General features: G+C 50.1%; 1 protein-coding gene and 2 long non-coding RNA genes across 5 annotated transcripts; 1 reads left to right on the forward strand and 2 right to left on the reverse strand.

Annotated features, from left to right (window-relative positions):
- Positions 1-14,836: 14,836 nt before the first annotated feature.
- Grik3 (glutamate ionotropic receptor kainate type subunit 3) lies at positions 14,837-233,401 on the reverse strand. Of its 3 annotated transcripts, XM_040756664.1 has the most exons (17): positions 179,398-179,606; positions 179,015-179,122; positions 101,181-101,357; positions 91,662-91,919; positions 84,750-84,931; positions 82,031-82,084; positions 73,366-73,539; positions 72,600-72,743; positions 67,907-68,014; positions 64,580-64,693; positions 56,186-56,389; positions 42,114-42,337; positions 37,190-37,308; positions 34,747-34,964; positions 24,068-24,290; positions 23,400-23,650; positions 14,837-20,934 (listed from the first exon to the last, which is right to left on the reverse strand). In XM_040756664.1, exons 3-17 carry the CDS (start codon positions 101,314-101,316, stop codon positions 20,740-20,742), a joined length of 2,604 nt encoding a protein of 867 aa, XP_040612598.1. In that variant the 5' UTR covers positions 101,317-101,357; positions 179,015-179,122; positions 179,398-179,606; the 3' UTR covers positions 14,837-20,739. The 3 variants fall into 3 exon arrangements, with proteins under 3 accessions (XP_040612598.1, XP_005084428.3, XP_040612599.1); XM_005084371.4 differs by lacking the exons at positions 179,015-179,122; positions 179,398-179,606 and adding an exon at positions 233,153-233,401; XM_040756665.1 differs by lacking the exons at positions 14,837-20,934; positions 23,400-23,650; positions 24,068-24,290; positions 179,015-179,122; positions 179,398-179,606 and adding exons at positions 25,717-28,435; positions 233,153-233,401.
- Positions 173,892-176,053, forward strand: LOC121143936. The gene is made up of 3 exons (XR_005881251.1): positions 173,892-174,153; positions 174,314-174,404; positions 174,695-176,053. It is a non-coding gene; the product is annotated as an uncharacterized LOC121143936 (long non-coding RNA).
- On the reverse strand, positions 211,106-219,111 carry LOC121143935. Its single transcript, XR_005881250.1, has 2 exons — positions 211,970-219,111; positions 211,106-211,855 (listed from the first exon to the last, which is right to left on the reverse strand). It is a non-coding gene; the product is annotated as an uncharacterized LOC121143935 (long non-coding RNA).
- Positions 233,402-288,358: the final 54,957 nt, after the last annotated feature.

A 288,358-nucleotide genomic window follows, 5' to 3' on the forward strand; every position in this document is an offset into this window, starting at 1 on the left:
ATGGGTCCACATTCAGATACTACATAAAGTGCTATTGAACCATCTCCCCCCACCCCCACCTCTCCCCTTTTCTCTTCCTTTGTCTCTCCACCCCCACCACCCCTACTCCTGCTTTGTGCTGATAGAGTAATCTAAACCCTTGCACATGCTAGGCAAGCATGCCACCATTGAGCTCTGTCAGTCCTGGACCCCTCCTTCCTGTTTTAGAGCAGAGCACAATAACCCTCTCTCTCTGACTGCCACAGTGCAGGTGTGGCATTTGCCTGCCCACAGGTCATCTAATGGAGTGCCTCCCAGCCACTTCCTATGATGGATTTCATTATTCCCATTTTCCAGACAAAAGCACTGAGGTTCAGTCAGGCTAAACCATGTGCTTAGGACAGCACAGTTTAGTTTAACAGGCAGTGATGGGAGTCAAACCCAGATTTGTGTGATTCTAGACGGCCACAGAGTAGCTTCTCAGAGAAGTGCGGGAGGCAGAAAGGAAGCCCATTCTAGAGCCTGCAGCTGCCTTGGATGGAGGGGGAACCTGGAGGGCCTCCTGAGGGGTGGATCCGGGAACCAGGCTTTACACAGAGCAGAGGCATTTGCACCGCGCAGGGGAGGGGTCAGAGGCCCAGAATAGCCCAGTATCTAGGGGTGTGCTAGGATGCTTAGGAGTGCCACAGACCCCCAGCTGCTTGGAGTGTGACCTTGACCCGTGGCCATTGAGAGAGAACAGGGGAGAAGGTGCTAGGCTGTCCTTGGTCCCTCAGCCAGCGGGACAGAGCATGTCTTACAGGGCAGCCCACTAACCATAGGGAGCCTCCCTGAGGATGCCCTTCACCCCTCCCCTCCCCCACTGCACCATCTGCCCAGAACCTTGTTCTGCAGGGTAAATGCAGATTTCCAACTCACGGGAGCTCGGTGAAGGCAGGATGATTTTCCTTTCCTTCCTGCTAATTTGCTGCTTCTGCTTAAGCTTGTAAAAAGTTTCTGAGCAAAACCACTGTGGCCCGAGTTCCTGCTGGAGCCCGCTGAGCAGCTGTAATTAAGCTTTGATTAGCCGGCTATAAACTCCCTTTTGGAAGCCAGCTTTGCCCTTGGAGGCCTTCTGTGGAGTGTCCTGGCCCTCAGGCCCCCAGGACTCTGGGGACTTTCCTAGCCTCCACCACCCATAGGCGTCCTCAGGAATGGGGTCCGCGTCATTATCGTCATTATGCTCAGTCTCTAGAGATGGGCCATTTGGGAAGAGACTCAGCCCTCCCATTCCCAGGAACAAGATAGGTTGCAGGGCAGACTGGGAGTGGGAGGGAGCCCCTGGCCTTTGTTTTATGACTGCAAACAATAGGTCTTGGCCAAATGTATTTTTCTACCACCACAAGCTTGTTGCAAAGTCGGTTTTATGGGTGCACTAACCTGCCTTTTAAATTATCGCCAAGTGTAATAAAACGGCAGAAAATCGTCAATTTTCCTGAGAATGTGAGTAAAGTGAAAGTTAGTTACACGTCCGCCTGGGAGCTGTGGTCCAGCTGTGCCTGTGATCGGAATTAGGGCCCGCAGGCTTGGGGGGGGCTGCAAGCTTTGGGGGGCCTATAGGCTTTGGGGGAACAGCTGTTTTGGGTGGAACTGCAGTCTTGGCTCCCTCCTGGGGGAGGTGAGACCCAGTAGCACCCCTGCAGGGAGATGGAGAACTGAGGACTCACCTAGAGACCACCGGGGGTGGGGTGGGGGTGGGGGAGTAAGGAGGACACTCCCACCAGCCTCACAGCCTCCAGTGTGAGGAGGATGGTCTAAGGTGAGCTGGGCTCTGCACTGGGAACAGGTGGCAGCTTGCTGTAAATGTTTAGTAACTGGCTCTCCAAGCAAAGGCTGATGTGTCGTGCCTGCCAGGTTCCAGGCAGTAAGCACTTGCGATTTCAAGTGATGTCACTGAGCACAGAGTGGGGAAGAGAGGAAAACTGCGCAGGTGCTGTGTATTTCTGGTCTCCAGACTCCACAGAAGCACGCAGCCCCGAGGGCACGGGCGATAGTACAGCAACACAAAGGCTTCGTGGTAGATTTGAGCTTTTCCCTTACCTTTGCTTCTGATACAATTTATTTAACTGTAAGTTAATATGATTGGGTTTCTAATCATGGCTGTATTCAACAGCTGGCTTGACAATCCTTGGAAGATGAATGATGGACTCCCATGGGGTAGTGTGTGCCTGCTCCTGCAGCCCGCAGAGGGGGTCTGGGAGCCACCTGCAAGACCTGCTCAGTCTGACTCGCTGTTGGGTCCTTCTTCCCAGCTCAGAGCTCAACACTCAGTAAATTTGTCTGGAATTTATGAATAACAGGTGGCAGGAAATGTCCCTTGCAATTTATTTTTCTGATGGCAGGACTGGTTCAAAGCCAAGAATCTCTGCCTGCCTGCTGCCTGAAGCTGCAGATACCAGACCATGTCATTCCCACCTAAGAAGAGGAAGGGGGGCTGGGGAACCGATGGTGTTAGGGGTAGGGGTAGAGAAGGGAGGGGTGGGGGGATGGGGAGAGACAGAAATAGATACAGAATGCCCAGCACCTTGACTGTAGCCTTGTGAGGCTAACTTGGGACTTTTGGCTTCCAGTACTGTAAGATACAATGGGAGTGGGTGTGTATGTGTGTACATGCCTTAAGAAAGGAACACCCACCCATCATTAAAATGTGTATTGTTTTGTGTAGCCTAGTTATCCAGACTTGTAATCCCTCCCAGCCCTTGGGAGGCTGAGGTAGGAGAATTGCAAATTCAAGGCCTGCCTGGGCTACTTAGTGAGACAGGGCTAATAGCTTTTCAAAAGTAAAATGGGGCTGGGAATATTTATGACTCAGTGGTAGGGCACTTGCCTAACATGCACAAGGTCCTAGGTTCAATCTCTGGTACCAGACCAAAAGGGAAGGAAACTGTTTTAGAGTCAGTATTTCTGTGTTAATTCACCACAGTAACAAGCTACCACACCTCCTGAGACAGACCCCACACCTCATCCCGTGCCAGACTAGCTCTGACCTACAGTAGTGGACCTTGTGGTGGGGAGACACCTAAGCTCTCTTGTTATCCTTCACCCCTTGAGTCTTGACTTGGTACCTCTAGAACTCAGCTCCATTTACCTCTTGAGGTTCACTTAAATCCCAACCCGCCACGGTCACCTGGGCATCCTGATGTTCTCTTCCTACTCATTCTCCTTCCTCTGTCCCCAGGGCCTTTTGCAGACATTCTGAAGCCGGTGTGACAGGATGATGGGCTCTGATTTCCCAAGGTTTTATAGGATCCCAAAGCCGCATTCCCTCTCACACCTTATACTAGAGCATCGGGCCCTGGGAAAAGCCTGCCGTTATCATCCCCAGGAGCAGAGAACAGGCTCTTTGACCATGTTCCCTAATGACTCTACCAAGTGGTCAGTTACTACTGAGCTGAACTGACCTGAACAATTCACCAATAATCAAAGCCACCGTCTGCTGAGCACCCAGTGTCTGAACTGCAGCAGTAATTTTTCATCTAATTCACACAGCTATCCCCCGAGGAAAAATCCCCCTTTCTCCCCCTCTTCTCTCCTCCCATCTCTTTTGTTCTCTCTGTACTTCATCCCCACGTTTAGACAGACCTGATTACTGAAATTGTGCGTGTGGACCACCACGCCCAGTTTATGTCTCTTGTATCACAGGAGAGAAAATGGGGTCAGAGAAACCATGGGAATTGACATGGAACAAGGCAGAAATACGATTTGAACCAAACTGTGGCTCAGTACCTCTTTCCCCTTCGTTTCCCTTGCATTTCTTCTTTTTGAAACAAGATCTCAGTATATAGCTCAAACTGGCTTCAAAATTCTCAATCTTCCTGCCTCAGTCTCCCCAGTGCTGGGATCCCAGATGTGAGCATCACGCACAGCAGCTCCCACCTTCTTGACAGCATTCTTTATGCTTTTGCTTCCTTCAAGCCTTACTTTACCCAGCTGTGGGAGGGTAGTAATGACAGCAGTACCGTCACCCATTCACTGGTCAGGGCTGCAGGATTTCTCTGGGGCTCTGGAAATGCCAGGGTGTACAAACACTGTTCCTGAAGCTTCTGATGCCAGCTGCCTTGGATTCTACTGGAATTTGCCACCTCCAGGGTGCAACAACATCTGGAACATTCTCCTGGTGCCCTTCATGAGATGCCGTTTGTCCGGGAGCACAGAGAACTGGACACCAGCAGGGACAGACACTGCCCACCAATTCTGCCCCAGTATTACTCAAAAATGCCTTGTAAGTGGCATGGGAATCCATGTCCCTCTGTATCTGCATGGTGGCAGGATGCTTGGTGTTACCACTGGTGGCTGCCCTCTGATCAGAGGTGCCTTGTGGGCTCCAGGATGTGAAAATGGTCAGGGTGGTGATCTCAAGATGAAGACCAATATGAAACTCCCAGTGAATGGAAGGGGGGGGTACCCTGTGATCTGCTCTCCTTGTGGCCTGGGTAAGAGGTTCTGCCTTCATTATCTCTGCAGGCCTCCCAGGAAATAAAGCACCACGCTCCCCCGACACGGTTCCATGCTATTTTGCTTTCACAATCGTTTCCTTTTAAATGTGTTTAGTTTTAAGCTCCTCAAATCCTGTTTAAGTACATGGGGATAAGCCTTCCATGAGTAAAGCAATAAATAGAAGAGTTGTGTGCGTCCTCTTCCTCAGTCTTTCCCTCCTCTCCCCTTGAAACTCCAACTCACAGCAGCTGGGGCAAGGCCCTCAGTCAGGGGTCAGAGTTCACCACAGGACTCAGCCTCTGGCATCAGGCCTATCCATTGCTCACCAAGTCCAGCCTTGAGTCATGGCTGGAATTTAGGGTCACCTGTGAGCCTTTGTACCCGTTCTCAGAGCCCCATTCTATTCTCTAGAGCCCGAGATGGAGCAGGGTAGCTGTTGTGCTGGGGGTGGGGGGCTTTCAGGAAGAAGAGGTTGGGGAATCCCCAAGAGGCTGGTCCAGAAGCCAGGCAGGAGAAACTTCAGACTGACTCTCCCCATCTGGTGTTAGAACAAATGGTTCTCAACCTGTGGGTCATGACCCTAGTATGGTGGTTCTCAACCTGTGGGTATTGACCCAGTATGGTGGTTCTCAACCTGTGGGTCATGACCCCAGAATGGTGGTTCTCAACCTGTGGGTCATGACCCTAGTATGGTGGTTCTCAACCTGTGGGTCATAACCCCAGTATGGTGGTTCTCAACCTGTGGGTCATGACCCTAGTATGGTGGTTTTCAACCTGTGGGTCATGACCCTAGTATGGTGGTTCTCAGCCTGTGGGTCATGACCCCAGAATGGTGGTTCTCAACCTGTGGGTCATGACCCCAGAATGGTGGTTCTCAACCTGTGGGTCATGACCCTAGTATGGTGGTTTTCAACCTGTGGGTCATGACCCTAGTATGGTGGTTCTCAGCCTGTGGGTCATGACCCCAGAATGGTGGTTCTCAACCTGTGGGTCATGACCCCAGAATGGTGGTTCTCAACCTGTGGGTCATGACCCCAGAATGGTGGTTCTCATCCTTTGGATCATGACCCTAGTATGGTGGTTCTCAACCTGTGGGTCATGACCCTAGTATGGTGGTTCTCAACCTGTGGGTCATAACCCCAGTATGGTGGTTCTCAACCTGTGGGTCATAACCCTAGTATGGTGGTTTTCAACCTGTGGGTCATGACCCTAGTATGGTGGTTCTCAGCCTGTGGGTCATGACCCTAGTATGGTGGTTCTCAGCCTGTGGGTCATGACCCTAGTATGGTGGTTCTCAACCTGTGGGTCATAACCCTAGTATGGTGGTTTTCAACCTGTGGGTCATAACCCTAGTATGGTGGTTCTCATCCTTTGGGTTGAGACCTGTTGGGACTGTCAAATGACCCTTTCACAGGGGTGGCCTAAAACCATCAGAAATCACGGATGCCTACATTATGATTCACAACAGTAGCAAAACTACAGTTATGAAGTAACAACGAAATAATTTATGTTTGGGGGTCACCACACATGAGGAACTGTATTAAAAGGTCACAGCATTAGGAAGGTTGAGAATCACTGGTCTAGAATGAAGAGCCCACAGCATCTCATCTCAGGAAGCAGAAGCCTTTCTTAGGCTACCTCATAAGCAACTGACTGAGCCAGATGCAGATGGGGAAAGGGAAATAAAATACTATGGGGAGTGTGCTGCTGAAGGGATCAGGTGTGTGTGTGTGTGTGTGTGTGTGTGTGTGTGTGTGTGTGTGTGTGTGTGTGTGTGTTGGGGGCGCGGTAGCCTAGCTTACGTGGTGGGTCTGCACCTCTGGAATGGTATTCTTCCGCCTCTTCCTCAGGCTAATGAACTTGGAGTCTTCCTGCACATCACCAGCTCACAAGACTTCATTAAAGGATCTCAGAGAGATTGTGCTATTGGTCAGATGCTGAAGGCCTGCATGCTGGGTTGTCACCAAATTGATGTCAGTCCCTTCAGTCACAGGACAGGAGCCAAAGGCGAGGCTTCAGGTATAGCTCCCTTTCTGAATGCAGCATCACTCAGAGGCCAGCATAGGTTGGGGACAGTAGTGGCTTGTATTTTCTCTGCTGTACTTTGGGAGAACATAGGGCAGAAGCCAAGGGAGGAATGTAGAAATCCGAGTGTGGTTGAGAGCTAGCTGTGGATCTCAGAGCGGTGCATGAAAGGGCCTATGCCAGTCAGCATGCAGAAGAGTCCACTGAGGCTCGTCTGTGGCCAGGCTCGTCTGTGGCCACACTCTTGTCTGTCCTGGAGGTGTGGGAGACTTTCCTGGTGCCACCTGCCGGTATAGACAGCTCTCCTCTCTGAGCCCCAGGTGGAAGGGCTGTCTCTGCTAGGCAGAGGCAGAAAGAAGCATGGCTCTTCAGCACAGTTAGGTGACGATGAAGAGGCTCTCCATTGAGATAACAGAGACACAAGATTGCCCTAACTCTCCAAACCTGCCATGGCTGCTCTTCACAATAGAGAACACAGGGATAAATTCATGCGAGAAATAAAGATGTCTATGTTAAACCTCTAGAGGGACTGGTGGTCTCAGCATAGCCTACCCTATCCCAATTAATGCAATTCCTGTTTATTAATCACCTACCATGTGCCAGGTTCAACCAACTCTCCCCACCCATGGGTTTACCCAATTACAGACTGAAAAATTAGAAAACAATGGTGTCTGGACCTAACATGTAGATAGTTTCCCAGGCAATACAATGTCATGATTATTTGCATAATGTATTAGATATTATAAGTCATGTCAAGATGATTTAATGCCAATTCCATGCAGATGCTATGCTACTTCGCATGAGGGACTTGTGCATTTTCAGGATGTACTGGAAAAGTCCTGGAGGCAATGGCCATGGGCCTCAGGAATGACTATATCATGTTTCAACACTCACCACACAAGTCCTTGAAGCAACTTTCCGGCAGGGTCTATTGTCACAGATGAGGAAACTGAGGCCCCAGGATGAAGCACCTGCCACAAGTTGTCACACAGTGAGTCAGCAGTGGAGCTGGAACTGAAGCCCAGGTCAGCTGGGCCCCAGGACAGTCAATTCTTACTGCACCAGTTCCAGCCTGTTGGGTTTTCTGCCCCCATTAGGCTTCAGGTATCCGTGATCACGTGAAAGTCGTCCAGAGAGTATTCCAAACCTGAGTCGAGTCTGTGAACTGTGTTTAGTTCAAGGAGGAAGAGAGAATCGAGGGCTTCGGGTACATGATGAGTCTCCACTCTGTGGAGTAGCCACCCGGTGGAGGACCCAGCGGGACATAGGTGTGAAGCTGGGTCTGTGTGGTGCAGACACGTGCGGGCACAAACGTGTGCATGTGTGTGAAAGAGCAGTGCAGAGAGGGCCAGTGGGGAGACAGGAGATGAGGAGCGGGAGGGGGAACCAGGCAGAGAGAGCAAATACTTCCCCCAGCCCCGGGGAAGAGGGATGTTGAGTATGGTTGGCCTTCCTCATCCACTCCAAAGCCTCCCCCAGCTCAGCAGGACTCCACCCACCTTGGTACTTGCTGCACCCTCAGGCCTGCTGCTGGCCCAGAACACAGCAGCACTTCTGGGTTTAGTTTAGATTTTTACTAATCCAAGGGCTGAGTCCCTAGTCGGGTAAAATAGGCAGACAGATGCATGTTCAGTTCCAGATTTAACCAGTTCCCCCATGGTGACCTTGAGCAAGTCTTGGCTGTACGTCTTCATTTGATGAATGAAACAGTCACATTTCCCTGGAAAGCCACTTGGAGGACTCCTGGTGAGTTCTCCCAGCCTTTCCACTCTGAAAGCTCCTTTCCACTGGTGATGGGGGCATCCTTAGGTCCTCTCTGTCTGAGGAAACCCTCCTGGGACCCATTGCTGAATCCAGAGAGTGAAGTCCTGCCTGAGGGGGACACAGGGGCCATCTGTGGGTGGCCCTGCCTTCATCTGGAAAAGAAAGAGCCACTTGAGCATGAAGCTCTGCCAGCCTCTCCCGGCACCAAGTCCCCGGAGGGAGTCACAGGCCCAGTAATGTATGGCTCCGTTTTTAGATGTTGCCGAATTCCATTTGCTGGAGATCTGTGTTTTATTGCCGTATCAGTGTTTCTAAATTGCACTATATTTTCTTAGCTTGATGGGAATTTACAGCACCCGGAATGGAGCAAAATTGGGCTCTCCCCGAGGCTCGGAAATCACTGGGGTCGATTGCTATGGCTGCTGTCTCCCCCTCTGAGTGTTTCTGCTAATTATTCATATTAAGAAGGAATCTGAGTCTGAGAAGGGAGGCTGGGAGGTCCACTGGGGGAGACATCCATCAGGACTAGGAGTCGGTGGCTGCGTCCTGCCGGGATCTGGGCCACCCAGGAGGAGGTGGGACGCTCAGTGTGTGGGGTGTTCACAGAGATGGCTTCCAGGCTGGAGAGCTGGGAAAGGCCCAGCCAGCAGCCAGCCGTGGGCCTGACACATCCCAGGGAATATTAGGCATTAGGATGCCAGCCTTAGTAACTGGAGCAGGAAGGCTTCTCGCCAGAGGACCCCTTGGGTGGTCTTCAAGCAGTTCACTGTCTTCCTGAAGAGAGGCCAGGGACACCAACTCCATTTTACAGACGAGGAAGCTGAAGACTTTGGAGATGAAGTCACATGGTAGATCTGGGATTGGGAGTGAGGCTGTCTGACTCTACAGTGGTGCTTGCTTCATCTGCATATGTGGCTGTCTCTCCTTTTGGTTACCACACGGGGACAGGGAAGAACTGCGCTCATTTAAAGAGCTTCATTCCGCATGCGCCAGACATTGCGGTGTCAGTTCCCCGCACCATCGTTTCTTTGGAAGTGGGAGCCGGCCCGTTTTATGGGCCACGCTCAGGATGATCCTCAGTTTTGCATAGTCATAGGGGTATCTGATTCCGAATGTCACTCTGAGCCACCGTGCTCTCTTGCTTCTGGCGACGAGGGCTCTTCCAGTGTTTGCTGAGGTAGAACGAGCTGCCTGGCTCTGGGTGGCAGTCCTGGTGCATTCTGGGAGTCAGATGGAGATGTCTGGGGCTGACATCCAGCAGACTGCGGGTTTGCGCAGTGATGGCTGGGTGCTTGGGCCGCACCTGTGTTTGTAAGTCACCATTTTCCTGGCTCCCTCCTCTCAGGATAGCATGAAGTGGGGCATTGGACAGTAAGAGCAGTGAGTCCGGAGGACCAGCTGAGGCCCATCCCTCTGGCAAGTCCGGGCAGTTTATCTCACTTGGCAGTGATGCTCTGTCTAGAAGCACGTCTGACGTTCTGTGCAATAAAGTTAATGGACTTCTCCGTCTCGGAGCAGCAGCTGAATTCTCTTGGAGCAGATGCTGAGGGTTATGGATGTTCTAATTAGGAGGCTGCCTTTGGCATCGAGGAAGGGAGGGGAGGCCTGGGATGCGGTCTGCACACCCTGCAAAGACCCCCTGCTGAACCGCTCTCTCAGAGCTTGCCAGACCCAACCAGTTTCAGGGGAGAAAGGAGTCCTTTCCTGTCTCGTTCACCTTGCACTTCCTTTCCAGCCTCAATGTCCTTCTTGGTGAGTCGGAACTGACCGGCAGGACCAGCAGGGTGGCCACAGCCACCCAAGTTGAAGCAATCAGCAAATGGGGTTTAGTGTCAGTGATCAAATAAAACTTGCAACCAAGTTAATCTGACACATTTATTGATGTGCATAATTGTTATTGGGTTGCACTGCAATTAGGCATAAATGGTAGGTCGTTCCTGTGAGTGACTGTAATTAGTAATTCACATTTTGGGGCCCAATCAAGTTTGGATTTCCCCCCTCCTCTGTATGGTATCTCAACAGCCTTGCTGTGGACTGCTTTCCAATTCATCCCTTTGTTTATTTAGCTTTTCATTTGCCACATCTATAAAATAGAAGCCTTGGAATGGAGGCGTTGGTTCGAATCCCACTTCTGACACAGATAATGCAGAAATATTAAACTACACAAAAGGGGATATCCTAACATACTTATTGAAAGAGAAATCACTTACTTGAACACCAAGAAATCTGAGAACCAAATGTCACAGCTTCTCTCCAGGTCAAAACCCAAAGGGAGAGAGTCCCCTCCCCCTAGCTCTATTTGCCACCGTACATTCTATGTACCCGTGAACACACCCACACAGGAGTGGTCAGCGCTTACGGATAGTAAAATCATTCCCAACAATCTCCTTCTGCTGCTTACTGGATTGTTGTGGGGAATCCCTCTCTCACACTTTGTACATTACAGTATGGGGATAGGTTCCCAAAGCTCAGAGTGATATGGTGAGCATCGTGTGAGCTGTGGCATGCAGGGGCCTCAACTAGTGACTGCATCGTTAATATAATTTATTATTATCATTTGTGACAAGTCCTCCTGCTAAAGTGTCAGACACCAACAGCTCTAGGCTCCACCCTGACAGGAGGAGATTCTGAGTGTCCTCTGGACCTTCAGGGCTAGAAGTCTAGGTCATGGGGTGGACCCAGAGCTGGCGACATTGAGCCCTGAGACTGCTGGAACCTCCTTCTTACCCTCAGCTGGTGGATCAGGAAACTTCTATTTTTTCCTGTCTCTCAGTTCACCGTTATCCAGCTTCTGGGAAATGTGGTGAGGGTCTGAGCTACTAGCAGAGGAATGTGTCCACCCAGGGTACAGTACTTAGAAGGCTCTCAGGAAGTACTTGCTTCTGTTCTAGGACTCGAGCTATTGGAGTTTAGAGATTGAGTTATACAGAAGGAGGGTGCTGTGGCTTAATGTGTTCTAAGAGGTTCATGTGCTGGAAGTCTGGGTTTTGGTGGCTATGTTATGGAATGCAGCCTTTAAGAGATAGCTGGGGGTGTACCCCCAGCAAGTTCCTATGGGTAGATAGTTATAAGAGCTCTGGGCCTTGGTGCCCAATATGACACCTTGCTGTCCCCACCCCCATTTTTGCCAATGCCATTGGCCATGATGTCCTGTAGCTGAATGGCCCTCACCAAAGCCAGGTGAGGCACCCATGCAGCCCCCATGCCACTGAACCTCCAAACTCTGATCAATAAGCCTCTTTTCTTTGTAAAGTTGGCCTGTCTCAGCTATGTTATTTGGTCTATAAACGTCGAATACACAGAGGGAGCTGGGCTTCGCAGTGAAGTGGAAGTAAGGACTTGAGGCATGGGGACTGAAAACTTTCCCTGCTTGTGGAAGCTGCTGGGCTCCCTGGGGAGAATGCGTGCTTGTCAACATGTTTATACTGAGAAGATGGCCCAGGAGACAGCCTAGAGCCAGCCGGTGGTGGGGAATGTCAGGAAGCCCAGATCTGTAGGAGTTGGGGAAGGGCTAGGCTAGGGACCTGTGCTTGAGCTGTGAGCAGCAGAGAGGCTAAAAGGGGTTAAGGTGCTGCTGGCTGCTTGATTTGGAGAGGCAGAGAGTCCTGAGTTAGTCTCCGAACCTAGGCCCCAGACTCAGGCAAGTTATTGCTCTCTCTGAGCCTCAGTTTCTGCATCAATAAAATAGCCCCCAGCAGACACTGTCAGCATACATCCACGCTTACAGCTCCTGCAGGAGTGCCCTGCCTGAGGCGTTGTCCTCGTTCAGGGTGTTCCCTTGCCACCTAATGGTATGCTACAAGCATTTGTCAGTGACCGGCTCTGGGGGCCAGCCGAAGATGGCAAGGACTTGATGGCTGCACAGCCCAGCTCTTTTGCCTTGTAGCTGAGAACTCTTATGTCACTGGTCTATGCTGGCTGCCCAAGGTTTTGTCCCAGAGACAGGCTCACACTGTCCCTTTCTCATAGCATCTTGTTTCCCTTATATCATGTTGGGGATGGTCACTCAGTCTGCTAGGCTCCAGATACCAGTGATCTGAGATAGAGGCCTGAATCCGGTGAGACTGACAGTTAGCTGGACCTTTGTAGGTTAAGGGCCTTGACATGCCAGGGACTGTCCAGGGCCTTGCTTGGGTTCAGAGGAAGGCTTGTTTCTGGTTGGGGCTGCTGCTCTGGAAGCCATCTCTGTGGGGTCCCCACATCCTAGATCCTGTGTGGAGTTGAGGGAGGCAATAAATCCCCTTGGTGGAGCTGGTCCCAGCATGGGCCACCCAGCAGAAAGGACTCATCAGCGGCTTCATTTGCATAAGATAATGAACCCGCAGTAAAAATAGGAAGAGAAAAAAAATGGCCTGGCAAGTTTGTTTCCATAATGACAGATGCTTCTTAAATACTTAGCTTGTGTTTTCTGAGGAAGGACCATAAGGCCTAGGGGGTGTGGCAGATCCATTCCAGCTGCAGTCCCAGCACCCCGGCCTCTCCTTGACTTGCTCCTGGTCATTCACAAGGACAGAAGCAAAGAATGGGAGCCTGGCTGAGAGTGAGCAAGGCCCCTTGAGAGCAGTCCTCTCATCTCACTTTGAATTGGCTTTTGGGTCTTTGCTTTCCTGCCAGTGTGAGCATCCCAAGGCAGCAAAGTGGGCACATTCCCATCACTCAGGAGACCCATCCCAGCCTGTGAGCTGTGCCATCTCACCTGGAAAATCAAGGCGGGGTGGGAGGACTTGAAACTCATAACCCTCTCCGGAGTCCATGTCGTCTTCCTGGCTGCCTTGGGAGATGACATCTGTCAGGCTGAGTCTGTGACAAGCAGTTTACACTGTCACACACCTCCTATGGCCTCCCTGAGTGGACAGTCCTTTCAATCGTGTGTTTCACAGGCAAGAGAACCGAAGCTGAGGGAACTCAGTTGTTTGTTCAAGGTTACACAGGCAGTAGGTGTGGGACCGGAACTTCTGCATTAAATGCTAAAGTCTTAAATGAAGGAATGGATGAATGAGCAGTCACTGCTCTCCCTCATCCCTCCTATGACCTCACTGCTCTCCCTCATCCCTACCATGGCCTCACTGCTCTTTCTCACCTTTCCCATGACCTCACAGCTCTCCTTCACCCCTACCATGGCCTCACTGCACTCCCTCACCCCTACCATGGCCTCACTGCTCTCCCTCATCCCTACCATGGCCTCTCTGCTCTTTCTCACCTCTCCCATGACCTCACAGCTCTCCTTCACCCCTACCATGGCCTCACTGCACTCCCTCACCCCTACCATGGCCTCCTTTCTTCTCAATTGCTGGACCCGAAGTCCTTCCCGAGGTCTGGGGCACTCACCCCCAGGACTTCTCCTGATGGACAGATATCCTTCAATCTAGGATCTTTCTGTACCTACTTGCCTGGCTGTAGCTCCAGGTTAAACAAAATCTCTTTGACACTGTAGTCCACAATGGGTGCCTCTCCTTCCACTGAGATTGCTAGGGTTTTGCCTGACCCTTGCCTGGTGATGGGACAAGAAGGTAAAATTTTCAGGATACTGCCAGTCCACATAGTCTCTGGAATTCTCTAGACCTTTCAGTCTCCCTAAAATTATGAGCCTATGTCTCATGACTATACTTAGTGACCTCTCTCTTTCCTCAGGTCACAGCGGATTGGACCATAAGTGGCCACCTGAACCAAACTGCTTCAATCATAGCCACTCTCCTGGGAATTACAATTACACAGGCTTGAGAGCTTCTGCCCATTGGGAGAGTGTAGGGCAGGTCTGCCCCAGTGAGAAACCCTCAACACATACTGTCTGATCACGCCATAGAGCAATGAGGAGGGTTCTGAGAGAATTCAGCCTCTAAGTGAATCTGTCTATGTGAGTTTGAGAGGCAGAGGGGCGCTGACACACCCTTCTCACTCCCGGCTGGAATGTTTTGTCATGAGAGCTTGAGAGCGTTAGCAGCATCGTCCACTACCCACTTTGCAGCTTTCTGGACAATGAGATGCAATTATAACCGTGGTTGTGATAGTAGCAGCTTTTCAGTTGAGACTTCTAGAAGCCCGGTTTGCAACTCTTATGTCTCTCCCTCCCAGCTCTTGTGCCGGGCTTACAGGATGGCTCTGTATTGTCTTGGGAACCATTCCCAGCCCCCACCTCACCCCCAACCCCTGCTGGCCTTGCTTTCTCATCTGACGTCCAGTTCTACAATCACTTGCCCTGGGACATCAAATTCGCATCTGCAGAGAGTAACCCACAGGGCCAGCTGAGAATAACTCAGGGGAGATCTGGTGACACATTCATCTGACCCCATCCACTATAACCAAAGGGACAGGGTCACCCACGGACACAGCAGCTCCTTCAGGACCTGTGACGATGGTGAGTTATAGAGGTGTGTGCCCGAGAGCGGGGAAGACTGAGATTAGCCAGGGGACACTGTGCCCTTGATGTCTGAAGTGGAACCAGGAGCTTGGGCTGGAAGTAGCTACCTGCTCAGCACAGGGCCTGTTTTCCTGGAAACTGTCATTTCGGGGAGGAGGATGGCCACCATGAACTGCCTGTGACCTCTGGTTCTGAAGGGAGATGAAGAACAGAAAACATACCCCAAGAGGAACCCATTTTCTAAAAACATTTATTTAAAATTTAAAACCATATTACTTCATACAGCAAACTGTGCACTTTTGATATATCACAGTGTCTTAAAAAGGAAAATAATCAGATTTGTTTGGAAATTTATTTACATCAGCTTAGAATGATTGGCAAGTAACACAGTTACTATGAAACCCAAATTGTTACAAAATGTTTACAAAAAACTATATTCATAGAAATTCTGCATGTCCACAAAGGGCACCCCCTGAATGGCCCAGAGACCAGTGTGTGGGAACCTTGTTGAGTGGGAGGGGGGCATCCAGGCACTCTGGTCTGGGTAGTGGGACAGGCCAGGGCTCTTAGAGTCCCATGGTGCTGTCTGGGGGCTCAGCCCACGAGTTGGGGGCTGGCGTCCCCACCACGGAGGCCCAGCCAGGAGGTCAGCCCAGGCAGGGATGGGCTGGGGTTTCAGAGCACAGTGGCGTGAGGGCTCCTGGAGTCTCTGGTCTCTATGGAGCCAGGACAGGGCCCTCCTCAGCGGCTGGATTCAGATGCACTTGGCGTGGCTGCAGGAGCAGGCCTGACCTTTAAGTGCAGCTGGCCTGAGGGCTGGGGTTGAAGCAGAGGGCAGGCCGTAGACCACACAGAAGCAAACCCAGGGCTCCTCTCCCCAGCACACTCTAGCGATGCTTGGACCCAGGAAGGGACTGAAGGCCTCAAATTACTGGCAACAGACAGACCCAGGTGAGGCAGGGCCAGAGGTCTGTGGCCTGCCTGTCGGGGGCTCTCTGCCAGTTGCCCTGTTTTGTTAGAAGGAACAGACAGAAGAACTGGCAGACCGTAAGGGCTGTGCGAAGCTAGGTGCCCCCTTCTTGAGCCTCTCGTCTCCCATCTCTCTGGTTCCTAATAGCCCCCTCACACCTCATACTGTGTCAGAAAGAACAAGCAGGCTCTTGGCTAGCCTCTGACTGAACCTATAGCTCTTCCTTCTACCTCAGACCTCAGAGTTCTGGTCTAGAAAAGTAAAACAGGCAACTACGGGGTGATTTGAGGGCCGCTATTCTAGAAGACAGGAGAATAAGAGCTAGATTCATAGCTAGGTTATCAGGGTGCTGAACAGGCATGTTAGCAGTGCCCTCGGGCCTTTCTCTTCAAAAGAGGCTCACTGTAGCCATGACATATGTGAGGCCTATGCCACCCAGGGTCCTCTGACTTTCAGGATGTTACAGATGCAGCCTGGCACCTTCCAGGCTATTCTGCAGACAGGCATAAGAGCAGGCCTGGGGAACTGACTCCACTTGCCTTACTCTTTTCCCTAGCACTAGATACTGGGTCTAGATTGTGATGTTGGCTCAGGGATCAAGGGCCAAAAAGGCTTTGTTCCCTGGACATGCCACTGCCCTGCCTTGGAGACCCCAGGTGGAGACTCTCACCCTCGGCTGCACCTTTCCCAGTTCGCCTGCCCTCTTTGCTACGGTCCACAGCAGTGACGCTGGCAAGGCCTGGCTTGTTCCAGAGGGCTGAGTAAGTAACCCTGACTTTTCTGCTGCAGCCCCCATCTCTCACTGGGTCCCCACCCATACTGGCTGGGTTCTGTACACTGTGTGCAGACGTGCAGGGAAGGGTTGTATACACAGGGGTTGTGGGTCATATGTACACTGTGCATATATATATATAAGCATATATATACTTTACATTCATATATATATTGTACAGAACATTAGCCTTCTACCTAAAACAATTCTGTGACTTCACATATACCTCAGCTCTACAATTTCAACTCCGGAACATGGAGACAGAGGGCAAGGCCCTTTCCACTGTAGCAAGTGGCTAGGCCTATTCCAGATGTGCTCCCTGCCCCAACAACCTGGGATGTCCAGATATATCTTACTCAGAGACCTGCCCACAGGGCTGTGCCCAATTCTTGAATCTGTCCACTGGGCTGGGTGGGTTCCAGATGTTAACTCCATACAGTTGTTTGTCCATGACATGAGGGCCCTTCCAAATGGGCATCCACGCAGGGCAATTCCAGAGGTGGACCATGGGAGTTGTGTTCAGATGCTGGTGCCTACAGTAAGGAATGTCTCTGGAGCGTGTGTGTGGCATGACCTCATGGGGCATGAAGCAGCAGCAGCTGCACCCCACCTTCAGCCCTCCCTGGACCAGAAAGAAAGGTAAAGGAGGGGCAGATGGTTCTTGGGGACTGTGGGCCCAGTCTGACTTCTGCTCTCCCGTGGATATGTTTAATCTGCTCACCCCTCCCCCATTGCACGCTGCAAGTGCAGGTCCCAGGAAGTGCTCTTTCAGCCGAGATGCAGGGCAGGCTGAGGAAGGAGGGGCAACCTCCTACCTCAGGGATTTTAAGTGTAGCTCACTGGTCAACACCTCATTTTCCCCTCTTGTAAGACACCTGCAGACGGGAGCCATTTGAGCACCCAGAGTGCTCAGGTTGCATCATCTGTCCATAGCAGAGAGACTGGATGCAGGCCATGGCAGCTGCAGAAGGAGGCTCACTGTATACCAGCCCCCAGGGTCTGGCCAGGATAGGTGCTGCCCCTCGGCTGGGCTAGTGTGTGCAGATGGAGCTCAGGCCCAGACATAGTGGCATGAGGGGCTCTTCCATTCAGGCCTGGTTTATAGGATCAGACAGAGACAGCCAGCCGCCACCTGCTTAGGTACACCCCATATGCTCCATCCAAACCAGCCTTGGTGTTCCCCGTTGTTCCTCAGTGCCCCTGTGTACTGCAGCCCCAGCTCTGTGCACCCCCGAGGGGGGTAGGACAGGTTTGCACTTGAATGATCTGCCTCCTTCTTGACTTCCTTCCCTACCCTGGGAGAGACACAACTCAGCTGGGCAGGGTGGTACCAGGGTGCTTGGTACTGGGCTGGTCTCTAGGACAAACATAGGACTTCAGCCAGAGGGCAGGCGCTAGCTACACCTCCGGATGTAAGGCTCGAGTGGAAAGGGAGATCCTTAGCATGCCACCCTTCCCCCACATGAGTCTCTAAGCCACCCCATCGTTCCTCGTTACCTTTATGAACATCCTTCCCACCAACCATGTCCCGTTCCTTCTCCCATCACAGTCTACGTATGTGCATAGCCTCAGAAGAACATGACACGTCTGCCGTGTCATGCACAAAAGCACATGTGTGATATGAACATGGATGTGGTGTGTGCTATAAAACTGCATTGGACAACATAAGACAGTGGTGAATGAATGCAGTGGATGAGAACAGACTGGAGGAGAATGGTTTCATTTTAGAATCCTGTCAGCAGGGCTGGTTTAAAAAAAAAGAAAGGAAAATAAGGGAATGTTTTTCCTCCCAACAGGATACTATGAACAGCATAGGAGGAGTCACCATTGTGAGCCCCAAAAGTCCCTGCACACTTTCCCATGGAGCCTCAGGAAAGCTGTAGCAAATGATCCCTCCTACAACAGGCATGCAAACAAACCCTGGTGTCCTTACTGATTGCTCTGCTGCCTCAGCTCATGATCTGAACTGGAATAGGTACACGTCTACACATGCATGGGTGTATGGGTGTGAGTGTACTCTCTCTCTCTCTCTCTCTCTCTCTCTCTGTCTCTCTCTCTCTCTCTCTGTCTCTCTCTCTCTCTGCCTCTCTCTCTCTCCATTTTCACACAACGCCTCTGGCACAGCACACATCCACCCATGGGGCACAGCAGTCTGGTCTGCCCTCCCCTGCTATCTTCAGGGCACACAAGCCTGCACACGTGTGTGTGCACATGTACACACACACTCATACAAGGATCTCTGATAACATGGCTTCTCCCTTTACATATATTTGGCTATGCTGCAGGTTGTATCCTGCTCCCCATCCTCTGTCATTCAGTACACAGATGTGCATACACACAAAAAAATCACACACACTGCATCCATCCCTATACTCATCAGAACCCCATCTCACCATGGCTTCTCCTGTTTATACATAGATGAGGCCCTGTTGCTGGTCCTGATTGGGCTCCTTCCTCCCCATTTCCCCATTTCATTCATGTACACACACACACACACACACACACACACACACACACACACACACACACACACCATACACAAGCAGGTCCCAAAGGAGGCCCCTATTATTGCCCGCTCTGGACTATGATATATACCCATGTCTGTCCTTGATCGCCAGCCCCCAATACTCACACATACAAAGTCAAACACACAGACATGTGCACGCTCCTCCCTCCTGCCAGCATGGCTTTTCCTAACATTCCATGTACTGGGCTTGGCTGCAAGTCTCCCCTCTCCAGCGCAGACAGGCAGCCAGAGCTCCCGAGAACCAGCATGATGGATTAATCACATATGCCAGTTGGAGGGTGGTGGCTGCTTGGCTGGGTTCCTTCACCTCTGCTGAGAGGTCTCTTGAGATCTAGATGTAGCTCATCTAGGAAAGTGAGGGAGTGGGTGTTCCCCAGTTCTCAAGCCATGTTACCCATCCTGATCACTCATCGGAGACCAACTTGCACCCTTAGCTGTGGGGGCCCTGATGGCCCTGTCATGCTCTCTGTAAGGACACTTTTTGCCTAACCCCTCACATCTGGATCTTTTCTAAGACTTTCATAGTTTCAAACCTCCAGAGTGGGAACCACAGGACATCTTGCTCATCCCTTTGGCTGTCCACTCCCTGGCTTCTCCTCTGCTTCTCCTCTTCTCCCTGGGATCTCCTAAGACCATAGCTGCTCCAGATAAGACACCAAGGGCCAGGATGACCTTGTATCTTTGTGTTGGGTCTTTGGTTAATTTTCCAGGAGACAGCTTCTCCCTCCCCAGCCTAGGGGCCTCTGGAGGTCTCATATCCCACCCCTGAAAGCTTTCTTTCTCTAGGGGTCTCTTTAGACTGGGCATGCCCAGAAAGTTCCTTAGGTCTCACCTGGCTTCTCCCACCTACCCCAAAGTCTGTCTGTGCAAGAGGACACCAACCCCTTTTGACTTGACTTGCATTTCAGTTGAGGCTGCCCTTCTCTTTTCAGGGTGACGGGGGGGGGCAAATTCCAATGGGCGGGGGCAGGGACTCGCCAATGAGTAGATGGTGGAAAACCCAGGGCCCTGAATGCTGGCTTGTCTACCAGTAAAGTCTTAGGTCAAGGGTTTGTGGGATTTCCATAGTATCCATATTTCTTCTGCTGGCCTTCCGATGTCTATCGAGTCTAAGGACACTCTTTATGAGAGAGTGTGTCTTCTCTGTTTCAGAAGTGGAGAAGAATTTGCCATGGTTGTTACCTCATTCATGTTCCTGGGGACTTCCTAAACACTCGTGCCTTGGGACACCAACCTTAAGCATCTGCGACTGCAGCCTCCGTCTGTGTATTCTCCTTCTCCCGTAACAAACTCCTCCTTTCCACATTACTTTCCTTGTTGCCAAGGGGCTGCTGTGGGTGAAGCCAAGTTGAGAAGCCCGGTACCAGGTGAATAACCCTTAAGGGCTGATGTCTTGCTTCTCTCCGTGTATGAATGGCTGGCTGGCTGCCTTCTGGCTCCCACCGCAGCCTCATTAGAACATCCTTAAAGTGTTCCAAGGTGGAGTCTCCATCTCATGGCTGCGTGCTAGAAGGCCCTGTGCTTCAGGGAAAGGAAGAGGATGTAAGAGCCATCTTCTGAGGCCTCCACAGAGCCATGGCAGAAATACCTGGCTATGGAGAAGACAGGGGTGGTGAGTGGAGCCTGAGAGGCATGTGCTTCCGCTGGCCTTCCCAGCTTTAGAAAGCCATAGAAAAGACAAGAGGAGATGAAGCCCAAGAAGCTGGCCTAGGGCCCACTGGCTTCCTGGTAGGTATGAGCTGATGGCCCATAGTTGGATGCAGGCAGCAGCTCTGTTCCCAAGACCAGCATGAGATGAGGATGTGTTTTCCGGTCTCCTTTGCTTTCCTCTGCATGGACCAGGCCTGAAGTCCCCGCTGTACCCACGTCTAGGGGAAGACAGGGGCTAGCGAGGTGCTGCAGCTCATGCTATCCTTGCCTGGAAGCCTGCGATCATTAAATGTGTGCATGTTGATGACTGCATCAGTCTTGACCATCATAGGAGGCTGCGGCTTGTGCTTGAGACGGCGCTGGCAGGTGAGGGAGAAGCGGATCTCGTCGGCTACTGTGCTGCAGAAGGAGCGCTGTGGAGGGACAAGGAGCGGAGTGAGAAAGATCCTCTCCAATTCCCGAACCTGCACCGAGGCCACCAAGAGCCCCAGAAAGATGCCTGGAATGTTCTCAGGAGACAGAGGGGGAGGGACAGGTGGTATGACCTCTCTGTTTCAAAGAGGAGACCAAGCACCCCAAATGCCATGCACACAGAGCTTAAGGAGCTTTTATGAACCTGATGGGGGAACCCCTAGACTCTAAGGTTTTGTTCCCATGAATCTCACAGTAGGCCTGGCCTGGAGTTAGGGCTGCAGAAGCCCTGGAGACAACCGTGGGGTCTTGTAACTACTGCGTCTTGCTCAGGAGTCCAGTCTGTGTCTAAGGTGGGTACCCAGTGCCTTCTGAGCATGGTCCCTGCAGCTAGCCAGAGGTACAGCAGGAGTGTGGCATCCCCACAGGTACCTAGTAGTAGTGACTTCTGAAGCCAGCTACTGGACATAGCCCTGAACTTAGATGGGGTACAGTGGGGCAGGCTGATGGCCCAACTCAGACAGCAAGGGTTTGGAGCATCAGCACCAGGAGGGTGCATGTGGGTTGTGGTACAGAGGAGGTCTCCCATGCATCAGCACCAGGAGGGTGCATGTGGGTTGTGGTACAGAGGAGGTCTCCCATGCATCAGCACCAGGAGGGTGCATGCAGGCTGTGGTACTGGGGGCCCCCACCTTTCCTGTCTGTGTAGAACATTGTTTTCTTCAGCCTGCCTTTCTGCATCCTGCAAGTGTGTCCCCACACAAGGCTGCATGCTGGGTGCTAGCACAGAGTGGTGCTAACGCAGTGAGGACTTGACCAGGGAGCTGTGGTCTAGCGATGGGATGGAAATGGACAACAAGCAAGGTCATATGTGAATCCTCCAGCCAGTTATGCCTGTTACAAAGAGGCCAGAGCTGTGATGTGGAAGAGAGAAGTGGGGGATGGGGACTAGGGAAGGCTAGTTATGGGGGTGACAAGAGTTAAAATCCACGTGGCCAGACGAAGCTGAGAATACGGTATACTTCAGGAAGCACCCTCCAGGGAGGTGGGACAGCATGTACAAAGGTCCTGAGGCAGAAACATGCGGAGCTTGTCATGGACTCAAGAGGAGTCACGTGTGAGGGAACGTAAAGGATGGGCATGAGGAAAAGCAAGTCTAAAAGGCGGGCCAGTTTTCAGTTCCTTTTTGTTTTTTCTAGACAAGTTTAGAATTCAGTTCATTCTTAACAGGGGTTCCTAAAATAATCCTGGCAACTGGTGTGTGTGTGTGTGTGTGTGTGTGTGTGTGTGTGTGTGTGTGTGTGTATAACGTTTAACTGTTCCCTGTTAGACATTTAGGTATCTTCCCAGTGTTTTATGTTATGGCTCACCCTTAGACAAACATCCTTGTGAGCCAAACAACCCATATTCTTGACCAATGACCAGTCAGCTGCAAGCTGATTTCCAGTAGAGCGGTCTTCTGGGATGGTACCTTTTCGGGCTTCTCTAAGGCTGTGGCTAACTCACTCTCTCTCCCTTCTCTCGATTGATTTTGGCTTGCTGGTTGTTAAACAACTCCAGTTCATTCTGATGGATCTATCAGACACCAATTGTAATGGGCCCTCCACATGTGACCCAGCCGCAGGCTCCTGTCAGCCACCCTGGGCCCCGGATGCTTTTGAACTTCCGCGGAGAGGCGGTTGGTTCCCCAGCCCAGAGGCTTGTGGCTCAGGTGCATGCTTCGCTCACCCCATGGGCCTTCTGCAGACTCTAGAGCTGGGCTCCACCATGGGCCAATTAAACAGAGTCTCTGGGAGTGAGGCCAGGGTATTAGCACTTAAAACTCTCTCTCCATGCTTCTAATTTGCCACGGGACCCAGGGCTCCTGCCCTGACCACGCTTGAATTAATCAGGCAGGGGAAGACTGGCTTCACTGTTTGCACACTTGGGCCATCTCTCAGAACTTTTCTCTTATAAACTTTTCATTATGGAAATTTCCCAATATATGCGAAAATAGAGAGCACAATATAATGAACCCCTGTGCCTCTGTCACCCAGCTTCAACAATTACCCTGGGGGTTTAGGAAGCTGACATGGTTTGAATTAAGTTTGAAACAGGGCACTGGCTGCTATGGAGCTTGTAGATGTCAGTGGAGAGATGCGGTGGGCAGGAAGCACTGGAGGCTGGAAAGTCAACCTGGAGGCTGGGCTAGCGTGGAGAGAGAGGGTGGGAGCTGGGAGGCCAGGTAGACGGACGCATGGAGGCTGGGCATCCTTTGGGCTGTATTGACTGCACACTGGCTGGGGATGGAGTGGAGCAGGGGTTGATGGGAAAGCATGCTTGGTCAGGACAGAGGAGGAGCTGGCTGGAGTCTGATGGCGGTCAGGGAGGTGAGATGAGACAGCGCATGCGCATAGGAGGGTGAAACCAGCTTAGTCTTGCCCTTGCCTTCCTTCCCTGTCCAACGCAGCCTCCTCCAGGGCCTCACCTGCTCCCGCTCCGCTGTCTTGCGGAGTTTGTATATAAACTCGCCCACTGCCACCAGCACGGACAGGACTAGGCCGGCAGCCAGGACGATGAAGATGCCGCCGATCTTCTGGATGCCGAGTGCGCTGGCCTCCTTGTTCTCCTCCTCCGGGCACCCACTGCCTCGCCACCACTTCTCCTTCATAATGTGCAGTTTGTCCTCCTCCTGCAGCTGCAGGATGGCGATGGTGATTTTGTCCCGGTAGGGGGAGCCTGTGGAGGGGGCAGGGGGTTTGTCAGCGAGGGCTGCTTACCGGAGCCAGCCACCATGCCTCTGCCTCTGCCAGCTTAAGACAAGGGCTCTTTTCATTAAAGCCCACCTCCAAGTCCAGGTAGGGTACCTTGGTGGGGAGGACTTGCTCACTGGACGTGGGTCCTGTGGCCCCGGAAGGCCCCAAGTATGTGGGCATGTTAACAGGAACTGGGCAAGGGGGTGGGTGCTGTCCCAGCTCTCACTGCTCAAGGCTAGGGCTAACCAAGCCAGGGGTGTGACTCCATCCCTCTGCTCCTGGCTGACAGAGCACCACCTTCCCAGGTTCAGTAGAATGATCCTCAGGACTGTGCGAGAGGAGGGTGGAGGAGCCCGAGAACCTCTGTTTGCCCCACACTGTTCTCCCTGGGCCCCCTCACCCATGGGTGTGCCGATGCCATAGCCCTTGGAGTCAATGAGGCCACCGATCTGGGTGAGGTTGCAGTTCCTTTGTGTGATGTACTCTATGGTGGTGGACTCCATGAGCAGAGCGTAGTCGGCTGTGAGCGTCCGCTGGATGCCCTCCTCATTGTTTTTCACCAGCGCCGAGGGCTTGCTGCTCATGAAGGCCCACATCTTCTCGAAGGTAGAGATCTTGGATTTCTGGGTAGCAAGGGGCGGGAATGTTTAAACCAAAGTTACGGAGCCCCTCTCCAAACGCCCCACTCCCTCGGGTCACTCAGCATGGCTCTAGTTATCCAACTCTGTATACTCTGCAGGGTAGGGGAGCACCACCCATTGCATGGACGTATAAACTGAGGCCCTGGCTGCACAGCTGGAGGGCACCAAAGCTGACATTCAGACCCTGGCCCACTTCCTGGTAGCCCTGCATTTTTGCCAGAGCACAAAAAGTCATTGGGATTAATTAATTAATTTTTGAGACAGGTTTGAGGTTAGCCGATATAATGGGGCTCTCAGAGCCACCTCTCCCCCTGCAACTAAGGCGGAGCTGATCTCTGTTGGGACCAGGCATTAAGTCCCCAGGATGGTTCACAGACACCTGGCTTGCCCAGACAGCAGGGGACACTCGTGCCCAGTCTTCTCTCTCCTCCTTAGCTACACATAGAGTTTGAGGCCAGTCTGTCTCGAAAATCAATTAATTCAAAAGACTGTTTGTGCTCTGGCAAAAATGCAGGGTTACCAGGAAGTGGGTCGGGGTGACTTTAACTTTCTGATCCTCCTGCCTCTGCCTTCCAAGAGCTGGGATTACAGGTGTGTGCCACCACATCTGGCACTGAGGATTGAATAGAGCTTCATGTATATGAGGCAGGTACTCTGCTGACCTAGCTGCAGTCCCAACTCTTATACTGACTTCTTTAAAACGAGTTTTCTCCAGCATCTGTTAGGCAATTAACAGGTTTTGTTCTAAGAGCCTTATCTGTATTCACTCATGGATCCCTCACTGAAATCACAAGAAGTAGGTGTTGTTAGTCCCATTTTGCAGATGGGGAAGCTGAGACACTGTTAAATAATTCACCCAAGGCTATCCAGAGCCTAAATGGCAGAGCCAGGCTTCAAATCCAGACCCTCTAGAGACAATCCATGTGCCTACCCACACAGCTGCACTGTATCCCAGGAACCACTAGGGGGCACACACGAAGACAAAGCACAGTGAGCTTTGACTTCATGCAAAGCTGACCCCCTTTTCATACTCTCTCGGGGGAGGACTTAAGCATGGTTCTGGCCTGTTCTTCTCTGGACTGAGAGAGGCTCAGTGGGAATTGCAGGCGGAGAGAAAGGTGAGGCTCCTGGGAGTACCGGCCTACAGGACCCCGTGACTGCTCCATGTCTGAGACAGAGGCTCCGAGCAGGATGGGCAGGCTGGTGGGTGAGCTGCTGCGTCTGCACAGGGAGATCAGGGGGGTCCTTGGGGCAAGGAGAGAGGGCTGGGCATGAGTGTCCCCTGCTGTCTGGGTGAGCTAGGTGTCCGTGAACCGTCCTGGGAACTTAATGCAAGCCAGTTGCCTGGTCCCAACAGAGATCAGCCCTGCCTTGGTCCCAGGGGGAGAGGTGGCTCTGAGAGCCCCATTGTAACGGCTGTTTCCAAGTCTGGCTGTGGCTTTCTGTGATGTCAGCCTGTCTGACTGGCACCTAGCCCAGCTCTGGTGCACGTGACAACACGGGTGCACTCCCACAGGCTGGCACAGGCTTGGGGGGGAAGGGTAGGGAACCAGGCCATGGCTGCAGGAAGCCGGCAGGGAGCCCGAGAGGAATGCATACTTCTTCCTCTGGGTGCTTCTGGGATCTGGCAAGGGATGGGCCCTCTGAAGCTGGCTGCCCAAGTCCATAGCACGCCCCAGGGGAGGAGGCCACAGCATCAGAGCAGCAGGCAGGAGGCTTTGGACTCCATCTTAGATGGAATCAACTGAGTGCTACAGGGCATGAAACCCTTCACGGAGCAGCCACTCCCCTGCCTGCAAACTCACTTGCCTCAAAGCCAATGCACAAAGAGTCTCCCGGCTTCACCCAACTGCTCTTGCCTGCAGTCGCCTCTGCTCTCAGCTGCCCCACTCTGCAGCCTGCTGTCTTCCTGTCGGCTTTCTACCTCAGCTCATCCCAAATGCTCCCCCGCTAACACCTCTCAAAGATGAATCTCATTGCCGGCTTTTCTGATGCTCCAGATGTTTCTCATTTTCCGGATAATTTCTGATATGCAGATGCGCCTCTGGCAGCCTCTCTTGGCCCCTCTTCCTGCTCCGCACGCCTCTTCCCCGGGCACTGCATAGCTTCTAAAGACCCCCATTTCTGGGCAGTCATACCCTTGATCTGTCTCCTCCTCCTAAGTGTGGACTGGACCTCTTGGCTTGCTTTCGGGTCGTTCTCTGGAAGGGCTGGAATGCCACTTCTGAGTGACATGACTTTGTCTTCATCTCCCTGCACATCCCTCGGCTCCTCTCCCTGGTGGTGGTGGTGTGGTCCTAGCACACTATGAGTGGCCTTAAGAAGAGATTCCCATGGCAAGGACAGAGGACAGCATCTGGCCAACCCTTAGCCAAATGGTACTTCCCTTATTCAGCGCAGCAATCCCAGAGCACGTGTACATGCCATGAGCGTAGAAGGCACTCCGCAGAGCGACTGCAGCCCTGGTTGACAGCTGGCTCACAGCCCACTGAGGAACCTCAAGCCAGAAGACTCTCAAAGTCCCACTGGATTCCTGTCCACAAGCCACCAAACAACAGATGTTGCCTTAAGACAAGGAGTTTGGGGTAATGGGTTAAGCAGTGGATAACTAATACACTCTCACACACGTGCTCCCGAGAGCGGTACTGTTCCCGATCGAGCTGCTTATACAGATAATCAGAAACTCCAGTTCTTCCTGTGAAGAAATCATCCAAGTCCAACCACTTCGCTTTGCCAGACGCACCGCTCCCCAGACTCGCTGGCACTCTGGTTGTTCTGACCTAACTGCTGTTCTCCCTTCAAAGACTCCAGCTCCTCAGCTGCTGCGTTACACCCCTGCCTCCTGCCTCCCAAGTCCTGTTTTCTAGAGATGAGAGTCAGGTCTTTTACCTCCTAACGTACCTACCTGTGAGTTCACCCACTGTCAATCCATGCATGCATTCATCCAACAATCCATCCCAGCACCCACCCATGCTTGCATGCACCCCTCAGTCCACCCACCAGAGCCCCCTAACCCACTCACACAAGTATCCACCCCTCTTTCCTTTTCTTATCGACCATCTGCTCCTTTTCCCTACTCCACACTCTACCCTCTTCATCCAGCCTGTAACTGTTTATTTATATGTTCTTTTTACATATGTCCATCCATCCTTCCTCTTCCCCATTTGGCCATTAGCCAGCCGGCCACTCTTCCCCTCTCACCTATCCTGTCCACTTACTCTCCCATGACCCTTTCTGCCAGCCTGTCCTCCTCCCTGACTCTCAGGATGTATCAGAACACCTTTCTGTCTCAACCCCGCCTTCACCCTCCACCCTCCATTCCTCCTATCCACAGGTCTCTGCCTGATGCCAACAGAGGTGCTTTCCCTAGATCATCCTCTAAGGCAGAGAATTCAGTTGTGCCTGGAGCATGTGCTGAGGGGGAGAGGCCCCGAGGGAGACACTAGAGATCACCGGTAGGCAAAGGGACAAGGAAGGGTACCAGTGAGTGCAGGCAAGTTAAGACGGGAGATGACACAAAGCAGAAGCCAGCTGAGACATGCCTTTCAAGAATTCCACCTTCTGGTTCCAGGGCTCCAAACTCACAGCATCTTTTGACTTGTGGCATAAGTCTGCAACCTGCTTCCCTTGGATGTCCCCGCCGTTCTTGACCCAGACCCCAACTGGGCTCCACTGTCAAATACACCAGCTCACAGTCTCTCCCCATGATGCTTTATCTTGGAACAGTTCAGACATTCTGGAGCGCAGCCCTGAACCCCTGGCATGTCTACCGTAGAAGGAAGCAAGCCCTCCTCACCAGAGGCCCGTTTCTCCACTACTGGCCTGAGCTGTAGTCACCTCTCTGGGGAGTGGGGTCCCACATACCGATGGCTCCGGAGTCATCTGCTGTCCTGGCTGTGGTGGGAACCTTAATAAGGGTGATTGCAGAGCCAGTCACCTAAATCAATTAATGGAATCGTTTGGAGCAGCCAACACAAGGCGATCTGCCAGAGTGAAGACGCTTTTTATATCAGGAAAAATTGGCAAGAAAGGGAGTTCCAGGCTCACGACTCTCCATCTCAGCCTCCTCAAAGAAGTGGATTGATTTTCCCCAACCGAAGACACTTCATCTTGGGAATTTAGCATTTCTGTACAAGAGAATGTATATGGGGCTATATATGCATATATAAACACCTATCTATCAGCTTTGAGTGCAGCTAAATCTCAGGGAGTGTGTGCAGAGGCAGTTGAGTGGGGCTCCATGGCAGACTTTGGGTATTTTCCACTCTGGAGAAGAGAGCTTTCCCCATATTAATCAGCTTGCCTATCCCGGGGCCGGGGAGGGGGTGGTCTTTGGCCCCATCGGAACCGCGTCCCAGAGCAGTTAATCGTGCCTCCTGGTTTATTGCTGTGAGCACCGGGAAGCCTCGCTGAGTGCCCAGCCTCTGCATCACAGTCCCTAGAGAGCCTGAAGCTTCTCTCTCAGAGGGACTCTAAAGAGGAGGCTGCAGGTGGAGATGGCAGGTCACAGAGGGCTCCTCTCCTCTACCCGGACCCTAGTGTCACAGCAGCCTGTGCTCAGATGAATCACACCTCTGAGCCTCACCTTCCATGTCTGCTAAATGGGGCCTTTGAGGACGCCTATTGCACCTGGCTATCATCAAAGCCAGCAGAGGAAAGGCATGGGGTCACTGATGAGCACAAGAGCCAGACCCTAAGGCTCTCCATGTGGCCGGCACCATTACCATTCCTCAGGGAGCCTCAATTCTCTTTAAAGACTAGTTTTCCCACTAGAAAGAGGAAGTGATCCTCATAGCACAAAACAGTTATGGAAAATAAATGACCCAAAACTTAGGGGGAAGGGATGCAGGAGTGGGCTCAGTTGGGAAAGTGCCTGCCTTGCAAACATGAGAACCTGAGTTTGATGTGCAGAGTCCATGCTTAAAAGAAAAATCAGGCATGGTGGCACCTGAGTTATAATCTCAGCACCAGGGAATCAGAAATAGGTGGATCCTGGGGCTCACTGGTCCCAGCCTAGCCTATTTGGCAAGTTCCAGGCCAGCAAGAGACCCTGTCTCCAAATGAGACAGACGCAGCCTGAGGAAGAACCTGCCTGAGGTGTGTCTGCACACACATGCACATAAACATTTGTGCATACACACTCAGGTCTACACGCGCGCGCGCGCACACACACACACACACACACATACACACACACATACACACACATGAAACTCAAGTGCTGACGGGGTCAGTCCTGGCCTGGGAAATGGCTTGAGGCTTGGTAGGACTGGAAGCCAGAGCCAGCCATTGCCTCTGTGCTCCAGGAGCTGCTCTGCAGGAGCGCTGGCTTGGAGCCGCCAGATCGAGCCGCCACATTTCCAAGAGACTGGAGTTGTGAATATTTCAAATGCAAAAGTCTTCAGATTTTAAAATGTCTACAACCAGCTTTAAAAACATTTCTGCATCAAAGCAAGCAATGGATGGCCCCGGAATCATGTCTATGGGGCAGATAGGCCTGTGTCACCAGCTTGCATTAGTAAATAGTAAGGGTTGTCTCCTGTAGAACAGAAACCCTTCTAAGTTGCACTAGGAATCCCCCTAGTTAATCATTCAGCAACTCTGCAAAGTTGAGGGCAGAATCACACCCAGTTCACAGAAGGGAAAACTGAGGCCCAGGGAGTTCTTCGGAAACTTAGGAGTTTTCAGCGACTTCCCTGTCATCCTGAACCATGGGCTATACCTGCTGCTTTCTTTCTTTTAGCTCATTCTAGAATCCTTCTTTTTGTTTTGGAGACAGGGTCTCACAATGTAAACCTCGCTGTCCTGGAACTCACTATGCAGACCAGGCTAACTCTGAACTCTTAGAGGCCTGCCAGCCTCTGCCTCCCAGGTATAGAATCCTTTTCTTTTAAGAACCGACTCCCAGTTTCTTCTATGTTCTCTATGCAAAAGCACATGGTCATGATAAGGGGCACCGAAATCTACCACAAAGCCCACTAGGCCCAGTCTGGAGGATCCAGAGAAAGGAGAGTCTCCAGGTGTCACGTGCCTCAGGAGGGGACTTTGGGGCAAGCTATGCCCTGCCCTGATGAACACTGAAGGCTAGGAGCTCACTGAATCCTTTATCGAAGAGTCATAGATAGGAATCAGTGTTTACTTGCCTAGGTGAGCAAGCTGGGGTTTGGAGCAGTGAGGTGACTTGCACAAAGTCACTCATTAGAGACCCCATTCAAGACACATCCCAGCGGGTCTAATTTTAAAGCGTGTTTGATTGCACCAGGCTGGACCAGACTGACTGCTGCCTGGTCCTCCTGCCCTGCTTCTGCTGCAGGCTAGGTGGGAAGCTATGAAGGAGGGCAGCAGGAGGGGCTGGGGATGCTGGGAGCTGAGGTCTGCGTAGCCTCCTGAACCCTCCATCTGGGGAAGCATCACTGTTCAGCTGGCGCATAGGGATGCAGGAAGCCCCTCCAAGCCCCTTCCAGGTAGGATGCTGCAGTTGAGGCTGTGTGTAATAGGGAGCGTTCAGCCATGCCCAGGGCTGGAGAGCCTGGCTCTTGAGGTTCCAGATTCCTGGGCTTTCCCCTAGCAGCCCCACTGTGCTGAGCTCCCAGCTCCACCACTCAAAGAGGCCACAATCCCTGCAGAATCTCTTTCAGCATCTTCTCCCTTCAAAGCCGCCCGGCTCCCCTGCAAGGAGCTCACCTCCCCCACAGCCTCCTTTACATTTTTGCCTACATATTTTTACAGCCAAATAGTGCTTTCAAAGGCCTCCTTTTTCATCTCCTAATTAATTTTTATCTTTCAAGACGGAGGGAGGATAACACAGGAGACGGTGTTTGTGATGTCTGCTGCTCCCTGACAATTCCTCCAGCAAGCCTCCTTCGGAGCCAAGGGGCAGACTCTAGCCACGTAGCTTCCTGCAAGCAGCTGCTGAGCTCAAGGGGCCCAGGGCCGAAGAACTGGGTGTCCTGCTTCCTTCTGTTCTCCCATGTCCTACTCTCATTTATTTACTTATTTATTTTGGGGGTGTGTTACATGCTCGAGTGTGTGCATGCATGTATGCTTGTGAAAGCTAGAGGCCAATATCTGGTATATTTCTCAGTTGTTCTTTATTTATGGAGACAAGTTTACTGATTTACTTAGACAGCCTGACCACTGAGGTAAGGGGGGGGGGCTTCTCTATCTACCCCACACCCAATACTTGGCTACAGCTAGGTTCCAACATGGGAATATGAACTCAAGTCTTTATGATTGCATGGCAAGCTCTTTACTGACTGAGACATCTCCCTAGCCCCATGTGCACCACCTAACCAGGAATATGCTAACTACAGAAACAAAGATAGCTCGTTTTAAAATTGGGATACTTGGTGTGCGTGTATGCGTGCATGTGTGTGCGCGCGCGCACGCACGTGTGTGCATGCACGTGTGCATGTATGGGGTGCTGCCTGCTTGGTCCCTGTGCTCACCGAGGCCTCCTGCACTGGCTTTTCTTGGCTTTGCCACCTTTCAATTCCACCTCTTCCATAGCACCAGACACTCAATTTTATAAGTTCTCTGAACCACTACAATGTGTCAAGACGGTGCTGGGCATGACCCAAACCACCATGGCTTTGTTCCTCCCCAAGGGACACTGATGAGGACTGTGGTGGGATTCTGAGAGAAACAGATTGAAAGGACAAAGAATATAGGCTTTGCAGTCAGGTGTGGTCCAAATCCTGGCTCCGTAGTTTTCTAGCTGTGTGTCATTAGGCAAGTCAGTTAGCCTCTCTGAGCTTTGCTTCCATTGTGTGTAATATGGAGGGGTAATACTCATCTGTCTTGTAGGGTTGTTAGGAGGAGAATGACAGAAAAGCAGGTAAAGTGTGGGTATACACCTGGGACATCGTGGTTGGTTGCAGAGAAGGATTAATTGATGTCAAGAGAGCACATAAATGGGGCTGGTCCTGCCTGGTGACATTCAGATTCTGTTTCTCGCTAATGGGCCCTGGAGCCTCACAGTCCTGGCTGGGGAGCAGGTTCTGTGTCCCTCTGTGCCCTCCTCGCTGTGCTGTCTGCAGGGGAGGAGAGAGAGGGTGCAGTGGCTGCTTGATGCTGAGGACTGAGGCTCGGTAGGGAGCTGGGCCTCGGCTCTGAGAAGGCAATCTGAGCATCTCTGCTTGGAGGGAGGCGGGGCCTCCAATCAGCCGAGATGAGCCTGCACTGGGCTTATTTATGCCACTTCGCTTTGATCGGGAGCCCTGCTTAGAGACAGGCTCATGCCTAATTCATGAGAAACTCTAGTAGTCAAAGGGCTGGGCTGTGGCCTGAGGACAGGGAGTGTGAGCACGCAGGTTTCTGCGCAAGCACACACATACAGACAGGCACAAGTGTACATGGGTCATCATCTCATACACACATACACAGGCGTGCCCCCCCCAGCACACCACATGGGGACATTTAAGTATACGACATTTGGTGTACGTATGCACACAGATACTCTGGCATGCAATTGTGTGTACTCAAAGATTCACATATGCGTTCCTAGATGGTGATCATGCATTTGTTCATTAGCACACATACAGACACAGATGCAAACATTCACATCCAAGCACAGATCTACCTGTGCACATACACTCATGCATGTCATATGTGCATGAGCAAAATGCTCATTTACATGTGTCATCTACCCTGTACATAATCATACACATATGCACATACTGTCAGCCCTGCTCACACTCATGGGGTTTCAGCAAGTCCCTAATGTGCCTTTGACAACATTTTATTTCCCCTTGATCACAATGTACACTGTGCCCTTCCCAGCAGATGGTGTGACCAGCTTCCTGTGGCAGTACCCATGGGCAAAGGTAAGTTCTTTCCCTCCTCCCCTTTCACTAAGTAGCTGCCCCCAGCCTCAGGAGAGACACAGGGAGCTGGCAGAAAGTTCTGGGGATAGAGTACCCATGGGATGGAGGCATTTTATGCTCTATCTTCTTCCTTTATTTCCTCATGCCCCATTGGGGCTCATTCCATTTCTTGAAGTCTCCAAAGAGGCAAAGGCTCAGGGATGAAGAACCAGAGCCAAGAGTTAAGGGAAATACACAGGCTTCCAGACTGGCAGAGAGCAGCTGATTACTAAGTCAATGGATGCACCCACACAGTTCCTGAAGTCTGATGCTTCCTTCCATGGGGTAATGAGAGGACCACTCTCAAAGCATCCTCAGCTGCAGCTCCAGCAGCATCTGGGAACTCGTTAGAATTCTCTCTCCGTGTCTCTGTATCTCTGTCTCTGTCTCTCTCTCCAGGGATTCATGTGGTACAGGATGGCCTCCCCACACCCTATGTAGCTGAGGATGACCTCAGGCTGCTGACCCTTCTGTTTCTACCTCCAGAGAGCCTAGATTACAGGTGTGCACTGCTAGACCACTTTTGCTGCGCTGGAATTGAACTCAGAGCTTTGTGAACAATAGGCAAGCACTCTACCAAATAAGCTATAGCCTCGGCCCAGAAGACTCCTTTTGAGTCACTCACTGTGTGTGTGTGTGTGTGTGTGTGTGTGTGCATGTGTGTGTATACATCGGTACTCAGTCCTTCTGATGACACAGGATCCCTAGCATGCAGACACAATGGTTTAGCCCCTAAGTTTGGAGAGAAGCAGAGGAGGATGGGATCCAGTTCCTCCAGATGTGAATCCTCAGACAAGCCACTGATCTATCTGGGGCTCAGTTTCTTCATGAGGACTGGGAATAATTGCAGAGTTGATCTCACAGGGTTTGAGAAGGTTAATAGAGGAGCAGAGTCTGCCCCACTGTGAGTGCTCAAGGTCGCAACTATTGTAACTTACCTACTGCTTCTCGGGCTCAGGCAGAATCCCCCTGACCTCAACTAGGATGACAGATGGGGAAAATGTTGAAACTGAACCAATGCTTTCAAAGCTTGAGGAGCAACAGTCATGGGGCTCCTGTGAAAGCAGTCACATGGGTAGGTGACTGGAACTTTCTCTGAAGACACTGGCATTCTAAGAGGCAGGGGGATGTGCCTTCTGTTCTTGGAAATGGGCAGCTCATCCACCCCAAATCAGCCTCTTGGAAATGGATGGATTAAGACCCCAAGCGAAGAATAGGGTTCCAATGATCCCAAGACTCTCTGGACCTGGGCCATCTCTCTTCTGCCTCATCTAGTCCTTTTCTGTTTCTCTTCCTCCAATGATTCACATGGCTTGCCCCAGAAACTTTCAGAACTTGAGACCAATCTACATGGCTTACCACCATAACTTCCTAGAGTCAACTGGTTTCACCAGGGAGGAGTTGAGAACGTGGCTTCAGGCCCCTGGATTCCACGTAGTGAGTGAGTGAGTGAGTGAGTGAGTGAGGGAGGGAGGGAGGGAGGGAGGGAGGGAGGGGCAGAGCTCCCCTTTTCTACTCAGTAAAGAGTCCAGGGAGGTAAGCTCCAGGTGATGCAAAGAAGAAGAGAATCTCACCTTGAAGAAGGTCATGGTGGCCCCATCCTTGACAGCACCATATTCAATTTTGGTCTGCTTGGCCAGGTCGTCAGCAGAGTCGATGGGTGACTCCATGCGCTCCACAGTTAGAAAGGCAGCCAGGTTCGCCGTGTAGGAGGAGATGATGATGAGTGTGAAGAACCACCAGATGCCGCCGATGATACGGGTGGACAGAGCTTTAGGCATCAGTTCAGAGCCTGGGAGAAGGGAGGAGATGCCTTACAATGTGTAGACCATGACATTGCCTGGATACTCACATAGGCACTGAGACCATTTCTCCAGACTAGCAGATCAGCCCCATGAACTCTCAGTATCACTGGAAACTTGACTGAAAGACAAATTCTTTGATTCATCTCAAGAGTCAATAACTGGAGGTTGGGGGGGGGAGGGATGGGCAGTGTGAGCACTCAGCCCTTTAGTGAGTCTGATTCAGGCTGGTATTTAAAATTTACATTCTACACACACACACACACACACACACACACACACACACACTCGCATGCACACACACGCACACCATTTCATAGGTTCCTCAGACCCTCTGATGCCTATCGGTGGACCACAGTATAGGGGTCAGAATCTATGGGTTCTGAAAGAAAACCCTGTTCCTGGTTCTCTGAGTGATATGAGGCCAGACGATTCTCTCCTTCTGACTCTGCAAAGGATGAAGAATTGTCCTTCCTCTGCCCCAGCCTCACAGAACTGCTGCGATACTGCAATGGTATAATTTGAAGAGAGATGCATCAGAAATATGAGCAGTATACAAATATGAAATTGCTGTAAGGCACTTGGCAGGAGAAGAAAAATCAACATTTTGGAAGCTCTTTGCTGAATTATATCAGTCTTTCTTCCCGACCTTGTGTGCGGAGCACCATTCAGACGAACCCTTCTAACTGAAGTAATTAACTAGGCGGCTTTCAAGAGATTTAAATAGTGAGTGACTCCTGAACTTTCTGGAATATTTGGACCTGCAATCTGAAAGCGCCTGCTTTGATATGGATGATTTTTTTCTTTTCTCAAAGAAGCCACTCAAGGGAGAGTTTTTCAAATACCTACCTAGTCCCCCCACCCCTCCCTAATCAAAACCATGTGGGGAATGCAGTGGGGGCCTGGGTTTGAGTAGCAGCAGGCAGAGGCAGAGAAGTTATTACTGCAGTGAAGGGGCTTCCAGGTCTTTCTCAACTGTCACTGAACAAAGATGATGGGCAAAGAAGGAAGGTGAGGCTTCGGGAAGCTTGTTAATAGTGGGGACAGATGGTGGCACTTGCCATGAAAGCTGCTTGTCACTCCCCAGCTGCTGGAGCCCACCGATCAGGGGTGGGGCAGGTCTACTTCATCTTCTACAATACTCACAGCTCCACAGTGCTCACGGCCCAGTGGACGGCTGTGTGATGGACACTAAGGAGAATGCCCCCTCCCTCCCTCCCCCCTCCTTCCCTCTCCCTCCCTCCCTCCCTCCCCCTCCCTTCCCTCCCTTCCCTCTCCCTCCCTCCCTCCCTCCCTCCCTCCCTTCCCTCATTCATCTGGCATCTTCATCATGCCTTCTGAAGAGCAGGATTTATGCTGGGTCCTAAGGCTTCACATGGGAGTGTGAAGGACAACAAGGTCCTTGCAGTTAGAGTAGACACTGCATTTCTCATCAGGTCATCAGGCTTGGCAGCAAGCACCTTTACCCACTGAGTCATCTTGCTGCACCCTCCCCGCTTTTGAGACAGGGCCTTGCTTGTCTTGAACTCACAGTAATCTCCCAGTCACAGTCACCCAAATGCTGGAATCACAGATGCGAGCTACCACGCTTGGCTGTTGTCTAGACACTTAAGCATCTCCAGACATTCCAAAGAGCTGCACCCTTGCTCACAGTCAGTTCTCTTGGGGTCCTCTCTTCAGGACGGAAGACCATCTTCTTCCATGAACACTGTCTCCGATGTGCTCAGGCAGAAGCTCCAACCTCAGTCAACCTCACGTAGCCCTGACCCAACTATTTGGAGTTCTTAGTCTCCTCAGCCATGCACCCTCACAGCACCAGTCTGCAGCTCCTCCTGCCTCCCCTCTGCCTCTATGGTCCCATCCCCCTGCTTGCTTGGATCAGCTTTGTTTGGCCATGGAGAAGTCACCAGGGTCAATCCAGGAGGCAGCATGTTCTGCTCCATCCCAACAGCAGTAGCAGGTACTAGGAATGCCTCTCACATGCCACAGCTTGGGGTGGATGACCTGCTTCAGATCTGGAGCTGGCTCTGGGCCAGAGCAGTGGAGCAGGGTGTGAATCAGGTGTGAAGGCACATGCCAGGGCATCTTCAGCGTCTCCAACTTTCTGACAGCTTGGGGTCTGAGGCTGTCTCCCGAGGGCAGCTGACCAAAGGACACACTGGGGAGAAAAGCTACCTTCCTCGGATGAGAAGGCCCGGAGAGGACAGGCACGCACCTTGTTGCATCAGGGAGCCCATTCCAAACCAGAAGCTGTTGAGCAGCGTGAAGTTATTCTCCACCACCTCGGAGCCAGGGTTGCAGGGGTGGGCGTCATACCACTCGTAAGGGCTGAATCTGCAGGGTAGAGGGAAGCAGTGAGACCAGGCTCCAGGAGGCTGCCAGCTAGTAGGTAACAAGTACCAGCGTGGACTGACAACCACTCGAGTCCCTTTCCTTATTGTCTGGCTGGAGTGATAGGCAAGCGCCAGTTGGGACCAGGCTTCTTCCTGTCCTTTACTGCCAGTGCCCTTTCCTGGTTATAAAGTAATTCCAAAGCACCTTTTCAAATGAAAAGCGTGCATGCCCTTCTACCTCGGGAAACTGCAAGTCATTATCCATGTAAGAAAAACACTCATACAGGCGAATAAAGGGAAGTCCTCAAGGATGTTTATCAAAGTGTTGTTTGCAATAGCAAAAAACCTGAAAATAACCTAAATGTCCTTCAGTAGAGGGATGATTAAATACGCCATGCCACAGCCACACAGAAATATCACGCAGCTGTTAAAGAGAGCAGCATGCTTCTAGATGTCCCTAGACAGGGAAAGAGCGTCAACACAGACTATTGGATGCAAAATGATCAAGAATCAAAACAGTGCAATCACATTTCTATAGATTTCTTAAGACAGCCATACAGCTCTGTAGGTAAATGTGCATGTGAATGTATGCTAAGAGGTCTAGAAGTTTCCATCTGTGAGAAGATCAGTGCATGCCTCTGAGGAGAGGGGTAAGCAGGACAAAAGGAATTTCAGCCAAACCTGTTGCCTCACTTGTATTACATGGCTCTTTTTGAAAATGAGAAAATGCATTTAAATTTCTTGTATAATAAAAAAGTGAAAAAAGATATTATAAAATATTCAAATAGCATACAAGAATATGATGAGAAAGCACAAATGTCCCAGGATCCCACTCCAAGGGGAGAACAATGTGTGATTGCATTTCAGGTTTTTGTGTTTGATCATATGAACATATGTATGACAGGAAAATCTTGCTTAAAGCCCCCATTCCACCCCACCCCCTTCTAGGGGAGAGGGTTCCCAACCAGGGAAGGAAGCCTGGTTGCCTGGCTGAAGTTTCCCAACCAGGGAAGGAAGCCTGGTTGCCTGGCTGAAGTCTACCTGCAAATGAGTTAGTTTGAAGGTGCAGAGAGATGGGGGAGACTGAGAAGTTCCTGGATCGGAGCGGTTGTATGTGTGTGTATTGGGGACGGGATGAGGTAGGATGCAGGAAGCAAAGACAGACAGACTTTGTCTTTTTTTTTTAAACAAAAACATGTTTTCTTTAACTTTTTCATGGGAAGCCCTTTACGGTAACTTGTGTCATGCCTTTCCCAGCTCTCTTCTCAAAGTGGGAGTGTTACCTATCACCTAGTGCTCCCTGGGCTCAGATGAGGACAGTTCTGCTCTCAGGAAGCAGGATGCTCCTTTAGATGGAAATGCTAGCATTGCCAAAGGGATGGGCAACAAGGGAATAGAGGCTCTAGAATCCCCAAGGAAGAGGCTGAGGTTCAGGAGGGAGGGCTGATAGACATTTTGGGGGAGGGAATGTAAGAGAAAACCTTTGGAGAGTTGGGTGCCCAGAATGCTGTTGGCAGGCAGACAAACCTGACTTGTCTGGAGGGCTGGGCCTGGTGGGTGCTTGTGTTGTAGGTAGAATGAGAGTCCCTGCTTCAGGTCCAGAGTCCACCAGATCTAGGTGTACACAATGCCTTCCCACTAAGTCCACACAGATTGGAACCTGGTCCAGGTCCACCTTGGCTCCATTTTAGAAAAGCAATGGACTTCAGCAGGCAGAGGCCATAGGCCACTGGAGACTCAGAGCAGAGGGGAGAAGGGACTACCTAAGGCGGCACAGCCCTGGGAGGCTCACCTTGGGGGTTAAAAGAGAAACTATGAAAGAGCTAAAATCTCACAAAATCTATGGAACCTCAGCCTTCAGCTTCTACACTGAGACAAGCTTGTGGCACAGGGAGACTAGGACTGACCTAACAGGGAAGCAAAGGCTGTGACAGTTTGTACTGGGGACCAAGAGACCAAGATCCTCGGGGACCTCTCCTGGTTGGAGGGCTGAGAGCAGAAGAAAGATGAGTTCTGCGCAGTGCTCAGGGTTCAGTTATTTATTTATTTAATGATTTAAAGACCTGCATGGCATTTATTTGCTTATGGCATGTGTTTGGGCGTGTGTGCTACGGCACAAGTGTGGGGCCAGAGGATAACTTGCAGGAGTCAGATCTCTCCTTCTACTGTGTGACACTCTGGGATATAATTCAGATCTTCAGGTTTTGAGTCAAGAGCACCTTTACAGCTGAGCCAGCTCATCAGCCCTAGGTCCTGCTCTTAATGTAACACACAAACACAGACAGATAGACATACACACACAGAAATGTACACACAGACAAAGACACATAGACACAGACACACACACAGACAGACACACAGATACAGACACAGACACACAGACACACAGATACAGACACAGACACATAGACAGACAGACACACAGACACAGACACATAGAGACACTTTTTAACATAAAAATGCCATATCACCCCAGGATCCTGTCATAGAAATTTCTCTGTAGAAAGCTGTAATCCCTTTCTAGGTTGGCCCCTCAGAACCAGCCTGTGCCCTCCAACCACTCACATGTGTCATAACATACCTGTGTGGTGGTCACTGAAGCTGACCCAGTTCATGCTGTTGGGGGAAAGAAAAGGACCTGGGTGCATCTCTGTGGCCACCAACACAGAGGGTAGCTGGGCCCTCTGGGCTCTGCTGTAAAGGCATTTTGGGTTCCAAAGCATCACTATTGGTGAAACTTTAACAGAACAAGTTCCCAGAGAAAACGGCGTATTCTGATAAACATAGATGATTCCAGAAGGGGCCTTTTGATAATTAGATGTTCTTAACGACTGAGGTTTCCCCACCCAAAGAGATCCACAGCACTGGGCACCCGTTTTACAGTGTAGGAGGGGACTGGACCCTTGCGGTGCAGAAGACAAGAAGGAATGGATGAGGGCTGGCCAAGGGTGTCATGTGCAGGCCATTGTCCCTGCCTCTCTGCAGCCCCAAGCCTGCAGGTGCCCAGTGGCACCCCCTCCAGCCATCTGTGTGCACCCTAGTTTGCAGCTCCCTAACGCCCAATCCTGTGTTCAGTTTAAAAAAGGAAAGCTTTGTGACTTTGGGTGTTGATGTAACCTCTCTGAGCCTTTGTTTCTGCTTCTGTGATGTGGGGATATTTCTCCCCACCTTACAGGACTATCGTGAAGAGCAGACACAATGGCTGTGAGCTGTGCTGTTCGAGGGTTCCATGGGGTGACCAGTGCACTTAAATACCCTTTGTCAGCTCTGTGGCCCAGAATTTCATCCTTCTCCTTCCTCTACAGCTTCCTCATGGCATACTGGTCACAGTAGAAAACCCCACTTTTCCTAAGCATCTAAGACTAGCCTTGGTGTGCATGGGGGGGTGTTCCTCCTATCTTCCCATCCAGGAGGGAGAGGCTGAACATAAACCCAGCTGCCTGCAGCAGATGGATGGCCCGTATCTGAGGGGGGGGAAGAGACACACATCAAAAGACAGAACTAATGCTGGAAATGCTCCTGTCTCAGAGGGATGGGTGACTGAGGGGCCACTGGAGCTTCGAGAAAATTACGTTGAGAGCGCAAGAGAGCAGCTCAGCTTTCAAAGGCTTGTTAGACCATTAGTGACGAGAGGCGTGATGAAGGTCTCTCTGTGATGGCTCGCTGCCGGCTGGGCTGAGCAGGCAGGGCAGCTGCAGCATCAGGACCGGGCTCTGCAGCAAAGGCTTGGGAGGCTGGGTGATTTCGCCTCTCACATTTTTCCTTTGGTCTCTCTCTGTGTGGGAGGGGGCAGAGAGTGAAGGGCGCAGAGGGGAGCGGGGGCTTTCAAAGGAAGCTCTAGAGGAAAAAGGCGAAACACCAGGTCCTTGGATCTCAAATTGCCTCTCCAGAGAAGTTTCTCTTTGCACCATGTTAGGCTTTAGAGAAAAAAGGATCCAGAGCAGGGGCAAGGATGGGGCCTGGAGGGAGGGGCAGAGAGCCCAGCTGGGAGGGGCCAGGGAGCTTGAGGTGGGGGCCAAGCAGTGGCCAGAGAGGTATGAATCACAGACAAAAGCCTCAGTGAAATTAAGTTCACATCCTAGACGTGTCACTTATTGTTTGCATGGCCTCAGTGGGTCTTGGGTGTCTTTAAGGGAGGCTGTCAGGGAAAACGAAAAGGTGGCAAGGTGCAGAACAGAGTGCCTGGCAAACACTGGGTATTTGATAAACATGGCCTAATCTGCTTCCCTAGTGACACACTTCCAATAACCTCTAGCAAGGGTGTACTTCATGTGTTTCCAATGAACAACACAAGGGTGGGCTCAGTGCAAGCGTGGATTCTCAGCAGGAAGTGTACATGTGAATGACACAGTGCCTAAGCATGGATCCCAGGCATGCATGTTTGTGTGCCATGTTTCTGCATGTGGCATGTGCATAGTTGGTGGTGACCAGCTCTCCTGCTGTGTGGACGGCTTAGATACAATTTGTTTTAAGCCACTCATTAGGCTACGTGATGCACTTGGGTCTGGTCTGCCATCCCAGGTGTGCAGTTCTGAACAACGGTCAGGCTTCTCCCAGCCTGTTCTGGGCTCCAGCATGCAACGACCATCTCTGAGTCACAGACACAGACCAGAGGGAAGATTGGATGATTCAAGCCCAGGGAGCCATGGAGCATTCCCTGAAGGGACAATGGATCTGAGCCAGAGGGAGGACGAGAATGTTGGGTGCCTCAGTAACCCAAACCTTGGGCCTCTGGCCAAGGGGAGCTTGCCTAGTTTCCTATGCTTTCCAGCTTGGCCCAGAGCTTCCGCCAAGGCACAGCCTTACCTGGCGATGACGAAGAGGACACAGCTGACACCCAGGTAGGCGAGGAGCACGTACATCCAGATGTCCGGGGAAAGGGGGTTGAGGAAGGAGAAGACACTGGGGTTGGTGCCATTGGGTTTGCGATATAAGATGCTCACTCCAAGGGTCATAAAAGGCTTAGAGAAGTCGATGGCCTTCTCTCGGACATGGGTGATGGTTAAGGGGGCCACGGCCAGATCTGCTTTCTGTAACAAGACCACAGGCAGACAGACAATGAGCAAAACCTAGGTCTAGAGGTGATGGAGAACCCCCTCATGGACCACAGACTGAGGTGAGGTTAGTTGCTTCAGTCCAAGGTTACTTAACCACGCCTGTGTATGTCCAGTGTGTGTGTGTGTGTGTGTGTGTGTGTGTGTGTGTGTGTGTGTAAGTGTGGAGGCCAGAGGACAGACAAACTTAGTGTCATTTCTCAGTTGCAATTGACTTTGTTCTCTGATTGTGAACCTTAGACTTTAACAGCTGAGCCATCTCCCCAGTCCTGACCTTTTTTTCTAAGGCAAACTCTCTCACTGGCCTGTAACTCACCCAGTAGGCTAGGCTGCCTGGCAAGCAAACTCCAGGGATCTGCCTGTTTCTGCCTCCCCAGCGCTGGGATTATAAGTGTGTGCCACCACACCTGACTTTGTCCCCAAATGGGTTCTGGGAACAGAACACAGATCCTTGATTGAAACTTCCCTCCAGCCCATTTATTCACAGTTCAGTTTCAACACTGACTGACCCTCCTGGCTGGGACATGCCCAGGGTCTGGGAGAGACAAGATGTACAAACATTAATACAGGGTAACTTAAGCTTTCTTCCCTAAGAGCTGATGGCTTGAAGAAGAGGGCCATGACCAAAGCATAGAGAGAGTGGGTACCTATGAGGTCCCTTCTCAAGATGGTACTGTGTCAAATGAACTCAGATTCCCCCTATCAATCACTTCTTGACCAGTTTAGCCCACTCAGGATGGTCATTAGATCCTAAAACCAGCTCCAAACCCAGTTAGACAAAGGTAATACCCTCCTTGGGAATTGAGGAGATGGCTCAGTTAGTCAAATGTTTGCTGTGCAAAAATGAGGACCTGAGTTTGGACCCCCAACACTCATGTAAACAGGCCACAGAGCTTACTGGCCAGCTAGTCTAGCTAGTAGGTCAGCTCCAGGTTCAAAGAGAGATCCTGCCTTATAAATAAAGTGCAATATTATTGAAGAAGACAACTGATACTGATACACATCTGTGCACGTGCACACTTATACACATCCACTACATAGAACACACACAAAACAAACAAAACTCCTTAGAGGGTGTGGGTGGACAAGAAGCTGAATGAGAAAGTCCAAGCCTCACTAGCAGGGGTTAACACAGAGGCAGGAAAAGGAAGGCTAGAGATATGATATATTAATACAGGTCATTGCATCACAAATTTAATGAAGGGTGTTCTTAAATTTAGTCTGAGGGTTTCCTGATTAAAAATTTAAAAAGGCCTCCTCCTGCATCTTATCTGCAGTTTTCTTAATACAAGGCCCCATTAAACACTGCCCTGTTCCTGTGTCCATTTCTTCGCCTCCACACCCGGCCCACAGGGCCTTCTCTTTGTCTAATTCTTCCTATTTGTATTATTTCACACATGCTGTCTCTTTCAGATCCCTTCCTGGCAGTCTTGAATTCTCGATTCTCTTGAAGTCCACTCTTTCCCAAGGGAAGGTCTGCATTGCTCAGCGTGCATGGGGGCATGTCAGCAAGCATGCATCTGCTTATATACTCAATGGGCTCCTGCACGCTAGGGCTGCGGCTGATCCACTGTTCTTTCCTCGTCTCAAAGCCCTTCTTAGACTCTGAAATATTTAGTAGTGCTTCCCTGGAAAAGGCTGCCTCTTAGGCTCCTGTGGGTATTTGTGTCTCAATTATGAATCAAGTTATTACTTCCCTTCCATTCGCAGGCACAACTAAAAGGAAGCGGGATCCTAAAGGCCAGCACTGAAGACACTTTGCCAGGAAGGAGCATCCTTCTGAAAGACCCTGCCAAGGCAATGCCTCTAGGCAGCCACTTGCTGGATTGACCCATCTACCCCCAACCCATCCATTTATCCCTCTATCCATTCTTCCATCCACACACTACTCACTTATCCATTTATCTATCCATCTATATTCATTTATCCATATATCTACCAACCCAGATACCCATCAGTTGTCCACCTGTCCATCCATCCACCAGCCCACTGTATTTCCACCTACTCACTATTTTATGAGAGCCACCAGAAACTAGAGAGACAGAGTTGTCACTAACAGTCACAGTTTCTGCTCTCATGGTTCTTAAGGTGTAGTAGGGGACATGGGTATCAATCAAAGTGCTTATCATATCAGCACTAACTCAGACTACACTTATCTCAGAATAGGAACAAGTATGTCAATAGAAATCACATCAGGAGATAAGGCTAATATGTGTGAAATCCCAGTCTAGAGCCCTCTGTGAGTACCGCAGGCTTGGGGGAATTAGGAGATATTCTGATATTGGTATCCCCCGTGTTGCTCTTTCTAATGCCATCTCTTTTCCCAAACATAGATACTCAGGGGCCCAAGGCTTTGGTAAATTCCCAAATCCAGGAAAATGCCAGCAAGGTGGCCCATGGAGCACAAGGCACCTGCCACCGAGATTGATGATGACCTGTGTTGGATCCCTGGAACCTATATGGCAGAAGGAGAGAACCAAGTCCTACAAGTTATCCTCTAACCTCCAAACATGAGACATGACATGCAGACATGAGCATATACTCATGCATGCGGCAAACAAACAAACAAATGTGAAACAAATCAACCCCAGGGAGTACAGGGAGGTGAAACTATGGAAAAGCTCATTACACTGGAGCATCCTTTTATAAATTTTTGAGTGTACGAGTTAGAACTTGCCTAGCTTTTTAGGAACAGAAAGAGGAACAGGAGAGCTGCCTTAGCTTCTGGACCCTTCTCAGTTCAGGGTATGAACAAGTGGATGCGGGGGGGATGTTCAGGGACCTTAAAGACTGTCTAAGACACAGTTGATCAAGACATACTATGTTCAGACACTGGCCTAGCTGGTACAGTGAGTCCCTGCTTCAGGTATAGACATGATTCCTGGGTAGCACATGAGTCAACGTGAGCACCTTGAAGGTCTCCTTCAGTCCTGAAGGTCTAGAATCTTCTAAAATGATGGGGTGAGAAGGACCTAGTAGTGTTTGAGTCTAGATTCCTGCCTCCCCTAGTCCAGTCCTGTCAAAGGATGCTGCTTTGGGAGGCCGTGTTTTACTCCAAAGGTAGGATGCCTTGGTCTTTGGCTGATCTCTAGAATGGCCTCTGGGTTTGCAGTGGTTTCTTAGATAGGACCTCCAATTCAGTGGTGGAGGATCGTTCTTGGACTTTTGACAGCAAACCACACGAGATCAAGGTGTTTGTACACAATGCTTATTCTGCAAGAATGTCCCAGGGCTGGGGAGGAAGCCAGTCACAGGCCCCGGAGCAGTCTTTTGTAGGGTCTTCGGCATCTCTCTTCCTTTCTTTCTGCTTTCTGGATCTAATGGGATCGGGCAGCAGAGGCATCCATGGTACTCTTTGCCTATGGCAGCAAGGTAATTGGCCAATGTGAACTTCTCTGGGAGTTCAGATGAGTGCTCTCCCTTGGGCTTCAAGAAAGCTGGCATTCTCCACTTCATTTTTGGCTTAGGCAGAAAATACTATATTTCACTGTTGGTAACGATTTCCCTGAAAAAGGCATTATTTTGTCCAACTTCCCTTGAAAGATTGGAACAGATGTCAAGCCTTCGCGGTTTCGGTTCATTACTCAGAATGAAAGGCCCAGTCTTGGCGGCTCTTCCCACTCATGCATACTTCTTCCAGCGTGATTCATGAAATCACAGGCTGTCAGAGCTGGACGAGACACCTTCAGGAACATCTGCTCCAACCCCACATTTTATTACAGAGGGAAACTGAGGCTTGGAGAAGTTTGTTCTTTCTTCTCATGTTACAAAAATCATGATCTTGAACAAAACGAAACCAAACTTTGCCCTTTCCCCCATACCTTCACTGTCTGATAGGTGAGACTGTTCTTCTCCTGTCTTACTGAGTACCTTTCTGTACATCTTCTACATGTCTAGGCCACACAGGATGCCTTCTAAAGACATTGTTTTATCCCTAGAAGTAACCTTCCACTCACTAAGTTTTGTCAGGATGCACTCAATCCAGCCCTGCTACACCTCCACTCCACGAATGAAATCATTTGATCTTGTCTACTTGGTTTCAGCCCCAGATCCTACACAGATGACAAGAAATACTTACCCAACTCCAGCTTGGTATTCAAATCTCTTGACTTTAGCCTGGACACTGAACGTGTTCCTATAATAAAACCTGGGCCACTTCCCACCAGGCTAAGGATCGGCAAGATCTCATGATCTTAGTTCTGTCAACTTGTCACCAATCAGTCTTGCCTTAAGGACAAAAAGTCTTTGGAGACTAAGGTCTAGTTCCCCAGGGCCCCTGCTCACTCCTTGGGTTTGGTGTTCTGTTGGCACTCCCTGTTGGATTTTCCAGTATGGTCACCACTGGATTCCATTATTTCTATGCTCTCCCAGTGTGCCTGCCTGCCCAGATAGTCAACTGATATATTAAAATAGCCATCATTACAGGATGCTGCCTACAGGCCAAGAGTCGTCAAGTGCTTCGTGAATTCCTCCCTAGAGCCCCAGGAGGCAGCAGACATCACCACATTTTAGAAGAAGGATTTGGTGGCTATAGTAGGCAGGATGCTTGTTCAAACTGGTGGATGGCTGAGCCAGTTCTAGCGCTCGATTCACTGTGAATTTAAAACCCAACATTTTACCACACTGTCGTACAAGCCAAGTATAGGGGGGTGATGTGGCGGTGGCACATAGCCTTAATTATATTCCAACTCTGTGACTGTGAACTAATCTGGAATAAAGTCTTGCAGATAATATTCTTGCAAAACAAAGTCATCAAATTAAGATGGCATCATAATGGATTAGATGGCCCCCTCCCAACAATTGGTGCCCTTATAAGAGTAGACAGATATACACAGAGAAGAGTGTGACAATGACTTCAGAGAGGGGGAACAACCCAGACACAAGCCAAGGAGCACTAAGGGCTTCTGGCCACATCAGAACCTGGGAGGACAGAGCCCATTCACCTTCAGAGCCTCTGGAGGGGATCAACACTTCTGACACCTGATTTCTCATTTCTCTCCCACAGAGGATAAATTCCTGTGTGTTTTAAGGCACCTGGTAGGCTATCATTTGTTATATCAGCCCAAGAAAACTAATACACCTGTCACTTAGAGACTTTGTGGAGGACAGAGCTCCTTTAGCATCTGCTCTCAGCTCTGCTGTCTGTGTTCGCTGGGCCCTGTCCTGAGCCCCATGCTGCATTCTCAGACACCCAAATTTCACCTTGGCCTCTGACCACATCTGCCACTGTGGCCTCTGACCACATCTGTCATTGGGGCTTCACTGGGATTCCTTTTGTAGCACTTGATGGGGGTTTGGAGTCCTAAAGTCTTCCAGTCCCTGATAACCATGAAGGGACTTGAGTTGTCTGGAAGCTCTGTCTCTGCTCCCTACCTCCCATGTCTCTGGTATTGGGTGTTATGGCTTAGATATGAAGTACCCCCCCAAAAGCTTCATATGTTGAAGACTTACACCATTTGGTGGATCTAGTTACAGAGGTCCCCCATGTCTAGATAATGAGTGCCTTGAACTATGAACGGATCGATCCACTGGCAGATTCACACTTTAATAGTGTTACTAGAAGGAAAGTTCTGGAGGGAAGTGGGTCACTGGGGGTGTGCCTGTGAAGGGTGTCTTGTCTCTGCTTTCTTATTTAGCAGGAACTAGGAGGTGAACATCCACCTCTACTCCATGCTTTCATTGCCAAGATGTCCTGCCTCACCACAGACAAACAGCAATGGGGCAAGTTGCTGAAATGTCTGAAACCACGAGCCAATACTAATCCCCCACAAAAGTGTTTCTCTCAAACACTTGTCATGCAAGCATGAGGACCTGAGTTAGAAGCCTTAAAATTCACAGGAAGCCAGGCATGGCAGCACATGTCTACAATCCCTGTGCTCCTCCCGTGAGATTAGAAGGAGAGGCAGGAGAATCCTGGGAAGTTCATAGTCAGCCTAGTGTATTCAGCAGTGAACAAGAGACTGACTGTCTCAAACAAAGTGGAAGGTGGGACCAGCAGCCAAGGTTGTCTTCTGACCTCCACATGCACGCTGTTAGCTTGAGAGTACCAGTGCTCATGCGTGCACGCGCGCACACACACACACACACACACACACACTTTTAAAGAAGTGTGTTTCTTTGTTTATCACAGTGATGAAAAACTTGATTCACACAGGGCATCCTCAGAATTCAGCTTCTGCTCTTTCTCCTAAGTGCTGTTTTTCTAACCAGATGCCTTCTTTCTCTCCAGGCTGAGGAAACAAGGGTCCTCTGGAAGGGCACAGGTAGCAACCTGACAAAACATCTTCTGAGCCCCCACATGTCCAAACAGACCCGGACAGCTGCCAGATCAGCCATGATCTACCTGTCCACCTCCAGAACCGACAGCAGCCTTGATGACTGGCGGAGCACAATGATGTGTGTACCTTTCCCAGACCTGAGGATGGTACCCTGACTGCTTCCCTGCAGACTCCACCCTGTGCCAGTGTCTAGCAGGAAGAATGGCGGGTCCAGCCTGCCTCACAGCCACTAGAGCCTGGGATAGATGACCCATCTTCTGTCACTTTGACACTTCTCTCCAAACTCCACAAGCCCTGGTAGTGCTATCAACCCAGTCAGGGTGGGAACTGGCCTAGCAGAGCCCCAAGGGATGGAGCTGTGACCCTTCTCTCTTTGAAGTGAGTTGGGCTCCCTCATACATCCAACAGCTCTTCTCCCGGCACTGCTGCTGGCTGCTCTGATCACAGCAGGAGTTTTCTTTGTAAGCTATTGTTTAATCTCTGGCTTCCCTGTCAGTACATAGCTCCAGGAGGGCAAGGGTTAAGCTTGGTCCCCACCCTGATGTGCCTCTGGGATTAGTGCAAGGCCCAACATAAACTGGAATCTCCAGGAAATTTTGTTGGAAAAGTGAACAGTAGAACACCCATCAAAACTGAGTTTGATCCCCAGGCACCATAGAAGAAAACTGACTCCTACAAGTTGTCCTCTGACCGCTACATATTTGCTGTGGTACTCTCTCTTTCCTTCTCTCTCTCTTCTCTCTCTCCCCCCTTTTTCCTCTTGCGCCCTTCTTCCTCTCTCATTGTAAATAATAATAATTCAAGATCTACTGCCAAAGGTCCTACTTTGCCCTTCCTCCAGCTTAATGGATCCATCCTGGCCTCAGTTTCCCCATTCAGCATGCATACTTCTCCTGAAGTCAAATTGAGTCTGACCGTTTGACCTGTATCTTACCAGAGTAGGAACTGCTGCCTATGTGCTGGCCCTGATGAGCTAACCCGCACTTTGTTCCCCTCCCCTGACCACTGGATGGATCCCAGCACTGATAGTCTCCACCTGCCCTCAGGCTCACCTTGGGGTGGTCGGGGAAGTCTTCAGTTCCTCAGAACTTCCTGTCATTGCCTGGATCGGGGGTGGGGGGTGGGGGTGGGGAGGGGGTGGGTGGGCATGCTGTCCAGTGTTGTCTGTTTCCCTGCTCCCACTTGTCCCTGTCCTACCCCTGGGTGAGTGTCCATCATGACTTGCTTTGATGTGTGTGGGTTCGCGGTTGGGAACAGGCTTGGGTACAGCCCTCCCTGGCTTTGCAAAACGGGCTTGGGACTTAGGCACATGGACCAGTAGCAAGGTCTGGTTCTGGGGAGAGAAGGGGCAGCATACAATACAAGCAGTAGGGGTGTATCTCTGTCAGCTGCTACTCCTGCCACACCTGGAGGCTGAGACCAATGCTCACAGCCCTGTGGTCATGACTTCTGCAGAGTATAGCTTCCCAAGCCCTGTGTTCCTTCACCATATTCATGACTACAGTAAGTGCACCAGGGACCAGAAATGACCTCATGCCCTCTCAGGCTAATCTAACTGTTTCTGGTCAAGAGGACAGCAATGATCCCTTCTGCCTTGCTTGTCTCTCAGACTTTCCTCTAGGGTGGAGATTCTCAACCTGCAAGGCTGCAACCCCAATGGCAAACCTCTACCACCAAAAAATATTTACACTATGATTCTTAACAGTAGCAAAAGTATAGTTAGGAAGTAGCAACAAAAATAATTTTATTGTTAGAGGGTCACCACAGTTTGAGAAACTGTATTAAGGGTCACAGCATCAGGAAGGTTGAGAACCAATGTTCTAGGACTTTCTGGGATGGATCACAGCAACTCCCTACTCTCTCAGTCCCCAGGACTATCTGGAAGCCAGACAAACTCTTCTGACTAGCTGCCTTCGAATTTGAGACTCAGCCCAACCTCCTGCTTAGAGATGAACACTTCTGTGACTGGAGATGCACATCCAGCTACCTTTGTATAGTCTACTACCCGTTTCCTATGCTGGAATGCAAGATCCTAAGCTCAGGGTGGCAGCAGAGTCAGGGAGTGGGGTAGGGAAGCTTGCCTGTATTTACTCCTGTATCCACAGCATCTAGTGTGAAGCCTCAGGTGATAGATTTACTGAATTGCTAGACCACTGTGAACACTGGAAGTCTTCAAAAATGCCACCCAGCAAGTCCCTCCTGAGATGCAACACGATTCTCTCTCTCAGAAGTGCACTGAGTTGTGGACGGAATCTGCTGTGACACCTGAGCCAGCTGCCAGTGCTGCCAGTGAGCATTGCGGCCACCAGTAACTCCAGAACTGGCATTCAGAACAGTTCACATAAATCTGATTAGATGGGGGACAGGTTCTGCAAAATCCCCAAATGTCAACTGTCAAGTCCTCCACTGTGGTGCGTGCACAAATCACCTGCGCTGAGAATGTCTGGGACAGCTGTGTGATTCCCAAGTCCCTGGGGAGGGCACTGTACCTGGCTCAGAGGATGGCTGGCTGGACAGATTTTCCCGTGGTATGGTACACACCCTGCACTACCTTCCTAAAAGAATCCCTTTTCTCACTGCCTTGTGTGTGCCCAGGTTGGAGCTCCCCAAGGCCTTCTGAGCTGCCTGCACTGAGGATTTCCACCCTGTTTTCCCCCATCTCCCCACCCTGGCAAGCCCACCACCCTGGTCCTCCCCATATATTTACTCTGATGACCTCTTGAACTTCTACAACACTCTTTAGGTCTATCTCTGGGCAATCTGCTGCCCCGACAACAGTCCAGGTGTTTAGCCATCTGTTTTCCCTGCCCTAACTGTGCTGTCCCGGAAGCATTCTGACCTGCCCCAGGAGAGCTCCCAGCATGCCTTGTATTTAAGTGCATCTGTCTAGCCTGAGTGAGGTAGGTTGGGCAGAGCTTCTCCTGGATACAAGAGTAGGGCCTGGGGCCAACCCTTGTGCATGCAGACCAGGAGGAGGAACTGGCTTATGGTAGGAAAACAATGGACCCATTAGGTGATGAGGTCACAGCTTTGACACCAAACTTTCCACATGAACATTTTGGATGTGAAGCTGAGTCATGACCCACAGTCATGTAGCTGGGCAGGAGGAGCAATCCATGCCCATTTATGAATCTTTCATTTACCAATGCCTGCTTTGCATCTAGGTGCTGGACAATGGCCAAGCTAAGTGCATCAGAAACTTCTGTCTAGGAGAAGAGTCCAGCAGAGGACACTGTCCCTCCTGGATGTGCCACTTTCCCTGGCTCTACTCTGTGATAGCGGGTAGGGGGGACATTTGAGCACGGCTATTTCTTCACAAAGGAAGGATGACATATCAAGGTAACCTGTGATCATTCTTTGTCCCCTATCTTGGTGTCAGCCTATCTGCAAACCAGGGGAAACTCTATGCCATACATCTCAGGTCTGAGCCTGGTCTCAGTGACCTCCCTACCCACACTTTCCTGGTTCTCCTGCTTGCCAGACTAGGCACCCTGAGCAGTTTCCCCCTTTATCCCGATCTGGCTCCCTCCTCATAGCCTGTGGCCAGCTACCTGCTGAGAATAGGGTTCTAACATGCCTCAAGTGACTTCTCTAGGGGCCCTGACACTCGGGGAAAGCACCAGTATCTCCCAAGAGGCCCATGCTAGAATCCACTGTCTGGTCCATCGTCACCATCCTTCCCTGACCCCTCCACTGACCCAGCTTGCAGGCTTCATGTCTCCTCCATGGGCTTTCTGTTTCCTTCTTTCCCACTGCACCTCCCCTCTCTCCCAGGCCTCAGCCACATGCCTGGGCCGGCTCCAGTTTGACTCAAGAGAGGAGAACCTTTCCTTTAGAGTCAGGATGCTGTTACTCACCCCTGCCCCCAGATCCATATCCTCTACTGGTGTTCTGTAGCTCTCGATATTAAAATTAAATAACTTGGCTGGGTGTATGTCCCAGTGACAGGATACTTGCCTAGCATGTGTAAGGTCCCAGAATCCATCCCCAGAATGGGAAAATGAAATAACTCAATTCTCAAGGCTGATAACCTTGTCTCTCTTTCCATCTGTGGCCTTCCTTTGGCTTCAGGCTCTCTCCTCTGGGGACTTTTCCTTCACACTTCCCATCTAGGCTCCTGGGGACCAGTAGCAGGACATGGGCACTCTAGATGGCAGGTGGGGTTCCTGGTGTAAAAAATACCAGTGTTCCAAGCAGAGCAGAACTTCAGTGTGTGCCTCAGTTTCCTAAGAGTCGGACGGACATGAGTCAGCCTCCAAGGCTGTCTGTTTAGAGTCAGGTAGGGAAGGCTGAGGTCCTGGTCAGTCCTCAGTTACAGCTTGTCGAGAAGGATGACTGTGGCTGATGGATGATTTCTCCCACTGCCACCATGTTTGAGCACAGACACATTAGAGAAGTGGGGGAGGGGCTGCACTTGGAAGAGTTGGCCCCGAGCAGGCTGCCTCTCACGTATGAACCCTCTCTGAGCATGAACCAAGACTAAGGCTCTGTTATCATTTGAAGCTGGGGGAATGGGAGCCACGCAGGTTGGACGACTCTTCTTGTGTGAGCTGAAACTCCCAGCCTGGAATCTGAATCTATTGCCATCGGATTCTAGAGTTGTCAGGACTCACAGGAGGACTGAAGACGGGGAGGTGAGCAGAGACACGGGGGGGTGGGGTGGTGAGAGGGAGCAGGCAGCGGTGATGGAGAGAGATCAGGAGAGACATGCAATTGAATAGCATTTGCTGCTGTGTGATTAACAGTATCTCAGGGAAGGTGAGTGTGTCTGCAGGAAGGGTTTGCATCCTCCTGGTGCCCACCTCCCATAATGCTAGCTCCTTGAACAGCCATGTAGCATGGACCAGAGGGTAGCAGGGTGTCAGGGAAGGACATTTTAAGTTCTGTCGGTTGGAGGGTCTGCCCAGAACCTCCAAATGAACCTCGGGGGGCAGATACTTCCAGAGGTGGGAATCCATCATCTTTATGCCTCCATTCAGAGCCCTAATAAGGAAGTAATAATATTGCCAAGTCTTTACCATGCTCCCTATGAACTAGTGAGAAGACTAATTATCTGATGACACTAATAAATGGTTATGATGTTATTAAAAACGGCACCAAGCTAGGATTAACAGGCTCATCAATTGTAGGGAATCAGGTTTAACAAGGTCCCCTGCATGTCCCATCCAGGCTCCTGGCCTTGCTGGGTATGGGGTCTCCAAAGCACTGGCCAGCAGTATGGAGACTGTGGCGGAGGTTCCTGCGGTTCCCCAGCAGAGGGACACTGAGGGTCTGCTTGCTGCTGACCTTTCTCATCATGTCCCTTTAAAAAGTTGGCTCTTCAAAGTTTGGGGGCCACAGAGACACAGCGGTGGCAGGAGTGTCTGTTCATCTCTTCCTATGTGTGGTCTTGGCTATCTGTCTTACAGAAGCCCTGTCCTCTCTATTTCCATTTCCTCTGCAAAAGCCAGGCTCCAGAGTTCCACTCACAAGGCTTGGGGGAGCCGGTAAGAGGAGGTGCGTCCGGTCCTGCTGGCTCATTTCCATAATAATTACAGTTATTACTAATACTATTGACAACACGCTTCCCATTTACTTGGAAGCGTGTGGCTCAGAAACCCTTCCCATCCAGTGTCTCTTTCTTGTCTCACAGTGGGCAGGGGAAAGTGGAGACAGTTATCATCTTTCTCACTGTGGAGGTAGGAAACTGGACCTTGGGGACACAAAAGGAGTCCTGAACAACTCCCTCCTCAGTCTCTAAGGAACAACTGCGAGGATAAAAATAAAAAACAATGACATCAAGGACTGATGGTCTACCAACTTCACCAGGCACACCTGCTAACGGAGTCCTTACTTGCCCCTGGGAGGCAAGTCCTGAGCATGTCATCCCCTTTTACAGGCGAGGGGACATTTAGACTGTCCAGGGACACCTAGCTACCAAGTGGCAGCATCAGTACGGGCTCTTCAACACTGCCCCCTCCTACCAGGCTTCCATACAGACCATGTTTGCCAGGCCAGGGACATAGGTCTACTATGTCATACTCCACTCGACTCTTACGTTTCAACATTCCTCTCCATCATTTGCCTCTGAGGTCTCCATACAGTACCTTTCCAATGCCCAGTGGGGCAGGGCATTTGTCAAAGCCTGGTACAGCTGCCTCTGCCTGGAGAGAGAACAGTGAGGAGCCCAGACACTGACAGGGACTATGGGGTACTGGAGACTGTGTCAGCCATGAATGTGCCTCCGCCCTGGCTCTGGGCCAGTGTGTTCTCTCTAGAGAGATCAAAGCCCAGGCCACTTATGTACATAGTCTTTAAAGACTCTCTGGCTTTGAATTCAGCCCACCACTTGATCTTTGAGGCTGGGCTCCTATCTCCCTCCTGCCTCTGCCGCGGTCTCTGTAACTGCCTCAGTGGGCTGCTCTAAGGATTTGGGGAGAGGAGGTCTAGGGCACCCAGGACACATCTGGTCCTTGCCACCTTTAAGTGCAGGCAAGATCTCTTTCAGATAGGTATTGCTTCTGTATTGCTGAGGGCCCTGAGACGGAAGGTGGGGGACACTTTATCTGTGCCCTGTGAGCCTGACAGACAGGTTATATTCCCACACCTTCTTTAGTGGCCTTGGCAGTTACTAACTACTCCTGCAGTCAAAAGGAAGGCATGGAGCTGGGATGTATGTATGTGTGTATATATGCATGTACTGAGGAACTTACTAGGTCATATATATGCTAAACCTAAAGGCTAGTTTTTGAACCTCAGATCTGCTGGTGCTGAACCTGGCTTCAAGAGGGAGGGCGTGTTTGCTGTTAGCGTTACACAGGTACCTGTGGCCTTGTATCACTGTCCCAGTACTCCTGGTGGGGGTGGGGCTGTGGAGGATTGGGAGTCAGGGGTGGGGGGTGGGTGACTCACATTTCACTGAGGAGAAACCGGCTCAGAGGCTGGGTGACTTGTGCCTGTGTCCATAGCTGAGGGCTCCACTTCCTCTCCTGGCCTACGAATTCTTGTCTTCTTCCTCATGTTCTACAAACTCAGGCTTCTCCCATGCGTTTCTCCCCCTCACCCTGCCTGCAAGGCTCCCTACCCCCAGTCTTCCCTGTCCCGGGCAGGGTGAGAGGTTCTTGGTGCTGCCTAGTTAGTCTTACTCGCGCCTCCATGCCAGCCCTAAGCCCGTTTCTTGAGTCACTTGTCTCACCAGTGAACCTACAGTGATTAGAAGAAGTGACAGATCTGTTTTCATGTTTGCTTAGGCTTCTCAACCCCGGGGCTGAGACATCCTTCAAGGAGCAAAAGTTTGAGAAGATGCATGAATTCTTTCCATGACAACCTCACCAAAGATGCCTCGGAAGGCCCATCGTCAGAGGGACCAATCTGTGTATATAGTGGGGATGTTGGGATGTGGACAGCCTAGGCTACTTCTTGTAGATCTTGACCCCTAAGGAACACAACCTCCACCGCCCCAGTTCTGGGACCTTTACCTGCTGGGATGCCCAGATGTTCAAATGGTGGTCACTAGAACCTCCAGCCCTGTCCTTACCCCAACCTCCACGCCCAAGCCCTGGCTTACGTGGTCAATGAGTTCCTTGACCATGCCGTTCCACTGGCCCTTGTCGTCCTGTGCCCCGTACTTGCCATCTTCCACCAGCCGGATCTCGTAGGAGAAGCCCAGGATATGCGCCAGCTCCTTGAGCAAGTCGATGCAGTAGCCCTCAAACCGATCGTTGCCATAAAGGGTCCTGTCAGACTTGCGGAACATGACAAAGGGCTCCTCCTGTGTGGACAGAAGGGAGAGAAGATGCTAGGCTAGGTGTCTGGGGTGGGGGTAGGCTCTGTAATTCAGGCTGACCTTGAAACCTCTAAGTAGTTAAGGACAACCTAGAACCCCTGATCTTCCTACTTGCACCTCTCAAATGCTGGAATTAGAGGCATGTGCTCCACACCTGGACTAGGCTCTAACACACACACACACACACACACACACACACACACACACACACACACACACACACACACACATACACATTCACTGAGTATGTGTGTATATGGATATATATACATGTACATATGTGTGCAATTACATGTGGAGGCCAGAGGTCAAACTTAGATGTCATTCTTCAAGGATCATCAACTTTTTTATTATTTACATTTTAATAATAATAAAATTAGCATGCATTAAATGTAAAAAATGTTTTTAAATATTTCCCCTTGGCCAGATATGGTGGTTTGTGCCTTTAATCCTAGCACTCTGGAGTCAGAGGCAGGAGGATCTCTGTGAATCTGAAGCCAGCTTAGTCTACATAGAGTTCCAGATCAGCCAGGGTGAAAATAGTGAGACCCTGCATAAAAAACAAAAATCCCTTTAAAAAATTGTATGTATTCATGTAACCAGAATTAAGCACTTGAAGTTCACTTTGCTTCAATGGGATGGAGTGGGTATCAGAGACCATCATACACCCTGTTTTTGCAACGGGGTCCATCACTGGTCTGAAGCCTGCTGAGTAAGATAGGCTAGCTAGCTGCAGAGCCCCAGGATCCTCCTGCCTGTGTACCCCCCAGAACCTGGATTTCAAGCATGAGCCACATGCCTGGCTTTATATGTGGTTCTAGGGATCGAACTCCGGCCTCCTGCTTACATCACAAAGCACTTTGCCAACACCACCCATCCTTAGGCCCTGGAGCCTTGTTTTTCTGAAAACATCTCAAATGGCTTAGACCAACAGCCTTGCCATGGCACCTGCAGGGATGGTCCCAGAACAAGGGGCCAGGGCTCTGCTGGTACAGACTGACTTAAGTGCTAGTGACCCCAGAGCTATCAAGTGGTGGGACAGGAACTACCGGATTCCATAGCACAGGTTTTCCGCTGTGTTAGTGTTCCAGGCCAGCATCAAGCATCAGCCTGACCTTAGAACCTGTTAGGAAGCACCCTTGGGCTTCCCACTAGACCCACTGAGGCAGGAGCTGTGGGTAAGCCTAGCATCCACTCAAGTTGGAGGACAGTGCAGCCAAAGCCCTTCATCAGGTATGGTGCCTTCCCAACTTGTTCTAGATTAGACATCCCTCCTGATACCACTCTGTACCCAAGGTCTCCTCAGCGCCCCAAGTCAGGACCTGGCAGTGAGCCACACTGACTACAGTGGAAGCTCCATCTGCATGCGCTGGCTGCGCTTCTCCCGGGGTCAGCTGGTCCTCAAGAAGGCAGTTTGTGAGTCCAGGGATGCCTGTCCTGTGTCGGTGATGGGAAGCCAGTGGAAGGCACAGAGTAGGGCTTAGCTCTGTCTGACTCATGAGAAGCATAGCCCTGGCTGTGCCCCAGTTGAGAAGTTATGGGAAGAGGCAGGAAGCCCACCGGGAGGACTGAACTGACAGCATCCACTTGGAGATGCTTGGAAGTGGAAAGATTCCGATGCTCCAGAATCCAGGGCAAAAAATTGCAAGTTCATGATTCTGTGGGCCTCAAGCGCCCATCCCCACCCACAACATGTTATGCAGAATTTCTGGGGATGGTTGAGCGGAACACCCGCCCCCACCTGCAAACTCCGCTTTTGTTGAATTACTACTGTGTACCATTTTTGACTCCTGTCAGTCTGTTTTGTTTAAGTCTTATTGGCATGCAGAATAGATGATCTTATCCCCATTTGACACGCTAAGAAAAAGACTCAGAGAGGGTCACTATATGACCCAAAGCCACACAGAAGTTGACAATAAATAGTTCAGTGAAGTTCAGTTTCTGATAGACCCAATCAATCAGCACTCCTCACCCCCCAGCTCCTTTCCTGCCTGTTCCGTATGCCCAGACCCTCCTGTCCTCACCTGTTCCTGCAGGTCCCGAACTCAGGCTGAGAGCTGCTATCCCTTCACCTGCTTGGATCTCTTGGATGTCAGTCCTGACCCATCCTCTGCCCTGGCCTGATAGCCACCTTCCCCCACACTCACCCTGGCACCCTGCTCTTGTCTAAACATCTCTACTAGCAGAGAGCCATTCACCGACAGAACACATGCCCACAAAACCACAAGTACTTACATAGAGGGGTGTCTCAATGTTCTCCCCATTGACAGGGCACTTTTCTTGACCCCATGAGCCCCTGGGACAGGGTGGGAAGTGGAAGGTTCTGGTAACCATTGTTGGATGTCCTCAGGAGCAGAAACCCACCAGTGCCTAACCCAGGCTCCTGCTGGGGCAGGTGGGCTTTTCTTCTGTCCTGGTCCCCAAGTCTCCCATTGTGCCACCCCATCTTATGACTGCTCTGCTCAAGCTTTCAGGAGCCCTTTGGGGGACAATGCTTGCCAGTCTAATCACATGGGAACATGGACCTTTGGGTTAGTCCCACCCTAGACCTCAGGGCCTCTGGTTCTACCTTGCAGCCAGGAGGCAGGCAAGCAGCTCAACACCGGGACAGGAAGCCCAGGTGGGCCTGGGTCAGGGGCTCAGGCTGAATGGAGGTACAGAAACATTGGGCCTTCCCAGGTAATACTGCCCCACACCCTGGGCATGGGGCTTAGGTGGGCTGACAGTCCACTCACCCCTCTGACGGATACTTCTGTGCAGTGGAGAAGCTGCACTATTGCACCAGGGGTCCCTGACCTTATTTAACTTAGAGAAAGAATTAGAGAGAAGGCGTCATCTTTCCCAGGGAAATTGTGCAGATGGGGAGAGATGCCCCAAACCTCCTTCTGTAGAATGGAGATTTTGACAGAACCTATCCCAACAGGAATAGGGATAAGATGGATCCACCCGGGAGAAGCCCTTGGTGCCTGGCAAGTGTCAGTTTCCAGCATCGCTATTATTGTTCTCATGACTACTATTCACACTCACACCCTCTCCTGTGGACCGACTGGCCTGTGACTTCAGTAACCTTTCCCTCTTAGAGACCACACCCATTGCCACCAAAACGGTAAGGATCATGGCTGCCTGGGGAAGTGGAGAGGATTGTTTGGGAAAAGCCCCTAGGACTGCTCCCTTCCTGACCCGCCCCCTCCACGCCTCTCCTTGGCCTTGGCCTCTAAAATTAGCACTTCATTTGTGAAGCCACCGCAGCCCCAGAATCTATACATCTCCATCTAAATACGCTGCCTTCGGAGCAGCTGCAAAATGCCATTAATTTTGGGAAGTGCTTTGCGGATGGCATACATATTTAACAGCTGAAGCCCAGGGCATTAAAATGGTGCTCGCCTTAGCAATGCGTCTCCAACCCAGCAACATTTCCTAGGGGGTAATTCTCAACTCCGAGACTACTTATTCATGGACTATTTCACAATTTATTACTGGAAATGTCCAGGCAGCCAGTTCACCGGCTCCCTCAGTTGCTAATCGATTGCTCAGTGAAGGTGCCCTCAATTTCATAACTTCACGCTCTCCTATTGCTCCTGGAGAAGAGCCGTGGGACCAGGGGTAATATTTCTCCTCAACAAGTTACTGAAAACAGGGGTCCAGAAAAATAACCTTTCCCCACTTTCTGTCATAAGGCTCTCCATCTGGGCTCGCTACAATCACTTAGCAATAGAGGAGCCAGGCCCAGAGCTAAGCTTCTCCCAGACACAGAGCCAGAAGGTTGAAAGAGGAGGCAGGGAGGGGGCAAACCCCAGAGGAGAAGTGTTCAGGGATTAGCAGCCCAATTGCTGGACCCTTGAGTGCCTTGACTTAGGCCACGTCTCCCTACGTCCATGCACCCGTGCACATGCATACACACTGGCAATATGACCTGCATGTTTCTGATTGCTGCCTGTCTGACCCTGCTTGGACACACAGACCAAGAACCTAGACCTGAAGCTTTGGCTGATGCATCACAGAACAAGACAGGGCATCCACAGTCACATTTCTCTAGTGGGAGGACTCAGAATGGCCCCTGGCCTGGCCTGGTCTTTCTGGCCGCATTCTGGCCTCTGCTACTGGGTGCTGAGGGTCAGCCTACCTGGCAGTTTAGTCTATGTGGGTCACAATGTGCACTCTGTACTGGTGTGTATCCAGAGGCCATTTGTGGCCCATCCCAAGAACTCACATCCACCCACATGCACCCCGATTGCCACTCACATCCACAGCCGAAAGTACCTTGAACCTTCAAAAGCAGGGCCCCGGGAGCACATTGCGTGAGCTTTCTTGGTGTGAGCTGAGGTTTGGGTGCATGAATTTTTCATGAGCTTGTGAAGAGCAGAGCCAGAAGAGAGGCTGGGCCTGCAGGGAGGGTGGTGGGGTAGGTTTCCATCTTTGGAATGGGGATCTGCCCTGTGATCTGAGGGGCCAGAGGGCAGGCACAGTCAGGCTCATGTCTATCTGTCTGTCTAGGGCAAGGCACCCTGAGTACCTAACCCCAGAGGTTTAGAACAGTGAGAGTAGACAATGGGGTTGGTGAGCCCACACAGGCTGCTGTGGCCTGCCGCATCCCAGGAAGACAGGTGCCCTTCTCATCAGGGTTCTCACCCCCAGATCCTGGTCCCTTAGGGCAGAACAGTTTGATGTTCTGATCCTGTGCCTTGGTACCTGCCTATCACTCAAAGTGTGGTTGCCTTGACAACGCAAGGCAAGACAGACAGGGGCCTGTGCTTTCAGCAGGAGGTGCTGGCCCTACACACAGGCAAGCCAAGCAAGGGGCTGAGTTTTCAGCCAGGACAGCTCAGCCAGCGCCACTCCCTATGATGTGTGTAGCTGCCCCAGGGACAAGTAATTAGCCTGACCCTATGGCCAGGAGCTCAGACTGTGGCCAAAGAAGGAAGGACGTAGAGGACAACCTGGAGCCTCATGTCTCTTGGAGATGCTAGAGCTCTAAGAAGGCCCGGGCTTGAGGTGACAAATCTTAAAACCATACAGCAGAGTGAAAATCTGGGGCAGCAGGGGGATGGGAGGTAGGCCCAGGAAAGCTCACTGGGCTTGAAAAATGTTCCAGTGTCAATTGAAAGTTCGAAACACAATGTGCCCCCATGCCGGGAATCGCCACCCCAACTGTGCTCTGTGTTTGGTGAAGTTCAGGCCTCTGCCTGTGGTCATATATGGTGTGTTGTAGTCGACCTGAGCTCACTGGGTCCTGGACCAACAGGAATCCATCACAATAACTGCATTTACCCCATGGTCAGTTTATCAGTATCTACCCCTCAGCTCTAGGAAGCAGTGGTGATTGCTCCCATGTCTTCCTTGTCAGATAGGACACAGGCCCACACATGATGTCAACAGAGAAGCCAGGACTCTACCCCAAAGTCTGGGCTCTTAGCTATTGCTCATCCCCTGTCCTTCAGGGGTTAAAGAGTTTTGGGCCATTTCTACCCAACTGACTTGAGGCTGAGGAACAGATAGAGCTGTGTCCAGGCTATGAGCCATGACTCAAGAGGGGCTTATCTTCCCCCACATCCTCCCAGGGTTCCCGGGACCTAGTCAGTTCTGGGGATGGGACCTCTGGCGATGGAGTGATCCCAGCAGCTTGGGGACCAGCGCCACTATGGTGAAGAAACTATGAAGACTGACAGGTCAAGAGCATGAGTTGCCTGCCTGGTTTAGTTTTGAAAGAAGAAGGAGAAGAAGCAGGAGGAGGAGGAAGAGGAGGAGGAAGAGGAGGAGAAGGAGGAGGAGGAGGGTGAGGAAGAGGAAGAGGAGGAGGAAGAGGAAGAGGAGGAGGAAGAGGAGGAGGAAGAGGAAGAGGAGGAGGAAGAGGAGGGTGAGGAAGAGGAGGAGGAAGAGGAGGAGAAGGAGGAGGAAGAGAAGGAGAAGGAGGAGGAAGAGGAGGAGGAGGGTGAGGAGGAGGGTGAGGAAGAGGAAGAGGAGAAGGAGGAGGAAGAGGAGGAGGAGGAGGAAGAGGAGGAGGAGGAGAACAGTAATGCTCTTTTGGGGGAGGGGTAGAACCTGCCTCTGCTTCCCCAGTGCATGTGCCACCAAGCCCCAGCCCCACACTCTTGAAACAGGGCAGTTGTCATTTCAGAGAGATGTGACCCGGTGACCTTTCAAGGTGGCTGTGCTTTGCATCAGCTCTAGCTCCTTTGGAGTCTTGTTTCGTGGCTGCATCCCCTCAGCTCCTGTAATCATCTCTCCTCCTCATCTCTCAAATCATATTTCTCTCACCTCGTTTCAATCTGGCCTTGCAAAAAGTGTTTTATTTATATCTCACATTTCATGCAATTCTGTTTTTAATCTTTTACCACCTTTTTATTATTTTATTTTTACCCTTTTATATTTGAGCGTTGTCACACTTTCATCCCTTTGCTTTTTGACATTTTTTTCCTTGAACATTTTTTACCTTGTCTAGCCAGCACCATAAATTATTTAATTTTTCGTCTTTCTTAATATCTTCCTTTTTAATCTCCCTCCTCACCTACATTATCCCCCAACCTTTCTATTAAGCTCTGCTCTCGCTGCCCTTTATCTTTCCTATTTTTATCCACATCCACAACCCTTTAATTGCTCATCAGTCTCCCTTAAGTCCCGGGTGCCTTCTGTTTATTTTTATCATTTATCTTTTACATTAGTTTTTCTCCTGCTCCTGTTGAGCTCTTTTTGACTTACAGCTTTAGTATTTGTCTCCTTAAAGACTAGAAGGCCATATGATTATTTGGAAAACTCCTGGGGTTCTAGTCCCCTGCAAAGGCAGGATGGCCGCTCCCTGACTCTCTTCCTCTGGCTCTATCAGCAGCCTGCCCACAATGCCTATTCAACCTTTATGGGCTTTAATGAGACTTCTCAATGACCATGACTCTGGGGCTGGAGATGAGACCCATTGGCTGGAATTCCCCTCAACATGTCTGGTAACCCCAGTGTCCTTGAGATGCCTGGAAGAAGAGGGAGTATTTTATAATTGCTTGCTTAACTGTTTCATGATGCCCCCCACCCAGCTGCTGAGTCTATGCCTGGTGGGCACCATGACACTAAAGGGGACGATGGTCTAGTTTGACCTGGCTGAACTGCCTCAGTGGGGGACATAGAGGAAGCCACCTGCATCCAAGCACCATGGAAAGCTCCAAGTCCTTGGGTCCAGGCCTTGCCCATGGAAGGCTTCCTTAATCCTAGCGGGCCGACATTGCTTTCATGTAGAGGAACAAGCCCAGGTATCCAGGTATAGGTCTTACAGATTTAGTTGCCTTATTCTAAAAGGTTGACTTGGCCCGAATTGCCCTCAAAGGGGCCAGCTTCTGCTTAGCTGTGGTGAGGTTCCTTTCTACTAGGGTGGCCCTGGGGGATGTGGGGAATTGTCCCGAAGAACAGTGCTGTGACACAGTGAGGGTCTGCTCTGAGCTTCTGTTGACTTTGCAGCCTCCCAGGAGGCAGCTGTGCATGAAGAGTGGGTGCAGCATCGGTCCGCAAGGGAGGGCAGTGGTGCAAGCTGCAAGGTGCAGGGAGCCTGCGAGAGTCCACCGGCCACTTCCTGGGTGAAGTGGGTCTGGAGGACAAGGGCAGGAGGAGAATGGAAGTCATGGGGAAGGGGCCTGGCTAAACTGCCTCAGCTGGGGCGGCAGGAGGGGCTACCCACATCTAAGTGTCATGGAAAGATGAGGCCCGCTGACTCATCACAAAAAGAGGATGGGATGGGGCTCTAGCCTCCAGCCCTCGGGATCTATAAACCCTGTGCAGTGTGGCATGTGTCCAGGCTCCCAGGGCTCTCTGCCGCGGCCATAGCACCCGCTATAGCTGGAGGGGCCCAAGGGAAGGGCCTTGAGGTGGGAGAGCAGCCCCTGGCTGTGATGAGCAGCCACTCTTCTGTGAACCTACTGAGAAAGCAGAGGCTCTGATGTGCAGGTAGGGGAGATGGCAACACGGGTTTCTCTCGGGGGGATGGGGAGGGGTCCCGGGTTCCAGCCTCCCTCTGAGAGCTTTCTGAACCTTCCCAGAAGTTTCTATTTTCTTGTGATCCACTTTGCTACTGTCTCCTGGGAGCCTTCTAAGGGGTACTCAAGATGTGACAGGTGGGGGGTCGAGGGGTCTCCCAGGTCAGATGGCCAGCCCACTTCTAGGTCAGACGGCTCTTCCAGCAGGGCCTGAGGCTCTTACCAGCACAGTGGTGACAATGAGAGATCTGTTGGTCAGAGAGTCAGTGACATTAGGACCTCGGCCTTTGGCAACCTCAGTGATGTTGAGGCCATCAGCTGGACTCCACACCCCAACCTGGATGGACAGACAAAAAAAGGTGCTGAGTCCTTCCTTTCTCCACAGCAACAAGGTCATCTGCTTTCAGACATCACAGCCTTTTCTGTGGCCATGTAACTGTGTATTTTGAGTTAACAATTCTAATGACAACCCTGCTGGCCTTCCTCCTCTAAGGAGACTTCAAGGTGTGGATTTTTTCTTCTCCTCTTGCCAACCAAGTCTCAGCTGAAGAAGAAATGCAGAGGAGCTGCAGGGATCTGGGAAGACCCTGCAGTAGATACCCAGTAGGGATCGAAGGGTGAGGGTCCAGGGCTACCTCTTGATAAAACACTGGGCACACAGCCGCTTACTCAATGGGTCTCTTCCAGGTCCAGACACCTGAGAAGCGCAGCTCATCCTGGAATGAAGGCGATGATCCCGCTGGGATGAGGGAGAAGGGTTCCACATGTGGACGAAGGGAGGAGGAACTGTGGGTGAACAGGCAGCAGGCTAACCTTGGGAGCTGTTTGGGGTGACAATGTAAGCCCTGAGAACTGCACTAAGAGAGTTTGCTTTGCGGTTTCCCCTCTAAAATGGGCATATACCCTGGTTGCCATGGGAAACTCCTTACAGCATCCTTACCAATATAAAGTCAGACACTAAAGTCAAGGAAGGGGAGGCAGGGTGTAAAAGTCATCCCAGGATGAAGAGATGGTTCAGGCATGTGCTGCCAAGCCTGATGACCTGAGTTTGACCTCTAGGACCTACATCGTAGAGAGAACTGACTCCTGAAAGTTGTCCTCTGGTCCTCACAGGGGCACAGTGGCATGATTCCATACATGCACATACAATGAATAAATAAATGCAGTACATTTTTTATAAGTCACTCTATAGCCCTGGGCCTCTTGCAGGTGCACGCTGAGCGCACTTCCCAGCTGGGCTTCATCTTGGCTCCTCTCTCAGGGAAGACATCAGCACGCCCACTCTGTCCTTGGCCCAGTTGGGGGTACTCAGAAAACCTAATCAATTAAACAGAGGCCAACAGCAAACATCCCACTCAGAGAGCTGTGCACAACAGATAGCAGGAAGATACGTAATTATGCTTGGGTAATTCTGCCTTAATCCTCCCAAAGCCACCCGGCTGGAGCTAGCTGGATCAGCTCTGACCCAGCTTAGCAAACATGAGAGGCAATGAGAGGCTGTGGCTGTGACGGGGACTCAGCATGATCTCTGCCTGTGTGGACCACTGGGGCCACGAGGAGTGGAGATGGGCAGACGGGAGTGGAGAGGTTCTTCTCGACGGTGGGCCAGGCTCAGTGTGGGGATGCTGAACAGAGGGCTGGGTGCTGAGAAAGAGCGCTAGTAGGTACAGGAGGCACTCAGCAAACATCTGTCCAGAGGTGGGTGAGCAGCAGGGAGCTTCAGGCCAGCAAGCTCTTTCTTCCAAGCCCCGACAGATGCCAGCCATGGTGTGAATGAAAGAACGGGAGTGAAGAGGCTGTCAGCTTACAGGCCCAGGTGGCTACGACTGGGAGCCTCTGGTGGGCACCCTGCAGGCCAACCTCCATCCAGGGATAATAGAGTTTTCCTTGAGTATTAGCTACGGTCAATTTGTACCAGCTGCCTGGAGGGCTGTTGGGAGATAGATGCTGCAGCGTGGACTCAGATGCAAGAGTGCTCCAGTGATCAATTACTGATGCCTGCCACGGGCACAGGAGCGGAAAGCGACGGCACGTGTGCCATCTATCTGCTAGTCCTAGAATCTGACGCTGTCTCTAGAGACAAGTGGCCGAGAAAGCGAAGCTAGGACTGCTACCTGTGAGTGCCACGTCAGCTGCGCCACTGCCCAGGAGGAAGGCTGTTCCCCAGCACTGGGGAGCTTAGACAAAGACTGCCGGGAACTCGTGGACTGCGCCTGGGGCTGGAAGCGTGGGCCTCGGGTGATCTTAGGAATGAAGGCCCCAGTCCCTGTCCTTGGGAATTAATGCCACACATGGCATGAAGTAGTTGTTGATGAACTGTGAGGATTCCTGGCCACCCCTCCCTATACAGTGAATGGGAGGACTCAGGAGAGGATCAGAGAGCCATGGCCATGACTGGTAGGACAGATGTCACATTTACAGCCAGGGCACTGGGATGGGGTCACGCTCAGAGGCTTTGGAGGATGGGAACCTGAATCAACTGTGGTGCAATTCAGGGAGCAGAAGAGGCTGGACTGGGCAACCAAGGAAATTCTCAGAGTCTAAAAGGCCCCAGTGAAGGGCTACAGCATACTGACTTGGAATTGGGAGCCATCAGCAGGGCAGAGCTGGGCCTAGTGAAGCTCCATCTGCTAGCACATTCAGAATGGATGAGAGTGGGAGGCGGGAAGCAGGGAAGGGTATTACAAAGCCTTGGGTGAGGCTGAACCACGCATACAGGACGGGAGGTGGGAGTCTACTCTGAAGGCCCTGCTAGCCTCCTGGGAACAGCTCTCCATATCTTATAAATGCCATATCTCAGGGTTGGAGGGGAACTCAAGTGGCTCTCAGGGACCAGCTGCAGTGGGATGGGTGTGGCTGAGGTGCTGGTTCCTCCGGATGCTGAAAACTGGGACCACAGGTGAAAGCCCCTTCCTGGAACGGCCTGCCTCTAACAGCACACACCGAAGGCTCTTCGGGACTGGAGAAAGCCTCATTAGAATATTTCCATGCTGGTCAGATGAGAGGCCCCCAAGTCCAAATGCTGGCATCAGTGGTGTGAGAAGCTGTAATTGGGGGGTGCCCAGATCCCAAAGATTTCAACATCTATTTGAGGTAAGGATTTTCTCAGTCTTCCAAACAAGCAATCTCTCCATATTTGCTTAAATGCCTCCAAGGACTGTGAGCTTACTATCCTAAGTCAGTCACTCTGTGGAGGCTACAAAGTTTAACTTAAGAATATGTATGTCCTTATTGCTGACCCGGCCCTGCAGGGTCTTAGAGACAGTCAGTTTGTGTCACAAGTCTTTGATTGTGTTTTCCTGACAAGCCTAGCTCACAGAGTGATGGCACAGTTGTCTGTTCTAGCTTGGTCACTGAACTTGACACCCTCAAGTGTAACAGGACCCTAGGGTCTCCTCTATCCCACAGCTCCTCTAGCCCAGAGGCCATGCTGGGTCGGCTGAATCTCAAGGGGATGCCTGCAGTGGCTCTTGCCCCTCTGCCTGGAACTTGTAGAAGGCACTTCCAACATCCCTGGTCCTCTACTGAGCCTTCTCCAGGGCCCACACACCTTCTCCAGGCCATCCTCTTTCAGGCTGATGATGTCCAGATCAAAATCAGTCCGCAAGCCACTGGTTTTGTTGAAAACAATCCGTCCAGTTAATCCTTCCCATTGAGCCTGCGGAGGGGAGAGGGCAGAGCGGCAATTCCTCGGGCTCATAAATCATCATTCGGTACAACTGTACAATGCTTCATTTTAATTACTCCTTGCACTGATACTGTTCCCCCAAGACCATGATTAATTAATAATCACCTCCATCATTGCTCGGGCTGTGGTGCGAGCCAGCGATTTCCATAAATTCTATTACGCTCTTTAGCCAGCTCTACATCTGCCCCTTCTCGTGTACAACATCGATCTCGGATGCGCTCAAATGAGCCCCCGCCTCGAAGCCCTGGGAAGGGGGAGCCCGTGTCAGATCCCTGGAGACGGCCAGGGAAGCAGGTGAGGGGAGCTGGAGCACATGAGACCCACCCAGAGATAGCAATGCCCACAGGCCCAGGGGGCTCTGTTTACAAAGCCATGGCCGGGGAGCATTGCCCCCAGAGAGGGAAGGAGCTGGACAAAGCCCCTCAGCCTGCTGCTGCAGCTCCATGCCACAAGTAAGAACTCTGCGGTCCAAGTTCTGGGCTCAACTCCACTAACTCTGTGACCTAGAGTACTCTCTGCCTCAGCTTCCTTGGCTATAAAATGGAACCAGTCTGGTTTCCATCCTTCCAAAGTTCGAGAGTGAAATAAACAATAGAGAGAAGAGCCTGGTCTAACACAAGCCCTGGATAAATGGCAGCCTCTGTCATTCTGTTGTCACTAATGCAGGCAGAGGCATGTGTAACTTAATGCAGACTGTCTTCTAGGTCAGGGTGGGCCTGTCTAGCCATGGTCTGTGCTTGTGAATGGGTGACTAGACCACACCCATTCCTACCTGTCTATGGGGAGTCCTGCTACCTTCAGATTTGCCAGTGTTGGATTGTGAAACACTGTCTCTTTCCTGGGGTCCCAGAGTAACTATTCTTTGTGTACACAAGGGTGTGTGGTGTACGTTTTTGTGTGTTTGTACATGTATATGTGCCTGTGTGTATGTGTATATGTGCCTGTGTGTATGTGCATGTGTATGCATGTATGTGTATGCAGATATGTGAAGTCAATGTTGAATGTCCTCCTCAGTCATGTCACTCTCCCTCTTATTTAAAATAAAATAGCAATAATAATATAAACAAGTGTGTTGCATATACATGTGTGGGTACCCATGGTCATGTGGAGACGAGTATTGTCTTTCTTTGTCGTGCTCCACCTTATTCTCTTTAGATAGGATTTCCCACTGAGCCCGAAGCTTGCCCCCTTGTCTAGGGTAGCTGATCAACAAGCCTCTGGGATAGACCTCTCCCTGCTCCTTAATGTCTGGGCTACAGGCATGTGCAGCCATGCCTAGATTTTAAGTGAGTGCTGGATTTGAACTCGGGTTTTTACGATGGCACAGAAAGGGGTTTTACCTGCAGAGCCATGTCTCCAGCCCTTCCATCTTGTATCGTGAGACAGTCTCTCACTGACCAGCTAGGATGGCAGGCCAGTAAGTTCTATGTGCTCATTTGCTTGCCTTCCCAACACTGGCATTATAGATCTATACTGTGCCCAGATTTATATGTAGGTGCTGGGGACTCCAACTTTGATTCTCATGCTTACGTAACAGGCCCTTCACTGGTATGATGGAGTCACGGCCCTAGGCGGAGAGGTGATGCCACAAGACACGACCCCACTGTTGGTTTCATTCAACTTCCCAGTAGCCTTGGGAGCTGGCCCGGTAGGGATCATGAGTCCCATGTTACAGATGGGGAAACAGGCCTGGAGGGAGAGGGTATTGGGAACCCCACACCTTGCCAAGCTAGACCCCACCCCTCACCGCTTGGTTTAGACCCCTTCTCTCTTCCTTCTCCTTGGGGCTGATGCTGGTGGGTGTGTTACAGTTAGCTTTCTGAATCTGGGAGGAGAAGATCCACCATCCATCGTGGGGTCCAAGGAAACAGCCAGTGTGTGGTGGTGGGGGCCTCAGCAGGCTATCGAGTGGAGGAATGAGCTATCTAGAGGAGAGGTGTGGACAGCAGGAGGTCTGAACTCTGGAAATCTGGCTGAGCACTGGTTTGGGTATAACAGGTTCCTGCTCACCCTTTATTCTGAGCCAGGCTCCTGGCCTCTTCCTGGAATGAGCATCAGCCCCCATCACATGGTCACCACGTCTCGAGTTCCTGGGCCCCAGAAGCTTATATTTGAATCCTACCTAAAGACCTAGAGTGTCTCCCTGCTCTGGGGCAGCTCGGAGTCCCTGTAGACTTTTACAAATAATGGTAGATGGTAGCTGAGTTAGGGGCAGGAGGATTGTGAATTCCAGACAGCCTCAGTTACTTACTGAGATTCTGTCTCAAGCCCTCGTCTGAAAAAAAACAGTGGATGGACAAAAGGTGTCCTAATTCAGGCAACATCCTGGAGCCCCAGAAGGCTACAGAACAAAAGAGGCTAGATCTATATAATAACCCACTTGTGTGAAGGTTCTTTTTTGTTTGTTTGTTTGGTTTGTTTTTTCGAGACAGGGTTTCTCTGTATTGTTTTGGAGGCTGTCCTGGAACTCACTCTGTAAACCAGTCTGGTCTCAAACTCACAGAGAACCGCCTGCCTCTGACTTCTGAGTGCTAGGATTAAAGGTGTGTGCAGGTTCTTAAAGTAGTGGTAAAGTGTTCAGTACTACACCTGTGTGTATGATCATGATGACTGTTATGGGTTAGCATGTTCTTTTGTGGATTCTGGAGCCCCAGGGACTCCTGGGAATGTAGCTGGTCCTCAATGGAGTAAGAGCAGAACTTTGGACAAGGCCAGGCTCACAGAGGAAACTTATAGCAGAGAGTTACAATCCCACCCTTAGGGAGCCCACTAAACTTCCAATGTAACCCTGTGAAGCAGGCTCATCATTGTCTTCATTTCCCAGATGTGAATACTGAGGTTCAAAGATGGACTGAGGCACTGAGGAGATAGTTCAATTAGTAAAATGCCTGACACAGAAGCCTGAGGTATTGAGTCGGATCCCTAGTGCTCACATAAAAATGGCAGGTGTGGTTGCAGGCGTCAGTAACCCTAGCACTGGGTGTGGGTGGGATGGATCACCAGGGCGTACTGGTCAGCTAGCACACCTAATCTGTGAACACCAGGTTCAGTGAGAGAGCAGGGCTCAGAAAAACTGAGGCATGGGGGGGAGGGGCTGGGAAGCTGGGAGCCAAGAAGACAGAGATTAAAAGCCACATCAGAGAAGGTGAACAGTTCTGTTTATGACTTCACAGGGAGGCCAGGCTTCCCTCAGGCTGGCTCCCCCTTCCCTCTGGCTTCCTCTCTGTTGCAGCCCACACCCTCTGGCTATCTGCTGGCCCCCAGGGAAATCTCAGCAGGTGTCTTCAGCTGCCTTGCTCCTACAGAGGAGGCCTTCCTCCCTGTCAGTGCCAGAGGAATTAAATGCCAGCAGGTGCGGCCTGTCTGTGGGCGGGTGGGCAGGGGCAGGGCAGGGAGCCACGGGCAGCTCCTCCCCGTGACATTTCCCAGCCCACCCGCCCCCTCTAGCAGTAGCTCAGGCCTTGCTAAATGAAAGATGCTTCACACGCTCTGAACTCCGGCCTGGTATTTTCCAGCTACTCTCGGAAATGCCAAGTCTTTAAAATGATTTACTGTCACGCAGTCGGACAGGGAGATGGGCAACTTGGAAACGGACAAAGGGAAGACTGGACTCTGCAGGGTACCTGGGTTCTGGAAGTGGCCAGTTATAGACCATGAGCATTTTGTGGCTGCTCTTGCCTGGCCCCCAGGGCCCTAAGGAGAACAGGAGTTCTGTAAGGGACGGGAGTGCCTGGGTAGGAGAGCCTGGAGGGGGAACGGGACCTCTCTTTCCAGGCTGGGCAGTGGGGAATCTGCTCCCTTTGGGCACTCATGGCTGAGCCGCATGTTTTCCAAGGGGCAGTGGTTGAAGAGGTGGGTCCCTGAAGCAGTGTGGGCTGCAGACCATCTGGCTGGAACCCATTACCCAAAAGGAAGTTATAGTAACTACAGATGATGATGACTAAGCGATCAGGGCTGTCACACCTGCCTGCTGTGTCAGGTGGGGCACAGCTCTGAGACCAGCCTTCAGCCAATGGAAGAATCTGGACTTCCCTAGAGCGCTTCATCTGAGCTTCTTGGTGTTGGTTATGCTCCACACATCCACGCACTCTAGACCAGGACAGCCCTACCTAGATCCTGTCCATCATAGCCTTTTCTTCTTTCTAGAAACAGACTGGACGCTGGTCAGACCCTGGGTTTTATTCCATCTTCCCAACAATTTTGAACTAAGGATCAGAGAGGTGGTCACCCCACCAAGCTACTTGGCCAGCGGCAACACACCAGCATGTGAGGCCTGGACTTAGTGTATTTGTCTGTAGATGGGAGCCATAAGCCTTGTATCCAGAATGACAGCAGCAAGGACAGTGACAGAGAGAGGACCCTTTGATCACCTGGACTTCTCAATCCCCTTTGAGACTGGGTAAACTGAGGCTCAGAGATGTGACGTGACCCGCCCAAGTCGTATGTAACAGGAACCACTGCTCTCTGACTCTCACACCCGAGCACTCCTGCTCTCTGCTACTTCAGAGCATTGATGGCCGCAAGGGGGGCATCCCTGGAGGGGCATGGGACTCACCTCCTTGATGAAGTTCATAAAGCGGCCACCAAAGCGCCAGGCCTTGTGCCGATGGCACTGCAGGGAGTTCACGGTCATCTGAGGGGCTCGCTGGTAGCACACAGACACGATATGGACAGCATCGTAGAGCAGGGCTGCGTCAGTCTGCGGAGGGCAGGGGCCTGCCTGAGGGCTGCGGCTGTGGCATGCTCCTGCCCCGCCTGCCCCCTCCCACTACAAGAGCATGGTGTCCTGGGGGAGGGGGACACAGGCCCGTAGGCCCGGAGGGAGCCCTGTCCTTTTACCTCAGTGGTCCTGTGAGTGTGAATACCTCAGTGCCACCCTCTTTCTGCAGCCCAGGCTCTCTATCTCTAGACCCTCTGGGAACTCATTCCCGAATCCCACCCACTCCTTATGTCTTTCTGCAGCCCAGGCTCTCTATCTCTAGACCCTCTGCAAACTCATTCCTGAATCCCACCCACTCCTTATGTCTTATGCCTCGCACCCGCCAGCCACAACCTAAGTGCCCACACCTTTAGCTCTTTTTACGTAATCCAGTTTTAGCCGTTCTGTGCTCCATCAGAGGCGGCCCTTGGGGTGGGACTACTGTCCTGGGGGCTCTGGCTGATATATGACAGATCTTACAAAAAGAAGTGTTGTATGGGGAAATGGGAGGAAGGAAGGAAGGAAGGAAGGAGGAAAGGAAGACAGGAAAGAGGGTCAAGAAGGAAGGAAGGAGGGAGAGAGGGGAGCTCCTGGGGCCCACCTATCCACCTGCTCACCGTACCATCATCACTCCATCCAACAGGCCAGATTCTGCCCGGGGAGCCGCCTGTAGCCGCTCCATGGACCACTTTTCCACAATGGCTGAGACATGGGGGTTGTCCACATTGAGTATGCGGAACCCAGTCAGGTTCACCCCTGAGTAGCGATAGGGTTCCAGGTCTAGTGCGTAGAGATCCTGAAGAGAGAGAGCTTGATGTGGTTAAGGGCTGGCCCAGTTCCCCTCCCTCACTTGCCATCACCCACCAGACCTGAGCACCCCTGGGCCTGAGCTGTGGCTCCCCGTAGAGCCCTATGCGTGGACGGTGACTGGATTACCCACTGGAGAACTGAACGCAGGGTCCACCCCTTGGATCTCCTGATACTGACCTCACATGCTGACTATGGGAGCCATCATCATGTTTCTTCGTCTACAAAATGGGGCTCACTCCCCATTATAGGACCCAGAAGAACCCTCTCACTTAGGGAGGATGAAGGGTGCTGGACCTGGGCATCTCCAAGTGACACTGAACGAAGCAGAAGGGCCAGAGGTTTTTTTTCCCCCCTTACAGAGGGGTCCAAATGAGTACCAAAGAATCCACTCCCTCTTCCCTGACTCTTCTGGAAGCCACAGGCAGGGCCTTTGCAACCTGCCTTCTAGGAACAGGTCAGGTCCCATGCAGCCCGGTAGATGGGCAGGCCTTGGCTGACAGCCAGGGAGAACAGGACGTTAAATAAAGCCCAACCAGTCTTGGCCTCTCTGGCAGCCCCAGCTCAGGCCAATGGGCTGGAGAAACAACGAGCCAAGAGGTAGGGTGGTGGGAATAGCCAGCTGCCCCTTGGCAGAGAAGACATCATGTGGTGGGGTAGCTAGCCTTCACAGGAGCCAAGCAGAGAGCCACAGGTTCAAAATGCCTCCAAACTCAAGGGGACACAAGACAAAAGTTGTCATGTGCTTTCAATACATGGAATGGCTGTTTACAGATCACGGGCGCTCCCTATCTCCGCTGGTTTAGGAACTGCTGTAAATGCTAGTTAAAGCCCAAACTTCCACTGAACATGAGATTTCTGTCTGGCACAAAAGGTCATCCCCAAGGCTGTGGTTTTATTGCTTTGCAGGAGATTAATCTATTTTGTATGTAACCCGGCTGTTTTACTCTGTGTCCCTTCCCCCTTAAAGCCCCGCTACTCACCCCATTCCTCAAATGCTCTGCTTCACCCCCGGACTGTTCCCTCCAGACCTAGAAACACGTCCAAATCTACACTTACTTTAGACTAATGTTTTCATTTTCAAAACTAAAATTTGGATAATGTAGACTGGCTGCAAGCCAGGACTGGGGAAACTGAGTCCCTTGTCTATAGTTACTTGTTTCCCTTCCACTTTGTACCTGAAGCCCACCCCCACCTCCACCCCCACCCCAGTGCCAACCTCAGATAATAAAAGGGACCCAGGCTGGAGCCCATAGAGCAGATCTCACACAATGCCTGAGAGTCCCGTGGCCTGTGAGACACCCCTTCCCAGGGCTGAACTCCTGCTCCTCCTGCATTCCCAGGCGGACCCTTTCTGGAAGGCACTGTGTGCATTCATGTCTCCTTAGCAGAGAATAGGAGGGCTTGGAGCCCAGGCAAGAAAGTCTCATCTTACCCTTCCCAAACAAACACAACCAGCCCCCCCCAAGTCTGTGTATCTGTGAATGCAACCGCACGCACGTGTGTGTGTGTGTGTGTGTGTGTGTGTGTGTGTGTAATTTAATTGCCCATCTATACTACACATGCAAACTTTCTCTCCACAATTCCCTAACAATGTCACAAACCATACAGCATTTACATTGTATTGGGTACTGTAAGTTATCTAGAGTTGACTTATGGGAGACGAGAGCACATATTAATAATATGTAAATATGCCATTGTATATAAGAGACTTGAGGACTGTGCTGGGCTATTTAATGTCAACTTGACACAAGCTAGAATTATCTGAGAAGAAAGAGCTACAATTGAGAAAATGCCTCCACAAGACTGGCAACTCTGTGGGGGTATTGTCAGGATTGATGATTGATGTGGGAGGACCCGGCCCACAGTAGGTGGAGCCACCCTTTGGCAGGTGGTCCTGGGTTCTATAAGAAAGCAGGCTGAGCAAGTCACAAGAGAGCAAGCCAGGAAGCAGCAGCCCTCCAAGGCCTCTGCATCAGCTCCTACCTCCAGGTTCCTGCCCAGCTTGAATTCTTGCCCTGACTTCTTTCAGTAATAGACTGTGTTAGTATTTGGGCATCCGTATGGCCTGTCCTTGGGGTTCTGATAGGATACATCCTCAGCTGCAGCCACTAAGAGCATCACCTGTGCACATTCACTATGTTCCTTTTCAAAGGGCCCTGCCCACCTCCCATCCGCCTCTCTCTTTCTGTCTCTCCCTTTCTCTGTCTCTGTCTCTCTCTTTCTGCCTCCTTCCTCTCTCCTGCTGCTCCTATCCCCAGAGGCCTTCCTTGTTCGCCTTTCCCCTTTTTATGATCCCTTTCCCTTAATGAAAATCCCTTCCGTTTGAACTGTGTTGTGGAGCTGCTTTTTAAAAAAATTACAACAGACTGGATGTGGAAGCGTAACTGAAACGATCCCTTTTCTCCCCAAGTTGCTTTTGGCCAGCGTGTTTCATCGCAGCAATAGAAACCCTGACTAGGACAGGCATCTACAGAAGTTACTATCCAACGGGGTCCCGGAGCCATCCCCTGTGAATACTATGAATACCATGGGACAGCTCACTCCATGGCCCTGCTTCCAGGCCAGTGTTTAGGGTAGGGAGGAAGCTGGATAAGAGCAGGAGGCTGTAGGGAAGGGAGTCCACACTAAGATGGCCAGAGGGTGTCTAAATGGTACCAATCTCAATAGAGAGTGAGTGTGGGGACCATCACGCCATTTTTACTTTCATAGCAACTTCCTTTCTTATTTTATGGGTAAGGAAATAGCCCTGGGGAGGGGAGACATGCAGAAGAGGTAATTAAGCCACAAGGACTCTGCCCTCAGCAACACTTCCAAAGGCAGTGTGTTACTCAGGAGAGGAAGGCCTCTAAAGGAGTTCGGCCAACTTCCTGGTCCCATGTTCAATGGCTTGTACACCATGCTATGATGAAGCCTAACGGTTCTCACCAGAGGCCAGCACCATGTTCCCAGGCCACTTAACTGTGAGCTAGAGAAACTCATTTGTGGCTCCCATAGGCTATGGCATTCTGTCACATTCCTGCTAAAAAAATAGTTCGAACTCCTTAGCATAGATCAGGAACTACCCCTGTGTCCTGTTTTCCTGTACCCATCCCCAGTTTTCACTCCAGGAAGACTGAGGGACCTCTACCTTGTCTTACCTTCCCTTCTAGCTTCTCATCCTAAGTCAGATGGGTTTGTAGATACCCCTGTTCTTAACAGGTGGAGCTCAAAGTGTCTGTGGGTTGCTCTCTTAGACTCAGAGAAGCATCACCGCTTCCTGGAAGCCTCATCTGATTGTTCCTCTACATGCAACAAGGTCTATCAGAGATTCAGCTCTGATCCTGGGGGTTTTCAGGCATTCACCCTAGCAGATAACAACCAATAAGGTCTGGCACTTGACATCTCTACAAGCCCTTGAGCTCTTGAGCATTCTTACCCTGGATGTGGAAAGAAGGGTCAGCCTGGTTCATAACTCCCTGGGTGTCTAAATGTTTACATTCCTCTTGGAGGAGGCTCTCTAAGACGATATAAGTTGGGAGTAGCTTGGTAAATGGCCTGGGAAGAAAGGTGAGCCACTAATGTGTGTTTGCTTTGAGATCTGGGCCTGACAGACGGTTCCAGAAAGGTCTGGAGAGCTAGGCAGATTTTGCTTTGTGGTGGTATATGCGAGCTTGGGGTTGGAGCTGAGCTTGGGGAGCATGAACCAATGGTTTCTATTCTCACCCTTCTCAGTATGGGGTTCAGCCTCTTCTCAGCTCCAACGCTGACCTGATGTCTAAGATGTGACAGATGCTAAGGCAGTAGCCTCCTCAGGGCCCCTGACTCCGTTTACCATCCCGGGGCCCAGAAGTCGACTTGATTCTGTGTGAAGGATGGTGTTTCTGCTTTGGTAGGAAGGCTTGTGTGCTAGTGACACTGCCCTGGACAGACCCTAGCTGCAGCATTTAATCTGACAAGACAGTCACAGCTGGGGAAGGCTTGCTAGTTGCTTTTGTTTTGTTTGTTTGTTTGTTTCCATAGCTGTGACAACATCCCTGACAGAACAGTTCAAGGGCTATTCAACTCATGGTTCCAGGCAGTTCCATTCCATCAGAGTCAGGGGAATGGATGGAAAAGCAGTTGACACCACAGAGGTGGGAGTGTGTATCATCAACTGCTCACACCAAGGTAGACCCCGAAGCAGAGAGCATGGCAGGAACCAGGGGGTGGGCATGACCTTGAAGTATCTATTTATAGCAGTTGGCCCCACCTCCTGAAAAAGGGTCCTAGAGCCTACAAAAAAAATACTGTCCCCAGCTATGGAACAAATATCCAAAGCATGAGCCGAGCTGGCCAGGGACATTCTTGGTTGAAATCATAACAGGTTCTAATGGGTGGCAAGGTTGGAACCACTTCTCTTCATGTCATTCTCTGGTCTGGGCTTTCCCATGTTCCTAGGGCTAGGGACGCTGAGTACCCCATCCCTGTGACATGAGGGCAGTGACATCGAGGAGCTGGTGAAGGGGCCTCTTTGTCCAGTCCCTGTTACTGTTTTTTTGTTCAAACTGCCCTGGGCCAAGACCCTAAGTGCTCAACACGGTGAACTGTGGGCAACTTTGCAGCTTGGCAAAAAGATGCATTTCCGATGCCAAATGTTGACACACTGAATTCAGTGTCGACTGGGGACCTTTTAGAAACATTCAGCATAACATAATAGACTAATTCATTAGCACCCCATGGGTCTGAATGGGGAGAAGCCGATGCTCGGAAAACATGGCCTCAAGGAACGACAGATGAAAATATCTTTCCCATGATGTAACTGTTATTGCCGGGAAGTGGCATTAATTGTGATTGCTTATCTATTAATTTATTATAATTCTTTTTTTCACCTCCAGGCTCTTACCTACACATGACATGCACCAGGGGCTCAGCTGGGGCTGATTAGCACAGGGTTATCTGGGAATGGCTCAAAGCTGGCTGACACCGATAATGGCAGCTAGGGTAATTAAAACGTCTTCTGCATGGGAGAAGCGACTTTGGAGAGATGTTTTGAGGGGAAGGGTTGATGATGCGCATTTCCAAAGATGAATGCCAAATGCCACTCCCCTTCCCAATATAGCCACCACTGACCAATGGGCATGAAAGGGGAGAGTCACGAGGTAGAGCCGGGAGCCAACAGGGCTGAAGCTAGCAACAGGCTGCGACCAGGGAAGAGGGCTGAGGGAGACATGCTGGATGCCCTGACACATGGAGGCTACTGGGATTGCCATGGGAGACACCCGATACACAATCCACCATACAGGTGTCTGCACTCTGATGACCACATCTTCCTGGAAGAGCCTGGTCTCCTATGCCTCAGAAAGGGGCTGGGGTGGGGGAGAAGAACAGTGCCGCGAAGCAGCCATGGGCAAGAGTCGGAGTGCGAGCCTAAGCCAGTATCATTGATCTGTTGTGAGACTCTGGGCAGAAAGCACATTCTCCCCTTGTGGCCTTGAAGGAAAAATCAGAGGATGTAGGCAAAGGATGTAAGTGTGGGATACATGAAGGCTCTGTTTACCCCATTAGTGTCAATCACCATGCTGGACCATTATGGCCAGGCATCACGAAGAGTCTACCTGCTAGAGAAGGCTGGGGACACTGCAGCGACAGTTGTGGGCAGAGGGTTTGGAAGCAGCTGTGCCGGGGGACTCTCTTGTCTGTTTGCTTCTGGGTCACCTCAGTTTCCATTTTGTGGGGGAAACCGGAGAGTCACAGCTCCCATGGACGTTTGTTTTGAGGGTGGAGGACACACAGGAAGCAAAAGCAGGAGGTGCTTAGTGAGTTTATTTGACACGCACTATGCTAAGGAAGTGCCAGGCATTGTTCTAGCACTACACCGCTGTGGATGCTTTCAACACTGACCCTGACAAGTACCACTGCCATCCTCACTGTTTTAGATACAGGCATGAGGCACAGAGAAGGAGGTACATTGACTAAGGAAGTGAGCTCTTTTTTGTGGTGGTGGTGGTGGTGGTGGTGGTGGTGGTGGTGGTGGTGGTGGTGTGTGTGTGTGTGTGTGTGTGTGTGTGTGTGTGTGTGTGTGTGAGTGGTATGTATATAGTGTGTACACATGCCTGTGCAGAGACCAGCAGAAGACGTTGGGTGGTCTGCTCTCTCACTCACCCCTTTGAAACAGGGTCTCTCACTGAACTTGGAACCAGGCTGGAGTCCAGGAAGCCCCAGAAGCCTTCTGGACCTACCCGAGACAGCCACTGCCATGGTTTTAAGTGTGCACAGCCAAACTTGGCCTTTTAAGGTGGCTCTGGATATTTGAACTCAGTTCCCATGCTTGAGCAGCAAGTGCTCTTAACTCCTGAGCCACCTCCCCCAACAATGAAGTATCTTCATCCCAATCAGACACACCAGAGTCCATGGTCTTAACTGCAAGGGATGCTGAGTACTGATCACGCTGATTACGGTCTCATTTGTATGGCAGTCATTCACCCACTCTCTCCTACTCAGGCATCACACAGCACCTGCTGTGGGCCAGGCACTCTGTGGGCACTACAAGTAGGCAGCCTTGCTCACAGAGGAAGTTTCGGGGCTTGTGTGTGAGCTCTGTGTAAGGAGGAACCATCTCTGTTCGTCCTCCCAGCTCAGAGCCGGAGGTCTTAGCATTTGTGGAAGGGTAAAAGAAAAGGTGACCAGCTGCGTCAAGGAAGCAAGGTTTAGGGTAAATGCACACTGCACGGGACTGGAGGGAAGTCTGGGGTGCTAGAATGCTTTTTCCGAAACCTTTGATCTTGACCTCCATGGAAAATGGCATCACTTCAAAGGACACTGGAGCCAGGGTGCTGCCATCTTTAGTCTTGGTCTGGAATGCTGCCAAGGACTGAGCACCTAGCCCTAAGCTCCCGGTGACTTTCTAGGATGCGGAATGACAGACAGAAGCTGGGGTAAGGTGAGCCCTTATGGAGAAGGTGCCCAGTCTCCGTTCTCAGTTCTCAGGGTTCCTGTCTCCCCCACAGTGTTTTCACCAGGTGCCAAGGTCTGGTTTACAGCTAGCAGAATGGGCTCTGAGCACTGACTACATGGTCACTGGGTGTTGTGAATGGAGGGTGTGTGACAATCAGGACGTGCCGGTAACTACTCATGCTGGAGAGAAATTCTCGCTGGCAGCAGTGGCTCACTGCTGTGGTATAAGTGCTCACAGGGTTGACTGCAGGCTAAGAATACAGCACGGAGCTGTGAGAACAAAACTGATTCTCCAATTCCAGTGTGAGCCAACTCCAACACATCACTGGAGAGCTAGCCTGCCTCTTGGCCTTTGTACACGCTGTTCCTTCTGGGTAGAATACCATTCCTCTCTCCCCCACCTGTCAGTGAGCTCCTATTGATCCTTCAAAGCCTAGCTCAAGACACCTGCTTTTTCTAGAAAGCCTGCCTCAAACTTCCCACCGGCTATCAGCCCTACAACTCTTTTTTTGTTTGTTTGTTTGGTTTTTCTTTTGTTTTGGAGGCTGGTCTGCAACTCACTCTGTAGACCAGGCTGGCCTCGAACTCACAGAGATCAGCCTGCCTCTGCCTCCCAAGTGCTGGGATTAAAGGAGTGAGCCACCAACTCCTGGCAGCCCTACAACTCTTAACATCTCCTTGTTCTGTGCCCTATGTCCGTCTGCCCAAGGTCAGAGGTCAGCTGTATCAGAGCCAGACACGTAGAGGAAGATGGACTGGAAAGTCTTAGTCCTAGCCATCTTGAAATTGCCAGCTTAGCCCAGATGCTGGGTGAAGACTGGTGGCTGGTGCTCTATAGGATTGTAGTGATGCAGGGCTGGGGGGTCAGGTCCCTGAATGAGGGAGGGCAGAGAGGGAGGTTGCAGCTGGCTCCAAGGCCATGCAGCTCAGCAGAGGTCCCCTCTTTGGCACAGGACACCATGATTCTGCTGATCTCAGATCACAACTAATTATTCTAATGGCTTTAAATGGCCCTAAATGTTCTCAGAGTTTGGACAGGACCCATCTGGAGCCAGCAGGTGAGCTGGCCCCAGTGACAGCAAGGGGCTGACTTCAGAATGGATGGGGCAGGATCCAAGGTGGCCATTCCAGGTGTGATGGGAGGCCTCTGACAGATGTGGTTAGGGACAGTCTAAAGAGTGCTAATAGCCACTCATTCCTGCTCTAAACCAGCCAAGCTCTGCTCTCTTCCCTGGGCCTGATCACATTACTAGGCCTCCCAAGGAGTTAGAAGCCCATTTTGCAGAGGAAGAAACTGAGTCATGGGAGGTCTGGTGACTTATCCAGGGTCCCCATACTAGTCAGCAGAGAAGTTGCTCTCTATTCTGGCTCCAAAGACTTTTCAAAAGTGAACAGTTCACAGAGGTGTCATCGTGGTCTCACTTGGATCAATATCTACAGCCTTGAGAAGGCTTGTGTTTGCTCCAACTACAGAACTGTCCCCAGTAGGCTGGCCCAGGCCCAGCTCAAGTAGCCTTCATCCCCAGAGGTACCACCCTTGCCCACAGGACCCGGCGGTACATTACCAGAGTGGTGAAGATGAAGTGGTAGTATTCAGTCATCATGCCCATGGCCATGGCCTGTGGGGAAGCAGAGCGTTAGCCAGGGGCACGGACCTCTAAACAGCCCTCCATTCACCAGGGCCAGGGGAGCTGGGGCACAGGACAGACTGTAGGTTGCATGAAGCTGTCTGCTAAGGCCTAGGGTGTCCACTGAGACCTTACAATGAATATATGAATTGGCTGGCAGACAGCAGCAGGTTCCCACTGTTGTGAGTAGCAAAATCACCTGAGGAAGTTTCCAGTGTGGGGCTTGGGGCCATGTTCTCCCAGAGTGTCCAGTTCGGCAGGGCAGTGGGAAGATGCCTAGCTGTCTGGATTTTCAGGCAGTGTCTCTGGGCCTGTCACTCAGACATGCTGACAGAAGCTTGAGCCTCCTCAAGAGCCTGACTCTACATGGTGGGGCTCTCCCAGTCAGCCAGGCTGGAGGGGGATGTCCTTAGCGTGAGCGTCCCCCAGGAGCAATGAAGCCTCCATGCTTCCCTAATCCCATCAGGCCACACAACACACCACATGCTCCTCTGGGATTGTTAGTACACAGCCGCTCGAGGTCTCTGGGTGATGTATCCTATGTGTTTTATTAGAAGCCTGTAATCTATAACACTAACGACTGCCATGTATTTTTCCACAGAGTTCCTCAGAAAGCAGGGTCCACCAAGGGTTCTGGAGGAAAATGTCATGGGGTCAAATATACCTTGAACTGCTGCATGCATTCTGCACCCTCATCCATGCTGTGAGGGCTCGGTGGAGGCCAGCAGCCAGGAAAGGCCTCAACCTCCTTTAACCCACTGTTAGCTCAGTCAAGGGTCCTCATCTGTAACTCTGGATGTTTTGCAGGCAGACAGACCTGGGACTAATCTGAATTCCTGGCTGGATGACCTCAGGCCTGCTGCTTTCCCTTCAACCTCGGTCTCTTCACCTGTCAAAGGCTGTAATAATAGCCCCCTGCCTCCAGGGTCAATGAGGAGGGACAGATACCCGCTGAGTGACTGGTTGGTAACCAATGCTATGACTGTCATTCTGTCACGCATGCAGGGAAGAGGGGAAGCCCCAGGACAGTGAAGGTTACAGGACTTTTGCACAGGTATTCCACACAGGGACCCTAAGGCCTCTCCAGGCCCAACACCAGAACCCCCATCTCTTCTGTCCCATCTCACTGACACCCCCAGAGATGTCTGAGGAGGGATTATGAATGTGGACTCCCTCATGTAACATGGAAGGGAAGGGGCAGGACAGTAGGAAGATATTTTCCACCTTAGGCAGGGCAGCGTGTTTCCCAAGCTGGCCTTGAACTTGTAGTAGGGCTGAAGATGACATTGAATTTCTGATGCTCCTTTCTGTACCTCCTGATGGCTGAGATCATGTACCACCACATGTGGCTTATGTGGTGCAGGGGAATTGAACCTGAGGCCTTGTGTGTTCTAAGTAAGTACTCTACCAATTGAGCAATATCCCTAGGACCCAGATACTCTCTGTATCTCTATACAGCCCAGACTGGCATTGAACTTACTCTGTAGCCCAGGCTGGCCTTGAACCATGATCCTCTTGCTTCCACTTCCTTTGCAGGGCACAGATATGGAGGCTGCCAGTCAGGATGGGTACTCCAAATGAAGGGTGGTGCTTGAGCCCCACAGGGTTTTGAAAACGTCCCAATCCCTGCTTGGCAAGCCGTTCCCCCCCCCCCCCCGCCCCGTCTTGAAAGACCTACATCACCTTGTGTCTTTGACTCTTGTGTTTCTCTTGATCATGTGTCAAAGTTCCTCCAATCACCTGGGACACTTTTAGGGATAACTACTGGCCTTTTACATAAAACACAAGTTCAGATCAAATGTATGAGGTTTCACTGTGGTGGCCTGTAGGTCCTTTTATGCTTATCTTCCTTCCTTCCTTCCTTCCTTCCTTCCTTCCTTCCTTCCTTCCTTCCTTCCTTCCTTCCTTCCTCCCTCCCTCCCTCCCACTCCCCCTCCTTCCCTCCCACTCCCACTCTCCCTCCCTCCCTCCCACTCTCCCTCCCTCCCTCCTTCCCTCCCTCCCTTCCTGAAACACAGTTTCTCTCTGTAGCCCAGGCTATCCTTTACAGATCAGGCTGGCTTCAAACTCAGAGATCCGCCTGCCTCTGCCTCTTGAGTGGAATTAAAGGCATGTGCCACCACCGCCTGGCTGCCGTTACTTTCCTAAGTGGCTAGCAGAGCTCAGCTTTCGCGCTAGCGTGAGTCCTGTTTGGGAACAGAGAACCATCCTGGCTGGAGAACCATTCTCTTCTGCCATCGTTGATTGTTTGGAGAGCAGGTGCTGTGGCTATGTGGAATTAGTCACTGGGATAGGCAGAGAGGCATCTGGGGACAGTCCTGAGAAACTGAGGACCTCTATACACACCCACACCCCACCATGGCTGTTCTCATGACTCTAGGCAACCTGGTGGGGTGGGCTAGGAGGCAGTGTTTATGCTGGGGCACTCTGAATACTAGGACATGACATGGGGCAGATTATACATCGTTAACACAACGGGAGTAAAAGAACCATTATACTGCTGGTACAATGAGGCACAGAGTCATAGTGGCCCCAGCATCATGCAGGCAGCCAGAGAGACAGCTAGGATGCTTCCCGAGATCAAGCTCTGTACCTGGGAGAGAGGAGGTAGAGCTATGCCAGGCGCCCACCCTCAGCTTGGACAGTGCTCACCCACCTGCTTGAGGATCTGGGCCGCCATGGTGTGGCTGCAATCAAAGATGATGCGGAACTCCCGGCCCCGCTTCATCTCCTTGAGCAAGGGGCGTGAGTCATCCGAGTCGATGGGGAGCTGGCGGATCTTCAGGCGAATGTTGTACCTGGATGGGGCCATGATGAGCTCCTGCAGCCGGATGAGACCTGGGGCCCAGGACACAGAAGGCACACACGTGCATGCGTGCATAAAACATCTCAGGTATCTACTCAGGTACCTCCATGAGGTATTCCTTGTTTTCTCTGTTCAGAAAGGATTTCCTACCTTCAAACATGCCCCAATATCCACGCCAGCTCAGAGGGCTCTTCCCTTGGCCTGTTCTGCCTGCCCCTCACCCCCCCCCTCATTCTGCCGTGACTAGCGCCCCATAGCACCTGGCCCAGGGCCGTGACACTTAGGGAGTACTCAAATAACGTTTCTGTTATTGGGTTGACTTTACTGTTTTCTTCTCCCCACACTGAAAAATCTATCCTCCACCTTGGCATTTTGTAAAACCACTTAATCTGGGGACTTCCAGGGAAAACAGAATGTCACTTCCTGGAGACAAATGGCTTGCTTAGGCCTAATTAAGTTCATTTCCTTCCCTGTTTCAAGCTCCATTCTTGCTGACTCCTCTGTGGATTCTGGGAGGGAGGCTGCTTGCTGCTTTCTATTGCCCCTACTCAGGCCCACTGAAGGAGGGCTGAGGCAGCAGTGCTCTCCCCCTCCCTGCAATGTGTCCTCAGCTAAGCCTCAGCAGCTGTACATAGCTCACACACCCATGTTCTATAGACCGTGGTTCACACACCCATGTTCTATAGACCGTGGCTCACACTGCCATGTTCCATAGACCATGGTTCACACACCCATGTTCCATAGACCGTGGTTCACACACCCATGTTCTATAGACCGCTCACTTATCCTAAGCACCTTCTCCCCACCCCATTTTTATGTTCTCAGGAAGGATCCTACCCAGCTAAAGGAACAAAGTGCATGGCCCCAATCTGACCAAGCAGTGCATTCATTGGAAATAGAAACGTGGGGGATCTGTGATGAATAATGGCAGGTAAGAAACAACCTTTTTTATGAAAGCAAGGAGGACATAAGTCTGGGGTCACTGAATATAACCAGAGATATGATCCATCAGGGTGGATGTCAGAGAAGATGAAAAGGGGAGGAAACATGTCTTAATGGCACCCATTTGAACCTCTGGGTCAAACAGTAAACTGAGGCAGTCCTCTAATGTCTTAGTAAAGACTACCAGTAAGAACCACACACACAAGAGCCTGGGCAGTGTTGGTGTATACCTTAATCCTAGCACTTGGGAGGCAGAGGCAGGGAGATCTATGAGTTCGAGGCCAGCCTGGTTTACAGAACAAGTTCTAGGACAGCCAGAGCTACACAGAGAAATCCAAATTCAAAACAACAACAACAACAACGTTGATTCTAAAGAACCACACACACTTACACATATCTGTGTTTCTTAAGCTAATGTGCACTGAATAAAATTTTGTAGTTACTCATTACAGTGTTTCCTATCTGGACAGTATCTCCTTACTTGGTCATTCAAGTCTAGAACCCTTCCAATGGAATCCCAATTTCCAAAGCAACCCCTAGTACACAGCTCTAAAGTTTTCATGGGTTCTGGATACACAGGTGGAAGAATTCTGCTTCCAATAGGTCTCTGAGCTCTTGACACCAGAGTCGATAAGGGAGGGGAGGGGAGCAGCAGAAAGGAGGTTACCCCGTCACACCCAGAACCCCAACTTCTCCAGCAGTTCTGGTCTCTCACATCTGTTACCCGGAGGCCTCCATGCCCACTTCACTCCTGCCCCCTCATTTTTCTGACTCCTGTCCAGCATTAGCAGGCCCGTGGGCTCTGGAGACCCAGATTATGAGGACAGGGACAAGTTGGATGCTGGAGTGGAAGCCACCAGGGCTGTCTTGTCAGCCAAGCACATCACCCCGTGTAATGCATAACGACCCACATTCTCCAGCAGCAAATGTCAGACTTCCTTCCCATCAGTGTAGTCCCTGAGGAGACTGAGGCTCCTTCTGGCCCACCTCCAGAGGACCGGGCTATCTGTGTTTGTCTGAGACGGAGCTTTCCTTTTCCTGCCTCCTTAATCAATCCCTCCCAGAATATCGCACTGAATCACGGTTGCTGGAATGGCTTTTTTCACTTACGAAGCACTTCTGTGCTCGTAGTCACACTTAGCCATCTCCACATCCCGGGATGTATGCAGAACAGGGAGGGTCCTTCGTGCTGGTGGAACAGATAAGGAAACGGAGGGCCACAGAGGTTAAGGGACCTCCCTTAATTCTGAGCCATGCCACAAATAGGATCAGGTTTTGAGAAGCAGTGTTTTGCCTTCTAGGCAGAGACCTTTCTCTCCACCCTAAGGCTTTTTCCCTCCCTAAACCTTTTCCTTTCAGCCCTGGCAGGAGTTTGTGCACAGATTGGATTAGGAAGGTGGACACACGGCACAGCTCAAAGGCCACCTCCTTCACAGCCACTCTCCTTGAGGCTACTACTGTGAGAAGGATGAGCCAAACTCCTTATCCCTTCCTAGATTCATACCCTTTGCACGGAGCTGGGCAGTGCCCGCCCACCAGGCTCAACATTGTCATTTGGTTTGTTCAGTGGGATATTAACAAGCATGATGGAACTCCACACTGGCTGATTCTCTTGCTCCTTGGCTATAGTTAGGACAGAAATGCCTGGGTTAGCCTGCTGGAGGACAGAAACATATGGAGGAGAGCCAAAGGCAGCCTAGAGCTACCAGCAGGCAGGCAAGTAAGCCAGTTGAAACCAAAGAAGCAGCTGGCCAGGTCCAGTAAGCCTCTGACCTGGTGGATGCAGGAGCCAACACAATGTTTACTGTTTTAGACCACTAGATTTTTGGGGGTGGTTTGTTACACAGCTTATTATAGAAAGAGCTAACAGATGCATCCTCGGCTGACATGCCAAAAGGAGTATGGCGATGTGCCAGTCCTCGTAACCGTTAGGAGCCAGTCAGTGTCAGTCTTACTCCCATTTTACAGTGCCTAGGAGTAGAAGACATGGGCTCCACGAGCTGTAGAAGACCATCTTCTAGAAGGTTCAAAGACAGATCTTTCTTGTTGCTAAGGGGTATGAGTCACATTAAGACAAATTTCCTTGTCTCCTTCCTGCTTGGAGTGTTGGCGCCTGGTACTGTAAGGAGCTGCACCAACACTACTGTGCCCAGGAGGAGAAGGTCAAGAGGGGTATAATCATGTCCACATAGCACCCTGGCCTTGTTGAGCTGCTAAACGAGCCCTAGAAAGATCCAGCCCATACCCTCTATCTGCAAGAAAACGGAGTTGATTTGAATTGGTTTGTCCCATCAGCTAAAACATACTACTGGACGTAGCCCTGCCACACTTAGCCAGAGCCTGCTAAAGTCACTGTGCTTCCCACCGGGTGGTGGTCCAGCCTGGTGAAATGTCTTGATTGGAAGAGCGTGGCTCCTGCTTCCCACTTCTTTCTTTCAATGGTATATTACTGTTTAACGCACATCTGAATCCTAGAACCCATTGTTTTCTTGAACAAATCCCATCTCTCACTGCTTCCACTATAAGTACCTTCTAAACTGAACTAAACTGAGACAAATTGAAAATCAAACTGAATTAAATGCTAACGAAATGTTTCAACAAAGAGTACATTAGGCACTGGGAAGGTGAAGAATGAAGGCATTTTTATCCCATATTTTTTGAATGGCTAATCAGACTGTAGGAGAGTCTCAGTGGTAAAGCACTGGCCTAGTATGCACAAGGCCCTGGGTTTGATTGCTAGTATCTTAAACAAAAAAAAAAGGAGTGGAGGAAATGGTTCTATCTTGAGGTCACTGACAATTCCAGGCCATCAGAGCCAAGTAGCGTGGATTTGTCAGTAGACCTAAGGCTCAAGAAAGAAAGCTGCATGCTTAAGCTTCAGTTCTGAGAAGTGCCCCTCGAGTGGTGCCTGTCACCCTGGCATATCTCCTCGCAAAGCCTGGAGGCTCTGCACCCCTGGACAGTGCTTCAAGCCAGGATCAGCTATGTCCACTTAACTGTGACACTACAGCCATCCTGCAAATATCTGTTTCTTCTTCTCTGTTATGTTTCCAAGTTCAGGCAACCCCTTGTGGTGATGTCTGGCTTCCTTTGTTCTTGTGGGGGACCATTCAGTCCCCCCAGATTTTTGCTCTCCTTCTAACCTATCTCACACTCGGCTCTCAGGGGCGTCTACTGAAACCCGACTTTCATTATTCCACAGCTACGCTCGACAGCACTCAGTGGTGCTCCGTTACACACAACATAAAGTCTGAAGCCTGAGGCTGGATGTCAGACCTGCACAGCCAGGCGAATCCCGTCTGTCTCGCTTTCCCTGCTCACACTCCATCCTTTTCCCAGCCAGGCTGGCATCTCAGAACACTGCCCCACCCTCCCTCCTCGGCTCACATTGCTCCTTCTGCCTGCTATGCCTACAACATGCCTTATTCTGTCCTTCTGTGCCCTTATCTTCAAGGTTCAGGGCAAATCTCTCCTTTCTTCTGGGAAGCCAGCACACACCAGCCAAGGCCACAGTCCCGGTACCTAGAGCTCTGACTACTTGTCCTTCCACTTGATTCTCAGCTCTGATGGCCAAGAGTTACCAGCACCCTATAACTAGGCACCTGTTCTCCTAGACTATGATTAACTCCTCAAAAAATAGGGGAGCGGTATCTTCATTTCTACATCCTGTACCATTTCCTGCAGTTCAACCAATGCTTTAAAAATGTCCACACCGTACCAGCCTTGTGCTGAGTCCTAGAGGCACAGAGAACTTATGATCTGGAAGCAGAAATGGGCTCACAAATGTTTGTGCAGCAGTTCTCAACCTGTGGGCCGTGACTTCCACAGGGGTCATATATCAGATGTCCTGAATATCAGATATTTACATTACAATTCATAACAGCAGCAAAATTACAGCTATGAAGTAGCAACGAAAATAACTTTATGGTTGGGGGTCACCACAACATGAGGAACTGTGTTAAAGGGTCACAGCATGAGTAAGGCTGAGAACCACTGATTTAGAAAAGGAAGACCACCAAGTTGCAGAGACACTGGAGAGGACTGGACACCATGGTGACAGAGTTCCATGCTGGGATCTCAGGTGGTAGGCTACCTTTTGAGGATTGCGGCTAGCATGGAGCTCTGTAGCTGTTTATAGAACTCTGAGATGGATAGTGCCCTGATAACTTGTCTGTGGTCCCTCATCCGCTATCCCATCCCCCACCAGGAGGTAATCAAGAGCTGGCATGGAACGGCAGGTGTCTGAGAGCTGGAGGGCTTGTCAAGGCTGGGTGCCCCACCTCTCCACACACACGAGAACAGCCAGGCCAGATGGGTTAAGTGACTTGCCAAGGTCGCTGTCGTTGAAGAGGCTGGGCTAAGAATTTTCCTGAGATTCAAGTCTTTGGAAAGAAAGAGGAAGCAGCTCTGTGCTGGCTAATAGTAGTGGCCTTGGGCTCAGACAGGCCAGCAGGATAGTGTGGGCTGTGATACTGGCTGATGACAGTGGGCGGGCTCTGCTACCTTGCTGAATCTGTTTGTTGCCTTGTTTCTGATTTACCACCCCATGGAGATGCTGAAAGATGAGGAATTAAACAAGACTCTCCTGGCACTGCTTGAGTAATGGTACATATGGTAGTCTCTCCCATGCCCTCATCCTTCTTTTCTCTCCTCCTCTCCTGACCCTCTCTGTGTTCTCCCGGAACACACATTTTGCCAAGATGATGGCTGAAGATACGTCACAGATTGCAAGGTCCAAAGGAAAGGCCCAGAATGTTTGCTGGAGCCCTTAGTGGCTATCTGCTCTAGGCCTATACTGAAGGGCCCAGGACTTGGGAAGTAAAGGGCAACACTATCCTAAGAGGGTTCTGGAAGGCGAGCACCATGATAGATTTGGATGGCTGGACAGGACTGGACTAAGCAGGCCCTGTGCAGAGGAATGAAGGCTGATGTGTTCCAGTTGGGCAAGGCACGAGTGACCGACAGGTGCCTCTGCAAAGGGGGTCCAGCCTCAGCGGAAACTCAGAGCCCAGGCTTTTCCTTCCTCCTCACTGGAAGATGAGACCCAAGCCTAGAGCTTAGCCAGACCTGACCCTGGGTGGGGCCAGCAATCATGTAAGTAGGAAGGAAGCTGGTATCTGAGGTCAGTGGGGGCATGAACAGGAAACAGGGGTGGCTGGGGGTTGGCAAAGAAATGGGGGAAGGGGGCTGTGCGCAGGTGACAGGATGATCAGGAGCTGACCTCCCTTGCGCTTTGAGTCAGGTTTCTATGAATATTTTTTCCTCTTTATTCCGGAGACTCCCATGAGGAGGTGAAGGCAGGGAGTGGCAGCCCAGCCAGCAGGTGGGAGAGCAGGGATTCCCACATAGCACAAACACACTGCACACCAGGCCACAGAGCAAGGAAACTGCGAATGGGTGTGGAGAATATCCCCAGACAGGCCTCCTGCAGGTGGCAGGGTACAGGTTAGCAGTTCAGGCCAGTGATGGGTGGCAGGGCACACACAGGTGTACCAGCGCAGGCTGGGGATAGGTGGCCATGGAACTGTGAGCACCAGTCAATGCTGGGCAAGTGCCAATCACAGATCCCAGTACTCTGCTACTGAAGGTGATGCGTGCTGGGGGAGGAGAGAGTCAGGGGTGAGCCAGGCTGGGGTGTGGCTGGTGTGCATGGGTGTGAGAGATCCTAGGGGCAAGTGTCAGTGTAACTGGCTGTTGTTGGTGTCTGGTGTAAATGTGACTTTCTCCTCGGAGGCAGCTATGCTAGGCAAGCAGACAACCCTAATCTCGGGACTCTGCTCCCTTCCCCTTCCCCCGGTCTTGGCAGGTCTAGTCACCCACCTGTGCTGTCATCATAGACCACAGTGGCTGACCGCCACTTGAGGGACTGGACCAAGTCGAGGATGGCGTGGCTGAGAGAAGCGTAGTCGGGGTAGAGGTTCACATAGAAGGTATCCTTGTTGTCCAGGGGATGGTGTTTCCAGCGCAGTTGGATGTGGGGCACCTCCAAGGCATTGCAGATGGACTGGACTGCATTGGTGCAGGAGCCCTGTGATGGCCCGAAGATGGCTACCACACCCAGCGCCAACTGGTCACAGGCTACAAGAGAGTGGAAGGGGACACAGGGGTGAGTGAGGTGTTATGCACCCTGGGAGTGGGCAGTGATTTTGACAATCCCTTGAACCCATGAGGGAAAGATCCAGAAGTGCACTGGGTGGTGAGAACAACTCATGAAGCCCCAGTTTCGTCATCTGAGCAACAGGGCTGTAACAGTGTCTCCTTCATCTGACACCAGAGAGGTAAGCCCAGCTGTGGAGCACACCAACCCTATAAGCATGCTATACAACCGTGATGTCTTCATTGGTGGCATCCCAGATTCCAGACAAATAGGGGAAGCAAACCTCTAATGACTGGGGACTCCAGCTTCTACCTCCAGTCCTGGCCTGCTCCCTAAGACCTGATATAAACATCTCCCTTCTCTTTCAGTGGTGCCGTCTGGATGTTTAAGATGCCTCTTAGACCTGTGTTCTGCCTTCATTTCTCTTGCTGTGATAAAATATCCTAAAAGCAAATTAGGTGAGAATGGATTTATTTTGGTTCACAGTTTCACCTCGGTAGGGAAATCACAGCAGTGGCTTCAAGCAGCTGGTCACATCACAGCCACTGTCGAGAGCACAGAGAAATGAATGCATGCATGCCTTCTTGCTTGTGCTCAGTTAAATTTCTCTACTCTTAGACAGTTTAGGATCCTCTGCCTAGGGAACGTTTCTGTGTCTGCAGGTCTTTTAGGGAAACCATCACTGCCTCATCTCCAACAGCAGCACCCGTCCCCCTATACCCCCTAAGCTCCATACCCCACAGAGATTTTGTTTAAAAGATTTGTAAAACAGGGCCTCCAAAACTAAATGCTGAACCATTGGGAAGGCTGACACATTGTTAAACAAAGTCTGTCTTCCCCTCCTACCTTGGTGACTACACCAGTCCCCAGCCCATCCCTTATCTTTTACATACATGCAGGCCCAAGTTTGTGTGTACACACACACATGCACCAAATGTAATAATGTTTTAAAGGATGTACACCTCTGCTAGGATGCTTAGACCGAAGACTTGACAGAATGACTTGTGTCTACTCAAAAAAAAGAAAGAAAGAAAGAAAAAGGAAAAACCACCCTTACACCACTCCAAAAAATAAATCTGCTTCATGGGCCCTCACTTTGCTCTGACCTTGAAACAGGCAACTAAGGTTGTAGCATCTCTTCCATTCTTACAATGACTACCCTTTTATGGGATGCTCCTATCCTGGATCAAGGGCTGAGCATCATGTTTGACTGAGACAGGAGTTAGTAGAAGAAGCACCAGGTGTGCAATGCAGAAGGGAGTGTTGAGATAGTGATGTTGGTGTAGAGGACACTACGGGTGATAAAGATGTCTGTGGCATCACAATCATGGAGATGAAGCCAGCAGGCATGGCAAGAGATGCAGCTGGAGAGAGAAGGAGATAAAAATGGGGTCTCTGTGGACCATTGTACCTGTGGGATGGTGCTGCTGATAAAGATGCTGTCATCAGGAAAATGATGGTGTTGAGGACAGAAGGAGGGGTGACGTTGGTGTTGACAAGACTGGTGGTGATGATGATGTTGTCATAGCAATGATGGCAGCAGAGGTAGGGATGGAGGAGATAGCATGAACAGGGATGACAAGAATTGTGGTGCTGACATTTGTGGTACTGACAGATGATAGTAATGTACACACTAGACTCCATTCTCCCAAAGGTGCAGAGTCTGGACCTAGTTGGACTCATTCCCAACTTCCACTTGTTTTTATCCTTGTCCCCTCTCTGCATATGTCCTCCAGTCCTTCCATGTTTCTTCTACTCTCTAAGAATCTTCCAGAATGGAAGAACTCTGCTACCAACAAGGCCTAGGACAGAGGTTGTCACAGCATCAGTAGCAGCAACAATAGCAGCCTTGCTTCCAGATGTTTCCAGGGCAGCAGCCAACCTTGTCCTGGCAGTCCTGTGCATACACTGCAGTAATTACATTATTTGTGGCTTCAATTTTGAATCCATTTTCTGGTCATTTTACAGTAACTCAATGGTTCACAGTCATTGTAGGAGTCCCCAGCCTGAATACACCCTCCCTTCCATGGCAATTGTAGTTATAGCTGAAATTATCCCAATCAATTTGTGTCTTAAAAGGAATTGAGCCACCCAGAGAATAAGTGCAGGCAGAGGAGCCTGGGGAGTGCTGGGTCGATTCCAGCCTGCTCTGGCCAGGCTTGGAAGAAAACACAGTGCTTTCTGGGCTGCTGGCTCAGATCCTGCTTGGCAGACATTCTTCTTTTAATTTTCCACAAAACACTTCAAAATAAAGGCAATAGTGAAAGTCCCTTTTAATAGGGAAAGGCCTCCTGGGCCTCAAGCAAGAGGAAAGATGAATTCAGCCAGAGCTGGTGGGGTAGATGGTGCCAGGCTTTGTCTTGCTATGTCCCCTTGCCCCACATGATCTAAGGTGGTTGGATCCAGCTCACAGGGGGAGAATGGTGGTGCTAACGTTCATCTAGAAACAATTAATTATCAGTGGATATCTCAGAATTGGGCCTAAGTGCATCTCCTTGGAAGGGTCCTAGTGAGGGTCCTGAGGAATGCAGCCTGAAAATCAAAAATCAAAAGGAGTACGGACCGGGAGAGTTTGCAGCTCCTGGGGAAGTGGGGTGTTCAGTGGGAGCCAGCACAGCAGAAGAAAAGCCTGGAGGATCAGACAGCATGGCTTCCATCTGTGGAAGAGGGAGGCTACCTGCCAGGTTTGAAAAACCTGAGACACAGTGCCATATACTAAAGCCCCCTTCCGACATGTGTGTGTGTGTGTGTGCATGTGTGTGTGTGTGTGTGTGTGTGTGTGTGTGTGTGTGTGTGTGTGTGCATGTGTTGGATGGAGATGGAACCCAAGGCATATGCCAGAAAGCTCTGTACCACTGGGCCACACTCCTACCTGAGTCTATTCCTTTGTGGCTGATTAAAACTCCATTGTTTAATTATGTGCCAACCTGTCTGTTCTCTTTAAATGGTCCTTTCATCCATATCTAGCTTTTGGTTGTTAACAGAAAAATGACTAGATAGAAATATCTTTTTATGCATAAGATTCGGTAGATGTTTGGTGTGGTGTTTTGAAAAAAATGCCCCCCTAGGGAGTCATACTATTAGGAGGTGTGGCTTTTTTGGAGTAAGTATGGCCTTGTTGGAGAAGTGTGTCACTGTGGGGGTGAGCTTTGAGTTTTCCTATGCTCAAACTACACCCAGTGTGGAATACAGTTCTCTTCCTGTTGCCTGCGGATTCAGATGTAGATCTCTCAGCTCCTTCTCCAGCACCATGTCTGCCTGCAGGCTGCCATGTCCCACACTGAAGATAAGGGACTAAACCTCTGAAACTGTAAGCCAGCTCCAATTAAATGTTTTCCTTTGTGAGAGTTGCCATGGTCATGGTGTTTCTTCACAGCAAGGAAAATCCTAACTAAAACACATAGATACATGCAAACAATGCTGTATGAAGCTGAATCCATCCTACCAGCCTTGTGTACAAGAAGCAAATCTCAAAAGTCATGTCGGTCTACACACAGAAACAGATCAGAGAGCCAACCGTGAAGAACACAACCACAGAACTCCTAAAGACTGTCTTCAGGATAGACAAAGACTTCTCAACCAGAATGTACAATGAGAATTACTAATAAATCAGACTTCTGACAATTAAAGACTTTGCTTCTCATGAGATATGACCACTAAGAGAGGATGAAAGACAATACCATATGTAATAGACATAATACATATAGGATGTATTATTCACACACACACACACACACACACACCCAAAATGACTCTTGCCAGACTATATAAAGAACTCCTTTAAATCAACAAGGAAATGACAAGCAACTCAGCTTTTAAAAGGTCATTGAAAGGTTAAAAAAGAAGCACTCCAAAAAGGAGAAAATGAATATTTAAATGACCTATTCAATATTCAAATTAGCAGAGCAGGGCATATTAGGTCTCATGGGGCCTTGGGACACAGAAGCACAAAGCTTGGCACCACCTCTGACTGAATTAGTCCTTCCTCCTGCACTGAGCCCGACGAGGTCTTTCCCCATTAAAAGGGACTTCCATTGTCTAGTCATCTGATAAATAGAAAAGAAAACCACAATAAGACAACCACTTAAAAAATCAACACAATGGCTTCAAATCGTTTTTAGAAAAAAAATCTTCAAAAGTCTAACTGACCTTGCTGCACTTGCTGCATGTCAGCACAGATGCGGAACACCCGCCAGCCTTGTGGACCGCTGTGCGAGTGCAGATTTGTGCAACCACCTATGAAACTGCTCCCCTCACCACCATGTCCCCATGCTTCATCTCCTAAAAACAAACTCAACAAAACTGGGTGCCTGTGCCCCTGAAGACAAGCACCCAGCCGTTTGCAGAAACACTGCATTAGTAACTCCTGAGTGGGAGCAACTCGAGGGCTCATGGAGAGTGCGATCAGTCATGATGCCCCACGAGTGCAGGGCTGGGGAGTACTGCTGCATTCGACTCCATGGAATTGAATGGAGGGCACGGAGTGATGGCAGCCACAAATAGATAGCATGGTCACAGGGGCTCCCAGAGGCCTAGAAGGGCTTGCCTGCTCTCTGGCTTGATCTGGGTGCTAGAGATGCTGCCTTGAACTAGCTAGACAGGTTTCTTTCTTCTGAATACTCCCTGGCCAAGCCCAGGATGGACTCACTTCTCCTGCGTCATTCCCTGTGGCTGGCAGGCCTGGGTCTATCTTCCCAGCCACGAAAAACAGAAGTCCTGCAGTGTTAGGGGCTGGCTACCTAAGCCTTTCTCACCTTGTGACCCCTAGCTTCTGTCACCCAGAAAATGCTCACCAGGATTACCCAGGTGCATTCCTGCCCTCCTGCAGAACCAGCCTGCTTTCCAAGCTGCCCTTGTCCTCACTGTTCCAAGGCCCTCCAGAGCACAGCTGAGACGGCTCCTACTCCAGGAAACCCTCCTGCTTGTGCCAGCACTTGTGTGATTCGCTGCCATTCTCTGGCTACCGTAGCTGTGGGTCCTATGACCCGACTGCCTACTTGGATGTGATCTGTAGAGGGGTGAAGCTTTGTCTCCCTGTGGGGTTATCAGGAGAAATTTAAAGTGACTCTAACATACCAGCAATCTGTTAATACTGTCTCTCACTTGTATATATATCACACCAAACCCTCAGTAATGACTTTGGGCACTCTGGTACAGGTCCATGATTGGTGCGCTGGTTATTATTGCCAACTTGACACAACCCTGGGAGGACAGTACAGCAACTAAGGAATTGCTCCCATCAGACAGGCCTGTGGGCCTTTCTGTAGGCTATTGTCTTGATTGAGGATGTAAGAGGGTCCACATGGGAGGCAGAGGCAGGTGATTCTCTGTGAGTTCAAGGCCAGCCTGGTCTACAAAGTGAGTTCCAGGACAGCCAAGGCTGTTACACAGAGAAACCCTGTCTCGAAAACCAACAACGAAAAGAGGGTCCAGCCTACTGTGGGTGGTGCCACCCCTGGCAGGCGGTCCTGGGTTGTATAAGAAAGCAGGCTGAGCAGGAGCAAGGCAAGAGAAACAGTAAGCATGATCTCTGCTTCAGTGCCTGCCTCCAGCCTCTCCCTGCCTTGGCATTCCTCCAAATTGGATTTGGTCAGTGTTTTATCATAGCAACATAAAGCAAACTAGGACACTAGGTTATATAGTACAGTAATGAAATATTAATAGAGACTATAGTCTAGTGGAAGACACAGAAACACACACACACACACACACACACACACACACACACACGGAGTTGAGATTGCAAGATTGCAAAGGAAAAGTCTAGAGTTATAAAGATATAGGCAAGGAGGCCTGACTTTATATTAAAAAGGATATAAGCAGAATAATGAGTTAGCTCAACACCAGCAAGGCTGGGTTTGGGTAGGGTGTGCACATTTGAAGGGATTAGCAACAAGGGGAACAGGGACTGGGTGCCCAGATGTGGCAGGAAGGTCAAGCTGTCGCTAGCCGGCCGTGATCTAATGATGCCTTGGGGATGGGGCACAGGGATGCTTTAGGGGAGAAGGTGTGATCTGATAAGGAAGAAAAGACGATGGCTGACTTCTGGGAGTGGATGGTTCTGCTGCTGGTGTCTGTGGACAACCTGGCAGTAATGCCTAGGGAGTGTAAGTCCTGGGAGGAAGGGCCCTGGGAAGGATCCCCAAACTGTGTTATGCTGTTATGCTGCTGAAGGTGCCTATGCTGGGTCACAAAACATCACTAGCCAGACAGTATAGCCTTCAGGCTGGATGAACCCATGAGGGCCTCTGATCTGACTCCAGGCATTTGCTGAATCCTGAAATTCTGGGGCTAGGTCTGATCCAGTGTAATCATTTGCACATGATGTCAGCATGGCAGGGCCATGGGTCGTTTGCTTCCTGGTTCTGGCCACAGGGTATGCTGGGAACAATCAAGAGTAGTTCAGGGAGGTGGGGTTCAGGACTAAGCCAGGGTGCAGTGAGGCTCCTGGTTGTCAGACATTAGCAGCTCAGCCTCATGGCACCTCTGACCTTAGGCACACACAGGAGAAGAGGGGCAGCAGGGAAAGCCCTTGTGGGAGTCAGACCCTTCGCTGATGGTCCAGTATGTGGAGGGCAGGGAGCCTGGTGTACCCAGAGCAAAGACCTATTTATTAGAGTCAGACACAGTCCTAAGCACTTAATAGAGGTACTCTGTCCAACATTGCTGAGGTCAGATTGGTAGGGATGCCAGTGTCCATATGTGCAGAAGCTCTGAGCTCAAAAGCTAACCCAGAGTGGGGCTTTGGGAAACAGAGCCATGAGCAGGTAACATCCTGCTGGCTCTGCCCCTGGCAGCCCAGGAGAGCAAATGGCTCAGAAATCAGGAACTCCTTAGAGAGACAAGGCGAGCTTGTGGGCAAGTCTCACTCAACCTGCCTTGGATGATGCTAACCCCTAAACTCAGTTTACAGGGGTCCTAGACAATGACTCTTAGGCTGTCATCATTCACTGATACATTCAACAGTTACTTCACTGAGCAGTTACTACAGTCCTTTATCTTCCAGGTGCCCCAGAAATAGAGAAATGTCAAAAGAGAGTCTTCCCTTCAGTAATGTGAAGAAGAGAAAGTATGTTAAAAACCCAATGATTTAACTAAAAGTTGTGATATGAGCTTTGATGGGTTATGATATCATATTTCGGAAAGGATGACCTAGTCATTTTGGAAATGAGATTCCTTAGGCTTGAGATCTTTAAATGGTTACACAGAAATCGAAGGTTCTATGGAAGCTATTTCCAGTTATCTAAGCCTTTAAGTTGAATTTGAATTAAATATATATGTAAAAATATAGTTCAGATATGCAGTCTCCCTCAGGATCGGCAGGGAATTGGTTCCAGGACCTCCTGCAGATATCAGACTCACAGATGCTGGGTCCCTGGCACAGAGGGACTTGGTATTTGCATATATCTTCCACACACTACGCCTTATGCTCTATCGTCTCAAGACGCCTCATCCCACAATGCAATGCAAATGCTATGTAAATAGGCGCTGTGCTTATTGTTTAGGGAAAATGACACAGAAAAGTCTATATATGTTTAGTACAGAAGAAATTCATTTTTCCCCCTCCTGGTGATTTTGGTCCATGGTTTGTTGAAATCATAGATGTAGGGCCCATGGCCTGGAGGGCTAATTGTGTGTATGTACACATGTGTGGACTTACATATACAAGCTGTCTTTTAAAGGGCATTAAGATGGGGCTGGAGAGATGGCTCAGTGGTTAAGAGCGCTGGTTGCTCTAGCAGAGGAGCCGGGTTCAGTCCCCAGCATCCACATGACAGCTCACAATCAAACATCATTTCCACAGGGATCTGACACCCTATTCTGGTTTCTGCAGGCATTGCATGCACGTGGTGCCCACACATACAAGCAGGCAAACACTCATAAAACAAAAGTAAAGAAATCTTTAAGGAACACAGTAACAACAGCAAATACCCGCTGTGCACTTGGGTGTGCTAGATAACACAATGGCAACTGGCTACTCACCCAGGAACTGAGAACTTAGTTACTGTTTCTTTTGGTGTGTGTGTGTGTGTGTGTGTGTGTGTGTGTACACCTGTTGACAGTGGTATTTCACTCTCTTTTAATCTGTTTTTATCTTATTTTTAAGAATTCAGGTGTGGGACCACTTGAACGGAACTCACACAACTTGCTATTGTGAGCCAGGATTTTCTAGTGGCGATGTCAGCAACAGACACACACTGAATATGGGACCAGGGTCAGATCCAGGCCTTATCTGTGGATCTCTAGCCTCTGGGGTCAAGTTGCCGTAGGCACTGAGCACACAGTGAGCCATTTTCTTTCTTTTTAAGATTTATTTTTATTATGCATACAGTGTTCTGTCTGCACACCAGAAGAGGGCACCAGATCTCATTATAGATGGTTGTGAGTCACCATGTGGTTGCTGGGAATTGAACTCAGGACCTCTGGAAGAGCAGCCAGTGCTCTTAACCTCTGAGCTATCTCTCCAGCACCCAGTGTGCCATTTTCATGAAGTCTTTTCATGGCAGGCAGATGTTGTGCTCTTGGGCTAACACAGTATCTGTTTTATATGTGTGCTACCTATTGCTGCTTGAGTAGGATACCAATGAAAGATAAAATAAGTTCTGTGGCAAGGTGACTATGGTTAATAATAATGTATTACATATTTTGAAATAGCTGAAATAGTGTGCTTACCATAAGGAAATTATGAATGCTAGATGTGGTGGATATGTGAGGTCCTCCGATTTGACCAATATTTAAGGCTCACATGTATCTAAACAGCACATCCTATACTTTAAATAATCATATTTGTCCATTAAAAATAAAACTAATAGAAAAGAAAACTCAAGTTTGAAAATGTTCATGTTGGTTCAAAGGTCCTGGAGACCTTGGCTGGCCTCCTCTCAGGCAACCCCAGCCCCTGTCTACCTTTCCCCTGCTTACCAACCTCCCTTCATAGCTTCCCAGGGTCCTGCTGTGTACTTCAGGCTGACCTTATACTGGCTATGTAGTCCAGAGTAGCCTGGAGCTCATGACCTTCCTTCAGCTTCCTGACTTCTGGCATTACGGGCTACAGCACCATGCCTGGCTAGCCTGGGACTTCCTCTCAGGCCCCACCCCTGCTCCTTGGGGAGTGGCACAGGCTACTCTAAACAGAGAAAGAATCAGCCTCCCCCCCCCACCCCGACCAAGTGGGAAAGGCTTCAACCCCCCCTCCCCACCCCCCCAAGTTGAAAGTGCACAACAAGGATCTGCACACTCACCCTTCTTGGTGGCCTCGAAGCTGTCATGAAAGTGAATTCTCTGAATGTCATAAGTCAAGGTTGTGTTGGGCAGCAGAGTCCTGTTCCTGTTGATGATGTTGGCAGAAAATCGAAAGGCATGCTCCTCAGCGTTCATGACCTGGGCGTTGGGGCCGTCCGCATACTCAAAGATTCCTCCTGTGAGAGATGACAGAGCAGTGTGTGCGAGGGAGGGATGGGGCTGGAGCAGGGATGCTCTGTGCAGGTTATGTCGATGAGGTCTTCCCACCCCACTGCTCAAGAAGATCCTAGATAATTTCCATGTTCAAAAATTATACATTTTAGCCGACTAGCAAATTCCTGCTAACAAAATTTGACAGGCCAAAATAAGATTACCAACTTAATACTGCCACAAAAATTCTTAATAGAGTTCTGGCAAGTAGAATCTACCAGAATATTACAAGGCTAATATACCATGACCACATAGTTTTATTTCAGGGATGCAAGACCGGTTCAATATAAAGGAATCCATGAATACCATTCCACCACATCAATAGTTCAAAGGAGATGAAAATACAACCGACTCTCAAGAATCAGGAAGGCTTCTGATGAAATCCAGGGTCTACCGCCATAAAGAATGTTTAATAAGACAGCAGCAGGAAAGACTTCCTTCGAGCACCTTTTGCACACATCAGCCTTCATAACACAGTAACTAATATCTAATGAAACACTAGAGGCATTCTTGTCAAAGGAAAAAAAAAGTGTTGGTAAAGATTCACACTGCACCACTAACCCGCAAAACAAAATAGAAAGTGAATTGAGAGGCATGACTTCTGCAAAGGTGCAAATTCTTATTTGCACATGGTATAAATGTTAATGTATTGTGATTGTATTCACTCCCCATTACGTCTCATCTCCCTCCTTCCCAGCTAGCCTCCCTCTATTTTCATGACTTTTTCTTTTTGTGTGTGTGTCTATACATGTGTTGGGCAGGTGGTCATAGCTGCTGTATGCTCATGAGAGCAGTGGCCATGCCACACATATAAGTCAGCATTTTACAGCTGTCTTCCCTAACCACTGTCTTCCTACCCTGTGGCCTACAACGTTCCCTGGGCCTCAAAGGGCTAATGTGCATGTCCTGTTTCCGGTGGAATATGCAACACACACATATTCTTAGTCCTTTGACCAATTAGGAATCTCTGGCCATTTCATATACCCTACAGAGGCTTTTCTGACCAAGGTTGCTCTAATCTATGGGTGTATACAGAAAAAAAAATTGGAAGGCATCTTAACTGCATGAGCATTTATCAAATCATCAGTAGTAGATTTTCTCTGTAAGGTCTGTTATCCATAGTTATAAGTTTTTCAGCAAATTTATAGCATCAGACATATATTCCTTTCCATGGAGCAGGCCTCAGATCCAACCAGGAATTGGCTGGTTACGTCTAGAACATCAATGTTACTACTGCCTCAGTGGATGCAATGGAAAAAAATCAATGCTCTACCATAAAGACAGGGGAGAATGGTTAAGGAGAGTTAAATAACTAGTTAGCACATACTAACAGTGCCTCTTTATATCTGTGAGAACTCATAAAGAAATTTAAGAGCAAAAGGTCCCTCTTAACAACATCAGCACACATATTAAACAACCAATAATAACCTAAATGCAAACATGCAATTCCAATAGTCTACGATGAAAACGAATAAAACACCTTAAGCAAGAGAGATAACCAAGCCAGAAGTGGTGACGCACACCTTTAATCCCAGCACTCAGGAGGCAGAGGCCGTGGATCTCTGTGAGTTTCAGACATGCCAGGGCTACACAGTAACCCTGGTGGCAGGCAATGAGACTGAGACAGAAACACACATCATAGCTACAATGCTGTTCTTGGAAAGCAAATTTTCAGGTCTCACTTTTCTCCCAAATCATTTTTTAGTTTAATTCAACTCCAGTCACAACCACAAAAAAAAAGACTTCTACTTGGAAAGATGACTCTAAAATGTGAAAGCTAAACATAAGATAATGACTGAAAAAATGTCTTTACAGGAATGATGAAAGGTGACTTGTATTATCAGATTTTAAAATATACCATTAAGCCAAAACAATTAAAACCATGCTGTAATAGCGTCTGAAAACACAGGAGATCAAGAGAATGAGATTAAAAAGCCTTAGAGAGAGGCTCAAGCAGAGACAAGTATCTAAAACATGAATGAGACGATGTTTCACAGCAGCGGCAAAAGAATGAATTATTCATTAATTGTGTCCTGACAATTATTCTATTATTTGCAATTTCAGTTTTTTAAAAAAATTTTTGACACAAGGGTTGAATCCAGGATTTCATACATGCTAGGCAAGCATTCTAGCACTAAGATACACCCCTAGGTCTCTAGATTCTAATCTTCTCCATGCATCAAAACAATTTTCGGATGAATTAAAGATTAGCAAGAAAATAAGAGAAAGGGGAAAGAGAACACTATAAAATTACCAAAAATAGAAAATAGGGGCTAACAGTCTATGATATTGGGCTAGAAAAAGCCTAAGTATTTCAATAAAGTCAGAAAATGTGGGGGCAAGACTGCTAACCCTGAAGAAGTAGCATGAGGCTCCTGTGCATTGGATGGTGAGAGGCTAACTTGAAGCATCTGCACCACAGAGAGCTGCATAAAAGTTAATGTTATAAAAAGCACTTAGACTCAGCAAAAAAGACACATATCCCAGTGTAAGCAGGTGCAAAGGAAAAGTATGGGTACTCCACTAGCAACAACAATAATGCAAACAAGCTATCAGCGGATGCAGAGAGGTGTCACCTTTCCTTGTGACTAAATACTCAATTGAAACCAACAGTAAGATGCTGGTTTAGCTCATCTGATGGGTAGAGGGAGAAGCCAGATCATAACACAAGGGCCCCTGCTTCACTGTTGGCAGATGGGAAAATGGCACATACTGCTTTTCCTAATGGCCATGTATGGAAGAGATCTAGAAACACCCAACCAGGGGATGGTAAGCCAAGTATATCCATAGAACAGTAAAAACTTAACAATATGACTCCTCATCAGAGAAACTTTTCTTTGTAACAGATGGTTTTTTAGTTAGGGTTTCTATTACTGCGACAAAACACCATGACCAAAAAGCAAGTTAGAAAGGAAAGGATTTATTTGGCTTATACTTCCTGATCGTAGAACATCATTGGAGGAAGCCAGAACAGGATCTCAAGCAGGGCTGGAATCCAGAGGCAGGAGCTGATTTAAACACCATGGAGGGGTGTTGCTTACTGGCTTACTGTCCATGGTTTCCTCAGTCCACCTTCTTACAGAATCCAGGACCACCAGCCCAGGAATGGCACCACCCATTAGGGGTAGGCCCACCCCCACTGACCACCAAATGAGGAAATGCCTTACAGTTGGATCTCATGGAGGCATTTCTTCAACTGAGGCTCCTTCCTCTGATGACTCTAGCTTGTGTCAAGTTGACACATAAAACCAGCCAGTACTGATGGCGACCACTATAGAGAACCACAACCAATCCAAATGCAAAGTTGTGGATCTCAGTCCCAATGGATATAACCTCACAATTCCTGTAACTAAAGCTCAGGGATCCTTGCAGAAGAAGGCACAGAAAGGGCCACAGGACCAGGAGGTTTGCTGTAAGATCGCGTCTCCCAGAAATGTCAGAGAAGCTATATCCAAGAAGTCTTACTAACATGGCTACCTAAACAAGACTCTAAGAATACCACCTTGTCAGATATGCCAACATGAAAGAAGAAAAGTTCGCCTCAACTCACAGACAAGAACCACAGGCAACTAAGGATGCTAGGAGCAGAGAACAGTCTTCTCTAGGGAAGGGTACACAGACCTGTTATCAAATATCAAATAGTCATCCCTGAAAACATACATATATAGACTGAGCAGGTTGTATTTCTGTATTTAGGTGTGTGTGTGTGTGTGTGTGTGTGTAACAACAATTAAAGAAAAGGAGACCATGAATTTGAGAAAGAGCAAAGGAACAACATGGGAGGGGTGAAGGGAGGAAAAAGAAGGGGGAAATGGTGTAACTATATTACAATCCCCAAATTTTTTTGAGACAGGATTTCTCTGTGTAGCCCTGGTTGTCCTGGAACTCATTCTATAGACCAGGCTGGCCTTGAACTCAGAGGCCAACCACCTCAGCAGATATTTTTAAAAATTGCAAGGATATGAGAAATGCCCACCATGTGTTTTATTTCTTATTGCCATTTTAAGGAAACACAGGAAATAAAGAAGATTGAAATGGGATGGGGTTGGGTTTGAGCCACCGGGGAAAGGTGCACCATTGCTTATTTAACACTGTCATGTCTTTATAGATAACCCTTTATTCTTTTCAGTAATAAGCTTGCATGAGATATTATTTGCACTTCACAAAATTGACTTGTCTTTTGTATGTGGTGGTTTTGAGTAAGTGAAGAAGTCGTGTGAGTATACCACAATCCAATTTTACAACTTCTCCATCTTCCAGTAATACCCCTTGCGATTATTTTACTGTTTGCACCAGCAGCCCCAGGGAACCACTAATTTGCTTTTTGTCTCCAAAGATTTTTTTTTCCTCTGAACATTTCATACAAATAGAATCACATCCTGGGTGTTCTTCTGGGTCTGGCTTCTTATGCTCCACAGGTCTGCGTTTTATCGATGTGTAGCTTGTTCTGTTTTATTGTTAACTATCATTACTGTGCATAGATATGCCGCCTTTGTTTATCCAGATGCCAGTTGATGGGTGTTTGGATTGTTTTCATTATTTGGGGAAAGGAAAAGAAACAAAAAACATGGCTTCCAGTTTCTGGTCGGCAGTATGAAAAGCTAGGAAGTAAGTCATTACTCCACCAAAGAAGCAACTGAAAAATCAACTTTTCTTCAGTCTGTAAGTATGAAGTCATAGAGCAATCATTTTCTCCCAAACTGGCTAGAACAGAAGAGTCCAGTATATGGGAATCCTTAATGGGAAATGCAGGCTTATCAACTTGAATAGTTGGTCTCCAGTTGGGGGCGCTGTTTTGGGAGGCTGTGGAATCTTTTGGATATAGGGTCTAGCTATCAGGCATAAAACCATAGGGACAGGGCTATAAAGTTACAGCTGGTCCCAATTCCAGCCTGAGGTATTGGCTTCCAGGTTCCCGACCTTACCCTACACGTAACAAGCCATCAACCATCTCCTGCTGCAGATGGCGTCTCAGATGCTGAACCTCACCCCACCATGAAACTGTGAACTAAAAATAAAGCCTTCCTCCACTATGTTGCTTCTATTGGGTAGTTTGTTCTATCTATGAGGAAAATCTGCAGGAGCAGAAACATCATGGGATCCAGTAGGAAAACCCAAATTGCAATTGACAAGTTGCTTGGAGACTCACTGTAGATAAGCCTGAGGGACGAAATCTCCAAGGAGAACCATTTTCAGGTTCCCACATTTCTGGGTTTCATTCCCAGAGCCTTCCCAGGTTCTTACAGTGAATACTGGAGTGGAGGTATCCCCATGTGTATTCAACAGTGGAAGGGAACAGGACCGATTTTTAAAACATGTCAAAGATTTTTCTTCTTCTTCACAAGGCCTTTTTCACGTGAAATTAATGACTAAAGCCTAACCTGCTAGAATTTGATCAGACCCTAATGGACCCAAAGGTAAGGAGATTCAGACTCAGCCATTCCCCAGCACCCATGTAAAAGCCAGGTGTGGGGAAGGGTCTAGGCCCTGCCCTATATGAAATGACAGACTATGGACACCCCCATGGAGGGCCTCACCCTCCCTGGTGGAATGAGGGGATAACGGGGGGGGGATGGGGGTGGGCACAGGAGGAGGGGAGGGAAAGGGAGAGGGACCTCGTACTGACTTGTGAAGCAACCTTGTTTCTTATCTAAATTTAAAATGGAAAATAAAAAAAATATTAATATAAAAAAAAAAAAAAAAAAAAAAAAAGCCAGGTGGAACGTCTGGGCACTTGTAACTCCAGCACTTAGAGGGCAGAGATGGAGACCTCTGGAATACGCTTGATAGCCAGAACCAGGGAGCTCTGAGTTCAACTAAAGGAATCTGCCTCCACGAATAAGATGAGTGCTTGAGAAAGACTTTGAATATCAGCCTCAGGTCTCCACATGGGTATGCATATATGTTCAAGGCATATGCACACACACTCCAAAACGGAAGAAGATAAAGATTGATTCTAATCACAGGACTAGAGAACATTACACACACACACACACCAGACACATACATAATATACATTAGTTCCTTTATCCAGTTCTCTCTCTCTCTCTCTCTCTCTCTCTCTCTCTCTCTCTCTCTCTCTCTCTCTCTCTCTCTCTCTCTCTCTCTCTCTCTCACACACACACACACACATTAGTAAAAAACATATGGACAGGTATCAGACTAAAACACGGAGATCTTAAGTATGTTGGACTGTCCCACTAGGAATTCAAAACTGTGTCAGTGTGCTAAGGGCTCTGGTGGTGAGGTGGGCAATATAGATGACCATGAACTTCTGAGGGAAAAAAAGACAAAGAAAAGCACGAGAGAGCAAAGCACCATAGTGAAAACGAAGAACGCCAGTGGCAGGCTCCTAGCAGGCAGACCATGAGCTTGAGGAAATCTCTATAGAAATCTCCAAAAACAAATTCTGAAGAGTGGTGGGTGGGTGGGCATGGGGCGGAGGACACAGTATCAATATCTGAGAACTGCAGGCTGTTTCAAATTAAAAACAAAATGGAAATAACAGAAGAGAGTTGTGAAAAGAAGAAATAATGGAAATAATAAGTGTTTCCCAAATCAATGTCAAACACTAAACTGCAGGTTTAGGATGCTTGGAAAACACCACATAGGGTAACCACCCCAGTCGAATTCAAGAGTACCATTTTCAAATCGCAGAAAGGGAAAGATTGAAAAGAATCCTGTCGAAAGATGGGAAAATAATATTTTCCCTACAGATGAGCAAAGACAGGAATTATATCGGACTTCTCTGAGAGACAGCCTTGTTAGGAAAAGAATGGAGTGAAATATTTAAGGTACAGTGGGAAATAAATAACAACCTAGAATTCTTTACCTGGAAAAATTATCCTTCAAATGTGAAGAGAAATAACAACAAAAATGGAAGGAATTTATTTGCAACAGACCTGCACTTCAGGAAATGTAAAAAGACATTTAGAGAGAAGGAAAATGATGTAGGTCAGAAACGGGGACCAAAACAGAAAATGAAAAACACTAGAGAGAAATTAAATGAAGGCAAAATTATGTTTTTCTTATTCTGAATTGATTTAACAAATAACTGCTTGTTTGAAATAATAGTCAAAATCACACACTTATTCATAAGCCAAATCAATGACATCACAGGTGCAAGGATGGAAGGGAGAATTATCGCAAGAATGTGCTTGCTTTGTGAGAGTTGTAATGCTACTTGGGAGAGGGTTTGGGCTAGTTGTAAATGTACCTTACAAAATTTGGGGCAACCACGAAAGAGAGAGAAGTACACCTGACATGACACTCTAAAATTGGAAGGCACTGGAATCATAAAATCTGTTTGACTAAAGGAAAAGGCAGAGAAAGAGTAGAAAGCTAAAATATGACCACAAGGGCATAAAGCAGTTAGAAGCTTGGAGTGTATTAACCTACCTATATGAATTTTGGCTTCAAATATCAATGGCTCAAATGCATCTACAAAAGTCATTGACACAGAAGATACAAGAAAATAAGATCCAACTGCTTACTGTCTGCAAGAAAGTACTTTGAGTAAAGGCATGAGTAAAGGAAGAATGAATGCACTGATGGTCAGTGGAATTCGTTGCTGGAACACAAGGATAGTTCAAAACACAAAACTTGATCAAGGTGATACACTGCATTAGGTAAACGAAGCAGGGAACCTCACACGACTATCTCAAGCCCCGAGGAGAAAGCTTTTGAAAAATTCAGCTAAGCTGTTTGATAAAAACATGTAAGAAACTATGAAGTGAGTAAAAGCCAGATCTGAAAAACCCACAGCAAGCGTAGTCAGTGGTTAAAGAATGGAAACGTCTCTCAAGGACCTGGAAAGACAAGGATGCTGTTGCAGACTGAAAATGGGGCGTCCATCACTGGCTTATGTGCTTGAATATCTGTGGGACCTTTGGGGTTGTGGGACACATGGCTAATGGGGGTAGGTCAATGGGAGTGGGCATTTGAGGGGTTATATCCTGCTTTGGCCCTGCATCTTCTTCCTAGTCAGGATGATGTGAGAAGCTACAACAGCAAGCTTCTCCCACAGATTGACCTGCTGCAGCCACAGGATCACTCTTGCCACGGTGGACTTGAAATTCCTTACAACCACAAACCAAATAAATCTACCCACCTCTAACTTGTTTCTCTTGGGTATTTTGTCAGTTATAAATTAACCTAATACAGGTATCTACTTCTGCCTCTAGTGTTGAATACATTAGTACACTCTGTCTAAAGCAATTGGGCAAGAAAAAGAAACAGACATCTGCACTAGAAAAGAAAAAATAAGGTTATTTCCATTTGCAGATATGATTTTGCATGTAGGAAATTCTGAATAGTTAATAAAAACCCTTAGAACCAGTAAGTTTTGTAAAGTAGAATAAGAAGTCAAAATGATACAGTTGTATTCCTATACACTAATAATGAATGATCTAAAAGAAAATTATAAAACAACTCCACTTATAACATCAAAAACAATGGAAATGTGTCAGTAAGATTTAAATTTTTAAAAAATTATGTGTATATGCATGTGGGGTGTGTGTGTGTGTGTGTGTGTGTGTGTGTGTGTGTGTGTGTGTACCCAAAAAGAGGTCATCAGATCCCCTGGAGCTGGAGTTACAGCAGGTTGTGAGACACCTGATATGGATGTAGAATCCAACTCCAGCCCCCCTGCAAGAGCTGCATGTTCTCTTAAACATGAAGCCATATCTTCAGTTCCCATAGTAATAAGTTTTAAACAGTGTAATACTTAAGAGTTAACTTAAACAAGGAGATAAAAGACTTACATGACAAAAGCTACAAAATATTGCTGAACAAAGTTAAAGAAAATAGAAACAAACAGAAACATATTCCATGGGTATAGGTAGGACAACATGATATCAAAGCATCAGTATTGCTCCTAATAATCTACAGAGTCAATGTAATCTAGTAAAAATCCTGATGCTTGTTTTAAACAGAAAACTCCATCCTAAAATCAACACAGACGCTGACTGAACTTTGAATAGCCAAAACAATCTTGAAAAGGAACAAATTTAGAACTTTCAGTTCCTAATTCCAAACTTTCTACTTACTAAATATAATGTCTAAAACCACAGACTCGTAGAAGGAAATGGGGCAAAAGCAAGAGTGCTGTGACATGGGATTTGGCAGTGGCTTTCTTGGATGCAAACATCAAAAGCACTGGCAAGAGAAGAAAAACTAGACAACTTGGGCTTCAAGAAAAATAATTAAGTGTGCAACCAAGGACACACTCAAAAGAGTGAAAAAAGGTAACCTGGAGCATGGAGAGTGTTTACCGGCCATAAATGACGAAAGATTAATATGCAGGATATATAGAGAGCTTCTAAAACTCAATAACAAAAACCTAATTTAAAAGTGGGTGTTCTGGTGTTGGGGGATGGCTCAGTAGTTAAGAGCACTGGCTCCTCTTCCAAAGGACCTGGGTTCAATACCCAGTACCCACAAGGCAGCTCACAACCATCTATAACTCTGTTCCACAGGATCAGATGCCCTCTGCCAGCCTCCAGGGGCACTAGGCACACAAATGGTGTGCATACACATTTGCAGGCAAAACACTCATATGCAAAATAAATAAATCATTTTTAAAACCTGAATGTTAGACTGGTGGTGGTGGTACATGCCTTTAATCCCAGCACTCAGGAGGCAGAGGCAGGGGGATCTCTGTGAGTCTGAGGACAGTGTGGTCTACAGAGCTAGTTTGGGACAGACAAGGCTATACAAAGAAACCCTGTCTTGAACAAACAAACATACAAACAACCCACCCCCCCAAACCAAGAGACCAAAATAAAACAAAACAGCTCCTTCCTTATTTAAGGTGTTTTATTTAGGCATTTAAGGACAGTAGGGGGCTGGAGAGATGGCTCAATGGTTAAGAGCACTGGGGCTCTTCCAGAGGATCCAGGTTGGGTTCTCAACACCCATGTGGCAGCTCACACCCATCTGTAACTCCAGTCCCAGGGGAGCCAATGCCCTATTCTGGTCTCCAGGGGCACTGCATGCACATAGTGTGTACACATACACGAAGGCAGAACACCCATATGCTTGTCCTGGCTCGTTTTATATTCGGTTGACACACGTTATAGTCATCTGAGAGGAGGAAATCTCAACTGAGAAAATGCCTCCCTTAGATCAGGCTGTAGGCAGACCTGGATGGCATTTTCTTAATGAGTGATTGGTGGGGGAGGGCCCAGCCCATTGTAAGTAATACCACCATAGGCTAATGGTCCTGGGTTCTATGAGAGGGCAGGCTGAGTAAGCCATGAGGAGCAAGCCAGTAAGCAGCACTCCTCCATGGCCTCTGTATCCACATTCCTGCCTTGTCTGAGTTTCTGCCTTGGCTTCTCTCGGTGAACTGTGACTTATAAATAAGCGCTTTCCTCCTCAAGTGTCTTTTGGTCATGGTGTTTTATCACAGCAATAGAAACTCCAATTAAGACACATATAAGATTCAAAAGTAAAAACAAATCTATTGATAAATAAGAACAAAAAGTCCTACCAAAATGTAGATAAAAGGCTTGAGGAGGCACTTTGCTTTTCAAAGAAGATATAGAAATGGCCAACAAGTACCCTAAAGATGTTCAACATCACTAATCATTAGGGAAATGCAAATTAAAACCACGGCAGTATAACTGCCTCACACTCCTTAAGATGGATGCTACTAAAAATGTTGCTCAGTGGCCTGGTGAGATGGCTCAGCTGGTAAACACACTCCCCACCAAGCCTGATGACTTGAGTTCAGTCCTCAGGATCCACATTGTGGAATGAAGAATTGACTCCCACAAGTCGTCCTCTGATGTCTATGCATGTGCACTGTGACGCACACACACCCCCCTCCCACACATAGACAATACATAATCTAAGCGCAATTTGAAAAATAATAGTAAAATAAAATCAATACAAAAATGAAGATGAGTGTTTGGAAAACTTGGGATTCATATACCCTGTTGGTAGAGATATAAAATGGTTCAATTACTCTGTAAAGCAGTATAGCGGAAATAGAATTATTATACTATATATATATATGTTGATATGGGATGTATAATACATAATATTATATAAATATGTGGCAATGCATCCAAAGAACAGAAATCAGGGATGTGAATAGCAATTTTACTCACAAAGACACAGGGACAAGACAGGGTGTACATCAGAAGACAAGACATTAAGCAAAATGTGGCACATATATGCAATAGAATGTTATTCAGTTATACAAAGGAAATAAATTTTGACACATGCTATGTCATGGCTGGACAATGAGGACATCACACCAAGTGATATTAGCCCAAGGAGTCAAACACTATCTATTGCTTCCTAATACACTAGCAAAGGACAAATGTGATTTGAAAAATTTTAAAAACCCACAATACTACACACATTAGCAATAAGAGAAAAAGAATAGTTAATAAATCTAGAAATAGTTGTATAGGATCTATTTGAAGATGACAAAATTCTGATAAAGAAATCAAAGGAGTAATTTTTAAAAATGGAGAACTATCCCTTGATCCTGGATAGAAAGAGTCAATATTGTTACAGTGCTTCTGACTTAATCTATAGATTCAATGCAGTCTCAATCAAAATCCCACAGCAAGTTATTTTGTGGCTATTAGCAGAATGACTTCACACTGTGCACGGAGAGACAAGAGGTATTCTTTCTAACAGCACAGCTGTGGTCTACAACCCTGTGCAGCAGGTGTCATGGGGCGAGGCCAAATTGAAAGAGGGCAGAGCTGTAGGACTGATACTACTCCACTTCAAGACTGACAACGGGGGCTGAGGAGACGGCTCAGTGGGTAAAGGTGCTTGCTGGGCAAGCGTGAGGACCCGAGTTTGAGTCTCTAGAACCCTGGAGGCATAGTATGAACATCTGCATCCCAGCAAACGCTGCGAGGACATGGGAGGCTGAGCCTGAGAACCCATCGAAGCTTCCGGGTCAGCCAGTCTGGCATAAACAGACTAAGATACCCTATTTCAAACAAGCTGATGGTGAGTGAGGACAGGCACCCACAGTTGTTCTATGACCTCCAATATGCACTGTGGCACACACATACTTGCAGTCCCCCCCACACACAGATCACTCACTATAAAGCTACAACAGTCAAGACAGCTCAGTATTTGGCAGGAGGATAAACAGTTCAGAAGACACAGGGAAGCTCAAAGTAGATGAACCTCAAGTATGGCCAGCTGCTATTTGCTGCGGGAGCAAAGGCAATGGAGGAGACATGGACTTTTCTAACAGATGAGGACAGGATAACTGGATATCAAGATGCAAAAGAAAAAGATCTGGACATGGATCCTACATCCTTCACAAAACAAGATGAATCCTATAGACTAGGACGCCCTAGAAGGTCACAAGAACAAAGTTTAGACTTTGGCTTTGGCAATGACTTTTTAGTATAACATAAAAGTCACACTCCAGAAAACGAAGACTTGATAAGCTGGACTTGATCAAAACTAAAATGTCTGTGGTGCAAAAGACGCCTAGAAGAATGAAAAGACAATCTGTGGACTGGGGTGCTGTTGGTGAAGGACTGTTATTCAAAACACACTTAAAGTAAGAAAAGAAGAAACACGAGAGTGGGCCAAAGATATTAACAAGTAGCTCATCACAGAAGATACACAGAAGATAAGCAAGCAAACTAAAAGACCTCCACATCCTACAGCATCCTTGTAGTGTAAGCCGAAACAATGGCATGTCTGCTAGACTAGCCCAAATCCATGGCACTGACTGGGATGGATCCTCTGCACTGTCAGCTTGGCTGAATCTAGCATCTCCTAGGGTGTGCCTGTGACCATGTTTCCAGAGGGCATTAAGAAGAAAAGATCTGCCATGAATGTGGGTGACACCACCTTTAGGCTGGAGTTCCAGACAGAATAAAGAGAGAAGGAGCGAGCTGATCCCTAACATTCATCTCTCTGCTTCCTGGCTGTGGGTATCAGGCAACTAACCATTCCATGCCACTGCCATGCCTTCTCTGCCATCATGGACTATATCTCCTCCAATCACAAGCCAGGATAAGCCCTTCCCCCCTTAAACTGCTTCCTGTCAGGTGTTTGGTCACAGCAATGAAAACGGGAACTAACATGTTGACAGTAGCGAATCTGAGGTGCGCCAGTCACGGCTGGTGGCAATGGAAATGCAGAACTGTGCTTCCAGAGCTATTTCAGTTTCTTATAAAACTCATCATACTCTTTTTTGTTTGAGTCAAGGTCTCACTGCATGGCCCATACTGGCCTGGAACACACTATGTATCCCAGGCTCACCTCAAACTCCTAACAACCCAACCCTCCTGCCTTAGCCTCCCAAGAAAACCAAACATGTACTTGTCATTCAATCCAGCAGCAGTGCTCTTTGGAATTTACTCAAAGGTGCTGTCAGCTTAAGTCCTGTACCTTAGAAGCCCATTTAAGATTGCTCAGTCTGGGAGGCAACCACAATGCTCTTTACTAGGTGGACAAACAAACCAGTTCATCCACTCAGTGAGAAACCAGCTTACACTTCCATAAATGAGACATCAAACTACGGAAAGACTGAAAAGATACAGAGGAAACTTAGGTACATCTTATTCAGTGACAGAAGCCAGTCTTAAAAAGTCACAACTGGATATTCCAGCAGTATTCTGGGAAGGACAGTAACATGATAATGGTCACCAGGAACAAGAGAGCTGTACAGGAGGAAGCACAGAGGTATTTTAGGGCAGTGAGGTCACTGTGTATGATACTGCAATGGTGACCTCTTAGTCACTATGGATTTGTCAAAACCATTGAATGTTCAACACTGAGAGTGAACCTTACCCTAAATCACACGCTGGGAGACAGTTGTTAATGCAAGCTCAGCACATGTAAGGAATGCGCTACTCACTCCAGTGCCTGGCAATGACAGTGATGGAGGTTGTGAACGTGTATAAGGACAGGGTGTGTGGGAAACCTCCATGCGTTCTGCTCCTTTCTACTGTGAACCTAAAACTGCTTCCTTTAAATTAAGTCTATCAAAAAGAGAAACAAGGGGTGGAGGGATAGTCCAGCCTGTAAAATGTTTGCCCTTGCACTCATGAGGATCTGAGTTCAATCCATGGATACCGTGTAACAAACAACAAAAATTACATTCCAAAACTAAAGGTGTGATGGTGTGTGTTTATAATCCCAGTCTTTAGAAGCTGAGATAGGAGGATCCATGGAGCTCCATGGCCGGCCAGCCCAGCCTACTAGGTGAATTCCAGGTCAGCCCAGCCTGCTAGGGGAGTTCCAGGCCTGTGAGAAACCTTATCTAAAAGAGGTGGATAGCCCCTGAGGAATGACACCAGAGTTTGTCCTTCCACATATACACACGAGCATGTGCATGTACATGAACATGTACACACAGGGGGCACAAACGTGCACGCTCGCACGCACGCACTCACACACACACACACACCAACACAAACAGGTTAAAATAAATTAAAATAATAAAAGAGAAAAGGAAGTCAAGGGGGAAATAATGAATATGTTAAAAAGTAAAAAGCAAACCCACCCCTTCCCAGGGGACCCTAGCCCAGGTGTAACACCCGAGTACATATGTGATCCCATGTGGGCATGCACGATTGTGACCCTGTGTGCGTGTGCATAAACCTCACACAAGCCTAAAACAAGATGAGAAGATTGTGTCAGATGGTGAAGAGACATTGCCTCTGAGTGGTCATCCCTGGGTGACTCATTTCTTTCTCTGTGTTCTCCTGTCCCTCCAGAAGGCTCTGCACTGAGCATCTGCACCATTGCTAATGAGAGGAGTCAGCACGCCACCGTGTTTATGTGCTTAATGGGAAATAAAAGATCAAAATACCAGACGGCACGGTAATTCCATGTCTAAACACATTGTGTAAGGGTATCTTTGATAAGGTTAAAAAACAGAATCTCCTCAATGTCCCAAAGCAAGACATCACCCAGTATATTAAAACCCACCCGCACGGTAGAACAGGTCCGGAGCATAACAAGGAGGACAAAGAATGATGAAATACAGTGACGTGCAGGGGTGTGCAGAGGATAGGAGAGGCTGTGGGTCCAGAGAGGCAGGCCACAGGAGGGGTGCATGCAGGTATAGTTGATCAGTCCCTCTAGATTAGTGATACGGTCTCCACAGCAGAACTCATTTTGGTATGGTCATGGTATGAACAAGGTGCGAAAGAGTCTCCCTCAGGAAACACAATTAACATGAACTGTAGAGGTTGAGGAGATGGCTCAGTGGGTGACAGCACTTGCTGTGTAAGCATGAGCACCCGAGTTTGGTTTCCAAGCACAAAAGAGCCAGGCATGGCGTTGTTCACCTGTGTCTTAGGGTTTCTATTGCTGTGGAGGGACACCACAAGCATGGTAACTCTTATAAAGTAAAACATTTAATTGGGGTGGCTCACTGACAGTTCGGAGGTTCCGTCCTTATCGGCATGGTGGGACACGGTGGTGTGCAGGCAGACACGGTGCTGGAGAAGGAGCTGCTCCATGTTGATATGCAGGAAGTAGATGGAGGCACTGTGTGGTTTGGGCATGTCTGAGACCTCAAAGCCCACGCCTACCGTGACATACTTCCTCCAACAAGGCCACACCCACTCTGACAAAGCCACACCTCCTAATAGTGCCACTCCCTATGTGAGCTTATGGAGGCCTATTACATTCAAACTACCACAACCTGTAACCCCATCACTGAAGCAGAGGTGAAGAGAAGGGGGCAGGGAGATAGTAGAATTGCTCAGGCTTGCTGGACTCTAGTTTAGCCAGAAAAACCAAACCAAACCAAACCAAAGAGGCTTGAGTTCCATATTTAGTGAGAGACACCCAATGACTTTGGCCTCCATGCATTGATGGACACACATGTGCATACTCATGCTTATCTCTAACACACACACACACACACACACACACACACACACACACACACACACACACACCACATACGCACACTGCTTGTCGATTTTGCTTACTAATGTTCACTTAAAAACTCAAGGGAATCAGATGAAAATGGAAGCAACTAAACCTGAAGCTCACTTCAGGGCCAGCACACGAATAACCCAAAACATACAGCCTTCCTACGTATTGGCCATAAACAGCAGGGAATTGAAAGGAATAAAAGAGACCCTACTCACAAAAGCCACAGCAAAATAATAATAATAATAATAAAACGCTTTACAATAAACGTGCAATTCTTCCATCAAGCCAAGTACAAAACTTTACTGGGGGACATAAAAGAAGACTTGAATAAATGGGGAGATATAACTTACTCCCAGAAGGGTTGGCTCAATATTGTAAAGATGTCAGCTCTCCTCAAATTAATTTATAAATTTAATGCGATTCCAATTAAAATCAAAAAGGACACACCGGAAGGACAAGCACCAAAATGTTCACAGTGGTACTTTCCAGAAAGTAAAAACGTAATGGAGCGTGTGCTTCTGCTGTTGTTAGCCAAGCCTTCCATGTTGAGGAAAGGGAGTTTTAAAACGCTCTTAAAGAATATTTAATAGCATAGAAAGCAGCCATCTTCTTCCCTCAAAACTCAAAAACTGCAAATAATTTCATAGGAACATTGTATATCAAATGAAAAGTGGGCTTTAAAATATTATTTATAGCTGCTGAAAAAAAACTGCAAGGATTTGTATCCAAATGTTACTATAGACCAAGTCTAAGTAGAAGGGGTTAATGGATTATTTTGATTTTAATATTTTCTTGTGTTTTCCGAATTATTTATAGCAAATATGTACTGTTGATTCAAAATAAAAATTTTAAAAGTGTGTCTGTGCGTGTGCGCGCGTGTGATGGCTCAGTGGGTAAGAGCACTTGCTGTGTAAGCATGAGGGCTGGAATTTGAGTCCCAGAATCTTCATAAGAAGCTAGGAGTAGTTGTGTCTGCAGCCCCAGTGCTGTGGGTGTTGGGGGCTGCAGAGAGGGGGACCACTGGAGCTTGCTCCAGGCTCAGTAAGAGACGCTGTATGGAGGGAATGAGGCAGAGACTGACAGAAGAACACTGGAAGTCCTCTTCCAGCCTCTGCACACACCAGGGTTTCTCTGTGTAGCCCTGGCTGTCCCAGTACTCACCGACCAGACTGATCTTGAACTCAGAGATCCACCTGCCTCAGCCTCCCAAGTACTGGAATTAAAGGCATGTGCCACCACCACCTGGCTCATTTATTCATTTTAAATTAACTTTAATTGTAGATTATGCTTCAGTACTTATTAATTCAAGATACTATTTTGGGAAACAGATCAGGTTGTGACAAGATCTTACTATATAGTAAAGCTAGCCTGGAACTTGTTTTCTTTTTCTTTCTTTCTTTCTTTCTTTTTTTTTTTTTTTGAGACAGGGTTTCTCCATGTAGCCCTGGTTGTCCTGAACTCCATCTGTAGACCAGGCTGGCCTTGAACTCAGAGATTTTTCTGCCTCTACCTTGCAAAAGCTGACATAAAAGATGTGTGTCACTAACAGCTGGTTTAGCCTGGAATTTGTAATCCTTTTGTCTCTTCCTTCTATATGTTGAGATTACCACCCTCAAAAGCCCGAGCCTGGGGAAAGATTGGGTCTGGATCACTGTGGGGTCCCAGAAATACTTGATTAAACTAATGGCAAGCTGGATCTGTTGATGGTGGATGGCTTTATCCCAGCACTCAGGAAGCAGAGGCAGAAGCATCTCTGTGAGTTGAGGCCAACCTGGACTACAAATCTAGTTCCAGGACAGCCAGAGCTTTTACACAGGGAAACCATGTCTCAGGAAAAAAAACTACAAAAAAGAATTCAGAGATCAAGCTGGGTGGTGGTATCGCATACCTTTAACCTCATCACTCAGGAGGCAGAAGCAGACAGATCTCTGAGTTTGAGGTCAGCCTGGTTTACAGAACAAGTTAACAGGACAGTCAAGAGATACACAGAGAAACCTGGATAAAAACTGAGGAGCTGTGTGTGTGTGTGTGTGTGTGTGTGTGTGTGTGTGTGTGTGTGTGTGTGTGTGTGTGTGTAGGGGGAGGAGGATCTGAGACTGGGGCCAGGGGATCCTTGGAGACTATTCTGGGCCATAGAGACTCTGTCTCAAAGGAAATAACTAGACAGAAATCCAGTCCCAGAAGTTGGAAAGATAATAACAGAGTCCACAGAAGCTAGAGAAAGACACAGTTAATTACTGTATGTTCTGACCAATGTCACTGTGCTGACAAGTAACAGAGGTGGAGGGCCCCAGGAGATGGTTCATTGAATAGAGTACTTGCCTCTATCCTTGGGATCCCCAAAGCCTATGTAAAAGTTGGGCAGATATGGTGGCCAACTCTAATCCCAGCACTTAGGAAGCAGAGATGGGATCCCTGATGCTGTTTACTGCAGCTCTGCGTGATGAAACACGAACCACAAAACTCAATAAAATCCACATGGAGTTTATTGGGAAAGGGAGCAAAGGGAGGGGTTGGTGTTGGCCAACTGGGAGCAGAAATGGAAAGAGAGCCAAATAAAAATTTTAAAGCAAAGTAAAAAGACCAAGAAAAATAAACAAACAAACAAACAAACAAAATAAAATCAAGAGCTCCTCGAGTCTGGTTGCTTCATCTCTAAAGAGGCCTCCCTCCCCTGTATGCCATGGCTCACGGGACTCCACACAGGCCAAGACTTAGCCTACATCACTCAGTTCCATGAAAACCCACTGCCCTGTACCAACCTTCCACTGGACCCTCACCAGCCTGGATCCTGTTTTCCAACAGTGCTCAGCCCAGCAAGCTGGCTGACTGTGACTAACGGGTGCCGGCTAGTGTGTGGTTCCATTCTTACACACAGTAGAAAGACTCCCCATTCAGGCTTCAGTGACAGCATGGCTTAGTTCACACCCAGCCACCTCCACCAGAGGAAGCTCCACCATGTTTCCAAGACTTGTTTTTCTATGTGCAGAGTGGGGCAAACATCAAAGGGTTGACTGCTCTGAGGAAGAACAGCACCAGCAAAGCTGAGTGTGTTGACATGCTGAGGTCTCAAAAGGCAGCCATTATAGGAGGAAACAGTGTGATTTAGAAAAATGAAATTAATTTGAACCTCCATATTCCAGGGCAGGTTCTGACGGCCTTTTCTTGCAGATATCCAGAGAGTCAACATTTCTGCCCTACTGGGCCAGCTAATCTTTGTTTCAGTGACTCAGCTCTGCCACGTAAGAATGAAGGCACTCACAGATAACATATAAACAACAGATGTTTCAATAAAACTTTATTGACAAGAACAGTACACCAGATTCACCATTGAGTTGCCGTCTATACCCTGATTTTCAGGAAGGGCAGCCTTCATCTTGGAGAGATTATTTCCTTAAGAAAAGCAGTGCTGGGGTTGTAGTTAAATCAGCTAGGGTGGCAATTAAATTGTACCAAAGAAACAGAGGGTATACTGAGTTAAAGGCAGTGAGGCATGAGAGTGATGGAAACAGCTCCAGGGAAGTAAAGGGACTTGAAGTGGGCCTACAAGGGAGGAAGGATGGAACTATAAGCCAGGGCTCTAGAACGTGAGGCCAGTGGGAAGCCCCTGGCAGCATGAGGTCTGGCAGTTTTGAGAAGGAGGAGTCTGTGTTTTCTCATCTCCCCTTCCAGAGCCCTACAGTTAGAAATGTTGGCCATAGCTCATGCTCTTTGGGAGAAAATGGCAGCATACAGCACAGGTGAATCAGGACAGAAAAAGGACCAGAGCAGCAGGGATGGGAGCAGGGAGACAGAAACGCGGCAGAGAAGCTGGAGAAAGATGTGGTCAGCAGAGGACAGATGTCTAGAGCAGTGGTCGCATATCAGATATTTACATGATGATTCGTAACAGCAGCAAAATTACAGTTAGGAAGCAGCAATGAAATAATTTTATGGTTGGAGGTCACCACACCATGAGGAACTGTATTAAACTATTCTAGAGTCTAGAACACAGTGCAAGGCCTGAGGCCACTGTAAGTGAGCACGTAAGGGCAAGGTGACCTCCAGAGTTTGCCTGTCTCCCAGGCCCTAAGGTTCAGAGAATAGGCTCTGAGTGCAGGCTGACCTCACTTGAAAACTGACCCTCCCTCTAGAGAGTTCACTGGATAGGTCTGGGAAGGAAATTCCGGAACATCAGAACTCCTGGGAACATCAGAACTCAGAGGGAAGCCCAGTTGCTTAGAAGTTGAGGTCACTCACCAGGGTCCCAGGGCCACCTCTCAGCCAATGCCTCGTTGACACTCTTGTTCTGAATTGTGGCCCCTTGCTCATGGTGGGATAGCCCTGTGGCATGGCACTTATCCCAGAGCTCCCCCTGCCCTACCTCCACTGCCACCTGGCATCTGACAAGACATCAGACCTTAGCTGAGGTTACCTCATTCCCCCAGCCCTGCCTCTTCCTCCAACCTACCTTGGTCATCTCTTCTCTAGAAACACCACATACCTGCATCCGTGGGATCTGACCTATGGCACTGGTGATACCTTGAAACTGCACTTCTCTTTAGTTGGGGGAGGAAAAAGGTTTCTAATCTTACCCACTGATAAACAGTCAAGCCCCGCCCAATTCTCTCCCTCCTTGGTCTTTCTACCTTCTGCACAACTCTCAGTTTCTAAAGTCCAGGTGTCCCATGGCCTGGGTTCTGATCCAAGGGGCGCCCCTGTGGAGCACAAGCTCCTTTGGGCTTTGGCTTCTGGAGAGTGCTCCTGCCCCACTTGGAGGCAGCTCCTCAATCCCCCTGGCTCATCTCCATTCTCTCCCTCCCTATACATTCCTCATGAGCAGTATTTAAAGAGGCTAATAAGTAGGTTGGCACCGTTGATTAATGCACAATCTTAATCATGATTGCATAGTGTAATTGGCATTAATTTGAAGAGCCAGTTCATTATGAAAATAATTGTCACTGCTTTCTGCTTTAATAAAATGGAGCAATGACACCAGGGCTGCCGAGAAAACAGGATAGGGTGTGTGTGTGTGTGTGTGTGTGTGTGTGTGTGTGTGTGTGTGTGTGTGTGTGTGTGTGTGTGTGGTGTCCCAGAGGATGTGTGCACAGGTGGCTTGGGGCATAGCTGGAATGTTTTCTTCAAACAAACCCTTTTTCTGAAAGCCTAGTGTGTAAAACAAGTGATGGACCTGAAAGAAACTGACTGGTCAAGAAGACACTTAGTCCCAATCCCCCTTTGTCACACGGTCCTTAAAACCTCTACAGCCTTGAGAGAGGGAAACTACTGTTGCCCCATTTTATACGAGAGGAAAGAGAGGTCCATGATCACTAAGTATATACTGAGTATAACTAAGTGGCAAGATCTTGTCTGCCACCAAAGGCAGAGGTATTGCAGGGCTGGTTCCTGCCAGCCTTTGAGTCGGGAGTCAAATCTTCAGGGTCTTTTGAAGCCAGAGCTTATGCTGCTGGGTGCTTGAAGGCAGCCATAGCCAGAGAATTGACACGCAGAAATCAGCAGAAACTACCACAAGGGCTTGCTCAGTGGACAGAGCTTTCTCGGCAGCATGCCATTCAAGTGTCTTTTCATTGCTTGAGCTCTGAGAAGGCAGAGTGTCACAGCCTCCGAGGAGCTGAGGAGTTTGCAGCTACAGGGATCTACCTGCATGGCAGACAACGCACTGATAACCTTTCACACCTGACAGGGAAAGGAGGGACAGAACTTTGAGTCCCTGGACAGCTTTCCATCGTGTTCCTTTCTCCTTCAGTATGTGTGAATATATTTTCACAAACATCGTGGGTTAGATTTGTGTGTGCATGTTTGTGGGTAAGTGTGCATATGCATGTGTGTGTATATGGAGGTCAGAGGGTAACCTTGGTGTCTTTCTTAGGAACACCATTCACCTTATTTTGAGACAGGCTCTCCCACTCACCTGGAGTTCACCAAGTAGGCCTGGCTGGCCAGCCAGCTTCAGGGATCTGCCCATCTCTGCCTCCCCATCACTGGGATTGTAAGTACATGTCCCCAGGCCTGGCTTTTTCACATGGGTTCTGGGGGATTACATTCAGTTCCTCACATTTTCATGGCATTTTACTGACTAGCTGTCTCCCCAGCCTAGTTCCTAGATTTTCAAGACTGCTTTTTAAACTCCTAGGAAAGTACCCATGTGGTAGAATCTTGTCTTCCACATGAAGATGTTATGATAGCATAGTCAAGTTGGCTATAACTGTAAAAACCATCAAAGACTGCTGTTGGCTTTGGACAATTTGTCATCAAGACTACAGGTCTAAGAGGAGTACCAGCATCCCATATCTCCAACTCCTTGTAATCAAGATGGCACCACGGAGTCTCCAGGAAGGTGGGACGAAAAGCTGGCCTCCTTGTTGAGGCTTCTCTTTAATTTGGTCCTTGAAGAAGCAGCTGAGTCAACAGGTCCCTGAACACAGTGAGCCTGGGAGATGCAGGCATATACATCTTGCAGCGAGTTAGCAGCAGGACCCAGGAGAGATGCTGATGTTTCTAGTACCTTCCCTGGGATTGGCCTGTCCTCTGGTGACAGCCCTGCTCTTTTTATCCACTCCACTTTGTTCTCTTTCTGAAATTTCTCAGGTGTCCCAGAGATTAACCGAGATGCTGCTGATCAGTGAGATTTTTGCTAACTCCTCTTTTCCGGGCCCTTTCTCAGATACCCTTCTCCCAGCCAGAGCTCCTGCAGCTCCTTCCACTACCATGGCCTAGGAGAATGGGGCTCTAATCTTACTCAGACAGCCCTTTATGCATACAGAGTGAGAGTTAGCAGGTGGGTACTTTTGAACTTGCTTCTTGGGCTTCTCTGTGCCCTTGTCTTTGTGGAAGGAGGGGTACCAGGTAGAAGGATATGGTGGCTAGCTTTCCCTGCTGGACACAACATAGGTGATCCTGACTTAGAATAGTTTGTCAAGTTTATGATGGTGTGAAAGCAAGACATATTGAGTAGTCACTGTCTTGGAATTCTGACCTTGTCCTGGGAGTGCAGTACATTGCATCACATTCTTGTGACAATGGAAGCAATGAGTAGCAATTCTCAGTCAGCTGCACTCACTGGCAGCAGGGAAATGATTGATATACCAGTGTCCCGCGTCCTCCACTTCAGTTCAATGCAGGAGGCTTGCATGAATGCGATGCATTTTCAGCTTGTACTTATGATGAGTTTAGAAGGACATGGCCCCATTGGGAGTTGAGGGGCATCTGTATGTAGTTGAGAAAGACTGAACAGCACCCAGCATAGACGTCCAAGGATGGAGATGTGTGTCTCTCTTTTCTTTTTTTTTTTTTTGGTTTTTCGAGACAGGGTTTCTCTGTATTGTTTTGGAGGCTATCGGTCCAGCCCAGCCTTGAACTCACAGAGATCCACCTGCCTCTGCCTCCCGAGTGCTGGGATTAAAGGCGTGTGCCACCACCGCTTGGCGTGTCTCTCTTTTCATCCATCCATCCATCCATTTGCATACTCATCCATTACACAGCTAATTATTGACCACAACTATGAGCAGGAGAGCACAGAGCTGAGTATGAGCCATAAAAACATCTTGGCACTGCTGGAGTTCAGAGTTCTGGCAGGAAGCAACTGTGAGTTGTAAATAAAAGCACTGTAAGGGTTCCGACTACCTGTGATGAGATTGCTTGAAACAGCAGGGGACTCGGGAGACAGGGCTGTGGACATTGTAGGAGAGGCAACCTGTGACCTGCCCTGAGCCCAGATGAGGAGCATGACAGCCAGGTGCAGGAGACTGAACTTGGTCTATCATGATGAGAAGGACTTGTGCTTGGGCAGGGCCAGAAGGGAGAGAAGGAAGGAGGATGGAGGTGTGTGCTACAAGGATTGCTATTCTAGAGCTGGCTAGCGGCAAGCTGATATGGGCTCTGGGAAGGGGAAACAGAAGCATGGAAGATGACTCCAAAGCTTAAGCAAGGACATTGCACAGTTATGTCATCTTGCATTAATGCGACCACTCCTCTACCAACATGACCTTGATCAATTTTCTCTGTGGCCCTGTGCTTCTGATGCTTTGTCAGAAATAGGGACTCTGGTGGTGCTTGCCATATGGGGTACCCTGAAGCTTTAGTAGGGTACAAATTGGCTTGGTCGGGTCTCAGTAAGGGTAGGTTAAGCTTGTGGGGTGATATGGAGACTGAGGGCCACTGCCTGAGATGCAGGTATCCAGAAAAGCGGCAGTTCAGTTCTGAGGAGAGTCTGTGCCCACCCGTAAGGTCCCAGGGGTTCCTCCTGATTGAGTCCCGGGGCCTGGTGGCAGTTGTTTTAATTGATCTGGTGATATGTGGAGCTTTGTCTGTACAACTCAGGGACATGCAAGTCAAATACTGCGACATCGACCATGTCAGGAGGATGGCTGCAGGCTCCCGAGCTGCCCAGAGACCCTGATGAGGGATGGGCTGTCATCAGGCGGAGGAGCCAGAGCCTGGTTGTTGGGGAGAGGGCTGTGCCAGGTGCCGTGGAGGAGCCTGGGGAATGGTGGAATGTCCTTGCCAGAAGGCAGTAGGATCGGAGATCTGGAACTACTGCATCAGCCTCTTGGAGACAAGCAGGGAATCTGCCTCCTTTACCGACTGCAGAACAGCCCCACAGCCCACCCTCCTGCAAGGGGCAAGCAGCTGAAAGGCTAAGCCCCTCATGAATGACCTGGACCCCCTCTGTCTAGACCCAGGCCTTTAGTACAGAACACCCATCACTGCTCCACCCCCAACCACCCTTTGTTCATGACTTTCCTCAGCCTCCCATTTCACCCTCCTCACTCCAGCCCCTGACCTGTCGAGCCTAGATGGTGGTCATTACCTTCCTTTTGTCCCACCCGACGCCATCTGCAGACATCAAACCTGTGGCCCTTAGTATTCCCTGTCTCTTGGCATTCTCTAAGAAGCACAAGCATTGGCCAGTGAGGGGACAGGCTACAAGTGCCAGCGAGTGACCAACCCAGCAGCAGCTTCAGCCAGGAGGAAAATGTGAACAGACACAGGGTTCCTAGTCCCCAGGGAGCTCTATGCCGAGCACAGGCCACTCAGCTGCTCAGAGGTTTCAGCAAGATGGTGTCCAGCAGGAGTGCCTAGTGCAGCCCCACAGTTTAAGAACCCTCCTCGTTTCCTTTCTTTCCTATTCTGGCCTCCCTGCATCTTAGGGTGTTGCTTCTTGGGGTCATTCCCCAGACAACATTTCTCACCCTCGCCTTTGTCTGAATCAGGGGTTCCCCTAACCAAGACATCTTCCCTGAGCTCTGAGTGTGTCCTCCCCATGTGGTGGCACTCTGTAGAGACTGGGTGTGCCCCACTCCACTCCCTCCCTACTTACTCTGTGGTCACCTGTCATCTGCAGGGTGGGGCCTTCAGCTTTGTCATTCAAGTACCTCTTCATCTTTCCAAGGGTCTAACATAAGAGTAGAGAGAATGTCAAGATGCTTTGCTAAGCAAATGCTCTCTCTCCTCTCTCTCTCTCTCTCTCTCTCTCTCTCTCTCTCTCTCTCTCTCTCTCTTTCTCTCTCACACACACACACACATACACACACACAGAGTTTGCTTTAAGAAGCTAATTCCAATTCAGACTTTGATATTTACATGATAAATCAAACAACATACAAATACCCTTAGGACCATCAGCAATGAAGACACCCAGCCAGGAGGATCCAGGTTCCTGTAGTCCCTCACCCCTACTCAGCACTGATTGGCCATTATGAGATGAGGAGACTGAGATGCCCTGACCCACCTGTGCTTGGAGAGGGTGCCAGTGACCACTGAGTGACATGTGGCTAAGTGGCTGCAGAGAGACCCTACTCGCTAGTCCCTGGTGGTTGAGTAGTTGTTCTATAACCCAAGTAACATATATCACTATTACAAACAGGCACCTGCTAGAGAGAGGGGCCAACACCTGGGAAAAAAGCGCTGCCCAGTGGCCACTAAGAAACAGCAGTGGGCAGAGGTGGGGTGGGGATGATCAGAGGAGAGAATAGTATTAGGTGTTATTACTCTTATCCTCGTCTGTTTTAAATATCAATTGCTATGCAGGTTAAACACTTATTCAGACGCCTTTTAGCTTAAAAGCAAGCTAATTGATCTCTGGAGATCGAGAATGAACAGTGAAGAAACTACACTAATTATAGAATCAACTTCCACTCTCTGTTTTATTTTCTTCTTTTCTGAGAGTGCTGCTGGAGCGACAGAAATGGGCCTGGGGGAGCAAAAGACACATGTTGTTTTTACTACTTGATGATATCCAAACACGTTCCCCTCCTCCAACAGGGTTCCTGACTGGGAGGAGCCCCACCCCCAGGCAGGGCTCTCCTGCAAACTGCTCCCAGACAGAAGCTCTCAAAGGCGGGACTGTATGATGCTACAAACGTCAGTGCAGGTGTCAGGAGCCAGGATCCATCATCATTCCCTGCCCTCTGCCCTGCATCCTCTAAGTCCCACCTTCTCATGTGGGCGTGCCTTGCCAGGGAGGTCCATGGAACTCAGTGTTGCCCGGGCAGGGGCAGGTGCTTCCGGTCCTTTATATGGGGAGTAGGAAACAAACATCCACAAATGTGAAACTCTTCGAGTTGTTCTATGATGCTCCAAGAATTGCAGAGTTTGCAGGTATCCAGGTATTGCACACAGGGATGCTCTGTGATAGTTCAAAGATTTTGAAATCACGAAGAGCTCTGAAATCTGACACACTGCCTGTCCCAAGCACCTTGGATAATGGACATTCAGCCTATGCGGCACAAGGGCGCATCCTCTCTTCTCTTCTGCTGGGGAGACCTCAGGGTCCTTTGGCTTTCTCTTCCCAGCCAGGCAGTGGACCTGTGGACCCGGGGGTGGGGGGAGTGGGCAGAGAATGAGCGACTCTGGCTTGCTGATGGAACTGCAACCCCAGCAGCTACAGGAAACGGCAGCGAAAAGATGAACGGGGCTCTTCACTGCGCAGTGAGCCTCTACCATGCAGTCTGCAGCCCTGCCACACCAACTTGACAACCGCGGAAACCTTTTCTGGCAGATCATTTTGCTGGAAACACACTTTGGGAATCGCTGTGTTCCAGTGATTTGGGCAAAAGTTTTCCTTCCCCTTGCTTCCGAGCAAGAGACACTTGAAGTCTAGGGCTAGATTCACCATGTCTCAGTCTGCTCCGACACCCGGTGCCCTGACCCCGGGCACTAGAGAGGAACAATTAAAGAATGCAGAGAAGATGAAGCAATGGGTCTACTTGTTCCCAGGCAGTCCCAAGAAACAGGTCCCTCTCCTGGGCTGATTCCCAGAGCCAGGAGGCTGGCTGCTTTAAATACAGCCTTCGAGGAATGATTACTCACTCGGCTCTCATTAGTGTGCCGATGTGTGTGCACACCTGGGCAGGTGTGGGTACACATTTTGCCGAGGTGTAAGCCCAGCAGGGAGGAGAGCACGGGGAGCCAATTCATCAACCTGAAGCTTCGTGCCTTTCTCCCCAGGGCCCTTGGCTGAAATAAGAGATTTCGACTTAATTATGATCATTAGCAAATGAGACTGCTTGAGTCTGCACAAGCTTGTGACTGTTCAAAGGAATCCCCAGCGACCTCGTTGTCCACTAACACCGGTGATAGAGATGTTCAGCCATTCGGCTCTCCCCTCACTGAACACTCAGGGAAGTCAATACTGTGTCCCAGGCACCTGACCCACGGCTGCTAAAACGGCGAGGAGACCTCTACTCTACACATCTGGCTTACTTCCTAAAACTATGATGTATTTCACAGGTAATCTCTTTTTAAGAATTCGGTTACATTCCTCACTTGACTGAGTGTGCACCACAGCACAGGTGTGGAGGCCAGAGGACACTTTGTAGGAGTCAGTTCTGTCCTTCTACAGTGTGTGTCCCAAGGATCAAGCTCAGGTCCCCGAGCTGTGTGACAGCACCGTTACTGCCTAGTCATCCGTCCAGTCCCAGGTCATGATAATGTAAAATATCCGTTTGTTACTTCATTCTGTCTGTCTGTCTGTCCTCTGCCTTGCACAATAGAGTATAAACTCTGTCAGTCTATGTGTCTAGTCTATTGACAACACAGAGGGGTCATTCCATAAACACTTTGTAAATATAAATGAATATGCATGAAATACATGGATGTGTAAGGGTCAGAATGCCATGGCTAAACAGCAAAACTCCAGAAAGGTAAGAAATGGACAGCAGTTTTGAATCAGAGTTTCTGCCTCAGGGTGGCAGAAAGGGACACTGCACAAGGTTAAGATTTAGGAAATGGGATGGGGGTGGGAACTCCTCGCAGAAGCATCAAAATCAGAAAGCTGAACTCCTTTAGCCCAAAGCCAGAAAGATCCATAAGTTGGCCTCATCATAGCCTCTCAGGAAGCCCAAGACCATTTATGACAGGGAAAACAGCAGGTGCATCTGCAGGGCCGGAACTAAATAGCGACCTCCAAATTTGCCTAGATCATCAGCAGCAACAGAGAAAATAAGTAATTTTGAATTTTTAAAATTGAGGTTTACAGGTACAGTGCACTAAAACCTTCCTAGAACAAATGCAAAGGCTGCAATCCCTGCACATCTACCTTGTAGAGGTCGAGCAGGGAGACCTAAGGCACTGCTGGAACCAATAAAAAACCAGGATCTTCAGTAGCGCCCATTGAGCCTGCCTTCCCAATCTTTGCCATAGCAATTTCATTTGGTCCTCATGGCAACCCCGTGTGGTGGGTTCTATCATGTCTCTCTGCTTGCAGAAGAGGGACAGAAAGCTCAGCGAAGCCAGCAATCTGCACGGAATCCCACGGGTTCTGCAGATCCACAGGTGATGAAAGACTATCCCAGAGCCTGGGTGAGCTTTTCCTAAGCACCACCTGAGGAAGGCTGTCCCCTGGAAGTCAGCCCTGCAACACACTTAGAACTTCAGGTTCTTTGCCAGAGGCTGTTCCGAGTTTATCATTTCTACTGTACATGGCATGTTGCTCTCATTCCAGGCATTTCCAATGAATTCTTTTATTGTCTCACAAGGTTCTAATTAACAGCAGAGAAACCTATATCCAAGTCAAGGCAATTGAGCCATGAGACTGCAAACAGAAGCAGACCTTTCCCCAAAAGGACAGGCTCGGTGACAGCTCCTGTATAATGGGACTTTTCCATGTCTGGGTGGTCAATCATCCAACTCCTCCTCTCCCATGGCTTTCTATGGGGGACTGTGACCTCTGGGCTGTGGTTGAGGGACAGGCTCAAATAGGATCAGGGTCTCCGGACACTCAGGTCCTCCGCTGTGCTGCCAACACATTTCTGCAATCAAATGCAGGACCAGCCTCCCAGGCCTACTCTGTCCAAGGACACTGATGACCTTCCATGTCCCAGCTGGAAATCAGGGCACCATCCACCTTCTCCACCTCCTGCTCTGTGATCCGCCCTGCATGCTTCCCTCTCTACCCCCACCCCTGCTGCAGCTTCCTCTTGCTCCCTCCCTCTCCCCGCACTTCCCAGAGGACAGGGGGCTTCATGAATCTAGCTGCCACCCCTACTCTGCCTTAGTCCCTTCCAGCCTCCTCATGCAATGTGCCTTTTAGTCACACCAGAGTTTTGCTCAGTCAGGCTAAGAGCCATCACTGCCTCATGACCTTGCTTTTGTTTATTCGTAGTGACAACATATTGGAGCACTTTTCACATATCGGATCTCACTCTGGATGCCTCACACACATCGTCTTGTTTAATCTAGGCCATGTCTGTAGGTATTAGACACTCACTGACACGGATGAAGAAGCTGAGGTTCCAACAAAGCTGTAGCTCACTCATGGCTCACACCTAGAAGCCAGATGTGCCAAGTGTCTGTTTCCCCTAAACATCACTGACTGGTAATTAATAACCTTGTGTATTTGCCCCATGGCTCTGCCCATGTCAATCCCCAAACTAGACAGTAAAGTCCTCAAGAAATGAGGTGCTCATTCAGGACCCAGGAGCGAGTAAACGGAACCCGTGTGAACGGAGCCCACGTGAACAGAAATCCCATCTCAGGCCTTGAGTGACTCAACGCTTCTGAACTTACCTTACTGATCACAGAAAATTCACCAAATGCCTGCTGTACCACACTGTTCTAAACATGGTATATGTAACAGGGAGCTAAGCAAGCACAGCCAGCCCCTGCTTTCAAGATGGCATCCCCTTGTGCCAAGAACTGGGAGGAGAGTGTGCACGGAGAGAGGCAGGGGAGATTTGGCACGACAAACATATCCAGTCCCTCGGCACTGCAGACAGCAGGCAAATGGACATGTGTTTGTCTTCACTACACTCTGATCCCAGCCTGATGGGGGAAACGAGTGAAAGAAAGGAATCACCAACAACAGGATGGCCCTTGGTCGTGGATACGGTGCTCTGAGGGCAGAGGGTGGAGGGAAGGGTCCAAGAGTTTCCTCAGAGGAAGTACGTGGGCAAGGCCTTCTAAGGGTGAGGAGTAGGCAGAGCGAAGAGAAGCTGCCCAGGGGGCAGCAGGAGCATAGAGGGGGTGTGAAAGTCACATCCTGTGTAGCCATCTCTCCTCAGACAAGTCCCCTGCTGCCTCTGGAACCTCAGCTCCTTCCTCGGTGTGAACATGCTGTCTGGGAGCCCGCTTGCTGCAATGGTACCTCCTCTCGAAGCAGCGCTGCCTCTGCACGTGACCACAAGAGGATGTAGGAGTATTTCAAAGAGATGTGTGGGCTCTCAGACCTTCCCACAGTCAGGGCATCTGAAGGTCTTCAGAAGTACAGACGGTAAAGGAGAAATGAAGTGACATCCCTCCTGACTGGATAGCAGGCTGCAGCCACCAATGCGGAGTGGGTGACACAGGGCTCCCGGTTCTCAACAGCACGGTATGTCCCATTCCAGGCTCTTCATGAATCGAAGTAAGTGCAGGCGACACATCTCTGAGGCCCGTCTTCTCACTGGGCGTCCTCCACAGGCTCACCCCACCTGGCTTTCTCTGCTCATGCCTCCTTTTCCCAGAAGGACCAGAACACAGTAGCCTGGCACTTGGCTGGTTTGGTCCAGTTTGCACCTCAGCTGTCACTTAGACCCTCTGCAAGTTAATTTTTACATGTGTGAAATGGCAAATTCACCTTCCAAGACTGCTGGGCAGGGTAAAAGATGTTCTTGTGCCTGGCACAGAATGGCTGCATCTTGCCAGTTTCAGGAAAGGCTCTCATTCATTTCCACTCTGCATGCGAGGCCCACAATAAGGCTGGTCTCTGAATTTGCAATTCCTGGATTCAACTCTATCTTCAGTCCACATCTGATGCCAGAAGGCACCACCTGCCCCGGGTTAGGCATCAGGCATCTCCTGACCTCTTCTGTCCATGCAGACTTTGCTGAAGTACATCTTGGTAACGCCTCCCTAGCACACCGGCTCCCCTGTTCCAGCCCCAGCTCTTGCTGGAGGATGCCAAGCTAGGTTGCAGCCCCGGGTCTCTGTGCTCCTCTGGAAATCAGCCACTCCACCCCACACCATTCCCCATGCCCGCCCACGCCTGGCTTTTGCTCCAGCCACTGGCCTCATGCTAGCTGCCTGGTAATGGTTGGGGAAGTGAGCTGATGGGCAAAAAAAGAGGCTCCATTGCTCTCTGGGACCAATTTGTGAGTTTTCAGCGGCAGCTCTCGCTCTCAGTTTCTGCTTCGTCCTTGCCTGCCTGCTGCTCTGTTCACATATCCTGGCTGTTAGGAATCAGAAGGAGGTAGGAGAGGTAGGGATCACCCTCCACCAGGCAGTTGGCGGGGAAAGTGATTCTTGTTTAGAGGTGGCCTGGGCTGGGGGTAGCCTGTAGAGGAGTGGAGGGCCTAGGAGATGACCGGTCCCGTGAGGGGATCCAGAAAAAGAATCCACGTCATCTGCTGCCTTTTCTCTTTGGAGCACAGGCTACAGATAAATGGGGCAGGTTTGGAAGCCCAGCTCTGTCCCTGCTAGCTGATCACAGGATAGTGGAGTGGCCTACCAAGGAGTCCTCTGCCACCTGCAAGCTATGTGAGTCTCATCATCCTTAACTAAAGTCGGAGAAAGCGATCTTGAGAGTTCATGAGCACACTTGAGAGCTCTCGGAGGACCATCTATGTGACCTCCCCACCACTGCCTAACCCCCCTGAGCTGCATCTGCCACCACAGGGTTCCACGGGGATCTAATGAGATGCTGCCATCAGCAGAGTCCCTGGTGCACAGGACCCTTGATAAACCGCAGCAATGCTAACGCTATTTTCATTTCCATATTCCACTGATCCCGCATCACACTTTTTTTTAATTTTAACATCCCTGAAATCGAGATGGGTCTTGCAATAGATGATAAGAAAGCACCATGTCATAGTTTAATTGGTGGCATTTTTTTTCCTTAGGGAACTACATGAAAGTCTGTGCTTACAGCTGACAATGTCTCAGGCTTTAGGAAACCAAACAGCCCCAGGCAGGAGAGACATTCCCACAGAGGACCTGACCTTTTGTGTCCTGAACAATGTAGCCACCACGGACCTTGTCCAGGGCAAGTCCTCTGCTCACTTCAGGGACACTGGGAGCCTTCAGAAAGAAGTTGGCTTTATATTCACACATCTTCCCTGATCAACATGGCTATAGAACCAGATTATAGACTATGGTAGTGCCATGCAGGCTGAGACACATCCCAGCAGCCTCTAGCCCTTTAGTAGGAAAGTGAGCTTGGCAGTGGAAGGGGCTCCCACAAATCCCCAGGGCTTTGCTGCATCATGGTTTCTGGGGAAGGTGAGACATGAGTACCCCAGGAGAGAAGAGGTGAAGATTTCTAATGGCCCCAGAAACTGTTGCCACAGTTGCTTCAACCCTCTTTTGACGAATCCTCCTTCTGAACACCCCTTGACCCAGCAACTAGGTGGCCAGTATGCCAGGCCACGTGAGTAGAGCGAGGGCTGCCTGAGGCTCCTACCTTTCAACTGGTGGTTATGTGTACTCAATATGACCCTAGGTTCACCAAACTCACTCAGACTTGTGGCCCTCCTGGGATGGATCTCAAAGATGTGGGACCAAGGGTGTTATATCAAGTAAGGAACCCTTCCTAGACCAAGAAAACCAATAGCCTTTCTCCCTGAACCTTCCCAGTATGTCAAGAGGTCAGGTGAGCTATGTGACCAAAGACCAGCAACATAAAATGCTAGAGCTCAGATCCACCCTTCGAGCTAGCTCCTCCCCCAGCCTCTTCCCCTCCTTGAGCTGTGAGCAGTCTTCCAGCTTCTCTCATGAGCCACAACCCTCAATAAAGCAGATATCAAAGGCACAGGTGGGAGGCAGCATTCGTCAGAGCCCTGGGGTAGAAAGAAGCCACACTTCAGACCAGCAGCCTGGGAGCCACGTGGCAGCCCAGGCCCTCACCCTTACACTGAGAAACCATTAACTATGCAACATCTCATCATGTTCCTGGGCAGCCGAGGGCTCTGAGTCACAGGAGGTGACATTGCTCTCCAACAGGTAAGTTGTTCAACAGATGGGCAGTGGGGTGGCAAAGAAATACATTATTAATGTTCCTGGTTAAATTAACTGATTAAAACCACCCCAGGTAAAAACGTACATATCAGTGCTTTGCCCACAGCAAATGAGGAATTAATGGAATATGGCTGTTTCTCTGTAATGAGACGCAGACAGGGGCTGTCTGGAAAAGTTTGCTCTCTTTAACTCAGCAGCAGGGGGCTGGGGGCAGGAAGCCGGCATCCGTCTGTTAAAGGAACCTCTGCTAGATTGGCTCTAGGCAGAGCAGAGAAGATGCTTCTTCAAGCCTGATGGAGATCTACTTGCTTTGCTGGAGGCCTAGAGGGGCCTCAAAGCAGAAGCAAATGCCCACTAGCAAGGGCCTGGACCAGGTATAGAAGGAGAGCCATTATAGAGTGAGGCCTGGTGCATCCCCGGTGACTTTATATAAATCAGCTTGCTCAGCAGGCCTTAGTTTCCTTATCTGTAGAAGGGAAAGAGCATTCGATCAACTTGAATGTTCTCTTCCAACTCTTTCTGCCATTTGTAGCTTCTAGGTCAGAACCCAGTGTTCACCCTGTCCTCACCCTCACCACTGGATAACCTAGTGGCAGCTGAGCCCCGTGGGAGATGTAGTACATAGATATCTTCTGCCCTCGCATGGCTTTGAGGAAGCCACCGTTTTAACACAAGCACAAGAAAACACTCAAGTGAGTCTAGCTGCTGGTTGGACACATATTCCTATGCTCTATCTGATTCTTCCAGGCACACGTACGAACACAAGCAAGCCTGTATCCAAACACACATCCCAGAGTCCCACACAGCTTAGTACAAAGGTGACATCCATTGTACAAGGACAAGAGGATGGCACGCTCAGGCACTCCAGAGACGGTGCTAAGGATGAGGGACACAGGGAAGATGCTGCTGGCACGGCAAACCAGGGTCCAGTTTTCTTCTCAGTAAGATCATTTCTATGCCAGGGTTTCAGGAGCTCCGGGAAGCTGTGACCCAATTCCAGCAAGAGTGAGATTTTGCATTCATTAGCCAGGCATTCATACCCTCACGGAAGCTTTCCTTGATCCCAGAGACCCGCAGTGGCTGGAGTCCCACAGGCCCAGAAAACCTGCCCATACTGGGTGCTAAGGCAGGGGCAGATGCCTGGTTGCTCTGGTAGCTCCTGCCCCACCCCAAGAGTAGGTGGAGAGCTCTCCGAGGTGCTGATGTGTGAGGGTAAGGAGGGATTGGCTAAGAAAAGCTGGTTTTCTCCTCTACCTTCTAAGTCGGCTGGCTGGGAGAAGAGGGGAGGGGACGTTGAGTCCCATGACCCTATGGCAGGCCTTTCTGGCCTGGAGTTCCAAGTGAGAGAACAGGGAGGGCGGCACCAGCTGATAGCCACCTAACAACTCCCAGCCTGCAAGGAGGCGTGCCAGGGGGTCAGTGCAGGCAGCAGAGGCAATATCATTAGCTGTTTACCCTGAGAAAGTTCACACATTCGGAGGCCGTGCTCGAGCTGTCAAAAACACAGCATGCAGGGCTGGCAGCTCTGCCAACTGTGCTCCCCAGGGCCCAGCAAAGCAAATATTTAGCAGGCGCCTGGCTCTCCAGCGCACATGCACACACCTATTCACAGGGGGCGTGCATGCCAACACACAGCCTCAGGCTATGCAGACTTTACCAGTCAGATACCCAGGACCTTGGGGCACAGGTACCATGGACACATACTCGCAGACTGAGAGCATGCTGTCTTACATACGAAGCACTCGCTAGGTGTCGGAATCCTCTCCAAGAGCACAGCAACACACATCTGCTCACTCAAACACACATGTATGCTGACACACATGTGAATTCACTGAAGTATTCTCACAGGCACATGTTCATATCCCTGCACAACAAGCCCACAGCAGACTGCTCCCTAGCTCTCCCTCCCAGCATCTGGACCCTCTGTCCAGTCTCCCAAACATGTCCATAGAGCCCTTCTGTAAGCTATCTAGCCTCTGGTCAGATTACCTTAGCTGACGTCTATGACAGCTCCTGGCAACCATGGAGAGGGAGATGCCGACGGGGAGCAGGTCCAGATGGTGGCAGGAAACCCCAGATGTTGTGTGGAAACAAACAAGCCTGCTAAAATAGAACTTGGCTCCATCTTGGTCCTGCAGAGTGGCCATTCCAAAGGCTGGGGATACGCTGTCACAATGCAGGCAGGGTGGTATTGTCATAAGCCAAGTACAGCCAAGGGAGGGTTCAGCTCTGGGGTGTGGATTTCTGAAGAGTCTTGGCTACTCAGCAAAGTCTCTCTGGAGCACTTGGGTCCTGGCAGCCCTGAGGAAGTGAGGTGTTCGATGCTGGGTGGGCTTCTGGTAGAGGACTCCTGAACAGTACTCCACTTACTCAGCCCCTAATGGCTTGACCACTTACTCAGCCCCTAAAGGCTTGACCACTTAGGTATCTGTGCCAGGCCTGCAGCCTCCCAGCCAACACCAAACGCCTTCCCTAGGAGTCTCACTCACAGGTCCAACCCTGCACTGGTTTTCAAGGTCACTGTTTCTAGTTTCCAAGATCACAAGGTTAATGCTCTACCCAGATCAGCTTTGCATCAATTTTTCAAGGCCACTGTCCTCTGACAGCCTAAGACATGGCATGTGGATCTTAGATGTCATCAGCTAGGAATCCTCAAGACCATTCTCTGATGGCCTCTAAGGTCACAATGACTCTCGGATTCCTGGGGCCCTACTTCTCCTTTGAGAAGGCTCTCCCTGCCTTCTGCCCTTTGCCCCCTACTTGGTGATCTTGACAAAGAAGCACCCCCCCCCCACCAGCAAACTTAGAGATGCTCCCGACAGCATCAGAGAGCAGACAGAGGTGGGAAAGAACACAGAACAGATGATTGGCAAGGAGAAGACCCAGGCTTCAGGGCCTAAAAGACGGTGGCATCTGCACACACCAGAGTTTCTCCTTTACTCCTCTCTCTCCCTTCTCCCCTCCCTCCCTTCATCCCCTCCCTCTTCCTTTCTTTCCCTCCCTTCTTTCCTTTCCTCCTCATCACCTCTTCTCTCATCCCCCTCCCCCATTGTCTCTGGGGCCACAAACACAGCTCAAGCTTAGACTTTAAGGATTTCACATGCACTCCCCCTTTTTTTTTGATGTCCGGAAAAAGATTCTGGCCCTCCCTACCTCCCTCAGGTAGGTCTTGGGCTCTGCAGAGGGTCTCCTGGGGAGGGTGAGGGTGACATGAAGAAGTACAAGCGACCCCTCTTCAGAGAGGAACTGTAGACCTTACTGAGTCACAGGAGGAAACTCCTCCTGGGAGCCCAGTAGACACATCCATGTTCCCCAGACACTTCCTGAATTGCTAAGCAAGGAAAACATACACAAATAAAGTGTTGTGTCTTGACATTTGATAATTTAAATCCAGCATCAAAGGGCACCTGCTTAATTACACATGGAAGCAGCAGTATGGGAGCAGTGCAACAGACTCCAGAGGATGCGAAGACCCCTGCCCGAGAGCGCTAACAGCTTTGCAGCCCAGGGTGTACAGACAGCCAGATTCATCTTTTGAGGTTAAATTAAAGCCCGGGTTTCCTCGGTCTATCTCGGAAAACTGGGGCTTTAAGTGGTAAAGATGCATTGAATAGCAAATGCAATTCAACAAATATTATGACACACCGTTCATCACGGGTCCTAAATATTTAACGGTTCAACTTTATGGGCTTTTCATTTTGTTTTATTTTCACTTTTGCTACATGCGATGAATTCCGCACTAACAGGCCCCGTGTGGAGGCACCACGGTGCCCTACTTTGCAGAAGGAACAAAGTGAATCCAGTTCAGGTGATTGTGACCTCCGGGATCGTTTTAGCCTTATCTTGGCTCTGCCCAGCTGGCTTCTCAGAAAAGAAAATAATAATAAAAGTGAGATAGAGGAGAGAAAGGGGGAAGAGGGAGGCAGGGGCACAGAGGGTCGCAAAGCCTCCCCCCCCGCCAATTCATTTCTGTTTAATCCGCCTGCGCGCTGTGCGGAGCTCCTTTGTGGTGGCTGAGACCAAAGGTCGGTAATGGATTTCAACAGGTTCCGAGAGAGCTGTTGACTGTGCTGAGCTGTGGGGGAAGAGTGTGAAGCCCCTGAGAGGCGGGGGAGAGAGATAATTGGAGACCCTCAGCCCCACTTTGCCCTCCAATTCCTGATTTCACAAATGCAAGAAGAAACAGGTTGTCTAGATGTCTGCCTGGTCTCCTTCAGATCTGCTGGAATGTGGCCTTTTGAAATGCTTAAAGAAAAGGGTTGGGAGGGATGGGTGCTTCCCATCTAGCCTGCCTGAAGGGACCTACCTTGGGGAGCTGGGAAGGCCTGGGGGGGCATTCACAAGGCTCTTTCAAGGTTGTGTCTCCATGAAGAAAGCAGGATGGCTTCCTCACTGAGAGGTGGGTGGAGGAGTGAAAAGGCCAACTGAGGCGAGAGCTGTGGAGGCAGATTCTTACTGAAATTTCCCAGCGGGCCTCTGTCACCCTGGGTGTGCAAAGTGGCTGTAATCAGAGGAATGCCTGCAATAATAGGCCAGCCACAGCCATGGCTGCCAGGAGACCCAGCCTCAGGATCAATGCAGACTCCATGCCGTCATTCATACCTTGCTCCACAGGTCATCATGATAAACAAAACGGAGTGTGAGGCAGTGTGCCAGATCTGTATGAACAGAAGAGCAATGCCACAGAGGCTGATGCTCTGGAGTACTTGGTGTTGGCGTCTGCCCCTGCTGACCACTCATCACAGGGGGCCAGGAGCAGCGCTCTGCTGGTGCATGTACAGCTTGGCACATCCCAGCCATAAAGCCTGCACTAGACCTGAGCACGGCTGCACTGGTTCTCAAAATAGTTCGTGGAAGCTCGCTACCCAGGAAGTCAGCCCAGAATTCACCCTAGTCAAAATAATGCTCCCCAAAATCTACTTCTTCCAACTTCATCCCATCAACCCTTAAACACCTGCAGATCTGACCACATGGAGCCAAGGACATGTTAGGCTCCACATCAGGCAGAGTAGGGGTAGATCTGTTGTGCCAGTAGAGTAGGGCAAAGATTTTATGGAACAGGCCCTCTGTGACCTCTGAACTCTTGATCCTCCTATTTCCTGGTTTATGCAATGCTGGGGTAGCTCTCAGAACTTCATACATGCGAACCAACTAACACTGCAGCCCCAGCCCACCCTTCTCATTTCCTTTGTAAAGCTAGCTAAAATGGATTTCTATTACTCACAATTAAAATAAGCCCAACCAGCATACATCTAGTTTGGAGAGAATATTACTTTCCTAAAAGGTTTTTATTTCATGAGTATGAATGTTTGGGACACCAGTGGAAGTCAAAAGAGGGTGCTGGAAACCCTGGAACTAGAATTACAGCCCATTGGGAGCTACCATGTGGGTGCTACGAACTAAACTCAGGCTCTCTGAAGGAGTAGAAAATGCTATTAACCACTGATCCATCTCTCCAGCCGCCTTATTATAGTTGGTGTTTGTTGTTGCTGCTGGGGGTAGGACTCACAGCCTTGTATATGCAGTCACAGACATCTTATTGTACAGGAAAGTAACCAGGATCTCAATGGCAATATATAGGTGAATTTTTCTCCAACACCTCATTTTCAGTGACAGAGCTATGACTGGAGTCTAGTCTTCTGTTCTCCGTTTGGCAGACATTTTTCCGGCCAATGTTAAATAGAAATCTCTTGGATGAATGAATGACTACGGGCATTCATTGAATTGTTCCATTTTCCCGGGTGACTCTGCCATCACCATCCAGTGAAACATTAGGAGCCAGGAACTTTCTCTTTCAGAGCTGGCCCTTGAGGCCCACCTACCTCTCCTTGCACGAGCTATAGTAGCTACATGGATCACAGAACCTGCTGCTCTGGGCTGGGAAGGAAAAGCCTGCCCACCTGAGAGGTCAGCTAGCCTAGCCATGTGTCTCTGGATAGGTCTGAATGGACACAGCCCGTTTCTAGGAACTATGCCCATCTTAGTCCTGGTCTAGGACTGAGTCTTGTCACCATGGGCCTATTTTGTGAGTCTCCCTTTCCCTCCAGACTGTTAGAACTCAATGTATCCTGGGTTTTGTAGCAACATGCTCTATCTGCACAAAGTAAATTTGTCAAGCTCTCTTGGCAGGCGTGAGATGACTCCTGATAAAAGCAGAACCAACAGGAAAACTCAGCAAGGTGGGAACAATGGAAGCACCTTCTTCAGGGTAACTCCATCTCAGCCTGCTGTCCCCTGGGGAGAGGACTGCTGGACCTTTCAACTTCAGCCTCTAGTGCTACCCGTCCAGGCATCTTCTGCAAGGTCTCTGCATTCTTTCCTTTACCAGGAATCTGAATTGTTTCATTCCTCCACTTAAGATAGTCTGCATTTAGACATGCATTTTATTTACCTGCTTACTAACCTCTCCCTTGAAAGACTGCATGTTTCATTAGGATGTGAATGAAAGGTGACTACTTTATTGTTGATTTTGCAGGGCCAGCGATGGAAGGTGAGCGCCCTACCATTGAGTTATACCCCAGCCCCACACTGACTGTTTTATCTTCATCTCCGCCTTGTGCTCATATGTTGCTAGCACTCAGTAAATGGCTGCCCTTGTCTGGGCAGGGGCATCTGACCTTGGTCATAGTGCTGGAGAGCTGAGACTGTTCTGGGAGAGTCAGTCTTCCTAACTCAGCACTACACCCAGTGAGCCCTTCCTCTGCCTGCTCCGATGGCTGCCCCAAGTGTCCCTTCTGTCTGGCTCGCAGCTGTTGCCCTGTCTGCTTTCCAGCTGGCTGGAGCTGACCTCCAACCTGCCTCTTGCTAGCCCCACTTCTCAGGTGTGGATTGCTTACTGCATCTTTGCCCACTGCGGCCCTGGCTGGGTCTTCCTGGATGCTCTGTTCTGCCTCAGTCTTTCTACCCGATCCTCTGCTCCTCCAGGTCCTATCCAGTGCCCTGATTCATGATCCTTCTCTGATCTCCATAATTACCATGACAACTTGGACTTGGCACCTCCCCTTTCCTGAGTTATCTTGTTCTCCCTTGGGCTTCCTGGAGGGCCAGAACCTCCAGGTCTGCGGGCCTCTCAGTTTGTGTTCTGTTCTCTACCGTTGGCAATGAACTGTGTTGCTAATTGTTTCTGCTGATGGTTCTAAACTCCAACTTGCCAGTCTTAGATTGTATTTAAGATATTTATTGTTATTGTTATTATTTTTATTATTATTTGTGTGTGTACAGGTGTGTGTGTGTACAGTGTGTGTGTGTGTATGTGTGTGTGTGTGTGTGTGTGCACGCGCGCGCACACAGGTGTCCACATAGTCCAGAGAACTGGAGTTACAGATGGTTCTGAGTTACCTGGTTTGGGTACTGAGAAACAAACTTGAGTCCTCTTGAAGTGCAGAATACACTCTTATATTTTTGGTTGTGAGCCTAGCCTTTAACGGCTGAGCCATCTCTCCAGCCCAGCAGAACACACTCTTAACCACTGAGCCATCTCTCCAGCCTTGGGGATGTGAGTCAGTACCTACCCTCCACAGACTCTTCAGCACAGTGTCTGGCCCACAAATCTGCTGCGAAGGCATGTGCTCAGATAACGGTGAGGTGGAGTCATGGAAAACCCCAGATCACTGCTCACACTAATAACCAAGCATGCCAAAACACAGATTGAACACAACCAGATCCTGTTACAACGGCCTCAGATGCGTGGAACCACATTTACCATTCACTCGGCCGTCTGTTACATTCTGTTTCTATCTGAGACAGCATCCTTTTTTTTCTTCTTTCTATGAAGAGAGAACAAAGACTACACTAACAGGGTTTGTCACCCAGCAAGCTAAGCTCTTTGTTCCCTAATATTCTGGCAGCCTATGTGGGCCACTATGACCAGGTCCAGTGCTTCAGACCCGCCTTTCCCTGCCATATACCACCTCTGGGCTGGGTGACTGTACTTGGCTTTAAGTGTCAACTCTCAGGTCACATAAGTTACAGCCAAGCCACTCATGAAGGTATTTCCACCCTCACACTCCCTCCCAGGTGTGTGCTGCCTCAACTGACTGATGAAAGGAAAGACATGGCGTGGACCTAATAATAGGCTCTATTTAATTCCAAGCAGTGTTAACCTTCTGAGATAAAGATGAGGTCACTGACAGGAATCAGTCTCAGTCTCAGTCTCTCCCTCTCCCTCCCTCCCTCCCTCTCTCTCTCTCTCTCTCTCTCTCTCTCTCTCTCTCTCTCTCTCTCTCTCTCTCTCTCTCTCTCTCTCTCACACACACACACACACACACACACACACACTTGCCCTGCTTACAGGCTCCTTTATTTTATCAGTTTTTCATGGTTTATCTGCAGGCCTGTTAATCACAACAACTGGGTGTCTATATTGAAGTCAGAGGTACGTCGATATGTCTAGCTACTTTGTCTGACTTGAGGAAGCAGTAGGCACTCATGTGCCATGCATGCTTTTCCCCAACATTTCTAGGGGGCAACAGTGAGTTCTACATAAAGGTGTGTGGACCTGAATGCCAGAACTTTTAGCTGGAGGTGGAGATAGAGGTTACATGCTTAAAGGACTTGTTTCTTCCACTGATTAGAGGGAATGGCCTTCAGTGCTCAGGACAGGGATGGGAGTGCCTCAGCCCTCCTCTTAGGATTCTGCTTCTCCCTTTCTATGATCCATCTTCATGTCCCACCCCCTCACAGGATGAGAGATCATCCATCTGCATATGCAGGGGCCACTGAACCATGCTTACTCTGACAGGGATGTAATGCCTTCCCAGCCATGACCTGAGCAGTGTTGCTCCCTGAACTGCCCCCACCTCTGCCGCTGCTCTGCCTCAGCTCATGGACAAATGGGGGCAGCAGTTCTGTCCTGGGGGCTGGGAGTGCCAGTGTCACAGGGTGGTGGGAAGCAAGGTTCTTTCATCCTGGGCTTTCTGGGCAGAAGCGTGGATGGTTACCCTGAGCAACCTTCTCTGCAGCTGCCCTGGGTCTCTGTGCCCTTCTCTGGCACACAGCCTGTGTATCCCAAGGCCGCTCTGCTCACCCCACTTGCCTGCTGGAAGACTCCGGTGATATGGCTCTCCTTTCCTGGTTACATATACATAGTTCTGAATCTCACCTTCATCCAGATGCCAAACCCACAGCTCCTTTCTTCCCAGGACACTCTGATCTTGAAAAGACAGGCTTCTCCCATTCAGGAATCCCGTGTTAGGTTTGTGGCTAGGACGTCCTACTCATCCTTCTGGGCTCACTCTCGCCTCCAGGCCTCACCCTGAATGTGGCATCTTCAGCTCAGCTCTCCCTGACCTCTCAGCTCTTGTACTTTTCCTCCATCACACTTATTACAAATTGTAATTATATTTGGAAGAGATGAAGGTGACAGATCTCTCCCTGGGCCACCTTGATGCAGCCTCGCCAGACTCTCCCTCCCAAAGGAAGACTCAGATACTCAACAGGCAGGGATGGTGCCGTGGATCTGCACACATCACCCGGCAAGAGCACCCTGGATTCCTCTGCCATCCTCCTCTCTCCCCAGGGTCCCAAGCTCAGAGGCGGCCTCTTCTCCAGCCTGGCACCTTCCCCTTTACATCTGTAATCCCCACCGTATGTGGAGCAACTGGGCCCTCTTAACTCCTTCAGTCTCTTCCTCTCCATTGCCCATCATCCAAAAGAAAGACAGAAAGGCGCATGAAGGTTACTAATAACTTGATTTGAATTTTATGACGGGCATTTATTTGCTGCCTATTCTCAGTTTTCTTTGTGTGTTCCATGGTGTAGAATCCCATAGATGCTTTGGTCACCACTGTCTATCTGACACCATGCATAGGCAGGGTATATGTTTCTGTAAGGGAACTCGCTTTTAATTTCAGTTGGAATGTCTAAAGCCCCTGCAAATGCAATGCTGAATGCCCATGCGTTAGAAGGTCACTACTGCTGGCTACACAGCCCCTGCCTGCATAGCCTCGCTGTGCAATGGTCAGACTCTGGAATTCCCAGCCACAACATTCACATAGGTTTGTTCCACTCAAGTGGAGGCAGGGTCTTCTGAGACTGCAATATTGGGGTCCCTGCATCATCTCTATGTCTAGGGAAAACAAGCTCCCCTCCTCATCGCCTCTCCCCTGCCCTTCCCCCATACCCAGAAAAGATGAGAATGACTGACACAAGCATTAAAGATCTGGAAACTTCCCTCCTGGATGATCTCACTAATGGTAAATTGATGGGATTGAATACATTCAAGTCGGAAATGATCCAAATATATGCTAATGAAGCTGAATATGCATTATTTAGACTAAAACAAACTAACTGCGAGTCAGGAAATAAAGTAGGTGAATTATTAGTTTGGCAACTCAAAGAATCGGAAAACTCAAGCACCGTTCCAAAGACAAGGCAGCGGCAGGCAGGAAAATGTGGTTAATGAATTCTAAACCAATTAACCGCAAATTGATGGTGCGCTTGAAGACTCAACCCCCCCCCCCCCACTCCCCCAGATTGTGGGCTGAAATTTTAAAAGGAAAAGTGCTGTTACAATGCACTTTTCTTGCCTTTTCCTTCCTAAACATGCTCCGCTGAAAACCTGAATCTTGGAGAGGGGAGGGAGTGGTGGAGAAAACTACAAATAGATTCAGAGCCAAGGAATAGGACTAGTTTGGTGTGTGTGTGGGGTAAATATTGCCAAGAGAAACTTCTTGACTCTTAATCATGGAGATTTCTTCCCAGAGAGACTAAGCGTGCTTTGATGAGGAAACCTGAGCAGGTGAAGAAAACACAAGGCCCTACCTTGCTGAGGCCTCAGCTGGAACAAACCCCTTGTCTTGGGGGTGGGGGTGGGGTCAGGAGAGGAAACAATGATGGAAAGCAGTAGGTAGGACAGGAGGCCAAGGGTAGAGTCATGAATAATAAGGCATTTGAGGACAGCAAAGAAAAGGCTGAGGTGAGCTCATTCCCAACAGGCTAGAGTCTTTCAGATCCTAAGAAAGGAGAGAATTGGGTGTGATGGTGTGCACTTGGGAGCGGAGGCTTGAGGACTGAGTGTCTGAGGACAGCTTGGCCTCTGCATACTGAGGCCAAGAGGAAGACAAAAGGATGATTAAAAGAAAGAGGGGGGGAGGAAGGGAGAGAAGGGGGACTGGTTAGAACTGGGGCGGGGTCCACCAAGCATTAGACATTTGCTAGAAAGTTCCCTTCCTCCGGTCCGTCACGATCCTGAGTCAAAGAAACAGAAATAGTGGAGGAGGATGAGCCCTCATCCCTGTGTGATTCAGGGAGGGGTCAGAGGTACTGAACAGAGAGGCCACATTCCTGCTCTCTTGGAATTGACCATCCATCCAATTGAGGAAACAGGTCAGACACAAAGGAGAAAAAGAAAGCAAGCAGCTCTTGAGAATCAGCCCTTCTGATGGGGACACTTCAGGTTTATAGCCAACAGTCAAGTACCACATCAGTCCACAATAACAGAGGGACCACAGCCTCCATCAACTTGGTGGTTGGAAGAGATGCCCCGTCATTACCCTGGAGGGCCTGCTGATGAATGCTAGCTGGGCTGCACTGAGCAGACTCTGGTACATTCCAGCTTTGTTAACTTCACAGGCTTGAATGCTGACACTCTGCTCAAGAAGAATTCCCTTAAGGACAGCTGTGTGCCTAACCTGGGTCATGAGTTAAAGACAAATGCTAACCTATGTTCTTCAGACGTTGATGGGTCAAGACAGAAAAACACATCCCATCTCAATGTCATCTGAGGCTGTAGAAAAGGCAGCAAACAGAAAAAGGATCAAGAGCTGGGGTTGGGAGTTGGGGTCCCTAGAGGAGAAAATGATGGGACTATACCTAGGTCCACCATGGTAGATCTAATCTAGGCTTAGTGGAGAGACAGGATGGAGACAGGGGCTATGCTGGCTGGGCAGTGGGGTGGCATATAAACTTAATTTCCTTTTTTTACAAAGAGCATGGTGGTACTCTCAGCTAAATACAGCACCCTGGAACTGCAGTTGAATCCTGGACCATACTGAAGTCTGTAATGTCTGCAATGATCAAATAGAGAAACCCTGACCTGGATGCTCAGGAAAGAGCAAGGGTATCAGCTAGGAATGCCATGTGGCTGTGGCTTGGCTCACTAGGGGGATGGGGCTTTCAGCCTGCACTGACTCTCAGAGTTCTCTTTTTTTCACACTGAAAGGCCAGGAGATGAAACACAGCCCCATGTCGCTAATGACCTGGAAGGACCTTCTGCAGCTCACACCACTCTTACACAACAAGGCCCCTGTCGCTCCCAGATCACACTTCTTTTAGGACGGAGGCTTCTTAGTTGCCTGCTCCAGGCTGTGTTCTGAGCAGGAACTGGTATCGTCTCACTGTGTCCCCAGTCTCTTGACTTAAGCAATGGGTTGGGGTCAGCATATGACCCCAGCCGACTGCATTCTTCCCAGGAGTTTCCAAACACGTCCTCTCTGGTATGGAAGTACAATAGATGAAAACCTGGAGCTTCTGCAGGCCCTGACTCTTGGAAAGTCAAGTTGACTCATGAGAAGCAGGAACCCCCACTCCATCCCACCCCACCCCCATCCCACCCCCACCGGACCCCTGACAACACACACACCAGACAGGATGATGGGAGAGTCAGTGTTTGAGTTGCTGCCTTTGGCTGTCACCAGGCTAGGCCAACCCTGCGCTTCTTTCTTGTGGCTGGATAAGCCAGTAAATACCTTGGATGACACATGAGTTCTTAATACTCAGTTTCAATCTGTTGCAGCCAAAATTCAAGATCCTTTCAACACATGGAAGTTGACCACGAAGAGCTGATCCTGTTTCCATTCACCCAGTGCTGGGATTACAATCATGAGATCATATGTTCCAAGGGGAGCCTGAGGGGAAGATCTGGTTCCCAGGTGTGGCAAGAGCCTGCAGAGAAGGCAGAAGCCCTGTTCCCAGAGGGCTGTGACAAAGAGGACAGAAGGGTCCTGAATGAAACACTGGAGAGAGAACTGTGGACTTGGCTCAGCCTCTTCCTAAGACTGAGGGACTGTTGAGGCTGGCTGCACCAGGCCTTCAGAGATGGGACTAGGCAGAGGGAAGAAGGGGTAAGATGAGCCTCTTAGGAAGGACAGGATCAAAAACCAACAGTGCAGCAATGTGTCTCACCCAGAGAGAAGTCATAGAAGTGCACATCACCACCCACCTTAGTGAGCTAATTGGTGTCCACACCCACCTCAGTGAGGTAGCTGGTGTCCACAATGCTTTCTGGGTTTGCTAGAATAAAGTTATAAGCAGTATTCTGCCATTTCCAGCAATCCAATTGTCGCCATTATGAAGTTTATAGTCAGTGAATGTCCTGCTCCAGTCACTCCAGACCTACTCTAATAGCTTCAGTCACGGGACTGGGAAGAGGGACAGGCAGGCAACGCACTTGCCAAACAAGCCTGAGGACGTGGGTTTGATCCTTAGCACCTACATAAAAGCCAGGCAAGGTAGTGCACATCTATAATCCAAGCATTGGGGAGGTGGAAGCAGATGTATCCCCTAGAGCTCCCAGTCTAGCAGCTTAGCAGAATCTTTGAGGTCCAGCTCAGCAAGAGATCTTGTCTCAAAAATACAAGATTGACTCAGGAGGATATGCAATGTTGACTTCTAGCTTCTACATGTAGCAGCACACACATGAGCAATTTACACACACACACACACACACTCACATATACACACTCTCACATATACACCCCATAGGAGCCAAGATCATGTGTCTCAGTCTGAGTGCCCTTCTTACAGAATGTGGACAGAAGAATCTCATTAAAATCTGAGAGGGTGGTAAGCACAGTAGAGGCAGGACTACCTTCTGGAGTGGAGACCAGGTCCACTTGCCTCCCTGACACCATCCTGGACCATCCTGACACAAAACACCAGTAAATGAGGTACCAGGACACCTCTCCAGTCTGCATCTATTGTCAAGTGTCTGCTTGTTCTAGCTACTGTCTTTGGAGCTGGGTATATAGCTGGGAACATGACAGACAAGGCCTCTGTCCTCAAAGACTTAAATGACAGGTGAGGGCACAAGCAATAAACGAGTAAACAAATAAAGGAACAACGTAATTATAGCCTGTAATAAAAATAGAAGGCACTTTCCTATTCAGCATCTCAAGGAGGAAACAGTCCAGAGAGGGAGGCTGAGTTACCTAGGGTGCAATAGCCCCAGGAGATCGAAGCCAGCTGTTTCTCCACTGCCATCCCAAGGCGCTGAAAGGCCCAGGCATGCTCAGTGGCTCTATCTCAAACCATCCAACATCCTTTTGGGTGACTCCTGAAGGATGTCTGCTCTGCTTTTACCTCTGCTGCCTCTGGTTGATGGTTACAGTACAAGCACAGCTTGAGGTGCTAGGGACTTCTGTGTACACCTGTTGTCTCTGAGTAATTATTAAGAGAACCTATGGCCACAAGCATTCATGGTGGTGAGAGGGTAGGTTAAATGGTGCTCCCATTCACAGGGCGCCCAAGTCTCTGAATTCCCTGAACATCTTGTGCCAGAATGCTGTTTGGCATCTTCTCTGGTATTGCATAATCCTAGAAATGTGCTTGGTCTGTCCAGAAACCCCAGGGACCTCCTCCCAGATGCTACCCCATTCCAGAGGTGCTTCCCAGAGGGCTAGCTATCTCCCACTCATGCCCCCCTACACTTGCCTGACCCCGATGTCCACAGCAAGCCCTGGCTCTTCCCTGTCTTTCATGCTGCTTGCTGTCCCCAGGGTCTCTAAGGAAGATGAACTCCCAACTGCCATGCTAGGAGCTCCTGTCATAGCTAGGCAAGAGGGAGCACCAGTTTTTCATGTGAAGGAAGATGCCAGAGGCATTGGGTGAAGTGCATGTGGGATAGAAGCTTGTGGCCTGTGACTTGGCCTGAACACACAGGCTAGCCATTGTCATCGTACTGTTATATTGCTCTGGCTGGTCTAGAACTTGCTATGTAAACTTGGCTAGGCTTGCAGCAGTCCTCTGGCTTCTCCCTCCAGAGCATTACCATGCCTGGACACAGTCCTTCCCTAAAAAAACTTTACTAAAGGGCTAACATATGCACTGGGTCTCTGATTGGACAAAGGCCTGGCCTGCTGAGTTTCTGCTTCCATGAGTGTCTGGCTTCTTGGGCCCCAAGCTCTTTGACTAGAAGCCCCATCTTGCCCCAACAATGATAGGTATGACACAGACGTGGCTCTCCCTTCGATTATAGTTGGGACTCGAACCTCGGCAACCTGGGTAGGAAGCCAGATCAAGAGAGCAACCAGTACCTACCTATGCTCACTCACTGCTGACTCAGGCCCTCCCTGTAGCCCAGCCAGCACAGCTGGGTGGCAGCAGGCAGCCTCTTCATGCAAATTAAATAAAACAACCTTTTTATCTGTTGGCTGATTCCCTCTTTTGAAGAAATCAACTACAAATTCATTTTTCGGGAGAAGCAATTATGATGATGGATGGAAATGTCAGGGAAAGGAATCAAACAGAAGTATAGAGGCTTGGGCTGGGCCAGCCACTACCCGGGACAGGAGAGTGGGGGCAGCTATTTCCAATGCCTTTCTCTGTCTCTCTCTGTCCTCGCTCTAGAACTCCAGGATACAGTACTGTACCAAGGGCCTCTCTCACCATGGCCATTGGTAGAATTTGACTCTGCATGACGTAAGACATAACAGGAACATAGCTTGCAAATTAGTCTCATACATTTATGGTGCTAGGCGCTTTCTAGGGTCCTGTTACAGGATCCACAACGGCCCTGTGAAATACGGACTGCTTTCCCATTTCACAGATGGAGAAACTGAGATGAACAAAGTGACTTGCCCAAGATCACAGAGCTCAATCAGAGGAGAAAAGAATTAGGGTCCAATCTCAGTCTGCTGCAAGATGATCCTTTCCACGGAAAGCCTGGGCTGGCTCAGAGCTTTAAGACCAGTTAGCCCAGCCCTCTCCAAGCCTATGTGTTTCCAGTTTGTATCCTTCTAGGAATCCATCAAAGTTATTCGGCCGTTAATAGCATAAACAGCCAGGCAATGTTGAAGAATGCAGGAATTCTGAGTTCACAGTCAAGGGCTTCTGCTGCCTAGGCCAGGGTTAAGGAAATCCTGTGTTCTTGATAGAGGCTGCCCTAAAGGCTGGCTGCTCTACATGACCTTGGGTTTTAGTGATGTAGACTCCTCTACATTACACAGCAAGAGAGGCCCACAGTGGAGTCACTGGAGGGATTCACTTGAACCCTGAGCTGCCAGCCCAGAGACTGGAGTCCCTGGCACTCAAGCAAGGGCCGAGCTGTGTCAGCGTCTGCCAGCCTGTCAGTACTGGGGAAATCCTTCACAGAGATGGGTCTGGGCTCAGACTTCAAAGGCTCCTGCGGTAAAGACCTGCTAATTGTTTGAAACACATTTTCACTGAAGTGTGAATTCTCTCTCTCCAAACCTCCTGTGAATTCCAGGAGAGCTCAAGCTGCAAGGAAGAGCTAAGAAAGAGGTTCCCTTGCTCTCAGCTGGAGAGGACTAGGGGAATCAGGGCTGAGCTGGCTGAGATTGCTAACCCTGGGCAACAGGACTGTTCTTTGGCTGTGGCTGCGAAGGAAGGTGGGGACTGTATATTGGAGGCTCAGAGGCTAAGGGTTTGGGGCTCACCATAGCCCCTCAAGCATCCAGGTGATAACCAGGCTAGCACATGTAACATTTCCATGGAGTTCACATGGCAGGCACTGTTCTAATGGGTGTCGTTGCCTGTCATCTTCCCCAGGGTCCTCCCTGCAACCCACTGAGAAGAAAACTGGGTGTTTAAGTGACTTGATGAAGGTCACATCCTTCCAGAACAGGCAGGATGAGTCCTGAACACAGTGCAACCCAGGCCCCTAGTGCCAGTGATGGAGTGGAGGGATGTACAACAGAAAACAGCAACCCTCTGTGACTTCCCTACTCCCCTAGGCCAGGGCCTTGCTCCGGGCCTCGCCATCCCTAAGTGCAGGAGGTAGGAACCTGAAGACCACCCACAGGCAGAAAGGAAGACACAGAAGTCACCAGATCTGGGAACCAGCATTCAACACTCGTACAAGAGAATCTCCATCCCTACCGGCAAGAGCGTCTCAGGGCGCTGAGCTGGCCAGTCACCATGTGACCCTGAGAGTGAATGGCTCCTTCAACCTTGTGCCCGAGGCATCTCATTAGTCCCTCCCCGGCCTGGCCCTGAAGATAATCACACATTAAGAATCTGGACCAGAAAATTCCTGGCAAGAATAGGCAACAAGTGGGTAAAGTGAATGAATGAAAATGAATGATTAGTCGCTGAATCAATGATATTATCCTGCATTCATTCATTCACTGGCATGCATCTTCTATTCTTGCCAGGCATCATAAGTAGCAGCCAGCTCCAAGGATCTAGAATGTGCCATGCCCTTGAGTGTTTGCAGACTAGGGAGGAACCAGTGAAGCTGAGAAAGCCTATCTCCGGCCTGTGCAGGCCATCCCTACGCTGGTCTCCCCAGGTATCGGCTCTACCCTGTGCTTCCTAACCCTGCCATGGATCTGGCTCAGGGGGAAAGCCAATATCTGCCTGGCTCATTGGATGCAGCAGGACTTGAGACATCTGTCCCCTACCCCAGATACCTGCTCTTCAGGCTGTCACCCAGCATCTCACATGGGGCATCGGGACGGCAGAAACAGGAAGACAGAACCATGTTGTGGCAGCTTCCACCTGTTGTGCACACAGCTGGCATGGGCAGGCGGGACAGGGTTCCTCACAGGGCTGCAGTCACAGCACTATGAATCCCCAGGGCCCGGGAGGAGATGAGGAGAGCAGGGAGTGGGGAGGGGAAGGGAAAACAGTTTTCCCAGGGCTTGCTCTGATAGTAAACAGAACAGCTGGAAGGCACAGGCAGGATGCACTCTGAGCACTAGAGAATGCTGTTCCCTGGAGACAAGTATTAGGGCTGCAAAGGAGTGCCCTTTCTGGAAGGCTTGCTTAGGCTGGGGGCCTTCCAGACCTCCCATTGGCTTCTGCAGTCCCCTTGTATTGAAATCTAGGGCTGGAGTAGGAGGCTGAGGGGTACAAGATGGAAGGTGTGGTGTGATGTGGTGTGTGTGTGTGTGTGTGCGCCTCTGTGTGTGTGTGTGTGTGCGCGTGCGCTTGCATGTGTGTGTAGGGGGCTTGCTTTCATCTTCTAAAGCAGATCAGAAGGGAGGACTGGGCCCTGGAGACATTAAGCAAAGGCTACTGTAGCTTGCGTCTCCCATTCCTACGAGGAAGCTGTCTCCCCTGCGGCACCGTAGCCATCCACTGCAACTGCTTCACTGCTGCTTTCCGGGTCACGAAGCAGAGTAGAACACCAGCTTCGTACTCAGGGATGGGCCTCCCTGCATAATGGGAGAGCTGTGCCCTTCACCTCGAATGGTTGCTCATCTTCAAGGAGGTGACGTCTGCAGGGCACTTAGCCCAGGCCTGGCACACAACCCAGGAAGGGTCTAGTACACTGTGGCTGCTGCCATCTTTATATTAAAGCCATTAGCAGGGAGTGAGCTGACCCCAGTGCTCCCTCTGACCCAAAGGGTCAGCTGTCGAGCTGGGGGTGGGGTGGGCTAGGCAGCGCCCTGACAGGCTGCCCAGTCACTCTGGCCAGTGGGCAGCAGGTGTACGCAGCCGGCCCAACCCCTGGCCACCTGCCACACTGTTCATTAAGCAAATGGACCACAGTAGCCAATGAAAGAGAGAAGCACGAGGTGGACGCAAGCAAGCCTCATCAAAGGCAGGCGCCCAGCAATTTCCAGACCTAAGTGGAACATATTTTTCCTGATGTGGCAGTTTCAATCGACTTGTATTGTCTCCAAATAAACAGCGGAGTCAAAGCTATTAGTTTTCTGGACTACGTGCCAGTTTGGGGTAGAAAAGGCAGAAGGGGTGGAGAGGGGTGTTGGGGACTGAGCCTGGGTTGTTGGAGATGGGTATGACCCTGTCTTGAAGTCTGGGCCCTCTGCTTGGGCAGAGGTGGGTCCTTAGACATCTGGGCTCCCACTGGGGAATGGAAAAATCCAAGTGTCAATCACAGACCTTCAAAACTGGCAGGGACTTGCGACATCATTTAGACTGATCCTTCATGAGGACAGATTGGAGGACACTGGAGATTCGGGAGAGAATCCAAACTGCTCAAGATTGTCCATCAAGTCAGGCTGAAGCTGAGCCTCCCGACTCAAGCATTAGTAGGTAATTCATATCCCCAGCACGCACAGCTCGAGAGGAGCTTCGGATGTGTATATAGACTCCTTCCCTAAAAGGTAGAGCTATGACCTGTACTTCAAAGTCCCCAAAAGAGAAGCCAAGATAAGACAGTGACATTTAAGGTCACACAGCTGATGGACAATGGCATTGGATGCCCTGCTCTTCCCATCACTGCATGCTAGATTACAATGGATTTCTTATCTGCCATGTATTCCCAAGGATGGACAAAGTCCTTAGTACTTGAGGAAGACCCAACTTCTGGGGTACCTTGGATTCTCTAAGATGACAAATGGCAGACCTTGTCTCTATCTGGTAGAGACTTCCCAACAGAAGTGAGAGGGACCTATAGCTCTTAAATACAAGGAGAGAAAGTGCCACCTGGGTGGGGGTTGGGTCTAAGGTCAGCCAAGAGAACAGGTATCAGGTGGCAAGAAAGCTGTAGCTCCCACCAGGGGCAGGAGCAAGATCTGCATCTAGAGGGCCTCCAGGGTGCACCCTGACACTGCACACTAACCTTGCTCTGCCCCAAGAGAACAGTTAGGACATTTGCTCTTGGTTTGGGGGACACAGGAAAGGCATAGAAAGGGGTTCTTGCCTTGAGGTCATCCAAGCTTTGAGGTTCCAGCAGCTGGTAGAGTCTGCAAGCTACCCCCAAGTCTTTGTAGGGAGGTGAAGGGTCTGGTCCTTCTGTGACTGTGGAAATGGTGGCCAGAGAGGCTGTTGCAAAGCTGAGTGGGGCTCTTGGATACTGAATGTGATGTCATCAACAGTGACTCCCACATAGTCTGGTTCTGAAACACACATACCTCACTGACAGTGAGGCTCTGAGCTCACAAGCCCCATCTGGGCAAACAGGCTTACTGTTGGCTATACCAGCAATACCAAAGACAGCGATAGCAACGGTCACCCACAGACCCGCATCGGTGCCCCACACCCGTGCTCACACAAGACTGTGTGGTCGCTGGTTGATGTCCAACATCTCCCCAGCCACTGGGCTGCCTATGGTGGCGAACTGAAGCCCAAACCAGGGCACTTGGCTGCTCCTGGCATTGTCCCTGCCCGTCAGAATGTCCCTTGGCCTGTGAAGAGCTTGCGACCTCGCTTGGTGATTTGACTTTCAATATGTCTTCCAAGGAGTGAGGAAGGGACAGAGCAAGACACAAGCACAGATGAAGAAGGGGGAACAACCGTCCCCAGGACTCGGATAGATGTGAAACTGAGGGGTGGCGCCGCAGAGGGAGAAAGGAAGGTGCAGGGCACAGAGAGGCTGCTCAAGGAGGGCTGGGGAGGGTCAATGCAGGCTGGGGAGGTGACCCTCTACCTGCCCGCCTGCCCACTCTGGGGCACATGCTTCTGATTACTCTTGTGCACCTGCAGACCTGTGGCCTCTGTTCTGCCTTCCCCTCCCCCACTGCATCAGCACAGGGCCCTCCCTTCTCCCTCCTACCAGCCATGCCCTTCCCCACTGGTCTCAGCCTCCAGTTGGGCACTGCCCACAAGTGTGGCTTTTCCTGCTTCCCCTGTGCTTGTCTTCCCACCCCCTGCTGTTCAGAAGCCCGGGTTTGGCTGCCACCTGTAGCATTGAGTCCCCATTTTCATGCTGGCTGCCGAGACTCTCTGTGTGCAGTCTCCACCTGTCCGCCCTGCCGAGTTTTCCATACTGGGCTCAGGCCATCTGATTAGAGAATTCCCAAAGAGCTCACACCTTTCCCCATTCCCAGGCGCCACCATCTAACAAACTGTTGCTTCTGCTACCCTCCCACCCCTACAAAGGCAGGCAAGGTTACATCTGAGCCATAAGGCAGAGCTCTCCACTGCCCACAGCCATGGCAGCCATTTTTGCCAGATACACTTGCAGCTACTCCCCGCCCCACAGTGTGGGTTCATTTTCCCCACACACATAGTGTGGGTTATTTGCTACCTCGATTGGTGATGCTGCCCACGCATTCCATCACACCCAACCTTCTTCCTGTGGCATTTGGATGGAATGGAACCTTGACCCATCCCAGGTAACCTCCTCCAGGCAGCCAGCTCTCCACACCTTGTACCTCCTGTTTTCTAAAGGGCCTGTACTTTAGCACCTGGCTCTGGACTCCTTAAGCAAGGGTGAAAGGTCTGTATCTCACCTGACTCACCCATCCATGCTCTGCAGAGTCTGATACCAGGCAGGCCACAGACCAGGTGCTTGATTAGCATTCCTTCATAGTAGCAGACATGGATCAAACTCCACAAACATTTGTCTGGAGTCCAGCCCCAATATCATGCCTGATGAACACCTACTATGGTCCGGTTCTGTACTGAGAGAACCCTTACTGTGTGCCATGCACCATACGGAAGAGGCACTCATTGTGTGCCAGCCTGGACCACTGCATATAGGCCTTGTTGTATGAGTTCCAATGCTGCAGGGGCAGTTAGTGTGCTGTCAGGAAACCTACTGTGTGCTAGATCGTTCCTCAAGATGAGAAAGAACAAGCACCACTTCATACCTCAGTAACAGCATGAAAAGGCACAGGAAGGGGAAAGCAGGGAGCACAGGAGAGATCAATAATAACTATTTATTCTGGCAAATTACAAGTGTGCATAGGGCCATCTGTGCACACAGCTCTTCACCAGCCAGCCCAGCGCAGGAACCCAGCTCGGCTCTAGGGAGCAGCTGGGCCCTCCATCAACCTGTCGGTGCTCGGGAGGTGTGCCCAGCCTACCTGTCTCCAGTCCTGTAGACCACTATCCTCCAGGTGGATGCCCAGGAGCTGTTCTAAATACAGCCAAGATTTGGCACATGTGCTGTGTGGGGGTACTCCCTCCTACAGAGCTGAGTGGCGGCGGCGGGGGGGGGCTCCTTGGAAAGAAGACATTTAGGGCCCAGGGCATAGAGGCAGCTCCTGGAACCCACTGACAGTGTGAGTCCAGAGCACTATAGGCTGGCTCACACTGCTTGGGAAAAAGGCATCAGTCTGTCTGCTGGAGGCCCAAGAGTGGCTTTGCACAAAAGGTTTGAAGGATCCAGTGACAAGTCATTCTGACTGCGCAACTCAATGGTGCAAAGCAGGCTGTGGGCCCTGGTTGGCTCTACTGGGAAGCAAGATATCAGCATGGGCCCAGCCCTAGACAGCAATGAGATTCTTTCCCCAACTTAGTCTTGACCTTGGCCTCAAATTGAATGTTGACTTTAATTCATCTGACCTCTGACTCCAGTGTGAGCTGAACCCCAGATGCTATGGTGGGCTCCAATCCGAGGACTGAAGGAGCTAGAGATACTCTCTCTTCCCTACAACAGACAGGCAGACAGTGCCTAGCAGAGAAAACCAGCCACAGGATCACAGGGCCTTGAATATCAATGGCCTGGAGAGAGAGCAAAACACAAACAACACCCATGTATTTAAAATGAAAACAGGGCTGGAGAGATGACTCGGTAGTTAAGAGCCCCTACTCCTCTTCCAGAGGACTCAAGTTCAACCCCAGCACCCATGTTGTGGGGCTTATAACTGCTTATAACCTCCAGCTGCAAGGTATCAATGCTCTGTTCTGGTCTTTTCAGTACCTCACATGCGCACACAAACACACACACACACACACACACACATATTCTCTCTGTCTCTCTGTCTCTGTCTCTCTCACACACACACACTGTCTCTCTCATACACAGAGATGCATACACACATATACACACACAGATACAGACACACATACATACACAGATACACACTCAGATAAGCACACACACAGACACACACACACACTCTGTCTCTGTCTCTCTCACACACACACAAACACACACATATTCTCTCTGTCTCTCTGTCTCTGTCTCTCTCACACACACACACTGTCTCTCTCATACACAGAGATGCATACACACATATACACACACAGATACAGACACACATACATACACAGATACACACTCAGATAAGCACACACACAGACACACAAAAATAGTCAGAGAAATAACAATCACAGTTATCTTTTTAGGTACTTTACATATACAAATCTCTATTCTTGATCACAACTCCATGTTATAGGCAAGACACAGGGAAAAAATGATCCAGCAAACTTTTTTAAAATCACAGTTGGTTAGTGTCAGTGTCAGGGTTAGAATTCAGGCATCAATGGCTCTAGAGTACCTGTGTATCTGTCACACTGGAGTCATCCAAGTGTGTGTAGACCTTGCTTCAGCGCGTGAACACATGTACGCATGTACATGCACCCGTGCACACATGTGCTTTCTGGAGTTATGATTACAGCCCTTGAGATGCAGAAATCAGGAATCTGAATGAGGTGGCTTGCCAAAGTTAGCACAGCTGAGACACCATCGAATTGGCTTTCACACTCGGAATTTTAAATGCAATCAGTCCTTACTAAACACGCATCTACTGAATACCATAAGGGAAGATATTAACACTTGTGAGGACGCCATCTAGCAAAACCCTGTTAGTGTCTGGGCACAGGTCCTTCACTCTTCTCTCTGTTTATAAATTAATAGTCTCCAATAAAATGCAGATGCTCCTTAATTTACTTGACAGGTCCTAAAAGATTGGCAGCCAGGTCACAGCTTGAGGGTGGCTCCATCTTCCCACACTTCAGGATAAATAAGATTTCCAGGGATGTAGTGGGAATGAGCACTGGGCAGCTTTAAGAGACGGGCAGCGCAACTAGGGTGGTGGCCCCTAGGCCCTGTTGTATGGTCTGCCTAGATCAAGGTGTTATCTGTTTATCCTCGGGATGGCCTCCACGGGAGACTGAAGGTTCCCTGTGGCAGAGCAGAGATGTCATTTTGGTGGGGGGTGAGCACAGCTGGGAGATGATCTCAAATGGTCCATGTTCCCATCTACCAATCACAACCAGAGGTCTGAAGTGGACAGGGAAGAGGGCAGGAGGTCTGGAGTGAGGCCTGGCAGGCCTCCACTGTGGGCTAGAGCCAGAGGGTCTCCAAAATGGTAGCCAAGACAGAGTAAAACAAATGTCCTCAAATCCAAAGGGAGGAGTTCCCAGAATGCACAGAGGGGAGGGCAAGAGTGGGCGTGGACACCAAGAAGAGGCAGTGCCACCTGGGCCAGTGTCTAGAATGCTCCAGCATTCTCACCCTGTGATCTGAGGGTGGGGAGACTGCACCTGAGCATCCTCTGAGGGTCTGAGGGTCAGTCCCTACGAGCTGAGCCCAGCATGGTGATGACCAGGCCCTCAGCACCCCCAAAGGGATACACTGGCACAGCTGAACTCAGGGTGAGGAGGGGCAGACGTTAAACAAGGACACGCTGCAGGAAGGGCAGGAGGCCTCCAGGGTGCTTGGGCTGGAGGAAGTAGCATGGATAAAGGGACTGCAGACACTGGGGTCTTTGGCTTCCCTTTCCCGCTCCCTTTCTTCCCAGCACACACTTAAAGAGTGGCCATGACTGCTGGGGGCCTAGCGGCCAGAGCCAGGCCCTTTCAGAGTTCCGCCCCTGCCCTACTTACGTCGGTGCCACGATGGCAGCCTCACGCAGATTAATGAGGCCAGGCTGAGGCCCTGCACTGGGGAACTGGCCCTGTTTCCAGGTGACCAGATACTTGAGCCTAAATTAACTCTGACTACCTTTGTGTTCTCCTCCTCAGGCAGGAGGAGAGGAGCAGGGAGGGAGGGCAGGAGGCACGGAAGAGGAGATGGAGGGAAGCAGGGGAGAGGCATATAAGAAGGGGGGGAGAAGAGAGGAGGCTGCCCCTACTCTCCACCAGGAAGACCCTCTCTCAGGGCCTTTGTAGGGTAACCCCCCTCTCAGAGGAGAGACACGCCTGCCAATGTGCTTCAGTAGCCCCACCACCCCCCACACCCCGCCACAGCAGGACTAAGTGCCGGGTGCTAGTGAAAACAGCCAGGACTAAGTGCTTGGTGCTCGTGACCACAGCAGGACTAAGTACCCTGTGCTAGTGAAAACAGCCAGGACTAAGTACTCAGTGCTCCTGAACACAGCAGGACTAAGTGCTCAGTGTTAGTGAAAACAGCCAGGACTAAGTACTCGGTGCTTGTGAACACAGCAGGACAAAGTACTCAGTGTTAGTGAACACAGCAGGACTAGGTACCCTGTGCTAGTGAAAACAGCCAGGACTAAGTACCCGGTGCTGGTGAACACAGCAGGACTAAGTGCTTGGTGTTAGTGACCATAGCCAGGACTAAGCACTGAGTGGTACTGAGCATAGCTAGGCTCCCAGGGAAACTGACTTTCTTAGCAGGATGAGGAACAGGGATGGCTGGAACCCTGCCCAGTGCTTTCTTGATGGATAATACCACACAGTGATGAAACCCTATTCTTTCCTCAAAACCCTACATCAAGAGCCCTGTGTGTGTGTGTGTGTGTGTGTGTGTGTGTGAGTGAGAGAGAGAGAGAGAGAGAGATGCTTATACGATAGTAGGTTTCCATGTTTTTTAAAAGATACTTATACATCCTCCCCCGCTCCTCTGCCCCATCCTCCCATCCCTCTTCCCACATCAGCCTCCCTCCCCATCACTCCTTTTTCCTTAATGTCTGTGATCTTGCTAGAGGTGTAGGGTTGGTGGGAACATCAGACAGTGAGACATGGATGAAGAACTGTTAAAAGCGTAGGATGCGACAGAAGACGCAGTGTGCAGTCCTCGTTTACAGAGCAGGGGACCTCTTCAGGGTCGGCCAGCTCAAGCTGGCAAAGGACGGGCAGCAGCCCAGCGTGGGGCAGGGAGGTTCACCTCAGGAGAGAACATGAGCCACACATCATGAGGTGGGTGGCAAGGAGTGTGGTCACCTTCGAGTCTCCCCACTCGGTCCTCTAAAGGGGACCTGTAGACTGCCTGGTAGAGAGGGAGGTGGCAAGGAGGGGGAGAAAGACCACCCCTGTGCGCTTCCCCAAATCCTCGCCCTCACTGTTTATGGGCTCAGCTCTGCTCTTACAGTGTGACTCGCTTACCCCGGCACTAAGCATCCCGTGGGCAGCTCTGCCTCTCGGAGCCTACAGAAGCCACGAAAAGTGCCCGGACAACCTATGCTGGCTCCGGCAGGTGCTAAGACATGCCCAGCATGAGCAGAGTGGAATGTGGACTTGTTCTGGCACAAGCCAGGAGTAAGCAAGCACGAGAGGTCACAGGAGGCCCCTCTGAGAAAAAGCCAACTGGGTTAGGAGTTTTTAAGATGCAGGGGAGTCTGTGAGGCCTGCTGAGGACTCCAGTCTCATCCTAAGAACAATGGTGAGCTATAAGATGGTACCAGCTGGGGAGGGGGAGGGGCATCCCGATCATATTTTCAGAATCTGCAGGTGGGAAAGGTTGTGCACGGGGCTGGGTGGGGGTGCCGATGTATGCTGGGGGCAGAGAAGGTCAGGGAGGGCTGAAGGTACAGCCACAGGAGGATGGGGCAGAGAGGAAGACATCAGCAGTGACCCTGTAGGCTTCAAGCTTGGGAACCAGGAACCTAAAGGGGCCATCTCTGGGGACTCCGTGGCTTTGAGATATCCCAGTGGAGATGCGGGGCAAGTGGGGGAAGCTGTGGTCTGATTGAGAGAGGAGGGATCCACGAGGGCACCCCGACTTCCCTGCCAAGGAAAGGAACCTAAAAGAGCTCTCTGCGGGGAAGGACTTGATGGCGATGGCTTGAAAGGAAAAGACTGCTGGGAAAGGCTAGCCCAGGGGAGAGGATGCAACAGGCTCATCTCCCAGAGGCTGCCTCTACCATCAGACTACCCTAGGCCTCCATCTCTACCGGATGCTGGCCCAAGCCTCTGCTGGGGACAAGCTCAGTTCAGAGCAGGAGGGGGACTCCCAGGGCTCAAGGTTGAGTGTTGAGACTGCACAAAGAGCAGCTTTGGCTGGGGAACAGAGGACAGTTCCAGGAAGAGGAGCTGGGCAAGGGACTCGAGGTCAGGGAGGGTTTCTCCGACCCACATGCACACTGGGTATGCTTTCGTGACAGAGGACTTTGCCCCTCAGCACTCCCCACCTTGACTGTCTGCACCAGCCCTTGCAGCTGAGGTCTGGTGTCTTGTACTCTCCTGGCCTCTCAGAGATGACTAAGGGCCAGCTGGCCAGAAGGCTCTTCTCAGAAAGAAGCACAAGCGAAGCCTGGAGCAGCTCTGGGCCTTGGAGGTACCAGGAAGAATGGAGCCTTTACTGAGTAACAGGGAACCATGGAAGGACGCTGTGCCCGAGTAGCTTTGCACAGTGCATGGAAGCCTGCTGTGTACTTGGAGGTGGAGAGACAGCTGAAGCCAGAGGCAGGACAGCAAAGGACAGCGGCCCCACCCAAAGATTGATAGAGTGTGTACTTGTACATTACGCACAGAGACCCATGAGTGCATGCCTGTATGCAAAGTGACAAATACAAGCACACACACACACACCCCCGGGAGACACCCAGGTACATACACACAAGCTCACACTGAGCAGAAGGGCCCTTTGGCCCACAACTGCAAGTACAGAGTGGACAGGTGCCTGTGTGTGCAGATGAAGAATATTCCTATGAGCATCCACATGGGTAAATACACAGGCCTGTAGGTGCCCCCGGTGTAGCCTGTTCCTTCCAGGACAGGCAGGAAGCCCTAGCCAGCTCTCCCCTGAGTGGTGGTGCTTCAGGCTGTGCCAGGCAGGGTGGTGACAGGCTTGACACACCTTAGTCTCAGCTCCCAGCAGTACTAACAGCCTCTAAAAGCAGAGCAACAAGATGGCCAGAAGGGGCCTCAACTCATCCATTCACTGGGATCCAGGGATGGGCCAGCTGGCTAGCTGGATGCTTCCCCTTCTAAAATGGCAGCTGGGGGATGGCTAATGAGGTCTCCATCCTACTACCGTCAACCCAGTCAGCCAGGCAGGAAGGAACAGGCAAGGGAATCCAATCCCAGGTGGACTGTGCACTCGTGGGCATGGTGGACATGCACCCAGACACACAGACAAACGCATGGAGGCTGGTAGACAGGATTAATATGCATACACCCCCAAGACCATAGAGAGGAACAAGCACTGAAATACCCAACAGAGCCCAGACACAGAGTATACACTACCACACTGACAGCCTCTTGGGGTACACACACACACACCCCAGAGGTGCTTGGACCCACACATCCTCATGCATCGCATGGCTTGCTCACATGCACAGCGTGACAGCAGAGGGCTGGTAAATGCCCTGATACATGCTGCATGGGCACAGATGCCCTGTGCACTAACACACACTCTTACACATGTGCACACAGACATCCACAGTGTCCTCAGGCTTCTGGCTCACAGCCTTAGCCCTGTCCCTGTCAGTTAGGGTTCCTTCCCTGCCTCTGTTCCCACTCCTGGCCAACAAGTCTTGGGCTGAGCTCTGCCTGGTAGACCACAAAGGGTGGATGTGGCCTGCAGCCAAGGCCTTCCTCGACAGGATCAGCAGCACCTAGACAAGGATTCTCAATACTGGAAATGATAAGGGGCACAACTGAGCATAAGTCTGCACACCTCCTCCTTCAGACCTCTGGGCTTCCTCAGCAGGCAGGCTGTGAAGACCTGAGCCCTGGAAGCCAGAGGGGCGGAGGCACTGCTGGGCGTGCTCTGGGGCAGGAGCTTCAGCTACAGGCTTGAAGGGGCCGAGGTGCTGTGTAAGCAGAAGCAGAAAGGAGGAAAGTTCCTTCACAAGATTAAATCAGTCAATGTAATGTCTCCCCGCAGCCATTTAAATGACTCAAAGCCTTGACAGTGCGACTGCCACCGTTTATTCGAACAGTGGCCCAGAGGCAGCCTTCCAAACACACCCAAGAGGGGGAAAACATGCCAAGCCCTTCCTCAGCATAGGCGGAAGCACAGGCTTCCTGGACCCCAGGAAAAGGGCTGCTCAGGGCTGTAGAGAACATATTGCCCTTGGCGACTTTTTGACTTTTTCTTCTTCTTCAGCCCAGCAAGACTCTGAAAGGCCCTGGGGCCCAACCTTGCCAGACAACCTCAGGAGAGGCTCAGAGCAGAGTCTCCATGACAAAGGAAACAGTTCTGGTGAAGTGACAACCACAGCTGTCCCCAAGCACTCCACGGTGGCCCTGGGGCTGACACGGTTTTATCAGGTCTCGTTTAGCATGCTGTTCTTTGCATTTCTGAAGTAGATTTTGAAACATTGCACCCTCTGTCTAGAGATGGCACCATTCGTGGTTTGTGTATAGCTTCATCCACTCCCTCACTTCCTCCAGACTGCTCTCAGAGAGCTGACTGTCTGACGGAGGCAGCTCAGAACCTCTGTCCAGCCCGCAAATGCTGCTAGTCAGCATCTCCGGGACTCCTCGGCAAAGCCTAGCTCCTGGGTCATGCGCTTCACCCTTGAAAGCTCCTGGACACAGAGCTGCCCTTCCAGATAACTCTGGTGCCTGCACAGGATCACCCTTCCTCTCTCACCCTTCGACAACCAGCCATGCCCAGGAAGTGAGCACTCCAGACCCTTTCTACCTCAGGACCAGCTGGGAAGCTGGCCTGGGACAGCATACAGCCCTGCAGAGTAGAGGCACCGATGTGGCCTTTGTCAGGGAACCATGGCACTCGTGTCACCTCCACTGCAGTGTTTCTGGGGGTCAGTGATCCCCCCAAAATGGAGCTCGTACAGAAAGAAGCCCCATCTTTAGTAGTGACATCCCAGGGACAGCAGCTCACTTGTCAACTCTTCCACGTTCCATTGATTTCAGCAGACATGGATGTAGATCTCAGGCAATATACTGCACCTGAGCACACATGCCCTCCTACACACTCACTCACTCACACACACACACACACACACACACACACACACACACACTCCCTCTCTCCCACCTGCCCTCTAGGGCCCATCATCCCTCCCTCCATGAACAGACCTGCCTGGCTTAGTCCCTGGGATAGGGTTAAGGGGCACTGAAAGGCGAGCGGAAAGGGGACCTCGTCCTGAATTCTAAAGTCTGAAATAACCCACTACAAATTATCTTTGTTCTGACAGGCTGATTAGCATAATTATCCCATCAGAGGAGAAGGGGGGGGGAACAGGACGAGGAAGTGGCAGAGAGAGAGAGAGACAGCCAGGGGCAGAGCCAAAGACAGCAACAGGCACTGAGAGACGAACGTCTCCAAGGAGGCTGCAGTAGCAGCATGAACACAGACACCCAGGGACCAAGGCAGCAAGAAGTCCCTCCCTTCCAGCAGCCCAGGAGCCTGTGTGAGCCTCAGGGACCATCCACACAGCAGGAGGCTGGCAGAGTGGTCTCCAGGGTCCTGCTGGCTCTACCTTGTAGACCTGGAAACAGGAGACCCTGAGGTGCTGGCAGGCTCAAGGTGCCAAGGATGCAACACCCCCAAGCTGCTTCTTTGTCCTTCCTTAAGACAAGTCACACATCATCCCCTCTTCCCTTTGGCAACAGCCCAGGACCTGTGCACCCTTCCTCTGTCCCAAGTACCCTGCAGGGCCCTTGTAGACACAGCAGCACCAAGAAGCCCTAAGTCCTTGCTCAGGGTACACACTGCCCGGAGAAGGGCAGAGAAGCCCAGTCAAGGGACTTCCCACATTAAGACTTGCTCTATGAACCAGGGTAGGGTACTCGTACTCTGTTCCAGATTTGTGGGTGGGAAGACATAAGGATAGCTCAAAGCAAGGAGGCCCAAAAAGAGACCTAGGGAAGGACAGCTCCCAGAGGGAGCAGGAATCTGGGCCTGGTGATGCTGGACATGGTGGCTAGGTCACAAGATTCAGCACATGGCTCTCTCAGCCCTTTTGGCCACTGCCCTAGGTGCACAGCCCTGATACAAAGCCTCATAAAACACGTGGCACAAGAGCTCTGCCCTCCCCCGCCTTTATTTCTCCTCCAGAGAGTTCCATGTCCTCCAAGTATGTGCAGCAGGAGGTCAGTGTAACCCCGCCTCTTTTTTAGGGACGATGCTTCTAGATTCTGGAGAAAGGACAGGAAAAGGACATCAAGCAGCAGGCCCAGCTAGGAGAAGACTGAGCTGCAGGTGGGAAGGGGCAGTAGCAAGGACAGAAGCGATGAGGGACAGAGCCACAGGGTGTCACAAAAGAGGACAGGAATTTGGAAGGAAAGGAAAGCAAGGGGCCATGTTATCTGGGGCCAAGTCAGCCCTGGGTCAGGGCCCTGGGTGGGAAGCCTGGGGTAGAGATAGGCTGCATGCCCAGTGCCCCCCTCACCCATCTGTCTGGCCACAGGAGATAATCTCAGCCTTCCACTCCATCAGGCTGGCAGGACTCGTGCCCTCGCCTCCTGCCCACTTGGCTCTTTCTGTGTGTCTGGAGGAGGAGGCAGGAGGCAGGCAGCAGAGAAAACAGCTCGAGGAATAAACACAGCCTCTGTTCAGCCTTCTGAGACCAGGACACTCAGGACACCAGTTGGATCATAGCAGTCAAAGTTGTCATGTTTCCTGATGGCCCCCCTGTGTGCTTGGAAGAAGCCTTTAGCAGTTGAGTTACATGAGTAGCCATGAGGCCAAGGACGACTTCCTGTCCAGCACCGTGCTGGGCTCTTCCAAGCATTATCTTATTGAGTCTACACACCAGCTCTCTGAGCTGTATGCCAGTATTCACTCCCTTTGAACATCTAAGGCTCAGAGAGGCTTGGGAGTCCATCCAATGTTGCAAAGCTGCGAAGTGGTGGAAACTAGATTCGAGTCTCTGCTTTTATCTTAGATTCCTTGTGATCTATACAGAAGGGTGAGGAGGTGCTGGCCTCGAGGTGGGAGCTCCCCACCTCTGAATACCCAGGCCCTTTAGAATCATCCCCAGGGAGATGGCCTCTTGCATGCTACCCAGGTTGCTATACCCCTACCTATACCTCTGCCTGAATGGTTGAACGCAGTGGGGATGGAGTCGTGTGTGTGGCTGCTGTGCCTCACTCAGCTGCTTGTAGAGAACTGGCCATCTTCCCCTGTGGTTCTACCCTCTGTCTTATGCAGGCATATCTGAGGGTTCAGGATTTGGGAGGGTACTTATGAGCCCGACAGCCGTGTCTACATGACTGATGAGGACACTGAGGGGAAAGAATCAGCTCCAATAATTCCAAGTGACCCAAGGTTGCATTGGCATAGTTACCTCTCTGTTTTTGTCTTCACATAGCCCCAGGGACAAGCCCCAATGCTTATATGACTCAACTGGCATCTCTGGCCTTCTGCCACAATCAGCCTAGACAGAGATAGCTACATGACAAGCTGACTTAGATACTTTCTCATGCTCCATCACTGACAGCCATTGCAATCACTCTCCAGAAAGCAGGCCCTGGTGCCCACTCAATAGATAGAACATAAGTGAACAAGGAGAACTTGTTCAAACCCACACCCATACCAGTGTGGAATCAAGGCCATTTGTGCTCCTTATTAAGCCATGACCACAGTCTATACGGTGTGCTCCCATCACCAACAGCACCGAACTTGAGTCTCAAGTATCACTTAAAAAGGTAATCTCAAACTAGGGAGATGGCTCCGTTGGTATATACAGGCATAAGGACCCGAGTTTAGATCTCCAGCACCTGGGTACTGCAATATCCATGTTTATAACATCACTGGTGTGGGAAGGACAGAGAGATCACAAGAGCTCATTGGCTGGCCAGTCAGGAATCTGTGAGCTTTCAATTCAGCTGAGAGACTCTGACTCAAAAAATAAGGAAGATCTCTGCCACATGTACACACACACACACACACACACACACACACACACACACACACACACACACACACACACCACAAAGACAAAGACAAAGAAAAGAGGAATTCTCCAGGGACCCAAGGAGTTCTCTGGAGAGTTCATGGGAAGACTCAGCTTCCAGGCCCCCATCTCCACCAAGCTCATTAAATGAGTCAGTTTCCAAGAGAAGGATTTGAAGTGGTGTTGATTCTTCCAGGCAGAACACAAATGCCTGCTGCTCTCGTTAGGGTTTGTCACACACCAGAGCTGCAGAAGTGACAGCTGAGTGGAAGGGGCGGACAGTATGTGGTGGAGAGCATGGTGTGCCTGGGATGGGGGCTCAGACTCATCCCAGAGCTCCTCTCACTCAGAGACTGACCTTGGGCAAGTCTTTTATCCATCCTAGACTATTTCCTCGTCTGTCAAATGAAGGAGTTGAATTATATGGTCCCCAAGGTCCCCAGTAGGCTGAACCTTCTAGGAGCTGGCGATTCGTGATTCAATTAAAGTTTAGCAGACTGACTATCAGCAAATTTAATGACTCTTCAAAGTTGACCACGGCAGGCAGAAAAAAAAAGATTATAAATGTAATTTTATCAAAATGGGAGAAGATGAGAAAATGCAAGCAAATAGCATCTTGGCACAGAGGCCACGCTTACCAGCCTACAGTGAGTCACTGCCCTTGCGTGGGGGAAAATGAGGAGCGAAATTGGATGGAAAGCACCTATGTTTGTCTTCCCAGAGCCTGGGAGAGAGCAGGCCAGAGACAGGGGCAAAACAGGACCCTTGGGATTAATTTGAAATGAGGGGGAGAGGAGGGAAGTCCCAGGAGAAAGTGATTTAAGCCTACTTAGAAGAGGGACTTACTGCAGTCATCGTCACTTCTTTTCCATTTGACCCAAAGGCCTCCAGATCTCCTGGGATATGGCCTGGGAGACTCTGAAATTGGGCACTGCAACCCCAGGGAAGTTAAAGGGTCTTGATGCAACCTCAATTGCCCTTAAGAACCACTACAAAGAGGGTGATTTAAGGAAAAATACTATTTGTTTCCCAATTTACAAGCAATTACACATGATTTACAGCCCAGCCTGCCTCTTGCACAAGCAGCCCTGTAATTTACAAGACCATAAAGTCCGGGGGCTCCCGTGCTCCCGACACTGTAAATCTGGCCTGGATGGTGACTCTGGGAGGAAATGATTAATCTGTCTTTCCAGGGATGAACCCGCACAGTGCTACATTAGCAGGGGACATATCCTGCTGAGAAGGCACTTCTCAGCCACACCCGTGACACCTGTTTTGCACTGGAAGAGAAATATGGTCCAGGTCCCACAAGACCTGGGTAACAGCCCGGGATGCAAGCCCAGTCACTTAAGCACTGATGTGTATTTACCTTGTCTGTTGTCCTGATATAAGTGCTTAGCCCCTCTCCATAGGCAGAGTTCCTCAACAGCTGTGACAGCCCAGAGTGGACTTATGACATCTCAAGCAGGAGATGAAATCAGACAGGCAGCAGCCAAGTGTCTGACACATAGACCTTGGTTTGGCCTGGACTGAGGCTTAAGACTCTGCCAAGTCAACAGGAGACTTGGAAGGTTCAGCAGCCAGCTTGGACTGGGTCAGCCTGGTTTAGAGATCTGCCAGGACAAAGATGGACAAGCAGGTCAGCAAGAGGGACAGCTCCTAAAACACTGAGTGACCAGAGACGGCCATAGAAGCCCAATCCACCTGAACTGTGAAGATTAGAGAAGTCCCTACCTTGAAAAAAATGTTAGGGATGGGAAGACAGATGACTCCTATAGAGGGGTTAGTCCTTCACCCACCCAAGAGCCCTGGACTCTTCCTATCGACACCACTGAATCCCTCAAAGACTCAATGGCAGCTTATGTCTAAGGACCCTTCTTCCAGCTTGTTCCCACTCTGCCATTTTCTCCACACCAATTTGGACCTTGAATAGGACTCTTACCTTGCGAGTAGATGAAGAAAAATAAGTGAAAGACAGCTGTCACTGATGTTTGTTGGCTTCTTGCTAAACATCAGATCTTATGTTGGCCTCTCTGAAAAGAATGTCCCATTTAACTCCCTGGACTGAGGCTAAAGACTTCGAAAGGCCAACAGCCCCATGGAAGCTAGGAAGATGACTCAGTTGGCAAAGCACAAGGACCTGACTTCCGTCTCCAGCATGCTCATAGAAAACCAGGTGCAGAAGCATGTGCCTGTGATATCAGGACTGGGGAAGCAAAGACAGGAGGATCCATGGGCCCACTGGCCAGCCAGTCTATTCAAATTGATGAGCTAAAGGCTTAGTGAGAAGAAACTCTAGCTCCCAAAATAAGGTAGAGAGAGACAGAAAAAGGTAACTACCAACCTCTGGCCTCCATAACACTTGTGTGACACACACACACACACACACACACACACACACACACACACACACACACGGGGGGGGGGTGTCTTGAAGCAAATGGCATCAAAGTCTGCCCCCTACTCCAGTTAACAAAGGCCACTGCAATGTTGCCCCAGTCAACCTGCCCAGAGCCTGCCTGCTTAACCACTGGATGATAGTGACTCAGATGAGCACTGTGACAGAGTGCATGAGCCAGCAGGTACACAGATTAACCCTTCAGGCCAGAGTTCTCACCATCAGCTCCTGTCCTCCCTGTTCCATGGACAAATAAGAGATCAGGGAATGTGGGGCCAGAAGTCCAGGACTCCCTCCTTTTGCCCCACAAAGCCCTGAGCATTTCCCACACACTGTCCTCTGGTCTGGCTATCTTCCCACCTCCAAACACAGCAGGGCCCATTAGCATTCCACCAGGGACTCCTACCTCCCATAGCCCAGGGCCAGGGCTCTGCTGGTGAGGAGGGAGAGAGCAGAGATGTGCAGATCAACTGTGGTCCATGGAAGAGATTAACACCAGGATGCAAGGCCATGGTCCCAGATCTGGGAAGGCGCAACGTGCCAACACAAGGGGCAAAGAGGATGGAGAATGACGCTTGGCACATAGGAAACAGGGTGAAGGAGTATACACTAGGAACTGACAGGCAGTGCATCTTTAGAAACCCAGCGCTGCCATTCACGCGCAGGTTACCGAGACTCTCTAAGGCTCAGCTTCCTCGTCTACATAATGAAAACAAGGACTAAAGTACATCATTGAGAGAATGCATCGAGATGGCAGACCTGGGAGCCCCAGTGAGCTCTCAGCAGACACGATTCCTAACAGCCAGGTAATGACTTTCACTGTCAGGGAGCCTGTCCTGAACTGCCTGGACCGAGAACACGAAACAGAGGCCAGATCCGGCCAGGGCTGCCCGAGAGTCTCAGTAGCTGCAGCAGCGGGTATGCATGATGGAGGTGACCCCACCGATACAGCTTGTCCTCGGCATCTCCCAGGTAAGAGCAGAGCCCCTGTAGCAGCGGGTATGCATGATGGAGGTGATCCCACCGATACAGCTTGTCCTCGGCATCTCCCAGGTAAGAGCAGAGCCCCTGTAGACCCCCACCATGGACATGGAAGTTTCTTCTCCTTTCCCTCTGTCTCGTCTCCTTGCTCTTTCCCTCTTTTCATTCCTGTCTCCCTCTGTCTCCTTTTTCTTCTCTACGACTGTTCTAACTCTCTTGCTTGCCTTTTGTCCCTCGTCCTTTCTTTTCTGGCATGCCCTGCCCCTCCAACCCCTACAAGACAGAATACCTGGTTGCTGTGGGTGCGTGTCACCAGAAGACAAGTCAGACCATCTTGCTGAGGGTTTAGGTGGGGAGCCTCATCCCAGGTAAAGACATTTCTCATTCTCAGCAGTAAGCACTTTAACTTTTGTCTATAGTCAATTGTGGACATCTCAAATAAAACTATCCCGTCCTTCTGGAGGCCCAGCTTCTGACTCCTCCAACTGTCAGCATCCTCATGGTCCCAGGAACCACAGTCCCCTTACAACCTGGACGAACCCCACTCCTTATCCCCAGCTCCATTTGAAGCCAGGATCTCAGAAGGCCCTTGCCAAGGCTTCCACAGCACTAACTGGAAAGCTGCATGGCCCATTTCTCCAGCACCAGCTGCCTCCAGGACACATGTGACAATGGGCAATACTGAAAACTCCACCTGAAAGGCCCTTCTACTGCTGCTGACAGTCCACAGTGTGAGGAAACAGAATGACTCATCCCAGAGACAAAACCCAAGCAGAGAGCCCTTCCTGCCCTCACCCAGGGGACAAGCTAAATCAGTACCTCATCAAAGTGCCCGCTAGCACGCCAGCTCCCAAAGCCAACCCCACCCCAGCAACCCTCAGGAGATCAGAGTCATGGGACGATAGCAAATGTCACCCCTTCTTTTCCAAAATGCCTCTGACTCCCAAGAAAAAAGAACCTTGCTAGGAAATGCCCTTGTTCAACCACTCAGCCCGCACAGGAGGGGCTCTGCCCAGGGGTCTTCTTGGGGGCTAAGAAGGAGCCAGTCGAGGTAGCCACAGGGAAGAGGGAAAAACAGACACAGACAACTCAGGGGGCCTCCCTCAAAAACTATGAGAGGGGATTTATTCTAGGGGTGATGATATCATTACACACTCTGGGATCAGTTCCAGAGTAACCAGGAGAGGGGAGCAAGTCTGCCACCTAGAAATAGAACTAGGGTCTTCTGTTTTTACTTACAGAATTCTTAACCTCCCTGGTATGTGATCTTCTTAATTTCTATTATTTTTGTGAACATACATGTGCAGGCATTTGTGCATGTGCACAGGTGTATATTCAGGTGCTGGTGCATATGTGAGTATAGAGGTCAGAGGTCAACATCCAGAGTCTTTACCTTATAGTTTGAGCCAGGGTCTTTCACTGAACCTTGAGGTCACCAGTTTGGCTAGATTGGCTGTCTAACAAGAACCAGGGACCTTCCCATCTCTGCTTCCCCAGCACTGGGATGCACACACACTCTCAAATACAGCTTTACACACCGGGGCTAGGGTACAAACTCAGGTCCTCATGTTGTACAATAAGCACTTTACTAGCTGACCTATTTCCTCAAGCTCCCATGTGTAGTCTTGGTAGACCTGTCCCCTCATTCCTTCTTCATTCTCTCACCATCTGTTGGCATCAGCCATACTGATGCTGATAAGGTATGTTTCTAAGCCTTATTTGTGCACAAATGGAACCCCTCAAACTGGGGAAGTATAGAGTGAGGGGTGTTGGGTAACCTGTGTATGTGTCAGTAGGGAGACTCACTATTTCCTGAGGATATGAGGAAGGTCTTCATTGCAGAACAGACACATAGACATACAGACTTCTCAAGGATGCTCATTGTCTGAACTCTTCATTCCTGGTTTCAGTCTTCTCCCCAAATCACAAAATCATCCACAGAAACCCATGGAAATGTGGATATAACTCTATTGTGTGAGCCGAAACCCATTCAGCTGAGACAAACCATGATCAGGAACCTCGTCCCCAGTCACAGTGTGAAGGGTAAGGGTGACAAGATGGACAGGAGACGCTTCATGTAGAAGACAAGACAGCCATTGGCCATGCCAGCTGCTATTGCTTTCTAGGGACCAGTGTTTTCAAAGGTATGGTAAGAATACACAGGGACAGAAGTGACCATATAGATTAACAACACAGTCTCTGCATCTTGACGATTCCTCTGATTAGAACTGTAGAGAGTGACTTTGTTCCCTTGTCTGATCCAGGAGGACTGGTCTAGTTTCGTTTCTGTCACTGTGATGAAAATTCTGACAAAAAGCAATGTAGGGGAGAAAGGGTTTGTTTTACAATTCCAGCTTATAGGCCACCATAGCAGAGAAGTCACAATGGCAGGAGATGACATCACATCTGGCCAAGAGCAGGGAAAAGTAACAGCATGGATGCTTCTTGTTTGCCTGCTTCTTTTCTCTTACACAGTTTAGGACCCCATGCCTAGAGAATGATGCTGCCCCTTGTGGGCTGGGTCTTCCCATATCCATTAACAATCATGACAATCCTTCCTAGACAGGCTCATGGGTCAACCTGATCTAGACTATTCCTCAATTAAAACTCTTCCCAGATGAGTCTAGGTTGTGTCAAGTTCACACAATTAAAACCCAACCATCACAGACTTCCAAGGCCTCACTACCCTTTCAAGATCCTTTAAACACCCCAGTCTGGTTTCTTGAAATTATCCCAAACCACATTCCTATAGCCTATCTCACCTAGCTGGCTCATTCCAAGCATCATCAGCCTCTCAGGTTCTATGTCTTCTTCACCACGGAAAACTCAAATCACATTTGATAAATGTCTTGTAGGATGGAAGAAGGGTGGATGGATAAATCTGGTGGGAGGATAGGCAATGGAATCCAGTAGCAAGCCATCTGCTCTCCTGGCACTCCTGCCCAAATCCATCTCATCTTTGCAAACTGGCTCCCAACACTTCACCCCTGGGATCTTTCCTTCCCAGATCAATAGCACCACAATGATTACCCGTGCCTCTTAGTTCCTGGGGAATGGGTCTGCCTGCTCACTGGAGACAAATTGGGCTTGATTCCAGACTGCTCTGCAGTGCCATTTATAAGGACCTTAGTCTTACAACTGGCTTTTTGTGTCTTTTCCCCCAAGCAGCCCACAAATGCCCTGGATGCTGTTCTTCCTCTAGGGTGGCCCTGGACCACGAGGCAAGCCACAGGAGGAACTCATGAGGAGGTGAGGTGCTTGTGACAAGGGAGAAGTGCCAAGTCACAACAAACAAACAATCAAATAACACGCAAACACACACACACACAAGCCAGTAGCTCCATAAAACTAACTTTCATGCATCAGCATGGGCTAGGTGACCTTGGCTGACTTGTTTCTGGATTTTCAGGACATGCTCAGTCTGGCCCTTCTGCAGCCCTTCCGTGTGATACCAATGGACCTGTCAATCATGCTGCACTTTCTCCAAGCCATGGGAATGGGTAAGTGTCAGCAGCCATCCTCTGTGCCCAGGCATGGACTACAGGATGGACATGGGCATGTGACCAAACCCAGGCCAGTGTGGAGAGTGTTACATGAGGTTTGGCAGAGAGAAAGTCTTTCCTACAAATGGAAGAAAATCTGTGCTATAGAAAGAGCAGAGGGAGGTTACCTCTGGGTCCCACAGAAACAAAATCAAGTATGTTATGGCCTGGTCCCCTAGCTCTAGCTATTCTCAAAGCAGTCTGCATGTCCAATGGCAACAGCCTGCTAATTCCTTTTGCTCACACAGTCTTGGCCTGGACTTCAGTGAAGGTGAGAAACAAGCAAGGAGCCCTGCCTTCACTGGGTGAGGGTGTTTACACTTGGCGGTCAAGAGCCTGGCCTCCATTCCAAGACGGCTCCTGGAATGGCCCTCGGCCGCTCCAACCCTCGGTGCCAGAGTTCCAGGTGAACGGTACAGCAAAGGTCATGTCTTCTCCGACAGAGTCAGCACCCACCTGTCCCCTCCTTCCCTTCTGTTCATTATGTAAATGGAGCTGGGAGTCACAGAGACATAAAACACTGTGGGGGAGGGGAGGAATGTAGGGGGGATGTCTCCAGTGCACCTCTCTGCAATGTGGAATCCCTCCCAGGGCCCAGCACCATTGTAATCAGAACCCTGCCCACCCCCCATGCTAAAACTTCTCTAAATAGAATGACTCAGGGGTCCTGGCAGGAGGGGCCTGGAAGAAGCAGGGACAGTGGCAGTCATCACCCCAACCACAGCACACTCAAGAGCTGCTGACCCATCTTTATCAGGGGCTCCTCCACATGCTTGGCACTCAACAAGGCTATTTCCGGAGAAACTCCACCAGACCCAAGAGTCCCAAGGACTGCCTCACAGAGCCCCACAGGCACTGGAATGCTCTGTGGGCTGCAAGGACTCCACTCTCTCCTGGCTTTAACATCCAGACAAGGTTGGACATAGGCAGATGCTAATGGAGTGGCCCAGGCCTTCTCAATGTCAGCATCTGGAAGGACATAGCAGGTTAATCCTACCCCACTCAGCTCCTAGATGACGAACTGCATGGCATTCAGTGGCCTTGCCTGGTAATCATGGGACAGAAGGGAGGGTTGGGGAGGAAAAGGCCCCGGAGAAGCGGATCAATCCCAATAAGGCTCCTACCACCTCCAGGACTTCCTTCCACTTCCCCTCGGGTAGGCAGGCCAAGGTTCAGGGAGTCAAGCTTAGTGGGGACACTAGAAGGGACATGCCCCATATCTTGAGCACACAGTAAGATTTTTTTTCTCATAGTGTCTGCTCAATAACTGTGTAAACTATGCATTGTTATTCCCATTGAATAGACCAGGAATTGAGGCCGAGGGGAGATGTGATTTGCCCGAGCTAGCTGATGGCAGAGGTAAGACTCAACTCCATGAGGGAATTTCTTCTACACTGAGGGCTGAAAGAGGCTTGAACTCAGTTGAGGAGCCCCAATGAGTCCAACTTGCCCAGGGAGGTTATCACCAATATAGATGTCAACTCTGAATATCAAATGCCCATCAGCCCCCAAAGTGCAAAGATCTGAAGGGGACTCCCACTGGAGTCTCCTGGGAGGTAAGTTAAGAATCAGCAACCCCTGCCAGGCTGGCATCTGCCCCAGGCCAATAGGAGAAGGGCCAATCACATCACACATGTGTTCCCTTCCTAGGTTAAAAATTCTCCCAGGTATTCTAACAGCTCTGGGACAGCCCAGGACCTCCCTCCTGTAGGGCCTGACCCCTTCCAGGGCACATGCTTGCTATGTCTGTCCTCAGGGTCTTTGCTTGAGACACTCTTTCCTTCAGAGTCAGACCAGCCACTGCTCCGTCTTCAGCCATTAGCCTGTCACTTTAAGCAGCAACCATCTCCAAACCTGGGGATGAGGTGTCAAAATGTTTTTAGAGAGCCCAGCAGGTGCTCACGATGCAGTGAGCAGCAGCCTCCGCTCACAAGCTTTCAGCACAGCTGTGGTGGACAGCTCCCTGTATCCTAGTCTGCGGGTTTTTCTCAGTATGGGGAGGAGGGGTGCAGCAGCGGGGGGGGTGCTGGGGACTGCGATGAGTGTCAGCCTCTTGTCCTCCAGCGGGATGATTCTGAGGTGTGTCTGCTTGGTTCCCAGACCTTATTAAGATTGAGCCCCAATTGCCCACAGCAATAACCAGCTCAGTATGCTACCGACTTTGATCCCTTTCCTCCCTTTCCTGTCACACCTGTTTTTTTCCCAAATAAGTTACCTGCATTCATGTCCTCATCTGAACTTCTGCTTTCAGAAGCAACGATCACAGAAAACCACGCAGGACTCCAACAGTTATCAGGTCATGTGAGCATAGGCTAAAGTACAAATTGTATATATCGTAGTCCAAATGTCTCTTCCTGAGCTATCGATAGACAATGTGGTCCAGCAAAAAGGATGACATGCTCTATGCACTATAACACAGCTTAGCCTCAAAGGCATCTTAAGCAGAGCAAGGCAGACACCAGGGGCATGCATTGTATTATTCCACTTGTGGGAAGTACTTAGTATAGACGCAGAGCAGAGGTGACCAGGGGCTGAGTGTTGGGAAGAAGAGGGAGGTTGAGGAGAGTGGAAGGTTCTACTTAAGATGATGGGAAGAAGGAGGAGGAGAGTGGAAGGTTCTACTTGAGATGATGGGAAAGTTCTAGAAATGGATAGTGCTGACTGTTGTACACCATGAATGTACACTCAGTACCAAGTGGCAAATTCGCAGGGGGGGGGTGGTGTACACCTTTGATCCCAGCACTTGGGAGGCAGGGGCAGGTGCATCTCTGTGAGTTCAAGTCCAGCCTCGTCTACAAAGTGAGTTTCAGGACAAGCCAGGACTGTTTCACAGAGAAATCCTGTCTTGAAAAACAAAACAAAAATGTTAAATTCACATTACCTATATTTTCCCATAATAAAAACCTTTAAGTTTCTGCTTAAAAATTATAAATCAAGATCCACTATTTCACAGGCGGCGTTGCTTACGCTAAGCACAGGAAATCACGAAGCCTACTTGAAGCTTATTTAAAGACAAACAACAGGAAGTAAACAACAATACAGATGGCATGCTGATATGGGGGAAACCAGGAAGGTGGGAATCCCAGTGAATAGCATTGGAGAAGCATTGTCCTGCAGAAACTGAAACCACATCCCTGTGGGCACACAGACAGCCTTCCCTGCCTCTCATCTGTCCTGACACTGAATATGCCCCTGACTACTTCCCCGCTGGCCTGCGGGTACCGTGAGAGCAGCAACCCACAAGTCGGTTCCTCCCTGTCCCAGACTTCAGCAAGTAGAATATGTCTAGTAAATACAAACAAATGCCCCAGTTGAAGGAAAGGAAAGGAGGAGTGAACATGGAGGTCTCTAGGAAGTAGGGAGTCAAAGTAGGCAAGAGCTACTTCACCTGTGCTAAGTCAGCGAGTCCCGGGCCAGACACAATGCAGGAAGCTCTATACTGCATTCCAGGTGCTCTACTGTGTGGTAGGGCAGGGGACAGGTGTGGGCAATGGGAGGATGTGTGTGGTGAGGGGTCAGGGAGAATGCTGGATGGGGATGAGCTCTTGCTGGCCCACCTAAGGCTTCCGGGTGTATCTCTGCAAACTAATAGCGTGTTCTCCACCTTTTCTCCATTGCCAGGGTCTCGGTCCAAGAGGGCAGCCAGAGCTACGTGCCTAGGCATTTACAACCTTCCATGTTATACAGAACTTACTCTATGAATGTTGGGGAAGTCCTGTGTATATGTTAATAAATTACTGCTGGCCAATAGGAATCTAGATAGGTGGGGCTAGGAGTCCAGGAGGATTCTGGGAGGAGAAACACAAGAGAGTCAACATGTAACGCCATTGGGGGTAGGAAGCCTGGAACTATTCTCCGGTAAGAGACATACTTAGATTAACAATTATGGGGTAATTACTTAAAGCAGAGCTAGCCAGTAAGAGACAAACAAGGCCAACAGCTTCATAATGAATATAGTCTCCTGTGTGTTTATTTGGGACTCATGTGGATCTAGAACCAGGCTGGCGCAGCAGAGCCCAGGCGACTGGCGGGGGATAACCAAAGCGGCTAGCAAAAGAAAAAGCTTCTCTTAACATATGAATGCACATTTTTCTGAAAGTACCCGATGAACCCTCAGACAGAAAGAATCTCTGTCTGGGGTGGGGTGAAACCAAGTGGACAGGGTACTCCTCAAACTCTTCTTTCTTCCTGGGACCTGGGATCATAGCAAGAGATGGTTGAGGAGCCCACCCACCAAGTTCAGTCACTCTCCAGATCCCATGACCTCCTAATGAGGATGGGGACTGGGAAAGCAGGAAACCAGCTGCATCTCAATGTACTCTCATGCCCTCATCATGGTCCTTGGATTTCCCAATTCCTCCTTCCCCTTCTGGAGTATGAATCATTACCTGTGTCTGAGCCTGAGTGACCTTTCACCCCTTCCATTCCATATCAGCCCAGTCTTAATGTGCTGGGGCCTTTTGTGACCTCTCCTTAGAGACCCACTTCCTGGGCAGCAGTGACCAGTCCATCCCCACTCCATCTCAGCACTCCTGTGAGCTACATCTACAACTGTCCCCCTCACCAACCAGGTACGAAGAGTCCAAGGAGGTATGCTCAGCGGCTTCCACCATTGTTGCCAGCTGTCTCTCCCAATAACGCTGGCTGTTGGTCTCCTTTCTCCTACGATGCCAGCTCTGCCAGTGAAGTCAAGTAGACAAGGAATCAGATCCCATGTGGGCCACCGGCCTGCTCCCTGCAAATTATGTCCTGTAGGGTCTCCATTTCCTTAACTCTGAAGTGGGGTTACCAAGTCACGATTGGAATCACGTCAGCCCCTGCCACCCCAGGCTCTGTTGTTTGCAAGGTTCAAAACCCTTCTGCCTGTATCTTGGAGATGTGGAAATCATGATTTTACTAAAGGCTCTGACAAGTTCTGCACAAAAGTAACTCAGCTGGACCTTGAACTCACCACTCTGCCCCCATCCTGTACACAGCTGTCTGAGGAGCCGGCCGAGCTGGTGTGTACAAAAATAGCTCAGTGCCTGGCAGACAGTAGATGCTCAATTAACAGACTCATCCCCAGCACTCCCCTTTGAAGAGCCAGATATGCAGAACATGTTGAAAATTGAGGTAATAAAGCCATCCCCTGTGAGGCTTCTTGTGACAGCTCTGATGACACTTTCAGGGGAGGGGGCTGGAGAGATGGAAGTCCCATGGCACAGATTTCTGGACCAGCTGGCTGATTCTGGGGAGGCTGTCCTGCCCTGCTGAAGGGGGCGGATGAATCCTGCCAGATTTGAATGCTTCCTAATTCTCCTGAGGGTTTCTCTGCTGACAGCCAAGGCCCACCCACCCATTAGCAGGACTTGGTGGCCAGAGCAGCGGGAAGAGAATTCAGTGAAAAGGAAAGAAGCCAATAAACAGAGTACACCCACCAAGCAAGCTAGCCCCAGAGCCCCATCTGGAGCTGAGTCAGAGGGCGGGACCTACAGGGCAGCACCTCCCCCGCCTGGCCAAGAGACCCAATGGGGCTGCCCTCCGCAGCTCCCAGACCCCTCTCCACACTGCCTCCGTCATGTCCGCTGATTATGGCAGTGTTCCCTACTACAGCATAAACGAATGCATTATGTCTTTGTTATGCTAATGTCATAGCACGACGCAATTTAAATAGCACTTCCAGAGAAATTAAGTATGTTCATTGACACAGTGAAATGTTTTCACCCTCGATGTAACCTTCACAGATTCTGTACAAAATCCATCAGTCAGTGAGCTATTCATTTGCGAATGCTTAGCAATTATTATGCTAATGCCTCACAATGCATTACAGCAAATTCTCTGTAAGTGGCAGGAAGTGCAGCTGCCTGGCACGCTCTGCACCCAGATTACAGGGCATCTATCAATATACCAAGTCATCATTGCATCTTGGGTCCAAACAATTTTAGTCCTGTCTCACAGAGCGGACCACCCTAGTCTCAGGGACTGAGCTAAAAAGCAAGTGTTAACACATTGTCTGAGGTCTCAGGATGGGGGAGGTGTATCAGTTAGCTATTGCTGCATAAGAAACATTATTTGACTCAGCAGCTTATAGCGATATAAGTATGAATTATTGCTCAGGATCTGGGCCAGACTAGATAGACCTAGGCTGAGTGTGGTTGCTAATTTCGGTTGTCAACTTCCTTGGATCTAGAATCAGTTAAGAAGCAAGCTGCTGGGCAGACCTATGAGGAATTTTTCTTGATCAAGTTAACTAAAGTATGAAGACTCCCATCTAAATGTGTTCAGTACCTCTGATGGTAGCCCAGATAAAGGATGTTGGAGGAAAAAAAAGCTTTGTTGTTTTTGCCTGCTTGCCTTTGTGTCTTGTTGGTGAGTTCATTTACCTCATTGCTGCTGCTGCTGCTGTTATTGCTGCTGCAATTTCTTCACTGATCTCAGAACTCAAGTTTTTTGAGTTTCCAGTGTGGATCAAAGGCTCTCCAGGAATCTTCCAAGCCACCAAACGGGGACTACTGAAGCATGTGGATGAAGCAGCTACCAGGCTCAGCCTCTCTGGTGTGCAGCCGTTGTTGGACTACCCAGACTGAATCCCATACGCCAATCTAATAATTCTCTTTTATATTCTACCAGTCTGTTCCTCAACAGAAACTTCTTTGATACCCTGGTTTCTAGGCTGTGGATTGAAGGGACCACTATCATGTTCAGGATGGCCTCATTTAGTGCCAAACCATGGGCTGGCTCTCAATCAGGGTACGGGTGAAGGGTGTGACTTGACCTCTTTTCTCCCATCATCTAACATACCAGGTTGGTCTGTGTGGCAGTGGCAGGATTCCAGGAGAGCTCATGTGCATGCAGCAATTCTTTTTTTAAAAATATTTATTTATTTATTTTATGTGTATGACTATTTTGTCTTACACACACACACACACACATACACACACACACACACACAGTGCCTGGTGCCCATGGAGATCAGAAGAAGACATCAGATCCATTGGAACTGTAGTTACAGATGGTTGTAAGCCACTGCGTGGGTGCTGGGAATCAAACCCAGTTACTTGCAAAAGCAACAGGTGCTTTTAATTACTGAGCCATTTTGCCAGAGCCCTCATGCAGGAATTCTTAAAGTCTAGGTTTAGATGTGGCACAACATCCCTTCTGTTATGTTCTGTTGGCCAAATCAACTAATTGGTACTGGGCAGACCTATCGGAGGAGAGGGAAATAGATTCTTCCTCTTGATAGGAGACACTCAGACACAAAGATCATGGGCAGAGAGAGCAATGAAGATCTACACCTCTCGCCATAAACCTGCTGTTGGAGATGTGTGAGCACATCTAACCAAAGCCCCAGGGAGGCTGGTGCTACTCAGTCTCCAATGACATCTTACTCAGCTGGAGCAGCAGAGAGAAATGAACTACCAACAGTCACAGTGTGGTATGCTGTCTGGTCAAAGGCACCCACCACTGAGATGAATCAACATGACACCCTGCCCTTACTACAACAGAGCCCTGACTTTGTGGTAGGCCCTTGAAGAGCCATTCGCTCTCTTGTGGGGACCAATGGCATGGTCAGCGAACCCACAGGACAGGGTTAGGACTATGACTGGGGATCATGGCCCAGCTCTGACCCATTTGAAGCTCAAAGGCTGGTTTAGGTCTTCTGGAACAGGCCACTGAGCAAAAGTCAGAGTTCAGAGCTATGGTTCAGAAATGCTCCCAGCCTATAGGAGCTAGTGCTGGGCCTGCCCTGTGTACACTCTCTCCAAGGGAACTTACTGTCTCGGAGGCCACACTCAGCATCCCGTGCTCCCAGGACTCAGCTGATGAATAAAGAGGTCAGACACTTGACCCAAAGATAAATGCCCTGTGTCCTGGCTCATAAGGAATTATCGAGTCAATCAGTTCATCTCCAGGGACTATGAACTCAGAAACCGAAAGGAGTTGCTGGCCAGTGGCAGCAGAAGCTGCTGCTGAATCATCACGAGGCATTGCCAAGCCAGAGAGGGCAAGATGTGTCACCTGTGAACAGCAGTGATGGGGCCCAGAGCTGTGAACTGTAGAGGACAAGGAGGACATACAATTGGTTCCAGAAGCTACAGTGCTCAAGGGGAGGAGGGACAGAGGAGGGAAAGAAATGGAGGGAGAGAGGAAGTCTGTTCTTCAGAGCTCCTGGATTCCAGCGGCTTTGTAGTTCCAACCTAGCTCTGCACACATCTTGAGAGAAAGCCTCTTGAGCCGCCACTCAGCAAGTCCAACACGGCTCTCCCCGTGCTCACACACCCAGGCCGTCTTCACTAGCAGCAGAACTCCCAGCAGAGCTCCCTTCCAGGGTCTGACTTTATTGCTGCAGGACTGACAGGAGGAACCAAGCCATGGCCCTCCAGCCTTTTCTCCACCCGGCAGCCAGAGGGATGCTTAAAAGCACAAAGCAGCGGGCCGGGGAGATGGGTCAGTCAAATCAGGTAGTGCACTCAGGCCTAGACCAGGCCCTGGTTTCAAACTCCACCTGTCCCTGTGGCTTCCTGTGTGACAAGCTTGTCTGGCTGTGCCACCATGTGAGACATGATGGGGGAGAGTCACGCCCTTCTTTCGTATACTCACTGTGTGCCCACTGGGTACCAAGCTATCTCAGGCAGAGGCTGCCACACTGAACAGTCCCTTCCAGAGAATAGGTACCAGTTCAGAGAGTTGCCGACAGTCAGGGATCCAGAAGGATGGACTTAGAGCAGTACATGACAATAGCCAAGCTCTGTCCCCCGGATTATCCAGGTCCTCCCCACTCTCCCTAGCTCCTCAGTCCTTGATGATGTTAGCTCCCCCAGCCCAGCCAGGACAGGTGCTGGTACCCCCAAAAGTATTTCCTATACATGCTCACCCCTGCTTGTCTGGGTAGGTGGTCAAGGTTTAGACCAGGGGTGTAAAGCATAATCCTCCAGGTCCCACCCAGTCTCACACTCCACCTGCCCTTACAGCTTCCATGGAAACAGGGCTCAGCCCACCACCCAAAAAGGATGGCCAGAAGAGATACAGTCCTCGTGGAAGGCCACTGAGTCCCCAGCAGAAAGCCTTGGGCTCTTACTATTATAAGTTAGAAATGCCGACAGATCACTCTCCGGAATCAAGTTGTGGAGAAGTGCCTGGAAGCCGTTTACTTAAGGGACCTCCAGGGGTATGCAGGAACTAGACAGCACCCTTCCCCCAGTCCAGGCATAGTCACTGAGGGACAGTCACTAACCTTTCCAGGCCAGTCACTGGTCAGGCAGGGTGAAGGGCAGAGCACAGTCCTATTTATGAGAAAGGAAAGCTGGGGGAGGCAGATCCGAGGCTGGAAAGGAGGGAGGAGGGCAGGGAATGGGAGGTGGCTGAGAGGGGGCGGCTGTTGGCCAACACATAGAGCAAGGATCACCGGCACTCTGGGACAGCCAGGGACGACCAAGCACCCTCCAGGACCTGTCATTCCCATGGCAGTCACCGGCCACTGTCTCCAAATGGACCCTAGCAGACCCCGCCCACACGGTTCTGTGGATGCACTGCTCCAGCCCTGCATGTGACACATGCCTGCCCTTCTGCACAGTTGTACACAGCCAGTCACATGCTCACTGCAATCCTTATGCATACGAGCATACAGTCACACATGGTCTTCTCTTCACAGGCCCCACAATTACCTGTGCTCTGGGACCCTACCTGTCTTAGACATGGTATTCATGACCACACACGCGTGCACACACCCTTCCCCACAAACATGACACACTCACCCTGCCCTATATATGTACACGTCCATGCAAACTCTACTATGGGGCACATGAAGCGCCCATTGACACCTACTCAGTCCCCCTCTCCCACATGCATCTCCTAACTTCCAGCACCAGGCACAGGGAAGCAGTAACTGCAGGGAACACTTGGGGAGAGTTCCCAGTGTCCGGGGCTCTGCTCTAAGAGCTCTCCAGGTCTTCTGTGTACTAGAAGAGAAGGCCATGGCCATTCTCATTCCATGCATCTGGAGGCACAGAGGGATGGAGGCATTTTCTCAAAGTCACACAGCTATTGCACAGCAGAGCTGGGCCTCCAACCCAAGCTCTTGAACATTGCTGTCTGCTGTTTATCTATGATGTTCACGGCATTCAACCTTCATAACGGAGGCCCTTCCTGCCCCTCTGGTTCAAGTTAGGCTCCTCTGACACATGGTCTCAGATCACCTCTGCATCTCTGCCTGTCAGCACTGCCAGGGACCAGGTCTCTGATTCTCTCCCTGCTGCCCACTGTGGGGTGAGGACTCTGCTTTTAACGTGTGCTCCCACACACAGAGTCTGGAGTGAACGGACTACACAGTCGCATTGTAGCAGTCTTACCTCTGCACACATGAGGTTGCAGGTGAGGAACCTTGGGTCACCAGACTCACACACTGACTGGAAGCCACATGCCATCCTCATTCTCTGCCTTCTCAGAGGTAGACTGTCATAGGAGCAAACACAAGTGTACATCCACACTGTAAGGATATAACAAGACTCTCATATACTTGTACATCTCCACGTTCTCTCGTGACCTTCATACTCACACACACACTCACACACTCACACTCACACACACTCTCACACACACACTCTCACACACACACTCTCACACACACACTCTCACACACACACTCACACACACACTCTCTCACATACTCACACTCACACATACACTCACACACTCTCACACACACTCACACTCACTCACACTCACACTCACTCACACTCACACACTCTCACACACTCACACTCACACTCTCACACCCACGCACACTCACACACTCACACATGCAGCTGCTGTAACTCGCAGCCACACTCACCTTTACACAACCACGGAACACTGCACACACTCACACTCACACACACTCACACACTCTCACACACACTCACGCATACTCACACACTCTCTCACACACACTCACACACTCTTTCACACACACACTCACACATGCAGCTGCTGTAACTCCCAGCCACACTCACCTTTATACAACCACGGAACACTGCACACACTCACACACACTCACACACAAACTCACACACTCACTCACACACACACTCACACACACTCACACACTCACACATGCAGCTGCTGTAACTCCCAGCCACACTCACCTTTACACAACCACTGCCCATGCACACGTTCACACTTCTGGCATAAGCAAAGGGAGGTGTGGGGAGGGAAGGGAGTAGGGTAGCTACAAACCTTTGCAGCTTAGTAACCTGGACAGGAGGGAGAAGGTAGCAAGTTACTGTTGAGGGACAGCATGAACCCTTCCTTCCAGGTCCCCTCCTCTTCCAGATGAAGGGGCACCTTCACACCAGCATCAACTGACCATATGGCCCGTGAGCATGGAGCCCTGCCAGGACGGCCATCATGAACAAGCAAAGCACAGGACTGAGGGTTAATCAGGACAATCCAAGCCTCAGGGATAGCTCAGAAGGAGCCCAGCACATGCAGAATGGGCAGCTTGGGGGGGGGCGGTGCTAGGGAGATCAGGTTGGCAGGGATCTACACATCAGTAGCAAGAAGAGAAAGAACATTCCTGACCGGCTGTGGCAGTGCACACCTTTAATCCTAGTGCTCCAGAGGAAGTGGATCTCTGTAAATTCAAGGCCAGTGTGCTCTACAAATCAAGTTCGAGGCCATTTAGAGCCACAAAGAGAGAAAGAAGGAGGAGGAGGAGAAGGAAGAGGAGGGGAGGGAGGGAAGGAGGAAGGGAGGGAGGACGAAGAAAAGAATACCCCTGACAGCAAGCTCTGAAAGAGTTACCCTACTGTGGTGTCCAGGACAACTGAGGCTAGGTTGGCTCCCAACTTTGGGGGCGTAGGACAGACCTCAGATGACAAAGCAGAACCTTTCCCTTCAGAACTTACCAGGGAAAACTGAGGGAGGGTGCAGGTAGGCTGCTGTGATTCTGCTTATCCATCCTCCTCAGCTCGCAAAGCAGTCTGTGCATTTCTAGTAATGCTGTCAGAATCCCTGGTGTTCCTGCCAGCCAGCCCACAATAATGTCAAGTCCACCCACTTCCCCACGTAGCCATGTAAGAACACCAGTCTCAAAAGAAGTCTTCCCAGAGTTCCTGTAGCTGAGGAAGGTCCTGTGGCTGAGGGAATGTGCATACATCAAGTTTTTGCTTTTTCCCTGCTGACCAAAGGCAGTGGCCCCTTCTTCATGTGTCCCTGGAGCCATGTCAGGTGCGGCATGAGTCTGGGGCATGCTTCCTGACTTAGCAGGCTAAAGGGGAGAGGCTTCTCAGTAGCTCTGGGTTGGGGTTGTTATTAAACCTCAAAGGCCCTAGTACTTCCTGTCCCTCGGGGCTGCTGTTTCAGGCCTCCTGCTGCAAAGCTAGAACTGTGTTGAGTCCCCTCCTTCTGTGCTGTGTCCCACTTGGGGCTCTTCTCTGTCTGATCCCTTAAAGAGTATCCCCAGCAATGAAGGGGCATACACCCTTCTTTTCTCACTGCAGAATTTTTGCAAAGAGTGTTGGGGAAGAATGTTGGTACCTTCAGGCTCGAGGAGCTCTTAACTAGAGTCCTACACTCAGAGACCCAGACTTCCTGCTTCCTCTTCTCTGACACTCATTCCCTGGAGAATGCTAAGGCATCATTGCCCAGGAAGAGAGTCACTGGAGGAAGCTGGTGCCTTGGGGTTCTGAGACTTGACATAAGCACAGAATGCCATGGTTCTATAACACCCATATGACAGCCTGCATTCATCTACACACCAGTCACTTCACCATCATTCTGTTTACCCATTTGTCCGTCTGTACATTCATCAGTTTATCCGTCTGTCCATCTACTCATCCACACACCTGTGCATCTATGATGGCTGGTTTTAGCTGTCAACCTAACAACACAGAATCAGCTATAACCAGTTTCAGCAAAGGGCTGTCTACAATGTGGTGGCCTGTAGTTATGTCTGTGCAGGATTGTCTAATTAGATTAGCCAAGGTGGGAAAAACCAGTTCACTGTGGGTGGCACCATTCCCTAGGCAAGGGATTGTGAACTGAGCTAAGAATGGAGAACTCAAAGCAAGCAAGAACGCACACCTTCATTTCTCTCAGATTTTTGACTATGGGTGTGATATGTGACCAGCTGACTCCCACCACTGTGACTCCTGCCAATAGTGAGGTACTGTAACTTGCTACTGCAAGGTAAAATTAACCCTTTCTTGTCTAAGGTGCATTTTGCTGGGTATTTTATCGCAGCAACAGAAGTGAAAAACACCACCGACCTATCCATCTGTAAATATATCCATCCATCCACCTTCTATCTATTCATCCATCCATCTGTTAATATATTTGTTCATCCATTTATCCATCCATCCACCCATCCATCCATCCATCCACCCATCATCCATCCCCTCCTTATCTTGTTAATTCAGGACACGTTCTGTCAGTTGGGGCTGTGCCAGGCACTAGGCTCTTAGAACAAATAAGATGAATCAAAACTGTTCCTGCCCTCGAGGAGCTCCCAGCATGGTCAGGAAGAAGGCACAGAGACAGATAAATGACAAGACAGTGTGATAAGTGCAATTACCAAGCTATGAACAAAGAGCTGTGAAAACACTTCAGCCCAAGCCTGGAGGAGCACTTGAGAGAGGCTTGGCAGAGGAAGTGACATTTAAGCTGAGTCCTGAAGAATAGGTGGCAGTGTAGAAACCAGGGACAGGAGAGTGCTCGTTCCAATGTACCTCAGAGGTGTCCTGTGACAGCCTTAGTTCCACAACTAATAACTTTGGGGTTCAAACTAAATACACTCCAGACATTAAGTTCAAATTTCAGCCAGCATTTCAGACCTTGGACTAGGAATAGAGCCTCATAGAAAACAATCACCCAAACTTATCGAAGACACATCCTTCCCCTAGAACTCCAGCACACTCATATAGGAGGCTGTGCTTAAGTCAGGCTGGCTGGACACTCCAGCACACTCATATAGGAGGCTGTGCTAACTCATGCTGGCTAGACACTCCAGCACACTCATATAGGAGGCTGTGCTAGCTTGGGCCTGCTGGACACCCCAAAGTTATGCAGGCTGAATACTTGTTTGCCCTGTCAAAGGAAGTCTGACAAAGGCTGAACCACCAGGAACACAGCCCAACACAGTGGACTGCCACTTCTTACATCAAGCCAGTGGGCTAAGGAGTTAGAGTTCAACGTCCCAGCTCCAAAGTCATCACATAAGCGGTACTGCGGTTCAACTCCACAACCACTAGGCAAAGAATCCTCTAGAACAGCGGTTCTCAACCTATAGGTCGTGACCCCTTTGGGAATCAAATGACCCTTTCATAGGGATTACCTAAGCCCATCAGAAAACACAGATATTTACAAAAGATTCATAACAGTAGCAAAATTACAGTTATGGAGTGGCAACAAAAATAATTTTATGGGCCGGATGGTGGCGGCACACGCCTTTAGTCCCAGTACTGGGAAGGCAGAGGCAGGTGGATCTCTGTGAGTTCAAGGCCAGCCTGGTCTACAAAGCTACACAGAGAAACCCCATCTCAAAAACCCAAAAATAATGATACTACTACTACTACTAATAATAATTTTATGGTTGGGTCACCATGACATGAGGAACTGTATTAAAGGGTTAGCATTAGGAAAGCTGAGAACCACTGCACTAGAAGCATAGCTTAAAACAAGGTTTGAGTCCAAGTCATTTACTTGAAGGCTACCCCAGAAAACAGTGATGTAAAAAAGGAGGTGAGACAGGGAAAAGGAAGAGGAGTGTGGCCAAGGGCAGGATGGGTTTGGTCCTGTAGGGAACCTTGGAGATATGCTGTCTTAGAGTTTCTATTGCTGTGAAGAGACACCATGACCACAGCAACTCTTACAAAGGAAAACACTTAGTTGTGGTGGCTCCCTTACAGTTCAGACGTTCAGTCTATTGCCATTGTGGTGGAACACAGTGGTGTGCAGGCAGACATAGTGCCAGAGAAATAGCTGAGAGTCCTACATCTTGCAGGCAACAGGAAGTGGTCTGTAACACTGACCAGTATCTTGAACATATATCAGATCTCAAGGCCCACCTCCACAGTGACACACTTCCTCCAACCAGACCACACCTACTCCAACAAAGCTACACCTCCTAATAATGCCGCTCCCTTTGGGGGTCATTTTCTTTCAAACCACCACACATGCTGACCCTGACCCTACTCTGAGCTAACCTTGCAGAAGACAGTGGAATAGGGTGTTTGTCCTCCCATTCATGCACATCACTGGCTGAGGACCACCCCCTACAGCTTCAGAGATCCACCCTGTTGCCTGGAAGAGGCCTTCAGTGGGGTCTTAAGTGCCTGCAGCAAAGTCCTGCTGAGATGTAAGTGCCACAGGCTGCAGAAATAGTGCCCAGGAAAGGACACCAGAACCCCAACAGGAAGGGAGAGTGGCAGGGAGCCAGGAACTATCATCTGGGATGAGGGAAGTCTTCCAATTGGGGACATTCAAAAGAAACCTGGGCAATTAGGAAGACTCAAGCCTGAGTAAGACCACACAAGCAAATAACCAACACCTGCCTTAATGGAGCTCAGGCAAGGGTGGACCTAGGGTCCAGAGGGCTTCACGAAATGGAAAGCCTGGCCTGGGCACTGTCCTCCCAGGATCCTAGCACCTCATGGCCAAAGGGCATTGGGTAGGGGTGTCATAGCAGGAGAAAGGGACTTGGACAGACCTGTGGAGCACCTAAAGACCCAGACCCAAGGCAGAAGGCAGCCATGACCTGTTCCTAGATGGATGTGATCCACAGGCTCTCTGTGGTTGGCGTGGAGATGGGTTCCCATCTTGGCAGGGCAGAGTAACTTTCCTCCAGAGCCCTGCAAAGTAAAACTCCACAAAGTGCAGAGTCACGGGAAACGCCAAGATTCTTCACACACAGAATAATGAGGCAATAAAACTCAACTATAAAGTTAAATAATTTACCATAAATATCTAAAGCTCTCAAATTATTCTCTACATTAACTGCCTATGTTTAAAATGATCTTTGCATTCACTATGTCACAGATGGCGAAAGCAGACAAGAGAGCCCTTGACAACTCTAACTGCAATTAGCCCTTCCCAGCTGCCGTGATTTAAAGGCCTTTTCAGTTAAGCTGAATGAAACACCCGCACTTTATAAATAAAGGCTTTACCAGGGCCGACAATGAAGTATTTGAAACATACAGGCCGGAGCCACTGGGGAGGGGCTGGCAGGGAAGGGCTGTCATCACATCCCCAAACTTGCCTCCCCACACTCTCAGCCCCTCCTGCCTCACTCATCCCTGCTCTTATGCTCGCTACTCCACACACGCAGCCCCCTCCCCAAGCTCAGTCCACGCCTCCCACTCACACAGACATGCCCACATCTCCATTCACATTTCTGCTGCACCCATGTTCTCTATAGTCCTGTAGCATGTGTACCGAGACACACACATACACACACGCACACACACACAGAGAGAGAGAGAGAGAGAGAGAGAGAGAGAGAGAGAGAGAGAGAGAGAGAGAGAGAGCTCAGGAGGTGGTGCATCTCCGAGGAAGCAAAGTGTGCAAGACCATGAGAAATACTCTACTGTGTAAAGGCCAAATAAGGTCAATTTTCTCCGTGGCAGACCTGTGCATTGATGTCTGTGACCAGGTCGGGGAGTCAGGGGACCCTGGCTTCTGCTCCAACTGGCCCAGAAGGAGGAGTTCTCTGTGCTGGGAGGAGTTGTCCTTCAATAGCACTTGAGCATCTTGGAGCCTGGCTGTACAGCGCAAAGGAGGTCAAGGTTACCCTGATTGCCGCCAAATGTCCCTCCCCGGGGTCTGGCTGGTTAATTGCTTGGCGTCTGGTGAGGCAGAAGCTGTCAGCAAAATGGCCCTGTGTATCACATGCTTGGATCTCTGGGATCCTCATGTAGATAAGGCTAGGCCCTTTCCCACTGCCAGCCAACCACGCCTCTAGCACAGAGGACATCGGCCCAAGTCCAGCCTAGCTAGGCTCAACCACCAGGGGACTACAGGGTCTTCTTCCTGCATGAGATAGATGCAGGGGCCAGAGATGCCATGGCTCAGCCAGAAAGAACAGTCTCATTCAGTCTTCCTCACTCAGGCATATGCAGGCAGCAATAACCATACCCCTTTATTGAGCAATTACTTCATGTGGCATCTGGGCACCATGCCCAAGGCCATCGCAGACATCATCAGTGCCCCTGGGACCTCACTAAGAACCCATGAGCAGATGCTGAGATCTTTACGCTGCTTGCAGATAAGGGAGACAAGTAACTTGTCAAGGTGTGTGTGTTGGGGTGGGGTAGATGCCAATAAGGCAGCAAGTGCCCAACTCAGCTCTACTGGTTATTCATGATGCAGCCCTCAGATCTGTACACCTGCCTAATGAGCCCTTAAGACTTCGCCCAGCCCTCCACCCCACCTCCCTTGAGTCCTGCTTCTGAAGGTGAGGAGACCTAGAATGTCTAGATGACTTCCCTATCCATCTTTATGCTGTCTCCCTGGACCCTCCAGGGTGAAGCTTTCCCTGCACCAACTGTACACCATTCCTGGGTACCACCTGGGCCCTCCATCATGAGATCTCCCCTTGCCTCCCTTCCATCCTGGAAGAGCCAGCGCCCTGTATCAAGGCCAGCAATGTGCCCAAATCTCAGAAGCCAGGAGGATTCCTGGAAGAAGCCAGATCCAGACCGGCTCAAATGGGTGAGAGGACCAGCCAGAAGTTCCGGAGAAGCATCTGGACTCCCAGGGCTACACATCCCAGGCAAGCTCTCCTGAATGTGCTGTTTATTATATTTGAGTTCCAGAGAGATGCCTGGGCTGGGGCCCAACTCCCAAAGGAAGAAAACAAAATGCCTTCCATCTCTGATGGGAACAGGCGCATTATGGGATCTGGAGATTGTGGAGTGGGTTAGAAGGCACTGCATGGGCACATCGAAAGTACTGATCCTATGTTCTAGGCAACAATGGAGCTAAGCCAGGGCCTGTGGTGACGGCGGGCCAGAGCTGCAGGGCCTGGGGCGGTGGCCCTGAGGGAGGGGCTGCTGGTCTCAGAGAAGGAAAGGCACGTGGCTGCCGACCCAAGGCCAGGCCTCGCTGGTGCCAGGAGCCTCTGGGAAAGAGTCACAGCTTACAGGTATCTAAGGAAGGGGACCACGGGTCTAGGGAGGAGCTAACCATCTTCTACTCCCTGCTGAACAAGGGGAGCAGGATACGGAGGGAGAAACCAGGGCTTCGGTGAGGCCAGGCCTGAGACTGGGGTGAAATGAAGGTTCAGAGGGGGAGGAGGACCTCCAGCTGGGAAGTGCCTGTGGTGCCACCCAGCTCTGTGAGCCAGGCAGCAAGGGGGTGGACAGGATAGCCTTCTGGGAAACAGAAAAAGATGGAGACATTACTGAGGAGACAGAGGAGACTGAGAGTGAAGGCTCAGGACACAGGAAAGCTAAGAGGAGACACTCATCTCATGGGAGGCATAGGATGAGGAAGTACCTGCTGGTTGATCTTACCTGGAACTGTTAAAAACCACTGGTGGCAAAAATCAGGCCTGTCCTAAGCAGTGTGTGTGTGTGTGTGTGTGTGTGTGTGTGTGTGTATACATACATACATACATACATACATACATACACTATGCAAAGGTGTATGCATGTGCTTATGTGTATGCAATAGTGAACCAACAGTGCTATAGGGTAGGAAGACCATCACTATCCCCATTTTACAGATGAGAAGGCCGAGGCACAAGAGGCCAAATACCTTCTAAGGCCATACCTAGAGGCTAAGTAACTTCCTAAGGGCACAGCTACAGACTAAGTACCCTCCTAAGAAACAGTTACAGACTAATTACCTTCCTAAGGACATAGCAACAGACCAGGTACCTTCCTAAAACACAGCTACAAACTATGTCCTCCTAAGGACATAGCTCGTGTGCAGTGAGCGAGTGTCAGAATCAGCACTTTCACTTCCTGTGACACTAGGATCAGATGAGGCAGTGGTAGAGATGGAGTCTAAAGTGATCCTGGGACATCAGGGTGGAGAGATGTGAGAAAAGAGATGTTCTAGAACCATCTTCACAGACAGGGACATGGAGCCCTGGGTTTGGTGAGGCACTGGGGAAAAGAAAAGAACATTCAATGGCTAAACCACTAGGTCAGGTGATCTAGCTTGGTAAATCCAGATGTCACCTGCCTAGGGGACTCAGGGACTTGTTGTGAACTGCAAGCCACCAGGTCAGGAGTCAGGTTTGGGGGTTCACACGTGGTGTTTTACTAGACGTGTGCCCTTAAACGAGCCTTTTAAACTCTGAGCATCTGTACCCCTCTTCCAGAAAGTGGACATCAGTGAAACCCAGGTCCCTGGGGCCCTGGAGAGCATGAGATGAAACAGGGATTCAAAGCCTACTGTTCACGGTGCTCCAGATGTCCTTGCTGAATGGGGATGTGATGTGTCTGGGCAAGGCTGAGACAGCGAGGGACATGGTGGGCACCACGATGACCTGAAGGTCACCTCAATGCTGGGGGCCAGCCTTTACCTGGCACCACCTCGGATTCCTCATAGCTACCCTCCTTCCACAGGTGACCACTCAACCCTGTACAGACTTTGGCCTGGTCCACCCACCCCAGTACAATTAAGTTTCTTGGTCTCTCTGTTCCTCAGTTTCATTTTTGGTGAAACAGCATCCACCCCATAGGGTTGGTGTGACATTACACTCGGAACAGGGTCTTGGGCACCGATTTCCATAAATGCCAGCTGTCACCTTCAGAACTCTCCTTCCATCAGGTGGTAACAAGACCCATGCAATGCGGGTCCCATTACCACCCCTGCTTTTGTATAATAATTATTATCAGTTACCATACTGCATTGAACATCATTCTAAATTTCCTGTCAAAACTAAATACCCACACAGGGAGGGAGGGAGGGAGGGAGAGAGAGAGAGAGAGAGAGAGAGAGAGAGAGAGAGAGAGAGAGAGAGAGAGAGAGAGAGCTCTTTCCAATAGACATCTGATTTATGCTGGAAGAGGAAGCACTTTCCACCGGTAACCACCACTTTGCATGATGTGGTTAGCCTGGATGGGCTCCTCCACAAACATGGGCATGTGCCTTCAGTGACCCGTGTTAAGCTGAGGGGACCAGAGAGCAAGCAGTGGAAACCTGGAGCCTCACTGGTGCCTGGGCACAGGACAAGTGGTTTCCTGCAGACTCCAGAGCCATCGAGATGCTCAGACATGTAGCTGCTGTCATCCAGGGAAATTGCAATTTCCCACCATTTTGCTTCACACGTGAATTTAATAAGTGTGCTGCAAGCAAAACCACTAATTATCACCACTGTTTACAGGTCATGTTCCAGCTACAGCTCTGTCCAAGAGCAGTCCTTGTGTGCCTTTTCTTCGCCTCTCATTAACTTCCCCATCCGCTCAAGCTTCATAGTATCTACTGAGGTTGGCTGCCATCCATCGGCTGACTGAGACCCATGGGCAAAGCTGATAGTCCCACCACATTCTTCCCCTTGGAATTTGAAGTGTGGTGCCATTGGCAAAGGGAGCAAGAAGATCATTCTGTGAGCGGTAGAGAGGCCATGGCACACCAGACCAAACGGCAGGCACCAGGAAACAGGAGCAGTGTGTGAGCACAACTTCAGGGGCAGAGGAGTAAAAGGCCCTGGGCAGGGGCAGCAAGCAGGGCAGATAGCCATGTCTGTAGGCACTCCAGGGACAATCGGAATTTTCAGTCTCTGCTCAACCCAAGCTCAGAGCTACACACGCATGTCCAGCTACAAATCCTCATTCTGGAGATAACAAAAGGAAGTCTGTCTCCAGCAACCGAAACTCACATTGCCCCGTGGCGCTCCGACTCCTTTACTCACAGACAGAACTGACAGCTCCATCTTGGGAGACAGAGTTGGGTCAGTTACTGATCCATCTCATTGACCTTTTTCTTTAAGAAGGATCTCGAGTATGCCAGGCTGGCCTTGAACTCCCTATGTAGTCATTCAGTGCACGATGAGGTCTAATTCTCCTGTCTCCAAGTCTCAAATGCACATGCCACCACACCCAGTTTTACATGATGCCAGGGAGGGAAGCCAGGACAAGCGCCCTACCGTGTGAACCACATCTCCAGCCTTCACAGTCCTTCTGGGATACTGGAATTTCTTCATCTTGTGCTGCACAGTAGAGCCAAGGCACGCTGCTCCTGCTGGCCTAAAGTTTATCAGTTCCCCTCCACTCCCCCAAAAGCAAGTTTAGCTTAGTAGAATTTGGCCGTGAACCTAACATAGCATGTGGTGTAAGATGGACCTTCAACAAAGCTGTGTTTCTGTCCATAGGGCTAAGTGTCCCCAAACCTTGCTGGTCTATGATTGTTGAAAATTCTTCCCACTATCCTCAGACTTCCAGGAGGCCCCATCCTGTTCTGAGGTCATAGGTCACTGAACAACCTCGGGAAAATAAGCTGGTGCCCAGGCTCAGGCGCTCCTGCATTGCTCACCTGGGATTTGCTCTCTTCCTGAGGGTCAGCTCAGCCCATCCTTTCCTCATGGGTCTGTGCAGGGGAGAATGAAGTGTCTCAGTGACACCTGTCACCATCAACATGAAGCCCCCGCCTGTTCTCAGTAGGAACTGGGAAGCCCTTGACTGTCTCTGGTTCCAGTTCCGGCGCAGTCTCTTCCTATCCCTTCGCCCTGCATGGTTAGTTCATTGGGCTTCAAGAGGAAAGAGATCCCACAGGAGCTGAGCATGAGCTGCACACCCATCACACAGACAAGTGCAGTGCCACCTGTCTAGAAAGACCAGAAACAGCGGGGAAGGAAGGGGGCCCCACCATGACAGGAGCCAGAGTCAGTGTGAGGGCACGCCCATGCTGTCCACCACTGAACAGGGTGCAACATTGGGCAGGTCACCTGGAAAGCTAAAAAGACCAATTCCTCCTTCTTGTGGGCTATGTGAAGACTGGCTAACTGTGATCTGTCCAACATTCAGCACCACACACAGTAGGTGCTCAACACACAACAGCTCATGGTGACTGTGTCAGAACAATCTCCAGCAACAGACTCAAGGTTCTCCTGGGGAATGGTGCGGTCAGGAATCATGTCACTAGGCACATGCCATCTTGATCAACCCTCTTTCTTCTCTGCCCTTGAAATGTACCTTTTACAGATCCAGCCTCCTTACAGCTTCCTAGAGAAAAACAAAACAACAGGGCAAAACACAAAAACAGGTTCCTCAGAACTCAGCTCAAACCCAATTTTCTTAGGTACCCACAGGGCTTTTGTAAAGACCTGAAGAGGAAATATCCCTCATAGGCTCACGTTTTGAGCAATTGGTCTCCAGATGGTGGCAGTGTCCCGAGAGGTTCTCGGAACTTTGAGAGGCAAGGCCTGACTAAAGGAAGTGAGTCACTGAGATGGAGGGGCAAGTCCTTGAGAATGCTTTGCCCCACCCACTTCCTGTCACACCCTCTGCTTTCTGTCTGCCTGTCATACACGCACACTGCCATGGGACAGAGGGACTGCGGTCAGACCTCTCTGCACCAGTGAGGTCAAGTGAACCTTTCTCCTTTAAGTTGTTTCTGTCATCTAGTTCCTCACAGAGACAGAGAAGTAACTAACATAGTATCGGCCCTAGGATACCCGTGGATAGTACAATCCAAGTCCCTTACAGAAAATGCAATGGTATTGGTGTTTATTTCGTTCTACAATGTCCTCCACTTCAAGTCACTTCTAGATGACAGAACACCCACACATATATACATGCTGTGCAAGTAGCTGTCCCGCTGTACTGTTCAAGGATTACTATAGGATGATAATAAAGGAATGAGTGCATGATCAGTGTAGGCCCAATTTTTAAAAATACTTCCAGTGGGGCCAGAGAGACAGTCAGCAGTTAAAAGCACATACTGCCCTTGCATTAGACCCCTGAGTTCAGTTCCCCAAACAGACACTGGGTGGCTTATAACTGCCTGCAACTCTAGGTTATGGCCTTAGTGACCACATGCGCGCACGGGCACACACACACACACACACACACACACACAGTCTACAGTTCACTAAAACTCCGATGTGTGGGGCTGCGTGCTCACTGATAGAAATGAGCCTGCAGTGGGACCATCTCTCTAAGCTCACCCCCCCATTCCAGACTGCAGGCCTCTGCTCCTGTGTTTTCCCTTGTGTCACATACTGATGTTCAGGTTACACCCTCCTAGATGTGGACCTTACAAGTAGCCAAAGTGGCTTCCTTCCCATACTCTGGTCACACCCCTTCACTAGACATCCCTGTCAGCCAGAATTCAGTAGCAGGCTGTTCTTCCCATCACGTTCTCTTCACTCTGGGAAACAGACTGCCACCAGGACAACTAGGGATGCTTCTGTCTCAGAGCCAGAGGTGTGAGCCACCCCACCATGCCCTCCTCCTCTATCTCTGAACCTGAGGGTAGCACCATCCATCGTCTCTATGACAGCCATGGCCAGGGAGGCTCCCAGATCAGAACTCCCAGTTTCCAGGCCCTGACTTCCAGGAGGTTGTGGGAAAACTGATTTGACTCAAGTTTATCCTGGGCTAAGGAGAGATGAGGCTAGAAGGGAAGACCAAGACTGTGGGCAGAAAAGATGGCTTGTGGGTGGTGCCCCCTCCTGCCCTGCTCATCAGCTTTCCCACGCTGGGACTTCTCCCTGGTCCTGAGGAACTTCTACTGGTGTAAAAGCAGAGGCTTCTGTGGCCCCCAACTGTTAGAAATTTCTGAATTTGTAGTGGAGGAGCAAGAATCCACTTCTGAGGGGTTGCTTCCCCCAGATTGCAAGGAGTCGGATGGTGGGAACGTGTTAGTCTCCACTGTTGCTTGCTCATGAGGCTCCGGCTGCAGCCCTGCCTGGATTCAGCAGCTCTGGGGAGAAGATGAGGCACACCTCTGGGTATGTCTGTGAGGACATTTCCAGAAAAAAGTAATTGGATGTAAATGTCACTATCCCATGAGCTTGGAGTCCAGATAGAATCAAGGGGAATAGAAAGCCAAGTGAACTCCAACCTTCTCCCTTTTCTCTCTGCCTGCAGTGTGCTGAGAAATGAAGGACACCTCTGTTACATGCTCCACTGCAAGGATGCTCCACCACACCACCACATGCAGGAAGTCTTGTGAGCATGGGCAGAGAACCTTCTGGAAAAAACAGATCTCTCCTCCTTTAAGTTGTCTCTGCCAGGTATTTGGTGATACTGGTGGAAAAGTCAGGGTTGGTACCTCCCTTTGGGACAGTGGTACCCTAGAGAGGGTGACTTCCTCCACACCTGTCGGGGGCATTTGGCAAATGTCTGGAAACATTTTTGGTTGTCACCACTGGCAGGGAGGAGGCCAGGTGTGTTCAGGACAGCAACTCCAGCAAGGAATTACCTGGCTCCAAATGGCACTGTCCCTGAGACTGGGTCATCTTCTGACTGTCTGAGATGGATCCCAGAAAGAGAGCTAGGAAATCACAGGTTCCAGGAGGAGCTCAGCCTCCAGGGGCTACCCCGGGGAACAAGTTGGATGCCTCCACCCCTCCAAGTCAAAACTAGAAGTAGAAAAGCTTTGGCAGCATGTGGGGGAGTGGGGGTAGGGACAGGCACTTTTGGCGAAAGGCTGGCAAGGAGCAAGCTTTATGGCTTGTTCTGTTCAGAGTTTTAATTAAGCGTCTCAAATAAGGATTTAATTGGGCTGTAACAAGCCAGGCTATTGTATGCGAGAGAAACACCTGGGGATTATTAGGAAACATTTTTAAGGCAGTAAAGCTGCAGTGAACACACACAGATGTTAGGGCAGGAGATGTCATTGTAGAGTTCCATGCCACCCCCCTACCCAGGACCCTTATAAAGGGTCAGAGTGGTCAGGAAGGACGAACCCCAGGCTCAGACTACAGCTGTGCAGGGCCACCCTGGAGCCCAGGCTGGGAGGCTCAGATAAAAACGCCGCCAGACTCTGCCTCTCAGGCTGCTGTGCGGTAAAAGAAATGAGCGACCAGGCTGTCTTAGAGGGATGGTGGGACCCTATCTGCATAAGGGATGCCATGATGATCAGGCCCAGTCAGACAAACTAAGAATGATCAGGCTTAAGCACAGCAGTACCAAGGGTAGCCAGGCCCGGGTCTCAGAACGGGTCTGGAGGAGGTAGGAATGACCGGCCCATTTTAATGGCTACCTCTCCCTCCACCTGAATTTAAGCTCTGCCAAGCCTGGGACAGGGGTATGTTTTGTTCCCTGCTGTGAAGTTCAAAGCAGAAGACAATGTTGGGCATGTGCTGGTCTGGCTGGATAAATAAAGAAACGAATGAGTGAATATGATGGGGCAGTGGAGTCCAGGTACATCTTACACAGCCCAGGATGGTCTCGCTGCTGTGTCCCATTGGGCAGGCATTCTGAAATGCCACACAAGAATAGTTCTCCATTAGAACTGATAAGGCCCCTCTGTGTCCCTGTCTTGTCCTGGGATCCTTACCACCCTGCCAGATTGCTGACTCTAGGACCTTGCTTGAGCTTTAACCCTGGCTTCCCGATGAGGGTAGCCTCCCCAGGAACCAGGTAGTTTAGTTTGCATCTCCAGTGGCAGCCAAGGCCTCAGCAGGGAAGATCACCAGTGTGTGTGCATGGACATGAGGGGAGCGGCAGACTCCTCTGTCTCCATAGCTGGCTCTGGTCAGGTTCCACTCAGGTTGCCTATACCCAATTCATCTGTCTTAGTCAGGGTTCCATTGCTGTGAAGAGACACTATAGCCAAGGCAACTTACAAAAGAAAACATTTAGTTAGGACTGGCTTACAGTTTCAGAGGCTAAGTCCATTATCATCACGGCAGGAAGCATGGCTGCAGGCAGGCATGGTGCTGGAGAAGTAACTACATCCTGATCCACAAGCAAAGAGAGTAAGAGAGACTGAGCCTGGCATGAACTTTTGAAACCTCAAAGTCCACTGCCAGTGATACACTTCCTCCACCAAGGCCACACCTTCTCCAATCAGCCACATCTCCTAGTCCTTCTAATCCTTCTCACATAGGGCCACTCTTTGGTGCCTAAGCATCCAAATATGAGAACCTATGGGGAATCATTCTTACTCAATCCACCACATCACCGAACACTCCTATGGCTTTGTGACATGAGCCATTATCACCATTTTACAGAAAATGAGCTTGAAGCTCAGAGAAGCCTCCCTTTCCCTGGTCTCCCAGAACCCTGGAGGGAGCCCTTCCCCCAGCCTGTGGACAGTAGCTAGGATTTCAATTCAAGGCAATGGGAACAGCCGGGTAAGTGAAAGTCTAGCCTAGGCTCCAGCTACAGTCTCATACATCTATCTGTCAGGATCTGTAATCTCCTCTAGCCTTGTCTTGAGAGAGAGAGAGAGAGAGAGAGAGAGAGAGAGAGAGAGAGAGAGAGAGAGAGGGAGGGAGGGAGGGAGGGAGGGAGGGAGGGAGGGAGGGAGGGAGCGAGGGAGCGAGGGAGGGAGAGACAGACAGACAGACAGAGACAGAGAGACAGAAACAAAGACAGACAGGCAGACTAGGAGCTGGGGACAGAAGGCAAAACTGAGAGGTTTTGAGAAACTAATGGGAATGCTGGGGACAGGAGAGAATAGGAAGTTCAGGGGTCCAAGGTTGGAGGCTCCAGTACATAAAGTGGAAGGCAGGGGGAGTCTATTTCCTGACAATCCAGGGAAGGGTCTTCAGGCACATCAGACACACTGTCCCAGCTGGGGCAGGCCTTGTGTTTTCAGTGGGAAGAAAACCATACTGCAGGAGCCAGGTATGGCGGCCCGGTGAGCTGGAGAATACAGGACTCAGCGCCTGGCTTTCCAGGCTACCCTCTGGGCAGCTCCTGGGCAGGCACCCCAATTCTGTCCCTTTCTCCTCACTCACAGGGCCCCCACAGCAGCCTTCTAGCTAGTGTCATTTTACACACCAGCCCAACCCATACTGGTCCATTTCAACCCGTCACTGCCATGACAGACGAGAAAACTTCTTTTTACTAGCTCTGTTGCATACATGAGGGAATAATTTCTGTACCAATATCTGACTTTTATTGAGCACTTACTGTATGCCAGGTCCTGCAGTAAACATTTCTCATACTTAATCTAATTAACTGATGTTTCCCAATCACCCTAGAAGGTGAAAGCTATTAACCTGATTTGCCTAATGGAGAACATGAAGTTCAGAGAAACGAAATGACATATCTGAGCTCACACAGCCCTAGGCCTGACACCATGCTGAGCGCTTGATGTGAGCTTCATTGTGGATGCCTGCGACTTTTTATTATCAGGAAATAATTCCAGTTTACAGAAAAAGAGACTGCAGTCCAGAGACACATGACTTTTCAAATACAAGCAGGATGCAGAGCCCATCCGAATTCAAATGCCTCCTTCTTATGCTCACAGGTCAGCCAGAGCCCATCAGAGGTGACATTCAAGGGCCTGAGGTCACAGTGGGTGAGCCTTGGAAATTGTGGCCAAATCTAAAGTCGTTTCATGGTGTGAAAAGCCTGTGAAGGTTTCCATGCTCTGAAAAGCACATGTGAGGGACAGTGGCTGCATGGCACGGCCCCCAACTCATTTAGCACCTGTCTGTGAGACAGAGCAGAACTGATGCAGGTAGGGGTGAGATGCAGAGTTGGCCCCACCGTTCCCGCCAGTAAATTCCCCACAGTGCTCTTAAGATGGCCAGTCAGCAATCTGGATGCAATAACACAAAGAATTAAATGCCACCAGATTCAATCAATGTGAAAAATATGTATGTATGTATGTATGTGCACATGTGTGCCTATTTGTGCTTTGGGGGTATCTATGTCTGTGTGTGCATGTATGTATGTATAAATGTATGTATGTATGTATGTATGTATGTATGTATGTGTGTATGCTCACATGTATACAAGTGTATGCATGTTTGCACATGTATTTATGCATAAGTGTGTATATGCATATAATGCTGTATGTGTACATTTATTGTGTTTATGTGTACTGTGTATCTGTATGTGTGTGCATGCATGTATGTATATTCATCTATGCATGGTTATGTGTCTATGTATGTATGTGAATTGTGTCTGTGTGTATGTATATGTACATGGCATATATGTGTCTGTGTATACATACATGTGAATTGCATCTGTGTGCCTGTGTAGTATGTGTGCTTATGTATATATGTGCAGTATGTATGTGTATGGACATATATATATGATGCTTGTGCATCACTGCCCCCAGGGCTCTGAAAGATGAGCATCTGGGCCAATTGCTCTGTTTTATTGTCACAACCCAAGAATGGCTGCAATAGACAAGTGGCCCTTCATCTGCCTATTGTCAGAAAAAATTGGCTGGGATCAATTGTCCTAAAGCAAAAATCGATTGCATTTGGCAGTTGTTCTCACTGCTTATATTCAAAGCTCCCTTCAGCTTACAACTTGACTCAGTTACTCCCAGGGCATGCTACACAGATCTGCAGGTGGGAAGGCACATAGCTCCAGCCCTGGCCCGTTATGGAGTTTTTCCCTACAACTCGTGAGGGTCCAGAACACAGATCTGCCCACTCTCAGTTTCCAGGGAGAAAAGTCGATCCCTTTTTTGTCGGTCAGGGAATGATGTCCTTACTGGATTTCTTGATCTCCTCTAAGGAGATCCAGCCTTGCTGGGCTTCCCTAGCCAGAAGCTGAGAGGACAGGATCATGCGGTTCACTGGAGATGACCTCAGGATGCAGGGGTGAGGGATGAAATGAGGCAGATGCATTTTCTGGGAACCCCGAGGAGTCCCTGCAAAGGCTGTCCCTGCCTGAGGCACTACCTTAAAGGCGTAGAAATCAGGATGCTTGACCAGTAAGATGACCTGGAGTTTATTAGGAGAAAATAACTTACACAGAAAACAAGTGACTATCACGTTGCTCCAGCTCCAAGGATGCAGACCTTGTCACCCTGATGCTCTCTGCAACCTGAAGGGGCTTCTGTGCCCCCGGTCACGGCCACACCTATGACCACACCCTTTTGAGAGCTGTCAGTGTTACGGGTGCTGAGGGTGAATATATCACTACACTATCCTTCCAACATGATGCTCCTGGGTGGCAGCTTGTGCTCAGCAGCCAACGTGGGAGGCATCAGAAGGATCCAAGGAAGCTGGATGCAGCAACAGGGGCGGGGAACTCACCAGTGACCTCCAGCTGGGCTGATGGACACCTCATTGCTTCTTGAAACAGGGTCTCACTATGTAGCCCAGGCTGGCTTCAAACTCAAGATTCTCCTTCTTCAGCCTCCCCAATGCTGAGATATCAGGTGTGAGCCACCACGCCTGGCTCTGAATATCATTATTTTAATTACTTATTTAAATACCACTATTATTAATTATGGTATGCTATTTGTAAAGCACATAGATTAACCTGGCTGTACTGGCATATAACTTATAAAGAATGTCATCTTTACTTGGGTGAATGTTAAACCTGTCCTCACAGGGCATGTCCTCAAGCAAGCCTGGCAACCACTGCCCCTGACTGATTGGGGATAGCCCCAGGGCCACTTGGATGTCAAGTCCTGACAGTGGCGGCCTCAACCATCAACTGGCCAGTGCCAGCCAGAGGTCTGAAAGAAAGAAGGGTGTGGCTTGGCTCCTCTCACAGCTTCACACCTAAGTGACACCTTCATAACCAAAGTACAGTTTACAAAATCTGGCCACCTGCTGGAAGGATGTTGCCTTTCTGAGTCTTCCATGTAAAACCCTTGGGTTAATGGAGAAACTAACAAGATGGCTTTTTCAATATGAGGTAAGATGTAAGTGACTGTATTTCCCTTGTCCTCTATGACCCAATGATAGTACTTTCATGTCACCACGGCTGAAACATGCCATTTTGCTTTATTCCTGAGGAACATTCTTTTTCAGCTTTCCTGGTAGTGAATTCTTCACATGAGCTGTAATTCTTGTGAATAACTTTGTATTATTTCTGTGGAGTGAGATGGAGTGGTTACCAACTCATTAACTAGCAACCAAGATCAGTCACTATCCAAATCGCAGATAGGAAATGAGACAGATGTCCTCCCAGGACAATGTCATGGTGTCCCAGCCAGTTCCCGGATGTGGCATGTGGACTAAAATCTGCCTTAGCTTTCTGAGCCACTCCCTCAGGAAATCTTGGTGTCCTGTCTGGAGGAGGCCTCCCTCCCTCATTTTCATTTGTCCCTTTAAATCATTTAAATTTCATTTGTCCCTTAAATCTGGGGCCTGAGAGAGATAGCTCAGTTGTTGAAGCGCCTGCCATGTAACCACAAGGACATGATTTCTGTCCCCAGAACTTACCCAAGAGCAGGTGTGTTGGCATGCACATTCCAAGGTGAAGGCAGGAGGGTCCTGACGTTGCCAGCCAGCCTGGCATACTTGGCCAGTTCCAGGCCCAATGAACGACCCTACCTCAAAATAAGACAGAGGGCTTTCTTAAAGTGTAACAACTAAGGTTGTCCTCTGTTGCATGAAAGCGTGCGCGTGCGCACGCACACGCGCGCGCGCACACACACACACATGCACGCACGCACACATGTTTGTACATTTTGAGGCTTCCTGAGCAATTCCCTACAGATCGGTCCTTCCTCTTAAACTCTTCCTAACTTCTACCTGGAGTCCTCAAACAAGCCACCTGAGTACCTAGGAAATACCACAGCTGTCACTCATCTCCTTGCTACCCCTTCTCACCCACAGGCTCCCCGGGAACCTGCTCTTCTGCACCATACTGACCCTGTAGAGGAAGAGGGAGGGGCTGAGTGGTACCTGTCACCTGTCAGGACCCCAAGGCCAACATGAGGGACAGCAAGGGAAGAAGAAAATGTGTGGCCCACTCTGCCTTTGTCTTGCTCCCATCTGCCGCTACTGGAAACTTCAGGACAGTTAGGCCATACGAAAGCTGCATCTCAGAGTAGAGGGAAGCCAGCCAGTCTCGGCTAAGCCTTGTCCTCAGTGCTCTCTGACAAGCCACAGGACCTTCTCCAGCCCGCTTCCTTATCTCCACAGCAGAGTCGCTAATACTATGTGATCTGGGGATCACAGGGGGGCACAGCACACAAAAGGCTTGGGGAGGGACGAGGGATACACAGACAGTATCGTTCCTGCGACCTCTCCTTCTGAGAGCCAAGTGAGCCTGGAGGGTGTGGATGACTGGAGTGGAGGCCCCACCACGAGGCCCCCAACCCTCCCTCCTCCCCTCAAATCAGCAGGTGCCGAGTGTGAAACAAGAGGTCTTAGGGCCATGGAGGGTCCTTGGTCACTGCTCTGTGTGTGTGCGTGCAAGCCTCATCCTCTGACGCCAGCCGCCAAGCTCTCATCAGTCTGTCCCCTACCTGGGGTGGGGTCTCTTCCCCTTTGATCCACACGGGCTAGTTCCACCCTATCCTCCCTAGGCCACAGAGGAACTGAAGGGATTGAAGGTCACGGGCTGAGACATCTTCTTTCCGCAGACCTCAAGGAGTGTCAGCCACGCATAGAAGCAGCTGCACCACAGAAATGCCTGGCAAGGAGAGCTCTGGGCTGGACCGCCATGGAGCCAGGTGGGGAAGGCGAAGGTTCAGGGTGTGGGAAGCTGCAGACACACATCATCCTCCACTTCTGAGATGACCTAGGTACCAACAGATCACTGGTGTCCATTTTCTCTCCGAGGCAGCCTGTGACCAGTGACACAGACAAAACCTATGTCCCGGTGAAGTCTTACTCTGGGAGCGGCTTAGGGCTGCTACTCAAGATGGAGAAGGAGGTTGGATCAGATCATACAAGGCCTAAAATGCCAGGCTAAGGTGGGGCTTCATTTATGGCTAACAGGGAACCTTGAGGATTTTGGAATGAGGGTAAGATGACATACAGAGCCAAGTCAGAATTGCTCACAAAGACTCAAAGAGTGCTGGCTGGACCAAAGGAGCAAATGGGGGCGACCCTAATAATGCTCGGAGGGACAGAGGGACTCAAAGGCCAGCTGAGATCTAAATATAGCACCAGGCCATGTGCAGTTGAAGACACTCAGGAGCAGAGGCTGGTGGATCCCACAGGGACTGAAGCCTCCAACATCACAGCCGCCAGGCCAGAAAGAAAGGGCCATGGATCTTTCTCTACATGTGGAAACATGAAACACTTCTCTGCGAAACCTCACTGTGAGAGGAGGAGGGGCTGAGCCGGAGAAGAAGAAAACATCTCAGGGCAAAGTCCTCTATGTAAAGGCCCTAGGGACTCCAGGGGCTGCTACCCCTGGGCAAGGGGAGTCACCAGGAAGACAGCGTTGTGGGGATGTGCATGCCAGGCCCTTTCCTGAGTCCCTGGTGGAGGATGGGGGTAACTGGTTGCCCCTGCCTTCAGTAAATCATTCAGACAGAGGACGTGGGAAAGCTACAGCCTAAGCTGATGTGCCCCCTCCACAGATGGGAAAATTGAGGTCTGGGCTGGCTAAGGAACATTATCCAATAGTTTTACTACCACAATTTTAACTAGGGTGGCAAAGGCAGTATTTAGGGCCAAGACACCGTCCGTGGTTCTGAGCTACAAGTATTCAGTCCTACAGGTCTATCTCTTCAAGAAGTTGTGTGGGGCTCTAAGACAGTGAAGGATTCTGTCAAACGGCACAGGCCCACAACCCCGTCTCTGAGGCTCTCTGGGAAAAGAGGGAGAAGTAGATGCAAGAAGGGGATACCGCTGTTTGGAGTGTCACACCAATGCTCTTCGGTCCCCAGTGTGGGAATATAAGATCACACCTAATTTGCATAGGAGGCAACTGAGGCACGGAGCAAACAGGCAGCCGACTCCAGGTAGACAGTAGGCCACAGATGGGACCCAGGTTCCACGCTAACCTCTGGGTTCTGTACTGGGAGAAACAGGAGGGGAGACTTAGAGAACATCCGGGAACCAAGGCCTGACCTTGACGGAAGGAAGAGGAAAGATCAGACGCACAGATGCCTGCAGACCTGAGTGCATCTGACAGTCACAGGGCCCGGGGCAGATTCTGTTAGGAAATTCTAGAAGATAGCACAGAGACAGCACCACGTATGTACACTAGGTGCACAGTACCTACTATGTCCCAGGCTCTGGGTGAAGCACCCTTCACTCCTTTCTTTATTGTGTGTGGTGTTTGCCTGTGTGTGCAGGCAAACACAACTACGTGTATACATGCGGCAGCCAGGTCAACTTCAGGCGTCTTCCCTGTCATTCCCCACCACATACTTTTGAGACAGAGCCTCTTACCGAATCCCAGAGCTTGCTGTTGTGGTTAGACTGGCAGGCCAGGATGCGTCTGGTACCCCCTGCCCCGTTTCTACCTCCTCCTCCAGCAATAGGATTATAGGCACACGCTGCCATGCTCGGATTTTACCTTAGTGCTGGGGATCCGACCTCGGGTCTTCATGCTTGGACCTCAGTCAGCTTGGCCACTGAGCCAGCCCCCCACCCCGCAGGTGAAGCCCTGTTGAGGCATCTTCTCAGCACTGTCAACCACCTACGGCTGATTCAGCTCACAGCAGGAGAATGGCCACCCTGGGAGCAGCAAAGAGACGTGGTGCTGGGCGGACATAGAGGGAGCCGTGGAAGGCGTGGTTCACTGTGGCAGCCTCGGGGGTGAACTTCTGGGAGCCCGCCAGCCCAGGCTGAGGCGTGTCTTCCCTCCCAGGCTACACATCTTTCCCAAGCATCTTCCCTCAGGCTGCACCCAGCGCCCAGGGGGATCTGTGGAGGAAGGGCTTGGCTTGCACTGTCCAGAGGACTGTGTCCTGCAGTGACAACAGAAGGGGACAGTGGGGAACCCAAGGCTCCGGGGCCACTCCTGGCCCTGGCTCTTTATCCCAATTTCTTTCTTTCAAAAGGAAGGGGAAATTGTACACTAATTAAGGCTCAGGTTCTGAAATAGTGTGGGGTCAAATCCAGCCTCCACCAATGCTGAGGAGTGACCCTGGGAAAGAATTTACACCTTTGGGCCTCAGTTTTCCCATCTGTAAAATGGGCATGTAACAACAATGTTGACCTCAAACTGTTGTGAGAATTAAGGTGTCTGATTAACATGTGGCAATCCACCAACAAACATTAAGCAATTGACTTGAGGAAGGAAAAAACTCCAAAGTAATTCAATACATCGTTCCCACATGCAAACAAGCTAAGGATATGAGTATGGTGTGGGCTATAACCGCTATCTTCTTACTGTTTACAGAAGGAGGGGAAAGTGGGGCTGTCAAATTTCCTTGGGAGAGAAATATCTTTTCCTTTGTGTTTAAGAAAAGAATCTAAAGAGCTAGGGCTGAAGTAACAAAATACATCTAGACCAAGGTGAGTGTGTGTGTGTGTGTGTGTGTGTGTGTGTGTGTGTGTGTGTGTGTGTTCCATTCGTGCAGAGCCAGAGTTCGGGGAAATGTCAGATTCTTGGAGAAGGAGATTTTAATTAGGTTAGAGTTGCCTCCAAAAAGTACTAAAATTAAATATGAATCCATAATGCATGGCATCATAGCTAATGGCATGCAAATGGGGCCGGGCCAGCTGCAGCGGGAACTTAGGCTATCGAGGTAATTGGGAAAAATGTCCCTTGGCCCCAAGCCACAGTCCTGAGGATCTTGCGGGAGAGAGCAGGGCCTGGGTGTTGGGCTGGTGGGGCAGCTACTGTCACTTTAATGGGAGGACTGCAGTGGAGGGAAGCAGCCACACTACCAAGGCAGGGGCTGAGACAAGACCAGGCCAACTCTGCTGCTGATACCAGCTGCCTGGGGAGCTGCTTGGACGTGGAGGACACTGCAGCTGGCAGTCCCAGTCTTGCCTAGGCCACCGGCCAGCTGTGTAACTTTGAATAAGTCCCCCGCACTGGACTCTCTTACAAGGGAGGAGAGCTAAACTCACCCTCCAGTCCCCCAATGTTATCCGGGGTCAGGCTGGGCTAGAAATGTATTTTGAGTTTAAAACGGGCAATTACTGTTTTCGTCTTAGTGGGAGAATAGAAGAAGCAGAGTGTGGTGATGGACGCCTGTAATCCCAGCACGCTGGAGGTCGCATGCTGGAGGTCGCATGCTGGAGGTTGAGGAGGGAGCATGGCTGAGAGCTCAAGGTTAGCCCTGACTACATGGTAAGACTCTGTCTACAATAAATAAACAAAACTAAATAATCAAATACGTAAAGGCAGACAGTGAGTACTTTCTATACACTTGGCACTTGGATCATGGCCCCTGGACCTTTGCTACAGTCCTAGGGAAACCGAGGCAAAGGAGTGAGGGGTTCAGAATTTCAATCTAGTGATTCTGATTCACGATTCTATTTTTTTTTTTTTTTGGTTTTTCGAGACAGGGTTTTGGAGGCTGTCGGTCCAGCCCAGCCTCGAACTCACAGAGATCCACCTGCCTCTGCCTCCCGAGTGCTGGGATTAAAGGCGTGCGCCACCACCGCCCGGTACAATTCTATTTTCCTAGCAGCTGCGCCACAGCGGGGTAAAGATGCTGCTGGCTGGCGCGGTGGCACACATCTGTAGCAAGGCCACAGTACTTGGGGACAGCTGGGGATCGAGACGACGGCAAGGCCAGTGCGGGCTGATAAAAGAGAACCAGTCTCAAAAGGGGGGTGTCCTGGGGGTGTCCGGAGTGGAGAGGGGCTCTATTCACATCTACCTGGGGCAACAGGGCAGTCGGCCACTCGCCCAGACATGCCGCTGCATTGTGAGCCCTGAAATGATTTCACAGTCTCAGGAGTCAGTTGGCTCCCTGGGAGTCTGTTTGCAGGGGAACCACATTCAAGCTGCTGACCCAGCCTCCTCCAGCTCCTTTCCAGCTCCAAAGCGCTGTGACTGGCCCAGCACTAGGGAGAAATGACCACCAAGGCAGCCCTGTGAAATCTGAGATGTCCACCCGGCCTCACAGCGCCCCGGTCTCCTCATCTGCAGTAGGGAGCCTCACAGCACTTCTGTGGAGCAGCGTGCCGGTTCCAGGAGCAGGTGCTGGCTTCTGGGCACCGCTCTAGGTGACAGACACTGGTCTGTGAACTGCATGCTCTTGTTTGCTTGTCCTAACTGGCTGAGGCAGCTCCCACTCTCCTACACACACACCAACTCTTTCTAGCCCCATTCACGGGTAGACTGAGGAGGGTAAGAACCTGAGGAAGGTTGCGAGGCAGGCTGTGAACCAGGGTCATAACCACCATGCTCCACGGTCCCCTCCAACCCACAGGGCTTCCTGCCTCATATGCACACCGTGAAGGGTGCTGTTGTGTCGTGTCCAAGGCGTAGAAGGTTCATCTCAAGTACCAAATTCAGCAAGATGCATAGAAAGTTCCAGCAAGGATAAGGGACTCAAAAGATGTAACACTAATGAATGAATGAATGAATGAATATGTAGGTGACTTTAGAGACAGCCATGGGTCCATTCTGACTCCTGGCTCTTCCAGTGACATGGTACCTGCTGATTGCAGCAGGACATGGGTCTCACAATGCCTAGACACAGGAGTGACAGTACATAGCACCCAGTGTCCAAGAACTTAAAAAAAGAAAACCCAGTTCTTTGGGGACCTGACAGGTGCATCAACTGTCACCTCATCAAGCCTCCATGCCCTAGGTCAGAAGAGTCCTTGCTTGTGACTTCCAAACCATCAGAGTCCTGTCTGAGCAGGTACCGATCCAAACAGCAGCCCCTGGGAGTGGCACCCAGAAGAGAAAATATGGGTCTGGAAACAGCTGCAAGGTTTCTGAGATGGAAAAGCGCACAGGCCCTTCCTTGGTGAGGGAATGAGTGCCAGGGGCCTTCGCCTATTGAGTTTTCATCAAAGTAATTTATTGATCAATACAGAGAACATGGCTAGTTCAGCGATTTTGTAAAAAATCACCATGTGTTGAATACAAGGAGCACTTTGCTGGATTGTGGCATTCGAGGCCCTGCAGGATCACCCGTGTTTTATGGCCTTCTGGGAACTGGGCGCTGGCAGTTACATCTTTGTGGCTTTATCTTCATGACACCAAAACATTTGGACGAAGGAGAAAGATGGGTCAATCTTCCAGATGTTTTTGTCTACCTGGCAACAAATATCAAGACGTTTCCTGAACAAGGTCACAACAGCAAACCTAGAGCCCATGAGGCTGGGAAGATGAGTGGGTGGGAGAAAATATGCTGTCCCTTCCTCACTCCCCATGGCCAAGGCCAGAGCAGAAGACTGGTTACACTCGCCGAGCACTGTTTACCAAGTGCCCCGCCCACACCTGACACTTAGACATCTGGAGATTTTTGTGCGTTTTCAGACGAGACTGGCTGTGTGTTCCCAGAGTGACACTGAAACTGAAAGGGCGGTGCCCACACAGATGCTCTCCAGACACAGCTTTATCTGGGTTAGCTTGATCTCCCAGGACCTCGGGTTCCTCATGTGCAAGCCTGGGGGACACACTGGAATGTGCTGACACACTGACAGTGCAATGAATGTTGGGCAGACATGGGCGGCTCCAGTAGACACGGCTGGTTCCAGAGCGGTTCTTCTGTTTGTTTGCTCAGTGTGAGTGCTGGTCTGGAGCCTGGGTTGGACCAAGAAGGGTAGGTAGTTCTATTACCATGGGTGAAAGACAAAGGAAATGTCTAGTTCCCTGGGGACAATGTACTACAGTAGAAACCCCAGGGGTCACTCCTACCTGGGCTCCTTTCCTCTCAAACCCCAGAGGGACCCAAGGAAAGGGGTTGGTGTCTCCTGTCACGGTGGCTGCAGCTGCACCAGGAAGGGCGAGGCCCCAGGGAAGGCACCTGGGAGGTGGAGGCATACAGATTAGCTGCCTCTTGGGTGGGTAAGTGACTCCAGCATGACTCCCAGACAGTGGGAACTATGAAGGTCACTAAGACAGATTTTCCCAGAAGCTGAGTCCCCACTATGATCTCTTAGGCCACTGTCACTTCCCTGGAGTCCAGAGCTTCTCCCTTCCCATTGCAGGTTTTGGGGTCACAGCACAAACCCAGGGACATAGGTGGCGTCAGGACCAGGATACTTACTCCACATCTCGGACATGACAATACCATCAGTCAAGGACACTCTATCCCCATGGTGGGACTTGTTTCCAGGCCAGCAAGACCAGATGTCTAGAATCCCAGACTGAACAGTTGGAGGCTCAGGATCCCCAAGTTTGGATATGGGGGATAATCTGCACATCCAACACGTATCCCAGCAGGCAGAAAAGCAAAACCAACCCTGAATGCCAAGAAAGCGAGAAGCCCTATTCCATCCAGAACTTAATCCACTTGCACAGAACACTGGAGCTGGGCAAAGAAAACACTGCCCACGCTCATCTGAAGCTTCCCATGCCACCTGCTCCAAGGGGCCAGCGGGATGCTATCATGCAGGACTGCGCAGCATTCACAGACGCTTGCACGCGGAGAGCCGGAGATCCTTTGTTGAGAGTCTTTCCAGCAGCCACCTTCTGACAATGTCCACAGAGCACCTTTGACAACAGGCAGTCCCGACCCCTGTCGTAGAGAATCCACTGGGTGGTGTGAGGTCCCCAGCAGCCTGCCTGTGCCCGCCTGGAACAGGGGACCATCTGCCTGCTAGCCACAGTTCTCCCCAACTCTGGCCCAAGCAGAAGGCTGGGCTTTGCAAAACTACCCTACAGTGCAGAAGGACGGGAAAGGGCGCGTGCACAGCCTATTATCTGGGCCCAATTAGTGGCTGAGACCGTCTTAGAGTGGTGAGCCTGCGGCCACCTCGAGGACTGAGGAGAGTGAGCAAGGACAGAGGTTGTTAAAATGCTCCTGCTGAGCCTGACACCTGCACCATGTCCTCCTGCCTCAAAGACATGGTAGTGCTGGGGGACTCTCAGCATATCTCCACCCAGCACGTGTTCGCTTAACGTAAGGAACCACCGCCCCAGAAGGCACAGCACTTCCCAATGAAGGGAGGTAGAACCGGGAACATCAGACACACGCCCTGCTTGCTCCCTACCTCAGGGAGGGGGCGGGGCCTATGGGGTCCGTCTCACCTGTGACTGCCACTCAACCTGACTTACCAGTACTTGCTAATCACTCACTGGGAACCTGGCTGAAGCAGCCACTGGGAACAAGCCAAGGGGCTACACTGCAGCCGGGCAGACCAGGAATCATGTCACGGGGACACCCAGCCTGGGCATCTCACTCACTGGCTTTCTTCGTCTGAGGCTCCTATTCCTTACCTGGAGCGGAACAGGGACAATCCCACTCACCTGAGGAGACCGTGAGGGTTACAAAAGACTGGAAAATTCTGGGGGCTCCATAGCTGTGAAAATGACAACATACTGAGACCAAATTCCTCCCACCTCAGAGAGGTCCCTGCCCACATGGGAGGTCAAGGGTCAGCCAAGTGGAAGCAGATGAGGTCAGAGAGGGAAAGTAGGAAGAACAGTCCCACCTTGTCCTTTGCTTCCTTCTGGAAGTAACAACACAGGTCTGAACCTGACTAAAAGCCAGCTGGAAGCAGGGCAGGGGACAGCCTGTCACAAAGGATGAAGAGACAGCAGGGTGGGGACTGTGGTGCTGGAGAATAGGGAGAAAGAAGGTGGACATCCAAACTGTGTGGACAAGTCCCAATGTCTGGATGTCAGCTGACTCAAAAGAAAAATCTCAGTGCAACTTGAAATGGAATCAAAGGCAAGGGCACAAATAAAGCATTAGGTCCAAGTGGAGAATCACTTGCATGACCGCCAAATGTTGGGTGTGTTGCTTTGTTTTAATTAAAAAGTATCTTTTAGCCGTGTGGTGGTGGCGCGAGCCTTTAATCCCAGCACTTGGGAGGCAGAGGCAGGCGGATCTCTGTGAGTTCGAGGCCGGGCTGGACCGATAGCCTCCTAAACAATACAGAGAAACCCTGTCTCGTAAAAAATAAAAAATAAAAAGTATCTTTTTTGATAAAGCCTAAAAGGAAACAGCCTGAGGCAAGCACAAGAGGCTCACAAGCCTTGGAGTCCCGAGACCCAGGACGTCCGGCAAGACCAACGGGACAGGAGAGAATTTCTGTAGCCAGGAGTGTTCTTAAACTAGCTAGGGGAAGTCTCCAGACAGGCTAAGGAGCTGGAGGGGATATGCACATCTCCAAGGGCTTCCCAGAGCAGGCAGGGCTTCTGCTAGGCATGAAGGAAGAGGAAGATGAGGAGGAAGAGGTTCAGCGGGAGGCAGGAGAGAACGGCACTGCAAGTGGGGCATCCAAACAGAACCAGAGCTGGAACCGCTGCGCAGCAGCCACGCTGCTCCCATCAGAAGTGAAGTGGTTCTTGGGAGAGCTTAGTAACCTGTGGCTGAGGGGTGAGGCGACTGCAGTGAAATCCAGAAGGTTGAGGATCCTGCAACATCTGCCCACCCAGGGTCATCCCTTGTAACTGGGACCACTGCCAGGGTGAAGAGCCCTGTGAGTCCAGAGACACCTGCTAAGGGGGCTAGGCTGGACCAGGAGAAAGGGATGAGCAGGAGGGATGGAAGCCCGCGCCAGTAGGGCACACGCACGCACACAGGCACACCAAGCACCCCTGAAAAGCAGGGTATAGAAGGACAGTGGGCCTCCACATCTAGTTATTGGACATAACAACAGCGACAATGTATCAGAATGTTGCACTGTGTCTCCCCCTATGTAATATAAACAACCACAATTTCTCATTACAAGTTAAAAACAACATTTAAATAAAGAAATAAGTAAAAGTGTTTTGCCTCTAAAGTAACCAAGCTTCTGCCCCATTGGTGATAAGGTAAACAATGCCACACAGGCTGAATGAAATGCACCCTCTCTGTATGCATTAGCCTGATAAGTCAGTCAGTCAGTCAGTCAGTCAGTCCTCATGCTCCTCAGGTGCAGATCTGCATCCTGCTCTTCAAGGTACTGCATACATGACATACTTCCTGGAACACTCTTAGCATGTGCTAAGTCCGCAATGGGTTGCTGTTGTCAATGGGTCACTCCTGTCCACGGGTGGCTGTTGTCAATGGGTCACTCCTGTCCACGGGTGGCTGTTGTCAATGGGTCACGGTTGTCTGGATTCATCAAGTGGCACTGTCTTCACAGAGTGGGTGGGAAATTAAACGTGGAAGGGAAGAAAGCCTAGCCCAGCGAGATCTCATGGATGCTCCTGCCCCAGCATCGTAGGCACTGCCCTACACTTGCCCTGTGGACTGTGCTCCCCCTCCTCCACTTCATTGGCTAAAGAGAAGTAAGATCACTCCATGCTCAACACACAGAAGCGCTCCTCAGTCCACCCCAAGCTCCAGACCCAAAGAAGATGGTAAGAGCTCAGCTGGACAATGGCCCTGTCGCTTTCTTTTTTCAGACCTTCCTGCCAGGTCATTGGGAGACCCTAGGACTCACTGCAGGTCTGGCTGGTGGCCAGACGTATCAGGCCCTGCCTGATCACCAGAGAAGGCTGTGAGATGGGTCGTCTGCCATCTGAGCAGCAGTTGCTCCTTAGGCAGCAGGGGACAGAACTTAGATTTTCAGTTCAGGGTAACGAGTTGTGAATGGGGTTGCAGGCCTAGCTGTACCTGAAGACATCCATGCAGCACAATGTTTTAAAGAGACATGGACATAGAGTTCTCAAGAGGTCCAGGCCCCTCATACATACCTAGCCTGCATCCACTGCTTATGCCCAGGGCAAAGGGAAAGTCAGGTCTATGGGGAGAACTCAAAACAGTGAATCAGGATGCTAGCTCTCTAAAACAACCCTCAACTGGCATTTCCTTTCTCACCTAGACATCTGAAACAGCATCCAATGGGCCTCCAGCTTCCACTAAAGTCATGTCCCACAGCCACCAGGATGACTTCTTGGAGGTGTGGGTTTGGTTCTGTTCCTCTCCTTCACAAAGTCCTTAGTAACTAGCTCTCCAGTGTCCTTGGGATCTACCCAGCCTCATCACTGTCACTCAGACCTTCAGGAGGGTGACCCGGACCACTTGTCCATCACTGTCACTCAGACATCCTTCAGGAGGGTCACCTGGACCACTTGTCCATCACTGTCACTCAGACATCATTCAGGAGGGTCACTTGGACCACTTGTCCATACAACTATTGCTCACTCTTGGACTTCCTTGAGGTTTTCAAAGAGTTTGCAATGTGAAACTGCTAGTATTTGATTGTGTTTGCCTACAGAGCTGGTAGTCTCTCACAGCCCAGCTTACACCGCTGCCGGCCCCTTGGGCATTTGAGCACATTCTGTCTGCTGACTGAGAACTCTTCCCTCACTCCTCCCCTCCCCCTTCACCTAACTGTCCTTTCTTGCTGCTTAGAGTCTCATGGCATTTTCTTAATCCCGAACTTTCCTCCTGGAACATGCTTTGATATCTGCCTCTCCTGCCAGACTGTGAGCTTTCTAAGGGCAAGGACCCTGCCTGTCTCACTGACCTTGGCATCTGGCATAAGACCGACCCACAATGAGCTTGTGGTAAAGCTACCTGTGGTGAGTCACCACCCTGCGGATGAAGCTCTGACTGATGGTTTGCTACCTGACCTCTGCTCCAGACGCCAGTCTCTGCTCCTGCAGAAGGAAGCTCCCTACATCAGAGACGGGAACCAAGCAAGCTGAGGTCTACGGTGTACTTGCTGTGACGCCCAGGAGGCTGCAACAACCAGTTTCCTCACTGGCCTGCAGCATCACCACAGGGTAAGCTGTGGAGGCAATAGAGTCTGAGCTCTGAGTGTTCTCAGCAAATACCGCCTTGGGTTTGGCCTCCATGGGGTTTGCAGAAGCTGGAGCTGGAATAGCCTTGGCCTTTTCAGGAACTCAGAAAACCTGGATGTCCTTAGCAGCCTTAGGCATACAGCTGGGCAGACTAAGAATTTCACAGGGAGAGACTCCCGGGCTCCTCTGTGACGTCAGCAGCCAAGCTGTGTGTGTCTCCATTACAGGAAGCCCACTACCCCCATGAGACAATTTACTGAGTCTTCAAATAGCACGAAAGATAAAATGGCTGGTACTGGCCAGCACTCACTGGTCTCAGTCCTGCAGGGACCTCTCAGGCCAGGCTTGCCTCCCGCTTGCTACAGACCTGAGACTTTTTAATTACATTTTTATTTATATATTGGAAGGGGGATGCACACGTGGAGGTCAGAAGACGATCTGTGGAAGTCAGTTCTCTCCAACCACCATGTGGGTTCTGAGGACTGAACTCAGGTTGAGTTGGTAACAAATGCTCTTGCTGGCTGAACCATCTTACCAGCCTGCAATTTATAGACAGTCGCTCTTGCCTTCATGTCTTCAAGTTCTTGTCCTTTACATCTCTCTCTCTCTGTCTCTGTCTCTCTCTGTCTCTGTCTCTCTCTGTCTCTGTCTCTCTCTCTCTCTCTGTGTGTGTGTGTGTGTGTGTAGCATGTGTGTTCATGGATGTATGCATATGTGTGCGGGTGCACATCCACATATGTGTGTGCAGGCGCAGAAGGACAGACACATGTGCATGGGACGTCAGAGAATGGCGACTTCAGGGGTCATCCTTAGGAAGGTCATCTACCTCCTCTGAGACAGTTTATCTCCAGGGTCTCTCACTGTCCTGGAACTCCATAAGTAGAATAGGCTGGCTGGCCGGTGGGCTCAGTGACTCTCCTGTCTCCACTTCTTCAGCACTGGGACTGCCGGTGTGTACCACTATGCCTCGCATTTTTATATGGGGTCTGAGAATCCTGCTCAGGGCCTCATGCTTGCCAGGCAAGTGCTTTACCAGCTGAGTCATCCCTTTCCTAAGATACTCGGTCTCCAAATCTGTGTAATGGGGACAGCGTGCACTGCACCCATTCCCCTGGGGTGGCAGATATTGATAGACGAAAGCACTACCTGTTAGCTGGACGAGGAGTTTACAGGAGGCTTAGGCCTTCCTCACAAGGCTCTCTGTCCAGTCTCAGCAGCAAAACAGCTCACGGGGAAACCTGCCCTTCGCCTGATGAGCCAGGCTGTTAGGCCATCGGCCCTCCCCAACCCCAGGGAGATTGATGCCTGAACTGACGGATCACTCCAATGTATTAGGTAGATAAAGAAATTGATTATTCTATAAATCACTGTCTCCATGAAAAAGGGCCCAATTTTTTAAAAAAGAAAATATTATAAATCTGTCCAAACCCCTGCGAGGGAAAGTGTGTAGCTGTTTCAATTTAATTGTCTGAGAGCGTCTTTGCTGTAGCACCAGAAAGAAAAGCCCTGGAAATGAATAAGTCTTGAGCTACAGGTCTCTATGCCTTAAGGAGAGGCCAGGCCTTGGACCAGGAAGCTCTATCCTGCAGCAGGAAGAGTCTGGGTCAGCTAGAAATAAAGGAGAATCACATACATCCCTCAGACCCTCAAACGGTGGATCAGCTAGAAATAAAGGAGAATCACACACATCCCTCAGACCCTCAAACGGTGGATCAGCTAGAAATAAAGGAGAATCACACACATCCCTCAGACCCTCAAACGGTGGATCAGCTAGAAATAAAGGAGAATCACACACATCCCTCAGACCCTCAAACGGTGGATGTTGGAGGATGGGAGAATGAATGACTCGGTAGGCAAAGTGTTTATTGCACAAGCTTGAAGACCCAAGTCCAGATGCCCATCACGTATGGAAAAGCCAGACATGGCTGTAAACATCTGTAACTCCATGCTGGAGGGTGGAGACGAGCAGACCCCAGAGTCTTGCTAGCCAGCCAGTCTAGCCAAAATGGCACATTCCAGGTTCAATGAGGGACACTATCTCAAAAACAAAGGTGGAGAAATAATTGAAGAAAACATCCAAGCACTCTTGCATGGGTTAGCTTGGGCACATGCTTGAGTTCTCTCTCTCTCTCTCTCTCTCTCTCTCTCTCTCTCTCTCTCTCTCTCTCTCTCTCACACACACACACACACACACACACACACAATCTTTTTTTTTCGAGACAGGGTTTCTCTGTATTGTTTTGGAGGCTGTCCTGGAACTCGCTCTGTAGACCAGACTGGCCTCGAACTCACAGAGATCCGCCTGCCTCTGCCTCCCAAGTGCTGGGATTAAAGGCGTGCGCCACCAACGCCCGGCCACACACACACAATCTTAATTGTTTCACAATTTGAAAAGTTAGAAGGAATTCTGTCTAAAGGCAGCACCAAAATGAACCCTGGAGGGTAACATGGGGTGTGATAGTTCCTGGGAGAAAACAAACTGAGAAAATTAACTGGAAGAGGTAAGGGAAGCCAGGAGGGCAGAAGCAGAGTGTCTGGAAAAGATGGGCTTCCTCGCCCGTGTCTTCTGTGTGGTGTGCAGCTCGGCTCTGCGCATCTCGGAGCTTCCTTACTTCTCCCCAGGATACAGGAAACGCAGAAGCTCCAAGCACAGGGCTATTATGAAGGCTGTACACATCTCAGTGTGAGGGACCACGGTGTTATCACTACCTGGATCTACAGAAAGAGCCCTCAGATGCTCCCTAGCTCAGGACACAGCTACACCCCACCCCTGCAGTTCCCTGTCCTGCGCACTTTGCGACATAGAGTGGGCGCTCCGCTAATGTTTGGTGAGTCAATGAGTCAGCCTAGAATCCATGTGAAAAAGACAGGAAATAAACACAAAATTACAAACAGCATAAAAATAGCCACATTTCCAAAGCAGCTTTTTTTTTTCTTTCTTAAGGGAAGCAACAAAAAAGTCCCCAATGCCTTGACGCTGGCATTTCTTGAGCTAGGGCCCCTAAAGCACCTCTAATTGCAGTTGCCACACCCCACTCTCCCAGTGCACATTCTAGGTCTTTCTATCTGCTGTTGGCTTCTGGGGCCACCTTTCCTCTGTTGTCCTGACGTGTATGGCTGTCTCTGCCTCTGGGTTTTGATGCAAGTGCTCCCAGCCAATTCTCAGTGCCCTGGTGATGGACAAAAGCTCCCCCATCCTCTGTGACAAGTGACCCTTTCTCATGGTTGGATCTTCCTATCTAAGAGATGCCTCTGTCACACCCACCCCCGTCACCAGGCCTCTCTGACACATCCAGGTGATGACGCACCTGGAGCTGGGGCTCTTTGAGGGAACACCACAAATCTGTGACACACTGGTTTCCCATCACCTGAATGAATAGTAATTTTATTTATTAGCGGAAAATAAGGCTCTATTACAGGTGCACAGGGCTCCACAGCTCAGGAAACAATAACACAGAAAACACGTTTAAGAAATCACATTTAGCAGACTAAAACTACATTACAGAAGCCCACTTACCAAATGCAATGTGAAAGATGACGCCGGCGGGCCAAGCAGAGACTCGTGGTTATCAGGTGTGTTATCTGACAGCCGGATGCTCATGCATTTTGTCATCTGCTACCGCTCCCTAGCAGACAAGCCGTACATGGCACCGAAGATTTAAGGACAGTTCATGTGGAAGGGAAAAAGGGAGAAATTCTACCCAGAGGGTTCAGCTTCCGTAACCATGTGTTACTTGACTCTAACAAAATTCCCTATGTTTTCTCACCAGTCGTGGTCTTCTTAGAGACTGCTGCCCTGTAAGTGACTACCAGAGCCCACGGGGACCTGCACTTGAAGGCTGAACACCTGTTCAGTGTGACCTTAGCCACACCAGGACTAGAAAGAAGAGCCATTGAGCAACACAGAGCCTCATGGTCTAACCCAGAAATTGGCTGCTCTCCATGGTGCTGAACACGGTGGCAGCCACTCCGTGCAACTCTCCCGCCCCTCCCCCCCCCCTGAGTGAGCCCAGCCGGGCTATTATCTAGGAACTTCTATAAGCACATACAGATCCAATCTGTATTCTCTCTGTGTGGAAAGGTATTTCAGAGGTGTTTTTTCCACACTGGAAAATTCTAGTCTGTGTAGATCTCTAAAGACTGCTTGTCTAGTCAAGCAGAGCGGCTTGTGCTAGCAGCCAGAGCTACTCGGGTAGTTGATGCTAGGGGACCACTTGAACTCAGGAGTCCAAGGCTAGCCTGGGCAACAAAGTAAGATCCTGTCTCTACTAATAAATAAACTATGAAGTTAAAGCTTCAAAGTGGTGTGTGTGTGTGTGTGTGTGTGTGTGTGTGTGTGTGTGTGTGTGTAAGAGGTCAGGACCAGAAGTTCATGCTTTAGTCTCATTTTTCCCCATAGCTCACCAAGAAGCATAGAACAGTGTTCCCAGTGTCCCATGTCAAATGAGAGAGATACCTATGTGGTCCCAACACTGGCCATGCCCCTACTGGTGCTCATGCTTCCATGGACTCCGACAAGATCCAACACTATGACCTGGTCTCCTCCGACATGAAAGAAGAACTTTCTGGATTCACGAGAAAGACCCAGGCTCTACTTCTCTTATAAGAAGTCAGGGACTCAATCTTCCTGTTGGAGGCTCCCCCAAGCCTCACTCCCCAGGGACCAGCTGTAATTCAGTTTAACCTGAGAGATTCCCCCATATTTTATTTATTGATTTGATGTTACGAGACAAGTAAAATAGACGCTGTCACCTCTATTAAACTGGAGGAAAAACGTCCTTGTCAGCAACAGGCTCTTGCTGCTTATGAAGTGTCACCTGTTTCCCTACAGAAAGACATGAGAAAATGGTAGTGCCTGGATTACAGTAGGGGGCTGTCCTCCTATGTTATGTCTGTAAGGGCATGGGGAGGGCTGCTTCATGATTTTATAACACTCTCAGTTATACCACAGTGATGGACACGTCATCCAGACACCAGGAAGTGAGACCATCACCAAAGTCCTCAGTTTACCCAGAGACCCAAAGGGAAGACTGCTATTACTCATTGGGCTTTGACAAAGAGCAGCTACCAAGCCCTAACTTGGTAATATAGCTCTACAGAAGCACCCCCCCTTGGGACATCTCTGGGAAGTATATAGCATATGTACATGCATACATACACTTCAAGCACCCAATGGGGATGCACAGACCTCCATGTTACACCTCAGCTGTCATGTCAATCTGCTGTCTCCGCATGCCAGCAGGATCCAGACAGGTGGCGAAAAGAAGAAGAAGGGATAGCCGATGTATGACTGGCAGAGGTGCAAGCGGTTCAGCCACCGCTCTGCCTGACAGCCATCCTGAGTAACCAGCCCATTAAGGACCAGATGGCACAAGTTCGTATCCTTACACCAGTCTCCGAGAGAACATCAACGATGCTGAGCAACCAGTGAAAAGGAGAGGGGTGAGGTTGGAAAAGCTGGGGGGGGGGTTGCTCATGATGCATCCTCAGTCTCTTCCGGAAGCAGACAGCTGCGTCTCTCTCAAGAGGATAGCTTTCATGATACAAAGTAGACAAAGAATGGAATGTCTAATCCTGGGCTTGCAAAGAAAGGGCTCACTGCCCCCAGCCACTCCAGTGTAACCCAGTAGACTAGATGGGAAAGGTCTTGGTAAAGACAAGATCCACCTGTGTGCTGGGAGAATAGCAGAGGCCTCATGAGTACCTTGACTTCAGAGATGAATGCAGGTTCATAAAATCCTCATGGATGAAACAGAAAAGGTGCTGAACTGAATGACAAGGCTGTTAGGTAGCCTCTGCCCAGGTGGCCTCTGTCCACACGATCATAGTCATGGACACACGCATTTGATTGACAAATGTTGACTCATTGTCTATGATGAGCAAAGCACAAACCGTGCCGGAGGCAGAGTCCAGCAGAGAGCAAGTGCAACGCGCTCTGTGCCTCTGCTGTGCTTATCGCTATGGCGACTTGAGAACAACGCAATGGGCACCACACCCAGGGCAGTGAGGAGGGCTGTGGGGATCAAGGAAGGCTTCCTGGAGGAAGACATGGTTGCTGAGAGGTGAGTATGAGTAGAAGTTGGCCAGATGGAAAAGCAGGGCAGAAGACAGGGTGAGAGTGGAGAAGCAGAGCCTTCTTGGAGGCCTTAAACATTTGTTAGGAACGAAAGAGGTGAGGTGAGGATGGGCCAAGCCTGAGTCCAGAGACTGTGGCCGCCGCCATGGAGAACACTAAGGCCTAAAGGCGTAAAGAAACCGGTGCTTGTATGCAGTTGGTGAAGGTGAACTGAGGAGGGGGATCCAAGGCCACATGATGAGTCCATCAGGCACTGATATCAGCCATGTTCTCCAGCAAAACAGACACAGCTGTAGGGAAGGACCTGCCCATCTCAGGCTCTGATGGCATGAGGCATGCTAGGCAGCATAATAAGCAGTCTCCAAAGATTTACTGCTGACCAGGGGTCCCAGCCTCCTTCATAGGCACTTCATCTCTACAGACCCCAGGAAGGAAGACACAGAGGAAGGGGACAGGGACAATATACCCACTTTCTGAGATGGAACTGTGACAACAGGCCTAGGCGGTCCACCAACAGTGAACAAGAAGAAAAAAGACTACATGAAGACTCAATGGCAGAACTCCCTGGAGATAAACGACAGGCCCTGCCTTGAGGCGTAGACCACTGTCACCAAGAGGATGAGAGAAGTTGTAGACTGGCAGTGAATTTTGTGGCAAAGACCTCAGGAGCTGGATGTGGTGGCGCATGCCTTCAATTCTAGCACTCTGGAGGCAGAGACAGATGGATCTCTATGAGTTCGAGGCCAGTCTGGTCTACATACTAAGTTCTAGGCCAACCAGGGTTACGTGGTGAAACACTATCAAAAGCAAACAAAAACAAAAATAAACAGCAACCAAAAAAACCACACGTCATATCTCAGGAGACCTCCAGCCTGGTACAGCTCAATAAAGAGAAATGGCGGCTTAAATACCTAATAGAACCAGGAGTTGCGTTATTAGAGGCCAAGGCTAAGACCCAGGGAGATTGTATGATGAAAGGCACATTGCTGGTGGGGCTGGGCATCTTTGTCAGGATGGGACAGGGAGCCACCTCAACCAGTGTCAGGGTGATCTAGCACGAGCTTTGGGGAGCAGCTACACTGGGTGCCTGCATGAGGGAGTGTCAGGGTGATCTAGCACGAGCTTTGGGGAGCAGCTACACTGGGTGCCTGTATGAGGGATTCGGAGCACTTCCTATGCACTAACTTGACAACCCTTATCAAACGCCAAGAGACAGGTATGCATCTCTGTAGGTAGTGTTTTGAGATAAGTAACCGTCTCCCAAGACTGCACAGGTGGGAAGTCACAAAGACAGGCTTTAAAGTTAGTCTGTTAGAGCCTAGAACCTGTAAACTTATCCACAGTGCTCAAAAAAAAAGTTTCTGTGCGTGCCCCCCTTTATTCCAAGCCTGCTGGTCCTCAAAAAGTCCCTTGAGGAGAAAGTTACTGGTTCCCATTCCACAGGTGAGGAAATCTAGACTGTGAGGAAATCTAGACTGTGAGACACATGATTCATCCAAATTCACATAGCCAGGGAGGAAGGGATTTTAAGCCCTGATAGCTGGATGCTAGAGTTCACGTTCCCAAGACAGGAGTCCTATTGCCTTCTCAGAACTGTTGGCAGATGCGTTTCTACTTCCCAGGTGAGCATCTGCAGCCAACACTCCATTGAAGAATGGATGAGACCTAAAAGCTGCAAGCTCCCAAGGCTGGTGGCTAGAGACTGGCTACAGGGAGATCCTTCGCGATGTTGTGACAGTGGTCTCTCAAAGGGTGGCACCCAAGGTGGGCATGATGGCTGCCTATCATCCCAGCACTCCAGAGGCTAAGGCAAAAGGATGGCAGAGAAGTAGGGCTGCAAAGTGAGATACTGACTCAAAGCAAGTAAGCAATCTAACAAACAAAGAAGAGGAAGAGGAAGGAGGAGCGAGAGAGACAGAAAGGGAGGGAGGGGGAAGGAAAGGAAAGGGAAGGGAGGGAGGGAGGGAGGAAAAGCATATATCTCAGGCCAACAGCACTCACTTTATCAGGGAATTTTTAACAAATTCATACCCATAGGCTTCACCCTAAGCCTGCAAAGTGGCAGCTCTCCGGGGCTGGGGTCCTTCCTGACAGTCAGTGTTTGAAGGAGTTCTCCGTGATTCTGATGAACGCTAATTTTGGAGAACCAGAAACCCAGAATGACCCCTGGAGTTCTCTGCAGCCTGAATTCTGTGATTCTTCACTATAGATAGGAAATGGGATGCTTGGAGCCCTGGGAAGTCCTTGGCTTCCCGCTCCCGCTTTTCCGCCCAATTGGGCAGCTCTTTGGAATAGCGCATTCAGTTCTGCAAAGCAGAGGCGGGGGGGGGGGGGGGGTTTGCAGAGGTCCCTGGCATTGCCATATTTAAAGAGCTCGTTCCTGCAATTTTTCTGAGAACTCTATAAAACCCCTTCCACCAGCAGCCTGTCTGTATAGTCTCTTGAAGACTGTGAGACTTAATTGTCTCCTATGGACTGGAACCCTCTTGACAACAAACCGGAATCTCTCCTCTTCTCTCCTTTTTTCCATCTGCAGTCCTTAACCACTCATTCAGCCCAGCACCAAAGGATCTGGAGTAGAGGCTCAATACCCCCCAGTTCTTGCCTGGTTCATTGTCTCCCGTCCTTCCAACACCAAGGGGACAGAGATTCCCCTCCCCAGCTCTTACGGGGCCTTCATTACCTGGTATCTCCCAAAAGAGCCAGCAATGTCTGTCCCTCTGACCTAGCCACAGACCATCTCTCATTCCTACTGACCTATCCAAGAAACAAACATTGAACACCACATTTAAAGAAGGGCTGGCTGACCAGAATTCCCCAGACTAATCCCTCAAGAGCATCCCACTTCCATCCCCTGGGTCTTCCCAGCTCTGAACACAGGCTTTTAAAAAGCATTTCAATTAAATCGCTGCAAATGCAAATGTGAAGCCTCAGGGTGCAGGTGTGTGATAAATAATGGTCTAGGAGTGTCCTAGGAAGGGCACCTCTCTTGCTCTTGTAATTGGCACAGCAGTTGGACCTGCCCATTCCACACTAGGACACACTGGCATGTGTGAAATGAGCAAATGCCACACAGTGAGCTGCGTGGAGCATGAGCACCGGGGTAAACACAGAGCTCGGAGCACAAGCTTCGGAGCTCCATCTGACGGCAGAGACACGGCCTCCACCCTTGGGAACCCTTCCTTCTCCAGCTTAGCTATGAAACCTTAGGCTCTGTACAGAGAGCTTCACACATGCTATCTGCTTTAATCCACAAGGCAGTGCTGTGAAGGCAGTACTACAAGGCTCAAACATACAAACTGTTTGTAGGTCAGAAACAACAGACTAGAATGTCCCTAAATGTTAATACTTCTCTCTCAGCCAAGGAAGAAATAGAGGTCTGGGGGGAAGTGACTCACCCGAGGTCATGAAGCAAGCACACTTGAGTAGAGTCACGCTGAAATGACAGTCAGCTACATCTCACAAAAGCCCAGACACATCATTATTTAGAAGTGACAAGAAAAAATTTCCGTAAGTAAACACAGACATGGCATACGAGGACCATACTAGCTTCTACGTGAAAACATAAAGAAAAAACTAGCTTAGCGTTCATGAAATACATCATTATGAAACATCCATTTGTTAGTGATGTGGGAAAGATGGCTGTGGGCAACCTTGGGCAGAGCCTTGTCTAAAGCAGGTGGCAGGATCACAAGCATTAGCGAAAGCCCAAATCCATCCTGAGCCTAGCCACAGTCAAGGTCAACAACACTGGCAAACAAGGTGTAAAGGTCAAGGGAAGCAGACACGGGACCACGAGCGCTGTAAATGAGCTGTGAGGAGGAGAAGAAAATGCCAGCAGGAGGGGAGGCAGGTCGAGCAGAGGCAGCCTGGACTCTGGAGGCAATGCCAAAGAAATAAAACAAAGTCAGTTGGGGGAAGGGTGCAGGCACGGGGGACTTTGAGGCTTGGCTGCAGTAAAATGTGTTAAAGGGGAAGAAAAACAAAAATCAAACAGCCTGTTGCTACTTCTCCAGTTCCGGCCCTCCTGCAGTCTCACCTCTCCAAGGCCCTTTGGTTAGAGCTGTGTCTGACAGCCTCGCACATCTAAATCCAAGAACTGTAAAACCAGAAGCTCACCCAGAAGATGGGCAGAGCCAGGATTTAAGGAGGCACTCACTATTGCATCATCAAGGCACACTCAAGGTCCTCATCCTTTGGGAGCTTCCTTAAATCCTGACGCCCTGGGAGTTTCACCCCAGTCCGGGCTCTGAAATGGTCTCTGACTATAAGGAAAATAGAAAAGAAGTAAGGTTGATTTTTGGAGCCACTTAAGCTTTTTATTTTTTATTTTTTGAAAGGCATCATAACTCGCTGACTCTGGGAGACAGGCATTTTATATTCCCCCACTTTGCAGACACGGAAACTGGACAATATTCAACATGCCGACCCCTCTGTCCCTGCCAGTACTAAATGTGCCACTGCTGCAGTAAGTATACAGCTCCATTTACTAGTAGAGTGGCAGTTGCTGACATCAACCGCCATGCCCTGTACCTTGCCCACCAGTCTCCATTCCAAACCAGATAGGCTCCATTTAGAAGATAGGCATGTGATTCTCGCTTAAAAATAGAACAACATAAAAACTACCGGTAGCCGGCGAAGGATGATGGAGAGGGAATGAGACCAGGATGGGAAAAGGAGATGAAACAGGGAAGAAAGAACAAAGAGAAACCCACCCACCACATAGCTTCTTTTGCCAGCTCGAGGGTGGAGGGGGTGGAGGGGGGGTCGAGGTGATATACACACAAAGCTGTATCTTTGAGGATATCCCGGGGAACTCCAAGCAGAGGGATTTCTGTGGGTAGACTAGCCTCACCCACAGAAGAATCGAGCCTTTATCTGGGGCTTGGATGAAAGCCCTGGACCGTCAAGAATCCAAAGCTAGGTGGGGTACAGAAAAACAGAAGTCTGTGTCTCCCTGGATATCCGCCCCTTTTCACAGAAGGAAGCAGTCTACCGTGTGGCTCATCAGCAAGGCTGCCCTGACGCTGCCCATGAGCGCTGACAGGGATAAACCGTGGTGCAGAAACCATTCTGAGCCAGTGAGAGCCCTAGAACCACCCAGCAAGACCTTGCTCACCTTCCAGAACCATGGGCATGAGACCTGCATTTAGCCCTTTTATAAATTGTTGCTGTCTTCAAACTATATAGCCAGCTCCAAGCACCAGACCTGGAAACTGACTGCAGCTAAAGTCCTGTGTCTACAAAGCACTAAGCACACACTCCTGGGTAAGTGAGTTCACCTAGCTTAGTTTCTTTGTCTGCAAAAATGGGGAGGGCACCAGCAGTATTGTAGAGGCTCAATCAGATAATGGCGAAAATGCTGCAGCTACATTTATTGAGCACTTACTATCTCTCTGCTACTTGTCATTGTTTGGAAAGTGTTCCAAACAGCCTGGCAGCTATTAAGTGCTCAATAAACTATGGCCACGGTATTGTTGCTGTTTTATTATTTTGATTATGCTCCAGACTCAGTGGGGCCCTAGGCAGGAGACTCGGTGGCCATCTGAGCACAGACACACTGCCCTCTGGTGCTGCTGCTGAGGAATCAGCACCAGGAAGAAAAGCGCTCCAGGAAACAAGGCCAAGGCCAAGGCGCCAGCTCGTCCAGCCCTCTGGGAGACTATACCTACTCAGGGCTCCTACCCCAACACTCCAGCCTGTAGAGGATATGCCAAGGTCTGCTGGCTACAGGCTCAGGAGAAGGGGATGTCAGTCCTCTGTGTTGCCAGGCAGGGCCTGGAGTCCTCCGTCCCCTGCCTGCTTTTACGTGACCTAGTATCAGATCTCACTTGCCTCTAGAAGGTCCTGAGCAAGAATGACAGGGATCAGGCTGTAGCTGTAGCAGGGAGAGAGGAGTGGCCGACTGTGAGAGGCTTTAGAAACAGTCCTAGCTCTAAAAGCACAAATCTCCCCCTCCAAGACTATCGGAAGTCTGCAGCTCCCCTTCCATAGGCCTTGTCCCCGAGGAAGGACAGTTCTAATACCTACAGATTCACCTGGACCTTCTGTCCCTGCAGGGTACTCTGCTTCTCAGAGCTAGAACACTGTGCCTCTGTGAACACAGGGACTCACCGGGGATCACAAAGGATGCTAAAGGGAGCCAAGCACTCCTGCATTTCCGTAGGGGTGCAGAGCAGAGATCAACCTCTTTAAAACAGCGCTATGGGGTTTAAAACAGTTCTAAACTCAGCCCACCATGCACAGCCACAAGGGGATACCCATGACCTCAGAAAAGCTTAGCAAGGCCTGGCTCACTCCACATAAACCATCCTAAAAACCCCAGGTCATCCTGCCACCAAAAGACTGCTCAGCGCAGTGCAAGCATTGAGAAGAAATTAAACTCCAGCTGGAGGGGGGGGGGGGGGGGGGAGCCTGAGCTGACAGGAGCAGCTGGGCTGAAAAGTGAGCAGAAATTCCTCAAGTTAATGCTTTCTAAGGCCCCTCGGGCCACTCCCAGGTTTTGTCTGAAGCTATTTACTTCTGGGGGGAAAACCCTATTGATCTTCATTCACCGCTGTCTGTTCCTACAAGGCGCAATGTCTCCGCACATCGCCAATCACGAGAATCCCTCATTGTTTTACATGCAGTGACTCTCAAACTCAAGAGGCGGGTGTCCAGGACAATTTGAATGATCTGATCAGAGGAGTGGCACATGGGAGGGGGGGTTTCAGTCCCCCGTAAAGGGCTGCTGGATCCCTGTACGTTCAGAAACTGCTTAGCTCTGCCCTGTCTGCAGACGCTCCAAGAATGCAGAGCTGGGTGCGCCCTCTCCTCCACCCCACCCCCTTACACCTGCTTTTTTATGTCTCTGCAGTCATTTGGCTTTGAACTTCCCCACTGTCTGGCCAGAGTTCACTACCAGCCACTAGGCTCCTCATCGCAGGAAGACTAGCCAGGTTCCCCCAGCTGCTGTCACCACTACCTGGTTCCCTTTTCAAATTCCAAGCAGCCCTCAATCCTACAGTGTATATATAGCCCTAGGGAAGCTACAACCAGGAAACCTACAAGAACGATAACCGCCAGCCTGTTCTAAAGGGAACTTGACACCACAGTTTATGTCAACCAAATTGTGTGCATCTGTGGAAACTGAGCGCCTGAGTGGGGAGGCTAGGATTGTATCAAAGTGAACCCCCTCACTAAGAACAAAAAAACAGAAAATCCAAGCCTCTGGTTTGTACGTCCGTCTTCCCTCCTCTTCTGCTTCTAGGTTATGAACCTGTAAATCCAAGTCCCCACGGAAGGTCACTAAAGCTCATTTGGCTGAGAAGACCCTGCATCCAGTTGCCTATCCTAAGTTAAAACCAGGATCCATTCAAACAACAATAACAACGACAACAATAACAATAAAATGCGGAGCAATCTGCCTCACAAGCCTTCGATGGAAGCCCTTGATAATCACACACAGAATACATCTTCCACATATTCATATAAAATAATCAATGATCATTTTTCCCGCAGACTACAATCCAATTACTCTCTCTCCCTCACTCTTTCCCTCAGTCTCCTTTGTTACTTGCAAACCATCCAAGCAATCAATGCCTTGACCTCTCCCTCTGATAGACACAATTACAAAAAGACAGAGCAACGCAATTCATCTATTCAAGACAGATTGTTTGAACACTCTGTCACACTGCTGAGCTATCCATCTCCTTGTCTAAGAGGGAATTTCAGCCCCCAACAGAGGCACAAAGAGCAGGGGCGGGTACCACACTCCCCAGGCCAGAGAGCCCATCTTGCACCTGCAGGTAAACCTCTCTGGTCCTGTGTGCCCAGCGACGCCTGGCTGCTGCAGAAGGGATTCAGGCTCCGAGCTCCAGTAGTTCTGGCAGAAGCACCCAGCAAGCTTCAGAGGAGGCCAATTTCCAGGGCTTCCATCCCTGCAGCCCCAGCCAAGAGGCCTCGGCTCCCAGAGATGGGAACAGAGAGATGGCATCCAGTCTAGCCAAGGCAGTATCTTTTGGTTGCAACGAGCCCCCCCACACACACACAGCCTCCCATGCCCTGACTCCAGCTAGGGTTCAACCTCAAGCTCTGCAGTGACAGAAGCTCAGTTCCTAGGGGCCTCAGAGGCCTCAGAGCCTTCCCATCCTCCACCCAAAGCTGGCCCAGCTCCAGTAGTCACGTTTGGCATCCGTACAGCACCCCAGTCCTCAGGCTGGGAGTCAAATAGGGAAGGGTTCTTGGATATAAATGGCCTGGACCGACATGCTAATTAATCCTGGGGCTTAATATGAAGAAGATTAGAGGGGGGGCTCTGCCATCCTTAATTGCGCTATTATGCTGTGGCTCAAGAAAGGGCCACAGGTTTGGAATGTGCTCCCCTTCGGGGCAATGCACTGTTACAGTGACAGGGGCGGGTGAGGACCACGTACCCTGCCCATTTGCAGCCCATACCTCTGAGGCTCTGCTCACCTGCACCTGTGTCTCTAGTCCTCCAAAGATTCCCATTCCTGAAACTGGGCTGGAAACACACCTCTGCCACTCTGTGCATGGAAGACCAAGAAAGGCAGACCAAACCTGCCCAACTCAGAAGGGGCACACAGCACCCTTCGAGATTCCCCTTCTATCTCAAGGACACTCTACCATGAAGGTCCCCTAAAATCACAAGAAACGAGAGCAGGAATAAAGAAATCAGTGAGTGGCCCACTACTGAGGGACCAGCCGGAATGGTGAACAAGCCAGGGCTGAGGCAGGAACAGAGAGATGGAAACCTTTTTGGCTAGCCTGGAGAAACCTAGACTTTAAAGGGTTAAGCTTGACTGTGAGGGTTGTCCCCAGGGTCCCCTCAGGTGCCTGGCTTCATCTGCCTCCCGGTGGCCCTAGGTCCTGGGCACTCACTGGAAGACCTCAACGTCTGCAGAGCTGTTTTCTGTCCCCATTCAGAAGCTGAGTTCAAGAGGACATGGCTCTAGGGAGGGTGAACGAGAGAGGGTAGGCTCTTAGGAAAAACCTCAAACACAGACAACCAAGCCTGGCCTGAGTTTCCTGCATGCTCATGAAACCGCTGGTCACCCCAAAGTCTCGTTCTTGTAGGAGCAAAGTCGGCTCCTGGAGGAGAGCCCCGGAGGAGGAAGGAGGCCCTGGATGGCTGCGCACCAGATGTTGGTGCCTCGTGAACTCGGGCTGCCCAGGAGCAGGAGCTGGGCCCGCGGTAACGGAGGCTCCTGGGTAGCCAAGCCTGGCCCAGCCCTGCGGGTCAACCGGCTAGCGACACGCACGGGTTCCCGCCCAGCCCTGAGAGCTGCCGCGCAGGGTGCCTCAGGCGGCCACAACAAAGTTAAAGCCCAGAGTAAGAAATCTGCTGCGGAGAGAGAAGCGGAGAAGCCAGAGCCCCAGTAAGCCGCGCGCAGACCGCCAGCCGCCGCCAGCTGCGGAGGGATTTCGGCTAACTTTAAAAGCTACTCGTATACCTCGGCCGCGGTCGTTGGCAGCGCTAGGCGGCCTTCTGCGCTCCAATGCTCCCATTCCCCAGCCTCGGTTACCCCTGGTCGAAAGAGGCCTGGGCCTGGGGGGCCCACTAGAGCGACGTACGGGGCACTGCCCCTCTCCTGCCCCTATCCTTGGCCAGCCAGGAGCAAGGAGATCAGCTGCCCTCGTCAGGCGAATCCATCCCCTGCACTCCTTGCCCGTGCCTGTCCCCGAGCTCTGGCGAGGCGCCCATGGCGGGCGATAAGGGGAAGAAGTTGGCGCCTTCCCCAGGGCTCCCACTCTGCATGGAAGCCGGTCTCAGAACTAGCTCTGCGGCCATCCGTGCTGACAGTCGCGACGAAATTCCCTAGTGGCGCGGGTTTGGAGCTGGAACCTTCGCCACACTCCACCGCGTCGCCTTCCCCGGAGCGTGTCCAGGGCCCCTCGCCCACCGCGGCCCGTTTGCCTCCTCCCCGTAAGTAAGGCCCGCGACCGGGGCTTTGGAACTTTATCCTCCCCGCCAAGAGCTCCCGGCAGACACCCGAGCCCTGCAGCCTAGAGGGAGATTGGGACAATCTCTCGGATCACGTTCAGAGCACCCCCACCCCAATTCCCGTCCCCACCCGAGCGCTCAGAGACCCCCCCCCCCACGACTCCAGGGAAGCCCTTACCGATCCGGATGACGTGGGGCATCCCGCGTGAGTCTGGGATCCAGAAGGCGCACACAAGGAGCCCGGCCCAGTATTCCCAAACCAGACTCCGGAGGCGCCGCCAGGGAGCGGTCATCGTTGGGCGCCACCGAGCGTGCCCGGGGCGCGGCCGTGGCGGGCTCCCTGGGGCGGCAGCTCTAGGCGCGGGCGCGCAGCAGCCCCCAAGGCGCCGCCTGGCCCAGTAGCCCAGCTCCCGAGCACCTCTGCGAGTAGGGGGCGCCCCGCGGTGCTGCGCACATCTTACTGGGGGGCCGCCCCGCCGGCGCCCGCCCCGCCTCGGCTGCCGCCCACGGGCTGCCCGCGAGCGAGGGCTCCTGGGCTCCGCCCGGGCTCCGCTCGGACTCGGCTGCAGCGTCTCCGGCTCTTGTCGGCTCGGCTCCCGCGCGGGCTTCCCACCTGCCCCGGCTGCCGGGAGGGCTTGCACGCGTCTCCGGCCGCTCCTCCTCCAGCCGCCGCCGATGCTATCGCCCGGGCTCGCACAAAGCCCCGGAGTGGAGTTGCACGCGCGCACACACTCCCTCCCAGCCCCCTCCCCCGCGCCCTGCCTCCCGCCTTCCGCGCCTCCCGCCGCCCGCGCTCCCTCCGCGTACTCCCCCGCGCACACACGCTTCCCACTCACACTCGCCCGGGAGCACACTCGCGCTCTCACACCTGCGCAGGGGGCGGGGAAGGGGACCCTGGACTGGGTTTGGGAGGGGGGACGCCCAGAGGATGGAGACTCTCCTCCGCAGCTCAGACGTCCCCATCTGCCCTGCCGCCCCCAGGGCAAGGCACGGAGCCGGGGAGCCAAGCGTGGAGCGGCAGAGCTGGCACCGCTAGCCGGGAGACAGCCCAGCGGCCCGACCAGCTGGAAGAAACGCGCCCGCCGGGAGACGCGAGACCTGAAGCCCGCCGTCTGCGGAGCTTCGCCTTTCAGCTCCCACACGGCTGGAGCTGGCTGGACGGCAGCGGCAGGAGACTGACCCGGAGCTGGTTTCCCTCCTGATCTCCAGCCCATGGGAAAGTGAAGTTGGCTCTGGGTTTGAAGGTTGGGAGGTGGGGGGGGGGTATAAAATTCAGAGAACTGTCAGTGCTGGGCTAGGGAGTGCAGAGCTTCAGGAACTAACCCGAAGGGAGAGACCAGGCCAGACCCCTCTGCGTGGAAGGTAGGACTTGACCACGCACCATCAGTAAGAGGGCTGCGGAGAAAGACCGCCAAAGCCTTCCTTTTCGAGGGCCACTGGAGTTGGAGCCGGCTGATTTCTCAGTCGTCTCCCGCAACTATGCGGGAGGAACTGGAGCCCCCTCCCGGATTCCTCCTGAGAAACAATACAGAAAAGCTGATTTTTCCATGGGACAGAGTAGGACCCGCAAGGAAGCAAGCAGAAGGGGTTAAAAATAAATGTTGTTTATTACCAATAGTATTTTTTTTCAAGTGTCGAAGGAAGAGAAGGGCTGTGGAGTGAGGCAGGAGCAGGAGGCAGCGAATTACGCAGCTAGGCGAGTTTAATGACCTCTTTGACAGAGACAAAGCAGTGCCGATACAGTAGATAAATAAACGGATCTGTCACCGGGCGTCGGGTAGCTGTGTGCGAATTTATTTTTCTCATTTAAATAATTTTATCTATTCAATCGCTTCCGGTCTCTCCAATTTGCCAGCTGTCTGGAAAGAGCATGTCCCTCTACATCTGAAGAGCAAATCTTTAATTTTCTTACAAATAGATAATGTTTTGTCTTCCAAACACTCCTTTTAATTTTGCCATCTTTTCTTTCCCGCCCTGTCTGGGTACGGAGAACGAGGCATTATGTGGGCATGTGAATCGGGCAGTATAGCCAATTGGCAAATAGGAAGGGGTTCCTTCTCCTCTGAACTTGCACCGGTGGCCTCGGGAGCAAAGAGTTTCTGGGTTCTGCCCAAGAAAAGAAAGAGGTGTGTGCCTTGTTTCTGTTCCGGTATGTCCTAGGGAGGTGATCAGCTGTTGTATGAGATCTCCGAATTTGCCATACTTGGGCCTTCCCTGGCAAGTGTTTTTCAGAGAAGCAGGGTTAAACACACATCTGCAGTTGTCACCTCTCCACAGGGAGTAGAGATCTTAGGGGATAGGCCCCAGGGACCAGAACAGAGGTAAGAAGAAGAGTAGAGGACCCCTGGACACAGCTGGGAGCCTTTGCCTCAGAAACACACCAGGGTAGCCCATTGCCACAACTAGGTTTGGGTGGTTCCTGGAACCAAAAGGACTTGGCTGTTTTCTCAGGAAGATGATTCTGTGCCCCATGAAGAAAGGCAGAGGGCTGAAAAGAGTGCAGCGACCAGTACCCAAGGCCATCTGAGTCTCTAGGCTGCCTGTTCTGCAGGCAGAATCCCCCTGACTTGAATAGGCTGGGACAAGCAGCTTGCAGGAAACCTAGGTAGCCAAGAGGTAGAAGTGTGGCCAGAGGGAGGAACACTTCTGAGGCCAGCCAGAGTGAGAGCTGAGGGGTGGGGGAGCTGAGTAGGCTCCCTAAAAGCTAGGTGCAGTGACACCATCACAGAAAATGGATGAAGAAGGAAATCAGAGCTCTCCCAAAGGGGAGAGGATGGCTCTGTCACCAGAGCCCCCTCACCAGTGGCAGGAAACAGGCAGCCCAGCCAGCTGCCTCCCCGAGCAGGTGGGTTTCCCTAGCTAAGGATAGAGGCTTCCTTTAAGTTGCAGTGGGACCAGCCTCCTGGCTGCAGAGGTTGTGAGGCTCGGGCAGGGCTTGGTAGCCCCTCTTGGAGTCCTGGGGTAGATTTAAGTAGAAGTTGCTATCCGCAGCCCAGGACTGACCCTTGTTCTTGCCCCAACTGCAAGTCATCCTATAACACATCTCCAAACTGATAGTCACTTCAATCCCTTACAGCCATGGGGGAGGGTGAGATGCATTGCGCAACAAAAACAGCTTTGATGACAGCCATGACTGTTGTGTTTATCGCATGTTTTCTGACCTTGATGACAGCTATGACTCTTTTGTTCATCATATGTTTTCTGCGTTCCAGGCAAAGTACTCACAACCTTGCCTGCCACCTCATCCAGTCCTCTCCACGACACACCATGATAGTCTCTGTTATTTTTCCATTTATCAGATGAAGAATCTAAGCTCAAGGGTTAAGAAGAACACAGACCCAGCAGGCTGCTAAATTGGCAGCATGTCCCCTGTGGTATCCTACACCCCCTGAGCAGAACAGGAACGGCTCCACCTAGAGCCGACCCCTGCCGGAGGAGGAGGGGTCCTGGAACCTCTGACTGCCTGAGGGCAGGCCAAAAGCAGAATGGAATTGAGTCCTTAACTGGAGTAAAATAGAGCGCTCAGCCTCCACCCCACTCCCCAAATCTTAAGAGAGTTCTGCAGACCTCTTTCAGGCCACCCCAAAGCCAGCAGATAGCAGGATTGGCAAGATCTCAAGCCCCATCTCTGGAGACTGGGAGCCGCCAATCCTGGCTTTTGGAATTGTTGGTAAACAAGCCTACCCACCAGCCAGGCTTCAGCTCCCCGCTCCCCCATGAGGCAGCCAGCACTGGATTTATGAGGCCTCCAAACCTCATTCAGACTAATGCAGCTTTTCATTCCCAAATAAAAGGGGCCGCTGTCTGAAAGGACAAGTGCTCCCGAATTTCATTAACATCCCCTAAAACGGCTGAGCTGGCCCAAGCCGCTGCCAGCTAGATTCATGCCTCCCACTGGCTCACAGGTGGGGGTGTGGATAAGGCTTGGAAGAGAGGGGTGATGCTTTCAGGGCTCCCAACCCCTCCAGCCCCCTCCCTCTACTTCCTACTTCCGTGGTTAAGGAGGGGAGCCCCCAGGGGTGGCCAAGCTAGCTCCTTTGGATGAGTCCCCTGAGTGCATGTTTTGTTTAGACTGATCCACTCAGCCCTCAGTCCCTCCACAATCACTGTGAGTGATGAGGCCCTGGGCTCGAGTTACTGAGATTCATGACTCTGGTTTCCCAGGAAGCCACTGAGCACAGCGCGCAGTTCCTGAGTGCAGATTCCTAGGACTTGAGTGCCCTCTGCTGAAGCCTGCTTATTGTCAGCTCCTTCCTTCACAGGCAGGTGCTGATGGCTGGACACTGCAGCCAGCACAACCCTGCCCTGGGGGTGAGGGCTCTAGACCCTTCCCTCCCTGTCTCGGAATAGGGTCTCCTAGGGTCATGCACTGCAATCCGCTCTTCTGATGCTTAGCTGAGAATGGGAGAGGAATACATCTCCCCTCTGGCCCCAGGAGTGCAGGCTTGGAAAAATGCAGCTGCCTCTACCCCCATGCCTCCATCCCCACAGATGATCTCTGCTGATGGCTCAAGGAGGAGGCAGAGACGGAGGCCTCCAAGCCCAGGCCTCACTCTATTTCCCAGGACACTTTCAGTGGCCAAAAGTATGCTCACCACAAAAGCCAAGACTCCTCCACCCGCCCGTTGCAGGACACAGTGACCTTTAGGCTCAGTCTGAGCTTTCATCTCTTTCCGTCCTGAGAAGGGAGAAAGCAGATTAGGTCAACAGCCACCTGAGCAAGCTATGAGCCAGTAAAAGTGGCATCACCTTGGATTTTTGTCAACAGTCAAGCAAGTTCATTGCCACTGAAGTCAATTCCTGTGTTTATTGTCAGCTTAACCCGCTGCTGCAAGTTGTTTCTCAGCGGTGAGTGATACAGGTAGACAAGACAGTTTTGTTTTTTTTTTTACTGCCGTCCGCTTTTCAATGGTTTGGGCACAGTTGTGGCGGAGAAGTAAATGATAGATACACAGATGTACTTCCACGGAGATCCTTATTATATGTGTACATAACAAAACAGCCGCTAATGGGTAAGAGGCCCCAGGGTGAGGGATCCATTGCAGGGAGATGAAGGGAAAGCAATGAGTCCCCAGGAACCAGCACCTCCTGGCTTCCTGAGTACAGCAATGGGGGCCTCAGTCACTAGCTGGCTCACTCCAACAACCATTCATTAGTCCATAATTAATTTACTTATGCAGTCATTCATTCATTAATTCATAAGACCATCCATTCATTTTTATCTCCTTAGTCAGTTTTTCACTCATTGATTCACTTTTTCAATCTCTTACCAAACTTTCCCCTCACCCATTCATACAGTCAATCTCTAATTAATTCATCCAGTCCCCCCATTGATCCACCTGGACATCCGCTTACATGAGGCTCTGGCTTGTTCATGTGCTCACTAGAGCCCTTGCTCACTTCCTTATTCACTCTTTCCCACTCACCAGCTCCTTCATTCACACGTCCACTCAGCCGTCTGCGCTTTGTCCATTCGTTTGTACACTCACAGACTCATTCACTAATCCTTTGTTCGGCCTCCTGTTCACTCAACTCATTCACACACCCCTTCATTCTGCCCCCCTCACACTGCTTTCCCAGCAGACCCAGGAAAGACACCCCAGAAATGTGCTGAGCTCCCCATCAAGGCATCCTTTCGAGCCCTGGTCCTCCTGCCTCCCACTGTATCACAGAATTTGGCAACCTTCAGGATTCAGTCTGCATCTTAGCCTGGGAATGGTCTCAGCATCTGTCCTCCTCCAAAAGATGAAGAAGGTCCAGAAAGCCCCAGCGCCTGCGCCTGGTGATGGATGGAGCACGAGCGAGGTCACGTAGTGCCACCATACGGAGCCAGCAGTCACACTGGCTTCCAGTTGGGGCTCTCTCCTCTTGTCCTTGAAGTAACCTAAGCATACAGGGACAAAGAAACAGGCCCCCAGCAACCAAAGAACCTCCCTCCTGGAACTTCCAGTGAAGAGTGGGAGCAGGCCATTCCCTTTGCTGTTGACAGGGCGAGAGCAGCGAAGAATGGATTGATATGTACACGAATGAACAGGGAAATGAATGGACTAGTGAATGAATGACACTCCCCCTGCCCCCTGTAAGTAATGGAACAGAATTTCCAACCCACATTTCTAACCCTCAAGTCCAGTGCTGTCTCCACCATTTAAAGATTGCATCCTCTGTTACTCCGTGGGCTCAGAGGGGGCAGGAAGCAGAACTAGAGCGTAAGTTGTCCCACAATAGATCTGGGTGGAGAAGCACCTTCCCTCTGCTGAGCCAGTTCCCAGATGCACCTGTCACCCCCTCTGTAGGCAGGAGGCTGCCGCCACCCCTCCTTAGAGAGGAAGAGACAGAGTGCACTGTGGAAATTCAATCACTGAGTGATAAGAAAATAAACAAGTGAACTTCTCCAAGTTTGCCAGACTTCCCTGCCCGAGGCCAGCTTAATTAAAGTTGATGTAGAATTTGAAAGTGGGAAAATAATTAGGGCAAGTGGTAGAAAAGAGAGAGGAAGGAAAACATTGTTTTGTTTTCTGTTTTGCTCCCTCTTAATTATGCCACAGACTGTCTCTCCTGTGGATCCCATCCCAAGCCCGCCTTCCGCCAAGATTCCAGCAGGTGGTACGCTGTGTGCGTGGCGCGGGCACACCTGTGCCTCTCTGGCACACAAGTATGGTGCTCCTCTGCCCACAGGACAGGCGTGGAGGTAAGCAGCCAGGCTGCCAGTGGAGAGAAGCACATGATGTGTGGACACGCAGGAGGAGGAGGCTGGGGCCGTAGGCTGAGGGAGGTGACACTGCCTCCCCACCACCACCTCACCATCATGTGGCAGATCTTTAGTGATACATCCGTCCTCTGTGCCACCTTACTCCGGAGAAGGAAGGTATTCCTAGCAATGGGTGAATACTGGAGAAAGCACTTGGGGGTTGTGCCCAGAGTAGGACTGAAGGCAGCCAGTATTTCAGGCACAGCAGATGACGGGAATCATGTCCACTCCACACACAAGAACCTCTGCAGGCAGATGTACCTTGGTTTCTGTTTGTTACTAGGAGGCCAGAGAGCCTTGTAGAATTGACCAGAGGTAGACACAGTCTGTAGTGGGGAAAGCTCCAGTCTCCCTGGGGGAATGAGGGCAGAAGAAAATTCCTCAAGATTTCTTTAAAGGGAACTAACAGACCTGTGTGCGAAAGGAGAAAGCCCATCCCCAGAGCTGTGTTTGCCATGCATAACACACAGGTGCAAATGTATGCCTATGCTACCATCTACATACATACACATGCTACTACCCACTTAGGACAAACTCCGAGGCCAGATACCATGACTGCCAGGCAGCCCTGTCCCTTCCTAGGTGAGCATCCCCAGCTACGAATCGGTTGTTCCTGCTTTTTATCTGTAAAATGGGAATAAAGTGATTTTCCTGCAGAGCTTATAGGACCATGTCTGGAGCTCTATGAAGGCAAGTAGTGCTTGGCAGTCAACTGTCCTGGCTGCTTGGACCTGTCAGGATCCAGAGCTGAGCTATGGTGAAATATTCTTCTCTAACCATTAGTAGGAAGAACAGTGTTATTATGTGTGCTCTTAAATGTGTGTATACACACGCCACACAAACATATATACATACACATACTACATACACCATACATGCTTTACACACACACATATGCATATATATATACTGCATATACCACATGCATACATATTCACATATCACACACATACATATGCACTACACACACAGTTCATGCACATTATACACTATATACTCACACACTACACATATATTTCACATATACATATACACATTAAAAACACACACATGCACTCACACATGCACTCATACAAGCTTGCCTCTCAGCGGCTACCCTTGGTGGGGTTGTGCTTGGTTTTTGAGTCAGAGACTCACATTATAGCCTTAGTTAGCCTGGAACTTGGTTTGTAAACCAGACAGGTCTCAAACTCCTGAGCACTAGGATTAAAGACAAGTGCTACCACACCAGGTTGCCACCTTTGGACATCCCTCTGGCTCCCTCTATATGGAGTCCTCAGTCCCACCTACTTGGGCTTCCTCTTGATCCCATTGTCGTAATACTACTGACCCTTCCCTGTGTCTCAGGCCAAGACCTAAGCCTCCCCAGGGAATCTGCCAAACCTCTGAGCTGAAAGGACATTTCAGAAGAACCATGTAGAAAGAAAAGTCCCTGTCCCTAGAATGGAGGCCTGGAAGACCCCAAACCAGTCATCAGAAGTCCTAGCTGCTTAATATGATGTACCTCAGTGTTTCTAGGGACAGAGGAAATGGAAGCAGCTGCAGAGGCAGTGGAGAGGAGCTTAGGAGCAAATCTGGGACCATGATGGAGGAGGCTGGGCTGCTGGATCCAGGCTCAGCTCCGTGACTCCGAGGCAGCAGGAGGAGAGAGTGATAGAGAAGGGAGACCTGCCAATCAGTTCATCTTAGGCTCCACCCTCCACCTGCATTTTGTTGGGTACACAGGCTCGTTTCTCTCATTTGGCTTCATTTCATTATGTAGACTCCGCCAGCCAAGGTTGTTTTCTTTTGTGTGTGCACACAATCCTTCTAAGCCCCAGGATACTCAGAGCTTGGGGACAGGTGGGGACCAGGCTGTAGGACAGAGACGTCATCTTTCCTTCATCTCTCAGGAACCCCTGGAACTCTGACACAGCCTTCTGACCCACTCTGCTGAAGTAGTCTGCTTTCATCAGGCAACTTTCCCTCCCTGCCTCAGGGAGGAGAGGAGCATAGCAGAGGCCTAGGATGGTCTCAGCCATCACTCTTCTGCTGGATGTCCCTGAGAGAGCCTCAGGGTACCTGTCTCGGAGAGTCAAGAGCCCCTGGCTAAAGGACTTGCTGGTTCTTAATCCTTTGACCAGAATCAGGAACCAAAAGGCAGAGGTGTGGAGGAGAAAGAATTCTGAGGCCTGTGTTGGGAGGCTTGGGGCTATGCCCACATCTGCACACACGCCACTGAGTAAAAATAGAAGCGAGCTTCCAGATCATCCAAGGGAGAACACTTTAGCACCAATCACAGTACAATTTACTTCCCAAACCTGCCCAGCTGCTTCCGTCACCCATTCATTATTGTATTCCAAGCATCACTGGCAGTGCAGTGTGCAGGCGGGCTGAGCCAGTACAGGAAAACTGCAGAGCCACAAGTGAGGACATCGATGTGGGCAAGCCAAGGAGCACAGGCAATGATAGAAGAGATGCAGGTAGAGTTCCTGGGGACAGAGGAAAGGACAAGGAGATTATTGCAGGGGACAAATGAGAACTTAAGATCTCACACCGGAAGACAATCCTAAGGCTCATAAACAAAGCCAATGCCAGAGGAAGACAAGAGGGAGCTTGGTGTCCAAGAGAAGAGCAGAGGGAACAAAGTCCAAGACTTGAGCATCAGAGGCAAGGCCTCTCCCTCGTAAGCAGATCTCAAGCTCCAGCAAGGGAAACACTGGTGTCGTGGAGAAGGAAGTAGACATGGAGATGGTCCTGCCAAGAGTGGCCGCTGCAGACAGCGGGAGCTGTAGGCCAAGCTTCTCATCTGCTGTAAGGAAGATGAAGACAGGACAGAAACCTGGGGCCCCGTGAAGCTTCAGTAGCGCCATCCATGCCCCACATGGGATGGGGGTGGTATTCTGCTAGGGCAGTATGTGTTGCCTCCTACTCTGTGAAGAGCTCTGGGCTCCTGTCTTTCAGGACACCTGAAGAGCCAGGCCTGGCAACAGAGCTTCCAAATATCGAACCAAGCACTCCCAAGCTGGTACTGAGGGAGTTGAAGAGAGAGGCTCCGGCAAACAACAATGGCTTCCTTGATCAAGATCAGCCCAGGAAAGGTTTGTTGGAGGGATTTTTCTAAAACGGAAAGTGCTCTTGCTCCCATCCCTCTAGTTACTCCTGGAAAGGTTATGTCAGGTGAGCGTTAAGCAAACTTTGCACTGCCTTTGTCTACCACACCACTGCAAAGGTGTCACTTACCTAACGGAAACACCCTCTGTTTAACGTGTCCAATTCAACAACTTCTAGTAATTATACAGAGTTGGGAAGCTAGCCCCATGGTTCAGGTTTAAGGAAACTCCATCATTTCTTTCGATATCCCTTGGGTTGCTTCTTATCTAGGAGACTTTGACTCAGCAGCTTGGGAATGGGCTGCTTGGGAAGGCATACTAAACATATTCTCCAGGTGATTTGGGCACATCAATCTTTGGAGACTGGTGGTGTTCGAGCCACAGTTGGAGGGGTATCTCCAAAATACCAGGGGCAGCCTTCTGCTCCTAAGCATCAGGTGACCCCCCAGAGAGGAATCTCAAGGTGGGTGGTAATAAAAAGCAAATAATTAGCAGGTCACAGTGATATTTGCTTGTAATCTTAGGACTTAGGAGTCTGAGGCAGGAGGATCTTGAGTTCAAAGTCAGCCTGGACTATATAAACAGACAACCCCCCCCCAACATACACATAAAAAGGTAATAGTAGGTACTGAGTACTTTTTGCATGTCAGACACAATTGTAAGCATTTAGCATAAACTAGTTCTTAAATTCTGACTATTGTCTCCTGGGGTGAGTCCTATTGAGTCTAATGTGACGGATAATACAGAGAGACACAGCTGGGAAGTGATCACCCCGACTCTAACCTGGCAGCCAGCTCCCATCACTTGACCTTGAGACACACCTTTCACAGACTTCCCTGTGTCTTCTATGGCGTTGTGTCCACTGCCTCTCCACCCGTTCCTCCCCTCTCTACTTCTACTCAAAGCCACCTACCCTTTCATGCCTTTGGGCCTTTGCACAGGCTTTCCCTCCTATCTAGCTTTTCCCACACCCTTTCCTCCACTGGGAATTGCACATTGATGCTTCAAACTCCAGCTTCAATGTCAGCGCCTTTCTGATCCTTTCTTCAAGTTCCCCAGACAAAGTCAGTCCCCGCCTTTCCCCAGTGCTTTGCAGGCATCTCAATTAAGGAGTGGATTTCCTTATATGACAATGAATGCCTTGCTGCTGTATAGCTCCAGTTTGACCATGGCTTCCTCCAGATCAAAGGCAGTGATCTCACAGTGTCCACAGCTTCCACCATGCCCGGACTGGATTGAACAGGATAGGATCGGTGAAGAGTCATGGTCCATCCAGGAGCAGGGTGCGTGCGTGCCTGCGCGTGTGTGTGTGTGTGGGGGGGGGGTGGGGTGTGTGTGTGTGTGTGCGTGTGTGTGTGTGTGTGTGTGTGGTGTGTGTGTGTGTGTGTGGTGTGTGTGTGTGTGTGTGTGTGTGTGTTGGGGGAGTGGCTATGCAGCAGGCTATGCAGCCATCTCATTTTAGATCTACTGGAGGAAGTCTTTCTTCTCTCAAATGTAGCAGGCCCTCCCCTCCCCAGTGCCTAAGCTGCCATTTTCTTCAAATTGCAGAGGGTCACATGTTTCCAGCTGTAGAAGTCATGCTAATTTATCTCCTCATCTCCTCAGTATCCTGAGTGTGAACACAGGATCTGCTGTGTGGTGGACACTGGGTAAAATGCTGGTGTAAATGAGTGGACCAGGTCCCATCCTCATTCCCTGAAAGGAGTCTGTCTGGCTCCCATCTCCGCTCCACTTAAAGACGCTGGGAGCTTTCCTAACTCCACTTATGCAAGAGGTTAATTCAAGTGCTTTCCAGCTTAGCAAGCAATAAACAACACGGTGTTGGGTTGAGTTGTTCTGCACATCATATTGATGGATTGGGAGTGGGGGATGGGCGGGGGTGTTACTGGGTTCAGCATTACAGGGAATGTTACATGCCCTTCCTTAATTACTTTCCTCCCTTTAATTAGATGTTGGAGGAGGGGTGCCCAGGGGAGAAAGACTGAAAGTCACAGCAGAGAAAGAGTGTTGGTAGCATCCTGCTGTCTGATAGGACAGAAGACATCAGTGGGTCATAGGGATTGACGAGAGGCCAACTCTTCTCCAGACGGGACCCTAGCAGTAGATAGTCCCAGAAGCAGTCACTCTCTGTGGTCCTTCCTGAAGAGACATTGCCTTCTACCCTCCTTATTCCTTCCCAGTTTCTCTCTTTCCACCTGTCAGGAATAGGTCCAACCTCTTGCTTGCTGCCAATGAGCCTTTCCTGCGTCATACCCACTCATAGGTCTGTGACACACGTCCTCTGCAGCGGCAGTGCCTGGGGACCCTGGACAGCTCTGGCAGTGTAGGAGCTCTGGGGTGAGTCTTCTCCATGCTACAGCCGATCAGTCATTAAGCCCCATTCTCTATGGAGAACCCAAAACGTCCTGATCAGGCACAGACCACTTTTCATGGCCTCACTGGGACTTCTTAGCGACTGACAAACAACACCTACGACCCATGGTGAGTGACAGGGCACGGCGAGAAAGCACGCCAGCGGTGTTCGATACTGTGAATCCTTCCCCAGAATCACTGCAGACTAGCATAGATTCCATAGACCTAGAGCTCCAGACTCTGCTTCCCAGATCAGATCCAAATGCACGGGGCAGCCGTCACAGCTGTTGCTGGCATCAGGCATCAGAGGGTGGGGCAGCTTCCCCAGGCCACAGTAGATAGGCACCCCGTGAGAGGCCCACCATCCCTCACTCAAGCCAGCTTCCCGTGCCAAGGCACTTCCACTTCCCCCACTGCCTGTGGGGAGAGGAGCTCCAAGCCCAGCCCATCTGCCGCATTTTCCCCGAGACTCCCGAGACGATCCAATTCCGCACACCAGATGGGAAATAGCATGTACATTTCGGATGGTGATTAGTGTTTTTGTCTTTTTCCCCAAACGCTCCTGTTAATGGAGCTCCTTCCTGAAAGTGAATTGGAGAGACTTCAGTTTGACGAGTCTCATCAACCTCCACCTCCCATCCCCCCTCAAGTGTGAGCCCTGCTTTTTCAGTTTCGCAGGCAAGGGCCTCTCCCTCTGGCCCCTGCCTCTCGGCCTCTCTCTGCCTCCTCTGCCCCCTCTGCCCCCTCTGTCCCTTTCTGCCCCTTTCTGCCCCCTGCCCCATCTGCCCTCTGCCCCTTTCTGCCCCTTTCTGCCCCTTTCTGCCCCCTCTGCCCCCTCTGCCCCTTTCTGCCCCCTGCCCCCTCTGCCCTTCTCTGCTCCTTCTGGTCTCTCTGCCTCTCTGTCGCCCTCTGTCCCTCTCTGCTCTCTCTGCCCCCTCCCTACTCACCTTTGCCCCTCTCTTTGCCCCCTCTGCCTCTCTCTGCCTTCTGCCCCTGTCCCTTTCTGCTCTCTCTACCCGCCTCTATCCACCTCTGCCTCTCTCTATGACCCCCTCCTCCCCTCTTACTGTCCCTCACCTGGGCCACCACCTGCACTAACCAGGACTCACACACTGTGGAACCTCCCAAGCTGCCCAAGGACTGTGGAGCCTGGTGACCCAGGGAGAAAAAACTTCCAGAGAGCTCCCTCTGTGGAGGCCTCCTTGCCTGCACTATCACCCCATGACCCCGTGAACTCTAACTCAGAAAAGGTTTTAGGACTCTACAGAGATTACTGGATTTTTCTCTGGGTTTAAAGTTTGAGAGGAAGTTCATACTGGATGTCAAATGCTTCAGGCCAGAACTTTTGTATATTTGTCTGTATCTGAACCACTATACAGGACAGAGGGGGTGTCAGCAGATGCTGAATGAAGGAGTTAAAGACAGTTCAAAGGCAGGTTTTCCGTGCATGCTCTTACGTGCAGAACTCATTTCCTTACATATTCGCCATTTCACACACACGCTACACTGCTTCTCTCTCAAAGCAAAGAACCGAAATTAAGAAAATACATATTTTATATGATGCACTTGCATATTTATACAATACATAAAACATGTTTACATAGCATATATATTACATAAGACACTTTGCAGCACTTCCCCATGTTGTGCCGTATTTTCATCACCCTGTGGCATTCAGGGGTCCCACCAGAGAGCCGTACTCCCTCCCACAGGTCACCAGCAGCAGCAGAGAGGGAGATCTGGGCCAAGCCACAGGAGCCTAGGAAATGGTTGAATAGGAAATAAGATAACCCAGTTTTTTTGGGGGGGTTGTGCTTTTTAGAATTGAGGTTGAAGCTGTGGCCTTATCCATGTTAGGGAAGCCTTCTGCCCACTGAGCTACATCCTTGGCCTTCTTTTCATTTTTTATTTTAAGACAAGGTCTTATACTAAGTTGCCCAGGCAGGACTTGAACTTGCTGCTTTCCTGTGTCCTCCCAAGCAGCTGATTACAGGTGTGCGTCATCAGCCTCCACACTTGTGATTTTAAAAATGGTTTTGTTGGTCGTAATTGGATGGATGAGTCAGGAGCCATGAGGTTCCGGAGAGAAGGCCACAGGAAGGAGCCTGGGGCTTTCACAGAGATGAAAACAAGGGACCTGGAAGGGCAGTGCTGGCAATGTAGGCACCGTTAGGTCCACAGGGAGTTCAGAAGAACCAGAGGAGATAGCTTTGGACCCCCAGGTTTCAGATCTGTACAGACCATCCTTTGTGCATGGGAGAGCATGAAAAGAAGTCTGTGATGGAGGTACATATTTGATTGGATGTTTTGCTTTGTTTCCTGGAGAAGAAAAGACACTGTGGGTAAAAATGAGAGACTTAGGAGAGAGCACAGACTCTGGAGGGAAGAAGCCAGGAATTGACCCTGGAAGCCCAGGTAGGGATGGGAGTCAAGAGAAGGCCTAGCAGTGTGCACTTACACACAAACACATGAACTCACGCAAGTGTTAAATACATGCGCTCATACATGTGTCCCATACAGCATGCTCATGTAAGCATACGCACACACATGAATAAACATATGTGTATATTCACACATTTGGCAGGGCAGAGTCTCGCAAAAGGTGGTTTGTAAAGTTGGTAGTGTTTACCCAACATGCACAAAGCCTTAATTTGGATAATCAATTCCTTACAAAAGGGGGCTTAGCAGTGCATTCCTATAATCCCAGCAATTCAGAGATGAGGCAGGAGAATCAGAAATTCAAGGCCATTTTTGCCTATAGAGTGAGTTGGAGGCCAGCTTGAACTACTAGAGACTGTGTCTCTAAAACAAAGAAAAGGTGAAAAGGAAGTTCTTCAGATAAAGTGGGGCTGAGCATGAGGAGGTTAGTCCTTGCTCAATGCTGTGTCCTGCCCTGCTCAGGCCCTTCCCCAGTGCCCAGTAGGCTGCTCACGGTGGCCTCGGGCTGTGGACAAAGCTCTCAGTGATCAACTGCACTGCATTGCTGTTTCTCAACATCTGTCTCGCTAGGAGTGTGCTCGTCTCTGAGAGCCCACAACTGGAATGTTCCAGAGTATGGCAGGCAGCCTGGCCAGCCAGATGCCCCACCAGCCTTTGCAGATGGCTGCAGCTTTCCCATTACCTAGAATGATGGGGAGAGAGGGCAGATTCTGAATGGCAGATCTGATGCTTCAGTTTTCCCAGACTATACCTGATGGTTCTGTCCATCATGTGACCAGTTCTTTGACATGCAGGACCAACAGCTACCAACATACCTCATCCTCAGGGAACTACTTGGAGGCTTCTTCTGTGGTCTCTGGCTCAGGGAAAGGCACAGTTAATGTGTTGGCTTAGGTCCTGTGGGAGAAGAGTCAACCAGACAAAGGGTGACTGGGTGCAGCAGAGGCTATAGGCCTCTGTTTCCTGGGTGGGTGAGAGCCAGGGCTCAGAGGGGCCAAGGCACAAGCTGCCAGGATCACCTCCCCCCAAGTCTTCTCAGACCTTGCCAAACCTGGCACAGACTGCTTCATCTCCATGTATCCCTCCGATTCTTTCTCATGAACCAAAGAGAGTTTCTCAAGTTGTCAAGTTTGGATTTTTATGGTAAGAGTATCTGGAATATTCTCCCCTGGCTCACACAGTCTGAATCCCTAATCCCAAGACTGAAAAGGGGAAAAATTAAGGCTTAGAGGTTCTGTATGTCCACCTGTCTGTCTGTCCGTCCATCTACAGAGATATGTGTGACCCGTTTTCCTCCAGTAACTCTGTAGGAAAGAGATGGAAGGTCACGAGGTCAGTGGGCAGCACAGTGAAAGTGCTGCCTGCTTTTGTTTGGGCTGAAGTCTAGCACTCCTGCCCTCAACTCCAGCTTCGCCTTTTTGTTGCATGATGTTAAACAAATTATCTAGGCTCAGTTTTCCTCAGTAGAATGGACTAGCAACCAGTTGTGAGATTTGAGGGGATTCTGCCCATGCTATGGACAGTAGGGTGCCACAGGTATAGAAACATGCAGCCCTTCCCTCTCAGCTGCACTTGTTCCTAACTCTTGGACTTACTTCATTGTTGTTGTCTGAAGTTCTGGGAACTGAACCCAGAGCCTTGAGCATATGAGACAAGTGCTGACTTAGCTCTCTAGCACCTTGTGGTATGGGCTGCACCTAACTGATCACAGAGAATCTTCAGCTGGGTTTGGTGTTACCTTTTCTGTTCATTCTTACTTGGGCATTGGGTCTGGACCCCGTCCACCATGCCTGTGTATGAAGGCATGAACAGATGTCTGTCTGTGTGGCCCTGTCCAGCAGAGCCAGCCGTTGTCAATCTGCACTCTTTTCACTAATGGAAAGCCACTGGGTGGCCTGAGAAGGGAGCTGGAAGGTCATGCTGAATCTTCAGGCCAGAGATGTGGCGCTTTGCCATTAGCTAATGACAGCCCCATGCATGCCATGTGAGCCAGCCCCTTGCATGCCATGTGAGCCAGCCCCATGCATGCCATGTGAGCCAGCCCCTTGCATGCCATGTGAGCCAGCCCTGTTAATGTCACATGAGCCCCCATGCATACCATGTTACACCTCCTTGCATGCAATGTGAGCACTGCACAGACAGGCCACTTGGGCTGGAACATGTCTGATTTTCACTGGAAGAGCAATTCCCTGCCCAGGACCCCGGGGGAAATGGCTTCTTTCCTAGCCCATCTCCCTCTGCTCTGCTGCCTCACCTGGAATCTTTGGTAGCTGTGGAGTCCTGGGTTGGGGACTGTTTAAACGGAGGCTGTAAAGCATTCCCAACGGTGTGCATTCCTTCAGTGCCACTCCCTCCACTAGCTCCTACCTGACTATAGGGAGGGAGTGGTTGTCTGCAGGCCAGTCTTGCTTAGCTGCCTGCTCAGGGTCCACATCTGCCTCACATATCTTGCAGCTGTCACATATCTGAGAGACGCAGAATCAGGACTGCCAGCCAGGCTGGCCTGGACAGGGGAAGGGAGAGGTTAAGGTTAAGAGCCCAGAGAGAGGTTCCGAAATGCTCTCTAATAACCGACATTGAGATCTCAGTCTTGTTCTGTAATTTGGAGCAGTAGATGTTAGCAATGGAGACAGGGAAAAAAGTCACAAGGCCCACAAACCTGCCCCATAGGACATCAGTCAGGGCCCAATACCTTCTTACTCAGAGGCCTTCCCTCTGAACATAAGAAAGGGCTTCCACGCAAGGCTGGGGCTGTCTCCATGGCTCTACATCACTCCTTGAGCTTAAATGTTTTATCGTTGGTCATTAAAATGCAAATAGAAGCCAACAAAGTCTCAGGGGCTCAGAGTGAATAGGATCATTTCCTGAACTCTAGATGGCTGGAGGGACTAGACGGGGCACAAGGTCACACTGTTCAGTGGGAAGAAATGTAGGGCAGGGTTGCAAAGACTGGGAAGAAAGGGTCTGGCAGTATCCAGGATCCATCCTATCCTTAGAAGTGATGTCCTAGGCTGGCAGCAGAAACCCGGATTCTCATTAAAGGATAAGATTATCCCCATATCCCCAGAAGCAGAGGTCCCCTCCCTTGTCCCTCTGAGCTCCTGTAAGGGGCTGTCCACAGAAATCTGCTGCTTTCCCTTGTGTCCTGGTTAGCCTAGTTGACAACTTGACATAATCTAGAATCTCATGAGAAGAGAACCTCAGCTGAAGAAATTTCTAGATCAGATTGTCTTGTTGCATGTCTGTGGGGGATTGTCTTGATTGTTAATTGATACAGGAGAACCCAGTCCACTATGGGCAGTACCATTCCCTGGGCAATTGGTCCAGGGTTGGCTAAGAAGTAAGCATGCGCCAGTGTGAGAGCCACCAGCAAACAGCATGCCTCATGATTTTTGCTTCAAGTTCCTGCCCCAGATTTCTTCAGTAATGGACTTTAGCAGATAGGCTGAAATAAACACATTCTTCCATAAGTTGCTTTTGTTCTGATGTTTCATAACAGGTGGGAGCTGGAACAGAGATGAAGCTCGAATACCTTGTAACCACCTTCATCTATCCTTCCCCCTATCTGTTCACTGATAAATATGCCTGGAGAACCCACCTCATGACAAACACTTGGATAGGAGCTGGAAATCAGGGGTGAAGTAAGCCAGCCTGCTGATCCCCCACCTTGTGAAGTATGCACCCAGGTAAAGATGCTGGGCATAAACAAATGGGTAAATATAAATGGTGAGAAGTAGTCTCATTTTATCAATGCAGCAGGAAGATATTCCATGGCTTAAAGCTAGTTCCCATCATTATTATTCATGTTAACAACGATGCTAATGTTTATTAATCACTTACTATACTCTATGCAAATGGATTGCGTTCCCCATAGATTATCTTGCAATTCAGTATGGTGGATGCAATTTGCATCCACACTATAGAAAGGAAATGCAGTTTCAGAGAACTAAGGGAGGTTGCCCAGGATGGCGTAGCTTCCAGATGATAAAACCCAAGTAAAAGTTATCTGATTCCAAATCCCTTAGCTTGACAATGTGTCCTAGTTTTCATTTCCTCCCTACTAAGATCATGTGCAAATCCTGGGGTGTTGGGGTGCCTGAGAAATTCTTAAGGGAGGTGCTAAGCCTATGTCAGTTTTAAAAATGGTCTAAGACCCCAAAAGACAGTTGAGGTCTAGTTACTCATTAGTCCTGAGGCTCAACCAGACTGCTTACTTAGTCCCATAGGGAGGTGGCCACATGCTCTGTGTCTTACCAGCAGATATCTAGGCTCAGAGAGAGAGAGAGAGACAGAGACAGAGACAGAGACAGAGAGACAGAGACAGAGACACAGAGAGAAGAAGCTACACGTGCTATGGCAAACATACAGAGCTCAGAGGACAACCTCAGGGGTCTAGCTTCACGGCCCACCTTCTTTGAGACCAGCCGCTTGCTGCTAGCTGCTGGAAAGCCTGGTTGGCTGACTCAGGATCTTTCAGAGATCCTCGTGTCTCTGCCTTCCATCCAGCCCTAGAGTTACAGATACATGCTACTGTGCCTGCTTTTTACATGGGTTCTGGGGATCCAAACTCAGGTCCTGGAGCTTGCAAGCTCTTTGCCCACTGAACTGTCTCCCCCATCCCTGCCTGCTTTTTATCCTCCCAGCTCAGTTCTCCATGTCACATGCTGTCACCTCTTCACAGTCACAATGGCAGCCAGGGACACCTGGATTTTTGGAGCTCTTGCCAGCCCTAACCTAGAGTCTCAGCCTCTTGCAACTTCCAAAGGCAGAGAGACAGATGATTTCGTCAATATAACCCTTCAACCTGGCTAATGGGTCTGAAAACTCGAGAAGCCAGGACTCTGTGCTGAAGCATTCATAACTTCTCCATCCCAGTGGCTCCATTGATCGGAGAACTCTGTTCACTTCTGAGAGATCCTTGGTGAGAGGGCAGGAGCCAGCCCCTCCACAGCACCGCCCCCACCTCAGTAATAGCTCATGATTGCCGATCAGGCAGCCAGCGGCGGGAGCGAGCCTACAAGATAACTGATTGTTCATAATTGTCAACCAAATTGCATCCATCGTATTGAGCTTAAAAAACAGAACAGAAGGAGCATCTCTTATTGATCCCTTCGGGTTACAAACAAGATGCGACGGCTCCTCAGAGCAGGAGACGGGGTTCACATTGATTTTTATTCTTTTTCTCCTTTGAATAACCTACAATGGAATCTGAGAGCTGATTTTAACCTGGGATTTCTTAAGGTCTTATCTTTCTAGAGGTTGTGGGAGAGGGGCTGTTGGGTACAGCGGTGGGTATGAGACTTGGCTGAGGAACTGGCTTTCTGGTCTGAAGGTAGGGAGGGTTGCCCACCTCCGCAAACCCATACCCCTCCCTTGCCAGTACAGAGGCTTCTCTGCCAAGGGTAAACTCCCCCACAGATCCCAAATCCAAAGGACTGAAGGGCTGGCCGAAAGTGGCCAGCCACCGAGTTGGTACTTAGTCTCTGTCCGTTGACTGACTCTCTGATCAAAACTAAAAAGCAGTCTGTCCCTGCTCCAGGCCATCACCCCGCACCCCGCTGTCTCCCATTTCCATATCTGACTGCACACATCTAGACTTTGTCCCATCTGCAAACACAGTTGTAACCACACTAAGGCAGCATCATATTTTAAGAACATGATTTTATTTTGTACTCACATAAACAGATGCTTTCAATTCTCCCATTTTACAGAAGAACTATAGTACCTGTGGCCCATGTGAGCAATCAAAGCCAAGACCCAAAGTATCAGGCCACCCACCTCTGACATAGGACAGCAGGTAACCTACTACTGTCACAAAGCAGCAGGTCACCCACCACCACGCAAGGCAGTTCTTGACACCAATCTCAGCCTACCAAACAGGCTCCATCCCCATCAGCCCTTGTGAAGCAAACACAGAGGGTCCTTTGTGACAGACAGGTAGAAACTCAGAAAGACATACCTTGTCCAAGGTCACACAGGCAGTAGTGGTGAGTCATGATTTCAATCCTTCCAGCCCTAAGATGTGCTCAAAGACCACTGCTTTTGCTTTCCTCACTGGCCAGAGGTGGTAGTCCCCAGGGTTAACACCAATGATGTTTAAATACTGTAACACAGAAGCAGATCCATTACAACCTGGGTTGGGTGCCCTTTTCCAGGGGACAGTGGCCATTGCCCCATTTCACAGGCAAGGAGACTGAGATGTGCTGGAAGTGCTTTTCTCGGTTCAGGGAGGCACCCTTTCTCAGGCTGGCAGATCCTTGGGGTCTTTGCCAGCAGGCAGACTGGGGAGCTGGCTGGGGAGTCAGAACTGGCAGGCAGTCAGGACAGGCTAGTGGCAGGCTAGGCTCTGCAGGGTCCTGCTGACAGAGCTCAGTGTGGTCTCAAATGGGGGAGTGCCTTCTGGGGCCCGGGGAAGGGGCTGAGAGGATTTTGAAAGCCCGCACTGGCCTTGGGCTAATGAGGATGCAGCCTGGCAGGGCAGCCATGAGGAGATGTCCAAGCCCTCGCAGTAGGTCTGCCAGCTGGGAGGCAAGTGGCCAGCCTGCCCTCCTGATCTTGTCTCTGCACTTCCGGAGACCTCTGCCCACCTCCTGATGGGTGGGCCTGGACAGCAGCTGTCTTGTTAATAAACATCTCAGCTGTTAGAGCAAGCCGGCCAAGGCCAGCTCTCACAGAAATGCTTGGAGATGTGGAACCTCCCAGGACAGTGCCTGAACTGTCCCCACAGGTGACTTGCAATGCTTCAGCCCTATTATTCCTCCTAGCCAGGAATGACAGTACTTCCATCAGTCTAACCAAAACCTCTTCTGCTCTTCTTTAAAATAAAAAACTTTTCTTTTTTTTTGAAACTCACAGATATGAATAAATAAGGATGCTTACTTCATTTACCTCGTGTTTGATGGCCCAGGCCTAGGAACAAGTCTCACCACTCCAAGTCCAGGAGATTAGCTATGAAGAACACAGAACATCTCAAGATGCAACCATCTAGAGAACTCATTAAGACCCAGCTTCCTGGACTCCATCCTCAGAATCTCTGATGCGAGAGGGATTGGGGTGGGAGTGGAGTGCTGAGAATTTGCATTCCAACAAGTTCCCAGATGACGCCGAGAGAAGCTAACCAGCCACTTGTCTAGACTGCAGAATCCTATGCAGACATTCAAAATAGTGCTCCAGAAGAATGTATGTTGATTTGAGCCAACGCACACAGGAGCCGCTGCAAAGTAAAGCAGAACCCAGCCACTCAGCAGCCCAATGGTGCTGTCAGCATAAGTATAAATATAAGTGCACACACTCGCAAAGAGAAGCAGGAGGCACGGATGGAGCCTGGGCAGGAAGCAGGCTTCAAGGAGTTCCGGGCCAGGCGGGCTTAGGTGTGCACTGTCCCTGCCCCTGCTCACCCAGTGCAAATGACCCTGAACAGACTGGAGAGTGGCCTGAACCTTCTGTGTGTGTGTGTGTGTGTGTGTGTGTGTGTGTGTGTGTGAGAGAGAGAGAGAGAGAGAGAGAGAGAGAGAGAGAGAGAGACAGAGACAGAGACAGAGACAGAGAGACAGAGAGACAGAGAGAGAACCCTGTAAGGAAGTTCTGCTGACAGTCCCGATTCACAGATGAGGGACCTTCAACCCAAGACCTCTGCTTGTTCCTTTTGGATTGCTGCCATCATAATTCCTAGCCAAAACAACTGAAGCTTCAGGCTTTCATCATGGTGGAGAAGGCACGGGAGGCCCTGTCATGGCAGCTGGAGTGTGTGGAGACCATTCACATCGTAGACCAGGAAGCGTGGAGGGAGACAGGCACCAGACACCAGGTGTAGCCTCCAAAAGCCTGTTCAGTGACTCATGTCCCCCAGCCAAGCCTCTATGTCCTATGGGTCCCATGGGTTCTCTAAGTGCTGGGGAAACAGTCACTAAAAATGACTGTGGGAGACAGTTCACATCCAATCCACAACATGTTTGCTTAGATTTTTCTAGTAAGAGTTCAGATACACACACACACTATAACTCATAAAACACATGATTAATTTTAACAGTGGGAATCTGTGATGATTGGGTCTTTTTCAGTTTTTCAATTTGCTTTTTTTTCTGGGTTTTTACAAGATTCCAGGTTGAACATATGCTACTTTTATAATTAAGCAAAAGTCAATAAATATTACATGTGTACTAATGACCTTCCCAACTCCCCAAGTTATTTTGTTCACGTTTCTTTATACACATTTAACCAAGAATCTCAAGCCTTTGGAATTGACAAGAGCAATTTTTAAATGCAGACTAAGAGCCTGCAAGACGGCTCAAGAGATAAAGGTGCCTGCTGACAAACCTAAGACTCTGAGTTCACTTCCTGGAACCAACATGGTAGAAGGAGAGAGTAGTAGAGTCTGTAAGTTGTGCTCTGACTACCACACATGGCACCATGGCATGGGTACACACACACACACACACACACACACACACACACACACACAAGTGTGGCTTAAAAATCAAAGGCAGGGGCGCTGGCTGCTCTTCCGGAGGACTGGGTTCAATTCCCAGCACCCACATGGTAGCTCACAAAAGTCTGTAACTCTAGTTCCAGGGGATCTGACACCTCCACTCCAATGTGCATAAAATAAATTAAAACAAAAAACAAAAATAAAATCCTACTGTCAATTAAAAACTTTGAAGGCAGACTAAAAGACCTTGAGGAACCCACACACTCGCAGCCTGTTCTCATTCTTGACTCCCTTTGCTGCTAACCTTAGCAGCAGCTCATCTCCCTTGGAGACTTCAGCAGAAGGTTTTAGAGTACTAGGTTCCACAAGCGGGTTCCCAGAAGCTGGCCCCAGACACACTGTTAAGGAGCAGACTCTTCTTTCTTCAGTTCAAGCTCCAGAATTGTGGTCCCTGCTGGAACAGAGAAGCATGCCAGCCCTGAGCACCAAGATGTCCCCACTGGGAGACAGCAGTCATCAGCTCAACCATGATGCCACCACCTTTCTGAGCAGGTGAGCACAGACACTTGCTGAGATCCCCAGACCATGGTGGCAGGTAGGGAGCCTGAATATGTCCTGCTCCAGTCACCCCCCAACACTTGCTTTGACTCTCACCATCTGAACCCTCCCTGTTCCCAAATCTCAGCTCAGCTGTAATGTTCCCATCTGGGTCCCTCTCCCTACTTCGAGATATAATACAATGGTAACTTCTGCTAAGGCCTTCCTGGGTGTTATCTTGCTTAATCAATACCTTCACAAGGTGAAGCTGATCTCTCCTTTATATATGAGGATATTGAAGCCCAGAGGGGTCATAGACCCAGCCTGAGGCCTAATGAACCAGAAAATGACATAGAGAGAGATGGGAACCAACACAGGTGTGCTTATATCCAGATGTGGCCATTTTCTATCACCCCCTCAGCCATGAGCCAAGGCTCCTGACTTTATTGATGGACTACTCTCATGTTCTTTACAGTCCGAAGTTTCCAACTCTAAACCTCACAGCTGCCACTTCTGTCTGTTGGGTCCATGTGGACTCATGTGATCTGGTCATTTCCTTCTTCCCAAACACATCTACCATGTTTCCCTTAATCGTTTCTTCACTGGTTAGACTGGATTAAAGCCCACAGATACAAATCAATCCCTTCTGTCACAGGACCTTTGCATGTGCTGTTTTATCCACCTGTCTTACTTTTCCTTTCTGTGTAATTAACTGAACTTCAGATGCCAGCCCCAAGTGCCATCCTTAGGGAAGCCTTTCCTAGTTTCTCAGATTCATTCCAACACCTCTTCTGGCAACCTCACAACACCATATCCCTATCCTTCATAGTGCCTGTCAGATTTCATTAGACATAGGTTTACATGTTCATTTGCTTCATATTTTGCTAACTGGCCTGGAAGCCCAGGAGGCAGGAGGCAGATCTATCTCATTCTATCACACTCTTGGCTCCTTGCTCAGTACTAGGAGGTGGAAGAGTTGGAGAGAATGAAAATGCAAAAATAGATTACTTTCTTCCTTCTGTTCCTTATGGATCCTTAGGTCTGCTCCCGGGAGCCCTGAAGGCCTCCTTCTCACTCTGTGTTTCTTGGAATCCCTTTCTCACCTGCTCTCTTTGTGCTCTTTAGCAGGCTGTTTGGACTCCTCCCCTGGAGCACTACCTCCCTAGGTGTCCTAGAGCAGTGAACAGTGGGTGGCCAAGGGGAAGTCAGCATCTTTGAGGAACTGCCCGAGCTCCCTCCTGGATTGAGTTCCTTGCCAAAGTAGAGGTGGTTGCTATTGGAACCCACAAGTGTTTTAGGAGTCATGGGGAGGTTCTGAGCTCAAAACCGAGGCCACCATCTCTTGGTGCAAGTCTAGGCCAGAGATCAGCCTGTGTGGTCTGTGAATACCCTTTCAAAAGACCTCCCTGAACATGTGACAAATGCCTTTGTGTTTGAAGAAGGCACAGGAGATACACTATTGGCATGACAAGGTACTGGGGACATCCCTCTTCTTCCTGAACTCTGGCTGAGCAGTTTCTGATGCAAATGGTTTCTGCGACAAACCAAGTCTAGCCCAGGGTGGAGATAAACCCTGCCGGCATTGCTTTTTTATACATTTGACCCCACTTCTGGCTGGGGAAGCTTGGAAACCTGGTAGCAGAGGAAGGAGGGTCTTAAGGACAGCTGCAAATTGTCTTTGGCTTCAGCAACATTTCTTGGAGTAGCACCCTATGGTGGCCCCTCTAAGGTAGGCCTGCTCATGAAAACCAACACAGTCACACTTCAAACTTCAGAGACATTGAGGAGTTTCCTTTTGGTGTTATTGTTTTGGGTTTTTGGAGACAAGGTCTTCCCTATGTATTTCATGCTGACTTCAAACTTATAGTGATCCACCTGCCTCAGCCTCCTGGGATTATAGGTGGGCACCACCAAGCAAAATACGTTTCTATGTTTCAAGAAACATTCCTTGAAATAAAAAAGAAATAGAAGAAACAAGCCAAATCAGCCTGACCCCTAGAATTGATTCACCCTACTTGAAGTTTTATTGTTTCAATGTGTAATCAACGTGAACACGTGTGTGGGATCATTTTGCACTCTGGTTTTCGCAATCAGTTATTGGAAACTGATGCAAGTTTACACCCACCTCTCACCTTAGCATAGGGTCAGCCTTGTTCTGAGCGCTCCGGCACACTGGGCTGGTGACTGCTGTATGGACAGCAAAGGCGCCTCCTTGACAATGAGCTCTGATATTCAACAGCGGTACCTACCCCCCTCCTCCTGAGGCTGTGCAGTCTTGTGAGATTCAACTCACATCTTTGAATTCATTTCTACTTGAGGGTGCCAGTATCTCTCCTCTCACTGGCTTCTGGAATGAAACCTTGCCTGCTCTGCACGCAGCGTCCCCGGGAGGCTGTGTAGTCAGTCCTATGCAGAGCCCTTGCTTTCTCCCACCGTCCCAGACTTACACCAGTTTACTGCCTGCAGTGCCCTCACCAAGGCATGTGGAAGTCATCCTTCCCGACTCACCTCTATCTTATCCCTATTTCTAGTGACCTATACAATCCATCCCTGATGCTATTGTGTGTGGTCCCACTGTGGCTGCCCCATTCAGGGCGACTGTCTCCCTCATGTGTTGCCACAGCTTGCCCAGCTGACCCCCTGCATCCCTGCTCTATGCACAGTAGCAGCAACTTGAAAATGCCAGCCCCGATTCTTCTCTCCTGTGCTCCAGCTTCCCCTGGAACTAAGCACAAACTCCAAACTCCATAGTAAGTTTATTAGACAGTCACGGATGCTCCGCCCTTGTCATTCTGCGTCCCATCCCCTCTTGTGCGTGAGACACCTGTGTCCTTCCCACTGTGCCTCATCCCCTCTTGTGTGTGAGGCACCTGTGTCCTCACGGCGCCCATTCCCTCGCTGTCTCTCCCTTTTCTCCAACCATGCAGCTCCTTCATGCTCTTGGGATTCTTGTGCTCGGTCCTGCCTCTGGGCCTTTGAATGTGCTGGACTCAGGACTCCTTCCACAGCTTCCCAGCCATCACACCTCTATGACGATGTGATCTCCTTGGAGACCCTCTTCACTCTCCTCATAAACCACCCCTCCCTTGATCTCAGTCATGAAATTGTCATCCTATCTCTTCCTCCCCCTTCTTATCTTTTTTTGATCATAATAGTTCATGTAGCCCAGGCTAGCCTCAACCCCCCCACCAAGTAGCTGAGAATGACCTTGAACTTCTGACCTTCACTTCCCTGGTGCTAGGATTTTACCATGTCTGATTGAAGCATCAGCAGGTTTGAAGGTAGGGCCTGAACATGCTGGGCAAGCATTCTACTAACTGAGCTTCATACCTGGCCCTTCTCATCCTATTTCATATCCTTCATCCCTTCATGCCTGCCTGGCATTTTCTTGTCTGTTTCCTAGGTACTTTGCTTTCTTTATTTCTTTCTGTACCGAGTACCATCTCTGAGTGTCTGCAGCCCCCACCACAGGGTAGCTGCCATAACAGCTGCTGAGTGAGTAAGATGTTTGAGTCCTCACTGCTTAGTCACTGTAGCTTTGAGCAAGTCACCCGGCCATTCAGATGGCCATTCTCCTCATCTGTAAAATGGAGAAGTGACCATCATGGTTCCACTAGTTCACACTTGCTGCTGCAGCAGTCCTCGGATCGTGCAGCTTATGGTAAGAAATATTTCTCCCCTTGCCCTTGTGACATGAGGGCGACAGTCCACTTGCACTTGGCTGCACTTGGTTGGACCTCACACATCTTTTCACTCTGGGTCCCGGATGAGGAAGCCACCATTGCATAACGCACAGTGTTTTTCTGGCAGAGGCTGGAGGAAGAGAGCCAGCAGGAGGTGTTCTTAAAAGCCCTTTTCTATCCCATTCATCCATATTCCACAGCGAAAGTGAATCACATGACCAAGCTCAAGATCAATGAGGTGAAGTCATACAATCCTCTTGCAAAGAGAGGAATTGGAGGGTGGGGACAGCTATCCAGGCTGCAATGAGAGCTGACATCTGTGCACTGCCCACTCTGGTCCAGGTGCTGTTCCAAGCATTTTTGTAGATGCTGTTAGTAGACCACATAGACAGGGAGACAGGGATAGGCTAGTTAAATCACATGGTCAAGGTCACAAGCCACCGGGCATTTCCTGCTTCTGTTTTGTTCCTGCAGCAAGGCCTGCTTTCTGGTTCTCAGTGGTCAGTGGTTATGGTTGACACCATGTCTGAAACCCACTGAGCCCACTGGTTTCCTCCTTTATGTCTGGAGGAATTTTCTAAATCTACCACATGACCTGGATCACATGATGTCAGACACTCACCAGAAGCTAGAACAGGTATGGAGGACACAGGGATGTGATGAACCTCAGGGCATATTGGTGTTTCCATAGAGATTAGAGGTCCAGCACCTACATGGCTCCTCAGAGGAAGGACAGATGGTCCCTGGAGTCCATCTGTCCATCTGGCTTAAAGACTCACCATCCTTAATGGACCTAAGGACCAATATTAAACCAATGCCATCTTGTCAGATCCCCACAGTCCCTGCAAACCCATGAAGGATGCTCATGCCCATAAAGGATGCAAACCCACGAAGGATGCTTATGCCCATGAAGGATGTGCACACCATCTCACAAAGAAACTGAGGCTCAGAGAAGCAAGGCCACTGATTCAGGGACATAAGCCAAAAACTAACAAAAACACTAGCCAAAACCAGCTCTATGGTCCACATTTCAAAACAGGGACTCTGGATGGTGGAGCTCCTGTCACCAAGGATGAGCAAATACGGCCGCCCTTTGCAGTGAAGTGTTCCACTGAGACTCGTTCCACACAATTTCACATTTATCGGCCTCACCTCCAATGACACTGCAAATGCTATGTCCTCAGGCACAGGCGCGGGCTGCACTCATTCTCTGGTCTCGCCCACTTGATGACTCATCCATTTATTCGCATGTTCCCTGGTCTCCCTCCCTTCTGTTTATTGAGTTATTTATTCGAGTTAAGTCTGCAGGTCCCATACCAGACAGGCATCACCCCTCTTGGGGTTCTTGCTTCTGTTCAGGAGATCTGCAGGCGACACAAATTAAAGGCTTGGCACACTGAAGAGATGATGGGACAGACTTAGTAGACTTTCTAGGGGAGGCCTTACCCTCTCCAAGTAGCAGATGGGAGGTGGGGTTTGGAGGGGAGGAGGGAGCAGGAGGAGAGGAGGGAGGAGGCACTGGGATTGGAATGTAAAAACTAGATTAATAAAATAGGGCTTGGCACAGATAAACCACTCCCCATGGACATACGTGTCCACAGAGTACAGAGATCTGAGGATGAGGCAGCTGCAGAGAGGATGGCAGTGGGAGAAAGGAGCACACACAGTGGAGGTGTGTTCCAGGTCACACAGTGGAGGTGTGTTCCAGGTCACACAGTGGAGGTGTGTTCCAGATCACACAGTGGAGGTGTGTTCCAGATCACACAGTGGAGGTGTGTTCCAGATCACACAGTGGAGGTGTGTTCCAGGTCACACAGTGGAGGTGTGTTCCAGATCACACAGTGGAGGTGTGTTCCAGGTCACACAGTGGAGGTGTGTTCCAGGTCACACAGTGGAGGTGTGTTCCAGGTCACACAGTGGAGGTGTGTTCCAGATCACACAGTGGAGGTGTGTTCCAGATCACACAGTGGAGGTGTGTTCCAGATCACACAGTGGAGGTGTGTTCCAGGTCACACAGTGGAGGTGTGTTCCAGATCACACAGTGGAGGTGTGTTCCAGATCACACAGTGGAGGTGTGTTCCAGATCAGGGGCCTGGGAACGCAGCCTCCATGAAGCTCCAAAAGGAGGCTCTAGACATTGGGTGGAGCAGGTGGGTGACTTCTTCCTCAGAGGAATGGTGGAGTTTAGAGAGAATAGACAATGCTGCCATTAACCATAGAGCATGGAGAACTACCCTTCCCTGCCCCTGGATGGCAGTCCACGGTCCCCTCATCAAGGTCTACTTGATCTCTTAACCAGAGCTTAATGGAAGACCTGAAGAGGACTGGAGAAGGCAGAAACTGGGAAATTATATCTGAATTTATGTCTGTATAAAAATCTGATGTATTCATGCACCCTTGTAATCCCAGCACTGGGGAGGCTGAGGCAGAAGAATGAGGAGAGGGCAGCCTGGGCTAAGGAGTAAGGCATAGTCCCAGTCATTCAAACATCCAGGTAAGACATAAAAGCAGCGTTATCACACAGATGAGATGTTCATCTGTACATGGTCCACTATCTCTGGGTCCAGGGACATCTGTGCGGCCCACCAAACCTTCCTGCCTGCCCAGATGTTGGATGTCGCAGAGACCCAGCCAGAGGCAGGGAGAACTAGAGGGAGCCTAGGAACAGAAGGGTGAGGGGCGGGAGGAGGAGATGTTTGCCAAATGATTAAAAAATTAAAGGGATTTTTATGCAGAGAAAAATATTTAGCTTGGCATTGTCTTCTCAACCAAACGTTGGCTTCCAAGAGAAAACACTGGTGTTGGCAGCGAGCACTTGCTGAACGGAAACAATTGTCGCCTTCCCAGCAGCAAATGCCTTTGTTTGGACTGGTGGTGCCAGGGCCAAAAAAAAAAAGAAAAAAGAAAGAGCTGTGTCTTCAGAAGCTGTCCCCAATTTCTGAGAGGCCCCAGGAAGCAAGGCTCGCCTCAAGTCCATTGTCCCCCAAGCACCTGCTAGTCTCACAAGTGATTCTAAACAGAGTGGCCATGAACTTCTTGCGGGGAGTGGGGGGGGGAGTCTAGGGAGGGGGGAGGTAGGTGAGAAGCAGGGGGAGGGAAGGAGGGGCTGAGTGGTGAGAGGTGTGCGTACAGCTGTGGGGAAAGTTTGAGCAGAAGGTGGTGGCAGAGCTGAGTAGAATCAACAACAATGGAGCCCTGAGGACGGTCGTGTGACAGTCACAGCAGGGACCAGCCATGGCTTTGCCTAGCCACATCCTCATCTAGACTGGAATCCTTTCAACCCCATTTTTTGCAGGAGAGGGAAACTGAGGCCCAGTGAAGGACAGTACACGGCTCCAACTATATAGTCCAAAGGATGATACAGGGTTAGAAATAAGAAGCCACAGGTTCATCTCAGCAAATAAACCCCCTGGTTGAGGACCCCAAGCTGGAGAGAAAGATTGACATTGTTTGGTTTCTTTAGAAATCTTTGTGACATTTTATTTATTTATTGTGTGTGTACTTGTCTATGTGTGTGTGTACATGTTTGTGTGTGTGTGTGTGTGTGTGTGTGTGTGTGTGTATGCCACAGCGCACACGTGGTGGTCAGAGGACAACTTTGTGGGAGTCGGGCTCTCTGTTTCTACCATGTGAGTCCTGGGTATCAGGAAATGAGCCATCATCCCTGATGTGACTATCTATCAAAAGATGGAACCTCTAGGAGGTCAGTAGGTGGGTTTCATGCTGTTATCACGGTTGGTTCGGGTTTGCAACTGCCAAGGCTTGGTCCTCACTTTCTCTCTCGGATGTGTAAGCTCACCTTCTGCCCCCTCCACAGCACGGTGGAGCAAGAAGCCCTTTGGGATTGGAGTGCTTGATGCCAAGCCTGAGGAGATAAGTTTGATCCTGGGACTCCACACCCTCAACACATATCCCGACTCCTGTGTCACTCAGAGTCAAATCCACAGCCCTTACAAACCTGGTCTGATGTGGCTTCCTCCACCCTGGTCCCCAAGTCTCCTCTGCTGAGCTCTTCTTGCCATTCTCTGAACCCTAAGAGCTGTCACACACCTTAGAACTGCTGGTCCCTCTGCCCATGCGCACAGTCACCTCCCTCGCCTCCTTTCCAGTTACCCCCTTAAGGATTCATCTCGATGCCTCTCTGTGTAAACCTGCTTTGAGCCTAGGCTTTCTCCCCACCCTCATCCCAACTCCCACCCCACCCCTCGCTGGCCCCTTTTCTTGTACAATACTTCACAAACTGCACTGGGGTTTATCAGCTGATCTTGTTTCTTGCCTGTACTTTATCTCTTCTCCAGTGAGGGCAAGGGTGTGGTTCCCTTTGCCAGATGCTGGATCAAGGCCGGGCAAAGGCAGCTCTTTAGTCAACACACTTGATGGAGTGGAGAGCCAGGGAGCTATGGATACAGCCATGGAAGGTAGGAGGGGCAGTGACATGACTTCTGAGCCTCTAAGTGCTAGTTCCCAGTGTGCAGAAAGTTGTGGTGAGGGGGCTAGGAAGGGCTGAGACCCCAGGTGCAGAGGCTGCATCCAGATGGGGGAACCCATTCTGGCTGAGTGTCTCATGATGCTCCCATAGCCTGCTGATGGCCTAACAGAGTGAGACAATGGTGTCTCCTCTGCCCAGGGACCCTCATGCCATTACACTGTTTTATTTGTTTTGGTTCTGAGATAGGGTCACATGTAGCTTAGGATGGCCTTGAACTTCTGATCCTCCTGCATCTGCTTCCCAAGTGCTGGGGCGACAGGTGTGCACCACCACGCCTGCATTAGGTGGGGTTGGGATGGAACCTGGGGCTTTGTGACTTCGGAGCAATGATCTGCCAGCTGAGCAGCACCCCAGCCCTGAGGGTCAACACTTGCTAAGCACCCGTCCAAGCTGAGCACAGACAAGTGTGAGAAAGCGGTGGGTGACTGTGTGAAGGGAGCAGAGTGGAGCCTAGGATACCCCACGACGGAGTCAGGCTGGAGAAAGCCTCCCAAGAGGCCTCTAAAGGGGTCCCAAAGGATTTTTTATATCTCTGACCAGGAAATTGGATTAGTAAAAACTTTTATTTGGGATGTTCAGTCTCTAGTCACAGCCCTCTTTTTTTATATTTATTTTGTTTTGATTTAATAACAAATAACCAGGAAGCCAGGACTCTGCCCTGCCAGTTAGAGAGCATAGCCAGTTCCCATGTTCCCCTGGGGCTCCGCTCTAAATCCTAACGGGTCCTCCCTGCAGATCCTTCTAGGTGGAGCTGGCCTTGTTTGCTTCGTTCCCTCCTCTTCCTCCTCTCTTCTCTCTCCCCTGCCCTCCCTTCTCTCTCCCCTGCCCTCCCTCTCCTCTTCATTTTTCTCTCCCTTCCTTCCCTTCCTTCTCCCGCCTCCGTCCTTACCGCAAGCATACTCTTGCATCTTTAAGTTTTACTTATTTTGGCTGTAGTCTTTGGAGACTTCCCTTTCTTCCCCAACCCGTTGCTGGGATTTATGAAGGTTATTGTGTGTGGTCTCAATGCCTCCATTTTTCATTGCTCTGTGTGGTTCTATTGTGGGAGCTTCACCACAATTCACCCAGCCATTGCTCCACCATTGGCCGTTTGGGCTCTTTCCAGATGCCAGTGTTTTTATGCTTAAGAACAGGGTTTGTGAAGAGCAGCTGTGTTTACCCTGAAAGTGAGGAGCATGGTTGCTCTGTGCCCCTGAGCCAGTGTCCCCTGGGCACGGGTGACAGGGTCTCTATGCATCCATATCTGGGATAGGAGCCACCAGGGCACAGGGCATTTGGGTTGTTTGGTTTTTACAAGACAGTAAAGAAGTGCGCTTGGGGGAGTGCTGCCAAATTGTGGTCCCCTCAGCCTTGACTCCCCCTTCTGCACAGGAATCATTGTGTTTCTTTATTGTCACCAGTCGAATGAACAAAATCAGTACCAAACTGTGATGCCCCCCCCAGTCTTCACAGTTTTTTGCACCTTCACATATTAGATTAGTTTTCCTAACACCTCAACAATGATTGCCTGGCTTGGCCTGGAATTCTTGAACATAGCCAGCCCAGGTCCTACACCACAGTACAGGCTGCCCTGAAAAGGTACCTTCTCTAAGGTTCTTTCTATCCCTCTCCCCATATTCCTGGCCACCACCACACCTTCCTAAGCTCAAATGAATGTTGCCATGACAACCAGCCAAAGCCTAAGTCGGTGGGAGGGATATACCTAGCCCCTGGGCCTTCTTAAGGGTGTCCTGGGGGAGACCGGTGCTGCTCTGTTTTCTGCCCTGGCTGCATTTCTCTGCTTGGCTAGTCTGGCTTTCCTCTGACCTTTCTATTCACTTACTCACCTGGATCCTGGCTCCATAGTGAGGCCGCCGCTGGAGCAAGAAGAGAGGAGCCAAGTCCCCGCTAGGGCAAAGCTCACTATCCAAGGTGCTGCCTGCTAGGCCTCGGCCATTGACTCCATGCTGCTTGTTGGAGCCCCTCCAAATGCGTGGAGGAAGCAGGCCACTTCACCCCTGGTCCCATGTGCCTGGAAGACACTGGCGCGGAGCCTCCATCGCACGCGAGCCCTGGCTTCATTTTGCAACTCCCACACAAGGCAAGGCAAGGCAAGGCTCCGGCCTCTCATCCTCTCAACCCCCTTCAGTCTCCTTGCCCAGCACCTTCAGCACACACACTGTCCCGCTAAGCTGGTTGGAGTGCAAAAGGCCTCCATCACTGTCTGCAGAGGTGGCTGGTGCCAGCCCTCAGGCACAGGCGGGTCCACAGGGTTGGCACCGGAGACTCATTAGTCAGGCTGTTGCTGACACTTCCAAGTTCATTTCCTACTTCCACCTTTGGCTCCTCTCCCGGTCCCCACCTCCCTGTCAAGTCAAGGGTGCCTCCTCCAACTTCTCTTGATTAAGAGGAAATAAAAGCACTTGAACTTGGGGCTTCAAGTTCACATCCAGGGCTCTGCGCTTTGTCTTGGCATCCTCTTTCCAAGCTAATTGCTCTGCGGAAACTCTCCCTCGAAGGCCGGGCACACTGGCTCTGAGCAGGCTCCTAATAAGGGCTGGACAAATGAAGAACTGAGGTTTGCTCCCTTCCGTGGGAGAGCAGTCTCTGGGGAGTGCTCCTAAGCTGTCCCGTGTGGTATGCCGGCTCTGCGCCTTGCTTGCAGACCAACCAGTATCTACTCCTCCAGCTTTAACCCCTGCTTGCTGGTGTTTCCTATCATCCTTGTCTGAGAGCTCTCTCCCAGCTCATCCTGAGACACTGGGGACCGCAGAGCCCAGAGTTAGGTTCAGTCCACTCCCTCAGCACTCAGGGAGGCAGGATAGGTCGCTGTTGGGGAGCATGACTTTGCTGTCAGGGCGAGCTGTGTAAGGCTTCGCACAGTGACTGGAGCCTCACATTACATCCTCTTCCCTGATGTGCCCGCCTCCCCCTCCATCATTCTGCCTTGAAACTCAGGGTAATTGCTCAATCTAATTTAATAGACATGCCGAATGGCTGCCAGTGGAGTGAACTCCATGAGGCCTCCCCAGAGGCAGGAGTGATAGGCATGTTTGGAGCCTCCTGTATGCTATGTGGGTCCTCAGCAGTTAGGAGGGGCTGAGGCAAAGGGGCTGCAGCGGTGCTCCCCACCACAGACATCAGAATGACCTCAATGAAGTCTCTGCCCGCCTTTGACCAGGGAGCAGGTGTGGACTCGACCCTGAGGGTGGTCTCACTCTGGGATCTGCCAGGGACAGAACAGGATTCTCCTGAGAAGCCCCCCACCACCCACTCAGCCACAGAGTCACTATGACTGGTCATCCCTTGTGGTGGCCAACCTCAGGAAATGCTGGCGTGTGTCTTCCCACCACACTCCCGTCCCGGGCCTGGGATCCCACCGTGATGCTGTGGGATTCTTGGGCAGGTCCTGGGTTCCTACCAATTCCCAGAGGTCTCCCCTCCCCCGTTAGGCTTGGGTGCAGCCCCCATGGTTCACTCCACTGTATGCGGCTGCTCTCGGTACCCAGAGACACCATCGACCAAAAAGTTCACACAAATCCAGCTTTACTGAATTCCACGTCCTGGGAGACACATTGCTGTGTGGCCACCAGCACGAGGCTAGGGTGGAAAATGTAATCTTGAGAGTTCCATTTCAGAGGCTGGAGAGATGGCTCGGTGGGTAGGGGAATTTGCCACCAAGACTGATGGTGTGACTTCAATTCCCAGGTTCCACCTGGTAGAGGGGGAGACCTGACTCCTGAACTGACCTCTACACATGTGCACCAGCACAGGTACACCCACCTTGCTCCCAATAAATGAACTATGTATTCAATGTATTATAATACATAATATATATGTACACTTGAATTATATATATATATACATATATATACATATATATGATCAGTACTGACTCTGAAATACTAAGTTCTGCCACTCCATTTTGCAAACAATTCACTTCAGTTTTTCCTTTGGTCTTATAGCTTGTTTTAACCATGTTGGGGAGCACTACAGTTGGAGAAGTGGGAGGACTACCGTGGACATCACCTCCTACTTCTAAGTCTTTAAGCTGCTTCCCTGAACAAATGAGCCCTTCTGGAAGGAGAAATTCCATGTCCAGTTTTCAGCACAGATTGCCTGAGCTGGGCTTGCTAGGGATAGGTCTGTAATTCCAGCCACCGGGGAGAATCACAAAAGTATGGGACTGACTGAGCTACAGGGTGAGTTGAAGGCCAGTCTGGGCAACTTCGTGCCCCAAGGTAAAAAGTAAAAAGAGGACTAGCCATGAAGCTCGAGGGTACAGTGCTTCCCTAGCAGCCGAGAGGCCCTGGGTTTAGTCTCTAGTACTGCAAACAAACAAATTGTCATTTTCGAATGGACAGGGCCTGGCCTCTTCAGCATGCTTTGTCAATTCTGCTGCTCAGAGCTCTTCAGAATACCTGGGGAAGATGGTTAGGACAGGCTCCCATTCCTCATAGAGGCTCTAAATGGGGAAGGAGCAGCTGAGGCACACTAGCAGTTTAGGAGTAACACCATCAAGGAGCCAGGACAGCAGGGTGGGGAGGAGGGGGATGTCCTGTAACCAGAGCTAAACCAAGTGGACTCCAGGGAGGAGGTAACACCTCCTGATGGGGCGTGAAAAGTCAGAAGCTATTTTTCCTGCAAGCAAACATGGGCTGGACATTCCTCGGAGAGCAAAGGTGGGGCCTCAAAAAAGAGTGGTGCACTCTGCCATTGTTGGTGATGATGGGACCTTAGTGCTGGAGAGGGCAGGAGAGGTGGGGAATGATGGCGGAGCAGGTAGAAGGAGCTCTAAGAGGCCTCTATAGTCGGAGAGCATGGAAACAGGAGCTAGAGTACCGTCATACCCATTTTACAGATGGCAAAATAGAGACTTTGTGAGCAGCTCAGCTGATGCTCATTTGGTTTCTATATTACGGTTTATTTTATGTCTTTCTTTAACTAAACTTCTCCCCTGGGTTGGTCCACATCTCCTTAGAGAGCAGGGTCCCCAGCTGCTCCTTGCCCAATCAGTGCAGATGGCTGCCCAGACCTTCAAGAATCCCCTTCTGAGTAGGGACAGCCCCTCCAGGCCCCAGACAGTTCAGGCAGGCTATAATGGCCAGCGGGAAACGTGTCTAATCTCCAAAGAAAAGCAAAAGAAAATGGATTACAGAGCAAAGATCCCTCTACAGCCAGAGATCTGCGGCTGCCCGAAGCCCAGGGGAGCAAAAACCGCTGTCAGAGGAGGCTTAGCGCTAGCAAGGACCCTAACAAGACTCCAATCTCCTGTCGCTTGTCCTCACCCTCTGGAATCCTTTCAAAGCCACCAGCAATGGAGGAGGCCAAGGATTATGGCCCTAAATGTTCAGAGACCTGAATGAGGGATTAGCTGCTTAACATCCATTGACTTCAATGATCTCCAGCTCAGGGATCTTCAGGCTTTCAGAAGCTTTAGTTTTCCCCTGAGTGTATCGTGTGCGCACATGAGTGAATGCCACCTGGGGGGAGGGGGGCAGATCCATGCAGATGTAGAGTACACTTGTGTGGTATCTGTGTCCGTGAGGGAAAGTGGTGTCTGCCTGTTCAACTAATCTGCATGTCTAGGCAGCTGTGCCATGTCAGGGTTCTCCTGCGGGGTGTATTTGTCTTTGCTATGCACACGCTTGTGCACAGCTGTGTGCTGCCTGCTTACATGTATGCACTTTTGTGTGCATGCCTGCTCACACAGGTGCACTGTGAGACGCTGTGACTCTGTGTGTACTCGGCCTGCTTGCTTGCATATGTGCTGAGTTCCCAATAGTTGCCTGTGTAGGGCCTGTACTCCCCAGGAACACTGGCTTCCATCTTTCAGTCCTTGAATGTGTCACATGTTTTCCCCCTCTGGGCTTCTGCATGACTGTGCCCCATGCTTGAAACCATCCCCTGCTGTTTGCCTCTGTTTCTGACGTTCAAGTACATACTCCCCACTATTATTTCTCATAGATTCCTGTTGATTTCTACAATTCATCCTTTCCATTTGATGCTGTCTATTTATTTTGTTGTTGTTAAATTTTTTTCTTTTCCTTGTCTCCTCAGAACAAAACTCGAAGATTTAGGGGCTTTGTCTCCTTCCACACTCCACTATCCTCCATGTCTTCACTGTTTGAATTCATTCTCTCTCTCTTCTGTTTCTCTCTGTCTGACTGTCTCTGTCTCTGTGTGTGTGTATGTGTGTGTGTGTTTCCAGAACCTATTAGTGAGCAAATGTGTCTTTCTGCACGCCTGCCTACCTGTTTACCTAAGTCTGTGTTCAGGTATGTGAAGTAGGCACCCACACATGAGTGTATATATGCACACATGGATGTGGATTATAAATGGAAAGTTCTGTTCTGTTCACTTCTGTCCCAGATCTTGGATAGAATCCAGGGAAGAAAACCTGGCCTGGACAAATAGCACTCAGTGACAGCAAAAGGGACCAGTACCCTCCCTGGCCATGTCTGTTATCACCGACAAGGAAGGGATACGGGGTCAGTATGGGCAGGCTGGGTTGGAAGCCACGTGGCCATGAGAAGGAACTGGGCAGGTGCGTGTTAAGAGGTGCTTCAGTCACGTCGGCTACTGTTCCTGTCTCAGGGGCGCTCCTTCAGCAGAGGGCTCCCATGAGAAGGGAAGACCCACATGTTTCCTATAGCTCAGCAAGCGAGGGTTCTCCTACTGGACTCTGAGCTCCAAGAAGGCAGAAATCTTTCTACTCAGTTAACACTGTATTTTCTGGGTAGGCAGGGTCTTGAAGAATCTTCATTAAATAAGAATAAATGAGTATGGGAATGAGTGGGTGGGTGGATGGATGAATGAATGAATGAATGCCTCTCCCATGTCCAAAGGAAGAATAGCTTCTTCTTCTTGACTCTGAAAGCCAACAGCAGTGCTACCCCCCTGGACTCCCCATCCCTGCCTCTGCAAGGCCCCGGAACCCCTTGCAGCACTAGCAGAAGCTTCAAAAGCAAAACAAAACCCAAGCAGGGCAATAAGCTGGCATAGAAGGCTGTGAAGGCAAGCTTGGTCAGGCCAGCAAAGCCTAAATAAAACCTGCTAATGAGACATTCTGGGAGCAAACAGATAACGTGGCTTAAAGAGCTGCTAATAGCTGGGTTGAGAGCCTGCAAGCCTGCAGAGTCCTTTTGGCTAGAATGGCTGAGGAGGCTCCTGCCAGCAGGTGCCTGATATGGAGAAGGCGGGCCAGGCCCACAATGGGAGGTTTCAAGGTTGCTCTGCTACTCCTGCAGCTTCCACTCCAGCAAAAGGCAGACTGAAAGAGCCCCTAAGCACACACACACCTCATCCACCCTCCCCATGTGCTATAAAGGCAAAACGGCAGAGGCCTGGAAAGCGAAGGATGTCCATTCATTTCCATTTCTCTTTCCCCTGTAGTCAGAGTCTTTTACAGGATGGTTTTTCCTGTTCTTCCCTGTGGCTTAGCAGACCCGAGTTAATGACATTAGCTCACGTTTACCAATACACTGAGCGTATATTACGTGCCAGATGTCGAGATGGGAATGTCATATATTCCTGCCTTTACTACACAGGTCCCATTTAACAGATGAAGAAATGGAGGCTTAGAAGGTTAAGTAGCTTTAGCTTACAATTACACACAAGCAGACTAATGAATGAAGCTGGATTGGGGGCTCTACTCCCAGGACCATGTTTCTAAGTCACAGGCTTGCAGCAAAATGACTCAGCACCTTGTCAATCATCAGTCTCTTTGATATGCCTAAGCCCCAAGTCAGAGGGGTAGATGAGACCAGGATTTCTAGGGTTTTGTTATTAGAGCAACCCTTTGACACCAACAGAAGTCAGATCTTTGACACACAGAGAGAGCTACTTGGATAGACAGGTGGGAGAAGTCTCATACCTTTCTCTGCCCCTCGTTGGTGGGCTCTGCCTTCATGGGAAGTTATAGAGGAGAGCGGTTCTATAAGAAAGAAGGAGAAATCTCCATCGCCCCTCACTTCCATCTATAAGTGGAGAAGTTAGCTAAACAAAGAGAAAGGGCTGCCTGGGAGAGTCTTGTGAGACCCCCTGGCGGGAGTCAGCCCTGAGCTGAGGTCCTATGTGGGGGCTGGGGACAGAAGCCCGGCTCTGCATCCAAGGCTCACTGGTTTCCCCAGCTTTTCTCCTGGGAACGAGTAGGGAGCCCCTGGCCTGGATGGAGAGCCTTTGTTTGAAATCCTGATTTATGCAGCTTCTCCTGGCAAACTATGCATTAAGTTGCCAGGGAAGATTCAAAATTGTAAAATAATTGTGGTGGTGAAATTATTCACAAATCCATCCAGGCCCAGCGCGTCAGGAAGGCGGTCAGATTTACGCTGAGCACATGGTGGCATAACTCAGGCTAACAGATAAGCTTGTTATGCCCTGACAGAAGCAATTCCCCTGAGACTGCTGGGGAACACCAGGCCAATTATGTACCCAGCCCAGGGAAAGGGGAAGCTGCTTACCACCAATAGTGACTTGCAGTGACAAGAGGGGCAAGCCAGTCCTACTGGGAGGGGTCTTGGTGACTCCTGAGCATGCCCTGGGGGCTAAAAGCTGGCAAGAAGGCCATGTGGGCAGACAGGGCCATCTGAGAGGAGAGCGGGGACAGGTCCAGCTCTGAAGTCAGTCATCAGATCAGGGAGTTTACATAAGAGTCTTCTATGATGGGGCCGTGGAGGAGGCTCTATGGTCCTTCCAGTGCAGAAATGGACCATGACCCTTCCTGGCAGCTACATTCCCTTAGGCAAGATCAGATGAAACATGTAGGTTTTGTTAAGATCTCTTCTGTCAGATTATACATAATATTGTCGCCATCACCATCATCACCACCACCACCATCACCACCATACCACTACCAATATCGCCATCATTTTGCCAGGAGGCCGCTTTACCAAGGAAGTGGGAATCTTTCTCCCTCTTGAAAAGTAGGCTAGTCACAGCAAGAGCTAACATCTTGGGAAGCTGTGCTGAGACTTTCAGAAACATCTCCATGGAACCCACTAACAGGGGGATAGGGTGGTTTTCAAGCTTGACCATGGCACATGACTCTCTTGAGGAATCTCAAAACCACAGACTGCTGAGCCCCAGACTTTCTGATTTACATATCCAAAACGGGACCTGAAAATGAGTGTTCTGCTTCCTAAGTGATCTGGAGGCCTCAGGTCCATGGGCACCTGAGAAAACAAGTAGATACAAGCTCTGGGGGCTTGGAAGACCCTCAGTTGGTAAAGGGCCTATTTACAAAAGGCACAAAGACCTGAATTCAGTCGCTAGGACGCAGGCACAGCAGCTGAGGAGGCCAAGAAAGAGGGCTCTCTGGTCAGCCAGCCTATTCAAATAGGTAAGCTCCATGTTTAGTGAGCTGCCTCAAAAAAAACCAATAGGGTGGAGACTGATTGAGGAAGAACCAAGCATTGACCCCAAGCCTCCACAAGCACACATGCGTTCATGCACTGCTACCCCCATATACACTGCCAAACACAAAAGGGAAGTGAAGGCTTGTTCTATAGCCAGAAGATCTGTGCTTAAATCCTGAACTCCTATACTTCCAGACTCTAGACAAGTTGCTCAACTATTCCGTGTGTTAGTTTCTTTGTCTGTAAAGTGGGTATAAGGCTCAAATAAGCAGACACACAGAGCTCTTGGAGGAGTGCCTGGTGTATGGTTAACATGGAGATCACTGTGACAGAACATGGTCTTCTAGTGCAGATGTCTTGTCCAGTTCCTGCAGCCCTAACCTTGTGCCATGCCACCAATTCATCTTGGGTCCCTAACACTTGACATTTTACGATGCTGGGTCTGGTGACCCTGTAGCAAGGGGCCCCAGCCAGGGTAGCCACATCCAAAGGCAGCCTGCAGGAGAGGCAGGGGTACTGGACTCTGTGCCAGGAGCTCCGGGTTGGAGTTTAGACATCACTGCTGCTTCCTCCAGGTTATTTTGTGGAAGCCAGTTTTCTCTGAGGTGAGGTTCTCTTCCCTGGGAATAGGATCTGCCCTCCCAGCAGGCAGCCAGGCCGGCGGTGTGTGTGTGTGTGTGTGTGTGTGTGTGTGTGTGTGTGTGTGTGTGTGTGTGTGTTCAGAGCTTCGTCATTTACGAACTATGACCAAAGCTGCTGTGCTTGGGAGGGAGAGTGCTCTCTGTGGTCACTGACTGTTTAAGGTATTGTTCTGAGCAGGACCAACATGAATGAGACCTCCTGAAAATTATGAACTGTCTTACGCTATCATAGTACACCTGGAGGCCATGCTCATGGACATGGGGCCCTGTGGACATGGCTGTCTGTGCCAGAATTAGATGTTTGGTTTTAAAATGTCAGCACCTATGGTCCAGAGTGAACATCTGAGCAGACACCAGATTTACTCCACCTTCAGTATCTAGGTCCTAATACTGAGACCCTTTAATACAGTTTATCATGTTGTGGTGAGCTCCAACCACAAAATTATTTTATTGCTAGTTTGTAACTGTTATTTTGCTACTGTTATGAATCGCAATGTAAATATCTGTGTTTTCTGAAGGTGAGGTCACAACCCACAAGCTAAGAACCACAATTGCAATAGGATTGAGCTGGAGGTGGAGGGTGGAGACCAAAGCCTAAGTGGAAGCTACAGACTCTGGCCCCGGGGCCCTGAAACTCTCCATTCTGAGCCACATGTATCACTGTTGGCTCGATTCCACTCTCCCATGGAAGCCCAGAGTGGCCTCTGGGTCACCCAGAGAAGTGAAGGCAGGATAGCAGCCTTAATGCTGCTGTCCTTCCAGGCAAGGCAATAAGGTGTCTGATGGTAATGTTGTCACTTCGGCTGCCACTGCTGAGCCCCAGACAATCTAGTCTACGACTATTGCCCCTCTGATCCATCTCATGATCTGTGGCAGCCCTCACATGGCTAGGGATACAGAGACAGAAAGTCATGAAGTCCGCCCTTTGCAAAGCTTCTAAGCCTGGTCCTTGGCTCCCTACAAGCTGAATCATAGCCTTGTAACACTACATCCAGGGAGGACTGAGCTGGTTTGGGTCTTAGAGCATTCAGGGAGGATCTGTGGGGAGACAGTGATCTGTGATCTGAGAGGGAGATAAAAATCAGAGACAGCCTCTGTCACTTGCACAGCATTTGTGACTCCAGACATTCATTTTATCACAGACCTGCACCGAGTTATCTCACATGTGAACAAGATGACAATGCCAATGGCTAGAACACAAAGCATATGCATACCTTTAAGATGAAAAGGGGGCGTTGAAGCTGGGAGGTGGCTCAGTGGATAACAGCACTTGTGGCATAGGCACGAGACTGAACCCGGGGCCTTAGGCAAGCAAGACGTCTACCAACTGAGCCACTTGAACAGCTCTAATTAGTGGTTTCATCTAGACAGGAAGAGAAACCTGAGTTGGTTCCCCTGCTCTGCCTCCTCATGTCCTCCACTCTGCTATGCTATGGCGCCACAAGGAGGCCCTCACCTGCTGTCAGGAAGATGCTGGCATTCTGGATCCAAGAACCCAAGAACCCAGTTAACTAAAATGGCCCAGTCTTTTGTTATAGCCACAGCCACAGATACAGATAGGAGTCAAACTCTTCTTACTTCCTGTCTCCATCTCACATATCCAACATCGATCAGCTATCAAATGCCAAGGGCCAACGATGCGAACATCCCTGCTTCAGAGAGATCCCTTCTGAATGAAGGAGACTGACATCTAGCCAGAAAAGAAGGCCCATCTTGGAGGAGAGGTGGAGATGAGATGGGGGCTCCAGAGAAGAAGGCTGAATTCTGCTGGGAGAACTGGAGGAGGCTGTTCACAGACCAGGAGTGCTTGGTTCCCGGTTAAAGGAATGAAGAGAAGAGAAGGAGGGGAGGGGTTGGGGGGGTGGTATGAAGAGGTTTCCCTGGACTGGGCTGGCATGGAGGTCACTGCTCGGCAGGATGTTTGCAAACTCTCCTGCTCTCCTCTGATTTGATTGGCAGCTGCTAATTGTCTGCTCTGCACTAAGTCCCCTTGGTATGGGTGCAAGAGGCTCCATGGTGGGGCCAGCAGCCTCTGAGACTGCATTTAAGGAGCTTTCATGACAGGTAGGTGGCCTTTGCACCCCAGCAATGGAGTCAGGTTATAAAGGATTTTGAATGCTTCACGGGAGAGCTAGAGCTTAGATCCAGCATCCATGCTGCTCAAAAACTCCATCAAATAGCCTCTGCTGGTGTGTGGTGTGTGTGTGTGTGTGTGTGTGTGTGTGTGTGTGTGTGTGTATGGGGGGAGGTGCTGCTGGCCCAAGTCAGGCAGGGTCTCTGAAATCTTGAGTCCTCATCTTAAATACACACCTGTTATAGTCTCTGTGTTCTACTCCCTAATATTTCCACATTTGTTTGTGAATGAAGATAATAACAGGTTTTTCTTCAATCATCTGAATTCAATTGTTCAAAACAAATAGTAAAGCAGGCACCTGGGATCATGCTTGCCTGGGGCTCACTCTGGATCCCCTAGGCAGTTGCAGGAACCCACCTCACTGTCCTCGGCCCAGGAGAAGTTTAGAATTCTATAGGGTCCAGCCATACTCTGCCTCTCCCCTTCCCATTCATTAGAAGATGGCATTCAGGCCATGTAGAAGTGAACTCTGTCCCTTCCATGTAGGGAACAAGCCAACATCCCCACTCTGACTCCTGTGCGTGGAGAGATTTTTACATCGAGTGCCTTTCATTCTGAATTGGAAGCTTTAATATGTTTTACAGGAAGCCCTTTTATGTGCCAATAAAAAACGAGTGATGATAGCAGGTGATGAAAAGCAGCCAGTGCCTTGGAGATGCCATGTATTTAGAAGGAGTAGGTATGTTTCCCCCGAGAGTGACATGATCGGGCCCTTTCTTGTTCATTCTAGAATCAGATGGAGAATAGCTTTTGTTCAAGATGTACAGAGCCTTTCACAATTGCTGTGGGCAAACATATGTGTGTGTGTGTGTGTATGTGTGTGCGTGCCAGTGAGATGAGGGTTTTCTTTCTTCTCTGTAGAAGAGGAGGTGGACATAAGCCAGGGCAGGAAGCCGTGACCACTGGGACAATTAACCCAGCATTTAATTGCCTTCTCTAAAGACGCCAAAACCCTTGCGTTTACTAGAGTTAGCATCAGCCACAGCCCAAGAGTGTTGGTGTCCTCTTCCTGACTCTGTGAGCACAGTAGGAATCTCCCATGTTCTTAAAGAGATGGGCTTGGTCCTTTCAGTGTCCCCAGGACAGCCTTAGTGGGTGAGACCCCTCTCTGCTCCTGTTTTGAAATGGGGATGTGAGGAACCAGGGCCAACCCGGGGTCAGCTGGCAAAGCCATGCCCATGATATGCACATGGTTGTTGTCTGAGTCTAGTCACAGCCAGAAAGCAGAGAGGCAAGTGGCTCTATGCAGGTCAAAAAAGCAAGCTCTGAGGGACCAGCTCTGGTGGGATAGAGGGAGGCTAAGTGGCAGGCCAGGGTGAACTGTGAAGTGAGTGAGACTCAACTTGGACTTCACTGGCAGTGAAGACTCAGGCAAAGGCTCGGATAGATGGAGGAATGTAACTGGGGAGTTCTGGGCTCTCTCCATGGCTTTGTCACTTATCATGTATGACCTGCAAACAGTGGCTCTCAATTGAGACATTTTGAGAGCTTTTTGGTTGTCATGACTGAGGGCTGAGGGTTGCAAAGGGTTCTATCATGGCAGGCACTGAATGACTGAAGCCGAGGCTGCTGCTGGACATTAGACTAGGCAGGGAGACTTTTCAACCCACAGTGTCTATGCTGTGAGGGTTAGAAGCCTTTCAGGGCGTTGGTGGCATGCCTTTAATCCCAGCACTTGGGAGGCAGAGGCAGGCAGATCTCTGTGAGTTCGAGGCCAGCCTGGTCTACAGAGCAGCTGCCAGGATAGGCTCCAAAGCTACACAGAGAAACCCTGTCTTGAAAAACAACAAAAGAAAGAAAGAAAGAAAGGAAGAAAGGAAGGAAGGAAGAAAAAAAGAATGGCCCAGTCTTAAACAAATTAGTAAAACTTTCTGTGCCTCGGTTTCCTCATGTAGAAGATAGAAGTGACAGTTAACAGTGCCCTCCCCTTGAAGTTTAAATGAACTGATATATGCTTTTAGAGCAGTATCTGGTCCAAAGAAAACACAACAGGCGTTTGCTTTTAACATGGTGGCTGTCATTCAGGTCAACAAAGGAAGTCAGGGCTGGGGAAAGCTTAGCAGATCACTGGGGACAATACCCAGGACAGCAACCAGAGCAAAGGCTGCTTGGGGCTGAGAACTTAGATTGGGCAGACAAGAAGAAGAGAAAGGGGGCTGAGAGCAGCGGGAGCTTGAACAGCTTCCACCAGCTCTGGTGGCACCTGAGGACTTCCTGCTTGCAGGGTAGACAGCGGGGCCGGGGAGGGCACAGGCAACAGGAGGGCCACCTGGTCAGTCCACTGCTGCAGTGGCTCCTTATTCGTCGACCCCATGGCGGTTCTCTAATGCCGTATGGCAGCTACAAGGTGCCCTAGACAATGGTCATCCCCCAAACTGGGCAGAGAACAGAGCCTAGAGACAGCCCAGGATCTGAGTTCCAAGAAGCACAAAAGTTGCATTGGGTGACAGAATTTTCCAGCCTTAAAAATAAATGAGGCTACGCCATCTGCAGGAAAATGAACGAAACTGGGGCAGATTGATCATATTAAGGGAATCAAGCCAGGCTCAGAAAGAAAATTATCACATTTGGCTCCTAGATTTCTCATAGACACATGAAGTCTGTATGTGTAAATGACATGAAAGTAGACACGAAATTGTCTAGGGAAACAAAGAGGACTAATGCAGAACAGAGGGAGGGGGAGGGAAGGGATATATTCAATATACTATCATACTTGCGTGAAAGGGTCTCTATACAGTACCCTATCACATTCAAGGAATACATATAAAAATCATTTTAAGTTGTATGTGGTCTTTTAATTGTTCAATCATGTTCCCCAAAGCTAGATCCACCTGGAACCTCAGAATGCAGCTTTGTTTGGAAATAGAGTTTTTACAGAGGTGTTTAAGGTCATGACGTGGAGATGGGTCACTATTCTGGAGCAGCGTTGGTCTTGAACCTAGCAACAGGCATGCTCTGTGGAGACAGAAGAAGTGAAGACACAAAGATACAGAGGGCAAGGTAATAATGATAATAAAATTAAATTTAAAAATTGAGTCTGTGGTTGTAGCCTCCCAAGTAGCCAGGCAATGAGGCCTGGGGATGACTGGCAGTTTCAGAGATGACTGGAGACCATGGAACAGGCCCTTCCTCACACACCCCACAGAGTGGATATCCTGATTTTTCGTCCAGACAGGAAAGAATGAATTTTAGGTGTGGTAATTTGTATATGCCCCCCCAAAACCAACACAGTGGAGTATTTCTAATTTGAAAGCCCCAAATCCGGTACAATTCAGTATATAGCCTGTGAGACTGTTCTAGAAGCTAAACAAGAACAAAACTCTCTAAAATTGGAACTCTTATGGTTCTGAGCAGTTCTGATACAGTGTCTAAGACAGAAAACCTTCAAGGCCAAAAGGCATCATTGTGAGTTACAGCACAGTCACAGGGGCTGGCCCTGACCCAGGTCACTCTTCAGTTACAGGGTGGAGCTTTCAGCATCTTGTCCTCATATAACACCTTTGAGCAGGGCCCTTTTCTTCCTGCATCCAGAGCACTCCACACTTGGCAAGATCAAAGCCTTTGGGCCAGTTAGCAAGGTCACTGGATGGTTCGTCAGGCTAAGGCAGAGTGAACAAGCAAGTGGATGGGACACAAGGAAAAAAAAGAGAAAGCGGAAGAGCAGCAGAGGCTTCATTCATTGTCCGGCTATTTAGTGGGAGGGGTTGGGAAGAGGGTGATGGCAGGGGGCCGGTAGGGGGGGGCGGGGGACCCCATCCTTCATCAGCCTTTCTGTGTTGATGTCAAACAGCCATTGTCAGGGCGGCCACAAAGCCGGCTCTGGTTTGCAGCAGAGAAGCAAGGGCCAGGCAGGTGGGAGTACACGGGCTGGGGAGAGAACAGTTCAATATGGAAAGTGTTTTCCGCACAGCCAGGGGTGCCCATTTCCAGCCCTTTTCAATTTGCACACTTTCCCTCCAATGACTCCTCGAGGGTAATTACGGTTCTTTTCACAAATGAAGTATGGAAGATGGGAGAGAGGCAAGGGCTGTCGATAGCCAGTTCTGCCGGAATGCACGGGTCTGTCTCCAGGAGACACGGAAAGCATTGATCTCTCTTCCTAGGGGAGGCAGAGCATGAATGGAAGGTGCCCTGGGCAGGGAGGTGAGGGAGGCACATCACCTCCACCTCCAGAGGGGCTCCCAGTCCAAGGACAAGAGGCTGAGCCCCAGAGAGGAAGTATTTAGAAGAGATGGGGTCCTCCCACCTTCTGCAAGTGTTTGACCACCCATGGGGAGTGGTTTTTGTATCTCTCTCCCTTGGGTAAATACCAGGGCCCCAACTGCAGGCAATGGCAGGTACTCTGGTGGTCCAGTAGCCTCTACCAAAAACTCAAGGCAGCTGTTTGCAGATGTGCATAGTAAATTGCCATAGGAGGCTGTGGAACTGCTGCAAGGGATCTAGGGTAAAACAGACATCCTCAGGCTGGACCAAAAGGATGATGTTTGCAAGACTGAAAACGAAGCATCATAAATGTGCAAATTTACAGTTTTGCTGTTGAGTCTCAAACCCAACAACCTGTGTCCTACAGCTCTAGGGCCATGCTCACAGTATCAGTCAACACTCTGCCACCTGGCTGTCAATGTTCCGGCATGTTCCTCAGCCCTATACCTTATTCAGGGCTCTGTAGTAATGCCCCATTAAATCCCCACAGTGGCCTGAAGAGATCAATGCTGTTTTCTGAAGAGGAATTAATGCTGAGAATAGTAAAGATTGGTGCTCGGGAGTGATGGACATGGAGTCTGATGTACAAACAAGCTGACTGCAAAAATCGTACTCGGACACCCTGTTCCAAGCTGCCAAAAAACTACTGAAAGGTGGTGGCTTTAGCAGAGGACCCAGGGAAGGTGGCCATCCATTCTGCCTTTCTCAGGTATGGTAGGATGGTGAAGATCCAGAATGGCATGCAAAATTGAGGGCAAGAAGAGTAAGGGACCAGCATGCACCACATCCCCTTTCGATTGTACCTTAAGCCCCTGCCCCTGGGTTTGGTCTTTGACATGGAGAACCCATCCCAGTGCAAAGCTGCTCTTCAGTCCCAGACATTACTTCCTTCCCTGCCCACTAGAGATGTAACCACCCTTATAGTGGCCCTGTTCTTGCCAACACCCTTAGACTTTTTGTCTTTTCTCCCCCACTTTATTCAGCTAAATGCCAACTCTGCTTTAATCTAACTGATCCCTTCTTTATTTATTTTCCTGCTTAGGTATTGGCTTTCTGAGGAGAGCAGGATTAGAGAACGTTAGACTGTCCACAGTTCAGGCTCCATCCTGGGTCAGACCTCAGCTCTGTCGGCATGACCTTCCCTGTGTCAACTCCATCCGCAGCTCTGCCAGCCCCACTTTCGTTGGCCTTTTGGGTCCTAATTCTTTTGAGCAGCCCGCATCCCCACCACTCACCCTCCGTGTCTGGTCCCTGGGAGGGGAAGAGGTCAATTACAGGGGCAGGAGGCACTCTGACAACTTATCGCCCCGATATTTCTCCCTCTAAAGCTCCATTGTGAGTTGCCGTTCGCATGCAGTAAAGCCTGCAGTGATTTTCAGTGTATTGATGGGGTTGCACAACCATCACCTCGTTCAGTCTCAGAGCATTCCTGTCATCTCAGAGAGGAGCTTTGTCACTTGCAATCGCTCTGCTCTCCACCCCCAGCCCAGGGCCATCGCTAATCTGCTTTCTGTCTCTCTGGATTTGTCTGTTCTGGACATTTCATATAAATGGTATTGTGCGATATGGGGTCTTTTGTGTCTGATTTCTTTTATTTAGCATAATGGCTTTGAAGTTCTTCCGAGGAGCACCTATCAATAGTTAGTCCCCCTTTGTTGTGGCATTGTGTGGCTCTAACACATGTGCTTAGGAATCCACCACAGAAGGATGTTTTGGTCCTGTCTACATTTTGTCTGTGAAGAATAACACCACTTTAACAGTACAGCTCTCTGTGTTTACATATCTCTTTCAGTCTTGGGTGGACACTTAGGATGGTACCCAGATCTTGTAAACTCATCTGCTTCTTTCTATCCTCCATTCCCAGCATCACTGACTGAGGTGTCTCCTCTGGTTATAGAATTCTCACTGCTCTCTGTACTCCCTTCTTCCGTGTTACTTTGGGGGTTTTGTGCACTCAGCTAATTCTCTCTCTCTCTCTCTCTCTCTCTCTCTCTCTCTCTCTCTCTCTCTCTCTCTCTCTCTCTCCCTTCTCCCTCTTCCTCCCCCTCTCTCCTCGCCCCTCTCTCTTTCTCTTTACCTCTCTCCTCTCTCTCTCCTCTCTCTCTCCTCTCTCTTCCCTCCCCTCTTCCTCCACAGCACGAGGTTACTAACAAGATTTACCTGTCGTGTTGCTGTGAGGACAAAGTGATGGAATCAGTGTGGACAAACTCTAAGGTAGCCTTAGGACCCCCCTCTTCCTGCTGTCCCAGCCTTTGAGTAATCCCTTTCCCTTGAGTGAAGGTGGGACCCGTGATATGCTACCAACAGAAGGGATGGGATGCCACTCTGATTTTTCCCTTTATAGAGGCTTGCATCTTAGTGACCTAGAGATAGAGACTACCAGTTTGATGAGGTAAATGGTCTTGTTGGAGAGGCTGAAGTGACAAGAATCTTTGGCACCCTTCAAGGGCTCAAATGGCCATCAGGGGCTTCAAGTAGACTCTGGAGGGGCTATCAGTGGTCTCTAGAGACTATAGAGAAACTCTGTCAGATACCTAGCAAGAAGCAAAAGCCCTTAATGCTGTAATCACAGGGAACGTCATTACCTCGATTCCCAGAATGAGTCCTTTGCCAATTCAGTCTCCAGATAAGATGCAACCCAGCTGCACATTTGGAGCCCGTGAGACCCTTTGCAGGGGACCTGGCACCATATCAGGGCTCATGGAGACTGTAAATAAAGGAGTGTGTGCTGCTTAACTCGTTGTCTGTGGTAACTGGTCAATAAACAATGAGCTCAGATGAAGAACACAGAGGACCTGGCCCAACCAGCAGCCCTTGAGTGTTGGTTGGTGCTGGTGGCCATAGCTCAGCACCTTCCCTTAGCTCATACTAGCTAAGCCCAGGCACAAGGAAGAAAATCCTCTTCTCTCGCCGCCCAGCCAGTGTCTTCCCAGGTTCCCATATTTGCTTCCCATCGCCCCACTTTGCTGAGGCTTCACCTGTAGAAAGAGATTTTTCTCTGTCTGGTGTCGGTCCCACTGGACCAGTTTCTCTCCACACAACTGGATCCCTGCAGTGACTACAAAATAACCACTCTGAGACTTAATATCTATTTATAATTGTTTCACCATTGGCTTAGACTTCTTACTGGCTAGCTCCCTCCTAGTTATTAACCCATTTCTATTAATCTGTGTATCTTCGTGTGGCCTTTGGCTTACTGGTAGTGCCTGGGTCTCTTGGCTCCCTGGCTGTTACAGTGTCTCCTTGACTCCATCTATTACCTTTCTCTATCCTTGTTCAGTTTTCCCACCTGGCTAAACCATTGACTAAAACAGCTTTATTAATCAACCAATAAGAGAAACATATTCACAGCATAAGAACGATCTCTCCCACCATTTGCCTCCCAACTCTCCCTCCCCAGAAGCTGTTCTCTCCAAGGTCACCATTCACCCTTAATGACTCTACCTGATGAACGACTTGGGGCCTGTCTATGTTTGAGATGTCCTGAAACTCTCAGCAATAGAGACACAGTTCTTGTTTATCAGTGGAGAGTCTATTCTAGGCATAGAAGGAGGTAAGTTGATGCCTAAGTGAAGACTGAGATTTCAGAGTGATGTGTATTATGATGAAATTAGGCTGAATGAAGAGATAGAGATTATGACTAGACAAAGCTAGCCTAGACTGCATAGTTGGAGAAGGATTCCTCTGCAGAGGTGTCATTTGAGCTGAGTTCTAGAAAAAAGTAGGAGCCAGCTGACAGATGATGCATTCTGGTTGAGTGTAAGTTGGGGAAATAGACACCACAAAGGTCATCATGTGGGGGAAAATTCCAGAGTGTCCAAGGAACACACACAAGGCTGGGAACAGGAGCAGGGTTGTAACAGCAAGCAGGATGACAGGCTGTAGATCAGTTAGGTCACCCCAGGACAGGGGACAGGGAGCATGAAGGCAATAGAGGGGCAGTAGAGTTGAAAGCAGGGACATCATTGACCTGATTTTTGTTTTATAAAAAAATCACTCTGGTAGCTGCATGACGAATAGATTACTTCGCAAGGGCAAAATCAGAAGATGAGTTGGATGGTGATTACAGGGGTGTGAGGGAGAAATCAAGATGGCTTTGACTAGGGATGTGGGTCAGGTTTCCCAGGAGACAGACCTTACAATCCACGGCTTTGTGTGCAGGTCATCTATTGCAAAGTACCTGTGAGAAGAACACCTGGGGAGGGGTTGTGAGGACAGTAGGGCCTAGCAGAGCAGGACATGTTGCAAAGTTGCAACAGATCCTCAGCAGAAAGCTCTGAGATGCTTGAGCCCTGGGAGCTGTCTTGCATTGGGAGCGAGAGCCCAGTTCCCAATGACCAGAACATGTCTTGGATGTGAGTTACAGGCCTGGGGAGGATCACAGCCTCAGCTACAGGCTGCACTTTTGCTGAAGGGGCACAGCGGAGAAGGATCCAGCAGCTGTGGGGTGGGTCTAGGGACAACACAGCACCCAAGGGCGGGCATGGAGATGGAGAGAACCAGCAGTCAGAACATAAATCTCAGTGTATTCCACAATTTCCCCAGTTGTAGGAGAGAACAAAGGGGAATCAAAGATGCAGCTAGTTGTGTGGCTTGAGCCCTGTGGAGAATGGTGGCAGGGTGGGGTGCTGCCTGAAAGGTGATGGCTACAGAGGGGTAGTTTTTGGAGGACCTAGAGTTCAGTTTTGACCATGTGATCCCTAAGTGCCCAGTAGATACCCTTCACATTCTGTCAGTCTTGCAGTGTGGCAGGTAAGTCTGGGATTAGTAGGAGGTCAAAGATGAGGACACAACTTGGGGCCACTGGCTCCTCCAAGCAATAGAGAGGACCAAGAAGTAGAGGGAATGAATTCAGGAGGATGGATGTCCAGAAGCACAGAGAGCAACGAACTGCTTTGCGAAGATGGAGCAAACTCAGTGCCAAAGAATACCATGGCCACTGCATTTGGCAAAACAAGGATCACCAAAAATCTTTTTATTTTTAGCTAATTAATTAATTAATTAATTTATTTTAAGGCAAAGCCTCATGAAATTCAGCCTGGTTTTAAACTCATTGTCTAGTCAAGGATGACCCTGAACTTCTGATCTTCTTGCCTCCACCCCCTGAGTGCTACTTTAACAGTGTATGCGGCAACAAGACAAGTTCATGTGATGCAGGATTAAGCCAAAGGCTTTGTGCATGCTGGGAAACTCTTCTACTGACTGAGGTACATCTCCAGCTTTTTTCAATAATTTCTTATAAAGGGTCACACTCTTTAACCCCACCTAACCTCAAACTCACAGCAATCCTTCTGCCTCAGCCTTCCCAGTACTGGGATCACAGGCCAGGCATTTCCTTCTATGTCTGGATACTGCAAAGTTTTCTGCCCAAGCAGCTGGGATGTAGTGGTGGCAACAGAAGCCTGGATGGAAAGGTCAAGGTGGAGTTTGATCAAAGTCACTGTAGGCACTGCTTTGCTCTGTGTTGCTGTGCTGTGCAGGGAAGAGAACCAGATCTGCTAGCAGACGTCTGCCCAAAGGAGTTTGAGAGCTAGGCTTGTCCACAGCCGCCGTCTCTGAACAAGAGGATAACAAAGGATGAAGAAGGAGAAACCATTTGAGCGGGTGAGCTGGGTGGGGTCCAGGACATAGATGGAGATGGTGGCACAGGGGACCTGTATCCATGTAGCCAGGTATCAATAAATGAGCATTCTTTGTAAGGGAGAATTGGGAAAGGCTGGGCTCAGGACCTGACACATTAGAAGCTTACCTCAATGGGCCTGGAAGGTTGCTTGGTGGGCAAACTGAACTCAAAGGCCAGTGGGACACAGAAACTTAAGGCTTCTTCAAGCTGTCACCTCCACCCCTCTTGCCTTGAGATGGTCTTGGAACATAAAAGCTCAAAACTCTATGGATTGGGATCTTACTATCTAACCTAAGAATGGAATTCCCTAAGCCAAGCCCTGGGATAGAGCCCGCCCATATCCCCCACCCCTGACACCATCTGTTCCGCCCTAAGACCAGCTCCCTTCCTACTATCCCATCTGCATTTCAGATTTACTAGACATAACCAAAACAGTCATAGTTCAGCGGTCCTGACTCCTAACTGGCTTTCTTTTTTAGATGACCTAGCAGAACTTCACGCAATTTATTGATTCCCATTGGTTCTAATAAGCGGAGGTGGGTCGATCACTCTCATTTCCGTGTTCTGTCCTGAGGACTGAGCTGTCTACACGCCGCAGTTACCTTCATTAAGTGTCTCCTCCTCATGTCCCTCCTCCTTTTCAGCTCCAGCCTGCCACAGCTCTCCCGTCCCTCAGGCCCTATTACAGCACTAGCTTTACATATAGAAGCTTGCTCTTCCCTGCGCTCCCTTATCTGTTGTTGTGTCCATCTCTGTTGTCATGACCTCCAACACTGTCATCCGCTGTGCTGGTTAGTTTTTGGTCAACTTGATATATGATAAGTTCATTTGGAAGGTAGAAACTTCAGTTGAGAAAATGCCTTCATCTGATTGGCCCACAGGCAGGTTTGTGGGCATCTTCCTAACAACTGATGTGGGAGGGGCCACACCTACTTCGAGCTGTGGTCCAGGGAAGTATAAGAAAGGCCGGGCATTGGTGGCGCACGCCTTTAATCCCAGCACTCGGGAGGCAGAGACAGGCAGATCACTGTGAGTTCGAGACCAGCCTGGTCTACCGAGTGAGTTCCAGGACAGGCTCCAAAACAATACAGAGAAACCCTGTCTCGAAAAAAAAGAAAGAAAGAAAGAAAGAAAGAAAGAAAGAAAGAAAGAAAGAAAGAAAGGCAGTTGAATGTGAGCCTGAGAAAAAGCCATTCAGCAGCCTTCCTCTGTGATTTCCACTTTAGTTCCTGCCTCCAGGCTTTCTTGTCTTGAGTTCCTGCCCTGATTTCCCTCAGTGAGGGAGTGTGATCTAAGAGTTATAAAGTGGAGTAAACTGTTAACTCCACAAGTTGCTATCAGTTAGTGTTTTATCATGGCAACGGTGAAGCAAACTAGGGCCCAAAAAGCCCTCTCCTAAGCTACAGGCCAAGGTCAGGTGTTTCTCCCTAAACCCTGTCACAAGTCAGGGGTCACCTCCACAATGAAACTCTTCCTGACAGGTTCTGTATGAGTTGGTTTTTTTTGTTGTTGTTGTTGTTGTTGTTGCCTGACAAAATACAAGAGATAACCAACTTAAAGGGAGGAAAGAGGGTTTTTTGGCTCATGCTTTCCAAGGTATCCATCTAAGGCATTGGCTCCATCATCCCTAGGCCTGTGCTGAGTCAGCACCATGGTGGTAGAAAACCCCTCACTCATGGC

This window comes from Mesocricetus auratus, unplaced genomic scaffold (assembly GCF_017639785.1).
Source record: "Mesocricetus auratus isolate SY011 unplaced genomic scaffold, BCM_Maur_2.0 Super-Scaffold_100014, whole genome shotgun sequence".
Taxonomy (NCBI): Eukaryota; Metazoa; Chordata; class Mammalia; order Rodentia; family Cricetidae; genus Mesocricetus; species Mesocricetus auratus.

Excerpts from the sequence above, each read along its gene's own strand:
- Grik3 (XM_005084371.4), bottom strand. The coding sequence starts at position 233,267 with ATGACCGCTCCCTGGCGGCGCCTCCGGAGTCTGGTTTGGGAATACTGG. Across the intron at positions 72,744-73,365 it reads TGTTGGATGGAGTGATGATG|ACTGACGCAGCCCTGCTCTA; the intron begins GTACGGTGAGCA and ends TGCCCTCCGCAG. Across the intron at positions 68,015-72,599 it reads TTATGAACTTCATCAAGGAG|GCTCAATGGGAAGGATTAAC; the intron begins GTGAGTCCCATG and ends TCCCCTCCGCAG.